Genomic DNA, 286481 nt, shown 5'->3' with positions numbered 1-286481 from the left:
TGTAGGCCCATGTGCTAGGATGTGGGCAGAATTAAAAAGCTGAAAATACAGATGGACATTAACCTGCCTCCCCGCAGCTTAGGAAAGGTTGAGTCATAGTCTTCTGGGGATGAAGAATATGAAGATGATAGGCAGCCTGAGCACTGGGGAAAAAATGTATTTTTAATAGCTGCGATGACCATCTAAGCTATTATGGCCCCATCTTTACTGATCTAAGCTCATACTTAAATGGAAATTTACTTGAAAAGCCCTTTCTTTGCATAATGGAAAGGCAGGCTTGTCCAATTCCATCTCCCCAAGGTAATAGCCCCAGGATGTAATGGGAGACCTCCCTAACAGCCCTGCTCATCAGGGGCTTGCAGCCTGGGTACTCCCCCTTCTCAGTGTCCTTCATCCCTATTACTCAATAAAGTCCCCCTAAGGATGCCTCACCTCCAAGGTCACTGTTGAGAACTGTTAGGAAGAAGGGGAATTGATCAGGCTGACATCATTGTGTTGCTCAGCCTCTTTATCTCAGGAAGATGTTCCAGAAAGGCTTCCACTGCAGGGGTAACAGACTGAGCCTCATTGCAGCAGGCTTCCCATTGGGTAGGCAAAAATGGTGACTTCCCCCAGGATAGCCACAGGACCCCACACCAGGCTACCCATGGTTCCAAGCTGGGTGTGGCTCCATCCTTACCCAACCTGGCAACAACTGCTTTCCTGCACTGCTCTGGGCCCTACCAAAGGGGGTGGGGGGGGTAATATTTTTTAACTACTAAAGTGAGTATTTACTTAGAATAATAAAAGAAGTCATAACAAACGACGCATTTAAGGAAACTGACAAATAGGACAAGCATTACAAAATAGGGGAGGGGGACACCATATATTTTTATTAATTAACTGCCTGACATATCTAAATAATACATTTTTTCCCTACATTTTAGGCTACAAGCTGCTTCTTTTTTAATTGAATCCTTTCACTTTACTAACCTTGACGCACAAGAGCTTCCTTTTGTTTTGTTTTGTTTTTTAATTGATTTTAGAGAAAGGAAGGGAGACAGACAGACAGAGACAGGAGAAACATCAATCAGCTGCCTCCTACTCAAGCCCCAATGCGGAATCAAAGCCGCCACCTTTTGGCGTATGAGACAATGCTCCAACAAACAGCCACACCGGCCTTTTGCTTTTCTTGTACTTGAATTTTGGTTGAGGTACAAGATGCATACAATAAAATGCGAAAAGCACACTGATCTTAAGTGTACACTTCAATGATTTTGTTACATATGCACATACTCATATAACAACCACCCAGATCAAAACATACATATTTTTGATCTGCAGTTGGGAATACATGTAAGCGAACAGGTAACCTAATTTTTTATTTCATGGTGGGTCAGTGCCCCTAAGTCCTGTGTTCTACAAGTGTCAACTGTAGAACATTTCTGACAGGTCTTTACTCTTAACCCAGTTTTATTACTAATAATACCATTTTAACATTAATTCAGGTCCAGGTATTAGGCTAAGTGTTTTATGTTCATGCTATCATTTGATCCTTGCAACAAATTACTATTATCAACTCCATCTTACAGGGAAAGAAACTGAAGCTTTGAAAATTTTAATGCCTTGCTAAAGGTCACCCAAAGAAGCAGGTACAGCATGGCACTTGAACCAAGGTCTGCCAGACTTCAAGGCCCACCCACGTGCCTACCCACAGCCATAGCAGGGGCTCCTACTGGCACCACTTCAAAGTAACCTAGTGTTTCCCCATTTTTGTTTTATTTTGCTTATGTTCTCCAGGAACCTCTGGGCTCCCCCTTTAAAACTGGGATGAAATGATCTCCATTCTCAATATAGCCCCTCCTGCAACCCCAGTGCCTGATTCCTGCCCCCTGAGGAAGACATCAGAGGACCCCACACCAGCCCACGTTTCTGGAAGCCACTGTGGCCACTCTGGTGGGCTTGTGGGTAGAGAAAACAGCAGAGTTCACACTCTTGCCCAGGAGTCATGAGAGTGGAAAGTTTAGACCTGCTCAAACCTGAGAATGTTCTTTATTTGGATCCAGAGTATAAAAGTCTTCATTTTGGAGTCAGACAGTCTTTAGTTCAAATCCTGCTTCAAACACTTCCTAGCCAAGTGACGATGAGCAATTTATCTCTTAGAATGAGAGTTCCCTCAACTGGAATAGGAGGATATTAAGAAAAGCTTGCTCATAAAAGCTTGCTTGTGTTTTTTTAAAAATATGTTTTTATTTCTTTTAGAGAGACATTGATCAGTTGCCAACCGGAAACCGGGGTATGTGCCCTGACCGGGAATCCAACCGGCAACCTTTCGGTGAGTGGAAGGATGCTCAAATAAGCCACACCAGGTAGTTGAGCTGATTTCAGGATGAGATGAGATCATGCTATGTACATAGTAAGTACACAAAGATTTTTACTCTTCCAACAGGCACAGGGGCTAGTGTCCTTGTACACTTGCCAGATGACCACTGGGTTCAGGTCAGGAAAGAATCAACCACAATCCATTTGGGGTTGGTGGCAAATAAAAATGAGGGAGAGGAAGGGAGACAGGAAGATGAAAGATCTGGGCAGAGAGACTGAAGTATAAGCCAGGAGTCCATAGCTGGCACCTCAGTCTCCGGATTGAGTCTTTGCTGGGGCATCCTGTCTGGTGAGGATTTAGGCATCCCAGACAGCTCACAGCTTGCATCTGCCTACTTGGAGGCTCCACTAGTTATTGGAGGCTACTAAAATCCTCCTTTCTCCTCACCCCCCTACTCTGCCCTCCAAGCTGAGGCTGGTCCCAAGCTGACCCATCTGGTAAACACATCTCCTCATTACCGACCTCATACTGAGGTGGCATGGCTCAGTCCATGCCAGGGGACACACAGAGACATGTACCCCATCCACAGCCCCAACCCTACCCCCCGAGTCTTCAGCAACACAAACTGCATCTTCTCTCCTGCCTCTCTAACTTGAGGAGGCTGACAAGAAGGCTAAACTCACTCCTGTCCAAACTGACCCAAGAAAAATCATTAGTGCCCATTTATTGAGCCACTCTGGGAGTGAGGGTGGAGATGTGCAGTGAGTAAATGCTAACTGCTATGCCTAGTTTTCTCAACAACCCTGGGAGAGCAGTGTTATTTCCTCCTTTTCATATGTGAGGAAACTGAGGCTCTGAGAAGTTGACAGCCATAGCACAACACCAGTGTGCGGCCAAGGCAGAATCCAAACCCAGGTTTACATCTAAAAACTTTGTTGTTTTAACTAGTACCTTTCCATTTAATTAGCCTTTTTTTAGTAAATGCTAATGTTCCAAACTCACAAAGAAACCAAGGCTCACAGAAATTTAGCGATTTACCTGCAATCATGCAATTATTCCTTTCCTCATTAAGTCTGCTATTTCCCACCTCCCTGTTGACTGCCCTCCTAGAGACTGTCATTTGTTGCTTCAGGTTGGAGCTGATTGGCTAAGAGTCCAGCCTCCCTGTTTGCTCTCATGGTGCCTAGTGTGTGCCTGGCTATTGGCCTCCATGCATAGTCAGTGCTTGCTAACTGAAACTAATTCCAAAAGGCTGCCAGAGTCTCTCCAAAGCCCCTGACTCTGAGGGTCCGTTGGGCCCAGAGAAGTGTGATGACCTCAGATTGGGCCAAAGGCAATAACCAGGAGCTTCAGGCATCCAGCCTCAGGTAGCAGTCAGAGGACCCAGAGTCAGTCTGATTTAATCCCATAATGGAATGTGACTCAGATAAGGCTTTTATCAATCCTTCCTGGGCTGTGAGGGTGGGGGAGGGAGGAGGCTTCCCAGAGTCATAGAGGGATGTTTTGCATTGTCCTGGGGCTGCCCAAATGTCTCTAAAGGCCTGGCCCCACTGGAAGGCCTAGGGCAAGCATGTCAAACTAGAGGCTGATGGGCAGCATGTGACCTGCCGGCTGCGAATTTAGCATGCTTGGCCTAGGGAAAAGTGGAGATATCAAGGGACACTCAGGGGTACTTGACTCAAATTTTCATGACCAAGCAAACAGGAGGGGAATCCATATGCTCAGGCACAGAGGACATAAAATTCTTAATAACACTTAAAATTATAACAAGAATAATAACTACTATTTACTAGGCACTGTACTAAGCATTTAAATGCATTCTCATTAAGCCCTCACAAAATGTCTGTGCAGCAGGTTCCATTATTATCCTTATTACAGAACTGGAAATCAGACTCAGGCAGATAGGAAGTTGCCTGCCCAAGATCTCACAGTTGCTAAAAGGGAAGAGCTGGAATTTACACCTTAATCATCCTGATTCAGTGCCCTCCGGCCTCTCCAGGGCAATGATTGCCCATACACACTCACTCTTCCTCACACACTCCTCGGCACCCCCCACCCCCCTCCGCCCCCCACCCCCGCCCCGGAATCTTTGTTTGCCAACACCTCATTTGCTTCCCTTCTTCCTGGAATAATTCCAGGAAGCTTTATGTAACCACAAACTGCAGCCTCCCCCATTACTCCAAAAGGAAAGAAATAAAGGATAAAGCAAGGTGAGCTGACCAATCAGGAGCAGAGGGGCTATACAACCCCACCTCCCAAGCCCTGGGGGCAAGCCAAACCAAAGGCAAAGTGAAGTCTGGCCTTCTGCCAACCACTTTCCCTCACCACCACCCCCAGCCCCAACCTTCCCACCCTCACTTCTCATTTTTTCTAGATCAACTTTACTTTCCATGCCCCTACCCCATTAGTCTTTTTTTTTTTAATTTAATAAATCTTTATTGTTCAGATTATTACAATTGTTCCTCTTTCCCCCCACCCATAGCTCCCTTCCACCCAGTTCCCACCCCACCCTCTGCCCTTAACCCCCCCCCCCCCCCCCCGCACTGTCCTCATCCATAGGTGTAAGATTTTCGTCCAGTCTCTTCGAGCACCCACCACACCCCTTTCCCCCCCCCCCCCCCCGAGAATTGTCAGTCCACTCCCTTTCTATGCCCCTGATTCTATTATATTCACCAGTTTATTCTGTTCATCAGATTTTTTTATTCACTTGATTTTTAGATTCACCTGTTGATAGATATGTATTTGTTGTTCATAATTTTTATCTTTACCTTTTTCTTCTTCCTCTTCTTAAAGAATACCTTTCAGCATTTCATATAATACTGGTTTGGTGGTGATGAACTCCTTTAGCTTTTTCTTATCTGTGAAGCTCTTTATCTGACCTTCAATTCTGAATTATAGCTTTGCTGGGTAGAGTAATCTTGGTTATAGGTTCTTGCTATTCATCACTTTGAATATTTCTTGCCACTCCCGTCTGGCCTGCATAGTTTCTGTTGAGAAATCAGCTGACAGTCCTATGGGTGCTCCCTTGTAGGTAATTAACGGCTTTTCTCTTGCTGCTTTTAAGAATCTCTCTTTGTCTTTTGCTCTTGGCATTTTAATTATGATGTGTCTTGGTGTGGTCCTCTTTGGATTCCTTTTGTTTGGGGTTCTGTGCGCTTCCTGGACTTGTAAGTCTATTTCTTTCACCAGGTGGGGGAAGTTTTCTGTCATTATTTCTTCAAATAGGTTTTCAGTATCTTGCTCTCTGTCTTCTGGCACCCCCATAATTCGGATGTTGGTACTCTTGAAGTTGTCCCAGAGACTCCTTACACTATCTTCATATTGTTTTATTCTTTTTTCTTTTTGCTTTTCCGGTTGAGTATTTTTTGCTTCTTTGTAATTCAAATCTTTGACTTGATTCTTGCAATCCTCTAGTCTGCTGTTAGATCTCTGTATAATATTTTTTATTTCAGTCAGTGTATGCTTAATTTCTACTTGGTCCTTTTTCATATAATCGAGGGTCTCACAATTTATCATCCTTTTCTAGAAAATTCTTTAAATTCTGCCGAAACCGGTTTGGCTCAGTGAATAGAGCGTCAGCCTGCGGACTGAAGGGTCCCAGGTTCGATTCCAGTCAAGGGCATGTACCTTGGTTGCGGGCACATCCCCGGTGGGGGGTGTGCAGGAGGCAGCTGATCGATGTTTCTCTCTCATCGATGTTTCTAACTCTCTATCCCTCTCCCTTCCTCTCTGTAAAAAATCAATAAAATATATATTTTAAATTCTTATAACCGTGGTTTTGAACTCTATATCCAGTCATTTGCTTTCCTCCATTTCTTTCATTTGTGATCTGTTTCTTTGTCTCCGCATTTTGACTGCTTCCCTGAGTTGATAGAATGGCTTTGTGTGCTAGGCGTCCTATAGGGCCCAGTGACTCAGCCTCCCCAGTTACCTGAGGTGGACACTCTTGGTGCACCCCTTTGTGGGCTGTGTGCACAGTCTTGTTTTAGTTAAGCCTTGATTGTTGTTGGTATCACTGGGAGGAATTGACTTCCAGGCCAATTGGCTGTGAGGATCAGCTGTGTCTACAGTGGGAGAACTTCTGTGCTGGAGACACCCTTATGAGACAAGACCTGCAAAAGCCTCCGTGCTCAGCTTGGATGGGGCGGAGTCTCAGGGCAGAGCAGACAGCCTTGGTTTCCCGTCAGCCCTGCCCTAATAGGCCCCTGTGTCTCAGTGTCCCGTGGTAATCACTACAAGCACCTCTGAGAGAAAGCCACCCTCGAGTTCCGCCCACTGCCAGACAGTCCAGTTTCTCCCCGAATGAGTCTGGGTCCCCAGAGTCTTGCCCGGAACTAGAGTTCAGTGCAGTTGGGAGCTTTTGTCTCCCTCCCACTTGAGAAAGCCAGCCACGTATTCAGTTGCCCACCCTCTCCGTACGCACCTCGGTACCTCTGCCTTCCTCAGTTGCTCTGAGTTTCAGTGTGCTTTTCTCTTTCCTGACAGTCTAGTTTCACCCTGTATGAGTCTGGGTCCTCAGAGTCTCACCCGGAACTGGAGTTCAACACAGTTGGGAGCTTTTGTCTCCCTCCTGCTTGAGAAAGCTAGCAGTGCACTCAGTTGCCAGTCCTCCCCGCGTGATCATCTCAGTACCTCTGCCTCCTGCAGCTCCTCTGAGTCTCAGTGTGCTTTTCTCTTTCCTTCTAGTTGTACAATTTCCACTCAGCCAGCCTTCCTGTGGTTCTGGATGATGTCCATTTTGTCTTTTAGTTGTAGTTTTGAAATTGTTGTGCGAGGCAGCAGTTTAGATGTTTACCTATGTGGCCATCTTGGTTTCTCCCCCCTTACCCTATTAGTCTTATTCATCCAAGAACACTAAGTACCCACTGTTAGCAATAGACTACGGATTTACCTCCCTCGCCAGATACAATGCAATATTAATAGTCATACCAGCTAACACTAAACATTACTATATGACAGACACTTTTCTTTCATTCTGAACTGGAAAATGCAAGCAGAACAAGCAGTAGCTTTTATGTCACTTACAATGAGACTAAGTCAGACAAGGGGAGGGATTCAGAATAAGCAGCCCCAAGATATGTGTGCCTCCATGGTGTGCAGATTATTTTGAGCTAAAGGTAATCAAGACTCTACTGGCTCAAGAGAAACTTTCCCTGCTTAACTGTCTAGAAGAATTTAAATTAGGAGCTTGGCCTGCGATAAGAGTTAAAATCAGAAATAATTTTTTACCTATCTAGATGACAGGGCAAACTACTAATTACTGCACACATGTCCTCCCTGCACCCTACAATTACCTTGTGAAGCCCTTCATGCCTGGCTCAGAGAGGAAGGGGGGAAGAGAGAGAGAGAAAAAGAAACATCAATGTGAGAGAAAAACATCACCGTCAGCTGCCCCTGTACATGCCCCAGGGATTAAACCCAAAACCCAGGTAGGTGCCCTGACCAGGAATTGAACCCATAACCTTCTGTTGCACGGAACGATGTTCCAACCAACCAAGCCACACTGGCCATGGCAGAAGATCTTATATACCCATGCTCCTTTCTGTCTCTGAACCTCTCCTCTATGTGGGGTCTCTGACTCTGTCAGGTATATATGGTTCCCATACATATGTGTGTATTAAATTTGGCTATTTTGTTAATCTGTCTCATTTTTTATTATTAAGGCAGCAAGAAGAACCTTAAGGGTAGAGGAAAGTTTCTCCCCCCCCCCACCCCCACATACACATATGTAATATTCCACAAGCTTCTCTATGTACTAGACCCAATACTCAGGAGACAGAAGAGCATGGGACCAAAGAATATAGACACTAGACTCAGGCCAACTCACATCTGGGGTCAGCTCCATTACTGACTAGCTAATTCTGAGTCTCAGGTTCTTCATCTATAAAATGTACATAATAATAGTTTTTTAAAAATATATCTTGTGCCGGGCCAGCACAGTCAAGGGTTTGGTGAGCCTGAGTGGGGGCCGGCGGTGAAGGATTAAAGAAAAGACAGACAAAGATAATAAGCTGGGGCTTGGTGGATCTCCTATGCCTGGCTGAGGTCACAGAGAGAGATCCAGCCAGCAAACTGAGGCTTTATTTTATAGAGAAAACAGGGTAGTGTTCAACATAGTTACAATGTTCTTGTGAGTTTCACTTGTTTTGTCAGCACTTGCTGTACCTCCCACAGCACATTAGCTACCCAGGAAGGATCTAGGGAACGTCATAATGTCAAGCTTAATTATGCTATGAGGGCTGTGCCCTCTAAGCTGGGACTTGTTTGTGGCTTTGCCAACAGGTCAGTCCAAGGCTTAACCCTATAGCCGCTCCCTACAATATCTTTATTTATTTCAGAGAGGAAGGGAGAAGGAGAGATAGAAATATCAATGAATTTTTTTTAATGGCAATACTAGTTCTGGAGTCTGCATGATTCACCACAATTGCTTGGTCCCGTTCCCAGTAGAGGAATCTGATTTGTCCAGCTTATATTGAGTGTTCACTTCTGGTCCCCATGTGGCCAAGGGGACAGGATCACATGGTACACAGTTGGTTATCCAGGTCTAACTTTTTGTCAGGGACTGTGAGTAGGAACAATTCCTGGAGAAGTGGGGCATGGGATGACGAAGCAGAGCATGTATATTCATCAGTTTTGCCCTGGCCAGGGAGGTCAGTTGGTTAGAGTGTCATCCTGATATACCGAGGTTCAATCCCCAGTCAGGGCATATACCAGAATCAACTAATGAATGCATAAATAAGTGGAACAACAATTTGATGTTTCTCTCTCTCCCTTCCTCTCACTCTCTCTCTCTCTAAAATCAATCAAGCAGCCCTAGCCAGTTTGCTCAGAGGCTAGAGCGTCGGCCTGCAGACTGAAAGGTTTCAGGTTCGATTCCGGTCAAGGGCACATACCTTGGTTGCAGGCTCTGGCCCTAGTCAGGGGCATGTGGGAGACAACCAATCGATGTGTCTCTCTCACATCAGTGTTTCTCTCTGTCTCTCCCCCTCCCTTCCACTCTCTCTTAAAAAATCAATGGGAAAAAATATATTTGGGTGAGGATTTAAAAAATAATAATAAAGTAAAATCAATCAAGCAATAAAAGGAATAAAAACAGTTCTGGAGACTATAATGACCTAATTGACCAAACTGCCTATTTTGTTCCAAAACATTAGCTGACAGATAAATTTGTGAACAGTTTTAATAATGGCTACCATTTCTTAAGCTCTCACCCTCGTATTTAATTTAATCTTCACAAAACCCTTCCTGATAGGCATTTCTGTCTTACAGATGAAGAACCTGGGGCTCAGGAAGCTTACATGAGAAGCAGGCAAATCACAATGAGCTAGGATTGAAGCGTGTGTCTAGTTCAGTGATCGCCAACCTTTCAGACCTCATGGACCACCGGAGTCTAGTTGACTCCATTCCTGTGCTCTTAACTTCTAGGCGTAGGAGGCTTATGCTATTGTGGTGAAAAGCAGGTTTCAGCTGCTGCTCTCTAGCTTAAAACCATAATATCAAATATATTCATAAGGTCTACAAACTTCCTCAAATTGCCTTTACTTCAATGACTCATATGAGCCCCCAGCCACCTGTGCAGTAGTCAGGATAGGATCAAATGAAGTGTCTTGTCCACAGGTGGGACTCCCAGCCCCAGGCTCTAAGCCAGTGGTCGCCAACCTTTCAGACCTCACAGACCACCAGTTGGCAACCGCTGCTCTAAGCTGTAGTGCCTGAAGACCTGATCTGCAATCTGCAAATTATTCAGTCATCATGGGGAGTTTCTGGCCTCCCGGTTCTCTGGAATCATAGGAGATTATATAGGTTAAGAAGTTCCTCTCCCCAACTCCCACTCTCACCCTAAAGCACCCACTCCCAGTAAACTTTGGCCTCTATGTAATAATAGATGGTTCCCACCCCAACCCCCTTTCCCATCAAGTTCAGAAAGAAAAACACAAAAGGATTTCTGGTTCAGGGAGAAAACTACCTCCTTTACACTTGGCTTCTTTTCCATTAAGATTGAAGGTTGCAAATCAATCAGGAGAAAATTGCCCTTGGGACTGTTGAGCAGACATCTTCGCTCAAATCAGACCTCATATGCATGTGTCAAAAGCACCTCACACTCTCATTCATTGCCAGCCAAGTCTCTGGGGCACTGCAATTGATTTAGGAGCATTCACTGCACACATCTTCTGTATATTGTAACTGCCAGGCAAGCCATCTGATTACTACTCACTGGCTCACTGGTTCAATGGGCAAGGTGAATATACAAGGAGATAAGGAGAATGCTAGGGAATGACAGAGCTGCTGTCCCCCACATTCCAGGATTAAAGAGCTGAGAAAGCTGAAGGTATTAAAAATTCTCCATATTTTAAAGGAATGGGGGTAGGAGCTATCATTGAACATCTACCACATGCCAGGTATTTGGCATACATTAGTTCATTTAATCTTTCAACTCTAGTAGGTTGATGCTATTAATACCTTTACTTACAGATATAAACTATTTTAACTATGGAAAGTAGGATTTCTTAAACACAATAATAAATTATGAGTAGGTTTTATGAGTGGAACATTCTCTTTAAAATTAATTTCTCTTACAGAAGAAGGGACCTGGGAAGAGTTCTCTGAGCAGAGTGGTTAAATGGTTATCACTATCTTACTGCTTTGCCCCACTGTCATCTTCCATAAGAAACTTAAAGTGCACTTTTGTGGTCAGACAGATCTGTATTTCAATCATGGCTCTTCTGGTAATCAGGAAAATGAATTCACGCTCAGTATTTCAAACAGAAAGAGTTTAATACTGAGAATTTAACACTGTGACCACTCAGGTGATGGAAAAACAGAAGCCAAACAAGGGGAAAGTGAGGTAACCCAGAGCTTAGCCAGAGCAGGAAACCACTTCCATTCCTGGTCTGGAGCTGCAGCCCAGAAGCTGCTGCCCGCTTCAGAACGAGGCACCGCAGGATGTGCCTCTGTGGTGTGTGGATTGTTCTGAGCTAATGCAACCAAGACCATGCAAGCTCAAGAGAAATTTACCCACCCCTTAACTACCTAGAATTTAAAGTAGTAGCCTGGCCCATGATCAGATTACCACCAAAAATAACTTTATTATGGCTTATCTATATGGAGGGCAAACTACTAACTGCTGAACATGTGCTCTCCCTGAAACTATCTTCTGAAGCCCCAAGGTGCCTTACCTCAGCCCTAGTGCAGAATGTCATATACTCCTCATTTTCTCTTTCCGTCTCTCAACCTCTCATGCATGTGGGTCTCTGACTCTCTCATGTATGGGGGGCTCCCACACATGTGCAATTAAATTTGGTCATTTTCTCTTGCTAAGCTGCCTCGTGCCTACTTGATATTTACGCAAGGGGAAAGAACCTTGAGAGTAGAGAAAGTGTCTTCCTCCCCCAAACTGCCAAGGCTGGGGGTATCCTGGCTCCTCCTGTCCTCCACCCTCCAATCTTGTGCCAGTGGTTCACCACTGGCCAAACCCAGCCAAAAGCCAGTGGACAAGGAAGCTTGGGAAAGGCAGCCTGCTGGGAGAGAGGATGGAGGTAAGGAGTGGGGGTGGCCCACCTGTGACAGAATAGCGGAAGGGGATCAATGGATCTAAGGGCAAACAGGCAAATGATGGGCCCCACTCTTGCTAATTTCATATTTCTTCTTTATAAAATATTTGTCTCACAGGGTTGTGAAAATTAAAGAGGCAAATCTAAATAAATATTAGCATAGTTCCTGGCATGTACTATGGAGGCAGCTGTAATTTTTCCCTAGATGGGAAAACCAAGATTCAGATCAGATGATTTGCTCATGTTGGGTAGGTCACTTGAGCAGGTCACTTCCTTTTCCTGAGCCTCAGTTTCCTCACCCTACCAATTCATTGGGCTGGTGAGGGACTTCATTCTTCCTGCAAATATTTACTGAGCACCTGTCATGCTTCGGGCTCTGTGGGTGCAAGGCAGGCCCACTCAGTCCTTGCTCTCCTGGAGTTTACAATCTGGACGGGAGAAAGACAAGACCAGAAAGCTGTACAGATGATACTGTGATAAAGGCCGTGAAAGAAAGTACTGGGAGGCTGGGTTATCCAGTGGCCTGGCCTAGTCTGGGGAGGTCAGGGCGGCTTCCCTGTGCCAAAGCGCACAGGGAAAAGCACAAGGAGCACTTCGGTACGTTGCCCCCAGCCTCTCCAGGGCAGGCTACGGTGCTCGCCCGCGAGGACTTCCCGCACCCCACGCCTCGCGACTTCCCGCACCCCACGCAGGGTCTCCGAGAGCGGCTCAGGCAGGGTTGCCCTTCTTGGGCACCCCCGCCGGAGTCGCCAGACCCAGGCGCAGCTCCGGTGCTCCGCAGCCCCGCGCCCCCGGCGGCCGCTGTTGATAGTTCGCTAATGCATATCGAATTTTTGTTGAATTGGGCCCACCGCCCCCACACAAAGCGCAGCGGCGCTGCCAGATCCTCTTAATTCCCTTTGCATCGATCCCGCCGTTAATGACATAACCTTCTACCCTAATTAACTGACAAATGCATTAGGCGGCGAGCCTCCTCCGCACGCCGCCTACGGCTTCCCCACCGTGATTCCGTCTGCGCGGGCGCGGGTGTGGGACGCTGCAGTCACCTCCCTAACTAAACCCAGGGTGCAGCTACTGGGGGGGGGGGGGGGCGGCGGAGGACAGTGTTTCAGGGTTTCCATGCCCCTGCCAATCATACCAGTATAAAATCGTTTGCCGCCAAAACCGGTTTGGCTCAGTGGATAGAGCGTCGGCCTGCGGACTGAAGGGTCCCGGGTTCGATTCCGGTCAAGGGCATGTACCTTGGTTGCGGGCACATCCCCAGTGGGAGGTGTGCAGGAGGCAGCTGATCGATGTTTCTCTCTCATAGATGTTTCTAGCTCTCTATCCCTCTCCCTTCCTCTCTGTGAAATATCAGTAAAATATATTTTAAAAAAAATCGTTTGCCGTTGTGTTGTTGCTTACTGTGTACTAACACTGGGCATAGCACTTAACATACTTCAGCTCACGGGTTCAGCACCACAGCTCAACACCAGGCAGAAAGAGGAAATTGGCGCTGGCAGGTGGAGGAGCACTCACCGTACCCCAGGGCATGCAGCAAGCTGCTGAGGGAGGCGGGACTCCCACCTGTCCTACCCAAGTTTGTGTCCTTAACTCCTAGGCCACCTACCCTCCAATATGTAACTTAGACCACACTAAATATGCAATATCCTAAATGTGAAGCACTAAACACTCACATTTTGTGTGGCAGGATAACTTGTTGAAATACTAATGTAGGTTTATTCTCCTTTTACCTGCCTTCTCCTGGATGCCCATTTGAATCAAGTGGTCAGGTTTTTGTAATTCAGCAGAGAAAACAGAGGCAGTTGCCTGTGACCTCTTGCCAAACAAGCACAGGAGTCCTAAACTTTGTATAATTTACAAAGGAGTTCTCCTCCATCTCCTTTAACAGACACAAGTGCACATTATATGCTGGAACCAGGGCAGGACTTACCCTCAGTTTCATTTATAAAATAGAAATATTACCTTTAGTTCTATTTAAGATACAATTTCTAACCCCTACTCCCTGCAAGCATGATATAGTAGGGGCTTTGTGGTAATGGATCTTTTCTCATGCTTTACAGATTACTGAAATGATTTGGCTGTCACTCTGGTTCTCTCTTCACCCTGGTTTCCATGCCTTTATTTTCATCTTGTTGTATTGTGCACTTTTTATAAGTTACCTCAAATCTCTTCTGGGATAAGGCAAAATATGAAGATTACATTTGAAAATAAAACAGATGAAATAACAATTCAAGTGTCTGGCCAATATTCATGAAGTTGAACTGGCATTTGATGGTGAGGAAACCCAGGCTAGGAGAGGTTCATGGAACTGAACTCCGGATGGCAACGCTCTGTCCATGCTTTGTCCACCACCTCCTCTCTTTCCTTCTGCTTGCTGGGAGTCACCTTCCCACCCAAGTCCTGAGATCTCATACTGTCCACTTCCTGCAGGAGAAACCCAGATTTGACAAGTCTCTAACACCCAACACTGAAGTAAATATTAGGTCAATAAATCCACAGCCAAACATTTCCTCTTCCTCTGACAAACATAACAGACACCCCTTTTTAGCAACAGGAACCATCATTTTCCAGATCAAGAGACTGAAGCATGGTAAGATTCAGCAATTCGCTTGAATTCATCCAGCTAATAGGGTACAGTTGTCCTTTGAGCAACACAGGTTTGAACTGCATGCATGGGTGCACTTATGCATGTGTTTTTTTAAACACCTGTTGGAATCAAAGATGTTAAGGGCCAACTGTATGCATTTGATCTATACCATTTACACAGGGGACTGGAGCACTGCTGATTTTGGTATGGGGGTATGTGTCCTGGCACCAACCCCTCTGTGGATATTGACAAACAAGTTTATGAGAAATCAAAAGTTATATTTGGATTTTCCACTGAGGGGTGAGGGGGTGTTAGCGTCCCTAACACACCACCCCCAACCATCATTCAAGGGTCAATTGTAGTTTTGCTGAGATTCACACCCAGATCGAGCTGAATTCACTTTCTATTATGTTCTTCTCACTATAACATGCTTTCATTGAACAGAGGGCTGCATTCCCTAAGACATGACATGCAATTCCTGAGGAATTGAGTGTATTTGATTTGGCCTAAGAAGGAGTTCATTTCTGGGATCCTTCACCACAGATTTCCCCCAGGGGAAGAAGGTTGGGTGGGGAGCCAGGCTGAATCAGATGGTCTTTTTCAGAAGACACAAAGGAGGCTTTGTGATGGAGACTGTTTAAAGGGCAGGCAGAATCTCCCTGGGGCAGTTGGGAAATGAGGCAAATCTAACTACCAAGCCAGCCGACCACCATTGAAAGGCAGGAATGAGATGGCCTCCTTCTGACATCCCACTATAGGATATGCTCATCTCTCCGACTTCCTTCCCTTCTTAAGAAACATTTCAATTGCCCATCTCTATCTGTTGAGCTTCTTCTTATCCTTTGAGATCTTTGCCTCTTCTTGAAGCCCCCTATGATGAATTAACTGCCTGTCCCTCAGGCGTCTCATAGGCCCTAGATCAGGGGTCCTCAAACTTTTTAAACAGGGGCCAGTTCATTGTTCCTCAGACCGTTGGAGGGCCGGACTATAGTTTAAAAAGAAACTATGAACAAATTCCTATGCGCACTGCGGGCCAGGGACAAGTCGGCTGCTAAGCAGGACAGGCAGCAGCACCGGCGGGCCGGATAAATGTCCTCGGCGGGCTGCATGTGGCCCACGGGCCTTAGTTTGAGGACGCCTTCGGCCTAGATCATATGCACAGAGCCTGTTTCAAATCCATTTGCCAGGGACTAGCTATGTGAATTTAGGCAAGTTTAACTTGTAGACATGTTTCTCCATCGGTAAAATTGGGATAATAGTGCCTGCTCTCAGAGGGCCATGAAGAAGTTTAAAATGAATTTTGCATGTGAGAAGAAAATATATTACCTATGTATATTCATGGCCTAAATCTGTCCTCTGAGGAGTATGGGGAGAGAGAAGAGAGTCTGGCTGGGTGGCTGCTTGTGTATACTATATAGACAGAGAGATGGGGAAAGTGAATTTTAAGTTTTGCTGTGTATTTTTTTAAAGACTGCATCTACATTACTACTTCAAGTAACGTAGATGCAAGATTGATACCATGTGCAGATGAGACCATGAGGCAGCTCAGCTTTTAAAAAGATACACATGTAAAGTTCTTAGCACAGTGTTTGAGACATATCAAATGCTCAAATAATGAGGCCTCCACTACAAAACTTGTCCTCATCTCTGTGCCAACCTACTGTCCTACCCACCCATGGTGAGTACTCAGCAGGAAGAAGCCTCCATGGGAACCAGAGAGCGAGCCAACCAAAGTCTGGGAAGACCAGACTCTCGGGACAAATGTCCTGACACTTCAGCTGACCACAGCAACTGGTAGAGAGGTCAGCATGGGGAGGGGCTATTTGCTGCTATCCCTCTGTGGGGGATGGACTCTCCCTTCCTATTTGTCACTGTTCCCAGCCCAGACAAAGGCTCACTTCATCTTCTGACCCATATTCACTGACCTCTGTGCCTTGGGATGTCACTGAGGGGGTGAGGAGCCATGGAGCTCCCGTGGCCAGGGATGTCAAGCATGCCAAGCCAGAATTCTGCACACCAGTTCCCCAAGATTCCTGCCTGCTCCACAAGGCCTGTCTTTTAGGGCAGCAGCTCTGCAATTAGATGTTTCCTCAGAGGAGAGCTCCCCCAAAGCTGTTGGGAGATGAGTGACAGGAAGACCTGGGAGCACCTTCCCTCACAATACTCCAGCCAGAGAACACTACTTGTTTTCCCTCCCCAACATCCCCTCCCCTTTTCATTCTTTGCATTTGCTCACTCTTTTCTCTAGGGTGCCCTTCACCCATTTCTACCTAATAAACACTATTCATTCTTCCAGACTTAGCCCAAATAACTTCTCTTCCAGGAAACCAGCCTGGAGCTCCCTCTGACTCTATAACCTTCATCGTGGCCTCTGTTATAATTTAGGAAGTGAGGTCTCACCCCAACACTGGATAAATGTGATGTGGATCAAAGATTGTGCTTGAGAGTCAAGAAGATTGAAGTTTGATTTCTGGATCAGCCACCTGTCAGTCCTATAACCTTGGACAAGTTGCCTGGCCTCTCTAAGACCCCTTGTAAAAGAAGGAAAATAAAGTAGGATAGTTCTGAAAAGTAAATGAGATAATGTTCATTAAGCTATTAGCATGGATGGTGCTTTGCACACATTAAGCTCTTAATTAATGTTAGCTATTATTATTGTCTCTGTCTCTCTTCCACCCTCACACCCACCTGCAGTGTATCAGATAAGGCCATGACCAGCTCAATATCTGAAGGTGGAATTTTATTGTAACCAGTCTTCCAGCTTCCAGATGTGAATAGGCTTCCTTCTGAGAGAAGCAGAGATGCTGAAAAGAGACTGGAATTTCCAAGCACCAGCGATCACAAGAGAGGAATGAGGGTAAGAGCCTAGGGCTGTTGGTCAGAGGGAACATAGAGGCAAAAATGAAGGATTATCCAACAAGGATGTTGGCAATGCTTTTGTTGTGGAGGAAAAACTTTTTCTTCTGCCCTCTTAGAATTAGAATTAAGCTAGCAAAAGACAGGTTAATGGGAGAAAAGGCACAATTTTTATTAGTATTTACCTGTAGAATAGAAGTAAAACTTAAACAAGACTTGGGGTTAGATTGGAGTCTTATATATCCTTTCAAAAAGGATATATCCTTTTAACAAGGAGTCCAAGGGACAATAAATTGTGGGGGTGACTAGGAAATATATGGAGGAAACTAATGGGAGAGGCTATTTAAGTAATGTCCGCTTATGCAAATTCATCTTGGTGTTGACTTTGTCTTCAGTTATGCCCTGCTTCAGGCAGATAAGGGGTGGCAGAGAATTCTTCCTGCCTCTGTTGATTCTCAATTGCCTTCAATTAAAAACAATCCTTATGCCAAAGTGGCATATTTTGGGATGGCATATTTTTTTAACATATTTTTATTGATTTCAGACAGGAAGGGAGAGGGAAGAGAGAGATAGAAACATCAATGATGAGAGAGAATCATTGATCATCTGCCTCCTGCATGCCCCCTACTAGGGACTGAGCCTGCAACCTAGGCATGTGCCCTTGACCAGAATCGAACCTGGGACCCTTCAGTCCCCAGGCTGATGCTCTACCCACTGAGCCAAATCAGCTAGAGCGGGTGGCATATTCTGATTGTCTTCACTTTGCCTTCCTCTTCAACTGCAAGGATCAGAAATCTAGCAAGCCCCACAGTGGCAAAGCCTTCTTTTGCAGCCATAAAGAACCCCTCAGATCTACCTCCTAGAGTGGTTCTCAGACCCAAAGGAGCTGCAGTACCTGCCCTGTGTTTCTACATTCCCCTCCCTTCAGGGCATCCAAGAAGGAAGCTCAGAAAAGTCACTTCTAGGTCAGGGAGGAAGCCACAAAAGCAAATCTGGACCTCAGGTGATTAATATTCACCCCAATTCCCTGACAAGAGTCTATGCCTTTGGGGGTACTAGTGAGCCACACTGACTTCTCTGAGAACTGCCCTCCACTAATAGGCCTGGGATCCTGTAATCACTTTGCTGGCACATGGAACTGGTTTCTTTAGCCAGCTGATAGGCCTGAGATGGACCCTCGGTCCAGAAAAGCCAATCTAGAACCTGTGCATGGGCAATCAGATTTCCCATGAATTTGAAATTGGGATAGGAGGTCATTTAGCTGAAGTTGCTGGACGTGGAATGTCATGCAGAAGAAGTAGGTCTGCAGAGAGAATGAAGTAGATGGTCTAGGCCTTCAATAAATAGGGCTCAAAACTGGTTCCTGGCTTGCCAGTTCCAGATCTCCTAAGGCCTGGCTGTACTCCTGGGATTGGATTGCATGACACTCCCCTTTTACCAAGTAATTCCAATGTTTCTGTTACTTGCAGCTAAAAGACCCTTAATTAAAGCATTTTCTTTGAGTCCATGGCTTGTGCAAGGTCCCTCAGGGCCTGAGCTACAAACCCAGAGCTCTGACTTCATCCTGGAATTCAGACCTTGAATAGTAAATCTCCCAGAATTCAGCCCATTTGGAGGGAAGCCAGCACCATCACTCACCACCATTCCAGTGCAGGGAGGGGAATACATGGTACCCCCAGATCCTCTCCCAGAAATAATAGTAATAGCTGTCACTGATTGAGTCTTCATGCCGTTTCAGGCACTATGCTAAGTGTTATAATTATTTCCAGTCCTCAAAACAACTCTGATTAGTTTTAAATATTTTCATGGCGATCAAAACAAGCATAAATTCCTCATGCTTATTAAGATTTTATAGAAATAGGAAGCCAAAAGATTGCCAACCCAAACCATTAAAATTGATATAAACTTTAGTTGATATTGCCAATTAGTTTTTTTTAAATATATATTTTTATTGATTTCAGAGAGGAAGGGAGAGAGAGATAGAAACATCAATGATGAGAGAGAATCATTGATCAGCTGCCTCCCGCATGCCTCCCACTGGGGACTGAGCCCACAACCCAGGCATGTGCCCTCAACCAGAATCGAACCTGGGAACCTTCAGTCCACAGGCAGATGCTCTATCCACTAAGCCAAACCAGCTAGGGCTGCCAATTAGTTTTTTAGCTAAAATTAAATTACTAATGTTGTATGTATTTAAAAACAAAGCAAACCCTTTAAGTTGGCATCTCCACTGTAGATGAGGAAATAGTGGCTCAGAGGAGTAAAGAATATTTCCCGAGGTCAAACAGCTTAATGTTATAATCAACCAGGATAAAGAGCCTCACCAGCCTAAACTTGAGGCCCAGTTGCCAGAGTCCTGGGCTGCCCCTTCACTGAAATGGTAGCTTATGAATGGGTAAGGACAGATCTTAAAAAATACAGCCTGGCCAAAACCGGTTTGGCTCAGTGGATAGAGCGTCGGCCTGCGGACTGAAGGGTCCCAGGTTCGATTCCGGTCAAGGGCACGTAACTTGGTTGCGGGCACATCCCCAGTAGGAGGTGTGCAGGAGGCAGCTGATCGATGTTTCTCTCTCATCGATGTTTCTAACTCTCTATCCCTCTTCCTTCCTCTCTGTAAAAAATCAATAAAAAAATATATTAAAAAAAAAAAATACAGCCTGGCACAGAACAAGTACTTGTTAAAGGTTCATTGACTGACTGAATGATTGAATGAGTGAATTTGAAGATAGTTGTTTAAAAGACAGTGTGCTTCACCCCAAACATGCAGAGGTCTACAATTCAGTACTCTCTATTTATCACTGCTGCCAGCAGCTCTTCCCACCTCGCTACCCAGAAGCTAGTCTAATGGCATTAACCATCCCAGCCAGCCAGGATACCATTAAAAGCTTCAGTCCAGTCTCTGTGCCCCACCCCCGGTCTTGGCTCTGGGCCCTGGGCTGGGAGAGTGGTCTGGTAGTTTATCAGGAATTTGGACCTTCTTCAGAGAAAAGCACAGATGACCTATTAGTCTAATTCAAGCACTTAGCAAGGAATGACTGTACCATTCACACCCCAGCCCTAGGCTAATGGAGCCAAAGCAAATGGAGAGGCCTTGACAGCTCAGAGATCTTCCTGGGAGGGGAAGGAGGGGAAGGCTCTTCCAGTGTCCCACTGGAGTTTTCAGGGAGGAAGGTGGTTTGGATATTTCCTGGAGATGGGTGGCCAATGGGGATACAAGAATGTACAGGGAGAGGTTTTCCTATTCTACCCACCACTCTGCAGCCCCTCTACGCATCCTATGCCCAAATTGCCTTAAAATTTAGGTGGAGAAAAATAGGAAAACAAGCAAATATCCATTAATACAGAACTCATTAAATAAACTATATATGTAGAAATATAAATTCATACAAGTCCATGTTATACAGCTGATAAAAAGGGTGATGTAGCTCTGGCCGTTTTGGCTCAGTGGATAGAGCGTCGGCCTGCGGACTGAAAGGTCCCGGGTTCGATTCCGGTCAAGGGCACGTGCCTTGGTTGCGGGCACATCCCCAGTGAGGGGGTGTGCAGGAGGCAGCTGATTGGTGTTTCTCTCTCATCGATGTTTCTAATTCTCTATCCCTCTCCTTTCCCCTCTGTAAAAAATCAATAAAATATATATATTTAAAAAAAAAAAAAAAAAGGGTGATGTAGACCAAGCTCTACTCATGGATGCTGAAAGATGCTATGACTTACACTTTGATATGCAGTATCTGCCTCCCCTTATGTAAAAATTATACATACTCATAGATGCTCATGTGTACAGATGTGTAGGGAGCAGATTTGGAAGTTTGACAGTGAGATTTTAAAGGTTTTTAATTTCTTCTTGATAATTATCTATATCACCTGAATTCTCTACAAAAACCTTATACTATAATTACTAACTCTTTTGAGTTCTTACTTTGTGTCAGTCACAATGCTTTTACATGGCTTATCTCATTTCTGATGAGGTAGATTCTAGGCTTCTTCCATGTTACAGATGTGGATAATAAGGACCAGAGAGGTTAAGCCCAAGGTCACATAGGTAAAAGACTGACAAAAATCAAGTGTTGTTGGAGGATTAAAATAATTAATACATGTACTTGCACACAGTAGGGGTTCAATAACTGAGGTTATCATTATGATTATTGCACAGCACTTATCACACTGCATTTTTTATTGACTGTCTTGTCTATTCCTCTGCCTTGTGAAAGGCTTAAAAACAGGATCTGAGTATTATTACCTTGGAATCTCCTGCACTTAGCACAGTGCCTTGCAACCAGCACTCATTAGGTGCTTATGGAAAGGGTGAGTGAATGAGTTAATGGACAAATGTCCACAGCTCTGTAAATATATTCTTCCAACTGTTTTGCATAGGTGGCTGTTTCCTTATACCAGTAGTCGGCAAACTGCAGCTCGCAAGCCACATGCGCGGTTTGCCGCTCTGTTGACTAATGAGTTTGCCGACCACTGCCTTATACCAACAGGGTTGTTAACTAGATCAAGTACCAGTCTCCCCTTTCCTCAAGCCCCCATTAGACTTGGAGCAGACCAATAACACAAGCAGGTACTCAATAAATACTGTGGGTGACTAAGGACCCTCCCCTCTAAGCTGCTGTGACAGGTCCCAGGCAGTAGTATCCCAGGAATGGCTGGATCTTGGCCAGATACAGATCCACATCGTCACATAAGCTATTTTTTCTTCTTTTTCCAACTCCATGTCAAGTACACAGAGAGGCTGAGAAACTTGCCTAAGGTCACACAGCAGTTGGTGGTAGAGTTGATATGTCTCCTGATCACTGGTCTGTGCTCCTCTGTCTATAAAATCTCAAGTTCTGTATAAATTCACAATGTGTGAAAATGGAAAAAGAGCAAAGTTTTAAGTCAAAATGTTTAATCATGATCCATGAGGCTGGGAGGACTTTGGGGCAGTAGCAGGAGGAAATCAAGGCCTAAATACTCCAGCTCCTGATGCTCAAATGCTCTGTAGGATTCCAGGGCAGGACAGGCAGCAGGTTCCCATCCTTCATTCAGATGAGGAGACAAGGGAGCAGGATTCTTGCTTTGGCCTTCCTAACAATGGAGACTGTGTTTCTAAGCTGCCTCAGAACACCCAGCCCTGACTACCTGGAGAATGCAATAGCAACTGATTTGTTAAACCCTGATGATCCCGGTAAGAAGGGATCAGGAGGGAGCTTAGTAGAGCCAGTCACCACCAGAAGATATGGCTAAACCATGGTGACCAATTCCTAAGGAGGGGTGGCCTGAGTCAGCAGTGGAGGGAATGAGAACTTAGCCAGTCAGCTTCTATTGTGTGAATGTGCAGTGGTGGGGGTGTCAGGGTGGTCAGGTGTACTGTGCCTCCTTCTGGATGCTGTCCTTTCCTCACTTCTTGCAGGCAGCAGGTCAGGCTGGATGTAGTAGAGGGGAAGAGGGCCCCCAGGGATGTCCAGCTATCAGAAACTTGGGAGCAGAATCAAGGTAAGTGTGCAGGAGAAAAGAGAGGGCATCCAGGGCTGTGGCCTCAAAGCAAGGTTTTTGTTCTGTGGAAGAAATGCAATGGAGTTAGCTCTATCCCATTCACCACCTCGGCCTCAGTCAAGGCCTGTCCCCTTCACCTAAGGTGTCCATTAGAGGTCTAGAGTATTTGTGATAACAAGGAGGTTACCCGCTTCATTCCCCAGTCTGCCTTGTCTGGGATTCTCCAGATGATTCAGTAAAGGTATGAGGAGTGTAATAGAGGAGGCCCTACCTGGCGTTCCATCACAGGTAAGCTAGAGTCTGCCCAGTCCTGGGAGAAGAGCTGGCTGTGCAAACGCATCTTAACTGCAATAGCCTCCACTGAGGAGAAAAGAGAAGATAGTTTAGAAGCGGACAGTTGTTGGCTCTTTAGGCTCCCAAGGAAGGAAATGGAATATCTCTGGGACCCTGGGATATAGGAGGGTAGAAGTGAGGAAAGGACAGCAACAAGAAAGAGGTGTAGTGTCCCTGGGGCCCAGACAGGTTGAACAGGAAGCCTAGAGGTCACTCAGAGAGCAGGAGAAGGAAGAAAGGCCCAGGCTGGGGAATGTAAACCTATTCTGAGGAGGGGGCTGCTCGGTCTGCAGGAGATAGACAGAGTTGACCCTTTTCCTCTCCCAGGGTCCAGATGGCCTGGCCACTGACGCGGGAGCAGAGGTAGCACACTTACTGAGGCAGGGGTTGTGGGAAAAAGACTCTTCCAATCGCTCACACTCCTCCTGCAGATTGCCAGTGCCTCGGCAGGTGCAGCTTAAGGCAACACTGGCATTGACGTTGCTGATGAAGTTGGGGGTCATGGCAGTTCCTGGGGGGTAAAGAGGGGATTGTCAGCGCCTAGGCCAACTCCAACTTCAGCTCTCACCCTCTCTCATCAATCTCAGGAGCACTCCATTTGGGTTCAGTAGCCAGAGCATTCTCACCCCAAGGCCAATCTATATCCCCTAGCCTCACCAATCAGCCCCATGTATGCTTGCAAACATCTGGACTGTTCTGTAGCACAGGTGCCTAGGATGTCCATGGGATGACAATGGGTCTGAAAATCGGCCAGGCGTGATCTGGAAGAAAGAAAATTCAAGAGTTTCCTTTAAGGATCTGGCCTGCAGCCAAATCTTTTGCTGCCCCTTTAGCTGACATGCCCATCTTCATGACAAATCCTCCTCTGCCTTCAGAGCCTGGCCCAGTGAAGTCTGCTCCTGTCACAGTTAAATGCACTGTCAGCCTAGTCCCTCACAGCATATCACTCTGAATTTGGGCTCCACAATCCCTAGTTATGCGATCTCAGGCAGCTTCTTTAACCTCAGTTTCCTAGACTGTAAATAGAGATTGTGGAATTTGTAAGGATGAAATAAGCATTTAGCATAATGCCTGGTACTTATTGCTTAATAAACCTTAGATGTTATTATTAACATTCATCCTACAATAGGTAAAACTTTATCTTCAGATGATGGAATTATTAGTATGTTTTTCTGTATAAATTTCTGCAGTTTTCCTTATATTTTGCTTTGTGTTAGGTGGTGGCTTACTTCTCTGTCATCCCCACTCAAATGCAAACTCCTTGAAGAAAGGAATGATATCTTTATCATCTAGGCCAGCACTTGTTATGTATCAGTACTAGCTACCAGCACAATAACAGGCAGTATGGCAGAGAAGTTAGGAGCACAGACTCTAGGCCAGACTTCATTCCAAACCTTATTAACAAACCTGACTTACTACCTGGGTGAACTTGACCATGTCCTTTAACCTTTCTCTGCTGTGGCTTCTTCATTTATAAACTGAGGCTGATTAAAAAAAAAAAAAAAAAAAAAAAAAACACCCACAAACCAGCATCTATCTTACAAATACAAAGCTCTTGTTAGGTTTAGATGAGTTAATTAATACATGGTATTAAAACAGTGCCTCGCCCATAGTCAGTACTCAGTAAGTGTTAGTATTATAACTATTGAGAGCTCTGACTGTAATATTTTGCAGAAGAGGAAAGTGGGACTCAGAGGCTAAACAATTTGCCCAAGGTTACAGAGAAGTAAGTGGTAGAATCAGGTTGCAAAACAAGGTTGATGTGACTCCATTGTCAACAAATGTCACTTGAATGGATGATAATTACATTTTGGTGAGTGTTTTCCTGAGAAGGTAGAGGAAAGCCAGATCAGAATTTGGCTAAATAATATGTACCAAACACCTTTCAAATCTCCATACCCTTTGATTCGGTAATGGTACTTGTAGCAACACATCCTAATCAGTAATTAGAGTTGTGTACAAAGATTAATAAATAAGAGTGATACTTACGCAGCATTATTTAGAAAACATCCTAAATATCCAACAATAAAGAATGATGAAATAAAATACGAGGCATCCATAAAATGGAGTAAGATGTAGGCTCTTAAAAATCAAGTGGTGCTCTGGCTGGTTTGGCTCAATGGGTAGAGCATCAGACTGTAGACTGAAGGGTCCTGGGTTCGATTCTGGTCAACGACATATGCCTTGGTTGCAGGCTCAATCCCCAGTGGGGAGCTTTGCAGGAGGCAGCCGATCAGTGGTTCTCTATCATCATTGATGTTTCTATTTCTCTCTCCCTCTTCCTTCCTCTCTGAAATCAATAAAAATATATATTTAAAAAAAAAATCAAGTGGTTGCCCTGGCCGGTTTGGCTCAGTAGTTAGAGTGTTGGCCAGAGGTTCATTTCTGGTCAAGGGCAATACCTGGGTTGCAGGTTTGATCCCGGGCCCTGGTCTGGGAGAGAGCAGAAGGCAACCAATGTGTCTTTCTCACATAGTTGTTTCTCTCTCTCTCTCTCTCTCTCTCTCCCCTCCTTTCCTCCCTCCCTTTTACTCTCTCTAAAAATCAATGGAAAAAAAATCCTTGGGTGAGGATTAACAACAACAACAAAAAAAAAAACAGAGGAAAAAACAACAAGTTGTCAAAGGACAGTAAATGACAAAATAAGCACCACCATTTACTGAGCACTTACTTTGCACCAGCTAGTTAAGCACTGTACATAAATTATGTACTTTAACTCTCACCAAACTCCTGTAAGTTATTATTTCAGTTTTTACAGAGGTAAACCTGGTTTAGGTGGAAACCTGGGTTAGGTGATGGAATTTTAGGTAAAATGATTAGCTCACGGTCACACAGACACACAAATTAAATTTAGATCTGTCTGACTTCAGAGCCTGCCTCCACCAGAAAATGCTCATAAGATAAGTACCATAAATGAGGAGATGCAAGATAGAAATATATTCCAAGAATATCAATTTTTGTTTATCTATATACAAAAAGGACTAGAAGGAAATGCTCCCCAAGGTTTTGAGTGGTATTTTTATACGTTTTTATATTTTCTGAAGTTTTTACGCAAATAAAATACTATATATTCTTTTTGAGAAACGAGTTTCATAAAATGTTGAAGGATAGCTGCATTAAGTCAGTCCACAACCCCTGGGAGTCAGACCCAGCACCGCCCAAAGGCAGCCTGGAGGGAATGGTACACAGTGTCCTTATAGATCCTGCCCACCCGCGCCCAGCCCCCACACCTGCACAGCCGGTCGGAGTGGCAGAGGCGCCGCAGCTCCAGGCAATTGGGGGTGCCAGGCGGCAGCGCGCAGCTGGGGGCGATGGTGTTGCGCCTGCGCTGCCCGCAGCCCAGGTCAGAAGGCGCGCAGGGGCACAGCAGCAGGCCCTGCGCGTGGGGCTCTGATGCCTTCTCGAAGAAAGCACGGAGCTGCTGGAGGCAGGTGGAGCGCCGGCAGTGGGGCCCCGAGGAGCAGGCCTCCCCATAGGCCTTGCGCAGCCGATCACACTTGTCATTAAGAGTGCACAGCATGGCGAACTTAAGGCAGAGGTCCGAGTCTGTGGAAAGAGCCGCACCAAGTCACCAGTCCTCCTGCAAACCCAGCTTCCCTAGGAATCCTTGCAACCCTCTGATTTAACAAGCATGGTAGTGGGGGTAGGAAGAAAGGGAGGACTGCCCAGAGTAAGCTCCTACTCCTCACCTTGACCAGGGGAAAAAACCCCACATACTGTACATCTAAAGCTCATTTATCTAGAATTCAAGTAGCCAGAAAGCTCAAATAACCAAAACCCTTTCCTCAATCTTATGTATCAAATGAGATTTCATGGTGGAAATAAGCTAGAGACCCTACAACAATCTAAAGCACTTTCTGACCCTAGCTGGTTTGCTCAGTGGTTACAGCCTTGTTGGCTTGCAGGCAGGTACCTAGGTTGCAGGCTTGATACACCCGCCCCTGCGGGAGGCAACCAATCCATGTGTCTCTCTCACATCCATGTTTCTCTCTCTGTCTCTTCTCCTCCCTTCCACTCTCTCTAAAATCAATGTAAAAAATATCCTCTGGTGAGGATTAATAAAGCACTTTCTGAACTGTCCAACAAATGCACCAAATTCTACTTAGGATTTTTATTTTGTTTTACATCTACCTATTCTGCTCATTATTTATATCACCTGCTTTTCTTACACTGGTTGATGCATGCATAAAAGTTTCCCATTCTATTGAGTCTTGGGAAATTACAGTGATATTCCAATAGAATATCCCAGCAATCAGAACAATGGAGTAACTGGAACAGGTAAATTCCTGGATTCCATGTAACTAAGAGTTTATGTATAAATCTCTTTCCTTTTCTCTCAAAATTCGAATATATAGGACTATATAACAAAACTCCCATCTTTCTCAAAAAGAGAGTGGATGTGTGTGTATTTCCTTCCAATTAACACGACAGCTTCACTTTCCTGAAAAACATGCATCATAGTCCTTGCCAGACAGATGGCTCCCCACCCTGAGAAACCCCTGAGGAGTCACACTCTCTAACCATTTTCCCTGCCCATCCCATTAAAATCGTTGAAAACAAGCAATTTTCTGGTCTTCAGAGACAAAAAACAAAAAAACTACTTAAAAAGAATTTTTGGGGTTTTTTTAGAGAGAAAGAGGAAGGAAGAGAAAGGTGGATTTGTTGTTCCACTTACTTATGCATTCACTGGTTGATTCTTATATGTGTCCTGGCCAGGGATCAAACCCACAACCGTGGCATATAGGGACGATGCTCTAACCAACTGAACTACCCAGCCAGGGCAAAAAAACCACATTTGTGGCTACCTCGAATGAGGGTAAATAATCCATTTCAGCACATTTTTTTCTGGGACTGCAGCCACTCCCACAAACTCTTTGCAGAAACCCACCTTTTGGAACCAAGGAGCCCTAATGGGCTCACTTCGAATGCCTCTCTGATAACTATTGCTTTTTTTTTTTTTATTGATTTCAGAGAGAAAGAGAGAGAGAGAGAGAGAGAGACATCAATGATGAGAGAGAATTATCGATTGGCTGTCTCCTGCATGGCTCCTACTGGGGATCAAACCCACAACCTGGGCATGTGCCCTTGACCAGAATCGAACCTGGGACCCTTCAGTCCGCAGGCCAACACTCTATCCACTGAGCCAAACCAGTCAGGGCAACTATTGCTTTTTGATGACTCTTGTGAGGCCAGACCATGCCCCAGAACTCAGGCTCCCACCCTGCACAATGCTGCTTTAGTTACCTGGCAGGTGAGGACTCTTCCCTCACAAGCTCCCAGCTGTGTTCCCCACCAGGACCCAGGCCCAGCCCCCACACCGTAGTCTCTGCTTGCCTCCACACCTGGCTTGAGAATGTTCAGCTTGCTGATATCCATTTTCCAGGGTTTTCTGGTCACTGTGTCTTCATAGGGGGAGACATCCAGCTCATAGTCACCTAGAGACAAGGTGGGGAGCACCAGAGTCCTGAGGACCAGGTGGGGGATGGGAGCAGGAGGGGCTGAGGCTGCTGAGTCAGACCTCAAAGCCCTGTGGAGAAAAGGAAAATGCAGTCTCTTCCTAACTAGCTGTAAGCTGTGCAGGAGAGAGAAAAAGCAGGGCCATGAATAAACTAGGTTTAATGATAAGAATAGTAAAGGTATCATGTTGAACACACTGTGTGCTGGTCACTATAGTGTAAGTGACACACTCTCTCTCTATATATATAGGGTGGTGTCCCCCTAAATATATACACACTTTTAATCCATTATTAATTCCAATGGGTTAAATCTGAAAAGAAAGAAACATCAGTTGAACTATCAGCTGTTAAAGTGTGTATACATTTTTGGGGGACATCCTGTACATATATTCTATATACATTTGATCTCACTTAATCCTCCTAAGAAGCCTTTGGGTAGGTAAGAAGAAACAGGATGAGAGAAGTTAAGTCACTTGCTCAGGCTCACATAAGCTAAAAAGTGGAGCTGGGATTTCAAACCTAGACTAGCTGATTGCAGAATCTCTGCTCCTAAGCACTAGACATATTTCTGAGGGCCCATGAGCAGGCAACAGTACTCTGTCTTTTCTCTTCCTATTGAAGAAGGGGCAGTGGTAGACTCTGTTCCAGGCCTGACCACTTGGCTATGGAAGCTCTGCATGCTGAGGAGATGGAAGTGAGGCCAGGTCCCAAAGTGAACCTGAGGGAGAAAAGCATAGAAGGAAGAAACAAGGAAACACATCTCTCACAGTACCCCCAAGGGGCTGTGGGCTCCTTAAGGGGCTTACTGGGTTTTATCAAATCACTGCATAGTTCATATACATGGTAGGTACTCAATAATGTTGGTTAATAAATCTTGCTGGAAGAGAGGTGAGAGAGGTGAGCTGGCAGGTTTGTCACACAATAAACCTCTATGAATGCATCTTTAGGAAATGAGGAATATGGATGATGTCAGCCAAATAGGAGAAGACAGTTTGGATACATGGAAAGACTTCATGCTTCTAAGGAGAAAAGGGAGGCAAAAGGATCCAAGGAGAAGTCTCAGGGGAAGTTCTGAAACAGAAGGATTAAGATGAGGAGTGAAAAGCAGGAATCAAAGAGTGTGATAAATTGTATTACTGTTTCCAATTATTTGCTACCCACCCTGTGGGAAGTTATACATCCCCACCTGTCGCCATGTGACTTTCAGACCCATGTCCCACTGCCAGGCTTGGCCATGTGATTTGCTTTGGCCTGTGCATTGTGAGCTGAAGTTTCATAAATCACATCCATCTGAGCAAAAGTTTTAAGAACCATTACCTGGTTCTGCTGTTGCTCTCTTACCTCTATCAGCCTGTACCTCTGAATGAAGAAGACAGGTAGAGCAACTCATGGAAGCCTGCAGCAGGTGTGTAACATGAGCAAGAAGTACATTTTTGTTGTTGAAAGCCAGAGATTTTGAGGTTGGTTGGTTGTTACTGCAGCATAACCTAGCAAATTCTTACTAAAAATGCAATTGGTAAGTAGAAGTGGAGTGCTGCAGGAACATCAAAAGTCTAATATATGGCATTGGTTTTGGGACTGAACAGGGTGGTGAACTTGGAAGAAAGATGATATACTGAATGAGCTCATACTTTAAGGGGAGAAGCTGAAAAACAGAAGGTTAGTAGTATATCTTCACTGCTATTGGCTGCATTTGGCCAGGGACTCGAAGGAAGTTATAAGCTCAGAAAAGAACTGGCCAGTTTGCAAATAGAAAAGAAACAGAAAAGGGAGAATCCAGGAATTCCAGGACTTACAGGATTAAGAGTTGCAACTGCTTCTCATATTCAAATGGTAAAAGATAAAACTGAAAAATGCTTTGAGTGCCCTAGCCGGTTTGGCTCGGTGGATAGAGCATCAGCCTGCGGACTGAAGGGTCCCGGGTTCGATTCTGGTCAAGGGCACATGCCCGTATTTCGGGCTCAATCCCCAGTGGGGGCGTGCAGGAGGCAGCCAATCAATGATTCTCTCTCATCATTGATGTCTCTCTCTCTCTTTCTCCCTCTCCCTTCCTCTCTGAAATCAATAAAAAATATGTATATATAAAAAGAAAAATGCTTTGAGTAATAAAGTCTGTTACAACTCAGCCTTGGAGCAAAGACCAAATCAAGTTTGTGGTTATCATGCCCTTTGTGGAGATCTCTCATTGATTGAGATGGTATCCTAAATCTTGCCAGTTGGACAAATGAACTTAGAGAAAAAAGAATAAGGTAATTGCTCTCCCAAAGAAGCCTGATAAGGGCAAGGTAGCTCTACTTCAGTCTAGAAAGAGATGGAGGTCTTGAAAATAATTATAAGAAAGGCCACTACTGACACAGGAGGTGACAGAAATCAAAGTATAAAAAGAAATTATATTTTGAGAGTTGAACTACTAAGAGTCACCAATTTGGATTAAAAGAGACTGTGCCTATTTGAGACTTAAAATGCCCCAACATTCCTCAGATAAGAAGCAGGCTGAGAATGCTGCTCAGTCAGGTTCTCTCTCCAGCCCTTTTCAGATCTGACCAAAGAAAACACAGCAGGTCTTTGAATTATGTCATTTAGTTCTACGTTGTTTCATTATAACGTTGGTGGAAAAAAAAAATTGATTCCCCACAGAGCAACTGTCTGTGTGGAGTTTGCACATCTCCCCATGTCTGCATGGGTTTTCTCCAGGTACTCCAGTTTCCTCCCCCCTCCCAAATATGCGCATGTTAGGTGAACCAGCATTGTGTACACTGTCTCATCTGAGTGAGTGTGGCTGTGGGTATGAGTGGCCCTTTGATAGAAAGGCCTCCTGTCCAGGGTGGGTTCCCGCCTTGCACCCTGACCTGCCAAGATAGGCTTTGGTCACCCACGACCCTGAGCTGGAATAAATTATCTTACTTGTTTTTATTAGTCTTTCTTAAATGTATGTACAGCTCACATTTATTTCAATTTTTAATATCAGAAATGTTTGGGTCTTTATTTAGAAGTTTGGGGATGTTTTGAGGCCAGAAATATGCCATAGGAACTTAACTCTTGTTTATGTCAATTAGCCTCTAGGAAAATTGGTTTCATTCTATGTCGCTTCCCTTAAAGTCGAAGTTTCCAAGAATCTATCAATGATATTAAGTGAGGGCTTACTGTAACAGAAAAGGAAGGACCTCCCAGAGAGCTAGAGAACAATGAACAGAGCAACTCTCCCATGGAGCAAGAACAACGCCAGTTCCCCAGGAAGATGGCCCTGTGACATTTGTCTAGCTAGCAGGACTTCAGAGTCTCTATGAATCAATGTCTGCTGCATGACTCCCATCCCTCTTCTTTCTTACTGACAGCGCTTGTTCTGGTTTTCCTGCCCCTGTTCCATTACTGTGCATTGAGTATGTATGGGAGGCAGATGACTTGTCTTTTTAGTCCATAATTTTCTAAATCAAGAGGAGCCACACTCAGACCTGATATAAAAATAATCACAAGATTCTGGACTTGAAGCCTGATGTCATGCTTGGATAAAACTCTTAGGGCATCTTCCTAAGATGTGTCTAAGTATATTTTGCTTGTGGAAGAGAGGGAAATGAATATTTTGACCAAGTGGTGGACTATGGAGACTGTATTATTATTTCCAGTTAATTTTGCCCTCACTGGAAGATTATATATCCTCACTTATTGGCATGTGATTTTCAATGTCTCCCTGTGATGTCAGGCGTGCCTGCCATGTGATTTACTTTATAAATGAAATGTGAGCAGAAGTATTTTATATATAACATCTGAGCAGGAGCTTTTAAAGCCATCACATGGTCCTGCCATTGTTCATTTCCCTTTGCTATAAGAAAGGAACATCCCAGACAGAGACTGTAACTTCAGCCTGGATTCCAAAATGAAGGGAACACATGGAACAGCCAACATGGAACATGAATAAGAACTAAACCTTTGTTACTACGGCATGGTCCAGTAAAAACTGACTTACACCAAGTCAGAGGAAGCTCTTCTCTTTGGCTCGTCAAATACATTCTCTCTTTTACCATCTCCTGCCTGGAATGAGTATCCTTTCTGTTGAAGGCTGGACCAGCACACTGCCTCCCAGTCTCTGAATTTATGGATTACACTGTATTTGGAGCTTGTTTATGGGTTAAGACCATTTTCCTCCACCTCCTCTCCAAACTCTTCTGTTCCAGCAGCTCCTCAGGTTGGACCTCAGCCTGATTCAGGCCTCTGCCAAGAGGCAGCTACATGTTGTCAGGTAAGAAAGTGGAAGTGAGACGGTAATGTTGGGAGACCCAAAAGGATACTGCCAATTCCTCCCTCCACTTCTTACTGATGTCACATCCCTCTCAGAATCTACCAAGTGGCTCATATACTGAAGGATTAAAAAGCAACCCCCTAGAGCAGCCGTGGGCAAACTACGGCCCGCGGGCCGGATCCGGCTGTTCTATCCGGTTCTCTTGCTCTCCCCTCCGCTCCTTTACTTTGAATTTATATTAGTTCACACAAACACTCCATCCATGCTTTTGTTCTGGCCCTCCGGTCCAGTTTAAGAACCCATTATGGCCCTCGAGTCAAAAAGTTTGCCCACCCCTGCCCTAGAGCCATCTTCTCTAGCTTAGTCCACTCTAGGATGGGGACCTCACCAAGGCTGCGGGCAGGGTGAACAGTCCAGTAGATGTCCAGGCAGGCAGTTTGGTTCTTCATGCGCCGGTGACATGTGCAACTCATCAGAGAGCTGTTCCTGAGGTGCTGTGCTGCCTCCAAGCAGTCCAAAGAAACTGAAGGCTCCTCTGCTGGTGACGGGGTGCTTACACTAGAAGTGCAGGAACTCAGGTGGTGGTAAGCAGCATTGCAAGTGGGATTGGCCTGGCATTTCCTCCTGGCCTGGATACAGCTGTTCATGAGCCGGCCCTCTGTGGGGAGGGGGTCCCCTGTGGAGGGAGAGATACCAGGTGAGGCTCACATAAGTCAGAGTAGCTGCCTGGGAATACCAAGTCCTCAGGTAAGGTGGGGGATTCAGGTGAAGCTTTGGGCAGGAAAGTATTGGGATGGCACAAAAGGCCTTTAGAAATAAATGTGGGGAGAAGGCAGCCCAGCAGAAGTAGAGAATAGATCAGGCCCAATAAGAGGTGGGAGTCTGAAGAGAGGCTGCTCAGCCTCCTGGGAGGGGAAGGAGGACAGTTGTTTAAACATGATCCTGTCAGGCATAGGGAGGAGGGCTCTGGGCAGAGCTATGTCATGGGTAGGATTAGCATCATAACCAGAGAGTTAAGAATGGATATGGACATGCTAAATGAGAGTTAGCAATAATTCTGTGTTACTTAAAATACCTTATAGTGGAAACTGGTTGAGGTTAGGATGGGGAGCTTTTGCTGACTCTGTCACTGACTCAGGAATACCAACATTGGTTAAAGCTGAGCTCTGGAGGAAGACCCTCCATTCTGGAACTTAGGGTCCCTATCAAGGGATAACAGAACATCATCATACCCCATTTTTCAAGGCAAAATATCTAGGAGTCATTCTTAATTCTTCTTTCCTTCACAACCTATGTTCAATCCAACAAGCCCTGTCAACTCCACAACATATCTGGAGTCTGTCCACTTCTCTCCACAGCAATTACTACCTCCTTTGCTCTAGTCAACATTAAATCTTGTCTGAACTACTGCCAAGACTTATTGGTCTCCCTGACTCAATCTTCCACATTCATTCTCCTAAACCACTCACCCACCCTTTCCAGCTTTATTGAGATTTAAGTGATATATAACACTAGTGTGTTTTAGGTGTACAATGTTATTTGATACACATATATACTGTGAAATGATTACCACAATAAGGTTAACATATCCTTCACCTCACACAATTACTCTTTTGTTGTTACAGCCATCTCTTTTTAATGAAAATTTTAAGTTGGAAAGATTTTTACTGAAGTAAAATTCATACAACATAAAATTAACCATCTTAAAGGGTACAATTAAGTGGCATTTAAATTCATGATTAGTCTAACCATCACCTCCATCTAATTTCAGTACATTTTTATCACCCCAAAAGGAAACCCACACCCATTAATTACACCATTCTACCTTGCTCCTAGACTCTGGCAACCACTAAACTGCTTTCTGTCTCTACAGATTTTCCTAGATATTTTATGTAAATGGGATAATAAAATATTTAATCTTTTATATCTGGCTTCTTTCACCTAACACACTGTTTTTGAGGTTCATCCACATTGTAGCATGTATTACTACTTCATTCTTTTTTATGGATGAATAATATTTCATTGTATGGATATATGACATTTTGTTTATCCATACATCAGTTGATGGACATTTGGGTTGTTTCCTTTTGGTTACTTTGAATAGCACTGCTGTAAACATTCCTGTACAAGTATTTGCTTGAACTTGTATTCAGTTCTTTGGGGTGTATACCTAGGAGTGGATAGCTGGATCATATGATAATTCATATGATATTTAACTTTTTGGGAAACTGCCAAATTATTTTCCATAGTGGCTGCACCATTTTACATTCCCACTAGTAATATACAAGGGTTCCAATTTCTCCATATACTTGCCAACTCTTGCTATTTTCTTTTTTTTTTTTTTAAATAGCTATCCTAATGGGTATGAAGTGGTTTCTATTGTGGTTTTCATTTGCATTTCCCTAATAACTAATGATGTTGTAATAACGACCATATTTTCATTGTAGCCATTTGTACATCATGTTTGGTAATAAAATTTTTATTGAAGCACAAAATATAGAAAAGCGCATAAAAAAGTACAGTTTAATGAATTTCAAACTGAATACACCTGTGTGATCAGAACCCAGGTAAAGGACCAGAACATTACCAGTATCCCAGAAGCCCTCTGCCAGTCATCATCCCTTCAAGGAAACCAGCATCTTCATTTCTTTAATTTTTTAAAAATAATAACATTTGTGGGGGTTTTAAATATATTTTTATTGATTTCAGAGAGGGAGGGAGAGGGAGGGAGAGGGAGGGAGAGACAGAAACATCAATGGTGAGAAAGAATCATTGATCGGCTGCCTCCTGCACACCCCACATGGGGGAATCAAGCCTGCAACCCAGGTATGTACCCTAATTGGGAATCAAACCGGCAACCTCTTGGTACATTAGATGATGCTCAACTAACTGAACCACACCAGCCAGGACCAGTTTGCAGTTTAAATGTCATCTCAGAAAGGCCATCCACGACCAACCAATGTAAAATAACCCCCTAGCTATTCTAACATATTGTTACTTCAATTCTCTGCATAGCACTTACCACCACTTGATTTTTTTTTTTAAATATCTCCCCCTCTAGACTTCCATGTTGATCTTTTTTGTTGTTGTTATTAATCCTCACCCTCGGATATTTTTCCCATTGATTTTCAGACAGAGTGGGAAGGAGGGAGGAGGGGTGGAGTGAGAGAGAGAGAAACACCGACATGAGACACATTGGTTGCCTCCTGCACACACCCCAGCTGGGGTTAGGGATCAAACCCACAACTGAGATAAGTGCCCTTGACTGGGAATTGAACCTGAGATCCTTTGGTCCGAGGATGATGCTCCAGCCACTGAACAACACTGGCCAGGGCTTACATGTTTATCTTATCACTACTCTATCACCAGTGCCTATTCTTTGTGAGCTTCTACTATCTATATATAAAAAAGGCTAATATGCTAAGTGTCTGACCGTCTGGGTAATGTCACATAGCAATGCCTGGCTTCCTCTCCCTAGCAACTAGATTCCTTGCAGTTTCTTCAGCCCAGGAACACCCAAGTGGAAACATTTTACACTGTAACCAAATGTTTGTGAAGTGTTTTCATTTTCCTGTGCCTCATCTCATTTGATCCTCACAGAAGTCCTGGAGTAGGAAGATAAGAGACGTGGTGGAATCCTATTTTCTTTTCATTAGCCAGAAAATGGAGATTTAGAAAGCTTAGAAATTTGACCTGACTGAAAAGAAGAAACGGTGGACCTTGAAAATGACTTCAGGTTTTCTCACTGCGTAGAATATAGTCAAACACTGCACAGTTAAATATTTTACCCTTTGTTCTCCTTGCATGATCTACAATAATAATCTGCTTCATGTTGATATTTACTGCTGTGTTGCTGACAATTACCTGAAATAGAAGTTGGAGTGCTTCACTGGGCTGGAAAAAGTTTGGCTACGTCAGAAAGCAGGTCTAATTAAGCAAGTTTATTCTATATATGTAAAAGGCTAAGTTGACTCACTCATGCGCGATACATATAAAGCTCTCACTGGTGCAATCGCATGCCTGTGTTTCCATCTGTCATTGTTGATTGTGAGTTTGGTTGACACTTCTATTATAGAGAAAGGGCGAATAGCAATATTAAAATATTCCTTCTAATTAATTTCCTTTCAATGTGCACGAATTTGTGCACCGGGCCACTAGTTTAAGAAATAATCAGATAACAGAGATAGTCTGTGAGCCTCTATAACTTTCTGGGTCCCTTCCCTCTACTTACAATCAGAATCTCAAAACTAGGAGGGGCCTCAGAGTTTAATTAGTCCAACTTCCTCTTCCAATCATATGAAAATCATTTTGGAGAAACCAAGATGGCGGCATAGGTAAGCACCTAAACTGCTGCCTCGCACAACAATTTCAAAACTACAACTAAAAGACAGAACGGACACCATCCAGAACCACAAGAAAGCTGGCTGAGTGAAAATTCTACAACTAGAAGGAAAGAGAAAAGCTCACAGAGAATTGGAGGTACGGCAAAGGGTCTTTGTGCGCGCAGAGAGGAAGGGCGGCTGAGAGCCTGGCTGACTTTCTCTGGTGGAAGGGGGAAGGAAGCCCCCGACCGCACTGAACCCCAGTTCTGACTGCACTGAACCCCAGTTCCAGGCGAGCCCCTGGGGACCCACGCTCTTACGGGGGGAGTCTGGACTCTCGGGCGGAGACTCCGGAGCCGGGGAAGGCGGAGGACTGAAAGCGCGCACGTGCACGCCAGTGCGCACAAAGGCTGCGGAGGTTGCCACAGGCTTTCCCTAGTGGAAGGGAGTCAGAGGTTCCTGACTCCACTGGGCCCCAGTTCTGACTGCACTGAACCCCAGTTCCAGGCGAGCCCCTGGGGACCCACGCTCTTGTGGGGGGAGTCTGGACTCTCGGGCAGAGACTCAGGAGCCAGGGAAGGTGGAGGTCTGAAGGCGCGCACATGCGCACAAGGGTAAGGCTGACAGGAAGCCAAGACTGAGACTCCACCCCATCCAAGCTGAGCACAGAGGCTATTGCAATTTGGCAAATCTAATCCTATAAGGCTGTCTCCAGCACCGAACTTCTCCCAGCATAGACACAGCTGATCCTTACAGCCAACTGGCCTGGAGGTCAATTCTTCCCAGTGATACCAACAACAATCAAGACTTAATTACCACAAGGCTGTACACACAGTCCACAAAGGGGTGCACCAAGAGTGTCCACCTCAGGTTAACTGGGGAGGCAGACCCACTGGGCCATATTGGAAACCTAGCACACAAATCTACCTTACCAACTCAGGGAAGCAGTGAAAATGCGGCGTCAAAGAATCAGATCACAAACAAAAGAAATGGAGGAAAACAAACGACTGGATATAGAATTCAAAACCACGGTTATAAGGCTTTTTAAGAATATCCTAGAAAAGGCCGATAAATATAACGAGACCCTCGAAGATATGAAAAAGGACCAACTAGAAATTAAACATACACTGACTGAAATAAAAAATATTATACAGAGACCCAAAAACAGACAAGAGGAACACAAAAATCAAGTCAAAGAATTGAAACACAAAGAAGCAAAAAACACTCAACCGAAAAAGCAAAAAGCAAAAAAAAAAAAATCCAAAAAGTTGAAGATAGTGTAAGAAGACTCTGGGACAACTTCAAGCGTACCAACATCAGAATTATGGGGGTGCCAGAAGAAGAGAGAGAGCAAGATACTGAAAACCTATTTGAAGAAATAATGACCGAAAACTTCCCCCACCTGGTGAAAGAAATAGACTTACAAGTCCAGGAAGCGCACAGAACCCCAAACAAAAGGAATCCAAAGAGGACCACACCAAGACACATCATAATTAAAATGCCAAGAGCAAAAGACAAAGAGAGAATATTAAAAGCAGCAAGAGAAAAACAGTTAATTACCTACAAGGGAGCACCCATACGACTGTCAGCTGATTTCTCAACAGAAACTATGCAGGCCAGACAGGAGTGACAAGAAATTTTCAATGTGATGAATAGCAAGAACCTACAACCAAGATTACTCTACCCAGCAAAGCTATCATTCAGAATTGAAGGGAAGATAAAGAGCTTCACAGATAAGAAAAAGCTAAAGGAGTTCATCACCACCAAACCAGTATTATATGAAATGCTGAAAGGTATTCTTAAAGAAGAGGAAGAAGAAAAAAGTAAAGAGAAAAATTATGAACAACAAATACATATCTATCAACAAGTGAACCTAAAAATCAAGTGAATTAAAAACCTGAGGAACAGAATAATCTGGTGAATATAATAGAATCAGGGGCATAGAAAGGGAGTGGACTGATAATTCTCAGGGGGAAAGGGGTATGGGGGGGTTCATGAAATGACTGGACAAAAATCATACACCTAGCCAAAACCGGTTTGGCTCAGTGGATAGAGCGTCAGCCTGCGGACTGAAAGGTCCCAGGTTCGATTCCGGTCAAGGGCACGTAACTTGGTTGCGGGCACATCCCCAATAGGAGGTGTGCAAGAGGCAGCTGATCGATGTTTCTCTCTCATCGATGTTTCTAACTCTCTATCCCTCTTCCTTCCTCTCTGTAAAAAATCAATAAAATATATTTTTTTAAAAAAATCATACACCTATGGATGAGGACAGTGGGGGGGAGGTAAGGGCAGAAGGTGGGGTGGGAACTGGGTGGAGGGGAGCTATGGGGGGGAAAAGGAGAAATAATTGTAATCTGAATAAAGATTTATTAAAAAGAAAATCATTTCATTACTTATTAAAATGCAGATTTCTTTTTTTTTTAAATATATATTTTATTGATTTTTACAGAGAGGAAGGGAGAGGGATAGAGAGTTAGAAACATCGATGAGCTGCCTCCTGCACACCCCCTACTGGGAATGTGCCTGCAGCCAAGGTACATGCCCTTGACCGGAATCGAACCCGGGGCCCTTCCGTCCGCAGGCCGACGCTCTATCCACTGAGCCAAACCAGTCAGGGCAAAATGCAGATTTCTGAGCCCCATCCCAGAATTATTGAATCAGAATCTCTAGTGATAAAGCCTGGGAATCTGATTTTTTAATTTTTTTATCTTCATCCGAGAATATGTTTATTGACTTTTAGAGAGAGGAACAGAAAGAGAGGGAGAAACATCGATTGATTGCCACCATGCCAACTGGGATCGAATCTACACCTCAGTATATGCCTTGACAGGGAATCAAACCCAACCCCCTACTCCCTGGAAAAAAACACCCGCAACCTTTTGATGTAGGAGACAACACTCCAACCAACTGAGCAGCCTGGCCCGGGTGGGAATCCAAATTTTAGCAAGTTCACTGGAAAGTAATATGCACCTTATAGCTTAAGAATTGGTGCTATATCCAGTGCATAAAAACATTACTGATTTTCCTTTGGCTTAAACCTCCAATATGCCTCAGCATGACACTGTTAGTCTTTTTATTTAAAATTACAATATTTTGTTCATCATGGATTTTTTTGGCGTTTTTATTTTTAAAAATATTGCATTGAAATATTCTTTATCTTCACTACTGAGTTTCTGGGCACCCCCTTCACTCACCTCACTTTAGTCCCAGCCCTATATAGGACCATTTAATTCACTTTTTGGCTCTTAGTTTCACAAATGTAAGATGAAGGGATTAGATTAAACCAGAATTTCTCAATGGAGGAGTGGAAGAAGAGAGAAGTTAGGCCTCTTTTAGTGGTATATCAGAATTTTCAAAGGAATGTGTAGTTCAAAAAAAGCATATTTGATCATTTTATATGTGTAAGATGAAATAACAGCTTTTTAAGTTTCAAAATATATTTAAGAAAGGCACGAGATTTTTATCTTTACCAAAAGTGGGACCTGAATTTAAATAGCCTGAGAAATGCTAAATGTTCTTCTGGTAGGTGCCTAGGAAGTGTTTGCTGAAAGAAATATAGCAGGTCCAAGTCTCATTGCTTTGACTAAGTATCGAGTTGTAACAATTTTCAAAAGTAAACATCTCTGATTCCTTAGCTGATAGTTCACCAAGTCTGGGCAATGGTGCATTTCGGGGCATTGAAGCTCAACAGAGGGTGGGGGCAAGGTGTTCAGTGTTTACCCTTGATCCTCACATGCAGCCATACTGTTAGGGTTAGTGAAATTTCCTGGGCAGTCAAATCATTAGTGATTTCTTACTGCCCTGATTTACTAATGGTCAGTTTGGACAAACCAGTCCTTTCCCTCCTTTCTTTCAGATCTGCCTTGCAGCCAAGATTGCAATTCTCTAGTACTCACCTTGTGGACAGAGGCGGTCCATGTGCGGTCCCTGCCTCAGTATTCCCTCCACTCAGGCTCTGGGCAGGAAGCCCGAAATGAGATTCCAAGCACCCATCCCACACAAAGGCCATGCATGGGCCCATTCCCTGGGATCCCAAGCTGCCCTTCCTTAGGGCAATGACATGGTTCTAAAACCAGGCCTTCATCTACACATTCCACAAAACACCTATTGTGTATCTATAATAGGGAAAGGCAACTGTGTTGATAGATTGCAGGGAAAGGCTATTTTGCCCAAGAGCCAGTTTTCTCCTCTAATTAAAATAATAACAGAAAGTACATCTTTAAGGGGCGTAGGTTGGTGGTGAGCAATATTCTCAGCAATACAACTAAATAACAATGTTAGCACGTCTTGGCAGCAGTTTACAATACTTGTTTGTGACAAGTCCCTTCTAACCAAAACTTCTCATCATCTGTACCTAGTGTCCACTTCCCCAGTCCTTACAGGGGATGGAAGAGATGATGCCCACGTGGAGCAAATGGAGTTTCCCCACCAGCCAGAGATGGTGTTGTGGAAGTTGTGGGTTGTTCCGTGACAGCGCAGATGCACCACAGAAGAGGAAGAGGAGAACCGGCGCTCGGAGATGCGTGGGTGTTCTGGTCACTGCATGCAACTCAATCTACAACAGTTCAGACCCTTTCTAGGCACGGAACCCAGCCCTTTCCTGGCCACCTGGGGACCTCCTCTAGTTCCCCAGGCTCGGAGGAACCGAACCCGGGACCAGGTGGCGGTGCTGTGCGAGTCCTCTCTGGGCAGTGCTGACAGGGCTCCACCTACACACTCCCCTTCTCTCTCCTCCTCCTAACACTCTGGCCGAGAGGGTCCTGTAAGGCACAGGGGACACTCACCGGCTCCGAGCAGCGGCAGCAGCAGCAGCAGCAGGACAGACAGCGCTGATAGCAGGTTCGCACGGCGCGCCATGGCCACGGTGAGGTGCGCGGGGCGGCGTTCGCCCCTGGGCTGCTCTGCCTGTGCCAGCGCCACGCTCCCTTCACTCCTCGCACTGGAGCTCAGGGAGCTGGGGGCCCCTTGCCGGCGCCTCCCACCGCTGTCTTCTGCCCCTCCCTGCACGCAAGGCGCCAACTCTCCCACCAGGGTCCTGGGCGCCGCCCTCCAACTCCGAAGCGGACAAACGTGCCTCTTCTCTGGACGGAGAAAACGCAGGGGTGGGAGCAGAGGGCGAGTGCCTGGGAGCGGGAGGGGCGTGGAAGATCGTGCTCTATCAGAGCCCCCTGCCCCGCGCCCCACCTCGGCTCCTGTTGGAGATATTGGGGAAGCTACCGCTGAGACTCACCATCTGGGGGATTGCCAATAGCTATCCCAAAAAAGCACCCTTTCTCATCCCCGCCCCCCGCCACCCTACTACCACCAAGGAATAACCAACACAAATGAAATCTTGTAACAAAACTTGAACACACCAGCACTAGGACACTTGCATTTCTAGTATTTTTTTCTTAGAATTTGCACATCTATGATTTCATTTTCCCCTCATTATCTTCAAGGGTAAGATCGGTCATTGTTTTTAACCCCAAGATTCTGCAAAGATGGGTCCTGGACAGGAAGCAGATCTGGTCCCAGATCCCAGGATCTTTGCCAGACTAGACTCCTTCAGCCCCCTCAGAGTCATGAGGGAGGATGGAAAGATTAAACCCCTCTCAGACTAAATAGCAGATTTCCCTGGAAGACAAGATCACTGAGGAAGGTGGCTGGAGAGACCATTTAGGTGCCTCATCATTTTCAGATGACGTTTCAGAGAGCAAGCTAACTCTCCCAAGATTAAGCAGCTAGGTAGAAACAGCTGTGCCAGAGCCCAGGATTTCAATCTATAGATGCAAAGGTACTCATTGGCCTAGGGTGGATTCTAACCTGCTCCCAGCACAAATATAGAGGCAGAAGGACCTGATGACTGAGAACTAATCAGTGCTTCAAGAGAAAAAGAGGGTGATGAAAGGAAGTAGAGGGTTTCATCCTCTAACCAAGCTGTCTCACTGCCACAGTCCACCTGGCGAAGGGCCAGAAAGGAGGGTACTGAGCAGCACAACATAAACCTCTGAGATTTATTGGCTGCTGCTTCTGAATATGGCCATCCTGCTGTGGCCTCTGGGGGGCATTTGCCAATGTAATCAGCACAGAAAGAGAGCCATTCCAGCCAGGGGTGTAAATCACCCTTCACAAAGCTACGAGAGAGACATGTGGCCCTAGATAAGGAGAGAGACTGATGTGGCCTCTTGTGCCCTTTCCTCCCCTCTCCTCCCCAGGGGGAGCTGGTTCCTGAGCTGTAATGCACTTTAAATGGAGTTTGTGCTTCTTTTTAATCTCTATCTGCCTTGCCAGTCTTACAGAATTGTGAAAGTGAACATCTGGCTACTCAGCTTTTGTACAAGGCCTGTTTTCCCTCAGGGTGGCCTACCTTTAATGTACCTTTCCCAAGCCCTCCCCTCCATTAAGGTTAGAAAACTGTAGCTGGGGAGCCTATTATAGCCCCCACTCTGGCAACAGTCTCAGAACAGAATTTACAAAACAAAAGGTAACAATTTTAGGCCGAGACCTACAAATCAACAAAGATGTGGTGTGGTCAAGGGGCATCACCTCTGCTGTCCTTCTTCTTCAGCAATAAAGCCAAATCAAGTTTGGGGTAGGTGGGTAGGTTGGGAAAAGGCATTTGTTCAGGGTGCCTACTGAAAGTGTCTACTCAATGCTATCCCCATGGAATGGACCAGGAAGGCAGGAACAAGGTCCAACAGGTGGGCTAAGAGCAATGCCCAGTTCTACCTGTAAGAGGCCAGGCTTTTTGTGAGAGTAAATGAGATGCCTGGAGCATATTTCTGGGCACAGGTGGGGCTGGGGTAGTGGTGGAGAGCCTGACATCATTTGGCCTTTAATGAGGACTGATAACTAGACTAGGGGAGGGTTGAGGAAGCCTCTACAAATAAATATGACTCCAAGACTAATATTAAACACTCTTCCAGCATACCCTTCTCCCCACCAAACATGTCCTCTATGACTGCCAACACCTGCTGAAGAGCATTGCCGTTGGGAACCTTGTGGATAATGACAAATGCGACAGTCCTTTCTATAAAGATGATGTTACTCAGCCATCATTCAATCCAATGTCCTTTGAGACTGATTATGGATCCAGCTTTGTGCCAGATGCAAAAATTGTTCAGACACAAACCCTGGGAGGAATTGCAACCCACTGATTGGGCTCCAAGGTCCAAATACCCTGTACTTTAACTCCACTTTCACTTGTAATCTTGGTTTTCTACTTTCTATCAAGTTCTCTCTCACTCACTGTTAAGCTTTAATTCCTGCTGATATCCTAACCCAGGATATTAGCAATATAGTGAATAGCTAAGAGCACAAGCTTTACAGACTGCCTAGGTTCAAATGACATTTCTAACACATGCTGGGTGACTTGAGCAGTCATTTGATTTTTCTGTGCTTCAGTTTTTTCATCTGTAAAATTAATAACAGTATCTACTTCATATGTGTAACAGTTCTGAGGATTAAATAGTATATATTGAATAAAAGGTTTAGCACAGTGCCTGACACATACCAAGCACTGAATAAAGTGGTATCATCCTGCCCTAGCTGGTTTGCTCACTGGATAGAGTGTCAGCCTGTGGACTGAAGGGTCCTGGGATCGATTCCAGTCAAGGGCACATGCCCAGGTTGCAGGCTGCATTCCCAGTAGGGGGTGTGCAGGAGGCAGCCAATCAATGATTCTCTCTCATCACTGATGTTTCTATCTCTCCCTCTTCCTTCCTCTCTCTAAAAATCAATAAAAATATTTTTAAATATTTTTAAAAGTGCTATCATCCCAAGTGGCATGCAGAAATTAAACACCTGTAAACTCAACCAGCCCCCATCACCCAACTTGCTGCTTTGGAGCTGGACACTACACACAATTCTTCCTTTTGCTGAACATACTAGTGAGCCAGGGATGGAAACAAAAATAATTTTCTACTTTGTCAGTTTTTTTGAGGGCCAGCCTTGTGTCATATCTGAATATCTCCAGTACTCAGAATTAACAACTCCAGATATATGTACATTTAGGAATTGGTGTTGCCCTAGCCCAGTGGTCGGCAAACTCATTAGTCAACAGAGCCAAATATCAACAGTACAACGATTGAAATTTCTTTTGAGAGCCAAATTTTTTAAACTTAAACTTCTTCTAACGCCACTTCTTCAAAATAGACTCGCCCAGGCCATGGTATTTTGTGGAAGAGCCACACTCAAGGGGCTAAAGAGCCATATGTGGCTCGCGAGCTGCAGTTTGCCGACCACTGCTCTAGCCGGTTTGGCTCAATGGATAGAGCGTTGGCCTGTGAACTGAAAGGTCCCAGGTTCGATTCCGGTCTAGGGCACATGCCTGGGTTGTGGGCTCGACCCCCACTTGCAGGAGGCAGCCGATCAATGATTCTCTCTCATCATGGATGTTTCTCTCTCTCTTTCTCCCTCTTCCTTCCTCTCTGAAATCAATAAAAATATATTTTTTAAAAATAAAGGGATTGGTGTTTCCTTAATACTTGCCTGAAAGAGAATCCTATATGTCTCCCACTTTATACCCCTGAGAAGGCTTCTTTTTTTGAGAGAGAGAGAAACATTGATGGGCTGCCTCCTGCACGCCCCCTACTGGGGATTGAGCTTACAACCCAGGTATGTGCTGATTGGGAAACCAGCGACCTCTCACTGTAGAGGAGGATGCTCAAGCAACTGAACCACATGGACCAGGCTGCTCCTCCCTTTAGTTTTCCCATTGATTTTTAGAGAGTGGAAGGGAGGCAGGGGAGAGAGGAGAGGGAGAAACATTGATGTGACAGAGACACATGTGTGACAGAGACTAATGGATTGGTTACCTCCCACACACACACCCCGACTGGGGGCAGGGATTGGATGCCCTTGTCCGGGAATCAAAACCACAACCCATCGGTGCATAGGCCAACACTCTAACCACTGAGCAATGCTGCATGGACCAGGGCTGCTCCTCCCTTTTTAATGTCAGAGGTCAGCCAGGTCCTAGGTTGAGATGGACAACCAGAAGCAGTTTTTAGGCCCAAAAGTTTTCATGCTTTTTTGCTTGACTTCATGATGAATACTAGCTGTGCAAAGATAATAGTGCAGAGCTAACCCCCTAAATAGCCTTGTGCTGAGGTCTAGGGGCTAGGGTCATAGTGTCTGCTCTTAGTCTCGCAAGCCTAAGCAATCCTTATGGCCCTGATTTCTCAAGAACCTACAAATGAGGCTTACATATTTAACATACTACACAATGCCAACTCTAGAAAGGCACTTTGTTCTTTGGTGAGGATCTGATAACGGAAAATCCATTAAGGTACAGACTCTGGAGCCATACTGACTGGGTTCAAATCCCAACTCCACCATTCACTAGCTGTGTGATCTTAAAATAAGTTAATTTCTTTACCTATAAAACATAATAATCATAATAATCATAATAATCAGTACCTGCCTCAGAATTACTGTGAAAATTAGTTTACATATACACCAAGTTCATAAAAAAATCTTGCATGCAGTAAGTACCTCCTGAAAATAGCATGAATCAAACTATATAGTACCTATACAGTAGGAGGATGTTATAAAACTTATATGGATCCTGGCTGATGTGGCTCAATTGGTTGAGTATTGTCCCATGCACTGAAAAGTCACTGGTTTGATTCCTGGTCAGGGCACAGGGCGCAGGCCTGGGTTGTAGGTTCGATTCCTCATTGGGGCACATGCAGGAGGCAGCAGGTAGATGTTTTGCTCTCATGTTGATGTTTCTCTCTCTCCCTTCCTCTCTAAAAATCAAAAAAATAAACAAATAAAAATTACATGGGAAAATGTTGCCTTTTAGGCAAACATAATTTTTCACAAAGTAGATAATTAAGCCCTAGTTTTTTTGTTTTGTAACTCAGAATTTCCAATTATTAAGATTACTGAAATGTGAACACATGGGTACCAGTCTCTTCACAGGTGGGGGCTTGGTTCTACCTTTCTGGGAATAACTATCAGGAAATAACCCACTAGGGTAGGTAATGAGTCAGGGGCCCCTCCAAACAATTGAAAGTGCAGGTGCTTCAAGCAATTTCTTCCTTGGGCTACGAAGAGTTCTTGCTTGGTGGGAGTAAGTGTGTGGGATGAGGCAGCAGCTTTTCTCTCCTTTTTTTCCTTCACCTCTCCTAGTTATGAGCTCAAGGGCTCAAAGAGACCAGAGAGGTATTTTCCCTCTGGACAGTCAGGCATTTGTTAGAAGTGAAGGATGCAGGCTCCAGTGGCTGGCTTAGAGAATACAACAGTGCCCTCTGCTGTGAGGCATGCACACCACACTCCAGAGAGGCAGTAAACCTTGAAAAAATCAGTCCAGCCCTCCTTCCACCTGCTTATTTTTAAATAGGGCTGTATCTCATTAAGCAGACAAAAGCCTACTCACCTTAAAAAACTCTAAGAAGGGAAAACCTGGGATATTGATGAAGAATGCCATTTAAAAGGTCTTCCTTGCCCTGGTTGGGTAATTCAGTTGGTTAGAGCTTCATCATGATTTGCCGAGGTTGTAGATTTGGTTCTTGATCAGGGCACATACAAGAATCAACCAATGAATGCATAAATAAGTGAAATAACAAATTGCTGTTTCTCTCTCTAAAAGTAATTTTTAAAAATAAAATAAGCCCTAACCGGTTTGGCTCAGTGGATAAAGCGTCGGCCTGCGGACTGAAGGGTCCCAGGTTCGATTCCGGTCAAGGGTATGTACCTTGGTTGCAGGCACATCCCCAGTAGGAGGTATGCAGGAGGCAGCTGATCGGTGTTTCTCTCTCATCAATGTTTCTAACTCTCTATCCCTCTCCCTTCCTCTCTGTAAAAAAATCAATAAAATATATTAAAAAAAAATAAAATAAAAGGTCTTCCTTAAGTTTAACTGATCTTGCTTGGTACTTTATTTTCTCTTATTCCATGAATATAGTGCAAATATCTACTTCCAACCACATAATATCTAAATTTGTATTTTTGAGCTGTGAAATGGAGTGGAGAAAAGAGTTTGGGAAATGGAAAAAGCCTAAATTCCACTGAGACTATAGACAAGGAACCTTTAGAGCCAAACTGAACCTATCACTTGCTGTAGAGAATGCCACTCACCTGGTTTTCTAAGCCTAGATACCAGAGGGCCGAGTCTAGGAAACACTTCAGTGTAATTCATACCATGAAATGGTCTTCAGGAAAGAAAAGCCGGGAATATTGCTAAAGAATGCACAAAAGGATTTTAATTCCATAGCAGTGGATCTCAAGCTTTGGTGAGCATCAGAATCACCTACAAGGGAGATTTTTAAAACTCAGGTTTCTGGGCCCTAACTCAGAGGTTCTGATTTACTAAGTCTGGAGTGGGGCCTGAAAATTTGTATTTTAAATGAGTTCAGATGATAGTGATGGTCCAAGGTCTAAACTTTTTTTGTTTTTTAATGTTGTTTTTTGTTAATCCTTACCTGAGGATATTTTTCCATTGATTTTTTTTTTATTTTTTATTTTAGAGAGGGAGAGGGAGAGATAGAAACATCAATGATGAGAATCACTGATTGGCTGCCTCCTGCACACCCCCACTGGGGATCGAGCCCGAAACCCAAGCATGTGCCCTTGGCCGGAATCGAACCCGGGACCCTTCAGTCCACAGGCCGACGCTCTATCAACTAGCTCAGTGGTCTGCAAACTCATTAGTCAACAGAGCCAAATATCAACAGTACAATGATTGAAATTTCTTTTGAGAGCCAAATTTTTTAAACTTAAACTTCTTCTAACCACTTCTTCAAAATAGACTCGCCCAGGCCGTGGTATTTTGTGGAAGAGCCACACTCAAGGGGCCAAAGAGCCGCATGTGGCTCGCGAGCTGCAGTTTGCCGACCACTGAACTAGCTGATCTTGAGAAAAGCACTGTGGTCTTAACTCTGAATTTGAGATGGTTATACCTTTATGTCTGAAAGAGTCTAATTTGGTTATCACTTCCTCATATAAATCTTCCAGGAGCAGATTAGGCTCACAATCACATCTCTCATTCTACAATGTTTATTTTTCCACTTAATAAAAAGAGAGAGGGGGAAACAAAGAAGGAAAATACAGAGAAAGAAGGTGGGCAATTCTCTTGCATAGCCGGAAGCTCAGGGAAAAAAGAGCTAGCTGGCTGGCTTATAGTTAGAAAGAGAATGCAAACACTCCCTGAAGCAACACACATCTCAATACAACCCAAGGCTACAGCTTATAGAGCTAGCTCCACCAGCCAGCAACTCTACTGAAACCTAACCAATTCCTAAGACTAGGATTGCATCAGTTTGGCAGCCTGTTGACCTCTTTCTGCCCAGGTTTTCTACATTATCTTTTGGTGACTCCTAAGGAGCCAGCAGCTGATCTATTATCGTAGGTTCACATCCTTCACCAGTAAGGCAATCTGCTCCTGCAGCTGCCTCTTCCCTTCCCATGCTTTGCTCTGGCTTCGACACCTCAGCAATTCTGCCTTATGGTCCTGGTGATGCATAGGGCAGTAGCTCTGTGGTTCGCATAGCACCTGAAAGAAAAGTCAGGGACAAAGTAAGGGTTCCTCTATTATCATGCCTACCCAGAATAATAGACAGGCTGATGGTAGTAGCTAAGAAGGATCAGCAATTTCTTCTTGGAGGGCCTTGCATGCCTTTCGAGTTGCACCCTAAAGTTGGCTTCCCCAAGTCTAGGCTCCCTCATTGGCCCACATGTCCCATCCTTTACCGTATAGTCTGGAAAGAAGTCTCTGTAGCCCCCTTTGAGGATATACAGCTCTGGGTAGTACAATGCAGGATATTGGTTCAGGGCCCTGTCCTCTTCTCTCAGAGAGCGGCACCTTAAAGAAAACGCAGAGATGGGTGAGGTGAAAAGAAGTAAGGTCAGGATTCCATGGGCCACTCAATGGGGAGGGGGAGAAAGAATAGACTATTGCTAACTCCATAAGGACTTCCAGACCTCATTTTCTTTGCAAAACAAGATCTAAGTAGCACCATTCTTTCTCTTTTCCTCCACTAGTGCCTAATTCCCAATCCTTTTTCTTTTACAGCTCCAAACTTTTGAATTGTAGAAACCCCCTTCTTACACCTCCCTATCATTCTTCAAACCACAGGAGAGAGCATTCATTCATTCAATCTGGGAAGGATCCCTTTTAAGTCCCAACTCAAGTTCAATTTCTATCACTTGGCCTACCCCGTGTAGACACTCACATTCGGGGGCCCCTCTCTGAGGAGAATTCACAGTGGAACACGATGATTATTCTTTTCTGGGTATCCAAAGGGACAATAGGCATCTTCAGAAAGAAGTTACACAGTTCCTCCTGACTGAACAAGTTTAAGGCTCCCTGTAGAAAAATTTTAATAAGTATTTCCTCAAGGGCCTGTGGACAGTAAAACCAACACTTAGAAATACTTGGGATACCATACTACCTTGGGAAATTTGGGCCAGGAAGGCTAGACTATAAGCACTTTCAAAGAGACCTAACTGTATCTTTGTATCTACCCCCAGGGCCTGGCATAGAGCTTGGTATGTAGTCATTACTCAATAAATGCTCATAGAACTAAACTGCCTGAAGTATAGTATCAATGTGAGAACTGTCTATGAGCAGTAAAATGTTTGTAAAGTGTCTCTCAGTCCTTGGATGAATGTTTTTATTTCCATGTAAGAGCCCTTGGCTCCTACAGAAAAGAGGGAGATTGGTCTAGGAGGGAAGGGGAAAGTAAATTGCTCAAAGTATACAGAATTAGAATAGCAGTGAAGACTTACAGCTTTGATGTGCTCCAAATGTATGTCTGCCCTGGTTCTAGAGTTCACAGAACCCTTTGCCCACAGACTCTTCTCAAAAAGAGTTATCTCCAACCCTTTCCCTGCTAATGTCCCCAATGTAACCTCACTTGGATGTGTCCTCCGAGGTACTCATATGGATAGCGGCAATCGATGATATAAAACTTTTCAATCAGACTCTGGAATTTCCCCAACAGTAAGGCAGCCACCTGCACAGAAACTATGATTGAATAGCCTGCTCACTGTCACTCTGAAGGAAAAAGAGACAGTTTCACAGTTTCTGATTTACACTCCCTTTAGTCACCCAGGATTCCACGATATGCCTAGCCTACAAAAGTTCCCCTATTTTGAAATGTGGCAATGGTTCAGCCCCACCCCACATAAAATGGAATAGAAAGTGGCCTTTTTAGAGAACCAAAATAGCTGGTATTGCCAGGATACTGGGGGAAACCATATTGAAGCTACTATTCTTGAGGCAGTAGCTTCAACATAAAGGAAGAAAGCAAGCCTTTTAGAAAAGAATATAGAAGAAAAAGTTTGACACCCAGAGGACACTTAAGTTGTAGAAGTATAAATTAGTTCATCATTTCCATCACCTGGTCTACCCCGTGTGGACACTCACACTGTCAATACATATAAAAATAAACGTAGCCCTAGCTGGTTTGGCTCAATGGATAGAGCATCGGCCTGCCGACTGAAGGGTCCCAGGTTCGATTCTAGCCAAGGGCACATGTCCAGCTTGAGGGCTCGATCCCCAGTAAGGGGGTGTGCAAGAGGCAGCCAATCAATGATTCTCTCTCATCATTGATGTTTCTATCTCTCTCCTTTCCTCTTTGAATTCAATAAAAAAAATTTTAAAAAATAAATGTAATTACACTTTGACTCAGCAATTTCTTTTATAACAGAAAAGTACCTTAATATATGGCACAATAATATTCATCTCTGTATTGTTTTAAGTTATCAAAATATTACAAATAAATATTCAATAATAGGGGGTTGATGCCCTGGCCAGTTTGGTTCAGTGGATAGTATCAGCCTACAGACTGAAGGGTCTGGGTTCAATTCTGGTCAAGGCCCCATTCAGGGTGAATTGCGGGAGGCAACCAATCAATGTGTATCTCTCACATTGATGTTTCTCTCTGTCTCTTCCTCTCCCTTCTACTCTCTCTAAAAAAAACAATTAAAAAAAATAATAGGGGTTTGGTTAAATTAATTATACATGTCAGTGTATCAGAATATTATATAACCATTAAAAGATAATATAGATCAATCAATTTTTTTTCAAATATATTTTATTGATATTTTACAGAGAGGAAGGGAGAGGGATAGAGAGCTAGAAACATCGATGCAAGAGAAACATCGATCAGCTGCCTCCTGCACACCCCCCACTGGGGATGTGCCCGCAACCAAGGTACATGCCCTTGACCGGAATCGAACCCGGGACCCTTCAGTCCACAGGCCGACGCTCCATCCACTGAGCCAAACCGGTTTCGGCTAGATCAATCAATTTTTAAAAAATATGTTTTTATTGAATTCAGAGAGGAAAGGAGAGGGAGAGAGAGAGAGAGAAACATCAATGATGAGAGAATCATTGATTGGCTGCCTACTGAACGCCCCCTACTGAGAGATCAAGCCTGCAACTCAGGAATGTGCCCTTGACTGGGATTGAACCCGGGACCCTTCACTCCGCAGGCCAACACTCTATCCACTGAGCCAAACCAGCTAGGGCAATCTTTTTATTGATATAGAAAGAGGTTTACAATGTCTTACTAAGCTAATTGTAACAGTACATGTTTATCATGATCCTATTATTATAAACAATATGCCAGAATAAAATATGAAAGGCCACAGGAAAATATTACTAGTGGTTGTCTCTGGTGGGAAGATTATGGGTAGAGTGACCAAATAATAATTGCACAAACTGGGACGCTATTTATTTATTTATTTATTTATTTATTTATTTATTTAAAATATATTTTTATTGGCCCTAACCGGTTTTGCTCAGTGGATAGAGCATTGGCCTGCGGACTGAAAGGTCCCAGGTTCGATTCTGGTCAAGGGCATGTACCTTGGTTGCGGGCACATCCCCAGGAGGAGGTGTGCAGGAGAAAGCTGGTTGATGTTTCTCTCTCATCGATGTTTTCAACTCTCTATCCCTCTCCCTTCCTCTCTGTAAAAAATCAATAAAATATATATATTTAAAGTATATATATATATATTTTATTGATTTTAGAGAGGTAGGGAGAGGGAGAGATAGAAACATCAATGATGAGAGAGAACCATTGATTGGCTGCCTCCTGCACATCCCCCACTAGGGATCAAGCCCGCAACCTGGGCATGTGCCCTGACCAGGAATTGAACCCTGACTTCCTGGTTCAGAGGTTGATGCTCAACCACTGAGCCACACTGGCCAGGCACTGGGACACTTTTTAGAGTGAAAGAACAGTTAATAATTACCTTGCACTAGTAGGCATAAATGAAATTGTAACATGTAAACCAGGATGTAAGATCACTCAAATGAAGTGGGGGTTTTTGCCTTTTCTTTTTTCTTTTCTTTAATTTTCCTTTCTTTCCTTCTTTCATTTTTTCCTTTCATAAAAATTACATATCACTCGTTTAATTAAAAATGAAGGTGACAGAAGAATGATAAAAGTAAGTCCTTTAATACAGCTTCAGTTGAATAAAGAATCTGTTAGTGAACACAGTGAAAGAAATACAATCGGAAGTGGGGATTTTAGGGACAGAAGAGACCAGATGGTAGCTTATGTAACCAGTTACCATCTCCAGAAATCTGCTTACTGTTTCTGGGCTGATGTACTTCAGATCTTGGTGTCGCCCTGACACGGTTGGCAGTGCACATACCTAGAAATACCAAAGAGATAAAATAACAGCAATTTTTCTATAACCAAATTTGAGAAAAAACATCCATATATTGTCCTTCTTTCTTTTTTAAAAAATATATTTTTTATTGATTTCAAAGAGGAAGAGACAGAAACATCAATGATGAGAATCATTGGTCAGTTGCCTCCTGCACACCCCACACCAGGGATCGAGCCCACAACCCGGACACATCCCTTGACTGGAATCAAACCCAGGACCCTTCAGGCTGCAGGCCAATGCTCTATCCACTGAGCCAAACCAGCTAGGGCTATTGTCCTTCTTTCCAAATGAACTTTAAATCCCAGATGCCTTAAAAAAACAAAAAATACTCCACCAATGGTCTCTAAATGTGCATTCAATTTCTAAAAACTGCAGCAGAAGTTCTATTTCTATCGAAGAAACTAATTAAGAATGTGTATAAAGTTTTAGATGTAGCTACAACTATGTCCATCCTGGTATACTTCACAAAGAAAAATTATAAAATATTTTAGAAGAAGTGATTTATCAAGAAATTATGGGTAGCCAAAAAAAGAATAAAATACTGTACTGTTAAAAATGATGAAGTGGAACTTTTTCTGAAATTGACTTCAGAGAGAAAGGGAGAGGGAGAGAGAGATAGAAACATCAATGATGAGAATCATTGATCTGCTGCCTCCTGCACACCCTTACTGGGGATCATGTGCCCTTGACCGGAATTAAACCTGGGACCCTTCACTCCGCAGGTCGATGCTCTATCCACTGAACCAAACCATCTAGGGCTAAAGCAGAACTCTTTACTGACATGAAAAAATGTTCCTGATTTAATAAATGAGGAAAAAGAACCCCAACAAGATCACAAAACAATATAAACATTTTTTGTGGATAACCAAAAAATGTACTTGTGTGTGTACATGTGTGCTTGTGAAAACACACAGAAAAAAGTCTGGAGCACCTGGCCGCAGTGGCTCAGTGGTTGAGCATTGACCTATGAACTAGAAGGTAGTGGTTCCGTCAAGGCACATGCCTGGGTTGCAGGCTTGATCCCCAGCGGGGGGCTTGCAGGAGGCAGCCAATCAATGATTCTCTCTCATCATTGATGTTTCTATCTCTCTTTCCCTCTCCCTTTCTCCCTGAAATAAATTTTTTTTTTTTTTTAAGTCTGGAGTGATATACACCAAGATGTTAAAAGCACTTACACTCTGGTTGGTAAGATTTGGAGTAGACTGCTGTTTCATTGTTGATTTTCTGTCTGGAAGATCTATCCATTGATGTCAATGGGGTGTTAAAATCCCCTATTATGACTGTATTACTGTCAATCTCTCCTTTTATGTCTATCAAGATTTGCTTTGTATATTTCGGTGTTCCTATGTTGGGTGCATAAATGTTTACAAGGGTTATATCCTCTTGTTGGATTGCTCCCTTTATAATTAGGTAGTGTCCTTTGTCTCTTACTATAACTTTGTTTTAAAGTCTATTTTGTTTGATATAAATAAGTATTGCTTATCCCAGTTTTTTTTTTCATTTCCATTTGCATGAATATCTTGTTCCATCCCTTTATTTTTATTTTTTAAAAATATATTTTTATTGATTTCAGAGAGAAAGTGAGAAGGAGAGATAGAAACATCAATAGTGAGAGAGAATCACTGATAGGCTGCCTCCTGTATGTCCCATATTGGGAATGGAGCCCACAGCTCTGGCATGTGTCCTGACCAGGAATTGAATTGTGACTTCCTGGTTACATAGGTCGACGCTCAACCACTGAGCCATGCCGGCCAGGCCATCTCTTTATTTTTAGAGTATTACGCTAAGTGAAATAAGCCAGTCCAGAGAAAGACAAATACCTTATGATTTAACTTATGTGTGCAAACTAATGAACAAATAAACTAACAAACAAAATAGAAACAAACTCATAGATACAGACAACAGACTGACAGCTGTCAAAAGGCGGGGGAACTGGGTGAAAAGGTGAAGGGAGTAATCAAAACAACAACAACCTCATAGACATAGACATAGACAACAGACAACAGTATGGTGATTACCAGAGGGAAAGGTGGGTAGGGGGAGGTATAAGAGGCTAAAGGGAGGATAAATGGTGATGGACGGGGACTGGACTTGGGGTGACGACCACACAATATAATAAATGATGTAGGTTTTAGGTGTACAATTCCATAATACATTTATTATGGAATTGTACACCTAAAACCTACATAATTTTACTAACCAATGTCACCCCAATAAATTCAATAAAAAAGAAAAATTTATAAAAAAACAAGACTAATTTAGTAACTAAAAAGGAGGAAAAAAACTAATTTCAACCAATGTCGTTAGCATACTATGATTTTCATATTATTTCAGATGTGAGTTCATTCTTTGTATCAAGAGAATTAACTAGTGCCCTCCTAGATGGGTAGCTGAGTTGATTAGAGCATCATTCCCATATGCCAAGGTTTGGGGTTCAATCCTCAGTCAGGGCACATACAAGAAGCAGCCAATGAATGAACATATAAGGGGAGCAACAAATCAATGTTTCTCTCTCCCCACCACCTTCCTCTTTTTCTCTAAAAATCAATCAATTTTTTTTTTATTTTTTTTTTTTTTAAAGAGAGAAAATTCACTGGTGATCTATCTGCTCAGAGCCTAACAAACATCCTGTACCATGGTTTTTCTTAGCGGGGGCGGGGGGGGGGGGGCAGAAATAAAAACAAAAAATCACAAAACTAGAATAAAACAAAAATAGGAACAACCTTTTACAAACAACTAATTTGCTATGTAGAAACAAATATGAGAAAAAAAATGCCTCTAAGATTTTAAGAAATGCTTTGACATTTTTCTGTTTGGGAATTCTGAAGATCAATTAGCCTGGCCTGCGTGGTTCAGTGGTTGAGCATTGACCTGTGAACTAGAAGTTTATGGTTCCATTTCTGGTCAGAGCACATGCCTGGGTTTTGGGTTCAATCCCCCTTATGGGGCATGCAGGAGGCAGCTGATCAATGATTCTCATCACTGATGTTTCTTTCTTTCTTTCTTTCTTTCTTTCTTTCTTTCTTTCTTTCTTTCTTTCTTTCTTTCTTTCTTTCTCTCTCTCTCTCCCTCTCTCTCTCTCTCTCTCTCTCTCTCTCTCTCTCTCTCTCCCCCTTCCTCTCTGAAACCAATTTTAAAAAATGTTTTTTAAAAACGAGTAGCCTACAGGACAAAAATGGAAATGTTTTATTAAGCTAAAGAAATGGTAATAAAAGGGATAGCCTTCAAATGTCCAGGATAGCATGCACATTTTCTTTTTTTTTTTTTTTTTTAATTATACCTAGTGTCCTCTGCAAGCAGAGAAGGCAAGATTCAGACCCCAAATGACTCAAATATAGAAAGAGTGCACCCACACTCACCTTGGAGAAATCACCAGTCAGGTACCCCTGGTTAGAAGCTGCCTCCAGCATCTGAGTGGCATTAATGTCACAGAGAGAGACTGTCTTCTTTAGACCTAAGCCCTGAAAACGACAAGATTCCCACACCCTTAATTATCGTGTTAAAAGTTTAAAAATCAGGGGATGGAAGAAGTGGAGAATCATTAAAAAATTGCATACCCTCTGTTCTAATAAGTCCACCTGCTTTCCTAAGGAAATAAAGATATGCACAAAAAACTTGACTATAAGGATGGATAGAAAAAATTACTAATATATTAAATGTTCAATAACAGGGTCTTGGTTAAATAAATCATGTACCAGATATTATAGATTACTATTATGCAATAAAATATTGTAGGTTAATTTCATTAACATAAAAATAAGTTCATGATATCATTAAATAGGTTCAAAAAATACTTTGTAATACTACTTCAATAAAAGAAAAATTATTGCATAGGAAAGTACCTAGAAGAACATCAAGTGTTGACAGTGATTATCTCTGGCCTGTGGGACTATGGACATTGGCAACAGCTTCTTTTTGTTTATTTGCACTTTCTTTACTATCATCCTATCTAATAGAGGGAATATGCTAATTGACCATCACTCCGTCACAAAAGATGGCTGCACTCACAGCTGAGGCCAAGTTCCCTTAAGGAGCCTTAATGAGCAATCAGCAGGGACCTGAGGCTACGCCCTCCCCCGCCCCCGTGAGGCTTGACAGGGGACCTCAGGCCTCGCCACACACCGAGCAGGGCTTGACAGGGGACCTCAGACCGCACCCCCTGCCCTGGTGTCAGGTTGGGGGACCTCAGGCCACGCCTCCTGCCTTGGCACCAGGCCGGGGGACCTCAGGCCGCACCCCCGCCCCAGCACCAGGCCAGGGGACCTGAGGCTGCGCCTCACTGCCTGGCGGGGCTTGACAGGGGACCTTAGGCAGTGCTCCCCACCCAGTGGAGCTTGACAGGGGACCTCAAGGTGCACCCCTAGTGCTGGGTCAGGGGACCTCAGGCCACGCCCCCTGCCCAGCGGGGCTTGATGGGGGACCTGAGGCTGCGCCCCCCTCCCAGTGGGGCTTGATGGGGACCTGAGGCTGTGCCCCCCTCCCAGTGCCGGGCCAGGGGACCTGAGGCTGCGCCCCCCCACCCAGCAGGGCTTGACAGGGGATCTCAGGCCGTGTCCCCCACCTGGTGGGGCTTGATGGGGGACCTCAGGCCACGCCCCCCATCCTGGCGCCAGGCCAGGGGACCTGAGGCTACGCCCCCTGGCCGGCAGGGCTTGACAAGGGTGGGACTGGCTGGGTCTGGATCTAGCCCAATGGGGGGAGGGGGGGGGCGGGGCGGCTGGGTCTGGGTCTCACGCAATTTTGAGGTGTAGGTGGGTGGGCGGGGACTTGACTCTGGGTACTCCTTTTAATGTGCACGAATTTCGTGCACCAGGCCACTAGTATACTTATGTTATAAAATAGCCAAATATATTTAGTTGTTGTTTTTTTTTTTAAAAAGAAGGGATTTTGTAAACTGAGAAGGCATCACCATTTCCTCATGGCCTATGCACTCATAGGCCTGCTACTGTCTGCACCAACACGGTGCTCTTGTCAACGTCATCAACAATCTTCATGTTTCCACATCTAATAGTCACTTCTTTAGCCATATGTCTTTCTGAACCTCACAGAGGCTTCCACTCAGTTGCCAATCCCTTCTTGGCTTCAATGACAAAACCTCCTAGTTTTTTAATTTAGTTATAATTTGGGAGCCCTTATACTAAAAGAACTGTGATGCTTCTACTTCTCTGTTACGCCTTCTCAGTCTTCTTTGCTGGGCCTCCTAGCCTATTAAATCTCTAACAGATGTTGGATTCATCAGGGCTAGATACTTGTCCTTTTTTTCTCTTTACGCTTGCCATAGGTGATTTTTTTTAACCCATACTTTTAAATTTCTCCTCTATGCTGATGACTCTCAAATTTCTATCACCAGTCAAGACCTCTGCTCTAACTTCCAGATCTCCATATCCACATAACTGCTTAACAATTTTAGAAGGCCTACTAGGTGACATAAGAGTGAGTAAGAGAGTAGAAGAGACAGACAAATAAATATTCTCTATGTTTGTAAGTAGTGATAAATGCTTTAAGTAAAAAATAAAGAAGAATAAATATATAGTAAAAATATTAGGGTTGGAAAGTTTGTAAGAAAAGACCTTTCTGACAAGGTGACATATGTGGAAAAATGAGACTGAAATAAAGGAGAAAATTATTTGTTGCCTATGGGATCAATGTTCCAGGCTGAAGGAACTACAAATGGAAAGGCCCAGGTGAGAATGGCAAGACCAAGGATGGTCACATTTAGTATGGCATTATTAGCGCAAAAACTAATTGAAGCAATACTATAAATCAACTAGACCTAATAGACATCGATAAAACACTGTACCCAACAACAAAAGAATATACATTCTTCTCAAATATGCATGGAACATTCTCCAGGATAGACCATATGCCAGGTCATAAAATAAGCTTCAATACGTTTTAAAAAATTGAAATCATAAAAATATGTTCTCTGACTACAGTCGAATAATTAGCAATTAAAAGCAGAAAAAAATCTGTAAAATTCAACAAATATGTGGAAATTAAACAACAAACTACTAAACAATCAGTGGATCAACAAAGAACACAATGGAAATTAAAAAATACTTTGAGATAAATGAAAACGAAGACACAGCCTACCAAAATTTACAGTATGCAGCTAAAGCAGTGCTTAGATGAAAATATATAGCTGTCAATGCCTATAATAAAGAAGACCTCGCCCTAGCTGGTTTGGCTCAGTGGCTAGAGCACTGGCCTGCAGACTAAAGGGTCCTGGGTTCGATTCCGGTCAAGGGCACATGCCCAGGTTGCGGTCTCCATCCCCCATAGGGGGCATGCAGGAGGCAGCCAATCAATGGTTCTCTCTCATCATTAGTATTTCTATCTCTTTCCCCTCTCCCTTTCTCTCTGAAAACAAAAATATATTTAAAAAAAGGAAGACCTCAAGTCAATAAGCTAACCTTCCACCAAAGAAGAAACTAAATCTAAAGCAAGTAGAAGGAAGAAATAAAAAAGATTAGAGCAAAACGTAATAAAGTAGAGAATAGAAAAACAACAGAACCAAAAGTCAGCTGGTCTAGACTGACAAAGAAAAAAAGAGAGAAAACTCAAATTACTAAAATCAGGAATGAAAAGAGGGCATTATAGAAATAATAAGACCATAAGAGAATACTATGATATACCAATAAATGAGAAAACTTAGATTAAATGGTCAAATTCCTAAAAAGACAAAAACTATTGAAACTGACTCAAGAAAAAAACAGAAAATCTGACTATACGTACAAAAAGTGAAGACATTGAATTAGTAATTTTAAAACTTCCCACAAAGAAGAACCCGGGTCCCGATGGCTTCACTGGTGAATTGTGCCTAATATATATATATTTTTTTAAATAAAGAAAAACCAATTCTATACAAACTCTTCCAGAAAATTTAAAAAGAGAATTCTTTCCAAATGATGACATCATTACACTAATACCAATACCAAAGACATTCCAAGGAAAACAAAACACTAAATAAAGATCAGCCCTGGTCAGTGTGGCTCAGTGCGTTGAGCATCAACCCCATGAATCATGCTGTTTCCCGGTTCCATGCCTGGTCAGGGCATATGCCCAGGGTTGCAGGCTCCATCCTCAGTGCGGCGCGTGCAGGAAGCAGCTGATCAATGTTTCTCTCTCATCAATGATGTTTCTCTCTCTCTCTCTCTCCCTCTTCCTCTAAATATCAATAAAAACATGTTTTTTTTTTAAAAAAAAAAACAACCCTAAAGATCAGTAATCTCTGCCCTGGCAGGGTAGCTCAGTTGATTAGAGCATGGTCCCTGTATGCCAGGGTTCAATCCCTGATAAGGACACATGTAGGAATCAACGTATGAATGAATACATAAATGAGTGGAATGACAAATCACTTTATGTCTGTCTCTCTCTCCCTCTTCCATTCTCTCTAAAAATCAATAAATAAATTTTATAAAACATGAACACAAAAATTATCAACAAAATTTTAGCAAATCAAATGTAAAAAATTATGTAAAAAGAGTATACCATGACAAAATAAGGTTATCACAGAAATACAAAGTTGTTTTACCATTCAAAAATCCATATATTGCGCCGAAACCGGTTTGGCTCAGTGGATAGAGCGTCGGCCTGCGGACTGAAGGGTCCCGGGTTCGATTCCGGTCAAGGGCATGTACCTTGGTTGCGGGCACATCCCCAGTAGGGGGTGTGCAGGAGGCAGCTGGTCGATGTTTCTCTCTCATCGATGTTTCTGACTCTCTATCCCTCTCCCTTCCTCTCTGTAAAATATCAATAAAATATATTTAAAAAAAAAAAATCCATATATTGCCCTGACCGGTTTGGCTCAGTGGCTAGAGCGTCGGCCTATGGACTCAGGGGTCCCAGGTTCAATTCTGGTCAAGGGCATGTACCTTGGTTGCAGGCACATCCCCAGTAGAGGGTGTGCAGGGGGCAGCTGATCGATGTTTCTCTCCCATCGGTGTTTCTGACTCTCTATCCCTCTCCCTTCCTCTCTGTAAAAATCAATAAAATACATTTAAAATATATATATATTCACCATATTAACAAGTTAAAAAAGAAAAGCCATATGATTATCATTTACTTACTTATTTATATCCTCACCCAAAGGTATTTTTTCCATTGATTTTTAGAGAGAGGGGAAAGGAGAGGGAGAGTCAGAGAGAAACACTGATGTAAGAAAGACACATTGATTGGTTGCCTCCTGCACGCCCCCGACGAGGGCCGGGAGCCTGCAACCAAGGTATGTGGCCTTGACCGGAATGGAACCCGGGACCCTTCAGTCAGATAGGCCAACGCTCTACCCACTAAGCTAAACCGGCTAAGGCCCAGCTATAATAAAAGCACAATATGCTAATTAGACTGGACGACTTTCCGGAGGGGCTGCGAGGGAAGCCCAGGCCCTGGCTGCCTGCTGTCAGCCGGAGAAAAGCCCAGGTCCCAGGTGCCAGAGGGAAGCCGGTGCCGGCAGCCAGGGGAAGGAAGGCCTACTCTTTCATGAATTTTGTGCATCAGGCCTCTAGTATGACTATCTTAAGAGATGCAAAGTATTTAACAAAATCTAGTATCTGTTCCTCCTAAAATCTCTCAGCAAACTAGGAACAGAAGGGAACTTACCTCAACCCCATAAGTGGTTATATCAAGAAACCTATAGCTACTGTGGCCAGGTAGCTCAGTTGGTGAGAGCTTCATCCCGACATGACAAGGTTGCAGGTTTGATCCCCAGTCAGGGCACATACAAGAATCAACCAATAGCCGAAACCGGTTTGGCTCAGTGGATAGAGCGTCGGCCTGCGGACTGAAGGGTCCTGGGTTCGATTCCGGTCAAGGGCATGTACCTTGGTTGCAGGCACATATCCAGGGGGAGGTGTGCAGGAGGCAGCTGATCGATGTTTCTCTCTCATCGATGTTTCTAGCTCTCTATCCCTCTCTCTTCCTCTCTGTAAAATATCAATAAAATATATTAAAAAAAAAAAAGAATCAACCAATAGAGAGAAACCAAGATGGCGACATAGGTAAGCACCTAAACTGCTGCCTCACACAACAATCTCAAAACTACAACTAAAAGACAGAACGGACATCATTCAGAACCACAGGAAGGCTGGCTGAGTGAAAATTCTACAACTAGAAGGAAAGAGGAAAGCTCACGGAGAATCAGAGGAGCAGCAAAGGGCTGAGGTACGGAGACGCATGCAGAGAGGAAGGGCGACTGAGTGCCTGGCTGACTTTCTCTGGCGGGAGGGGGAAGGATGCCCCCAGCTGCACTGAAACCCAGTTCCGGGCGAAACCCTGTGGACCCAGGCTCATACAGGGGGAGTCTGGACTGTCAGGTAGAGAGAAAGGCACACAGAGACTCGGAGACCCAGGGGAGCCGCGGCGGGTCTGGAGGCGCGCACGCGAGTGCTCACAGAGAAAACTGAATGTGGAGGCTGCCACAGGCATTCCCTAGTGGAAGGGAGTCGGAAGCTCCTGACTGCACTGAACCCTAGTTCCGAATGCACTGAAACCCAGTTCCGGGCGAGCCCCTGGGGACCCACGCTCTTACAGGGGGAATCTGGACTTTCAGGCGGAAACTCAGGGGAGTCGCAGAAGGCAGAGATCTGGAGGCAGGGCTGACGGGAAGGCAAGACTGTCTGCTCCGCCCTGAGACTCCGCCCCATCCAAGCTGAGCACAGAGGCTTTTGCAATTTTGCAAGTCTAATCCTATAAGGCTGTCTCCAGCACCAAACTTCTCCCAGCATAGATACAACTGATCCTCACAGCCAACTGGCCTGGAGGTCTATTCCTCCCAGTGATACCAACAACAATCAAGACTTAATTACAACAAGGCTGTACACACAGTCCACAAAGGGGTGCACCAAGAGTTTCCACCTCAGGTTAAATGGGGAGGCTGAGCCACTGGGCCATACAGGAAACCTAGCACACAAAGCTATCCTACCAACTCAGGGAAACAACGAAAATGCGGAGGCAAAGTAGAGAGAAACCAAGATGGCGGCATAAGTAAACACCTAAACTGCTGCCTCGCACAACAATTTCAAAACTACAACTAAAAGACAGAACGGACACCATCCAGAACCACAGGAAAGCTGGCTGAGTGAAAATTCTACAACTAGAAGGAAAGAGGAAAGCTCACAGAGAATTGGAGGTACGGCAAAGGGGCTTTGTGCGCGCAGAGAGGAAGGGCGGCTGAGAGCCTGGCTGACTTTCTCTGGCGGAAGGGGGAAGGAAGCCTCCGACCGCACTGAACCCCAGTTCTGACTGCACTGAACCCCAGTTCTGGGCGAACCCCTGGGGACCCACGCTCTTACGGGGGGAGTCTGGACTCTCGGGCGGAGACTCGAGCTGGGAAAGGCAGAAGTCTGAAGGCACACGCGGGCCAGTGCGCACAAAGGCTGCGGAGGTTGCCACAGGCTTTCCCTAGTGGAAGGGAATCAGAGGATCCTGACTGCACTGAGCTCCAGTTCTGACTGCAGTGAACCCCAGTTCCAGGCGAGCCCCTGGGGACCCACGCTCTTGTGGGGGGAGTCTGGACTCTCAGGCGGAGACTCGAGCTGGGGAAGGCGGAGGACTGAAAGCGCACATGCGCGCAAGGGCAAGGCTGACAGGAAGCCAAGACTGAGACTCCACCCCATCCAAGCTGAGCACAGAGGCTATTGCAACTTGGCAAGTCTAATCCTATAAGGCTGTCTCCAGCACCGAACTTCTCCCAGCATAGACACAGCTGATCCTTACAGCCAACTTGCCCGGAGGTCAATTCTTCCCAGTGATACCAACAACAATAAAGACTTAATTACAACAAGGCTGTACACACAGTCCACAAAGGGGTGCACCAAGAGTGTCCACCTCAGGTTAACTGGGGAAGCAGACCCACTGGGCCATATTGGAAACCTAGCACAAATATCTACCTTACCAACTCAGGGAATCAGTGAAAATGTGGGGTCAAAGAATCAGATCACAAACGAAAGAAATGGAGGAAAACAAACGACTGGATATAGAATTCAAAACCACGGTTATAAGACTTTTTAAGAATATCCTAGAAAAGGCCGATAAATATAACGAGACCCTCGAAGATATGAAAAAGGACCAACTAGAAATTAAACATACACTGACTGAAATAAAAAATATTATACAGAGACCCAGAAACAGAATAGAGGAACCCAAGAATCAAGTCAAAGAATTGAAATACAAAGAAGCAAAAAACACTCAACCGAAAAAGCAAAAAGCAAAAAAAAAAATCCAAAAAGTTGAAGATAATGTAAGAAGACTCTGGGACAACTTCAAGCGTACCAACATCAGAATTATGGGGGTGCCAGAAGAAGAGAGAGAGCAAGATACTGAAAACCTATTTGAAGAAATAATGACAGAAAACTTCCCCCACCTGGTGAAAGAAATAGACTTACAAGTCCAGGAAGCGCACAGAACCCCAAACAAAAGGAATCCAAAGAGGACCACACCAAGACACATCATAATTAAAATGCCAAGAGCAAAAGACAAAGAGAGAATATTAAAAGCAGCAAGAGAAAAACAGTTAATTACCTACAAGGGAGCACCCATACGACTGTCAGCTGACTTCTCAACAGAAACTATGCAGGCCAGACGGGAGTGGCAAGAAATTTTCAATGTGATGAATAGCAAGAACCTACAACCAAGATTACTCTACCCAGCAAAGCTATCATTCAGAATTGAAGGGCAGATAAAGAGCTTCACAGATAAGAAAAAGCTGAAGGAGTTCATCACCACCAAACCAGTATTATATGAAATGCTGAAAGGTATTCTTAAAGAAGAGGAAGAAGAAAAAAGTAAAGAGAAAAATTATGAACAACAAATACATATCTATCAACAAGCGAACCTAAAAATCAAGTGAATTAAAAACCTGAGGAACAGAATAATCTGGTGATTATAATAGAATCAGGGGCATAGAAAGGGAGTGGACTGATAATTCTCAGGGGGAAAGGGGTATGGGGGGCTCATGAAGAGAATGGACAAAAATCATACACCTATGGATGAGGACAGTGGGGGGGAGGTAAGGGCAGAAGGTGGGGTGGGAAATGGGTGGAGGGGAGCTATGGGGGGAAAAAGTAGAAATAATTGTAATAATCTGAATAAAGATTTATTTAAAAAAAAAAAAGAAAGAAAATGCGGAGGCAAAGAAACAGATCACAAACGAAAGAAATGGAGGAAAATAAATGACTAGATACAGAATTCAAAACCACAGTTATAAGGCTTTTCAAGAATATCCTAGAAAAGGCCGATAAATTTAGCAAGACCCTCGAGGATATGAAAAAGGACCAACTAGAAATTAAACATACACTGACTGAAATAAAAAATATTATACAGAGACCCAACAGCAGACTAGAGGAACGCAAGAATCAAGTCAAAGATTTGAATTACAAAGAAGCAAAAACCACTCAACTGGAAAAGCAAAAAGAAAAAAGAATCCAAAAAGTTGAAGATAGTGTAAGAAGCCTCTCGGACAACTTCAAGCATACCAACATCAGAATTATGGGGGTGCCAGAAGAAGAGAGAGAGCAAGATACTGAAAACCTATCTGAAGAAATAGTGACTGAAAACTTCCCCCACCTGGTGAAAGAAATAGACTTACAAGTCCGGGAAGCGCACAGAACCCCAAACAAAAGGAATCCAAAGAGGACCACACCAAGACACATCATAATTAAAATGCCAAGGGCAAAAGACAAAGAGAGAATATTAAAAGCAGCAAGAGAAAAACAGTTAATTACCCTCAAGGGAGCACCCATACGATTGTCAGCTGATTTCTCAACAGAAACTGTGCAGGCCAGATGGGAGTGGCAAGAAATATTCAAAGTGATGAAAAACAAGAACCTACAACCAAGATTTCTCTACCCAGCAAAGTTATCATTCAGAATGGAAGGTCAGATAAAGAGCTTCACAGATAAGAAAAAGCTGAAGGAGTTCATCACCACCAAACCAGTATTATATGAAATGCTGAAAGGTATTCTTTAAGAAGAGGAAGAAGAAAAAAGTAAAGATAAAAATTATGAACAACAAATACATATCTATCAACAAGTGAACCTAAAAATCAAGTGAATTAAAAATCTGAGGAACAAAATAAACTGGTGAATATAATAGAATCAGGGGCATAGAAAGGGAGTGGACTGATAATTCTCAGGGGGAAACGGTATAGGGGGTGCAGGAAGAGACTGGACAAAATTGTACACCTATGGATGAGAACAGTGGGGGGGGGTTAAGGACAGAGGGTGGGGTGGGAACCAGGTGGAGGGGAGCTATGGGGGGGGGGGAAGAGAAACAATTGTAATAATCTGAACATTAAAGATTTATTAAATTAATAAAATAAAATAAAATATCTTACATAAAAAAAATAAATAAAACAACATTTTGTTAAAAAAAAAAAAAAAAGAAGGAATCAACCAATAGCCTGGTTGGAGTGGCTCAGGTTTGATCCCTGGTTGGGGCACATACAGAAAGCAACCTATCAATGTTTCTCACAGTGACCTCTCTTTCTCTTTAAGCATGTCCTCGGGTGAGAATTAAAATAAATATATAAAATGCCTCAACTTAAAAACGAAAAAAAAAGAATCAACCAATGAATACATAAATAAGTGGAACAACAAATCGGTGTTTCTCTTTCTCTCCCTTTCTCTCAAAAAAACCCAAACAACCTATAGTTAACATCAAAATCAATGGGAAAAAAAACTGGATGCTTTTTCTGTAAGACAGGGTACAAGGCAAGAGGTTCTCAAGTATTTTAAGATTGTAACACCTGATCCCAATACAAAATAAAATTGAAAGAATATAAAGATTGCAAAGCAGTCCTGATATGAGAGAGAGAGAGAGAGAGAGAGAGAGAGAGAGAGAGAGAGAGAGAGAGAGAGAGAGAACCATTAATCTAGTAGAGAGGAGAAAATTGATAATACAGGACAGAGTGAAGATATACTGCAGGAGCAGACAAGATGCTTCCATCTGAGTCAGAGTTTTTGCAGTCTTTACAATGGCTGACAGGACACAGGACTCTACATGATCTGTCTTTCTGCTGCCTGCTCTCTGCCTTCATCTGCCATTCTGCACTTTCTCACTTTGCTCCAGCCATGGCCTACTTGCTGTTCCACTTGCTTTACCTTTTGCCTGGAAGAACTCATTCTTCCTGATATCTGTTTGTTTGGCCCCCACTGCTTCAGATGTCATTCAAATGTCACTCTCAGAGAGGTCTTCCTCTCTAATCTGTGCAACCTATCAATTCCCAATCTCTGCCACCCCAATCCAGATATCCCTATTCTCCTTACCCTGCTTTTTTACCATAGTATTTTTATGATCTGCCATATTATAATGTTATTTGTTTACTTGTCTGTTTCCTCTGGACTAGAATGTAGGCTCTTTGAGAGCAAGGACTTTTTTGGTTATTGTGGTCACTATTGTATCCCTAGTAATAAGTGAATGAATTAATAGGTATATTCCATCCATTACCCTTATCACTTACACCAGACTACACTGATGGTAATCTAGTCAAAGTACTAACTTGAACTTCTCACTCAGCAGTTAAGAAGAGTCCCATAGTGACCTGACACCATATCAGTCAAGTGCCATTAGAATATAGAGACCATGTCTTCTTCATCTCTGCAGACCTACCACTTAGTACAGTGACCGCAACATATTAGGTAGGCAGTACCATTCATTTAAAAATGAAGGAATGAGAGAGGGAATAATGGCGGCGGAATAGACAGACGTGTTCCGAGCCTTGTCCCGGAGCAGAAAGAAAGAACAGCTGAGGGTCGCACAAGGAGTGTTTGTTGGCTGGTTGGGAGACAGCTGAATTCCAGAAGGAGGTGGGGGACTGCTGAACGGGGTTCCCCTGACCTGGCAGCACCAACTGCGGCTGGGTCCCCTCCCGGAGCTGCGGGCTTGGACGCGGAGTCTGCGCCATCTTGATCCGGAAAGTGGAGCTTATCTGAAGCCTGAGAATCCACAACTGCGGCACCCCAGGAACAGCTGCGAGCCCCAGAACAACGCTCCCCAACTGGCGCAAGCGCACGGGTTCAGAGGAGCTCTACACTCCACCACGGAAAGGTCAGATTTCGCCTGGGATAAGGTGAGGTCTCTGGTCCCAGCGCGAGAGAGGAACGCGTGTTTTGCGGGAGCTGGAGGACCAGGGAAGTCTGTGCCTAGAAAAATCCGTGGCTGTAGGGGCTGGCGTGATCTGTGATTGTGGAAAGGGGTCCTCAGAGCTGCTAAGAGAAGGGCACTCTAAAAAGCAACCCATTTTGATCTGAAGTGCAGGGACACCCTAAGAATTTCAGGCAGTCCAGACTTACGCGCAGCCCCTGCGTTCCCTGGGTGCCTGGGCTTACTCGCAGTCCCGGAGTTCGCACAACTGGGCTTTTCCCTCTTGAAATTCTTGCTTCTGATTACTAAGCCCAATACATAGGATCACCCAGTTGGCGACACCCTGGGAGACTGCAGGGGAAGGTTGTTTTTCTGGAACCTGGGGATCGGAACGGGGAGTGACCATCAGAGAGTCAGCTCTGAGGCAGACCACTCCCACCGGCCGGTGGCGAGTGCCACAGGGAAAGAAGGCTCTAACACTGCCTAGAGAGGCCATAGATAGACCCGGAAGTTAATCCAGAAACACTGCCACCCAGGGGCTGAATCACAAATTGACTCTTGTGTAATCAAAAATAAAGGAATACGAGAAATTAAGACACACCGCCTGCTTAAAATCAGGACTGGCGCCAAAACCGGTTTGGCTCAGTGGATAGAGCGTCGGCCTGCGGACTGAAGGGTCCCGGGTTCGATTCCGGTCAAGGGCATGTACCTTGGTTGCGGGCACATCCCCAGTGGGAGGTGTGCAGGAGGCAGCTGATCGATGTTTCTCTCTCATCGATGTTTCTAGCTCTCTATCCCTCTCCCTTCCTCTCTGTAAAATACCAATAAAATATATTAAAAAAAAAAAAAAAAATCAGGACTGGCTTACAACACCGAAGAGCAGTGGATCGCAGGGAACTGCAATACTGACTGGACTGAGAAACAGGCGTGCCAAACAGAAAAACAGAGGAAGTGAATGACCTTCACTACTTCACATTTTATTTTTACCTTTTATTTTTTTATTTTTTTATTTTTTTTTTATTTTCATTTTTTGCATCTTTTAATCAAGAAACTTTTTTTCTTTTTTCATCACTTGATTTTACCTTTTTAATGATTACATTTTTATTTTCAATCCGTATTATTACTACTGCTATTTTATCTTTTTTTTTTTTTTTTTTTTAAGTGTCATTTTATTTTCTCTTCATTTTATTTTGGGATTAGGGTTCTACATTCTATTTTTATCTTTCCTTTAGCATCGTTTTACCCTATCTCAACTCTACCTTTAGGCCATCACTCTCTTCCTAACCTCCCCCTTTTCAGTGTCCTGTTTATCTTACCCTTTTACTGCTTTAGATTTTCCCTATTCTTTCTGTTTACCCCTTGTTAAAATTTCACCCTACTTACATATCTAATCTCCAATCCCCTGCTCCAAGTCCACATACACCTCTCCCTTCGCTGTCTGAGCTATCCATAAACTTGTCCTTCTCTCTGTCCTTTTGTTGTTGTTTGCTTGAATGTAGATTATATCCAATTTTTATGCTTTTTTGTGAGATTGTTTTGCTTATTCTTCTTTTGTTTATTTTTTTGTTTGTTTTGTGCTTCAGTTTTCCCTTGCCTCACTCCATATTAGTTGGTGTTGTAGTTTGTACTAATCCCCAGGCACTTGTTGCTGGCATTTGCTGGGATTAGTGATTGTTATATTGGAGTTTTATCCCCAATATATATAGTCTGTTCCCCTTTCTCTCTTAGTCACTTTCTTGTCTCTCTTACTTTTTTTCTCTCTTTACTTTCCCTTTTCCCAATTTCATTTTCACACTCCTTTTTTCTCTTTCTTTCTTTCTTTCTTTCTTTCTTTCTTTCTTTCTTTCTTTCTTTCTTTTTTTTTCCTCTTCTTCTTTCTCTCCTATCACCTAATTTGCCTTTCTCTGGTGGTCACCTTTATTGGAGGTTATTAATATCGTGAATACATTCCTGTTCAGTGCCTTGTGAGTTGTACCTGGTAGTGCTGTATTTTGTGCCTTTAAATCAACCCAGGAGAGAGAGAACTACATAACCAGACACCCAGAGAAGAGAGACCATGGGGAGACAAAGAAGCAGCCCGCATATGAAAGAAAAGCAGGCATCACCAGAAAAGGAAGTAAACGAAATGGAGGCAAGCAACCTTCCAGAAAAAGAATTCAGAGAAATGGTCATAAGGTGGCTGAAAAGAATGGAAGACAAATTCGACAATATGAGCAAGAACCAAGAGGAAATGAAGAAGAACCAAGAAGAAATGAAAAATGACATCGCTGCTGTAAAGAACTCAATAGAAAGCATCAAGAGTAGACTAGAAGAAGCAGAGGACCGCATCAGTGAGCTAGAGGACAAGATGGAAAAAAATACCCAAGAAAAGCAACTTCTAGAAAAAAAAAATTAAAAGGCAGGAGGAGAGTCTAAGGGAACTTTGGGACAACACGAAACAAAACAACATCCGCATAATAGGGGTTCCAGAAGGAAAGGAAGCTGAGCAAGGAATAGAAAACCTCTTTGAAGAAATAATGACAGAAAATTTCCCAGATATAGGGAAGAAAAAACACACACAAATCCAAGAAGCTCACAGAGTCCCAAGCAAAATGAACCCCAAAAGACCGACGCCAAGGCACATTATAATTAAATTGGCAAACACCAACGACAAAGTAAGAATCTTAAAAGCAGCAAGAGAGAGACAGAAAGTTACATACAAAGGAACCCCCATCAGACTAGCAACTGATTTCTCAACAGAAACTCATCAGGCCAGAAGGGAATGGAATGAAATATACAAAGTCATGCAAAGGAAGGGGCTGAATCCAAGAATACTGTACCCAGCAAGGCTGTCAATCAAAATTGAAGGTGAAATCAGGAGCTTCACAGACAAAAAAGGACTAAGGGAATTTATTACCACCAAACCAGCATTGCAAGAAATGCTAAAGGGTCTGCTGTAAAAAAAAAAAAAAAAAAAAAAAAAAGAAAGAAAGAAACAGGAAGCAAAGAAGTAACACAGGGGTAAAGAATAGGAATGGCGACAAATAAGTACCTATCAATAATAACTTTAAATGTAAATGGATTAAATGCCCCAATCAAAAGACATAGGGTAACGGATTGGATAAGAAAACACGACCCATATATCTGCTGTCTACAAGAAACCCACCTCAGAAAAAAAGACGCACACAGACTGAGGGTGAAGGGATGGAAAAAGGTTTTCCAGGCAAATGGAACTGAAAAAAAAGCTGGGGTAGCAATACTTATTTCTGACAAATTAGATCTCAAACTGAAGGACATAACAAGAGATAAGGAAGGCCATTTCATAATACTAAAGGGAGCAATCCAACAAGAAGAAATAACTCTGGTAAACATATATGCACCCAATACAGGAGCACCCAAATACATAAAAAAACTCCTGGAGGATATCAAGGGAGAGATTGACAGCAATACAATCATAGTAGGAGACTTTAATACCCCACTATCACCATTGGACAAATCCTCTAAACAAAAAATCAGCAAAGAAACATCAATCCTAAAAGACTCACTAGACCATATGGAATTAATTGACATCTTCAGAACATTTCACCCCAAAGCCACAGAATATACATTCTTCTCAAGTGCACATGGGTCATTTTCAAAGATAGACCATATGTTGGGACATAGGCAAAGTCTCTTCAAATTCAAGAAGATAGAAATCATATCAAGCATCTTCTCAGACCACAGTGGCATAAAACTGGAAATCAACTACAATAAAAACAACCCAAAGAAATCAAACACATGGAGACTAAACAGCATGCTATTAAACCATGACTGGGTTACCAGAGAGATCAAAGAAGAAATAAAAAACATCATGACAACAAATGACAATGAAAACACTACAATCCAAAATCTATGGGACACAGCGAAAGCAGTCTTGAGAGGGAAGTTCATAGCTCTACAAGCCTACTGCAAAAAACAAGAAACAGGGGTAATAAATTACCTAACCCAAAAACTCAAAGAGTTAGAAAAAGAGCAACAAGAAAAGCCCAGTGTAAGCAGAAGGAAGGAAATAATAAAGATCAGAGCACAGATAAACGACATAGAGACCAAAGAAACAATACAAAAGATCAACAAAACCAAGAGCTGGTTCTTTGAAAGGATAAACAAGATTGATGAACCTCTAGCCAGGCTCACCAAGAAGCAAAGAGAGAGGACCCAAATAAACAAGATCAGAAATGAAAGAGGTGAAATAACAACAGATCCCGCCGAAATACAAAGGATTGTTAAAAAATACTACGAACAACTCTATTCCAACAAACTGGACAACCTGGAAGAAATGGACATATTCCTAGAAAAATATAACCTTCCAAAACTCAATCAGGAAGAATCTAAACAGCTCAACATGCCAGTAACTATGGAAGAAATTGAAGCAGTCATCAAAGAGCTTCCGGCAAACAAAAGCCCGGGGCCAGACGGCTTCACAGGAGAGTTCTACCAAACATTCAAAGAAGAACTAAAACCTATCCTCCTCAGACTATTCCAAAAAATTCAAGAGGAAGGAACACTTCCAAGCTCCTTCTATGAAGCCAGCATCACCCTAATACCAAAACCAGATAAAGACAACACAATGAAGGAGAATTACAGGCCAATATCCCTCATGAATGTAGATGCCAAAATCCTCAATAAAATTCTAGCAAATAGGATCCAGCAGTACATCAGAAAGATCATACACCATGACCAAGTAGGATTTATCCCAGGAATGCAAGGATGGTTCAATATCCGCAAATCAATAAATGTGATACATCACATAAACAAATTGAGAGATAAAAATCACATAGTCATATCAATTGATGAAGAAAAAGCATTTGACAAAATCCAACACCCTTTCTTGATAAAAACTCTCAGCAAGGTGGGAATAGAAGGATCATACCTCAACATAATAAAAGCTATATATGATAAACCCACAGCTAACATCATACTCAATGGGCAAAAACTAAAACCATTTCCCCTAAGAACAGGAACAAGACAGGGATGCCCACTCTCACCACTCCTGTTTGACATAGTACTGGAAGTATTAGCCACTGCAATTAGACAAGAAGAAGAAATAAAAGGCATCCAAATTGGAAAAGAAGAAGTAAAGCTGTCCTTATTTGCAGATGACATGATATTGTACATAAAAAACCCGAAAGACTCCATCAAAAAACTAACAGACTTAATAAATGAATTCGGCAATGTAGCAGGATACAAAATTAACACCAAGAAATCTATGGCATTTCTATACACCAACAATGAACTTACAGAAAGAGAGACTAAAAAAGCAATCCCATTTTCCATCGCACCAAAAAAATTAAGATACTTAGGAATAAACCTAACCAAGGAGGTAAAAGACCTATATTCGGAAAACTACAGGACCCTGAAAAAAGAGATAGAGGAAGATGTAAACAGATGGAAGAACATACCATGTTCATGGATTGGTAGAATCAACATCATTAAAATGTCCATACTACCCAAAGCAATCTATAGATTCAATGCACTCCCCATTAAAATACCAACGGCGTATTTCACAGACCTAGAAAGAACTCTCCAAAAATTCATCTGGAATAAAAAAAGACCCCGAATAGCCACAGCAATCCTGAGAAAGAAGAATAAAGTAGGAGGGATCTCAATACCAGATTTCAAGCTGTATTACAAAGCCACTGTCATCAAAACAGCCTGGTACTGGCACAAGAACAGACATATAGATCAATGGAACAGAATAGAGAATCCAGATATCGACCCAAACCAATATGCGCATTTAATATTTGACAAAGGAGGCATGAGCATACAATGGAGTCAAGACAGTCTCTTTAATAAATGGTGTTGGGAAAATTGGACAGATACATGCAAAAAAATGAAACTAGATCACCAACTTACACCATACACAAAAATAAACTCAAAATGGGTACAGGACTTAAATATAAGACGGGAAACCATAAAAATACTAGAGGAATCCACAGGCAGCAAAATCTCAGACATATGCCAAAAGAACTTTTTCAGTGATACTGCCCCTAGGGCAATGGAAGCCAAAGAGAAAATAAACAAATGGGACTACATCAAAATAAAAAGCTTTTGCACAGCAAAAGAAACCATCAACAAAACAACAAGAAACCCCACTGTATGGGAGAACATATTTGCAAATGGTATCACTGATAAAGGTTTAATTTCCAACATCTACAGGCAGCTTATACAACTTAATAAAAGGAAGATAAAGGATCCAATAAAAAAATGGGCAACGGACCTAAATAGAACCTTTTCGAAAGAAGACAGAAGGAAGGCCAAGAGACACATGAAAACATGCTCAAAGTCACTAATTATCCGAGAGATGCAAATCAAAACAACAATGCGATACCATCTCACACCTGTCAGAATGGCTATCATCAACAAATCAACAAACGACAAGTGTTGGCGAGGATGCGGAGAAAAAGGAACCCTCGTGCACTGCTGGTGGGAATGCAGACTGGTGCAGCCACTGTGGAGAACAGTATGGAGTTTCCTCAAAAAACTGAAAATGGAACTCCCATTTGACCCAGTAATCCCACTCCTAGGAATATATCCTAAGAAACCAGAAACACCAATCAGAAAGGATATATGCACCCCTATGTTCATAGCAGCACAATTTACAATAGCTAAGATTTGGAAACAGCCTAGGTGCCCATCAGCAGATGACTGGATCAGAAAACTATGGTACATCTACACAATGGAATACTATGCTGCCGTAAAAAAGAAGGAATTACTACCATTTGTAGGTACTTGGATGGAATTAGAGAACATTATGCTAAGTGAAATAAGCCAGTCAATGAAAGAAAAATACCACATGATCCCACTCATTTGGGGATAATGAAAAACATTATAAACTGATGAACAAAAAGATAGTTACAGAGGCAGTAAAGCATCAAACAGACTGTCAAATTACAGTGGTAAGGTTAGGGAGAGGTGGGGGAAATAAGAGATCAACTGAAGGACTTATATGCATGTATATAAGAGTAACCAACGGATGCAAAACATTGGGGGGTGAGGGCATGTATGGGAGTGGGGAGGGGGTGGGGGGCAATGGTAAGATATGTACACATATAATACCTTAATAAAAATTTGAAAAAATAAAAAATAAAAAAAAAAATGAAGGAATGAAAATGCAAAGATACCATCAGAGAGCATGTTACCTTGGCCTCTTCTTGATCTTCCAGGGAAAACTCCATCAATTCATCTGAAATCTCCTCTGCCTGGTCTTTTCCTACTTTTAGATTTTTACCCAATTTTGGAACTATAGTGATGGGACTGCCCAGATATTTCATTTCACTTTCCACCAAGTTTCCATTGTCCTGCCAAGTACATTGACAATATTATAAATTATCCAGGACACTTACACCATATAAAAAATTAACTCCAAATGAATCAAAGATCGAAACTAAAAGAACTAAAACTATAAAATTCTTAGAAGAAATCATAGGGGAAAGCTTCACAACATTGGATTTGTCAATGATTTCTTGGATATGACACAAAAGCAGACATTTTTCTTTTAAAACTGGATAAACTAAACTTCATTAAAATTTAAAGCTTAAGAATATTATCAAGAAAATGAAAAAGCAAAATAAATTTTAAAAAAAGAAAATGAAAAAGCAACCCACAAAATGGGAGAAGGTATTTGCAAATCATATATCAGATAAGGTATATGAATATATATATGTGTGTGTGTGTATATATGTATGTGTAGATATATATATATCTATAACCCAACAATAGAAACTTCTGTATTTTTGTGAGTGTTTGTGTGTGTGTGTTTTAATTTACTGACCTGAGAGAAAGAGAAAGAGAGAGAGAGAGAGAGAGAGAGAGAGAGAGAGAGAGAATGATTTGTTGTTCCACTTATTTATGCATTCATTGGCTGATTCTTATATGTGCCCTTACCAGAGATCAAACCTATAATCTTGGTATATAGGAACAACACTCTAATCAACTGAACTACCCAGTCAAGGCCAGAGTTTCTGTTCCGAATAATGAAAAAATTCTGGAAATGAATAGTGGTGATGGTTGCAGAACATTGTGAATGTACTTAATGCCACTGGATTGTATACTTAAAAATTGTTAAAATGGTAAATTATATGTTATATATGTTTTACCATTTTACTTTTTTAAAAAATATATATTTTATTGATTTTTTTAAAGAAAGGAAGGGAGAGGGATAGAGAGTCAGAAACATCGATGGGAGAGAAACATCAATCAGCTGCCTCCTGCACACCTCCTACTGGGGATGTGCCCACAACCAAGGTACATGCCCTTGACCGGAATCGAACCTGGGACCTTTCAGTCCGCAGGCTGACGCTCTATCCACTGAGCCAAACCAGTTAGGGCATGTTTTACCATTTTTAAAAAAATCACACACATATAGGAAAGACTATGTAGTAATTTGCTCCAAATCTTCCCTTCCTCTATGAAATAAAAAATCTGAAACATGCTCAACTTTATCTACCTACGATGGAATATCTTAAATGGCTTTCCCATAGGATTGAGTTTAGAATCTAATCTCTGGAGTATCTTGAGTTCATGGTCAACTAAAAGTACATGATGCCTGGGTAACTTTAGACTCCAATAGCTAGTCCTGGCTCTGTAGCTCAGTTGGTTAGAGCATTGTCCTGATATGCCAATGTTGCAGGTTCAATCTCCAGTCAGAGCACATACAAGAATCAACTAATGAATGCATGGATAGATGGAGCAACAGGTGGACGTTTCTTTCTCTTTCTCAAATCAATAAATTGAAAAAAAAAAAAAAAGTCTCCAGTAACTAAATGGACAAAGGAGACACAATCATTCACTAGAGGAAAATATGCATGGCTAATTTCATGTGAAATCACTAATAGTTAATTTTATAAAACATTTTACCTATCTAATTAGCTATTTTTAAAAAATAACAGCCCTAGCTGGTTTGGCTCAGTGGATAGAGTGTTAGCCTGCAGACTGAAGGGTCCCAGGTTCGAGTCCAGTCAAAGGCACATGCCCGGGTTGCAGGCTTGATCTCCAGTAGGGGGCATGCAGAAGGCTAGCCGATCTTTGATTCTCTCTCATCATTGATGTTTCTATCTCTCTCTCCCTCTCCCTTCCTCTCTGAAATCAATAAAAATATACTAAAGACAAACAAACAAATAATTTATCCACATGAGCTATGGACTGCTCATAAAAATGTAAACTCAGCCAAAACCGGTTTGGCTCAGTGGATAGAGCGTCGGCCTGCGGACTGGGGGGTCCTTGGTTCAATTCCGGTCAAGGGCATGTACTTTGGTTGTGGGCACATCCCCAGTAGGGGGTGTGCAGGAGGCAGCTGATTGATGTTTCTCTCTCATCGATTGTTTCTAGCTCTCTGTCCCTCTCCCTTCCTCTCTGTAAAATATCAATAAAATATATTTTTTTAAAAATGTAAACTCATAACTTTTTTGAAAGGAATTTGGCAATATGTATAAAAATCTTTAAAATATTTATACCCTTTAACCCAGTAATTATAATTCTTGGTACTAATCTTAAAGAAAAAAACCTAAAATGTAGGCAAAGATTTATGCTCAAGAACTTATGTGATAGCATTATTTGTAAAAGCAAAATTTGTATAGCACTAAGTATCCAACAATAGTGAAGTACATACATAAATTATGGTCCATTTATTAGAATAAAAACATCCATTAAAAATAATGTTTTTAGCCCTGGCCAGGTGGCTCAGTTGGTTGGAGCATCGTTCCATACACTGGAAAGTTGCTAGTTCGATTCCCAGTCAGCCACATACCTAGGTTGAGGGTTCGATCCCTGGTCAGGGCACATACAGGAGACAACCAATTGATGATTCTCTCTCACATCGATGTTTCTCTCTCATGCTCTCTCCCTATCTTTCTCTCTAAAATCAATAAATGTATCCTCGGGTGAGGATTAAAAAATAATAATAATGACGTTTTTATTCACAATAGCCATGGAAACAACCCAAGGGTCCTTCAATAGGTGATTGGATAAAGAAGATATGGTGCATACATATAATGGAATACTACTCAGCCATAAAAAGATGAAATATTGCCATTTTTGACAACATGTATAGATCTTGAGACTATCATGCTAAGTGAAATAAGTCAGATGGAAAAGATAAAAACCATATGAATTCACTCACATGTAGGATATAAGACAAAAAGCAACAAACAAATACACAACACAACACAAACAAAAAAAACAAACTCAAAAATACAGACAACAGTATGGTGGTTATTAGAGGGGAAGGGAATTGGAGGGAGGACCAAGTAGGTAAAGGAGTCAAACACATGGTTACGGAAAGAGACTAGGCTTGACATAGTGAGCCCACAATAGAGTATACAGATGTCGTATGATAAAGTTGTACACCTGAAATTTATATAATGTTATTAATCAATGTTACCCCAATAAGTTTAATAAAAAATATTTACTAGGAGTTTTAATATTAACTTATAAAAACAGAATATAAAGTTATAAATATGGTATGACCTCAACTTCATAAAACTGTTCATATAGTTAAATGACTGAAAAGAAATGAGGTAAAATGTTAATAGTGGTTTTTCTCTATAGGTAGAGATTTTCTTTTTTATACTTTCCTATGTTTTTAAATCATTTTCACACTGGGCACACAGTACTCTTAAAATAAGGGGGAAAAGAGTTCAAGAATAAGGTAGAAAATTTTAAAAAGGACTAAGAACTTTTTCTCCTCCTTAAATTTAAACAAAAAGATCAGAGGACATATGTCTCTTCCCATTCCCTGTTCAAACATTACTTCTCCGACCCCTTTTCTCACTCAAGCCAGCTTAGAAAAATTCAAAGGGTCATAAATCCAGATCTACCATCCCATATTCCACAACATCTCAGCTGACCCTTGATGATGATGTCCAGTGACTCACCAGTAGAGAAAGGGGAGACATGTAAGGCCCCCCTGATTTCTTTTGAAACTTCAGGTTCCTGGGGGCCCAACATTCCAAGGGCTTAAAAGTGTTGTTTTCCTGCATAAGAAAAACTACATTGGCTGGAGGAAGACAAGTGTCAGTAAGCCTGCCCAAAACATTGTATTTGATGGAACACATAAGTAATCAAGGTTGACCCTCCATCCCAAAGATACAAATTATGGTTGGAGTTGATGTATGTTATGTAGATTTGCTTTGGGGGATACTAATTTTATGTTCATAAGCCAAAGGAAGGAAGGAAAAAGGTAGCCTGACTAGAGAGGAGGTGAGATTTTAAAAAAATGAGTAAAGGGAGATTAAAAAGGACAGTGTTAAATTTTTTGAACAAGCTGATTAGGACAGACAAAAACATGGGCATAACTTAGTTAATGTGAGAAAAGGAGAACAGCAGCTATCTTTCATGGATAATGACCTGGAAGAAATGATGAGAGACAGAGAAAAGAAAAATATGGTTAGTAAAAGAGATTAGCTGGAGATATTAAAGAGTTAGTGATTCTGGAGAGGTCAATTATCAACTTGAAACTCAAGGATGGCCTGAAGCTCAGACCAAAAAGGACCATAGTTTACTAGAAAAGGAACTAAAAAGCTAGATTACAGGAGAAATGAGAAATTAAGAACTCTAGACTTGTACATGAAACCATACAAATTAATAGTCTGTGAACAAGTTATGTACATTATTCTTATCTGGGTTTTTTTAAAATCCTAAATTCCTTAACAGATTTTTGTTAAGGAAACCAATCAACTAAACATGAGTATAATGATGTCCTACTGTGTAAGACTTAGAGCTAGGTTTCTGTTCTAGGGTCAAATCTTAAAAGAAAAAAACAAAACAAAACAAAGACCATAATTTTTTCCCTATAGTGATGCTGTTTGTCTAGCACAGTGGTCGGCAAACTGCGGCTCGTGAGCCGCAGTTTGCCGCTCTGTTGACTAATGAGTTTGCCGACCACTGACCTAGACTCTCGATTCCAATAATTACAGGCTGTTGTTGTTCCTTGTGATTAAGCCCCTAGCACACTGAGGCATAACAAGCTCAAGGTCTCATGATAGGGATGACTTGCTCTACTTAAAGGAAGACAACTGCTAATGTATCTAGGTTTCCAATAAAGACTCACATTTTCTTTATTTGTGGATGAGCTACATATTGCATCTTTCTTCTGGTTGCCATGGTCCAAAGCCTTTGGAGTGCTACAAAGCGGCTGTCCCTACAAAAGATAGTTTTCTGAGAATATCCAACACCTCCAGCCACAAGTGAGCTGGAAACCCCTGTCTTCCACCTGAGACATCTAACTCTTCCTCAGCATGCAGGAAGGGTCAGGTGGGGTCTGGGAAGGTAGGATGTGCCCTGAGAAACAAACCCAAACCCAAGAAAGAGGAGCTACTCACTGGGCTGCATTTTATAAGGTGCTTGTGATGATTCCTACAGATCAGATTAAAAAAAAAAAAAAAAAAAAAGCCAGTCAGTTTAGCCCCAAATACTATTTGGTTATTCATCAGTGGCTTGGGGCATCCCAACTTTTCCTTTCTTGCATTCTAGGATCCCTATACCTAGTTGATATGTCTCTTCCAATAACAATACATAGGGTGATCTCTGTGGTAAATATTAAGATGTTGAGTGACATCCTGGAGATAAGGCCCTCATTTTACATATATATATATATATATATATATATATATATATATATATATGTAAAAAAAATATATACATATCCTAATATATAAAGAGCCAGGGTCTGTAACGTCCAAAACGACCAAACGGACGACCAAATGCCAGGCTATGCGCGCAGCAGGCTTGGATGGGTAGGGACTGGCCAGCAGACTGAACTGCTGACCTCTCGGTCCCTCCTGGGTCGCAGGCACTGCAGTGACCCAGCACTGACTGCCGCTGCCAAGGCGGGTGCGATGCGATTGGTCAGGGGGCCCTGCCATCGCCCCGCAGAGGGAGGCCCAGGCCACCAGCTGGGGGGCTCTGTAATCGCCCCAAAGAGGGAGGCCCAGGCTACCCAGCTGGCGGCAGTGGACAGGGCCTCCCTCTGCGGGGTGATCAATCCTGGGGCTCCCGGCCTGCAAGAGGGCGCAGGCCAGGCTGAAGGACCACCCCCCCCCAACCGAATGCACGAATTTCATGCACCGGGCCTCTAATATATATATATATGCACCAAAGATGATGAGTTTTTTCTACATCTTATGTAGACAGAATTTATAATTTACTAATTTTCAAGCAGTGACTGTTGAGAGCAGATGTTTATTTTTTTTTTTTAGGAATTTCTATCACCCCTCACAGGAGTTCATTTGATCTACATGAGTTGGGGCATTTTAAGCAATTTAAAGACAATACAAGCAATACAAAGTTAAGTTTTTTTGCATGTATTGGTAAAAATACAGTCAAATAGAAAACTTATAATAAGTTTAAGAAATTGAATTAGAATTGTTTTTCATTCCTTGAGTATTCCCTGACTGAACACTTTAAGATCTCCAACCAAGAATCATCATGAGTAATAATAAATATTATAAAATGCTTTGGTAGGTGCTGCTAAGGAATAAATGAAAAGTTAATCCTTACAATAGCTGTTTATAAGAAGTGCTATTATTATCTCCATTATCACTGTTTCTTAAGAAACTGAGGTGCAGTGGAGTTACAGTTGGTGAAGTAGTAGGCCACTAGAGTCCAGACACTCTGATTCTAGAGCCTACACTAGATACACTAAGTCAGTGAGTGTAAGCACTAAGATACAGCACTACTCACATGCAGGTAACAGCCTATGTCTAAGTGCAGTATACTATTTTCCTCCATTTTTAAAGATAATACTGATTGTGTGTGATGGTTAAAATTAACTAACACTCTGGGAAACTTAACAACCTTTCAAGGGAAGGATCTAGGCCTCCAAAGTGAATGTTCCATACTCTGCAGAGTTTGCATAGGATAAAATCCCTGTGCCAGCGCTGAAAGGCTTTAGCATAAAGTTCATTTAGCAAAACAATTTACCTCCAAGCTAACTGTATTTCCTGAGGTCCTGAAGAATCCAAAGGACCTGCAATTAGATATGAAATTATTCTTGTCCATGCATCCTGTCTTTCCTTCTGATTTTCTTTTTTTTAAAATATATTTTATTGATATTTTACAGAGAGGAAGGGAGAGGGATAGAGAGTCAGAAACATCGATGAGAGAGAAACATCGATCAGCTGCCTCCCGCACACCCCGCACTGGGGATGTGCCCACAACCAAGGCACGTGACCCTGACCGGAATCGAACCTGGGACCCCTCAGTCCGCAGGCTGATGCTCTATCCATTGAGCCAAACCGGTTTCGGCCCTTCTGATTTTCTTTATTACCAGTAAGCCACATAAATTTCAAAGCTGACCTCTGAACAAAATGGCTCTTGCTAGGTACCAATTTCATGGTACAAGGTACAAGTTATTAGATTCTTAAGAATTTACATGTGTCACTGAAAGACAAACTTCTAGGAAACAATGCACTAAGCTACAGAGATTTTTTTCATGAATAGAAAAGAATGCTTATCACTCAGGAAATCTGAAATTACAACAAACACTAAAATGACTGAATAGTAAAACACATTTCTTTAGGGCTCAGACCCTATAAAAATGCAAGAATTAGCTGACAAGGTACTTATTTATGTGGGTTTCTTTGCCTCTGCTGATATTAGACTAGGTTATAAAACTTCTTTTTTTTATTCTTTATTGTTGAAAGTATTATATATGTCCCCTTTTCCCCTGTTGTTCTCTCCTACTTCTCATCTTATTATTTCCATTCCCATCATTGAGTTTCAATTTATATTATTAATCAGTCAACAAAATACTCCTTCCTATCTAAAATTTTCATGTTATTTTTCTCTTCCCATTGGCTTGATCATTCTCCTAAAAAATCCTACAGGGCCCTAGCCAATTTGGCTCAGTGGATAGAGCGTGAGCCTGCAGACTGAAGGGTCCCAAGTTCGAGTCCAGTCAAGGGCATGTGCCCAGGTTGCGGGCTTGATTCCCAGTAGGGGGCGTGCAGGAGGCAGTCAATCAATGATTCTCTTTCATCATTGATGTTTCTCTCTCTCCCTCTCCCTTCCTCTCTGAAATCAATATATATTTAAATAAATAAATAAATCCTATAGGTACCCATAGAATTCCAACTTCAAGGCTCTCTACTTACTTTTACCACCTTCCATCTCTATCTTACCACCCTGATCTCTCCTTTAAAAGTTATTCTTTCCCTTGAAGCCTTTACCTCCCTTCTCCCTACCAGTTCCATCAAGATCTGCAGGAGCTGTTAGCTGAGTGGCAGACATCTCCCCACTGCTAAGATTCGAAAGATCAAGGCAACGTTTTGGGGTTCCTCTGTTGAGACATAATAGTACATCAATAATCACATTAGGATGTAATAGCCTTAAAAAGCAAAGATCATGTTATCCTCAATTTGAAACACCTCTCGCCGGCCTTGGTGGCTCAGTGGTTGAGCGTTGACCAATGAACCAGGAGGTCACAGTTCGATTCCTGGTCAGGGCACATGCCTGGGCTGCGGGCTCGATCCCCCGATCGTGCAGGCAGCCAGTCAATGATTCTCATCATTGATGTTTCTATCTCTCTTTTCTTCTCCCTTCCTCTCTGAAATTAATAAAGATATATTTTTTAAAAAAAGGAAAGAAAACATCCCATTCTGTTCTGCTCCCGTTTACATAAAACTTCTTTAAAAAAAACACCTCTCAATGATTATGACATAATTTGAACAGTGTCCAAACAAAGCAATTGCTTTTGGAGATATTTTAGACTAGGATGAGGAAAATCTCCCCCATTTTCTCTACTCGGATAATCTGCACCTAATTTTCTCCTCACCAACATACTGAGACAGTATTTTTTTTTTTAAATTGAGAACCAAAGTTTACTGATTGAGATGGGTCTTGACCCCACATCTTCTGCTCTGTATACAAGAGCACACAGATTTTATTTTAGTCTCTAGTACTTCTCAAGTCTATACCTCTCCAACTTTGCTGACTGAGGCATTAGTGCATGGCATGGACAAAATTTAAAGTACAGTAACACTATTATTAATAAAGTGACCAACTCATATAATGCAATAGAGTTTTCAAAGACTTTTCCCAGACATCACATGGTTTGATTCTCACAAGATCCTAGTAAGATAAGAAAAGATTATTTCTATGTCACAGAAAAGAAGTTTGAGAGTCAGAAGAGTTACATGGTCAGTCAGAGACTAAGACTTAAACTCAGATCTTGGAGCCAGGATAATTTTTTTTTAACTCAAAAATGTTTAGAAAAACAAAATAGATAAGGTGTGAAAGGTGGATTTACCCAGACAAAATGCTTTGGTTTGCAGAATCACCAAAGAGTTTGTCCACTGGAGTTCCAGGGAGATGTGGACAGATGGTGAAGGAAGTGTCTCTCTCCAGGAGCAAGTTTAATATCTTCCTCTGATGGGATCTAAAACTGGGTCCTGTGCCAGGACTTCCTTCCTCTCCTGTGGATGAAGCGAGTTCGGCAGACATGGTCTCCGAGCACTAAGAAAGAAAGAAAACCTAGCTAAGAGGAGAACATCACCTATACAGGCACATCACAGGTGGTCCAGCTTTCACAGCCTCATCCACCCTTCCCAGCAGTGGCCAACTGGAGCGGTTTTGGAGGATGGGCATCTCCAAACAGAGACTCACAACTTGGCTTGAAGGTCAAATCGCACTTGCCCGAAGCGGCCTGGCCTTTTCGATGGAACCTGAACTTACCGAGAGGAAACTCCAAGACTTTAAAGCGGAAATAAAAAGAAGGCTTTGACTTATTTGGAGCCGCAGCTCATGACTCCTGACCCGAAGGAACTCAGTTCTCCTAACTCGCGACGATACCTTAGGTCCTCTGAATTCCCGTTTGTGGGGCTCTGGTTCCCGCAGAGAAGGCTCTGGTCTCACCTCGTTTGAGTCTGAGATTTACCTTCAGGAGAAAGAGAAGTGGGTGGGGGTCAGTCACAAGCGAAGACTTGAGCAGAATTAAAGAAAATCGGGGGAAAGGAAGCAATTTAACCACACTACAATCTTACTTCCCGACTGGATAGGCTTTGCCGCTTCTCTCCTCAGAGGGTCGAAATTATAGCCTCGGAGCAGAACAACAGCCACAGGTCTTGACATTCAAACCTTCCGCCCTCCCAATAACCTATCCCGCTCGCCTCTAAGCTACGTCAGCCAATCTCCGCGCCCGCCCAGAACATCATCAGCCAATCGTTTGGCTCGTACATCATCCGGGGCGTGAGCTTGCGTTGGTAGGAACCCAATTTGCCCCACCCCACAACCAGAGCAGGATGCCGATTGGCCCATCAGCATTCGGCAAGCGGCTTAGTAAGCCCCGCCCCACATGAGTCTGGCGTACCATTTGCTTTACCTGTGGCCAATCGCCTCGCCCCTCCTGAAATTTCCCTTCGCTCCGCCCCTTGGACCCCGGGAGATTTAAATTGCACCTCGCTAGCGCTAGCGATGTCAGTCGTTAATACTTGGAGGAATTAGTTTGGCTAGGGGATGTTTTAGACGTTTCTTTTTCCTTGCTTCTTTCTCGTATATTATAAGGACTTTCCCCCTCTCAGTCTGCTACCCTTCCGCTGGAGATGGAGCATTTGCTGAGGGTGTGGGAGATGCCGGGGCCAAACAGGTGTGTGTATTTATGCTAAGCGGCATTGGCCCCACCCAAGAGCTTTCCTAATAAGATCTTCCGGTTAGCGCGCAGCATCTCTAAGACGCTAAGTTACGTGAGTAAAGGAAATTCCTTTTCAGGGAAAGCAGGGGAGTTGAATTAGTTCTTGGCATAATTCTTTTAAAATATATATATTTTTTTTTATTGATTTTTTTTACAGAGAGGAAGGGAGAGGGATAGAGTTAGAAACATCGATCGACCACCTGCCTCCTGCACACTCCCCACTGGGTATGTGCCCGCAACCAAGGTACATGTCCTTGACCGAAATCGAACCTGGGACCCTTGAGTCCGAAGGCCGACGCTCTGTCCACTGAGCCAAACCGATTAGGGTTTGGCATAATTCTTATCACAATTCAAAGGATCTCAAAATTTGGTTGCTTATGGAACTTTGAACATTAATTAGGTGATATTAAAAGAATCTAATTTTAATAAATATTTTATTGATTTTAGAGAGAGGAAGGGAGGATAGAGAGATAGAAACCTCAATGATGAGAGAGATTTTTTCAAAATGTACTTTTTTATTGATTTTAGAGAGGAAGGGAGGGGGAAAGAAACATCAATGATGAGAATCACTGATCGGCTGCCTCCAGGACGCCCCCTACTGGGAATTGAGCCTGCAACCAGGGCATGTGCCCTGACCCAGAATCCAACAGATGACCTTTTGCTTCACAGGTCCATGCTCAACCACTGAGCCACATCCTCCTAGAAAGAATTTATTCTTAATTTTGGGGACTTGTTTTTAAATACTCCTGTGGGAGTGGTGGTGGGTCTGGATGAAACAAAATTGGCCATGAGTGTTGGGTGATGGGTAACTGGGGATCCATTATATCAGTTATCAGTGCTCTCAAAGTTTAAGCTGTATACTAATCACCTGGGGATCTTGTTAAAATGTAGATTCTGATTCAGTAGGTCTGGGTTGAGGCCCAAGATTCTTTACTTCTAGCTGATGCTGATGCAGGTGGTACAGGGACCATACTTTGAGTAACAAAACATGATGCTATTCTCTTTACTTCACTGCATATTTGGAATTTTCCATAATAATAAAAAAATATTTAAAATAAACTTGGAAGCTATTTAAAATACAGGCCCCTAAAATGATGATTCAATAGGTCTAGAATGGGGCCCAGGAATTATCAAGGTCCCTGGGTGCTACCCATACCGATGGCTTGCAGGCTACACTTTGGGAAACAAATCAGAAATGCAACCTTTATCTTTGAAAAACAGTAAATCAGAAATACAACCTTTATCTAGTGTCAGGATCTTGGTTATAGTAGTGGCTTAGAGGTGCAGTATAGTCAGTTGGGTATTGTCCTAAAACACCCTTTTCATCTGTAGAATTTGTTTCTCCAGAAAGGAGCAGTGTGAAGAGTCCTTACCCTATAGGGTGGAAATGGTGAGTGTGGGAGTCAGCACAGAGCCCTGCCACGCCAGGTGAGTTTGAAAATCACACTGGGGATTAAGGGAGTATGGGATGAGTTGGTTTCTGCTTTGATAATTATAATGACACTTCATGTGACCACTATATACTTCCCCGCAGGTGGGAGGTAGAAACAGATGAAATTGTCCTACAGCGGCGGCAAAAGCAGATAGATTATGGCAAGTGCACACCTGGTTACCAGAGTTTTCTGCAGCAAGTCCCCAAGTGAGTGTAGTTGTGGGTAGTCACAAGAGTCTCAGTCAAGTGGCTTCGGTTCAATGTCAGGTGATGGAAATATACTAGAATCTGAGTGCTCTCACAAACTTGGAGTATTACTAAAACAAATTCTCCTGCAACCTAGCCCCAAGGTTAAGTCATACTTAGTCCAGAAGACTTTCTTAAAGCCTATCTTTAAGAAAAAACAACCCTCTATCCATGTTTGCTTATGAAGTTTTTTCCTTCCAACCATTTTTTTACCTCATGCCTCCAGCTGACTTGGCTAACTGAAATGTATTTACCTAATCACATGAAAGTTTACATGCACACATACAAACTAAATGTATGAAAGGTAGAGTGTGTTTGAAAGGGATGCCAAATACTGAATTTTATATCTATCTTGACTTCTGAGGGAATTGGAAAATCTAATTTAACCTTCCCAGAAGAAAGAATATTGGGGAGTTAGGAAGTATGATGTTTAATCTGACTTGAAGATTTTTTTCTGGATTGAGGGCATTAATCATACCTAATTCTCAGAGAATCCCTAATAAGTCTCCTAATTCACCATGATAAGCAGTGAGCTGTGCCCCCTATACCTTGATCTCAGTCTGACTCATAACTATTGTTGCCAGGGCACAACGACAGCCAGGACTTCATCCTCAAACACCAAACAAAAACAGGCGGTATAGCCGCCGCTCCTGGGATGCCCAGATCAGGCAATGGAGAAAAGCACTGCATTCCTGGGACCCTCCCAGCCAGCCTCTGCAAGGCAGGGGGGCTGAGGGGTATGTGCACTATTCTTGATTTTTTCCTAGAGTTGTGGACTGAGCCCCACCTCTCCCATTTTGCAGCGATTTAACTTTCACTGGCTAAAAAGGGAGAGTTGGAATGAGGTGCATGCTCCTCTGACTTTGCTGCCTTCCTAGGCAGGGAATGAAGACTCCTCTCTTAGAACCAATGGATTCTACCCCTTTGGATGACCTCTTGGATGACTGGCTCCAGACCCTGGAACCCTAAGAGAATCTGGATGGAGACCAGCAGGGAGCCCAGGTAGTATCTTCTGCTGAAACCCACTAGAGTAGGGTCAGAGATGGGGTTTGGTCTATGAGGTCACAATTAAGATGGTGTTCAAGCTAGTAGTCCAAGAACAAAAAAGGAAAATGGGGCAGCAGGAAAAAATACCATGATATGAGTAAAAAAAACTTGAGAACTAAAAGTGGCATAAGGATATTTAATTATAGTTTGTAATGGGCTGCACTGGGGGCTATTTTATACTTGATGAAAGAGGTGTAATCTCCTTTTGAAGCAAAGCTTGAAACCTAACTTGAAGGATTTGTTATTTAACTCTCAATTTCAATGTTTTTCAAATGAGCCAATGTTAACTTCTTATATTCAATCATTTAACTTTAGTAAGTATGGTTAATAATAAAAAGGGGGATTATCTAGTGGTGAAAATCAAGGGCTTTAGAGCCTCAGACTGCTTTTTAAAATACCACCTTTGTCTACCACATGGGAAGTCCCTTAACCTCTCCAGCCATTTCATGTCAGATAAGATTTTTTCCCATTTGATGATTGTAAGCAAAAATGAGTATACATATTTAAAGTACGTAGCACGGTGCCTAGCACATAAGTGTGCCACAACAGTAATTATTTGAAACCATATCTCCTGTAACTTCAGGCCCCTGCCAGTTCTTTTGCCAGGGGGAAATGGGCAGGGCAAAGGAAACGTGAGGTTTATCTTCCCTTGACCCCATTTTCTTACTAAGTACCTAACTTTTCCTCTTCTTTTTCAGTTTGCAGACTAGGTGGCTCTGACTCCTCCCTTCCCAGGCTCTGTGAAGATCCCCACCACTGGTTCTACTTTCTAACTGATCACAGCTACTTATCTGTCCCAGATTTGAGTGGGGTACACATTATTTAGGGAAAAGATACCTTTCAGGGGACCTGTTGCTAAATGTAGTAGTGAGGATTTACTTGCATGACTGTTACTTTCCCATCGATTACAAAAGAAATCTAAAATTCTGCCCTACAAAGAGATCACAACACGAAGCATTGTTTAAAACCTCTCCTTTTCCATGTTTTGCCTGTCTCTCTAAACCTTTGATTGATGAGACTCAAATTTATATAAGAACCAGAAACCATCTTCCTATTCCCCAACCTCTTCACCGACTAACGTCTACATTGTCTTCAAAAAGGACTTAAACTTTGGCTGTGGTGGCAGTGGTGGTGGTTTAATAAAAGGTGGTTTACTCTACCTGAGGAGGAAATATAGCACCATCACCATCTTTTCCCCATCTGCCTTTTTCCTCCCTCCCAGTCTTAAGGAAAGTGGTCCAGCTGTAACTACCGGGCCCCCCCCAACACACACACACACACACCCCCACACACACACACACCCTCCCACGCGGGTTACTGAGCCGCCTATGATGTCATAATCACAATCCCATTACCTCATCCTGTTGAGGGGGGGGCGGTGCGTAGAGGGAGGAAAAGGAGTGATCAGCCCTGGGCCCTCTTCAGCTTTACAAAGTTTTTGGGTGAAGGCTAATCACAGAACCAAACGGGAACAGCCCCCCAACTGTAATAAGTCCTGGGTTTATACGGTTGGAGTCGATTTGGCCGCTGGAAGAGGGGCTCCTGGGACTTAGAGCAGGCCCTAATCGGCGCTTGGACTACACTTCCCAGAAGCCTTCACGCCGCGGACGGGTCCTCTGCTGGGGGAATGGGGATTCCTTCAGAGAGGCGGCGGTAGAAGGTGGGAGAGGAGAACAGGTGAGAGGGACTTTGGCTAAATCTTATTAAGCGGCCCGAGCCGATTAGAAGGCTGTCCTTGGTCCAATGTAGAAATAGAGGATGGGAGCGATAGCTTTGTTTACCTTCGTCTGACGCGGCCTCCCCCGCGGCTTTCGAGCTGTGCCTCCAACTGGACCAGTCCACCTTCTGCAATATTTTGGAGGGGGTGACTCCATTGTGAGGAAACCGCCCTCATCCTTAAATCAAAGAACCGGGCTCCTTCCTGACAGCACTACCTAAGAAAGACTTCGAGAGAGAAGCGACGCGAGTCTCGAGTCCCCGAGGACAGTTCAGGGGGACTCTGTGGGCAGGAGAGGTTCCCCCACTCGCCTGAGAGGCCCGTTGGTTCGCGCTGGCGCCTTTTAAGGACACCGTGGGGTGAACGGAGCGCTCAGAGCTGCTCCGGCCGCGGCCCTGGGAGCTGGAGGAGCCGCGGTAGGTGTCGGAGGGCAGGTGGCGCTTGGGCCTCGGGGCGGGCTTCTCGGCCGGCCCTCTCTCTTTCCCTCTCTCCCTTCCCCCAGCCCGGCCGCCCGCGCGTCAGGGCCTCGCCGGCCGCCTCCGCGGGGAGAGCACGGGACCCGGTGGGGGAGGGGTGGCGGAGTGCTAAGTCCCAGACCCTTTCCATCCCCTGCGTCCTGAGTTCGCTTCCGCGGCCAGATGATGGAAGCTAATTGGGAAAAGAGGAGCGACAAGCCCCCCCCTGAGCAAGCCCTGGCGCCCCCATAGGGGCCCGCGGACGACCCATGCCCCACCCCGCGGGGACAGGCAGGGCAACCGAGGGGGAGGTTGAAAATTGGAGGGGGGCCTAGCCTCTTGCTTCTTCATCGGGGCGAGGGGGAGGGGTTCGCCCCACTTGTCACCCCTCTCTCCACCAGAGCCATATGGGGGAAGAGCAATCAGACCCCCACTTACCTGTTCATGCACCTCCCTGCTTCCTCATGTTTTCCTTCGGTCTCCCCAAGAGGTTTGGGGCTGGGACCTGAGGGAAGGTCCCCAGAGGATTTGTGACTCTCCTCCCCATTAGCCTGACTTGATGCTAGGTTCTCCAGGTTTCAGCACAACCTCAGCATCCCTGAAACCCGAATGTCAGGGGTTACTGCCATCCAATAGGAGGTGGGGTGAGGGTCCAACCTTTATTTAAGGGGGCCGATGGTGGAGGGAAAGCCTGGATTGAGTTGGGCCTGGTGTGATTGTGGGGAGGGCCTAGCGGCCTGCTGCTCTTTGCAGGGCTGAGCCCCGTGCCAGTTAAGCTGAGAAGTTTTAACTTGTTTAGTGAACGTTCAGGGTAGTCTCTGCCACTCAGATATACAAAATGGAAGGGGAAGGAAGGCGGCAAGAGAGGGCTTCTTACACTTTTTTCTTTGCCTGCCCGAGAAAGAGGAGGCCCCTCGCAGAGCTGGTTTGCCTTCTTTTGTGTCCTGGTTTGATTCCTTATGGCTTCCGTTCTGTTCCCCCTCTCAGCCTGGCCTGTTTTAGGAAACAGGCTGAGAGTATCAGTTGCGTGGTGGTAGTTGCATTGTTCCAATTACCGCCGTGTGTGGCCACATCCCAACAATTAAAACGCAGGAAAAAAAACCCCACGAAATCACTCTCTTCACTTGATCCCAGAGAGGACTGGGAGTTTGCTGTTTGGCCAAATGCCTCATGAAAAGCTTGAAAGAGTTTTGCTTCACACTCTGCTCCTCATGACTGGTCAGCCTGTTGTCAGCCTGAAGCCTAGGGTCTCTGGGGTAAAAGCCTGCAGTTAGATTTCCTCTCTGGTTGATCTTTGAAGGTAGAGTTAAGAAACCAAGAGCAGAAGTGATACAAGCTTTAGCTTCTCCCACAAGAACATAGTAAGGGAAGCAGCTGAAGAGAGCTCTCAAGAAGCTGGAACTTCATTCAGGGCTGTAATAATTATGCATGAAAATGATAGTTAACTATAATGGTAATTGACTGTTCCCACACCTTTCTTCCAAAAAACTCCAAGTATGTCCACGTGTATTTCTTTGCTTTTTCTTGTGGCATGCCTCCCTCTGAGGTAGGAATGGGGTAGAGATGATCCCTTTTTTGTAAAAGTAGAAAGTGATCTTGCCCCCAAGGTCACAGAAGAGCCCTTTTGGGTGTCATTGAGGTGATGGAGGTTGGCATCTAATCAAATAGATAAACCTGGTTGCCTTCCTCTTAATGTTATCATCACTTGTGGCAGCCTGAGGCTTTGTAGAGCAACAAACAGGAGGGCTGAGAAACAGCCTATGTGGACTCCTGGTTTGTACAGGCCAGATGGTATGCTTCTTACATTTTGGTATTTTCTGTTATGTTGTATGTGACAGATTAAGATTATTCAGCCTGTTTTACATGGGTAAATTGAGACTAAGGTTAAGTGATTTGCCAAAACTGCCACAGCAAATGGGATCAGGATTGAGATTTCTAGATAGTTTATTCTCTTTCCTAGCAAATGCTACAGATACCCTCTGGTGAGCGGTCAGCCTGCTAGTCACTTCTGGGAATAGACAGAATAGTATGAAGACACTAGGTTAACCTCCCCTCCTCCCTTGAGTAAGACCCCTCAGGTAATTATGTGGGCTTAAAGCCTGTTATCTGATAGAATTAGTTTGTTTTTACCCAAATTGACCTGAGAAAGAGTCTTGATTTATTGTATTAATGGTTTTTGAGTCAGATCAGGCTAAAAACTTAGTTGAATAAAGTCACAGAGTTGTTGTTTTTAACATCTATAGAGTTGAAATATAATTGGCATTACCCTGGTACCATTTTCTTATCTTCTCATTTTATAAGAGGATATATACAGTATCTGTTGGAAAATAACATTAGCCAGCCAGGCTAAGGAAGAACTTAAAACCTCATTGACTCTTGTCTGAAGCAGAAAGTCATTCCAACCACTGCTCCTGCTCCCTATTATTATTTCTGTAGTCTAGGTAAAGGGTACCTCTCTGCTTCTGATAAAGAAAATATTGGGCCCTGACCGGTTTGGATCAGTGGATAGAGCGTCGGCCTGCGGACTGAAGGGTCCTGGGTTCGATTCCGATCAAGGGCATGTACCTTTGCTGCGGGCATGTCCCCAGTGGGGAGTGTGCAGGAGGCAGCTGATCGATGTTTCTCTCTCATCGATGTTTCTGACTCTCTGTCCCTCTCCCTTCCTCTCTGTAAAAAATCAATAAAAAATATATTTAAAAAAAAAAAGAAAATATTGGGCTAATCAGGATGGAAATAACCATTTGGTAATTCCTCTTTCTCACCTTAGCTGTTTTCTAAGTAGTGCTTGTATTCTGGGTAGACAGCAGAGCGTGAACCAGGTTAGGAGTGGCAAATCGGTTTCAATTTGTTTGCCAACTCCAGTTCATTTTACTAGGTATCTGGACTGCCAAGCTTATAATGTGTCTGAGGCTATGTTTAGGCTTAGCAGGAAAAAGCTGTGATCAATTAATGATGTCTGCCAGAGGCCTTGCATAGGGATATTGTGGTATGTGTGCCATGCATTTTCCATCTCTGGCAGGTACATCTCTAATATCACTTGGGGCTGGTCCCTCTGTAATTGGCAGACTCAGCAGGCATGACTGGAGAGGGAAGTCCCAATGGTGCTAGAATGGTGCTGCAGTGGCAGAAGACGGCTCACGAGTGAGGTCTGGAAGAACAACAGGGAAGACATCCATCATTTGCTCCAGAGTGTGCAAGTCAGATCCTGGGGAGAATCATGATAACCCTGATCACTGAGCAGCTACAGAAACAGACTCTGGATGAGCTGAAATGCACACGCTTCAGCATCAGTCTGGTAAAAGACCAGTCTTCCTGCTTCTCCACGACCCCCTCCCCCTTTTTACAGAGGCTGTTTGTTGCTACTACTTCACCCTTGTCCTATGCCATATGAGTCATGGTACTTATACTGGAAGAGTCCACTAAAAGCTCAAGAAACCCACCCCAAAAGGAAGAAAGCAGGGATTTTTCCACTGATAGAGAAGGGACACTAAAACTTGGGTGGAGAAGGGTTTGGAATATTGGAAGATGTGCATTATTTTACTCACTAACTTCGGGAAGACAAGAAGAGAACACTTAAGAGTCCCTAGCCCTGGCTGGTTTGGCTCAGTGGATAGAGTGTCGGCCTGGGGACTGAAGGGTCCTGGGTTCGATTCCAGTCAAAGGCACATGCCTGGGTTGCGGCCTTGATCCCCAGTGTGGGGTGTGCAAGAGGCAGCCAATCAATGATTCTCTCTCATCATTGATGTTTCTATCTCTCCCTCTTCCTTCCTCTCAGAAATTAATAAAGACATATTTTTTTTTTTAAAAAAAAAAGTCCCTAACATCCCTATAGCCCAGGAATTGTAGGGGTGAGCTGAACAGGGCTTCTTGGAAATCTGTGTCCTGAACCTGAATCATGATGGATATTGTCTCTCTCTTAGCCTTTGCCTGATCATGCAGACATCTCCAACTGTGGGAACCCTTTCCAGCTTGTGCCTGGTAAGGTATTGTGTGTTTGCATATATGTGTGTATGCCCATACTTCCATTTACATATTTCTTTGGTTTCCAGTGACCAGGACTAGGTAGCCTACCTCCACAACATTCTTGTCAGGGTCACCTTCTGAGATGGGCACTTGTCTCTGTTTTATATATCATTATATAATGTTGATCATTCCTTGTTTTACATTATTGCACTGTAGGGATGTACCATGGTTTATTTAACCAGTCTCTTAATAATGTGCATTAGGTTATTTCCGAACAAAACCATAATGAATAGCCTTGTACATATGTCAGTCATTTTACACAGGTGAATGTGTATCTGAGGTATAAATTATAAATTATTCAATCAAAGGGTCTGTGATTATGGGGGCAGGCATCACTATTGTACAACCAGAACTTTAACCCATGTTGCTAGGCTGCTGTGCAGCTCAGTTTCTTTTCTAGGATACCTGGCAAGGGAACTAAGTTGGCAAAAGCGTCTTCATTTAATTTCTTCTTCTGATTTATTAAATACTTGCTGTGAGCCAGGTATTATGTTCTAAGTACAGAATAGGATACATGGTCCCTGCCCTCATGGAGGTTAGTAGGGGGTAGAACTGTTGACTAAAAATGTTAAGTGTGGGTTTTCTCAATCATCAAATATGACTTCGTATACTTATCAGTTGTTCCAAATATCTAGCTTCTGCAGAATGCAGTCAGCTAGCCAGAGGAGCTTGGAGTAGGCCCTTTGTCTCTTAATGAGCTGGTTAGAATTCAGTGAGGACCATTCATTTTAGTCCATTTTCTCTTCCACCCCTCGGTCCCCCAATCTGTTTGGATATTAGAGCAGGTCTGTGGGAAAGGAGTCAACATATTTGGGTGACCAGACGCAGGAACACAAGTAGCATAAAGTCTTAGGGTTTCCCAAGCATGGTTCCACTATCAAAGGCCTTTTGCATCCTGTTTGCCCTCCCTAGCAATAAAAGTGATCTCTTACCTGTTTGATTACCTCTTACTCCTTGGCAACCCTAACTCCTCTATTTTGGTGCTATTGAGACTTGGAAAGGGAAAAGGCTAAGGAAGGAGAGGATAGGCCAGCTGGGCAGTTGGGGAACAAAGTAGGTCTAGGTTGAGGAGTGAGGGATGAGCAGGGCACACTGACACAACGTTTCTATTGTTTTACCTTTGAGAGGGAGTGGCAAGGCGCTGTATGAGAGTGTATTTTCAATTTCATGTGTTTCGTCATAACGGAGGCAGAATAGCATAGCGGTTAAAAGACCTAACCTTAGACCAGGATTTGAATCCTGTCTTGGTCATTTGATTGCTAGATGACTTTGGGCAAGTTACTGGACTTCTCTTATCTGTGAAATGGGCATAATAATAGGTTTTTTGGAAACCTCACATAATGTTCATTACATTATGGGAACATAGTAAGCTCTTAAAAATATATTGGCTATCATTAATATTATTTTTATGATGAATGCCTTCCAGAAGGTGCTTCCTGGAGGGGCCTGCCCCACTGTTCCTGTGCCGAGTTTCAGGACAGCCTCAACCTCAGCTACCACCCGTCAGGCTTGAGCCTGCACCTCAGACCACCCAGCCGGGGAAGCTCCCCACCGGAGCATCCCCTCTCCCAAGTTCTAAGCCCTGAGCCCCCCGACCCAGAGAAGCTTCCTGTGCCCCCCACCCCTCCATCCAAGAGGCACTGCCGCTCACTCTCAGTGCCCGTGGACCTGTCTCGCTGGCAGCCAGTGTGGCGGCCTGCCCCCTCCAAGCTGTGGACTCCCATCAAGCACCGAGGCAGTGGTGGAGGGGGTGGGCCGCAGGTGCCTCACCAGAGCCCTCCAAAGCGGGTCTCCAGCCTCAGGTTCCTCCAAGCTCCCAGTGCCTCTTCTCAATGTGCCCCAGCCCACAGACCCTACAGTCCACCTTTCTTCAGCCTGGCCCTGACCCAAGATTCCTCTCAACCCTGTGCTGCCTCCCCCCAAAGTGGCTCCTGGGAAAGTGATGCTGAATCCCTATCCCCTTGCCCACCCCAGCGCCGCTTTTCCCTATCACCCAGCCTGGGCCCACAGGCAAGCCGCTTCTTGCCCTCTGCCCGGAGCTCCCCCGCATCCTCCCCAGAGCTGCCCTGGCGACCCCGAGGCCTCCGCAACCTTCCTCGAAGCCGCTCACAGCCTTGTGATCTGGATGCCCGAAAAGCTGGAGTGAAGCGGCGCCACGAGGAGGACCCACGGAGGCTAAGGCCTTCCTTGGACTTTGACAAGATGAATCAGGTGGGACCAGCTGGATTAAGGAAGCTTGAAGGGTTGAATTGGGAGCAGAGGGACTGTGTTCTCTTTCACTTTTAAGCTGCCCTAGTTCCATGCCTTCCTGGCAGGGCCTCCCCTGGAGCTCCTTTATATCTGAGCTTTCACTAGAGTGATCTACCATCCTAGTTTGCCCAGCACTTCCCGGTTTTAGCACTGAATCCTGAAGTCCCATGTCCTGTGAAACTCCTCAGTCCTGGGGATTCCTGAGAAACTGGGGTGAGACCCATGTTAAACGTTCCAATAGGGATTCCCAGATTGTTTTGCTAGAGGCACTTTCCCTCTACTCTTAGAATGCATAAGCCACAGAGTGCCATCATCATTGCCCCACCCCTCCTTGTGCTCAAGGATGGTTTTGCCACTTGCCCTTCACTGCTTTAAATGGGTCTGGGAGAGCTTAAAACAGGCTGCTGCAATGTTCATCTGTTCAGCATATGTTTTTGACTTCCCAGTATGTGTGCAGTTGTCTTATACACTTGCCCACTTTTTCATACTCTTCCTGCTATACCACTGGGTCACAAACCTCTTTGCAAACTTACACACTTATTGACAGTCATCCATCTAACCAGTCGGCAAATATTTTTTTGGATACCTACTATGTACCTGGCTCTGACAGTATAGGCCCTGGCATTACAGTAGTGAAATAGATGATATTTCTGCCCATATGAAACTTATAAATGAGTCTTTAATCTTAAATCTGATGGAAACTATGAGATCTCTCCTCAAAGAAATGTTACATGGTTACTGAATTTTCCAAATTTTATCAGTGAGTTCATAAACCTCACCCTAAAGCCTAGGATTCCTGCCTTAGAGGGTAATTAAGGGACAGGACACTGAAATGCAGCTTGGGCCAGGGTGCTCTGGGATGTTATTATCTTCCTTTGCCTTCTTACTTTTTTGTTTATTTGACAGAAACCATACTCAGGAGGTGTCTGTCTCCAAGAAACAGCCCGGGAAGGCAGCAGCATCTCTCCACCATGGTTCATGGCCTGTAGCCCCCCACCCCTCTCTGCTTCCTGCAGCCCCATTGGGGGTTCCTCCCAGGTGCTGAGTGAAAGCGAAGAGGAGGAGGAGGGGTCCGTGCGGTGGGGGCGGCAGGCGCTGAGTAAGCGGACACTGTGCCAGCAGGACTTTGGGGACCTGGACTTAAATCTGATTGAGGAGAACTAAAACTGAGAGGCTACTACTTCCTGGGGCCACACAGACTGACTCTCTTATGGCTACTAACAAGTGTCGAGGCTCCAAGACTGGGGGCCCAGCCTGGGAATGGGGATGAGTGGAGGGCTCCCACTCAGGGCAGCTGGAAATCTCGCTCCAGGAAGCTCGACCATGCCGAGAGACTGGCTGGGACAAGATAAACAGAGCTGGTGGCGGGAGGGACAGCCCCAGAGCAGACCCTTCCCATGGCGGCCCTGAGTGTGAGTATCCCTGCCAATGAGAAAGCAATGGGCAGGGAAGGAAGGGGTCTGCTGACCCCAGCTCGGGGAATTTCACTAGCCCCTTTGCTTCAAAGGGCACTTGTGTCTTAGAATTTGGCCAGGGTGGGGGGTTCATTCAGCCTCCTCGGAGAAATTGTGTGCGAGTGTGTGTGTGTGCTTGGGAGTATACTTGAGGAAAGGTGTAAAGGTGTGTTTGCGTAGCCTTAGGGAAGGAAGGCAGTTGCTCCTTAATAGTAGAGCATCATGATACCCCCAGGATCTTGAGTTTTCATGGGACAGTGGGCTTGTTCAAGAAGTCAAAAGGAGGGCACCAAGTTTTTCTTTTTCCTAAGTAGCTCTGGAACCAGGCTTATAATCCATAAGCACCACTGGCTCTACAAAGGATTCTGTTTGGGGGTACTGCAGGCTCTTTTAAGTGCTGTGACCTCAGCCAATGATCTTTTCCTCAGGCCCACCCCCCTCCCCTAGATATAGTATTGGGGTTGGAGAGGGCTCTTCACATTGATTCTGAGCTGGCCTTTTCTTCTTATCAGATTGCCTAGGCTGTATACCACCTGCCTCTCTCACTCTAAGTAGATGCAAGCACATGTGGGTAACTGAGGCAGGGTTGAAGGGCTTCATCTCTTTCTTTCCCTCTTTACTGATGGGACCTTTTTCCCCTCATCCTCTGACCTTTGATGCATTTGGACTGCTGACCATTTAAAAGCAGCCTGTGATTGCTTCTTTTGTAAAGCAAGCAAGCAACCTCCCTCTACTTTAGCTGTTTGACTATTTGGATTTTCACATATTGGGCTTACCCAGAGTGGAGCGCATCTCTACGGGGCTGTGGTTGACGCTGGGTAGACATCTGCATCTGTGTTGTGTGTGTGGTGTGGCTGACCAGTAGGTGAGTATTCCTGCGTGTGTGAGTGAAGCCACTCCCAGGCTGGTGCTCTCCTCCTGTGCCCGGTGACTGCCCAGTGGCAGCTTTAGCTGCCCTTCACTCCCACCTGCTGCCAAAGTCCCTGTGCTAATGGGATTACAAATACAAAAAGTGGAAAAAAAATTTTCGTAAACTTTGTTTTATATTAAAAAAAAAATCCATAAGTCTGTGTGTGTGTTAAACATGAGGTCCTGCCTCTGTGGCCGTGTTTGAAAAAATAAAGTTTTATTAGAATAATCCATTTTCCCAAGCAACCTTGTGTATTACAGTGTCTTCTTCCCATCACCACAAAGAAAGGCAAAGAGGAAGCAGGGAAAGGCCACCTAACTCTTCCAGCCCCTTCCTACGGCATGGCTGGGCCTCTGCCCTTCAAGGGCACTATCTGGTCCGTAGGTGCTGTGTGGCCACAGCAATCATATCCTATGGCCTGGGCTTCTGTTCAGGCCTGGGTTGTTTCTGGCAGTCTTGATTTGGTCCCTGTCTCCTCTTAACTATCACTCTCACTTCTAAGAGATTGAAGTGAAATGTTAATACATTCTAGCTTCCTGAGAATGCTTGATGGTATAGGCAGGGACTTGTCTAGACTGGTTTGTAGGCTTTGGGAAATGGGGACAAGTCATGATGGGAGACTTGACCAGGAATCTTTTTTTAAAAAGATGGAGAAATGGAGATTTAGTCATCAGAATTCAGATTTCAAAGACTTAATTTCTGCATCTTAAAAATAACTGCTTTTGTAAAATTATCCTACCAGCAGAACTCTTTTGCCCTAGAAGGTGGTATTTTCCCTAATGCTTCAATTGAATGTTCATTTGCGGAAAGAAGCTGTGTGGTTCACTCTTTCTTTAGATCTTTCTATTCCACCCTTTCTTCTTCCTACGTTAGCATTCTTCCAATGTGTGTGGGTGAAGTGTAGCTGCTTAGAGATCCAGGCAGGAGCCTCTGTCCCTAAGGCATAGCCTTTCTTTACCAGTTTGGTGCTGACTTGCCAGGCAACAAGAAGAGTCAAGTTGCTTAGCCTCCGTCCCAGTTTCCTGCTTCAAATTGGTGGCACTCATTATTGAATACCAATGAAGTGTGCAGGAGGACAGTATTGGCTTGACTACCTGGAGAAGGAACCTTTGAGGGGATGAAAATACATTCTAAAAACATAGTACTGTTACTGCCCTGGAGATAAAGGGAGGGGCTTAGAAGGGATGGGGCAATGGAATGTAGTTAAAGAAGCTCAGCATTATAGGTTTTTTCTTGAAACTGCTGTTTGAGTAGGGTTAAAGTTTAAACATCTAAAATGACTCTTCCCAACCATTTTCCTTTTCTGTTGGGTTTTTCTACTGTTTATTGACTGTGAGGCCAAATGTGATTTCATTTACCAGTCCTTAATAATGTAGGAAAGAATATAAACTCCCTGAGGGCAAGGGTTTTGTTTTATTTAGTGTTGTATCCCCAACACTTTAAAAAGTTACTGGCACATGGAAAGTGTTTGCCACATTTGAATGAATTAGTTAAAGAAGCTCAGCATTATACGTTTTTTCTTTCCTCAAAACTGCTGTTTGAGTAGGGTTAAAGTTTGAACATCTAAAATGACTCTTCCCAACCATTTGAATGAATTACCCACCTTAGCCTTTATTTCCCCTAGCTTAGGCACATTTCTGTTTCTGTTCTGTGAGAAGCCAGCTTTGAACACTGGGGTAGTAAATAGAGCTGCACATGGGAGAAAATTCTAGGGGTGAATTTTTCTAGAAAAGCTGCAAGCTAGATCCTGTATGGATTCATCCTTGTTCCTTCTTAACTGACAACAACTTGTGGACCCTGTGCTTTAAGAGGTGTCTCTTGGCCAAGGAAAGCATTCTTAGGTCCCAGCTTGGCGATAGGAAATGGAAGTTCCGAGGAATAGGGAGAGAAAAAAATCCAAAGAAATGTTTCCTTGGTGTTCCACAAGGTTAATTTTAAATTCACTTCCCTAGATGTTTTGTACTTTTACTAAAGTCAATAGTTGGTGCTCACTCCCCATCCCTGCCCCCAATTTTTGCTATAAGTAAAGTAGGTCAAGGGTAAAGACAAGGTTATGGACAGATTACTGGTTAGGCACATTAGTTTTGGTGAAAGAACCAGCTACTGCTCTTTCCTGTCTGTAGGGCAGATTTGTGAAAGAAATAGCTACTTTTAGGGTAACAATCATGAATTAATACTAGACCCTTTATCTTTCTGGTCTGTATACTCAGTCTCTGCATCCATAATACCATGGAATCTGTGCTAGTCTCTGACATTACCAACCTGTGCTAGTCTCTGACATTACCAACATTAACGATTGAGGTTTCCCATTGCCTGGAGTGAAAACCTAAGCAAAAAATTCAGTATCTCTCCACTACATCCCCTTTCTAACAGGAGCTATAGATCTCCCACACTTAATGTGAATTCAGATTGAGGTGGTGGGGTTTTCTTTGTCCCCAGCCCCACTACTTCCATGGTAAGATGGTACTTACTATTACTGAACCAGAAAAAAGAATCCCCATCATTGGTCCCTTTCCAATTCCCCTAAAAGATGAGTTGAGAAACACCTGGACTTAATAACATCGGCAGACTTAGAAGGGGGAAAAGCTCTATGGGTTTAAGTCAGAATACCAAGATGGAAGCTTATTGGCCTTCAGCCAGTGGCAAGAGTGGCATATCATATTCAATGGATGTAACACATTGGTCAATTGGAAAGGAACCTATGAAGTCATGGTAATATAGAATGGGATGATAACCATGTTATGAGCCAGTGAGAAGAAAGATACTGTCTGATGGACCAATGGCGAGAAAGTTTCCTAAAAGATAATGGCAGATAGGGTAGGGCATGTTCAGGATAAGAAGTCAATAGATATTGGGGTGTTAACTTCTCAGCTCAAAACATTCACTCTCTAGGTACCTTGCCCCTCAGCTCTCCACCCCAGTAAAAGTTTTTGGTGTGCGAGGAGGGTAAGCTAAAGCCTTCTAAGGTATGGGACCCCCTGAAGGAAGGTTGGGACCCTGATGGTGCCCTGGGGGACTGAAGGACCCGCCCAGTTCCCCACCCCTGCCGAAACTGCAATTCCCCTCCTCGACGCAGGGGGCACTGCAGGCCCTGGGGAGGTTGGGGCGGAGCGCTGCGAGGGGCCCGGAGCTGCCACCCCGCTCCAGAGCGCGGGGGGCGCTGTGCGGGGCCCAGGCTGCAGCTCCGCTCCCGGCCACCGGGGGCGCTGCGCGGCGCCGGTGGTTGGTGGTGGCTGTTGGGGGGGTGGGGGGGGAGCCGCGGCCGCGGGTGGTGCGGAGGGAGGCCTTGCGGGCGGATCGGGCGCTCGGCGGCGAAGGTGGTGGGAGGCGGCGGGCGGGAGCGAGGGTCTGGCCGGCCCTGGCGATGGCGGACGCAGCGGCCTCCCCGGTGGGCAAGCGGCTGCTGCTTCTGTTCGCGGACACCACGGCCTCGGCTTCGGCCTCGGTGCCGGCGGCGGCGGCGGCGGCGGGCGGAGATCCCGGGCCTGCGCTGCGCACTCGGGCCTGGCGGGCCGGCACGGTGCGGGCCATGAGCGGGGCGGTGCCCCAGGACTTAGCGGTGAGTGACGGCCGAGGCGGGCACTCGAGGCCGGGGCTGCGGGGCCTGCGGGCGGCCTCCCCGGGGGCCATTGTGAGGGGGCGGTGGGGTGGGGGTGACCCAGTTCCGCGCCCCCAAATCTCCTTAGCGCCCCCCACCGGCTCCTTAGCACCCCGAGTTCTGACCAGCATGGCTTCCGCGTCGGGGTGCGCGCCCCGGTTTCCTGGGGGTGGGGGGGGCGGCCAGGGCACCGAAGCTGCTGCCTCCACCCGCAGGCCCCGCCTCCTGAGCGACCCTTTTTCAGCCCCCCTCCCACGCCTTCGGGGTAGAGGCTCCAGAACCCGGGCTCCCGGCCCCTCCGAGTTCCGCCGGTGTTGCCGACGCCCCTGGAAGACGCGGACCTGTGATCCCCGGCTCTCCCTGAGACCTGCTCCCTGTTCCCCTCCTGGAGCCCGAGTGGGGCGGGAACGTGGGCAATTGTGAGCAGCACCGAGGCTGTCGTGGAGCTGCTCCGGGCTTTTTTATCTGGCAGTTACTTCCTCCTTGTCTGAGCCGGGCTCAGCCTGGCGTGCTCCAGAAAGCCAGCTCTCGGGACTCCGGGGCTCGGTTCTCCTTGCCCTTCTGGTGACAGGAGCTGCAGTTTTTGCTAAGATTGAGACCTGTCTGTGCTCTCAACTCGGCTACTCTTCTAACCTTGGGAGAGGTTTTGTTTTGAAACTTTGTGTTGGGGCTTGACCGCTTTTGAGTACTTGCCTTGGTGTATTTTGTGATTAAAGTTGTTCAGTAATAAGAACTTAACCAGCATTCGGGAACATGACGTGCTATTTTTGTTAATGTGGCGGTAAAAAATACTGTCTTTGAGCTTAGGCAAGCCTCTTGAGTTCCTCATTTTGATAGCAGCCCTAGCTTCTCTTTTGAAATAAGGCTATGAAAAATAGCAGGATTCTTTTGGAATGTAATGGATCAGTAGACAGAAGGTACATTTTCTTGGTGAACTTGTATTCACTATAAACGCGGACGCACTTTAGGAGATTTAATAGTAATATTGTAGGTTTCTGTTATTAATTTTTCTGTTGATCAGTGGTGTTACACCCCCCATCCCCCATATACAAGCTTTATGGGTTGCTTGACTGGTGACCGGCTTAGGCTTTGCTTCTGCTTCTTGAGTTTATTTGCTTTTATCTTTCTCCATGCTACATAAGAAAAGGCTGCTTGAGGACATTTGTGAGGCTTCCTTGGGGCAAATTTGTAAAAGGATGTCAGGAATATAAGGGTGTGAGGAGGAGGATTAAGAAGATTTGCATTTAAATTCCTCTGTGCTTTCTTTAAAAGATTGCTTTCTAGGTTGGGATGGGGGAGAAGTGTCCCTGTGAGATCCAGTAATTTGCCCCCTTGAATGTAAAACATAAGATCTGCCATTATATGCACACTTTGACCACAAGCCTAGGTTTTCATTCTGAATTTTATATTCTAGTTGTTTCCTCCATTTCATGAATTGCTAATGAGCTCTGCACCTGAAATGGCTACCCATGCAGGTTATTGTTCACTGGGCTCCCTAAGGGCAGAGGTTTTAGAAGCTCACTGAGATGCTGGACACCTATTAAGCTAAATACTGAATAATTTTTCTACTGGGCCCATGGAATTTGTTTCTCACACCAAGTAAAAGTTGCAGTGATTCTTAGATATTGAGGTCTTGCATGGAGCTGTATGCATTAGAAGCAAAGGCAGATTTGGGTTTTGAGAATACGCTGTGCTTGTATGAATAGCAAGGGACATAGATGAGAAAACAGCCAACAAAAATAGTCTTAAGAAATTTTTACCAGTTTGCAAAATTGCTGAAGAATTGTTGTTGCTATGTTGAGGTTCTGTTATTGACAGTGACTAATATAGGGTCAGAATTGGCCGTTTGTTTTCCCTTTTCATTAAAGAGCTTTCCTTTGGACCCTAGACATGTGGGCCTTTCCAATTTGCACCACACCGTAGTAAACACAACCATCTTCCAATCAAAAGTGTTCTTCCTGTACTCAAGGGTGGAGTTTGCAAGCAGCTGGCCTGTGATTGGGCAGATCTTCATTCAGTTATGTTTAAGATGTTTTCAGGCATGCTTGGTTTTGAGTAATGCATAGCAGAGCGCCCCCTGTTAAGTTTGAGTGAGGGTTGGATAAATGAGTTTTTGAAGTGATTGAAAACACTTCTCAATTTTAGGCTCCATTAATTTCCTCTTTATAAATACTTTTTGATTCAGAAATCTTTCAAAATATAGCCCTGATCCATTTAATGAACACTTTTTTGGAAAACAATATCAAAGCCATGTGCTACCTTAAAATGAATTATGAAGAAAAAGAGTCAGGATCCTGTTGATTAGGAGATTTGTTGATACGTTACTAGATGAGCATCTTCATCATCAAAGCCATGCTGACAACTACTAAGATTTTTAGATTAAGTAGGAAAACAGCTTCCCCTGCCCCCCGCAAGAATAATTTATTTATAGTAGTTCAAAATAAGCCTGTTGGGTTTTTAAGTCTTTTTTTTTTTTTCTCTTGTTGCAAAATCAGTTTAATGGATTTATATGTATTTAACTCTTCTAACTCAGTATCCTCTTTGTGTTCCTGAATCATTATTGGTCCATATAAGTCGCATAGACCTTGAGACCTTCACAGATGTTGGCATGGTTAATTAAAAAAACCCCACCACCAAAGCACACCAAAGAAGGTGGATTTTCCTCTTATTGTTATAAAAGCAAAACCTACATTTTGCAAAATGTCAAACAACCAAAAGTATACAGGGAAAAGCCAACAATATTAATCCTTAACCAGCTCCCTCCCACTTATCAAAAAAGGCTTCATTTGTTTTTCTTAATACTGTTACAAAAAATATAAAACTATTCATTCCTATACATAGGGTTTCTTTTTAAAGCAAATGGCATGCTACACAATATCTAAAGCCTGCTTATTTTCTTTTTTCCACTTAACATTATATCATGGGCATCGGTACCTATAGATCTTACTCTTCCTTTTAGAAAACTAATTACATTCCATAATATGGCTGTACCATAATTTATTCCCCCTTACAAAGGACATTCAAGTTATTTATAATTTTTGGCACTACAACGCTGTGATTAATAAACTTGTATTTATCTCTTTGTGTAATTAATCATGGTTTTTGTTTCTGTAGTTCAGCGATCCAGGAGTGGCATTATTGGGTTGAATCTATGTATTTTTAATTTTATTAGGTAGTGCCAAGTTATTTTCCAGTAAGATTATATTATTTCATACTCCCACCAGCAGAGTATGCATGCAATGCTTGTGTTGCCTAACCCTTGCCATCCTCAGTATCATCTTTGTCACTTTTGGCTATCTGATGCGTGAAAAATAGTACCTAGCATTTTCATGACCACTAATAGTTTTCTATGTCTGTTGGCCTTTTACATTTCTTTTATGGGTTATTTTTGTTAAATATATATTTTTATTGATTTCAGTGAGGAAGGGAGAGGGAGAGAGAGATAGAAACCTCAATGATGAGAGAATCATTGATCAGCTGCCTCCTACATGGTTATTTATGCCTGTCTTTTGTCCATTTGAAAAAATGAGAGTTGTCATCACTTTGTACAACTTCTGTGCATATTAGTGATATTAATGCCATTACCTGTCAAGTGTATTGCAATTTTCTCATTTGTCTTTTTTAAAATATATATATATATTTTTATTGATTTCAGAGAGGAAGGAAGAAGGAGAGAGAGAAACATCCATGATGAGAGAGAATCATGGATCGGTTGCCTCCTGCATGTCCCCCCACTGAGAATCGAGCCCACAACCCCGGAACCAGAATCGAACCTGGGACCTTTTAGTTCACAGGCCGATGCTCTATCCACTGAGCCAAACCAGCTAGGGCTCTCATTAGTCTTTTGACTTTGTTGATGAGTTGCTTTGCCACACAGAAAAATAAAATTTTTATATCACCATTCTTTTTTTGTTGTTAATCCTCATCCCGGGATTATTTTTTCCATTGATTTTTAGAGAGAGTGGAAGGGAGGAAAGGAAACATATTTTATTGATTTCAGAGAGGAGGGGAGAGGGAGAGAGAGATAGAAACATCAATGATGAGAGAGAATCATTGATCGGCTACCTCCTGCACACCCCACACTGGGATTGAGCCCACAACCCAGGCATGTGCCCTGACCGGGAATCGAACCCTGACCTGGAATCGATCCCTGACCTCCTGGTTCATAGATCACTCAACCAACCACTGAACCATGCCAGTTGGGCTATCTCACCATTCTTAATGACTTCTGGGTTTACTTGCTTGGGTAGAGCTACCCCATCTTGAGTCTATATAAATATTCTTCAAATTTTTCTAGTATTGTCATGTATTTATTTTTACTTTTAGATCTTTGGTCCATGTGAAATATTTTTGTAAATGACTGGTTGGGGAGGGATGATACTTTTTTCCTAAGGTGTAACCAATTGTGGCAGCACCATTTTATTAAATAAACCATCCTTTCGTTGCTGTATGGTAGAATTAAATGATGCTTTGGTAGCATTGATGTTTTGAATGCATTTCTTAGTTATCTCAGCTATCCAGAACTTGCAAGAAGACTGAAAGCATATCTACCTGCCTTACTTTTTTTTTAATATATATTTTTAATTGATTTCAGAGAGGAAGGGAGAAGGAGAAAAAGAAACAACAGTGATGAGACTCATTGATCAGCTGCCTCCTGCTCGCCTCCTATTGGAGATCGAGCCCACAACCCTAGCCTCTGCCCTGACTGGGAATTGAACCATGACCTCCTGGTTTATAGGTAGACCCTCAACTACTGAGCAACACCTGCTGGGCTCTGCCTTATTTTTTATCTCTTAACTAGAGGCCTGGTGCATGGAATTCATGGGGGGGGGTGGTTGTCCCTCAGCCTGGCCTGTGCCCTCTCGCAGTCCGGGAGTCCTCGCTCCTTACCTCCCACCTACTTGCTGCTCCTTAGAGCTGCCACGGAGGCTGGGAGGCTCCTGCCACCACCACTGCACTCACCAGACATGAGCCCAGCTTCTGGCTGAGCGGTGCTCCCCCTGTGGGAGCGTACCACCGGGGGCAGCTCCTGCATTGAGCATCTGCCCCCTGGTGGTCAGTAAGCATCATAGCAACTGGTTGTTCTGCTGTAACGGTCGCTTAGGCTTTTATTATATAAACTAGGGGCCCAGTGCATGAGATTTGTGCATTTGGTGGGGGTGGGGCCCTCAGCCCAGCCTGTGCCCTCTCACAGTCCAGAGCCCTCGGGACAGTCGGACATCCTTAGCACTGCTGTGAAGGCAGGAGAGGCTCCCGCCACTACTGCTGTGCTCACCAGCCATGAGCCCGGCCTCTGGCTGAGTGGCACTCCCCCTGTGGGAGCGCACTGACCACCAGGGGGCAGCTCCTGCATTGAGCGTCTGCCTCCTGGTGGTCAGTGTGCATCATAGCGACCGGTCGTTCTGCCATTCAGTCAATTTGCATATTAGCCTTTTATTATATAGGATATTTCATCTTTATCTGGGAGAAACGTGGATTCTAAGACACTTCCTTCCTTTGATTTGAGATAATGTAGTAATTACAGCAGTGTCTGGGCTAGTACCATGTTTCTTCTCTCTGGAGTCTTCCAAGAGGAAAGAAAGCATATCTGCCTTATTATTTATTTACTTATTTATTTACTTTTACCTTATCCGCCAGCCTTTCCTCTTTGTCTCAGGTTAGCTGGCCTTTAAAATAAATACCTCTCTACTTTGTTTCTAGTTATATAATAACTATAGTCAGGTGTCCAGGTAGTACCATGTTTTCAGTGTGTGCAGTCCATTAGTATTTATTCTCAACCTAAACTTCAGCCTAATTGAAATGGGAGTTTATGGCTTTTGATAATTATCCTTAAATGTCCTTTCATTGCCTATAATTTCAAGTTAAATAAATACCTGAGTGATATCTGAAATTATGCTCTGTTTATTGAACTAAATAGAATGTGTTTTTTTGAATCAGTGTACAATTTAGAGAACTTTAAATAAAATGAGACTTTACATAGGAATATTTAACATTTAAGTCTGAACCCTTCTAAGCACACTTTTCATCTTAACTCTTTTATAGCAGGAGGATCTATTTTTTGTTTTTGTTTTGTTTTTAGAAGGGTCTATTTTGGAAACATTAAGCCACCATTGAGTTTTTCAGGCACTCAAGTACTTCATATAGGTGCTTATTTTTTTAAGGTCTTATATGTGTGTGTACTTTTTAATAGCTCTATTTTCATTTGTCTTTTCATTCTATTTGTTTTAGCGCTATACACATTATAAACTGGCCATTTAGTCCTCTCCCTTTACTAACACAATCAGATCTCTCCTCTTAATTACTAATTGGTTTCTAAGAGTTGCTTTACTAACTCCCCACCTGACAAGGGCTTATTTCTTTAGTATTTCCTTGGTTCTCATCCCCAATTTGTTCTGATTGATTTAGTTTACCCTCTACCCTCCTAAATGGTGGGTAAGTAACATTTCGTTTTCTGTTGTTAGTGATTCTCTCGACAACAGCTGGGGTGGGCTCCTGTAAGCTTTGCTTCCCCACGGCCTGGGGGACACAGCACCTGTTGCTGCTTCTCAGTTTTCCAGTGCCTTTGACAGGTTGGTGGTTTTTAAGCTCTCCCCCCACTATCCCTATCGCCAGAACATCTTTTACTGTCGTCTATAAATGGGTAAAATCTACTTGTTTGTTTGGTAGTAACTCATATAGTGTGATCTCGGTTTTGCAAGGGCAGAAACTCAGTTTTTTGTGTGTCTTCAGGGATAATCAGGCCCTAGGAGACTGAGTCTTACTAACCAAACTCTCTGGAGACTGATTTGTAAATCCATATGTAAGGTTATTAATTTACAGTGGGAAATATACCTATCCAGAGATATTCACAGAGCCCCCTCACAGTCTACTCAAGAGACCAAATTACAGATAAGAAGGTCCCTAGTGTGCAAAGATATCAGACAAGGAAAATTGGGTATTGCCAAAAGGACATTTAGAACAAGCAGCCCTGATCTGGTGATCCTCCACTTTCCTAGTACTCTCTGGTTTCCATTGCTTCGTTCCCTCTTTTTACCCTATGCTTTTAATGTTGTCATCCATCGGAATCCTATAAAGAGAAAAGAAAGCTTCTCTATTCTAGGTTCCAACATTTCCCATAAAGCTTTTCTGAATCCCCACTATGTCTTTTTCATTCTTCTTTAGCACTTTGTGGATATCTCATTTGGAATATTTATCTATTTTTTGTTATGTAACAAAATATATAACTATCTCCCCTACTAGATTGTAAGTTCATCAAGAACAAGGAGCACATGCATTTTTCTTTTCTTTTTTTGGAGAATTTTATTTTTTCTTTTAAAAAGTTGTGGGGTTTTTTGTTTTTTTAATTTTCACCTAGGAGCGAGGATATTTTTCCCATTGATTTTTAGAGTGGAAAGGACAGGGGAGAAGGAGAGGGAGATGGAGAGGGAGGGAGGGAGGGAGGGAGGGAAGGTGAGAGAGAGAGAGACATCCATGCATTAGACACATTGATTGATTGCTTTCCTTTTGAGCCCCTTCCGGGCTGGGGTTTGAACCTGCAACCGGGTTTTGTGCCCTGGTCCAGGAATTGAACCCAAGACCCTTCAGTCCGTGGGGCAACACTCTAACCATTGAGCAAACTGGTCAGGGCTCTTATTATTTTAAAAGGCCTTCTCTGACCACCCTATCTTAAAAAATAAAATATTTAGAAGCCAGTATTAGGTTAACTTTCAATGCTGATTTATTACGGAATTTCTACTCTAAGATCCCCAGTTGTAAGATATTTATGGTTGATCTTTAAGCATGTTCTTATATAATTTTTCTTAATATGGACTTACTACTAACTTTTTTATCTTGACATTATTGGACTCATATTTGGGACCCCAACCCAAGGTACCATATCCATTGATTTTTGTGATTTACATCTGGGTTGTTAAATTAGAAGCTATAGATACTTTGTTTTTCTGATTCTCAAGTAATGCATGACTATTATACAAAGTGTAGAAATTATTTTAATAATAAAAAATATTTCCTGCGGTGTTGCAACTCATTAGGAACTGTTTATATTTTGATACATATTCTACTAATCTTTTATTTTATTTTATTTTATTTTTTTTTTAAAAATATATTTTATTGATTTTTTACAGAGAGGAAGGAAGAGGGATAGAGAGTTAGAAACATCGATGAGAGAGAAACATCGATCAGCTGCCTCTTGCACACCTCCTACTGGGGATGTGCCCGCAACCAAGTTACATGCCCTTGACCGGAATCGAACCTGGGGCCCTTCAGTCCGCAGGCCGACACTCTATCCACTGAGCCAAACCGGTTTTGGCTAATCTTTTATTTTTTATAATTGTAAAAAGTTGAATACTGTAGTTTCAATTTTGAATTTTGCTTTTTCATTTAATATGGCATTTTTTTTCCTGCATTACTAAAAACTTTTATTATGGGTGATTTTAATTTTCTTGGTGCTTCTGTATTTTTCACAGGTAACATGTATTGCTTTTGTAACTAAAAGGAAAACAATACGTGTTCGGTAGCAAAATCTTTTTTTTTAAAGATATTTTACTGATTTTTTTACAGAGAGGAAGGGAGAGGGATAGTTAGAAACATCCATGAGAGAACCATTGGTGAGCTGCCTCCTGCACGCCCCCTACTGGGGATGTGCCCGCAACCAAGGTACATGCCCTTTATTGGAATCGAACCCGGGACCCTTCAATCTGCAGGCGGACGCTCTATCCACTGAGCCAAATGGGTTAGGGCAGCAAAATCTTATAATTTTTATTGGCTGAGTAATTTATTTAACTGTTCTCTTTTCGTTGGATATTGAAATTGTTGCAGATTCTAGGCTTTATCAATAATTCTGTGATGAACATTTTTGTGAATAAAGTTTTTCATGTTTAGAGTTATTTCCTAGGATTAATGCCGAGTGGTATTATGGAAACATATACACATATTTAAGATTCTTGTTATAGCAGTAGCATTTTTTTTCTTTTTTTTGTCATACCAATTTATAATCTGACCAGTATTATGAGTTTGCTTAAGGAATCTATGCTTATCAGGAGCCCATGGTCTGCTAGGCGTTTTGTGCTTTAATTTAATCCTATGACAATCCTTTGAGGTACTTAAACTGTGTCCCTATTTTTAGGAAAGGAAGTGAGGCTCAAAGAGGCTAAAGTAACTGGCTCCTGGCTACATGCTAAGAAATGGGGAAGTTGGGATGCAAATCTAGAACTTTATGATTCCATCCACAGCCCCTAAAAGTATTATATATGCTTGAGTTTTGATTCAGGTCATTCCTGTGCTATTCAAGTACTTAACATTTATTGAGAATGTTAGTAAGTAGAAAAAAATTGGGGATAATTGGTAGAAAGCTATCTCTTTTCTCTAAATATACTGTAGTGAAGATGCACTCTCAGAAAGCTACCTCTTGATCAAGAACCCATGGAAATTTACTTTTTATTTGAAAACAGCAGTATTCTAGACATGCAATTATTCCTCACCTTGGCTGTAAAATCATTTGTAACAGAATTTATATTTTGTTTAGAGTGTAGGTAGGAAAATTGGAAAAGAAAAATTAAGATCCTTGGGAGTTAGTCTTCCATTTCCCTTACCCTCTCACAATCATCACCATATCCAGTTATTGTTATCTCTAATTTCTAAAATATAGTTTGCTTTCCATTCGTACAGTCTTAATTGATATAGGTCTTTTTCATCTCTTTCCTGAGCTATCATTGGCTTGTAATTGGTCTGCCTGCTCCAGTTTCTTCTCTCTTTAATTTATCTTCCAACCTGATCCCAAAGTTAATTCTTTCCTTTAAAAATATTTGAAGTATAAAAGTAATATATATTTTAAAAGAAAAAAAAAGAAGGAACATCTGGTCGATAATTCTCTCTTACCATTGATGTTTCTCTTCCTCTCAACAAAATGAATAAGAGCATATATTTTTTTTAAAAAAAAGGAACATTTCCTGTTAAGGCCTAAAAAGTATTAAAAGAATTACCCCTTGCCAACTGATGGTCGTTGGCGCCAATTCAGTGTCAACAGGAATCCCCAATTTGGGGAGCAGTGTAAAACAGCTCAATTGTGATACAGCACAGCTATGGAACATCTCTTTACTTTTGGAGTTTCAGCTCAGCCAGGGAAATGCAGTCTTTCATAGAAAGGGAAATTGTACTCCCCTAGCCAGAAGGAAACTGGCTTATATGGACAGCAGTCCCTGATTGGTCTGTTCTCATGCAAATGAGGACTGCAAATCCTCAGTTTGATTGGTCCAAAAGGCATTGTCCTGATTGGTTACAATGGAGCCTTTCTGATTGGCCAGAGCTGCACAGCTCTGATTGGATGGGGAAAGCCTCCGTCCTGTTGGTTGAAATAGGATTCCAGGAACTCGTTTACAAAAGGCCTGGCTCAAGCCCTAGCCGATTTGGCTCAGTGAATAGAGTGCTGGCCTGTGGACTCAAGGGACCTGGGTTTGATTCCGGTCAAGGGCACATGCCTTGGTTGCAGGCTCCATCCCCAGTAGGGGGCATGCATGAGGCAGCCAATCAATGAATCTCTATGATCATTGATGTTTCAAACTCTCTCTCCCTCTCCCTTCCTCTCTGAAATCAATAAAAATATATTTTAAATAAATAAATAAATAAAAGGCCTGACTCAAATGGCAGTAACCCAGTACAGGCAGGAAGTTCAGCTAGGGCTTTTCCCTGAAGTGCAGTTTGTGCGAGGCCCTTGCACAGAAATGACTGCTAGACTGTTTGTTGGGTTTTTGTTGTTGTTGTTGTGTGGGGGGTTTTTTTTTTTTTTTTGGTTGTTTTTGAGCCCAGTTAGCCACCAGGAGCCCATCTTAGTAGATGTCTTTTATTTCTCCCCTCCATTCAAGCTCTCCTATGCCAATCCTCTTCCTGTCCCCAACCACCCCTCTCCCTTCCTAATAATCTGTAACTTGCTCTTTTTTCTTTTTTAAATTTAAATTTTTAAATATATTTTTAGGCATTTATTTTTATTTATTTATTTTTTCTCTTTTTTAAAAATATATTTTATTGATTTTTTACAGAGAGGAAAGGAGAGGGATAGAGAGTGAGAAACATCGATTCAGCTGCCTCTTGCACACTCCCCACTGGGGATGTGCCCGCAACCAAGGTACATGCCCTTGACCAGAATCAAACCTGGGACCCTTCAGTCCACAGGCCGACGCTCTATCCACTGAGCCAAACCGGTCAGGGCTAGGCATTTATTTATTTATTTATTTAATATATTTTATTGATTTCAGAGAGGGCGAGGAAGAGAGAGAATCACTGGTCAACTGCCTCTTGCATGCCCCCTACTGGGGACTGAGCCTGAAACCCGGGCATGTGCCCTTGACTGGAATTGAACCCAGGACTCTATCTACTGAGGAAGAGAGTACTAAGTAAGCTGTAAAGGGCTCTGATTGGCATGTTAAAAACAATTAAAAGGAGGCAACCAATCAGTGTTTCTCATCATTGATGTTTCTATCTCTCTCTCCCTCTCCCAAATTAATTTTTAAAAAATACTTTAAAAAATTCATTTGAGTTTAATGTCACTAAAATGAATTAAATCACATATAGGCCATGAAAGGAATTTTGAGATGAAAGCAAAGAGTTTTACCACTAGCTCTCCTTAACTAATGAAATATTTTACATCTCATCCTTGGGTTCTAGCTGTAGCATGAAGTGCTGTATACTACTTATACTCTAATGGAAAAAAATTTAAAACTTAAAAAACATTTTTTAAATTGATTTTTAGAGAGAGAGGAAGGGAGTGGGGGAGAGAGGGAGTTGTGAGAAACATTGATGAGCTGCCTCCTGCACTCCCCTTCTGGCATGTGCCCTGACCACACATGTGCCCTGACCACACATGTGCCCTGACCACGAATCTAACTAGCAACCTTTCAGTGCATGGGATGACCCCCAACCAACTGAGCCGGGGCTTAAGACTTTTTTAAAAATCAACTCAAACTGTATTAGTCCTATTCCGTTCAGATTATCAACTTTCCTTGACCATCTCTGAGTCAATCCAATCACTACCATTGATTTTTGTTAGTTTATATCCCTTCTTCCTGTCCTGGGGCCTGGTCACAGCCATTTTACCAGTTTGTATTCTATGTACTTTGATCTGATATGATTCCTTACCTTACTTGTTTTAACTCTTTCCATTAATCTAGTTGGAGGTGAGGCACTGTTCTAGGGCCAGAAGTAAGCCTCACTGTTGGGAAAACATGTTTACATATGTCCACATTCCATATTACTCTCAAAACAAAGTCATTATTAGCCGGAAGCTGTTGTTTGATCCCAGAGCAAACAGTACTGTGATTGTTGCCAAATTAAACACTTTGTTCCATATCCTTTGCCCAGGCAGGTTAAGAGATAATTGCCCTTAAATTAGGTGAAATCTGGCTTTCAGATATTTCTGCTTTTCCCTCATGTTTTCAGTTATGTGATGATAGGATTCCTGAATATTATTTATTTATTTAAATATTTTTAATTGATTCAGAGAGGAAGGGAGACAGAGAAATAGATAGAAAAATCAACGATGAGAGAGAATCCCTGATCGGTTGCCTCCTACACACCCCCCACATTGGGGATTGAGCCTGCAACCCAGGCATGTGCCCTGACCGAGAATCGAACTGTGACCTCCTGGCTCATAGGTCGACCCTCAGCCACTGAGCCATGCCAGCTGGGCATGAATATTAATTTTTTTAATGTTTAAGTTGTTATGTACAAAGAATAAGAATTGTGACATTTTGATTAGTACGACTTCTTTTAGTGTTGCTCTTAGATCTGTGTGTTGGTATGACTTAGAATTTTGTGACTCATATGTTGACTTTTAAAGTGGTTGGCAGATTAGAACTATAGCATGGCACCTACCTGCTGGTCACCACAGAGCCTCAGCCTCTGGTTTTCTAAGTGATGGCCAGTGGAGCACTGTCACTCAGGGTCAGATTCAGCATGGGCACTGAACACTCCTGCTCCTTTTCACGGCTTGCCTCCTGCCATTGCCTCCTGACATCAGTTATGTCCGATTCACAATCGAAGTCATTTAAAAAATTTCCTTATATCCAGCCAGTCTTCAGTCATCAATCTTTATTTATGATAAGAGACATGGAGCCCTAACCAGTTTGGCTTAGTACAGTGGTCGGCAAACTGCGGCTCTCAAGCCGCGGTTTGCCGCTCTGTTGACTAATGAGTTTGCCAACCACTGGCTTAGTAGATAGAGTCAGCCTGTGGACTGAAGGGTCCTGGGTTCAATTCCGGTTAAGGGCACATGCCTGGGTTGTGGGCTCAATCAATGATTTTTTTTTTAATATATTTTATTGATTTCTTACAGAGAGGAAGGGAGGGGGATAGAGAGTTAGAAACATCGATGAGAGAGAAACATCGGTCAGTTGCCTCCTGCACACCTCCCACTGGGGATGTGCCCACAACCCAGGTACACGCCCTTGACCGGAATCAAACCCAGGACCCTTCAGTCCGCAGGCCGACGCTCTATCCACTGAGCCAAAACCGGTCAGGGCTCAATCAATGATTCTTTCTCATCATTGATGTTTCTATCTCCCTCTCCCTTCTTCTCTGGAATCAATAAAAAAATATATTTTTTAAAAAGAGTCATGGATTCTCATGGGCATGAGTCACTTCCCTCCTAGCCTCACTGCTCCCACTCTAGGTCATGCTAGTTAAGAACACTCCCTGGCAGGGGGTGGGGGGGAGCCGTGGGCAGGTAGAAGAGGGTAAAAGGAGTATAAATAGTGATGGAAGGAGACCAAACTATGGGTATTAAACACACAATACAATACACAGGTGATGTATTATAGAATTGTACATTTGAAACCTATTTAATTAACTAATGTAACCCCAATACATTCAATAAAAATATTTTTATAAAAAGAAAAAAACCACTCCTTATTCCCCCTCCCCTCTAATTCATTTGCACCTACTGCTAGCTAGCTGAGTTTTCTTGTAACCAAATGCTTTGTTCATATCTTTACCTCAATTTGACCTCTTTTAATGGCACTTGCCATAAACACACTTAAACACATACACATCTCCTTTTGGCAGCTGAATGAAGCCCAATTTTTTTTATCCCAGTACTCAAGATCTTTCCCATTGACTCAGTCTTTTTAGCCTCAGCTCCCTCTCCTTCCCCACAGTGTGCTATAGCTCCTGGCCTCCTAGAACTTGTTGGGACTTTTTTGGCTTCTGCACACCTGAAGTGATCTCTCTTGCCTCTGAACATCCCCACACTGTATTGTATTTTATTTTATTTCTGTTTATCTTATGGCATATCGTCCCAAGTTATGCTTTGCCATTAACCAAACTACTTTTGAATCCACTTATTTAATTTTCACAACCAGTATATGAGGTAAGACAGGTGTGCCTTATCACAAGGGAGGAAACCAAGACTTGAGGAGGGAAGAGTGACCTGCCTAAGTTTTGCAATTAATATAGGGTGGAGGCAAGACTCAAATCCAAGCCTCCTGGAACATAAGCCCCAAGCTTTGTTCACTGTGCTAACTACCTTTCTTGGTGCCTGAGTCTGCACTTAAATACAACTCTTCTAGTTGCCTGCAAGCAACTTAAATTGTTTTATTCCCTTAGAACATGTATGTATATGTTATATTAAATATATTCATATATTAAATATAGTGCAGTTCAGTGTTCTTTGTAAAAATCATGCTTCCCCTTTCTGAGCCTTGTTTCCCCATCATGGTTTTTATTTTTTATATTTTTGTTAATCCTCACATGCGGATATTTTTCCATTGCTTTTTAGAGAGAGTGAAAGGGCAGAAGTGGGGGGAGACACCGATGTGAGAGAGACACATCAACTGGTTGCCTCCCACAGGACCAGGTATGTGCCCTTGACCAGGAATCCAACCCCCGACCCTTCAGTGTGTCAGCATATGCTCTAACCATTGAGAATACCAGTCAGGGCTTATTTTTTTAAGTAGAAGTGATGCTTATGTGGTATATTACAAATTATAAAACTAGAGCTTTACATAATTAATTTAATTTCTGGGATAACTTTTCAGCAATGCACTTCATTTGCCTGTGAGAAAAATTAAACCTTGCTTGACTACTGAGCAATGAATGGTTCCATACTTTTTAAATATAAGTATCCTGAATTTGCATATAGTTGTAACTAATTTTTATGTTGACTGGATGACAACATATATATCAACAAAAGCTGTTTTGAACTCAGTAACAATTGTAATGGATTTGAATTTTATTCATTACATAATCATGTTTAAAAAATAATAGTACATACATGTACAGACCTCTAGTGTTCAGTCTGCAAGAAATGCTTTGTGCCCTTAATACCTACAGATCTTCATGGTAATTCCATGGTTCCCAGTTGGAAGTCACTGCTGTGGGGATTCTGACATTGTCCTACATCACTCATTGTTACCTTAGGAAAATTCATGTGAGAAATTTTTTAAAATATATTTTTATTTATTTCAGAGAGGATGGGAGAGGGAGAGAGAAACATCAATGATGAGAATCATTGATTGGCTGGCTTCCTGCACTCCCCCTACTGGGAGCAACCTAGGCATGTGCCCTTGATCAGAATAGAACCCAGGACCCTTCAGTTTTCAGGCAGATGCTCTATCCACTGAGCCAAACCAGCTAGGGCCATGTGAGAAATTTCTTAAGAGAGCCAAGTGGTTGGGAAGGGGTTGCTTCCCTGAGCAATTGCTTTATGTTTTCCTTTAAGGCAGTGAGAACTATGCAACTGACCTCTCCATTTTCAGATTGGCCTTTAAAAAGGAAGCTCAAAGCCAAATATATCATTCAATTAAGTAACTGTATAGATCCTATTGCCTGCTTAAGTTTTCCCTTTTTACACTTCGATAGTGACTTCCTGATGTAGTTTGCTTGGCCCTGATTTTTTAAATTTATGTTATATCATTTTACTAGAGGCTTGATGTACGAAATTCGTGCAAGAGTAGGCCTTACTTCCCCTGGCTGTGGGCACCGGCTTCCCTCTGGCACCCAGGACCCGGGCTTCCCACACACCCCGGCTTCATCTGGTCTAATTAGCATATTATGCTTTTATTATTATAGATTGCATGTATTTCCCAAAAGCCAACTAAAATTCTTTGAAATTAAGTGGAATATAAATAAATACTCTAGTCCTTCTTTTGTGACCAGGTATATTTTAGACACTGGGCACATGTCTATTCTAAATAACAATACCTATATGCATATGTATTGCTCTGTATGCTGTGTTTGTTGAACATATTCAGAAGTCAGAATTTATATGGAAAAGCCAAACCTAAGCATACTATTTATTAGAAAAATGTGGTTTCATTTAAAAAAACACACACACAATAACTTGAAATGTCTATTTAAGTGTATCTCAAAAAGTGGAGTGTCTCTTCTGGGAGGAAGCAAAGCATCATTGTGATGACAACATGCCTCTGCTGGCAGACATGAGATCACATGGTATTTTAAAAATCCAGAACTAGGAGGGCAACTCCCCCCCCACCCCGTGTTTATCCTTTTGAATTTTGTATCATGTGCTTATATCACCTGTTCAAAAAATTAATTAAGAAGTTCATGGTCATTTTAATAGAAGTGTAAAATATTTTTTTCTATCTATTAGATAATGAGCTTCTTGAGACAGAAAATGTGCTTGCTTTCTCTTTGTATTCCTGAACCTAGCACAGTGCCTTTATACATAGTAAGCCCTCCAGCTAGTGTGCATAGATATGAATTGGAAACTAAGAGTTACAAATTTCATTAGGATCACAGCTAAAATTTACTAACTGTGGATAACTCATGCCTCCTTCATTCTGTTCCTGCTTTCAGAGTGAGGCTGAGACTACTAGCTACCTGGTTCTGAAGTAAGATTGGTTTTTATTGAAATCCATTAAAATAAAAACAAATTCGCCCCGACCGGTTTGCCTCAGTGGATAGAGCGTCGGCCTGCGGACTCAAGAGTCCTGGGTTCGATTCCAGTCAAGGACATGTACCTTGGTTGCAAGCACGTACCCAGTAGGGGAGTGTACAGGAGGTAGCTGATGGATGTTTCTCTCTCATCGATGTTTCTAATTCTCTATCCCTCTTCCTTCCTCTCTGTAAAAAATCAATAAAATATATTTTTTAAAAAATTTAAAAAAATAAAAACAAGTTAGTAGAATTTTTCCTAGTCAGTGTTCAAAATGGGGTTTATGTTTGTTGATATGTAATAGTATGGGATTTTTCCAAACTGCTTTTTATCTCTTTTTGCAGATCTTTGTAGAATTTGATGGCTGTAACTGGAAGCAGCACTCCTGGGTTAAAGTTCATGCTGAAGAAGTTATTGTTCTTCTGCTGGAAGGCTCTCTAGTATGGGCACCCCGGAAGGATCCTGTCCTTGTCCAGGGCACTCGAGTCTCAGTTGCACAGTGGCCAGCCCTGGTGAGTTACTTTATTGGCTAGGAATATATTTGGACTTTATTCTTATACTATGAACTACGGTTGAACTCTTTCAAATTCCCCAAACACCAAGCTTTGTTCTTAACACACTTTTATTCTGAAGTTACCAAAGCAAAAATTGGGAGAGATCTTTTCTCCTGTGTTCTCTGACCATTTGTATATTACATAATATTTTATATTTTTTGTTTCTCAACTTTTCATCTCTTGTTTTTTCTCCTAGTAAGGCTATGAAACAATGTTTGTAATCCTTAAAGTATACTCTTTCTATAGAAACTTTTTTCCCCAGCTTTGTTAAGATGTAATTGACATTTAACATTGTATAAGTGTACAACATCATTTGATATACAAATATATTCTGAAAAGATTACCACAATGTTAGTTAACATGTACATTGACTCCCGCTGTTACTTTTGTGTGTGTGGTAAGAATTTTAAGATTTATTCTCTTTGAAACTCTAAAGTATACAATACAGTAATGTTAGTTACAGTTACCATGCTTACATTAGATTCCCAGAACTGACTCATCCTATAACTGAAGTTTGTATCCTTTGATCACCTTTACCCATTTCTTCCACTCCCCCCAATCCTGGCAACCACCAGTCTACTTTCTGTATCTATGAGTTCTTTTTTTTTTTTAAGATTTTGCGTAAGTGAGATCATATGTACAGGCAGTCCTCAGGTTACATAGGAGATCCGTTCCTACGGCGCGATGGTAACTCAATTTTCGCCGTAAGTCGGAACCCACCTACATAAGCACCTACGTCACTCACATGGAGCACATACACAGCAGTAATGAAGTGAAACAGTAAAAAAATTTTAAAAGAAAGATAATTCCTCACCTTTACTTGTGGTAAATAAATAATAAAAAACATAAAGCACATATGTACATATGTCAAAATGATGGAACTTTTTTTTTTTTATGAATACTGTAAATGGGAGATGGCAACGTAACCACGAAACGACATAAGTCAAGTCCGACGTAACCCGAGGACTGCCTGTATTTGTCTTTCTCTCTCTGGTTTATTTCATTTAGCATAATGCCCTCAGGTTTCATCCATGTTGCAAATGGCAGGATTTTCTACTATTTTATGGCTAATATTAGTTTGTATACACACAAACACCACATTTTATTTATCCATTCATCCATCACTGGACACTTACGTTGTTTCCATGTCTTGGCTATTGTAAATAATGCTGAAGTGAACATTGGGGTACAGAAATCTCTGAGATAGTGATCTAAGCTGGATCATATGGTAGTTCCATTTAAAAATTTTAAAAAATATATATTGGTAGTTTCTTTTTTTAATAAATAAATGTTTTTATTGATTTTTAGAGAGAGAGGAAGGGAGAGGGATAGAGAGATAGAAACATCAATGAGGAAGAACATAATCTACCTACTGCCTCCTACACATCTCCTCCTGGGGATCTAGCTGGCAATCCCGGGCATGTGCCCTGACTGGGATTCAAACCAGTGACCTCTTGGTTCTTGAGTTGATGCTCCACCACTGAGCCACACTGGCCTGGCTTTTTTTATTTTTTTATTTTTATTGATTTCATAGAAGGGAAGGGGGAGAGAGAGATAGAAATCATCAATGATGAAAGAGGATCATTGATTGGCTGCCTCCTGCATTGCCTCCTCCTGGGAATTGAGCAGGCAACTCTCACACCTGTCCTGACCAGAATCAAACTGTGATCTTCTGGTTCATGGGTCGATACTCAACCACTAAATACAGCTGGGCTATTTAAAAACATTTGAGGAACCTCCATACTGCTTTCCTTAGTAGCTATACCTGTTTACATTCTTACCAACAGTACACAAGGGTTCCCTTTTCTCTACATCAAGCATGTCAAACTCAAATGCTAACACGGGCCAAAAAAACAAGGTTCAAGTTTATGTGGGCTGCAAAAAAACAAAAGCTTCATTTTCATAGAAATGTAGGTTTATTTTGATAGAGACATGCTGAATACAAAGGGCTGAAATAAATGAGTAATCGTTAACATAAAATAATAGAACATTTTAATAAAAATTAATATTTTTTCTTGAACATTAACTTACCAGACATTGAATAACTGCACAAATTAATAAGCGTAACGCAAATAAACCTATTTTTCTTGTTCTCAGAAAGCTAAATATTTCCTGTTGCACACATCAAACAAGTCAGTCCAAGACTAATGACATGGCCATCGGCTGCTAAAATATTTGATGCTAGTATTAGTGGAGATAAATGGTGCGCCTGCGCATAAGGGGCATAAGGGAAATTAATGTAACCAATTATAGTAATCTGTCATTAGTGAATGTTGTAGTTCGTTATTAATAATTATGTATAACAGGATATTGTAAAAATTAGGTTATGAAATTTGAATTAAAACATTTCCTACATACCGTTTATTGGCTGGGCTGCAAAAATATTCGTTGTGGGCCGAAAGTTTGACATGCTTGCTCTACATCCTTGCCAGCACTTATCTTTTGTTTTAATGATAGCCATTCTGACTGGCTTGAGGTGGTATCTCATTGTGGTTTTGATTTGTATTTCTCTAGTGATTAGTAACATTGAGTTCCTTTTTATGTATCTGTTGGCCGTTTGTATATCTTCTTTGGGAAAATGTCTGGGTGATTTTCTCATTTTTAAATCAGATTTTTTTTTTGCTATTGAGTTGTGTATGAGTTTCTCTTTTATGTTTTAGATATTAACCCCTTATTACATACATGATTACAAATATTTTCTCCCATTTTGTATGTTGCCTTTTCATTTTGTTGGTCATTTGTGCTATGCAGAAGCTTTTTTAGTTTGATGTAGTCACACTTGTTTATTTTCACTTTTGTTGCTTGTGCTTAAAGTTTTTTTTTAATTATTAAGTTTTGATTTCTTAAGTCAGACAAAATAGTTCTATAAAATTTAATTCTGAGAGTATCCGTTTGTATCTATCCTTGTTGGCAAAGTATTGGCATAAAAGGTTACACTTTTTTAAAAAATCTAAAAACATAAATCAATTCTGTGGTTAACCAAATTAAATAAATAATATTCCAAACAAATACTTTTTTACCTGTTGATAATATAATATCATTACTTGCTGCTACACTCTTTTTTCATTTGTTTTTTTTTTTTGTTGTTTTGTTTTGCTTTTTCCTAAGCCTTGCCGAAACAAGGCCACCAAAAATTTTGGTTGCCTCCCCAAAAAAAAATTGGGAGAGAGAGAGATTTTTTCATTTGTTTTTAAGGCCATTTTCCAATTGAACTTTTATTTTTTAAATATATTTTTATTGATTTCATAGAAGAAGGGAGCGGGAGAGAGAGATAGAAATCTCAATGATGAGAGAGAATCATCGATCAGCTGCCTCCTGCACATCCCTACTGGGGATTGAGCCTGCAAGCCCGGGCATGTGTCCTTGGCTGGAATCGAACCTGGGACCCTTCAGTCCACAGACCAACTTTCTATCCACTGAGCCAAACCAGCTAGGGCCAATGGAACTTATAGAAGAAGCTCAAACAGATATGGGTTCCTTGGTGACTTTGTAGGCTATTTATTTATGAAACAGTAAAATGAATTTGCTCATGTATATTTATAACAGTGATTATTTTAGAAATCTCACAAAGATTTTAGGAGTTCTAGAGATGATAATGGTGTAACTCTTTATTCTGGGAATTTAATGTTAAACTAGCCTTCTTGAAGCCAGGCTTTAAGATTAGTCAGATCCCTGGAGAAAATGAGGAATTTCTCGTTTTTCTTTTCCTTTTTAGCTGTAAAGAGTATCAAGCTGACTTTCTGCTCTAGTTTGCTTTCTATGATTATTTGGGGGCCGGATGCTGGGTTAAGAATGTTTCCAAGGCCGAAACCGGTTTAGCTCAGTGGATAGAGCGTCGGCCTGCGGACTGAAGGGTCCCAGGTTCGATTCCGGTCAGGGGCACGTACCTTGGTTGCGGGCACATCCCCAGTAGGAGGTGTGCAGGAGGCAGCTGATCGATGTTTCTCTCTCATCGATGTTTCTAGCTCTCTATTCCTCTCCTCTCTCTTCCTCTCTGTAAAAAATTAATAAAATATATTAAAAAAAAAAAAAAAAAAAAAAAGAATGTTTCCAAGGACTAATGCTTTAGCTTATCTGTATTTACTGGTGTGAAAGATTTATTAATAATGGATATTTTCTCTAAAGTTAGAGATTTGGTTCAATTATTATTTTCTTTTCTACGTTCTAATAAATTTCTTGTCATTGTACTTCACAGACTTTCACTCCCTTAGTAGATAAACTCGGTTTGGGTTCTGTGGTTCCAGTTGAATACCTTCTGGATCGAGAGCTTCGTTTCCTGTCAGATACTAATGGGTTGCATCTGTTCCAGGTACTTAACACTTGCTCTAGTCCTAAGCTTAATTCTCTCCTTGTTAATTTCTTTGATGGTTATAAATATGGTGTTTCCATTTTTTCTTTTAGCATTGAAATAAAATATTTCCTCTCAATATTCCTTGTGCCTTTTAGTGTTTTTCTGCTCCCTTAAAAAGTACATTTGGTAACTTGAAGCTTCTTTCTTCTACACAACTCCACTCCACCCTTAAATCACTTAACACTTAAAACCACAATTCTACTGGCTTTCTCAGAAGAGGCAACTTCCCAGAAGTGGTTGCTTCTATAACTTGAGTCTGAGGGGGTCTACACTTGTGTCAGTGGCATGGAAGCTGGGAGTTTGTGCTGATTCTGAGCAGCCTTAAATATTGAAGAGCTTAGGTATATCTTTAGTTAAAAGAAAAGGGATAAGTTAGTAGTTTAAACAAACTAGCATCTGAGTTAGAGTTTCAGAATTTATGGATGCTAATATTTATTTCTCATTAGTAAGGGGTACGGTCCAAAGATTATAAATTAGGAGGCCTTATAATGACCAGCATAAACTGATGAACTAAAATAGACCCAGACATAGAATCATTGTACAGACTGTTGAGCCTCAGAGGGAAGGCAGGAGAGGGTGGGAGTGGGGGTGGGGGGTGTAAGAGATCAACCAAAGACCAGAGGACTTGTATGCATGCATATAAGCATAACCAAAGGACACAGACAGAAGGGGGGGCAGGGACATGTGCTGGGGTGGGAGCAGCGGGGGCGCGGGGGGGGTAGAGACATATGTAATACTTTCAACAATAACGAATTTACATTAAAAATAAAATAAAAATTAGGAGGCTTAGAAGAGTTTTGCTGTCTTATTGAGGCAGCTAAGAGAAGTATTTTCTAAATCTAAACTATATTCTATGATATATTAATAATGATTTCTTTGTTGATATGTTTTTTTCTCCCTCATTAAGGCTTCACTCTCTTATCAACCTTGCTTTTTCCATCTTTTAATACTAGTGCTTATATGGGTAGGCACTTGGTAAATGTTGGATAAATATCAAAATAAGCAAAAAGATTTATATGCAATAAAATGTTTTGTGGTCAAGTAAGTATGAGAAATACTGACATACATATTCTTTTCCTATATGCCTTCTTAGAGCCTTTAATATACTGTTATATGTAGAAAGATATATAATATTTCCAAACCTAATTGATCTTAGCATCCTTATTTTTTATAGAGATCTCATGAGACTAGGGTTCTATAGAACATTCTTTGACAAGTTATACCCTCATGGGTATGATTTTTCTCATCTGGTTAGATATTATTGCTATTCATTTTAATATTCAGTTGTTTTCTTCTCTTATCTTTACCAGATGGGAACAGAGAGCCAAAACCAGATTCTTTTGGAACATGCTGCACTGAGAGAAACAGTTAATGCTTTGATCAGTGACCAAAAGCTACAAGAGATATTTAGCCGAGGTAAGAACAGGTAGTCTTCTGTTCCTGAACTCTGAATCAAGTGTATGGTCACTAGCCAGGACTGTAATACATAGTCTTGTTGTTATGTGAGTTTCGTTTTGTTGTTTCTTCATTTCCTTTGTGTGTGTTTTTTAATATGTTTTTATTGGTTTCAGAGAGGGAGAGAGAGAGAGAGAGTGAAACTTCATTGATGAGAGAGAATCATCAATCAACCATGTTCTGCACATCCCCTGCAGGGGATGAAGTCCACAACCCCGGCATGTGTCTGACCAGATTTAACTGTGACCTCCTGGTTCATGGGTCAACCATTGAGCCACACTGGCTGGGCTGTTTCTCCATTTCTTAAATTTTTTTTTAAATATATCTGTATTGATTTCAGAGAGGAAGGGAGAGGGAAAGAGAGATAGAAACATCAATGATGAGAGAGAATCATTGATTGGCTGCCTCCTGCACGTCCCCCAATGGGGATCAAGCCCGCAACCCAGGCATGTGCCCTTGACCAGAATCGAACCTGGGACCCTTCAGTCCGCAGGCTGATGCTCTATCCAGAGCCAAACCAGCCAGGGCTTAAATATATTTTTTTTTTAAATATATTTTATTGATATTTTACAGAGAGGAAAGGAGAGGGACAGAAAGCTAGAAACATCGATGAGAGAGAAACATCGATCAGCTGCCTCCTGCACACCTCCCACTGGGGATGTGCCCGCAACCAAGGCACATGCCCCTGACTGGAATCGAATCCGGGACCCTTCAGTCCGCAGGCCGACGCTCTATCCACTGAGCCAAACCGGTTTCGGCATTAAATATTATATTAAGGACTAATCTTGTAGTAGACACAATATTAAGGTACTAAGGATATAACCGTGACCTAGAGAATATCTCTACTCTTCTTGAGCTTACTGTCTGTAAGGATCTCAAGGACTAAAGACTGTTGATACCAACAAATAACAACTTAGAGTGCAAGATATATTCATAAAGGAAGATGTCCACAGACTCATTTCCATTTGTTATAGGTGGCAGGAATGATGTGTCAGATCAGCAAGGTCAGACCAAACCTGGGTTCAGCAACCTCGGTAGTTGGGTTCTGGCTAGGAAAGAATTCAGAGTAAAGACCAAAACTGTAAGAGAACACTTACTTTGTAAATCACAGAAGTAAAAAAGTAATTCCTAGAAGAAATGGTTTTAGGAAATAAATTATAGAGATAAAGGAAGGGCCCTTGGAGCTTGAGAGTGAAGTAGCTAATGGTAACATGCCTTGGGCAAGGATGGGGTGGGAGAAGGGAAAGGCAAGGGTGTGCTCCCGGGAGGGAGTCCAAAGGGCTTTTAGGGTAGAGATTTTAGGAGAGATCTCAGGAAAAGATCTTAATAGAATATTCAGCAGTTTTCCAGGCACTGCTTGGAAACCCTGTCCTTTCAGGGTTCTGGTCTACACTGATTGATTGGCCAACACCAGGGCAAGGGGTCCTTATTCAAGGCAGCGGGTCCTGGCGTTAGCAGTGGCTAGTTTTGTTGCTTATCTGGACCTGGAGCTAAAATATAACTGCGACATAGATGTTATCTCTAGGGAGGAAAGATCAGGGAGTCACCACGTGACCAGCAGTATGCATGGGGAGGAAAAGTCACCCTGGGGGTGAGGTCCCCCTACAGTTGATTGTCTGTTGCTACACACCTGTGGCTTTCCTCCCTCGTGACCTTCTATACCTGCCCATCATCCTTGCTCTGCTCTTGTAACTACCTACAACATATTAACAACATGTTATTTTTAAAAATCAGGGCATGTGCTGGGGTTGTGGGCTCGATCCCAGTGTGGGGCACACAGGGTGGGGGTGGAGAGGATGTGGCCAATCAGTGATTCTCTCTCAACATTGATGTTTCTATCTCTCTCCTTTTCTCCCTTCCTCTCTGAAATCCTATATAATAAAACCCTAATATGCAAATCAACTGAACAGTGGAACAACTGGTCACTATGACACGCACTGACCACCAGGGGGCAGACTCAGGAGCTGCCCCCTGGTGGTCAGTGCGCTCCCACTGGGGGAGCACTGCTCAGCCAGAAGCCGGGCTCTAGGCTGACTAGCACAGTGGCAGTGGCTGAGCCTCTCCCGCCTCCGCAGCAGTGCTAAGAATGTCCAACTGCCGGCTTAGACCTAGGGCGGCAGTCAGACATCCCCTGAGGGTTCCCGGACTGTGAGAGGGTGCAGTCTGGGCTGAGGGCCCTCCCCCTCCCAGTGCAACGAATCTGGTGCACCGGGCCTCTAGTTAATAATCCTATCTAATAAAAGAGTAATATGCAAATTGACCATCACTCCAACACACAAGATGGCCACGCCATGTGGTCAAAGATGGCTGCCCCCATGTAGACACAAGATGGCCAGCAGGGGAGGGCAGTTGTGGGTGATCAGGCCAGCGGGGGAGGGCAGTTGGGAGGGACCAGGCCTACAAGGGAGGGCAGTTGGGGGGACCAGGCCTGCAGGGGAGGGCAGTTAGGGATAATTGGGCCGGCAGGGGAGCAGTTAGGCGTCGATCAGGCTGGCAGGAGAGTGGTTAGGGGGTGATCAGGCTGGCAGGCAGAAGCAGTTAGGGAAATCAGGCAGGCAGGCGAGCGGTTGGGAGCCAGCAGTCCTGGATTGTGAGAGGGATGTCCAACTGCCTGTTTAGGCCTGATCCCACCAGGATTGGGCCTAAACAGACAGTAGGACATCCCTTGAGGGGTCCCAGATTTGAGAGGGTGCAGGCTGGGCTGAGGGACACACCCCTCCCCGTGCACGAATTTCATGCACTGGGCCTCTAGTAAATAAATAATTATGAATGAAAACCAGAAAGAATTATTACCTTCTTCATGTTCAGATACAGATTTTGCCCAAGATTCTATACAAAGTGTAGACTATTGCTTCATTTATCTTTCCCTTCATGTTGTACATCCACTTCTTCCTTTCTGAACCTCATTATAATCATGATTTTCAGTGAAATAGTGTCCTTGGTTCTCTTTTATCAAACTAAATCTAAATAGGTAAAGAAAGGAATAGATACACAGGCCTATTTAGGGAAAAGAGTATCAGGATACAATGATCCTATCTAATAAACAGGTAATATGCAAATTGACTGTCACTCCAACACACAATATGGCCGCCCCCATGTGGACACAAGATGACCAGCAGGAGAGGGCAGTTGTGGGCGATCAGGCCAGCAGGGGAGGACAGTTGGGGGGGACCAGGCCAGCAGGGGAGGGCAGTTGGGGGGGACCAGGCCTGCAGGGGAGGGCAGTTAGGGGCAACCAGGCCAGCAGGGGAGAGCAGTTGGGGGGGACCAGGACAGCAGGGGAGCAGTTAGGCATTGATCAGGCTGGCAGGGGAGTGGTTAGGGGGTGCAGTTAGGGGCAATTAGGCAGGCAGGTGAGCGGTTGGGAGCCAGCAGTCCCAGATTGGAGATGGTGCAAGCTGGGCTGAGGGACAACCCCCACCCCATGCACAAATTTTGTGCACCGGGCCTCTAGTGTTTAATAATCAAGGAAAGGTATGGGGAAGAAAGAATGTATGGAAAAATTGATAGCAGAGAAGAAAATCAAGTGAATAGAATAAGAGATGGAGGTGTATACGAGTATGTATAGAAAAATTAAGGAAGCTTAATTATAGCTTAAAGATCATTTAAAATAAGTAGTGATTTAACTATATAGTCTGAAATGTATAAGATATGCAAGACAGAAACTGTCCTTTTTTGAGGCCCAGCAGGGTAACATTACCAGCTGATAAAGTAATATGTTTGAAACTCTATGTTCCTAGGAAGACAGGTGCTATATTTGTTCAGACTGTTATTAGTGTAGAGGTTGGTAACCTCATAAATTGAACTCTCTACCTACTGTTATTGAAAGCCAGATAGCAGAGTGTAAATGGTTATATATCATTCATATGGTCACTTAACAAAATAGTACATTCAACTTACTGGCCTCCAACTTTTTTTTATGTGTCAGATCTGAATACATTTTCTTTTCTTTCTTTTTTTTTAAAATATATTTTATTGATTTTTTTACAGAGAGGAAGGGAGATGGATAGAGAGTTAGAAACATCGATGAGAGAGAAACATCGATCAGCTGCCTCCTGCACACCCCCCACTGGGGATGTGCTCACAACCAAGGTACATGCCCTTGACCGGAATCAAACCTGGGACCCTTCAGTCCACAAGCCGACACTCTATCCACTGAGCCAAACCGGTCAGGGCGATATGTTTTATTTTTAAATTGATGAGTATGGTCAATCTGAGATTGCTCATTCAACTCCATACAAGAAGACTAACAGTGCCATATATCTACACCAAATAGTTTTCTTTCTGCTTTTAGAAACAATTATGAAATGTAGCATAGCCAAAAATATTTTATACTGACTCATCTCTCCATTAGGTCCCTACAGTGTTCAAGGTCACAGGGTTAAAGTATATCAGCCCGAGGGGGAAGAAAGTTGGCTCTATGGTATTGTAAACCATCAAGATTCCATTACTCGTCTTATGGATGTGTCTATAACTGAGGTAAGGCTTTGTGTTGTGTTATTTCATCTTACAGGTGAAGCAAAAGGGAGCATCCTGAGGAAGAAGACTTGGGTTCCACATGTGGCTCGATTGCTTAATGACTGTATGACCTTGAGAAGAAAAGCTGTTCAACTTTCTTAAACGTTGTTCTCATATGTAAATTAGAATTAATTAGGCACCCCTTCCCTCCCCACTGATCTCACAGCACTGTTGGGAAGTGAGATAATGTATTTGAAAATGCTTTGAAATCTATAAAACAATATACAAATGTGAAATGCTATTATAATTTTATTATAAAGGTTAGTAGTAGTTAAAAATCTAATTAGCATTTGGTTTTATAATACTTATGCCACTCTCCCTTACATATTGGAAAATTGTTTCTAATGAAGTAAACAGAAAAGCATGGCATCTAGAGCAACCTGGAGAATTGTGTCAGAAAAACACTAGATGAGTGTTTTGAAGCAAACAGATTTGTATTTACATACCTTTGAATTGGTTTCAGACTTGGCCTTGGCAGTCACGTGTAATATAAGCATAATTATTTTATTTATATTTTTGAGTTTTTAAAAAACTATTAAATTAATTTTCATTTGAGAATTTTAAGCAATATATATATATATATATATATATATATATATATATATATATATATATAAGTAGGTATTAAAAGCCATCCCCTCCCCTAGGCAAATATCACTACCCACAATAGTAACCACCATTAACTGTTTGGTATATATTATATATTCTTCTATAATTTACTTTTGTTTACTTAATTTGTAAATTAACATCTTTCTGTGCAAATATATAGAAATCTGCCTTGTTCTTTTAAAATAGATACATATTATTCAACTGGATGGATGTTATCATGACTAACTTAATCTAAAATTGATGGACATTTAATCATTGCCAGTATTTTCAATAATCCATATAATGCCACATGAATATCCTTGAACATATATCAATGTACACTGTTTCACATTATTTATTGGGATAAATTCCCAGCTGTGGAATTGCTAGGTCAAAGTATATGCACATTAAATCTGACAATGTCAAATTGGCCCCTTCCGAAAGCTTTTATTCTTTAATAGTAGAGTAGTGCTTTGAATGATTATTGGTTCTGAAGGTTTTTGGTTTCTGTAATGTACAGCATATGAAGGTTTTAGAGATGCAGAATTTGAAATTAACATCCCTAAAAGAGACCCAAATGCTTAAAGCTTACCATAGTCCAGACTTTGTTTCAGATGCAATCTAGCAGTGAGTAAGATAGTAAAGATCCCTGCTCTGGTAGGGTTTTTATTCTACTATGGGAGTAGAAATGCAAAGATAATTACATAGATTAGAAAAATACATAATTGTGTCCTTGGTGGACAATGTATTAAATCTTTTCCCCTCTTTTTCATATTACCTGTTATCCTGCTCCTACTATAGAGTGGTGAGATCAAGTCTGTAGATCCCAGACTGATTCATGTGATGCTGACGGATAATTCAACGCCTCAGAACGAGGTACAGTAATGGACTGAGTCTCTGAGTAGACTCGTGACCTTGCATTATGTTATAATGTAGATTTCTTATATGTGTATTGTCTATGGATACCCTTTGGACTTCAGCTCTGGCCACTGTACAGTTCTTGTTTTTTTTCATGGTCTTGCCTAGTTAAGGAAGAATAGTCTCAAGAAAAGACCTAGTCTGAGCAAACTTTTTAATCATGGCTATGTTGCCTAGCCGTTTTGAACTCCATAGCCTAACTATTTCTTCTTATATTCTTCCAGGACAGGTATATTTGAAAGATACAGTGGACAGTTAAAGCTATAATAAGCAGCAGTACTATTCATGACCTACCCAACAATAAGAAATGGAAGAGAAGTTACATCCTCTTTTTCTTTCCATTAGGTCAGTGGTTCTCAACCTTTCTAATGCCGCGACTCTTTAATACAGTTCCTCATGTTGTGGTGACCCCCAACCTTAAAATTATTTTCGTTGCTACTTCATAACTGTAATTTTGCTACTGTTATGAATCATAATGTAATTTTGCTACTATTATGAATCTTAGGCGACCCTGCTAGCAGTTCTCAACCTGCGGGTCACGACCCACAGGTTGAGAACCGCTGCTGTAGAGCCTAAGACCATCGGAAAACACAGATATTTACATTACGATGCATTAACAGTAGCAAAATTACAGTTATGAAGTAGCAACAAAAATAATTTTATGGTTGGGGGTCACCACAACATGAGGAACTGTATTAAAGGGTCGCGGCATTAGAAAGGTTGAGAACCACTGCATTAGGTGGTATTGAGCTCCAAAAGAGTCTGATTTTTCTTATCCCAAGAAAGTCAAATAAAACGGGTGCCTAGTTCAGTGCTCAGCACACAGTGGATTACTCTATAATTACTATGAACTAGACCAACTCTTGGTTCATTCAAAATTATCATAGTCCAAAAAACATACTTTATAAATCAGTGCCTGAACCAATCAAGGAATTCTGTATGATTTTCCTTCAGTAGAACATTGACTAGGATGGCCAGCTGTCCACATATTCTTCATCGTCTCTTAGCACCTCTGTAATATTGCTGTCTTGGCCACTCATGCTAAGTATAGTTCTTCCTCATCTTCTTTATTCAGTCATTTTTTACTTCATAAAACAAGATGAGGGTAGGAAAAGAAAAATCAGCGTTAAATTTAATAGCTCTTTATACTACATATAATATTGCCACAAATAGGATAAGTGTCTTGACTTTGTTTACATGGCTGAAAACACCTATTACTTTTATGGTGTATTGGGCCCCTTTTTTATTCCCTTCCTTATTTCATTTATTCGATTATTATGTGCCAGGTACTGTTCAGTTGGCTAGATATGTAGCTGGAGAGTACTGGTTTCATGTGAGTAGCTCACTGTAAGTAGGACATACATAAAAGTTGTTGCTCAGGGATGTTGCTGTGAGCCAGGCTCTGCAAGTTGGCTAGATGAATCAGAGATAAGATTGATCTGTAGTTTTCAGCAATAGATGTTGATTCTTTTCTTTTCAGCTTTGCCATGATGTGACTATCTTCTTAGCTAGCAAAGAATAATTATTATTGACAGTTCTGCCACATTTTACAGCAATCGTCCTTAGAGATCCATCTCATCTCTTGAATGAGTGAGCAAGAAAGGAGAAATGTCACTGATCATACTTCTGTTGTTTACAACAATGAAAACTGGGTTGTGATAGAGGTTGAAGAAGGGCTAAACAAGTTTTAAAAGGACCAAATGAAAATGATTTCTAGCAAACAGAAACAGTTCTTTTTTTTTTTTTTTTTTTGATTTTTTTACAGAGAGGAAAGGAGAGGGATAGAGAGCTAGAAACATTGATGAGAGAGAAACATCAATCAGCTGCCTCCCATACCCGCCCCACTGGAGATGTACCCGCAACCAAGGTACATGCCCCTGACCAGAATCGAACCCAGGACCCTTCAGTCCGCAGGCTGACGCTCTATCCACTGAGCCAAACTGGTTAGGGCAAACAGAAACAGTTCTTAAATGAAAGATTTAGAAGCTTAGATTAATATTACCAGAAGTACGGGGGAAATAGAAAGAAATCTTGGGCTTTGGTTAGAATTTGGTTAAATTAAAGGAGACAAGATGGAAATGAAGGCAGGGAAGGGAGGGAGGAAGAGAGGGAGGGAGGGAGGGAGGGAGGGAAGGAAGGAAGGAAGGAAGGAAGAAAGGAAGGAAGGAAGGAAGGAAGGAAGGAAGGAAGGAAGGAAGGAAGGGAAGGAAGGAAGGAAGGAAGGAAGGAAGGAGGGAGGAAAGGAAGGAGGGAAGGAGGGAAGGAAGATGGAGGGAGGGGAGGAGGAAGAAAAATAAAGAACTAGAATTGACTAAAGAAATTAAATAACTGTGTGTTACTAGCTTATTGCCACCCTGCCAAATGTTATCGCTGAATTAAACTATCTGAAAGTTATCTGAATAAAGCTAAAATGAATACTTGCTTCTTGGTGGGATTCCAATCTAAGAATGTTTCATATACAAGTCTTTGCTGCACAAAGATTGCTTGAAAGAATGTTAGCTGTGTCCCAAGCCCACTTCCCTTTGTCCTTCTCAGAGAAGAAGATAGGAATTGCCCTTCTAACCTGTATCTCTTAAGGTTATCCAGCCTCTCAAGGAAAGCACAAGTAAGAGTTCATGAGCTAGGCTGAAATTATTGAAAGAGTTAAAAGATTTGACTGTTTGGTCTATGGTAGCGTGCCTTTTTTCCTTTCCTCTGTCTAATGCTTTGAAATAAGATCTGGAGATAGCATCTTTATTGAAAGTCTGTAAGAGTAATCCAAACCTGCCTCTGTTGGTCTCACTTTTCCTTTGGTCACAGACTCACTAATGTCGGTTTTCCTATTGTTGTCACCAGTTTTTAGTGGCTTCTGGAAGAGGAGATTTTATATTTCAATATTTGAAATGCCAGTTTCTGTCAGACAAGGAATTAAATATGGAATAAAGCCGATTTTTTTTCATCAAGGGGTAAATGAGCTCCTAGGCTAGCTTTGGCAGTCTATTTTGTAAAAGAAATTCCACAGATTTTTAAAACCTTCCTTCATTTGAGGAAGTACTGCATTTTATTCAAGAGGTTTGCCAAGTAAGTTAATGTCTAGTGACCATTCTCTTGTATATGTGTGTGTAAATTGAGTCACAGGAAGATTGGAGCTTTTTGACACAGGGAATATCTTAGAGCAGGCATTGGAACTTAGCAGTCTGTGCCTGCTTTGACTTTCTGCTTCTAGAGATGGGAAAGAGCTAATGATTTATGGTTTTCACAAGATGGAAAGTCCCTTGTAATAAATTTTCTTTGAATTTTGTTTTGTAGGGGGGTACGTTAAAAGCAGTAAAGTCTTCCAAAGGAAAGAAGAAGAGAGAGAGCATAGAGGGGAAAGATGGCCGGAGGAGAAAAAGTGCTTCGGACTCTGGGTGTGACTCTGCATCAAAGAAATTAAAAGGAGACAGGGGTGAAGTAGACAGTAATGGGAGCGATGGAGGTGAGGCGAGCCGAGGGCCCTGGAAAGGAGGGAATGCCAGTGGAGAGCCAGGGCTGGATCAAAGAACCAAGCCACCACCGACTACATTTGTCCCCCAGATTAACCGCAACATTCGCTTTGCCACTTACACCAAAGAAAACGGCAGGACTCTGGTGGTGCAGGATGAACCTGTAGGTGGGGACACAACTGCATCTTTTACTCCATATCCTACAGCCACAGGGCAGACATCTTTGGCCCCAGAGGCGGGTGGAGCTGAAAGCAAAGAGGCAGGAAAAACACTGGAACAAGTTGGTCAGGGCCTGGTGGCTTCAGCAGCTGTGGTCACTACCGCCAGCTCTACCCCAACCACGGTGAGGATCTCAGACACTGGCCTTGCAGCAGGGACTGGGCCGGAAAAACAGAAAGGCAGCTGGTCACAGGCCCCAGGAGAGGTGAGTTGTTTCAGGGGCAGATTTGAAAGATTTGGTTTCATTCTTTCACTCTTTCTTTCTTGGTAACACATTAAAAGGCATCTCAAATGCTAGTTGGAAGTATATCTAAGATGTGCTTAAATTAAACACTGTGGGTGGACCTTTATTGCTCATTGGACAAATGTGTATATTTTAATAATTTTATTAGCTCTTAAAAGTCACCTGAACAACTAGTCTAATCAAAACTGATTATGCAACCCAATTTAATGATATATTAAGATAGATTTTTTAATTCAATTATCTTTTAGTTCACATAGTGGCTGTGCTGCCACCAGGCCTGTGAGAGGCAAGATTAACGAATTACAGTGTTGGTAATAGTGGCACTATAATTAAGGCTATGTGAAAGCCACTATTACCAACCCATGTTTTCAGTTTATCATTTTCTATATTTTCCCTTGAAGTTGGGCTTCTTTCCCATGACTAGATATGGCCATAAAATTTTCTTTTCCTAACTTAATCTTTTACTTTATTTTTATTATTTATTGATTTGAGAGAGAGAGAGAACACTGATTTGTTGTTCCCTTTACTTATGTGTTCATTGGTTGATTTTTACATGTGCGCTGACTGGGGATCAAACCCATAAACCTGGCATATCAGGATGATGCTCTAACCAACTGAGCTACATGGCCAGGGCCTGGCTTAATCTTTTAAAGCCTAACCTGGAAAATTTGATGGAATTAATCATAGTATCCAGTTTACTTTTTGCTTTTAAATCCTCACCCAAGGATATGTTTTTTCATTGATTCTAGAGAGAAGAAGGAGAGGGAGAGACTAAGAAACATCCATGTGAGAGAGAAACATTGATCGGTTGCCTCCCTTACGTGCCATCCCCAAACAGGGACCAAGCCTGAAACCCCGGGTATATGCCCTGACTGAGAATCAAACCCGAGACTCTGGTGCACAGGATGACACTCCAACCAACTGAGCCACACTGGCCAGGGCTACTATTTTCTTACAAAATGGGACTTTTGTAAAATATAAATTAACATTAAGTTGGCTCCCAAATCAAATTTGAAGCAGTATTAAAAACAGTTCTTACAATCTTCGGACTCTTATTTTGGTCACCAAAGTATGATTTATGATGCTAGTCATAGTTTTTTCAAGCTGGAGTATGAAATACTAAGATACTAAATAATTTTTTTAAAATATGATAGGAAACTACTGTGTGCTAAGTACCATATATTATAAACAAAGAATTGAAATCCCTATTTGAAGGAGCTCACATCCTAAAATGGAATCATTTTAGGTATAACAATGCCAGATAAAACATGGCATACACATTTCATCTCATTTCTTCCTCTCCCTAGAAAATGCAATTTGTTAATCCCTAGTGTGCAGGGATGAGGAAGGAGGTGAAATGTCCAGGCAGACTGTAAATGCAAATTTTACACTGTTCATGGTTTGTCCCCTATTAAATTGACCAGCATTCCCAAGAGAACTAGGTGAGGATCTCTGTGGATTTCTAGATTGTATATCATCATACTGCTCAAATTAATTAAAATGAATTCCATGTCAAAGGCAGTGTGGACAAAAATGGGGGATTAAAAAATAGACCAAATTTTACATGCTACAAGAAGAGCTCCACAGAATGCTGTTATTCTTAGAAGAGTTAGCAAAGCTTACTAGATGAAATGTGGATTCTAAGCAGGTTGGAGAAATTTCTGTGACTACATCAGTAATTTTGCTAAGTTGTCAGCGTAGGTATTCTCCTTGGGCTAGGATTTTAAAATACAGAAAGGGATGTTTCCATTATGATGTTGAATCTAAAATAGGGACACAACCCTATCCAAAAAATGTCTTGCCCTTAAAATTGAGTTGAAATCAGCTTGTCATCACTTTAGTATAAGAAAAGGATTTGGAATTTAATCACTTGAAGGAAAATAAGACCATCCAAATTGTTCTTCATTCATGTGTGTATTTATTTTTAAAGGGTAACTTTAGTAGTGAAACCTGAGCTACCCATGCTGGTTCCTTGCAGTCATGCAGGTGTCAAGGCTCCTGGCCAAATCCTGCTAGTGAAGCAACTGCAAGCCTCAGTGCTATGTCTGTCTATTCTTTTCTTTTTAGTTGAGGGGGTTTAAGTCAATGGTTGTTGGTTTGTGGAAAAGAAAAGAAAACAGAATTATGAACCCTAAAATGCCCTGAAACTGTCTCTATAGCAAATGTCAAAGGAAGGCAAGCCTGCCTGGTTCTCTTGCCTCTGTGCTACCCTCAAGGAAAGTCCTAATGTAGACTCCTCTTGAATATTTAAAGAATACTTTAAGTAAATTGAAACTCCCTCTTTTTTCTTTTTTTTTCTTTTTTTTTCTTTTTTTTTTTTAACAGAGCCCTTTTCTATCTAGAACATTTAAAAAATTGTGATAAAGTAACATATAACAAAACTTACCATTTTAACCATTTAAAGTATACAGTACTGTGGCCTTTAGTGCTTCCACAATGCTGGGCACCCACAACCACTGTCTAGTTCCAGAAATTTTCATTACCCCAAAAGGAAGCACCATATTTATTAAGCAGTCATGGAATAATTTATTTCCAGTGTTTTAAAGTGAATGTTTAGGGTTATCATCATCTACTACCTGTGATTTGTTAGTCAAGTGCTAGGATCTGGGTTTTATTCAATTAAAAAGTATTACATAAGTGCTCATACCTACCTATGGATATTTCTGTGAATGTAAATGGATGTGTAATATATATGAAAGTGATCCTACTTTCTTTATGCACACGCAAAAGGAAAGTATTTTTTTATTGTCCGATTTGTTATGCTGAATGCTTTTGTTTGGTGGGCATATCAGTATCTTTTACTTTTTCCTGGTTGGAGACTTGTTAGCCTAATGATAGCACAAGTTTTCAATAATCAGTATGCTCTTTTTAATTTAGTATCTTTAGGTTTAACTTTAATTGAAACAGGTAGTCAACTTTCAGGTTGACTTGAACCCATAAATAAATGGCCAATTTCTAAAACTTTTCTCTAATGTACAATGGGCTTGTTATGGGGCTGAAGTCACTTTTGTAAGATGAAAAGTTTGTAATAGCTTAAATTAAAACTTTAACAATAGCCTCTAAGGTCATTGAGGTAGATTAATATTACATGGTCACTTGGTATGTTTTAAAGTAAAAGCTGATGAATGTTCAGGAATCCTTTTCACCAATTCCCTGGTAGAGTCATTGTTTCAAAATAGATACCAAGAAGCCTACACAGACTCCTAGTGCTATGACAACCAAGGGAGTGGAAGGATGAATGACATCTTGCTCTCTCTAGCTTACCTTGCTAAAGATTCTCTCTGTGTGGTCTGTGGCAGGTTTCTTCCCTAATGCTGATGAAATCTAGTTATAAGAGCAGCTTTCATGGAATTGTAGGAAAGAAAAGTTGATTGACTCATAAGAAATGTTGGCCTAGGTCCAAGAAAGAGATCATAAGGTTGTCAAGAGAAGTCAACATCACTAACGCAGGCTATCTTCTTTTCAGAACTCAAGAAATTCTGTTCTGGCCTCTTCTGGATTTGGAGCGTCTCTCCCAAGTTTATCACAACCTTTGACTTTTGGAAGTGGAAGGAGCCAGTCCAATGGGGTTCTAGCCACGGAGAACAAACCTTTGGGCTTCTCTTTTGGCAGTAGCTCTGCACCAGAGTCTCAGAAAGACTCTGATCTCTCCAAAAACTTGTTTTTTCAGTGCATGCCCCAAACTTTACCAACCAGTAACTACTTCAGTACCGTTTCAGAGAGTTTGGCTGATGATTCCTCCAGTCGAGACTCATTCAAACAAAGCCTTGAGAGCCTGTGTAAAGGCAGATCCACTCTTGGAGCAGACACTAAATCAGGCTCTAAGGCTGGCAGCTCTGTGGACCAGAAAGTGCCTACAGAGTCCATGCCCACCCTCACACCAGCCTTCCCACGGAGCCTCCTCAATGCCCGCACCCCAGAGAGTCATGAAAATCTATTTTTACAGCCCCCTAAACTGTCCCGGGAAGAGCCCTCTAACCCTTTCTTGGCGTTTGTGGAGAAAGTTGAACATAGCCCTTTCAGTGGCTTTGCATCTCAGGCATCATCAGGTAGCTCTTCCTCTGCTACCACTGTCACCTCCAAGGCAGCACCCAACTGGCCCGAGTCTCACTCCTCTTCAGATTCAGCATCTTTAGCAAAGAAGAAAACCCTCTTCATCACAACTGACTCCTCCAAACTGGTGTCTGGTGTTCTGGGCTCAGCTCTTACCACTGGGGGTCCAAGCCTCTCTGCTATGGGAAATGGCCGCTCCAGTTCACCCACCAGCAGCCTCACCCAGCCCATTGAGATGCCTACTCTCTCCTCCAGCCCCACAGAGGAGAGGCCAACTGTGGGGCCTGGGCAGCAGGACAATCCCCTCCTCAAAACCTTTAGTAACGTCTTTGGCAGGCACTCAGGCAGCTTTCTGTCCTCCCCAGCAGATTTTTCACAGGAGAACAAAGCTCCTTTTGAAGCTGTGAAAAGGTTCTCACTGGATGAGCGAAGCTTGGCTTGCAGACAGGACTCGGACTCCAGCACCAACAGTGACCTGTCAGATTTGAGCGACTCTGAGGAGCAGCTGCAGGCCAAGACTGGCCTGAAGGGGATTCCAGAGCACCTGATGGGGAAGCTGGGCCCCAATGGGGAGCGCAATGCTGAGCTGTTGCTGGGCAAAGGCAAAGGGAAGCAGGCCCCTAAGGGCCGGCCTCGGACTGCACCCCTGAAAGGTGATCCTGCTGGGGCTATATAGCGGCTTGGCTTTGGCACTAGCCTTGAATGCCTGTTGTGCTCTTGGGTAGCAGAGGCCCTCCCTTTGAGGGAAGGTTTATAATCCCATAAAATTACATAGCCAAGAGGGTCTAACAAAGGCCCCTCACTAGACCTGTTTCAGGGCAGGATTGCATGTAAGTCGGCACTGTAAGAGGGGTATCCGTTAGTATAAAGATAGTTCCACAGAGGAAGTCCTTGACCTTCCTTAGTAGTCGCTTTGTTCGGGAACTCTTTCTTTGTGTTTTTCTCATCCTTTTCTGCTCTCCTTTGGCCCATTCTCTCTACTCACCCCTCACTTTGCTTCTCTTTGACACATATGTAAGGTTTTAATGTCATTTCCGAAAGCCATTAAATTCTGTGGTATTAAGTTACTGTCCAGAAGTGTGTAAGAGCTGATGATAAAAAAAAGAAAGTCTGGTAGTAAAAGTAGCTGTTGTCATTAGGAATTGGTATCCCATTGGGAGCTCAATTAGAAGACTCCTTGATTAGAAATAGTCATATCCCTAGGGGCCAGAGACAGGTGGTGGCTACCTTCTGCCTTCTTGAGTTTTCCTCCTTCATGACCAGAGTTTTTTACTATAATGAGGTACTTCCTTCAAATTCTCCATGGTCCTTAGCCCCCAAGTGAAGCCTTTTTGCTCCCTCTGCTCCCTTTCTGTCAAGGATGAACTTGATGGGCACATGCCCAAACAGTGTAAAGAGGAGTGGTCCAGGTCGGAACAAGTATCTGTCCCCAAAAGGATCATGTTGTTAAGTCTCATTTATACCTGTCACAACCAACCATTTCTTCTTTCTCCCTTGCCACAGTTGGCCAGTCAGTCCTGAAAGATGTAAGCAAGGTTAAGAAGCTGAAGCAGTCCGGCGAGCCCTTCCTGCAGGATGGGTCATGCATCAATGTAGCCCCTCACCTGCACAAGTGTCGTGAGTGCCGCCTGGAGCGGTATCGGAAGTTTAAGGAACAGGAGCAAGATGATTCCACTGTAGCTTGCCGCTTCTTTCACTTCCGGAGGTACCCAGACTTCTCTCTTTGTCTCTTTCCCAGTTTCCATTAGTGAAACATAATTCCCACTTTTTCTGAATCTATAAGTGTGTGTCACCATCTTTCTCTTTGTTTTCCTTACCCCTTTACTCTCAAGTGTGTGCTGAGGCTCTGCCACAGTAGCTACTTAGTTTGGATTGTGAAATGACATGTAGCTTTGTCCTTGGAGAACTGAAGTTGAACAGTGTCAACTGCCAGCCCCTGTGATGAGTTATTCCTAACTTGGGTTCCACTTGAAACCAGTGGTATAAGCAGAACTCAATTTTGGATTATGAATCTGCCTGGCCACTTACTCCCCCTCTTCAGTGCTAGAGTAACTTGAGTTCCCTAGAAAGGAAGAGAAATAAGATTAGGAGATAATGTGCATTGTCTTTGAAATAGAGAAAACTGATGAAAATCCTAGGAATATCCCCTGCTTTTACCAAACAAAACCTTATTAGTCACTTCTGCCTAATAAACTTAGAAGGGGAATTTCTTCTAAATAATCTTTCAAGAAGCTTTAATTTTTAAAATAAAGAAATCCAAATAATTTATCCATTTGGTGTGGATTCACTTACTCTGCAAATGTTTATTAAACACATAATGTATACTAGTCATTGTTCTGGGCACCGAGAATTAAGCAGTGCACAAAACCTTCAAATTCTAGCCTTTGAGAGGTTTGCATTGGAGTTGAAGAGGCAGACAGTAAGTAAGAAAAATAAGCTTAAATATATGGTATGTCAGCTGATATTAACTATGAAAAAAATAAAGAAGGGAAAGAGGATTGAAGTATGGGGAGTCTAGATAGGATGATTTGAGGAAGTGTGGGAGTGAGCCGCACATTTTTCTGGGAGAGTAGTGTTCCAGGTAGAGGGCACAACGAGCAGCTGTCCTGAGGCTGGAGTATGCCTGGTGTGTTTATGGAAGTAGGGTGACTGAAATGAGTAAGCCAGGGAGGAAAAGAGTTGAGGTTAAAGAGTTAATGGTAACCCTGGCAAGTGTGGCTCGGTTGATTGGAGCTTTCTCCCGTACACCAGAAGGTCGTGGGTTCAATTCCCAGTCTGGGCACATGCCTAGGTTGCAGGGTCTATCCCTCTCGTGGCACAAGGGGAGGCCACCGATCCATGTGTCTCTCACATTGATGTTTCCATGTTTCTCTCTCTTTCTCGTTCCTTTCCTCCCTCTCTAAAAAAAAAAAAAACCAATAAAACCTATAACCGTAGGGGGTGGAAGGAGAGTTAATGATGGGTCCAGATTTTAAAGGCTACTCTAAGGGCCTTGACTTTCATGCTGGAATAAGTCATTAGAGGTTTTGAGCTTATGAGTGATGCTGATGAATGGTTTAAATGAGCACTCAGACTCCCTGTTTGAGACTAGATTACATTGAGGCAAAGGCAGAGAGAAGAGGCTGTTGCAATTATCTGGATGAGAAATGATGGTGGTTTGGTGTGGGGAGGTAGCAGTAGAGGTGATGAGAAGTGATTGGATTAAGGATATGTTTTGAAAATAGAGCCTACATGATTTTCTGATGGGTTAGGTGTTGAGTATGAAAGAAAGGAGTCAAGGTTAATTCTACAGCTTTTGGCCTGAAAACTGGTAGAATGGAATTTCCATTTACTTATAAGGAGATTTCTCACGGAAAAAGCAGGTTTGGGAAGGAAAATGGGGAGCTTTAATTTGGGTATGTTATACTTGAGATGCCTATAGATTTCCAAATGGAATTGCTGAAAGGGCAGCTGGATAGACAATGCTGGAGCTGAGAGAAGAGGTCCAGGAGATAAAAATTTGGATGTCACCAAGTATTTAAAACTATGAGTCTAATTGAGATCACTTAAGGAATGTAATTAGAGAAGGAAGGCGTTTACGGACTGAGTTCTAGAGCTTTCCAACATTTAGAGTTGGGAAAGATGAGGAGGAACTGGTAGAAGAGGCTGAGAAGGAACAGCCAGTGAGATATCCTAGAAGACAGCTGAAGAAAGTATTTCCTGGAAGGAATAATGAACTGTGGCAAATGCTGCTGATTGGGCCAGGTAAGATAAGGACTGGACTATGACCATAGGATTTAACAAGGGGTAATGACCTTATCAAAAACAGTTTTGGTAGATTGGTGAGGGAATACTTGATGGGAGTGGATTAAGAGAAAATAAAAGGGAAAAGAACTAGAACTGGTGACAACCAGTATAGACAACTCTTCCAAGAAACTGCTCTAGCAAGCAAATAAATAGAAGAGTGTGGGATCAAAAGGACATTTGAGATATAAACTGTTAGAATATTTTTGAGATAGCAAGTTCAAATACTGACAATGATTCAGGAGAGAGGAAAACAGATAATTTAAGAGAGAATTTGTGGAGAGATGTCTGAAAGATGATAGGACGTAGAGCAATAGACAGAGAGATTGGTCTTCACTGGGACCTAGTTCGTTCATAATAGCAGATCAGGTTGTGTACGTGGCTTACCACTGCGTGGACGGCTTTTCCTGAGCCTGTCCAGTTGCAGGAAGGTGTGGTGGTGAGAGTTTGTTCGAGTTCTCTTCTGGCTCCTTGTATTTTCTCAGTGGAATGCTTAGCAAGGTCCTCATGGGGAAAATAATATTGGAGGTTTGAAAGAATATACGAAACAGGCATCTGGGATGTGATTGCCAGGCAATATTAAGGACTCACCTAATTTAGGTAGACATTAATTTAAAGGGTGATAGCATAGCTTTGTGTTTTCCTCTGGTTACATTTAATGGCAGGGGTATAGGTGGTAGAACAAGTAGGCATTTCTTGGGACAGCTTTTTAAAGAACCTAGGCTTAGTAAATATTAACAAAATTTATTATTAGTGCAGAGAATAACTACTACATTGATCAAATGTGATGAAAATTCTTAACTCAGTCTAATTCCTGTTAAGTCTCATTTAATTTCTTTTAGGTCCTAGGATTTTAGGTATGTGTTAGTTTGCATTGGCTGCTGCTATTTACTATGTATTTGACTGTCTACCTTTTTGTCTCAGGCTGATCTTCACTCGAAAGGGGGTACTCCGTGTGGAGGGGTTTCTGAGTCCCCAGCAAAGTGACCCTGATGCTATGAACCTGTGGATTCCCTCTTCCTCCCTAGCAGAAGGGATAGACCTAGAAACCTCAAAATACATCTTGGCCAATGTTGGGGACCAGTTCTGTCAGCTTGTGATGTCTGAGAAGGAGGCCATGATGATGGTAGAGCCACACCGTAAGGCACCATCTTCCTCACTGAAACTTTCATTATATTTTGTTTAAGGGGAGGAGTGGAAGGAGTGACAGATGGCATGTTCTATAGATGAATTAAGACTTCGCTGTAGCAAACTATATAACTTGAGGCCCTAACAATATCCAGCAGACCTCATTCTTTTAGTCTTTGAAAGTTGACAGACCAAAAACTTGCCTTTTTCATTTTTGTCGCAGAGCTTCCATAATAAGTATTTTGATCTCTACTTGGGTTTGGTTCACTCTGAATATTTTCAGCTTGCTGTGAACCCACTTGTATTAGTAAATGATATTCTATGGTATGTGAATAGATGAAGTGCTAAGGGATGCTATGTTTTACACTAGAACCCACATTATTCAACCATATATAATATTCCCATGCCTGTGAGATACTGGATCCTATTTCTAGGCCAAGGTAAATTGTACTATGAAATTATTCCTACATTTCAAGAGAAGAATCCTCTTATTTCAAACTACCTCAAATTGACAATTTTACAGTATCTTAAGTTACAACGTGTGACATTTATTCTTTGTTGACACTTGTTCAGAAATATTAGAAATTCCATGTATTTTGTTTCTCTTACAGTTATAGAAAGACATACTTCATAAATCTTTGAGCTTTATTGCTGGACAAAATGACGAGTAGGAATCAGTGTATCTAGGGTCTTTTGCTATTGTTTAGTATATCTAATGCCAACAATATTTCTCTTCCTCCTCCCACCAGAGAAAGTGGCATGGAAGCGTGCAGTGCGCGGTGTACGGGAAATGTGTGATGTGTGTGAAACAACTCTCTTCAACATTCACTGGGTTTGTCGCAAATGTGGATTTGGGGTCTGCCTTGACTGTTACAGGCTCAGGAAAAGCCGTCCACGCAGTGGTAAGCAAATACTGTCCTTTGCAGTTCATCAGGTAACCTGTCAATGGAGGTATGGCGCTTTGAAATTGAAGCAGGAATGGGTTTATGTGCCCTTTTTATTTATTTACTAGAGGTCCAATGCACGAAATTCGTGCAAGGGCCTTGGCCCCCCCGCCACCGCATCAGCCTGCCTCTGCCTCGGCCCCACCCGTTGCGGCTGTGGCTTTGTCCGGAAGGACGTCTGGTCTGGTTAGCATATTACTCTTTTATTATTATAGATTTTCTTATATGTATGTTTTTATTGATTTCAGAGAGGAAGGGAGTAGGAGAGAGAGATAGAAAGATCAATGATGAGAGAGAATCATTGATCAGCTGCCTCTTGCACACACGCGTGAGCGCATACATCACATGTACACATACACACGTCCCACCCCTAGGGATTGAGCCCGCAACCTGGGCATGTGCCCTGATTAGGAATTGAACTGGGACCTTCTAATTCATACATAGGTCGATGCTCAATCATTGAGCCATGCCAGGCTAAAAATATATATTTTTAAAATAGACTATAAGTACTATATTTTGGGTTATAAACTAAATCTTAATAAATTTAAGGTGATTCATATAGAGTATGTTTTTTTTCCACAAAAGAATAAATTAGAAATAGAAAGTTATCTGGAAAAATCTAATATTTGTAAAGTGAACTTCTGGGGTTTTTTGGTTCGTTTGTTTTTAAATATGTTTTTATTGATTTGAGAGAGAGAGAAACATCAGTGTGAGAGAAATATCAGTTGGTTGCCTCCTGTACACACACCCCTACTGGAGACTGAACCAGCAACCTGGACATGTGCCCTGACCAGGAATTGAGCCGATAACCTTTCAGTACATGGACGATGCTCAACCAACTGAGCAACAGTGGCCAGGGCAACAACACAGTTTTAAATATCCAGTGGCTCAAAGGGAAAAAAATCACAAGAGAAATGAGAAGATATTTTTAAATAAATAAGGTTCAAACACAGTGGATCAACATTTGTGGAATACAATTAAAGCAGCACTTAGAGGGGAATTTAAAGCACTAAACACCTATATTAGAAAAGAAGCAATATTTCAAACAGCTAAACTTCTGCTTGAGAAAACTAGTAAAAAAAAAAAGGGGGGGGGTGAGAAGATGCACTTTACCAATATTAGGACTGATAGGTCATTACTACAGATCATTATACTGAAACATTTGACAACTTAGATATAATGGACAAATTTCATGAAAGACAAACTGTCAAAATTCCTCAAGAAGAAATACAACCTATATAACCTTATATTAAGTAATTGAATTTGTAGTTTAGAAAATCTTCCAACAAAGAAAACTTTAGGCCCAAAGTTGTATCAAACATTTAAGAAGGAAATAATACCAATTCTACACAAACTCAGAAAATAGGAGGAAACGCTTAGGAACTTATTTATCTTTTATTTATTTATTGTAATATATTTTATTGATATTTTACAGAGAGGAAGGGAGAGGGAAAGAGAGTTAGAAACATCAATGAGAGAGACACATTGATCAGCTGCCTCCTGCACACCTTCTACTGGGCATGTGCCCGCAACCAAGGTACATGCCCTTGACTGGAATCGAACCTGGGACCTTTCAGTCTGCAGGCCGACGCTCTATCCACTGAGCCAAACCAGTTAGGGCTAGGAACTCATTTATGAAGGCAGCATTACACTGATATCAAAGCCAGATGAAGACATAGCATCCCGCTTCTAGGTATTTATAAAAGAAATTAAAACATATCCAGAGAAAGACTTGTACCTGAATATTTATAGTAGCTTTATTCATAATAGCCAACATTTGGAAACAAGTTAAATGTCCACCAGCCAATGAATGGGTAAACAAAAACTGGTACATTCATACCCTGGAATTCCACTCAGCCATAAAAAGGAGTGAATTACTGATACATGCAACAATATGGATGAATTTCAAGATCATGATGCTAAATAAAAGAAGCCCAATGCAAATGACTATATACTGTATACTTCCAGTTATATGAAATTCTAGAAAAAAGCAAAACTTTAGTGTTAGAAAGTTGATCATTAGTGGCCAAGGGTTGAAAAAGGGGTATTGACTGCAGAGGGCTCCAAGGGAACTTTAGGAAGGGAGATGGAAATGTGCTATGTCTTGTGACCTCATAAGTGAAGGCATTTTATTTATTTCAGAAACAGAAGAGATGGGTGATGAAGAGGTTTTCTCCTGGTTAAAATGTGCAAAGGGGCAGTCCCATGAGCCAGAGAATCTAATGCCCACCCAGATTATCCCTGGCACAGGTAAGGAAATTCCTGTTTTAGATTTGGTGTGTGGAAGCGAGGGCGGGGGGGAGGGGTGGTTTAAAGATAGAATTTACACATCATAAAGTTGGTGAAATAGTTTATGCCAGCCTTATATATTTTTTAAACCTCACTAGATTTCTCCAAGGATTTGAATATTTAGAGAGGTGTTAGGTTGTATGCAGCCACTGCAGACATTTTGCTTCATCTTTCTGGTTGGGGAGGTTGATTACTTTTCCACATATCATTTTACATTTTTATGGTTGGCAGGACCAAAATAGAAAAATCCAGTCCCATACTGTCAGAAAGACCTTTGGTTTTAGGTTTTTAAAAATCCAACTGAAGCTAATCAAACATGAAACTAATCAAACTGAAGAAGGCGATTTAACAGCAGGAGTAACTGGTCATGTTTGTGTCAAAGTCCCAGTTTACTTCATTGCTTCCTCTGGACAGTCTGTTTCCAGCTTGCACACTTCCACTAACACATATGCATTAAAGGTGGTGAGCCTGCAAAACTCCTGCCTATATTTTTCTTCACAAAAGAACGCTTGGGGCTGGGGGAGCACACCTGCACCCTTTATACCCCAGTGCTTCCAAGCAGAAGGGCTCCCTGAGTGCAGTGGCAGGATGCCTGCTCCCTTCCGGTCTAAGCATTAGTTAAAGGTTTGTGTCAAGTTTAAATTGGCCTTTTTTTTCCTCCCCACTTTTTCTAGTGTTGTTTTTGTTTGTGTTTTTTGGGGGGACTTTTTGTTGTTGTTGTTGTGTTTTTTAGGTATAACTTTTTCTTGTACATTTCAAATGTTTACATACTCTTTAACATTGAGGGAGATAATTTAAGTAAGGTCTTCAGCACAACACCTGAACATATGGGAATTCTAATATTGTTATTATTGTGTCTCTTTTCCAGCTCTTTATAATATTGGAGATATGGTACATGCTGCCCGGGGCAAATGGGGAATTAAAGCAAACTGCCCTTGTATTAGTCGGCAAAACAAATCTGTGTTGAGACCTGCTGTCACCAATGGGATGTCACAGGTAAAGTGGTGTGTGTGGGTATAACTGAGTGAAACTTTAATAAGAGTTATTCAAGGGATTTTAATTCCCTCTGACTGGTACAAGTTTCTCTTGATTCATCTTTAAAGCCAATTCACATTTTAGTTGATAAATAATACAAAGAGATTCTTTGTATCTTGTCAAGATTTATACCTCAGGGTCCAGTGTAGGTGAAGAGTATAGAAAAAGTTACTAGGAATACAGTCCTCTCTGTGCATGGATCCTGTCCTTGTCATGTTAGGTACAAAGGACAGAGATCTGAAGATTGGCCTGCTGAGCTGGGATCATTCTACCCTAAAAGCAATCCCAACCTCCAAAGAGAGTCTGGTTTTCTCATTGCTGTGTCAGAGGTAGAGGTCATTCCTATTTGTGACTATTTTGAACAAGAGGCTGGGGTGGTTGTGTGTGTGTGTGTGTGTGTGTGTGTTTAATTATTATTTTTTAAACTATATTTATATTGATTTCAGAGAGGAAGGGAGAGGGAGAAAGAGATAGAAACATCAGTGATGAGAGAGACTCATTGATCTGTTGCCTCCTGAAGCCCCCTACTGGGGATTGAGCCCACAACACTGGGCATGTGCCCTAACCGGGAATCAAACCATGATGTCCTGGTTCATAGGTCAACACTCAACCACTGAACCATGCAGGCTGGGCTTTTTTTGTGTGTGTTTTTATTTTTATTTTATTTTATTTTAGTGTGTGTGTGTGTGTGTGTGTGTTTAAACTCACATATACACAACTAACTGCTTACATTTGGAGGCCCTTCCAGGAATGCTACTATTAACACCTGGTCAATAAAAGGCACAGGGATTAATGCTGAGGGACCTCAAGATATATTTTCAGTAGAGTTGCCATATTAAAGCAAATCATATGGAAGTTTCAAGAATAGAATAATAAACATTTATTGAGTTATGTGTGCCAGAAAATAAACTAAGCTCTTTGCATATACTATCTCATTTAATCTTCAAAACAGCTCCATGGGGTCAAATTCTGATCACCAATTTGCCATTGCCAAATTTGAGCCTTAGACATGCTCAATAAAACCATGTTTTATTTTCAAGCCTTTTTCACTGCTCTTTCCACAGAACTTAGCTAGTTTATGTCACATCATATGACTCAATAAATATATATTGACTGAATGAATGAACAGTTTATGGGATAGTTTCAGATTGTTTTCCCTGACTTAGAGTCCTCTAAATAGACCTATGTAGCCATTACTTTTGCTCCACAAGGACAGCACTCTTAACGATGTTGGCCTTCTGTGCTTTAGCTTCCTACCATAAACCCTAGTGCCTCTTCTGGAAGTGAAACCACCTTCTCAGGTGGAGGAGGAACTGCAGCGGTAACAACTCCAGAGCCCGATCCCAAAGCTGACAGCACTGACATCAGAGCTGATGAGCCTCCAAAAGCAGACAGTTTGGCATCAAACAGCAGTAGTGAGCTAAAAGCCATCAGGCCCCTTTGTCCTGACACAGCCCCACCCTCCTCTGCCCTGCACTGGTTGGCGGATTTGGCAACTCAGAAAGCTAAAGAAGAAACAAAAGGTGAGATGAACAGAAGCCTCTGCCCTGCATGTGGGTGGAACACTTGAGTTATTCTTGGATTCTTCAAACTCACACATTACCATCCACATTTATGAAACATGCCACTTGCTTTCTCTGGCTGATCACATAAAACAAGGGAATCTCATGTGACTTTTTCTAGAAGTGGAGCTTTATAAAAAAGGCACATGCCTGGTCTCTACCCCAGACCTCTTTTAGACAAAATTGATGCAAGATTTTTAATAAGCTTCCCAAATGGCTCTGTTATGCAGCCAGGGCTAAACAGTTTTCACTGGGCACAAGAATTGCCTGGGGAATCTTTAAAAATGCAGATTCCGTGTGCCCCACCAGAACTATTAAATGAGGATAAGACCAAGAATCTCCATTTTTAACAAGCACTCCAGGTGATTCCCCACTTCAAGTGATCTAGAGACCCACTGGAAGAAACACTGTCTTAGAAAGTGAGGGAAATGAAAGGTGGATGGGAACAAAAGTGTGAAATCCAGATCTGGAAAAGAAAGGAAGAAGTAGGAGAGCTTCTCCTTGGCCATGAAACCTACCATAGTTATAGCTCATCAGGCTTGGCCCAGACAAACCAAACATAGTCTAGGGGGCAGGGGAGAGGAAAGTCTTCCCTCCTACCCACTTGGCTGATTTTTAGGAGTCATTTGCCTGCTGGGTGTTCCTTGTTGTGCTAATGCTATTGCCGGTTATGTTCTTACAGAAGCAGGGTCCCTGAGGTCGGTGCTCAGTAAAGAGTCTCATTCACCCTTTGGGCTGGACTCGTTCAACTCCACTGCAAAGGTCTCTCCGTTGACTCCAAAGCTTTTTAACAGTCTGTTACTGGGTCCCACTGCCTCCAACAACAAAACCGAAGGCTCTAGCCTTCGAGACCTCCTTCACTCCGGTCCCGGAAAGCTTCCTCAAACCCCCTTGGACACAGGCATACCCTTCCCCCCGGTCTTCTCTACATCCTCAGCAGTAAGTGTCCTCTCTACAACTCTAGCCGTTGCTGCTTTTCCATGAGAGAACCATCAGAAATCTGATAGCTGGGTTAGAGGGTATGTGGGTGACTTGTGTTGGCTACATTTTCCAGCCAACGATCTTTCTTCACATAAAGTTTGGGGTCCTTTTACGTAGTGAACCTTTTGTGCCATGTTAGGAAGTTAGTGGACATGAGACGTTGAAATTATCTATCATCAGTAGAAACTACTTTGTTTTCTTGACAGGCATTAATTTTTATTTTTTTTACCTAGGCAATATATTGGTATTGTATTCTCTTGGATATCTAACAGATGCCTCAAACTTAACACTTCTTAAGACCACACTCCTGATCTACCTGTAAGCCTGCTTGCTTCTACTTTAGTTTTTCTCTTTTGACCAGTTGAATCTCCATTCTCCAATCTTGCAGTCATTTGGGACTCCCCTCTTTCACATTTCATATCTAATCTGTCAGCAAATCCTTTCAGTTTGACCTTCAAAATGTATAGAGTCCACTCATTTCTCATCAGGTCCGTTGCTTTCCCTCTGGTCTGAGCCAACATCTTCTTGCGTGCATTTTTGCAGAAAATTACTCAGGCCCTCTTTATTGCTTCCCTTTTCACTCTGCAGTCTATTTTACAAAGCAGCTAGGTAATCCTTTTAAAATACAGGTCAAGCCCTAGCTGGTTTGTCTCAGTGGATAGAGTGTCAGCCTGCAGACTGAATGGTCCCAGGTTCAATTCCGGTCAAGGGCACATGCTCAGGTTGCAGGCTCGACCCCCAGTAGGGGCTGTGCGGAAGGCAGCCAGTCAATGATTCTCTCTCATCAATGATGTTTCTCTCTCTTCCTCTCCCTTCCTCTCTGAAAACAATAAAAATATTTTTTAATAAATTAAATATAGGTCAAATCATGTCACCTCTGCCTAAAATCCTTCATAGACTTCCTGTTTCTCTCATAATATAAGCAGTGTCCTTTCAGTGGACTTTAAGGCTCCACCCCAGCTGTATGTCTTCTCCTCACTTCTCTGACTTCAGCTACCACTCTCCCTCTTGTTCACCCTCTTCCGTCCTCGCACAACTTCTTGCTGTTCCTTGAACATGGTCCGGCATGCACCTCTTCAGAGCCCTTGCACCCGTCCTTTCCTCCACCTAGAGCTTTCTTTCTCGGGTAACCACATGGCTTGCTTCATCAACTTTCTCTCCTCCCTCCCAAAATGTCACCTTCTCAGTAAGACTTCTTAGATCACCTTTTAAAAAGTCCATCCCACTCCCATCCTCCACTCATATCTGTTTTTTCTATACTTACTATTTTTACCATTGCACTTAACTACCATCTGACTTACTGTATGTTTTATTTATTGTCGATCACCTCTCCTTAAAGGCATTTTTTATTGTTTTATTCATCACTATATCCCTAGTGCCACAGTGTTTGATACATAGTAGGTGTTTAGTAAGCATTTGCTGAACAAGTGAATTCATAAGGTACACAATTTTAAAGATACAGTGAAAAATCTTCTTCCTTGGTGTCTCCCAGCCACATGTTTCCCCTTCTAGAGGTCACTATTGTTTCATGAGTGTCCTTTCAGGGATATTATCATGTGTACATAGCTTTTTCCCCTCTTTTTACACAAATGTTCTACATAGTGTTTTTCTGTTTCCAGTTTATATATCTTAAAAATCATTTCAAACTAGTACATAAACATGTTTCTCATTCTATTTTATGATTAGTAGCTGAAATTTGATGAACTGTGGGTGGTTGAACCTTGTACAGTGTGGGTTGTCTCTTTTGGATAAATGACTTTAAAGAAATTACTTTGGCGCTATTTTTTTTATACTTGCTCTTAGCTCCCCCTCCCCCTTCCAGTTTTTATTTTTATTTTTAAATTTTCTCAGGATGTTTTATGATTACATGTACTCTATAGAGATAATGATTAGTAAAACTTTAGGCATAGCAGGCATATTATTATTAAGTTTACTAAAGCCCAATTATTTTATGTATCCCTTGGGCATTGTAGCCACAAAATTGATAACCCTCAAAGTAAATTATCTTTTTTACTCATTTACAGTATTTTGTGATCCCTCTGGTCTACATGCATATGCTTAATACAAATTAAGGGCTCAATGCAAAGATATTTCTTAGGTATCAAATCTCTTGAGGCACAGGGGATCTTTCTGTACTTTCCTTTCATTAATGTGAAGCAAATATGAAGGATAGGGAAATTTAAGATACTGACTTAATAGGTTCCCTCCTCGAATTATAAAAGACATTTTAACTTTTATGAAATCTAATCAAGTAAGCAGAACTCCTTCTTATGAATACAGCTATTAGACAAATTTGTGAATGCTCTTTTCATGTTGCCTCAGTCAAACTTACCTGATGGATTTGTGTCTGGCAGGGAGTGAAGAACAAGGCCAGTTTACCCAACTTCCTTGACCACATTATTGCCTCAGTGGTAGAAAATAAGAAAACCTCAGATGCTGCAAAGCGGGCCTGCAACTTGACTGATACACAAAAGGAGGTGAAGGAGATGGTGATGGGGTTAAATGTGCTGGACCCCCATACCTCTCACTCCTGGCTCTGTGATGGGAGACTTCTCTGTCTCCATGACCCCAGCAACAAAAACAATTGGAAGATCTTCCGAGAGTGTTGGAAGCAAGGCCAGGTAAGCAAGAATAAGCAGTTCCCTGTGCTGCCTATCTGCCACAGCCACCAGGAGAGTTGCAAGTCTCTCTGAGAGATATAAGTAAGTTCATTGTAAACAGTCTTGCTACTTCGAGTTTTCTTGGATTTTTAAAAATCAAAGAGTCCTAAGAATACATTATGGATTCTTTTATTTCTAAGCTGTGGACCTCTGTTCTTAATAGGGCAGTTGAAATTCCTGTTAGGTGGTGAGCTAGCATTAATGACACCTTTAGGGGAAAATCCTTAAGTGTGATGTGTGGGGTGAGACCAAGGTGGGTGGAAGTGGGTGGTACTTTTTCTAGGTAAATATTTTAAGGCCATGCAAGTTTTTGTGATAGTGTGATAACATTGCCTAATTTTTTTTTCTTTATTTATTTACTAAAGGCCCGGTGCACAAAATTCGTGCGCTAGGCCTGGCCGGTGATCAGGGCCCATCAGGGCCTTCCTTCATTCTGCACCACCCCCTAGTGGTCAGCACATGTCATAGCGAGTGGTCAAATTCCCTGTGGGTCAAACTCCCAAGGGGACAATTTGCATATTAGCCTTTTATTTTAAAGGATTTCTTTTTCTTTTCTTTTTTTTCTTTTTTTTTTTTTTTTTTTTTTTTTTTTTTTTTTTTTTTTTTTTTGTAACGCTGCCTAATTTTTATACTTTAGAAGGTGCTTGAGGAAGGGAGAGGTTATGGAATTGTCTGGATTTTTTTTTTTTCATTCTCACTGTGAGGAAGTATTCTAAAAGCTGCATTTGTCACATTTTGTTCTCTCAAAATAGTGATAGATACCAGGGCAACAGACGTGATTTCCATGGCACATTCCCAGGGTGAGAGTGAAATATAATGAAGTATGAGTAGTTTTCATTTGCCGTAGGTGACAGGTTGAAATCCATAGATTCTGAAACTGGGAAGGAACAATAAATCATCATGGACAAGAAAAGTTGGCCCCCAGGAAACCCTTCTATTCTATCCCTTAGCCCTGAGCTCAAAGTATTTCCTAAGTGGGATATTTTTCTTTCCACAGCCAGTGCTGGTTTCAGGGGTACATAAAAAGCTCAAGTCTGAACTCTGGAAGCCAGAAGCCTTTAGCCAAGAATTTGGAGACCAGGATGTGGACTTGGTGAACTGCAGGAACTGTGCTATAATTTCCGATGTGAAAGTTCGGGATTTCTGGGATGGCTTTGAGATCATATGCAGTAAGTAGCTCTTATATCTAGTTCGAGCATCTCTGTGTTCAGTTATACCCACGGAAAAGCAACGTATAGCCTCTTGGTGGGAGGAACATTTTTGCCTGGTGCTAACCAGGTAGCTGGCTTGGCAATTGCATAACTCCCAGAGCTCATCTGAGCTTAAGCACGTGATCCACAGAGTGTGTGGAGCACACTTTCACCCTAAGGAAGGGGGATAGAATTCCTCTGAGGTGGAAAATTATAGGTGTACTAAAGCAGTGGGTGAGAAAAACAGCCCATCTAGTCCATTATGGGAGTTTACAAGTCTGAAAATAAGAGCTTAGTCTTCTCTTAGCCTCCTAAATTTTGTAGTCCCTGGAGAATCAGGCAACAGCCAGCCCAGCAGCTGTTTGCGAGAGTGTTTCTGTCTTCCAGAACGATTAAGGTCAGAAGATGGACAGCCAATGGTGCTCAAACTCAAGGACTGGCCTCCTGGGGAAGATTTTCGGGACATGATGCCAACAAGGTTAGTGAATTACAGTGGGTCATCTTGAGAGACTTTTCCTTGCTGAAGCCGTCACAAAGTCATCACAGAAAAATGAACTTTGCCTCTTTGCCTTTTTCCCCCGGTTAACAAATTAAGTCATCTTTCCTGCTTTTTTTGTAGGTTTGAAGATCTGATGGAGAACCTTCCTCTACCAGAATATACCAAACGAGATGGCAGACTCAATCTGGCCTCTAGGCTACCCAGCTACTTCGTAAGGCCTGATCTCGGCCCCAAGATGTACAATGCCTATGGTATGAGAGCGAGGCCATATTGCTCTTTTTGGACATTATTGTTCCCATTTCACCTATAAAGGGAGTATAGAGATGATAGAGGGCAGTGTCAGGTGCTAGAGAAGTTAATAGTATCCAGGGTGGTCTTGAATATGTTTGCTTTCATCATACTAGTTTGCATAATATCCATATGGGTCCAGTCAGTTTGTATGTCTGTGGTAGTTAGAAAGTATCCTCTCAAAAATTCTATACAAGGAGACACGATTCTTCGTTTTTAAGAGACTTGGTAAAGTAACAGTGAAGAATCTGAGTACCATGCTACCCAACCAGCTCTTTGTGAAGTTTCAGTAATGTCCTAAATCACTGTGAAAACCAAGCTATATTTGTTTATTTTTTTTATTTATTTTTTTAATCTTCACCCGAGGATATTTTTCTATTGATTTTTAGAGAGAGGGAAAGACAGAGAGAAATATCGATATGAGATAAACACATCGATTGGTTGCCTCCTGCACGAGCCCCGACCAGGGCTCTGGGCCAGGGAGGAGCCTGCAACCGATGTACGTGCCCTGGATCAGAACTGAACCTGGGATCCTTTGGTCCGCAGGCCGACACTCTATCCACTGAGCCAAACTAGCTAGGGCCAAGCTATATTTGATACATGTCCTAATGCCCATATCTGTTTTGCTTTTGAAGAAGAAATCATTTCTGCCCTGACTAGAGTGGCTCAGTTGGTGGGGCATCATCCTGTGCACAGAAAGGTTGCCAGTTCAACTCCTGGTAAGGGCACATGCCCAAGTTGTGGGCTGGATTCCCCAGTGGGGGCATGCAGGAAGCAGCCGATCGATGCTTTGCTCCCACATCAATGTTTCTCTCTCTCTCCCTTTCCTTTCCTCTCTCTAAAAATCAATTTAAAAAGAAGTGATCATTTTTGTCCTGGCCAGTGTGGCTCAAGCTTGTTGGAGCATCCTCCCATGCACCAAAGGGTCAAGGGTTTAGTCCTCAATCGGGGCACATATGGGAGGGAACCTATCGATGCTTCTCTCTCTTCCTCTCTCCCTCCCTCTCCCTCTTCTAAAAAATGAAAAGGTCATTTTTTGGGGGGTGAAATTGGTTCAGTAGCCAAAGCTAGTAAAACAGTAGTATCAGCCAAGCTAGAAATCAGTCTTAAAAGGCTAGAAAAGAGATGAAAGTCATAAGCAAGATATTCTTCCAATGTTACTCAGTTAAAAGTATCTTTGAGTATGTTTTCACTTGCAGGGTCTATATGGATTCTTCAAAATATTCTCTTTCACCTTGCATATCTTTTGTCTTCAGGCTTGATAACAGCGGAAGATAGAAGAGTTGGCACAACAAATCTTCACTTGGATGTGTCTGATGCAGTTAACGTGATGGTGTATGTTGGGATCCCCATCGGGGAGGGTGCTCATGATGAAGGTACGATTTCTAGAATCCACTGCTTCAGGATGGTTAGGCATGGCCTTGGGAATAGAATTGGGTGTCTTCCCCTCAATCAGGGCCAGTGGCTTTTTCTTTTATTTATTTTTTAAAATATATTTTTATTGATTTCAGAGAGGAAGGGAGAGAGAAACAGAAACATCAATGATGAGAGAATCATTGATCGGTTGCCTCCTGCACACCCCACACTGGGGATCGAGCCTGCAACCCAAGCATGTGCCCTGACTGGGAATCAAACCATCACCTCCTGGTTCATAGGTCGACGCTCAACCACTGAGCCACGCCAGTCAGGCAGTGGCTTTTTCTTCATTTTCTGCCAGGCCTAATATGGTGCCCAGGGGATGTTTTTAGACAAAGGGAGGTTTTAGCAGAGAAGAGGCTGCTTGTGTATCTGACCAGTCATTCTCCTGGGAGAATGTGTAGCACCACAAAGAGGAATGAAGAAGGAATGGCAAACCAGCCTACTTGGTCATCAGCCAGATAGCTGTGGATGACAGATGATAAAGACAGGTCACTTGCACAGAAATGAAGCATGAAAGTGTATTTTGCTCCATTTACACTCCCTGCTATCTCAGTATAAGATTAACATGTGTTAATTATGGAAGTTTTAGAAAACATAGACAATTTTAAAGAAGAAAATAAGTAACTCAAAATCTCAAGGTTCATAGATAATCAGTATCATTACTTTGGTATATGTCCTGCCTGCATACATTTGCTTTTGATGCTGCACATCTACAGATCCTTCCACTGTGTTGTCCTTTGAGAGGTTGTAATATATAAGCATTAGAAGCCAGCCCTCGTAACTTGCCAGAGAAGCTTTATGCTTCATGACCTTAAACCCATAGTATCCATAGCATTTAGAAGAGGTCTTGAGAAAGTATAGAGTTCATCTACTTGCAGCAGGAACTAACCTGTAGTTTGAACATAAGATATGATTACACAGTTTGAACAAGAGGTATATTTTAAAGGGCCCTAGCTGGTTTGGCTCAGTGGATAGAGTGTCGGCCTGCAGCTAAAGGGTCCCAGGTTCGGTTACAGTCAAGGGCACATGCCCGGGTTGTTGGCTTAATCCCCAGTAGGGAGCATGCAGGAGGCAGCCAATCGATGATTCTCTCTCATCATTGTTGTTTCTATCTCTCCCCCTCCTTTCCGCTCTAAAAACAATAAAAATATTTTTTTAAAAAAAGAAATATGTTGTAAAGGAAAGCTATGCCTCCAAAAAATGCTGAGTCTCTGTGAAGTAAGAAAGATTAAGATTGCTCTTCCTGTGTTTAGGAAGCTTAGACCTATATGACTTTTGATTCTTTGATTCTACCTTGTATTATTCCAGAGACATAAGAATAGTAGAGACTAAACTTGTTTGAATTAGACATTTTGCTTCACTCAGAGGTACTAAAATGGCTGGTTACATTGAAAAGTGGCCTTTTGCTCTTTTCAGAAGTACTCAAGACAATTGACGAGGGAGATGCTGATGAGGTGACAAAGCAGAGGATTCACGATGGAAAGGAGAAGCCTGGTGCTTTGTGGCACATCTATGCAGCCAAGGATGCAGAAAAGATCCGGGAGCTGCTCCGAAAGGTGAGGTGGGCACCCAGTTCACAGACTAAAGGTCTGGGAATGCAGAGACAGCCTGCCTAAGGTATTTCATGTGGGGTTCCTGGCATTACAGACCTGTGCCTCTTGTCAAAATGCCCCAAAGGCCTGAATCTACACCTAGAGGATGTTGTTTAGAAGAAAGCTTTGGCCCACGAGGGACACTGCTGCAACAAGTTGGATTTATGCTGTTCATAATTTATTGATTTTTCTGTCTTTGTGTTTTGGTCATGGCTTCAGGTTGGAGAAGAGCAAGGCCAAGAGAATCCCCCTGATCATGACCCAATTCATGACCAAAGTTGGTACCTGGACCAGACCCTCCGTAAGCGACTCTACGAAGAATATGGTGTGCAAGGCTGGGCCATCGTTCAGTTCCTGGGAGATGCCGTCTTCATACCTGCTGGAGCCCCACACCAGGTGGGTTCCATTTCGGGAATTGGGCCTCATAGTCCCATGAGCTTCCTTATTTCTTTCTTGCTAATCTGGCTATAAATATAAATGGCTGGGTTAGACAAATTGCTCTTAAACTACAACTTATGTTTGGTTTTTAATTTTCTTCTATGTAATTTTAAATGCTCATTTAGAATTTTTTAAACAATGGAAACTATTAAAGAAAAAGTGAAAGTCTCAGCTCAACTCCCATTACCCCTCCCTTTTTTTTAAATATATTTTTATTGATTTCAGAGAGGGAGAAAGAGATAGAAACGTCAATGATGGAGAAAGAATCATTGATTGGCTGCCTCCTGCATGTCCCCACTGGGCATATACCCTGACTGGGCATTGAACCGTGACCTCCTGGTTCATAGGTAGACGCTCAACCACTGAGCCATGCTGTTCAGGCTCCCATACCCCTTTTTGATCCCCTCATCCTGCCTTCCTCCAAGGTAGCCTACTGTTAATAGTTTTGTATATATTTTCCTAGATACTTTTCTATGCATATACTAATGTTTTATTTATAAATTTATACTTACAATTTTTCCACAAGTGTTGTCTTTATAAAAATGAAATTATTATAAATATTTCTAAAGTTGTTTTTTTAACTATATAATTTTGCATGTGTTACTAAATCTCTAATGCCTGATATTTTCCCTCCCAGGTGCACAATCTATACAGCTGCATAAAAGTAGCAGAAGATTTTGTATCTCCAGAACACGTAAAGCACTGTTTCCGCCTAACGCAGGAATTCAGGCATCTCTCTAACACTCATACAAATCATGAGGATAAACTGCAGGTAAATAGCTCCTCCTTCACTTTTCATCTCCTACTCGATGACATACACAGGAGGCACATTCTGTTTCCTGAGAGTGTTCTCTGGGAGGGAAAACTGTGGAGAGATAATAAAGGGAGCTCTGGGGTATGGAGTCCGCCCCCAAGGAAGTATTTAATCAGTCCTCTTCCGATTTGGTTTTAGAGAATACTCATGTTTTAACCTAATAATTTACAGTGTAACAGTCTTCTATTTCTCCGCCCCTGGGATATAGAATGTTTCAGTGTTAACTGCAACTAGATTGACTTCCCCAGTCAGGTGAGAAAAGCATTGTGACAGTTTTTTTCTGAGAATGTTTCTGAGAAGGGATATTTCTCTGGAGTGGCTTCTCAGAGCAAATTTCTGTGCAGACTGAGTTGCTTAGAGCTCTGCTAATGACTGCAGTCCGTGGCCTAAGAGGAGTGGGGATTGTTTTCCCCTTGTAGATCTAAGCTGGACAATCAGATTCGGTTTTCCTCTGCACCTAAAGTGAATTAGAACTTTAAGGGCAGAATTGCATTGTTAATACACTCAGGTGCTTCAGTAGCATATAAGAAGAAAGAAGCAAGCTTGCCTGAGCAGAACCTCAGCATTCTGAGTACACACTCCCAGCCTCTCACTTGTGGCCTGTTCGCCTCCATCAGCCTGTGGCTCAGGTGTGTCTTCTTTGGTCAGTGACCAGTGCAGTTGGAGATTTTTCTTGGTGGTTGGTGTTTCCAGTCACCTTCAACCTTGTTCCTTTTTCAAAATTGTAAACCATTTCAACCATCTAATTCTTATACAGAGTATAATCGTATTGGTAAGTAGGTAACATTGACATTATAGACATAGTGCGAATATTCAGGCATACGAATTTCAGACGCCACCTCCATTAGGTTTCAACTTCTACCAGGTTACCTCCAGCACTTCCCATCCTCTGCTTCATATTCTCTGTGGTATTTTTTACCACCTAACATTGTATTTTATCTGTTGGTTCCTATCCCTACTAGAATGTAAGCTATTTAAACTATAAAAGGCAGGGATTTTACCATTTTATTCTCTGCTTTTCCCTAGCACAATATTGGTTGTATAGTAGGTACTCAGTAAATATTTGTTGAATTAATACAAAAAATTTAGTAGAGAGTAGCACAAGGGGGCTTGTGTGCCCATCACACAGCTTAAGAAATAAAACACATATATGCATACATATATACAACATAAACATTGTTGAAGTCTCCATTCCATCTCCCTGCTTTCCTTCCTCAGAATACTCACCATCTTAGTTTAAAACTATCTTTAGGTTATTCACTTTATTTCAGTAACTTTTACTCTATCTTCTTACCTCATTTTAGACAAATTAGAAAATACATATAAGGAAAAAATACCCAATAATCCTACCTGCCCACTTTGTTTGAATGCATTCTTATTCACTACAGGACCTTAGGCGAGGTTCTTAACCATGGAACCTTGATTTCTTCAGTTTCTCGTCTGTAAAATGAGAGATGATAATAAAATGTACCTCATGGGATTATGGTAAGAATTAAATGAAAGTCCACATAAAGAACTTAGCAGTCATGCCCAGCACATAGCAAGCATATAGATAGTGGTGATTATATAGCCTTAAAAATGATTTCATTATTCCTTTTTGAATATAGACCTTACATCCTATGTGACTTGTAAGTCCTCTTTAGGATGGGTATGGGAAGCAAACAGTCCTGGTTGAGGGCCTTCTTCACTAACAAGTGGGCATATAGGCAGCCTAGAACACACGTTTTCATTTGCAGAAGACAACATGGGACTGCCATGCTCTGACTGCTGTTTGCTCTCTCCAGGTGAAGAACATCATCTATCATGCAGTGAAAGATGCTGTTGGCACCCTCAAGGCTCATGAATCCAAACTGGCAAGGTCTTAGGCGTGGAGAAATTGCAAACTCCCCTGTGAAGCAGGTCTTTCACTCACACACAAACAGGGAACGGCAGGGTTCTCTGCTGGAGCAGAGGTGCTTCACTTGGAGCCAGTGTGGTCAGTATTACAAACTCTCCAGCCACTCTTTTCTACGCTGCCTCAACACTGAAGGTTGTGACACAGGAAAGTCGCAAAGTTCACACATAGTTTCAGACTCCAAGCCGAGGGTGCCACATTCCCATCCTGTGGTCTTTGGGACTCTGAATTGCCTGAACATCGCTGGGCTTTCCTGAAGTCTTATGATCTGGGATTTGTGGAAACCAGGAATGTGGGCACACCTTTCTTTTCTTTTTTTTTTTTTTTTCTCTCGTGCCTAGTAAATTGGGAATGTTTGGAGGTATGGGGAATCACATAACTGGTACAAGTAGGGGCTAATCGCTTAAACATGCCTGGTGGAAGCCTAACAGTGTCTCTGCACGTGACCTCTGACACAGCCCATCCCAGGAGACAGGGTGAAGCCATTCCCCACAATCTCTCCCATGAACACTGGAGTCTTGCAGGACCCAGGGAGGACCCACTGCTTTTCCTAGGAGGCTCCAGGATTAGGAACGTGTGTATTTAGTGAAAAATAGGTTTGTAGTGAAATAGTTACTATTTCATGAAAGTAGATATTTTTAGAATTTTTGAAATACCACAGTTGTTTTCCTGGATTATGAGGAAAGGCACATTACATTTAGTCTTCCTTTCGATAAAACACTTTGAAGAAATATGATTTTTAGAAATCAACTGCCCATTATAGCACAAAATCAGCCAAAGCAGAATTTAAAAGAATTGGCATTTTGGGATTCTTTTTGTTTCTCCCCCTCCCATCTCAGTCCTATCTTGAGGGAACAGCCATCTGAGAAAGAGCGTTGTCCTGTCTGAGCTGTGGTATGCTCCACACATACACACACTGGTGACTCCAGGAACCATTTCCATCTGCTACCAGCGTTCCCTTGGGACGGACTCCTCGTAACAGTTCCAAATTCGAGGGAAAGTGATTTTCCTACATGAGGCTTTTTGTTTTTTGGGTTTTTTGTCCAGAAATATTTTCAGCAAAACTTTCCAACTCAGTGGAGTTTTATTAAAAATTTATTTGAAAATAATGGAATTCATTGGCCCATGGGTACATTGGAAAATGTATCTTCTTTCTGGCTGTACTGTAGTGCCCTGAAGGCTTGTTTATATGTTCACAGTTTTTTGTGTTTTTTTTTTTTTTAATAAAAGTCATTTACTGTAGAATACCTTTAATTTCACTTTCTGTATTTTAATTTTGTTGAAGGGCTGATTGGGATTTCCATGTTCTTATTAAAAATCTAACAAATCTGTTTTGAGTGGACTAAATTCTTCTTGTGCCAGCCATTCTAAAAACAAGGCCAGCCTGGCTGTTGTAGCTCAATGGTTGAGCATCAACCTAGGAACCAGGAGGTCACAGTTCGATTCCCAGTCAGGGTACATGCTTGGGTTTGGGGGTTCAATCCCCAGTAGGGGGAGTTGCAGGTGGCAGCTGATCAGTGATTCTTTTATCATTGATGTTTCTATCTCTCCCTCTCCCTTTCTGAAAACTCCGCTGTGGAAGTTTTCTGAAATCAATAAAAACAGAAATAAAAAGCAAGGCCAGGTGGAGGGTGGGGTTGGAAGTGGAGGATGATTTGTTTTCAGATCTTCATTACATTACTGCATCTAATTATTATTCTTTGCTTCTGAATTTGTTCAAGATTTGGAGAGAGAAGTGCCAGGCCATTGTGGTTTGAGAGCTTGAGGGTGAAGGGAAGGGAGCCACATCAGTTAGAGGACAGGAGGAAGGGTAATTTTACTCATAAGTGAATGGAGTGGAGAAGGTGGGGCCTACCTTCCTGGGGAAGTTTGCCTGGGAGGGTGAGGGGAGGCTCATGGGGACCACCTGACAAGGTTCTGGGCAATCAGTGGTGGGGAGGGGCGGTCTTCAAAGCAGGAAGCCGGGCTGCCCACATAGGAAACGGCTCTAGATCCATCTCGGAGTTGGCGGGAGAAGACCCCAAAAGGGATTTGTTTTTATCAAGCAGCAATGAAAGTGGCTTGAGGAGTTAGGACAGACTAGACTAGACTCTAATTAGAAAAGGCCTTCTTAAGAGGAAGTTGTAAAGAATAGCAAGAGGGATCATTAGAGGCCACTTCTCAAGCCTGTTGAAAACGACTTCCAAGTGTTTAAGCCTGGAAATACAATTATCAGGGTGGAAATAGATCGCTGTGTGGTTCAAAGATAACGAGTTTGAATAGGACCATAACAGATACAGAGCTCTGAGCATATCCTTTGAGCCTGGACAGGCACGGGTTGATGCTGTGATCACCAGGATTACACCTCCACATCAAGGGTAGATGAATGCAGAAGCTTTGAAATGGGACAGGAAAGGAAAGCATGGGAGAGAAGGGGAGTTGTGGAGGTTGGCGCTTTGTTGCTTTGGTGAAAATCAGGAGGCGGGCTAGGGCTAGCCTACATTCTGGATATAAATGGCTTCAGAATTAGGGCATACACAGCTGCCAGTGCTTGCTGATGGAAGTGAAACTGGGTGGAGCTCCCCATCCACCTCCTACCTAGACCCCAGGCCTTCCAAGGTCTGACTCCCCTCCCCCAGAGTATTCACCTTGAGAGCACAGGGCTCCCCTGCAAAGCTTAGGAACTGACAATGCTAAAAAAGCAGGTCAGATTGGGGTTTTTTCTTCAAACTGGGGTGATTGGTGGGGTGGACAGGTGCAGCTATACCTTAGACTTCAAGAGTTCTTGGGTAGATGTCTTTACAGGGCCTGGGCCTGTGACGGAGGGGGAGGATTTGCGAGTCATCATTGGGAGAAGTAGCCTATTTAAAGTACACTGCCTGGGTTCATATCTTACACACATGACTTAGTGGTTTTGTGACACTTGGCAAATTATTGAACCTCCATACGCTTCCCATTTCTTTATCTTTGAAATGAGGGATAATTATAACCTCTGCCTTAGAGGGTGGTCGTGAGGATTCACTGAAATAATGCATGGGAAGCTCTTAGCACAGGGCCTGGCACACAAGCGCTCAGAAGTCATGGCTGTTATTCCTCGTGGGATTTTTAAACCTTTAAGACACGATGTGGGCAGGGCTGGGATATCAGGATGGACCCGCGAAGGCCTCCGAGGACTTCAACCAGGGCTTGGAACCCAAGCAGGCGATAGAGGGGAAGGCCAGGCTCTGAGGTCAAAGGCGCATGCCCGGGACAGCAGGTGCGGGGGGCGCGCGGCCTCCCCTTTAAGAACCGCCACCGCCCACGGCCCGCCGCTGCGGCAGGGACCTCCCCTTTAACGCAGGGGCTGGTTGCTCCGCGGCCGCCGCGGCTGCTGCTGCTGCTGCTGCTGCTGCTAATACTGCTATTGCTATTGCTACTGCTACTGCGGCTCCTGCTGTCACAGTTCGACCTCGGCAGCTGCATCCTCGGCCCTGGCGGGGTCCGCGCCCCGCGCCCGCCATGGTGTCCTGGATCATCTCTCGCCTGGTGGTGTGAGTGCCGCGGCGGCGGGCGGAGGGGCTGGGGCCGGGGATGGGGCTGGGGCTGGGTGGGGGCTGCGGGGTATTGAAGCCGGGATGGACCGCTCGGGGCTTCACACAGCACAGTCACCTAAAGACACGTCGTCCCTATTTGTGGTCCCCAGAGACATTGAGGGTGGGACCCAGGACTGGGGGGGATATTGAGGAGCCTGGCAGGCCTGGCTTCTACCCCTTTTATCTTGAATTTCCCTGCTCCTTCGCCCTCCCTCATCCTAGGGCTGAGCAGCATGGATTGATTTATGGGGGAGGCGGGCATGTCCCTTCCCCCACCTAACGGAGATGTCTGGAGGAGCTGCTCTGATCTGGGCCCTCATCTCCCTGGGGGAAGCTAATGGAAGAGTGGGGAGCAAGGCAGGGCCTGGTTATTCCATACTTTAGGGCCATGGCAGCAACCTTAGCCTCTCCAAAGGGCTGGGTCCCTCCTCCCTCTTCCACTGACTGTCAGGGGTGGGGGATGAGGGCACATTCTCTGAAGGCCCTCCAGGGGTCCCATCTGGGTGTGGGGAAGCAGAGACGTTTGGGGGACAAAGTGTGGGAGGTAACCCAGAGAGGATGTATGTGCTCAGCCTGGGATTGTGAAAGCCATGGAAGGGGGGGGGGGGGGCGTTAGGTGGCCTTCATTCCACATCCCCGACTCCAGGAGGAACCCTGCTCCCACAACCCCAGGTTTTGTCCTTGAGGATTCCACCCCCACCCCATCTCTACAGGTCAGGTTGGAAGTCCCCTGCCTCTAATAGGTGGGTCCCTGTGGGAGCAGGCAGTACCCCTACATTGTCAAAGGGTTGGGCCTGCAGGGGCTCCTCATGAGCCTCAGCCAGCCCCTGCCCCATCTCAGGACCCTGGCCCTCAGCTTCCACAGAACTGACCCCCTGAATCCCCTCCCTGCTGCCTTCTTCCCATTCAGTGCTGTCATGTGTTTGTGTCCTGGCTTCCTCTAGACTGGAATCCCCTTCCTTCCTCTTTCCCATCCCACCCAGAGGGAACCCAGGGCCATATTTCATGTGGCCTTCAGAGTGGCTGCCGCTCTCTTGTCTGGATGAGCTCCCTGAGGGGCATAGCCCTCCTATCCCCTCACCTGAGGCCTGTGTGTGGTCTCTAGTGGGATCACCACCAGGTCCACTCCAGCCAGGGCCCAGGGCCGCCCCTGAGACTGGTCCCAAGAGGGTTTACATGGGGGAATAAACCTCTTTGCCCCTCACAGGGCTTCCTGCCCCTATGCCCTCTGCTCCCCAGGGCCACAGTGGTGCCACTGACTGCCAGGTAGAGTGCCCTGTTAGAGTATCAGGAACCCTTGCCGACCTAGCCATACCCAGCATGGCTATGAGACAGGGCAGATGGATATGAATGAACATGGTGTTTGGAGAAGGAAGACACCCTGGTGGCAGTAACTAGACACCCACTCCCATATAGGTTTGTGCATAACCAAAGGATCATGGCTGAAGAGACCACATCGGACCCTCTGGCTTCTGGGTCTTTCCATATCTCAGGGGCTGGAGAGAAACTGAACAATAGAGCTGGGAAGGGACAGCACCTCAGTTGGCTAGGACTTCCATGCTTGTGTATGACCTGAGTCTTGAGTTCATCAATCCAGTTCCCATTACCTACCCAGGGGCTGATGCAGAGCTGGGAGGGAGAGGCCACTGCTCTTGGCCAAGGGGCCCAGTAACCATGCCTGCCTCCCTAGGCTCATCTTTGGCACACTGTACCCAGCCTATTCTTCCTACAAAGCCGTGAAGACAAAAAACGTGAAGGAATATGTGAGTGTATGACTCTTCAGCTCCAACCCAACCCACATGGCAGAGATAGGGGAGGACAGTGGGTCATATCATAAATGGGGTGACTATACCAATGCTATTGGCACTAATGAGACTCTGGTTCAAAGGAGATTCCTGTGTGTTCCTTTCCCCCTGCCCAGGTGTGACCCTCAGGCAAAACTGAGGTCCTAAGTGTTCCCTTCCCCACAGAACGCCCAGTGTAGTTGGCAGGCAGAGGCCCCTCAGGCCCCAGCCAACGCTGCCCTCTGTACCCTCAGGTGAAATGGATGATGTACTGGATCGTCTTTGCCTTCTTCACCACGGCTGAGACACTCACGGATATCGTGCTCTCCTGGTGAGGTCCAGCAACCCCTCCCTGCATCTTGGGGCCCAAGGCATCTGGCTTTCTCTACCCAGCCAGCCATGAGACCACAGTTCTGTGGGGTTCTGAATGCCCCTCCCACCCCATCCAGGCCTGTCTTGATCAGCAGAATAAGGACAAACACACCCTTCACGTTTCTTTTTGGTGGCAGCCAAAGCACCACAATAGAATTCAGGAAAGCTGTTACTGCCAGGTTTCCTGTGACGTTTGGCAGGTCACAGCTCTCTAGCCTCAGTTTCTCCATTTATGAATGTTTCAGTCCTATACACCTTGAATGATTGTACTTCAAAGACATTTTTCAGACACTACTAGACTATGTATAAACACGATGAGGACAGGGAGGGCATGCCTTAATCATCTCTATATTCACAGCAGGAGCTCAAAAATGTTCATTAAATGGGCAAATGTGTTTGGAAGAGAAGACTAACATAGCACACACAGTACACTAGAAGTCAAGAGAAGAGAGTTTTAGGGAGAGGTAGAGGACAAAAGATCATTGCATTTATAAGTTACAGTTATCCATTACCTAACGTCACTGACAGGTTCTGCAACTTTTTAAAAAAAATATTTTTATTGATTTCAGAGAGGAAGGGAGAGGGATAGAGAGAAACATCAGTGATGAGAGAGAATCATTGATTGGCTGCCTCCTGCACGCCCCCTACTGGGGATGGAGCCCACAACCCGGGCATGTGCCCTTGACTGGAATCGAACCCAGGACCCTTCAGTCCACAGGCAGATGCTCTATCCACTAAGCCAAACTGGCTAGGGCAGGTTCTGCAACTTTAAGCGAAGTGATATATAATGAAACCAATTTTACCACAGGCTAATTGATATATTAATAAGAATTAAGTTCCTACAGCAGCTCATCAACATTATAACAAAATGGCATTGAATGAGGAGTTATTTCAAGACCTGCTGTGCAAGGGCCTATGGCCTTTGAGAAAAATAATTTTAGCACAGGGAGGAAAGTGGGTTGAAAATTGAGGGCAGTGAGTATAGATGCCTCTTGACTAACACAGGCAAAGGAGAGAGCTCTGACGGATGCTTTGTGAGGATGTAGGAGACATGCCTGAAGGAGTTTGTGATCTGAGAGAGGAAACAGTGGGGAAGGAGAATAGTCCTTAAAAGCAAGGGGCATGTCTTGGCAGCAAGGGATAGTGCCCAGAGCACAGCTGGAGAAGCCCCTGTCTTTTTATTAATTTCAGAGAGGAAGGAAGAGGAAGAGAGAGAGAGAAACATCAATGATGAGAGAGAATCATTAATAGGCTGCCTCCTGCACATCCCCCACTGGGGATCAAGCCCATAACCTGGGCATGTGCCCTTGACCAGAATCGAACCCGAGACCCCCCAGTTCACAGGCCAACGCACTATCCACTGAGCCAAACCAGCTAGGGCGAAGCCCCTGTCTTCATGGGCGGAAAGGGCAGAGAAGAAGCGGGTGAGGGCACAGTAGACCTAGAAGGTTAGGGAGCACCCTGGGTGTTGACCCCAGAACAGAGGAGTAGGGTGTCTTCTTTCAGGGTGAGAGGGCTGGGTACTCCCAAGAGAGAAGAGGGCAAGGGAGCCACTGCCAAGGGGACCTCCTACTGGGCTCACTTCTCACCTTCCCATTGGGGTCTTGGCTGAGCCTCCCAGTCCCCTTGAGATTTGAAATGACCAGTCTCCTAAGCCACATGGGACCCCAATGCACTTGGTGGGAAGCTCGCCAGAGTCATACAGGGCATCAGTGCACCTCCTGACTCCCTGCCCCGGGTTTGCCTCTGTCCCCACAACAGGTTCCCCTTCTACTTTGAGCTCAAGATCGCCTTTGTAATATGGCTGCTGTCCCCTTATACCAAGGGCTCCAGCGTGCTCTACCGCAAGTTCGTGCACCCAACACTATCCAACAAGGAGAAGGTTTGCTCCCACTCTGCTTCCCAGCCCGCCCCAGGCCAAGGCAGCCCAGCGCCTGCAGCCACGTACATTCCTGGCCTTCCCAGAGCCTGAAGTGACCTGGCAGGGCCCTGGCCTTCTGCAGCAGGCAGTGCCTTGCCCAGGTGTGAACGAGAGCAGGGCAGGGCCTGGCCAAGGGGGCCAGCCCTCACCTCTTCCTTGCTCCCCTCTGACCCCTCAGGAGATCGACGAGTACATCACTCAGGCCCGAGACAAGAGCTATGAGACCATGATGAGGGTGGGCAAGAGGGGCCTGAACTTGGCCGCCAATGCTGCGGTCACAGCTGCTGCCAAGGTGAGATGGGGGCAGACCCAAGCACCTGGGGCCCCACCTGTTCATCTCGTCCCCCTGATTAGGTCCTGCTTCCACCCTGTCCTCAGGGCTGTGAAGGTTTGGGGCTTGTGCAGCCGGGTTCCAATCCTAGCTCTACCACACGCCAGCTGAGTGACTTCCACTCCCCAAGCCACAGTTTCCTCATCAGTCCAAAGGAAAAGGATGGCCCCAGCCTGTCAGTGCCACCTTAGGGCTGGATGAGGACAGTGTGGGGAAGGCACTGAGCCCAGTGGCTTCCCAGTGCCCCTTGGTGACCACTCTCTCCACCCCGCCCCTTCCTCCGGTTCTTCCGGTGCGTGGTGGTGACCCTAGGGCCAGGGGGTGCTGTCAGAGAAGCTGCGAAGCTTCAGCATGCAGGACCTGACCCTGATCCGGGACGAGGACTCACTGCCCCTGCACGGGCCTGACAGCCACCTCCGACCCAGCCCCGGCAGCCTCCTGGACACCATTGAGGACCTAGGTACAGGCTGGACAGCCAGGCATGAGGGCAAGGAGGTGACCAGGGGACAGAGACACCCGGACCCCTGTTCTCCTTTGCTTCCCACAACCAGGAGATGACCCTGCCCTGAGTTTAAGGCCTAGCACGAACCAGGCAGATTCCCGGACAGAAACCTCTGAGGATGATGTGGGAGACAAGGCCCCTAAGAGGCTCAAACCCATCAAAAAAGTGCCCAAAACTGAGGTGAGAACCAAGAAGTTGGTGAGAGGGGGAGGGGCTGTGTCTCCAGGCTGAGCGTTCTCTGACTTCCTCCCTCCTTCCCACAGCCACTGGCTTCCAAGGCGGTGAAGACCCGGCCCAAGAAGAAGACCTCTGGCGGGGGTGACTCGGCTTGAGGTCCCGACCCCCAGGCCACAGAGCCCTGCTCCACACTGTGCCCGTAGCCCATGTGTCTCAGGCCCAGGGCCCCTCAGATGGCTGTTTCTGGTGCCTGCCCAGAGGCCACTTTTTTGGAAGGGCTTGGAAAAGAGGAGGGAGGTCCTGTTGGGGGGGTGGGGTTTGAAGGTAGAGGCTGGGCCTGGAGCTGAGGACTGAGCCACCCAAGGAGGTGGGGGCTCCTCAGAACCTGAACTGCCATTGTCCCCACCCCAGCTCTATGTGCCCTCCCAGTGCCTTGCTGAAAGCCATGGCCATCAGCTTCTCTGAGGTCCTACAGTGCACCTACTGCTCTCCCTGGGCCGGGGACAGTCATAGCCCAGATGGACCAGAGCCGGCCTGAAGGCACCTGGGGAGGGAGGGAGTGGGGAAGCCTCGGGGAACCTGGGCAGGGGCTCCAGGCCATAGCCCTGAAGGGAGCACAGGGCCTTAGTGTGTGCTGAAGTGACCAGTACGGCCAGGCGGGAGCTGGAGCTGGGGCACTGGATGAACTGTGTGCCACACGTCCCCACTAAAAGGAGGTGGGGTTCCAGGGGTGTGCGAATGAGCGTGTGTGTGTGTTTCTGGGTCTAGGGCTATGGGTATTTGGGGTAAAGGACTTTCCCTCCAGCAGTGACCTCCCACCCTCAGCCCTCCTTCCTAGTTTCTGAGCCTCAGAGGACGACAGCCCATGAGGTAATGGGGCTGCGAGGAGCGGCTCACCTCCTTCTCTGCCCTCAATTCTTTTTTGCCTCTTCCCTTTCCTGCCCCTGGGCTGGGCTCCTCTACGCTTCAGGGCCCACAGGAGAGGCCCCTGGGGAGCCAGCTCCTTTTCTCCACACCCAGAGGCCATCCTCCTTTCTCCCAGGGTCCTCTTCCTGTGCCCAGCAGACTAGGACCCATGTGAGCAGACCCTGTCAGAGCCCAGCCTGTGCTTCACACCCTGCCCCAGCTTCTGCCGCAGTTTCAGTCAGAGCCAGGAGGAATGTGTGAAGAAGAAAAATTCAGGAGCCAAGGGTCTCCCAGTTCAGTGGAGAGTGGATGCTCATTGGACCTCTGGCACTGGATGAGCCAATAAACCAAACTCTGGCACTTCATCGATTTCAGCCTCTGTGCTTGTTCTCGCCCCACCCAGTCCAGGGGGGAAGGACCTGAAGTGAGACTCAGGACCCAGCTGTGGGAGGGAGTGGGAAAGAGACCAGAGTGTGAGCATCAGGAGTTCTGGAAAATAGTTTGGGGTTCAAGATAGAGTCAGGGGACCAAGAGGGGTCAGGTCTTAAGAAGAGTTAGGGGCCTCAACCCCCTAGGGCCTCCTGCCCTGAAACCCCTCCCCAAAAGGACTTTCTGGTACCTCATGAAAAGTGCCAGGTGTAAACTCTGGGGAAAAAGACCCCGATAAGGCCTCCCCGGCAGGCCTGGAGGGTTGGATGCCCACAAAGGCTAAAAAATGTTGGACGGGGGCTGTGAGACTCTGAAAGGAGGAGACAGGTGGGTTGAAGAAAGAGGTGGAGATAGGAAACAGTCCCAAGGCCCATGTCTGACCTGGGAACAGACAATGAGACAGGTACCCAAGGACTGGAGCCAAAGAAGCAGCCCATGTGGCCCCAGAAGGGAGGGATGGAGCCCTGAGCTGCTGGGCTAGGTTGGAGGACAGAGGGACACTGCAGGACATGGGTCCGAGCCCTTGGGAAGAAGATCCAGGGGCCGAGGGACACAACTGGCTGAGATAAGACCCTGGAAGGCAGGACTCAGGAGAATGGAAAATATGGCAGAGGAGCAGAAGCAGCATCAGAAGATAAAGGAAAAGAATGGAGAGGGAAGGACAAGGGAGGGAGAAAGGAGCAGAGAAAGAACGGCTCAGCCTCATGGAAGGAAAATGGAGGAAGCAGAGCATGGTCTGGGGTAGGGAGTGTGGGGACCTAGCCCCAGCCTCTGGCTCCAAGATTGGCGAAATGCCCCTACACCAGGCTTTTCTCTTCCTCCCTGGCATCATAGGGTATGGCCTCCAGTCGCACTTGAGCCAAGCTGGCCAAGAAGGGCCAGACTGAGGCTGCAGTGGAGGTGAGGTGTGAGAAGCCATCTCAAGGTCATTCCTTTCACCACTGGCCTCTGAGCAAATGGGCCCCTTTCTATATCAGAAGGGAGGGGAAGTGTTAGGGCAGAATTCAGGGGAGAGACTCCCTTGTTCTAGAAAGATCTACAGAGAGTAAGATGTTAAAGTCTCATGCTAGCAGCTACCACAAGGCCAGGAAAACAGGTTAGGCCCTCTCTAACCTAAATCCTATTTGCTGCACTACACACACACACACACACACACACACACACACACACAAACACACACACAGGGACACACTTGCACCCACAGTGACCGGTAGCTAAGGGGGTCACTGCCAGACTCAGTATTGCCAGGCTCTCCATGCACATCTGGGTTTCCCTGTGTCAACAGAAACATGCTCAGATTGCTAAGCTCATTGGTCCGTTGCCATGGAAACAATCATTCTCCTAGAACTTGGCACAAGGCCTGGCCACTGTAGTGCCGGGGAGGGGAAGAGAGATGGAGGGTGACAAAAAAGGAGTGGGACGTCTCCTGGCAGGAGGTTGGTGAGCCCTCGCACCTCATTCCCTGGGACCACCTGCCCTCTCCCCTCCTAGGTCCCTCTAGGCCAGGAGAGGGGGCAGAGAAGTCACACCGAGGTGTATGGCTAGAGCTATGTGGAGGGTGCCCAATCACTGCCTGGGCCCCCCGTGGGCATTGAGGGATCATTCATTTTGAAGTGGGGGCTGAGGTCTAGCCCTGTGTCCCACAGCCACACCACCTTGGGGACATTGGGCAGCCCTCCAGGCCTCATTTCTGGCTAGAATGGCCGCAGGCCTGAAGCTTCTTCAGCCGGCTCCCCCTCCCTTTCTTCTGCATGCCCCACCTGGAAAAGCTGCTTAAAATGGGATTCCAGGCTGTGACGTCAGAGGAAAGCCAGCAGCTCCAGCCTGTGCCAGCTTTTCTTGATCAGCAGAGCTGAGCCCAGCCTTGCTCAGCCTGGATGAAAGAGGGAAGGCAGAGGAAGCAGAGGAGGCAGGGGCTCTGGGCCATGGTGCCCATAACTGTGGCATCGGCATCCAGGATACCATAGAGAGAGTTTCCAGGCCAAAATTCACTGCTGGCTTCTCTACTGCCTTAAGTTTCACCAGTACATGACCATCTTCCTCTTAAATTCCCCAGTTTTTTCCTCTCTGAACTGCATCAGGCCTGCCAGGAGGAAGAGGGCAACCTTGAGCCAGAGCCATTTGGGTTTTGCCTGAGAGTTTGTCCCTTATCTAGGCTGGAGGCAGCGATGCTTGGCAGGGATGCCTGCAAGAAGGAAAAGTACCACTAGGTGGCGCAGCTCCCACCCAATATGGGTTTCCCTGGCCCCTGCTGGGGACAATCTTTCCTGCAGCCCATCTGCTTAAAATATGGTGAGCAGCGTGCCTCATGCCTCACTCCCTGGAGTTGGAGGTTCATGAATTCGTGAATAAAGCATCTTGCCGGTGGACAGGTCAGCTATGGATTCTCAAGCAATCGCTTCACAAGCTCAGCCTGTGTGAACACCTGGTCCTACTCCCCACAGGAGGTCAGACTAGAGAGCAGTGTTCCCTTTGGGTGAGAATCAGGCACCTCTGGAGAGCAGGGAGATTGCAAGACTGACCCTGGAAGGGCCCGGCAGCACAAGGGACCCAACCTGGGCTTCTGAAATGGCATCTAGAGCAGCTGCTGGAGCTGATTTCAGGGTCAGGTGGGGAGAGGGACCCAAGCAGTGGCGAGGGTTAGGGAACCTGGGAGGGACAGATTGGGCCCAGAGGAAAGGAAGCTCATCTAGCTGCACGATCCCATGGATATGATCTCCCTGATGGCCACAGTGGCAGTCCCAGGCCTGCCCCAGGTTTCCCCATCCCCTGTCCTTTCATTTTCTTTAAAAAAAAATAAAAATCAATTTTTAATTGATTTCAGAGAGGAAGAGAGAGATAGAAACATCAATGATGAGAGAGATCAGCTGCCTCCTGCACGCCCCACTGGGGATCAAGCCCGCAACCTGGGCACGTGCCCTGACCGGGAATTGAACCACGATCTCCTGATTCATAGGTCGAGGCTCAACCACTGAGCACACTGGCCAGGCCCCCTTCATTTATGTTCGTCGGGAGTGTCATGGATTAAAAAAGAAGACAAAGACCTTAATCTACAAATCCTTGAATCCCAAGGTATTTTTGCAGGAGCCCAGGCTGAGGATCCTCAGTGATCTACCTTTCCTGACCTCTTTCCCAAACTGACCCCACCAGCCCTGCATCCCTAATGAATTACCCTCTCCTTTTGTCCCAGCCAGATGAGTGATCAATAAATAATGCTGCCTGAAATATTGATGGCGAGTTTTACACCAGGATCCCTCAGCTGTGCCTGTCACTGGGGAACTCGAGAGCTGACAGGGAGATGTATGGCCCCCAGAGAGCTCTTCCCTGTCTCTGCCAACAGAAGGTCTTTCTTTGCCAAGATTTCAACCTGTTCCCATCTCAGCCAGAATCATGATTCACTCTTATCAAGTAAGAAGAGGAAAGATCCCCAGACACTGACTCAGCTAGCCCCCAGGAAAGATGGGGTAAGCTACACCAAGCAGAGACCCTTCTTGAAACCCATGCCTCCTGTGATGCGATTGGGATCCCATTTCCTCTGTTCTATGTCCATCTTGTCAGGTCCAGCTTCCTGAGTGAGTCAAAAGGAGACCTGCAGCTTCCCCGCCCCCACCTACACTATTTAGAGCCAGAGCAGAAGGGACTGAGTGCTCCCAGTCCTCTCTGGCCTAGGTCACTCTCATCTGGTTTTGTTTTCCCTGGAGGAAGGGAAGGAGAGAGGAGGAGGAGGCGGAGGTGGATGCTTCTGAGCCCAACTCACCCAGCGCCAGCGCCCTTTGCAGAAGCCTGGCCCTCTCAAATCTTTGCACGTGCAGTGCCTTCTGCCCAAGCACACTGTTCTCCTGCTTCAACTTGACCCACTCCTGTGTGCACCTCAAGTCTCAGCTTAGATGGGACTCCCCGACCCCACTCCTTCCAGGCCCCTGTAGCATCTGCTCTTCCTCCCTGACAGCACACATCACCCTATTTGTTTCCCCGTCGCACTGAAAGCCATGTAGCAGGCGATGGGTCTACCTGGTTTCCCACTATTTTCCCAGCATCTGGTACGGGGCCTCGCATACAGTAAGCACTCGGCACAGCTCTGTGGAATGTTTGAATGGTGTCCCTGCAGCAGTCCTGGAAAAACACCAGCCTGCAAACCTCAGCATCCCTGTGCTGAGGTGTTTGCCTGCACCTGAGGTGCTGCCCAGGTCAGCCCCTCCCTCTGATTGCCCCGTTGTGCTCAGGCTCACTTGCTCTCCTTTTTTCTCTCTCACACACACAGATGGGAGTCAGCTTTCCAGCCACATTCAGTTCTCACTTTAATTCAAAAGCTAAATTGGGAGGAAGAGCAGCTTCACACTCCCAATTTAGCCTGAGAGAGAAAAAGGGAGACAGCCTGGATGTTGCCAGGGAAAGGAGAAAGTTGGGTTTGGGGCAGGGAGTGATGGCAAACATATCTAAGAGAAGACTAGAAACCCCCACCACCCACCTCCTAAAAATAAACCACACAGAACCATGACCCCAGAATGACCCCTAGAAAGCTTCTTTCCTACCTCAGTGCAGCCATTCCAGGCATTATCCCAGTCTAGGGGTGGGATAAGGGGAGGCAAAGGAAACTTGGGTTATCAAAACTACCCAAAGACAGAGATCCTGCTGCTTTGGTCACTGGTAGTAGGAAACCAGGAAGTCCTTCTTAAATCTAACTTTAATCCCTCTTGTGATAGCTGAGATGGATGATGAACCAAAACAGAGTCCACAAACAGATACTTTCCCACTAATATTCATAGCGGCATTATTCACAGATGTCAATAGATGGAAACAACCCAAATGTCCATCAACAGATGAGTGGATAAACACAGTGCGGTATCTCCACACAATGGAATATCATTTAGCCTTAGAAAGAAGTGAAGTTCTACCACATGCTGCAACATGGGTGAACAATGAGCACATTATGCTAATTAAAATAAGCCAGTTGAAAAAGCACAAATATGACTCCATTTATGAGGTACCTAAAATAGGCAAATTCATAGAGGTAGAAACTATAATAGAGGGTGCCAGGGGCGGTGAGGAGGGAGCAGGATGGGGAATTAGTGTTTTATGGGTACAGAGTTTTTGTTTGGGGATGATGAAAAAAAAATTCTGGAAAAGGACAGTGGTGATGGTTGTGCAACACTGTGAATGTGCTTAATGCCACTGGATTGTACACGTAAAATGTTTAAAATATGCTATGTATGTTTTACCACAAGAATTTCTTTAAAAATACACTGAGTCCAATGTCAGCTTTAAGACACAGTCAACCTGCCATAATGGCTCTCTCTGCGGCTGAGCCAAAGGGAACCTGCGTCCTATAAGTCCCAAGGATGCCCTCCCTTTGCCTGCTGATAGGAAGAGAAGCGCTGCCTCAGCCCAGAGCAAAACCAAGCCCCTTTGGGGGATCCTTCTTGGGAGAGGAGCTAACTCTCCCTCCCTCAGTGTGACAAGCTGGATGGAAGCTCTTCCTCCTGCTTCCGGTGCCGGCTTCCTCTTCAGTCACTCACTCTGATGTTGCCCTAAAACGGCTTCCACGTGGGGTGGTTGGAGGAGGAAAACAAGAAGACACCCTTCCATCCAGCCTCTCTGACTATCCTACTGCCGCTGTACCAGGGAAATGGATGCACTTGGGGCCGAGGTGCCTGTCAGCCAATTTGGGCATCAGTTTTTTCTTGCTCTCTGCCTCTGGCGGGAGGCCCCTGGAGGGCGTCTGTGATAACTGGTGATGATGCATCCAACCCTCGCCCTCTCTCCTGGACTATTGCATGGGCATGGTTTCCTGGCTGGTCTCACCAGCAGTCCTCCCCCACCCAGTCTCCTGCCATTATTTTAAAGTGGCAAGTGGCTTTCTGACTGCCTGGGAACCACCTCAGTGGGTGGGAGCCGGGTTAGGGAGCCCGTGAGAGCATGGATCACACTCTTGTGCTTGCTTATTTACTAGTCTGTCTCCCCGCTAGACTGTGAACTGCCTAGAGCAGAGTAAATGTCTGATAAATAATTGTTGGATGAATGACTTGAAATGATCTGTTCACATGTCTGTCTCACCTATTCCATTTGACTCAAGAACCCCTGTAGGGGGAAAGCTTTGTCTGACTCATTCTGGGACCCCAGAGATTTTGGTATGAGTGAGGTTCAGCTCCAGGGTCCTGGAGTCAGACTGTCTGGACTAGAATCCTGGCTCCACCTTTGCCTGGCTCTCTGACCTTGAGCAAGTCACCTGCCTTCTCAGAATGTGTTTCCTCATCAATGAAATGGGGGCGAGAATGCATTGTGAGGACAAATGCCCGTCGAGGGTTTAGCACAGAGACTATCACACCGTAAGAGTGCCCGGGGTGCGGGGTGTGTTAGAGAATACACCTAGAGATCAAGAAAAACCAGAGGAAACAAGCACCACCACTCGCTGCTGCGTTCTGGTGTTTAGAGTTGGGGGTGGGGGTGAGGGCAGTGCCAGAGTCGGGTAACCCCGGGCTGCCTGCCCCCTCATACCAGGTCTGCAACATCCAAGCTCCCCTGCCATGAGCTGAGCAGCCCGGGTTCTGGGCAGTGGTGAGGGGCCAGAAATAACCGTCCTTGCTATTCCTGCCTTTCTGGGCTGGATGGAAACACTGCCTTTCTAATCTAAAGGCTGCTCTAGACTTCCTGCACATCAGTGGGTTCTTATGTAACACTCCCCTCCCTCTGCCTGCCCAACGAGCTTCCAGAGATTTCTGCAGTCAGCTTTGCCATACACTCAGCTGGGGGTGGGGGGAGCAGAGAATTCACCGCAGACTGGATTGTCCTCTAAGCCCACGGTCCTGCCAGCCCTGGCCTGGGAGACAGGCCACCCAGCATAAAGCAGAAGGACTAACGGCCAAGGACAGTAGTTGTTTTCTGCATCTGCAGGGAATTCTGGGACAGAGAGGACCCAGAGAGCCTTACCTAAGTGTTCACCTACCTCCACCCACTCCCTTTTCCCTTAACAGACCCTCTGTGCCACCTCCCCAAGTTATTATGTCCCATGTCTTCCATTTCAGGCCCAACCTAACTCTGTCTGGCACATGACCCCTCAGACAGACTCTGAGGACAGCAGCCCAGACCCCAACTCTCTCAGGCAGACCCCACCCTGGGCCCAGTCCTCCATGGTCTCTTCCCTACAGCCTCTGGACCCCATCTGGAGAGTGCGGAGCACCCTCTTCAGAGCCCAGGAGACCCCCTCTGCATTCCTGTGCATGGGTCCTTCTCAGAACTTGCCTTCTCCAGCTATGCTCGGACTCAGGCACCCCTCTGGCACCCCGTTCTCCATCTGAAGAGTCGATGAGATGGCTTCACATTCCAACACTCTGGGTGATTCTCTCTCTCATCTCCCCTGCCTTTCTTTGTGCCTCTATTTCTCCCCACCTTCTCAATGTACCTTCTGTCCCACCCTCTGCCTGGTCTCTTCAGGCTTCTTCTCACCCCTCAAGACCCTCCCTGGGGTGGGAGCAGAGCTGTCCCCACACCCATTGAAGACCAAGCCCTCCATGTTTCCGTCAGAGCCCATCAGTCATTGGAAAGTGTGACAGGCACCCTAGACAGAACCAAAAAGAGAGTCACTTCCTGAGTCCCAGGGCTGGCCACAGCCGTGGCAAACCACAGCCTAAGCAGCACATGTGGGTGCTGACGTAGCCCGGGGTTGGGGAGAAGGAAGCGGCAACGGAAAAAGGGGCTTGTTTTTCTCTGAAAGCTGCAGCCTGCTCCGCTCTGGGTTGGGTGTCTGAGACATGATAGTTCCCTCTGGCTTTCTCCTGGAGCCCCTGCTGCCATGGACAAGCTCAGTTCTTCTCTCACCTCTGCCTCCTCCTCCTCCTGTTTGCAAGGAAAGTCTGAGTACAGACAGCAGCTCAGACCTGCAGATCCTTTGAGGGCCTCTCACCTTTCCCAGGGCTCCTGGCACCAGGCACCTGGTGGCCAAGGTCTGAGAGCCCCAGATTCATCCCTAAATAGGTCTTGAGGCCCCATGGGTACACAGACCAGGGTGCAGGGGTGGCTCAGAACCTTCCTTACCTCCCATCTGGTTGCCTTTAGGCCCCAGGCCAGTTGTTGGTCACAAATTGGGTGCTCATAAGCCCAAGCTGAGATTTGGGTCCTTGGAAGGGGACAATTCTTTTTACCATGTCTCCTCCCCGTTCTGTCCCCCAAGTCACAGCAAACAGAAGTGTGCCACTGGCCAAAAGACAGATCAGAGGAATGTGTGGTTAACTCAGATGCCCCAAGCCAGCCCTGCTGCTGAGAAGGCAGACCAGCAGCATAACCCCACCCAGGACACAGGCTCTCAGGCCTTCCCTCTCACTGGTTGTCCCAGCACAGAGAGGGCTTAGCTCTGGGCTGCATGTAGGAGATCATGGCCAGATCTCCCTCCCTCCTGAGGCCTTCATGTCTATGTAAATGTCACCTCCTCTGAGATGACTTCCCTCACCTCTTTGGTATGTTGCACTTATCATAATCTGAAATTATCTTTTATATTTATGTAGTGGTTTAATTCCACCTATCCCACTGAATCATGGTTTCCAGAAGGGCAAAACTACCTCTGCCTTCTCCACTGTGGAATCTCCAAGACTTAGCACTGCATCTAATACAAGCAGTGGCCAATAAACCTTTTTAAAAACAAATGTTTTATTCAGCCTTACCTCCTACTACTTCCCAGTAGGAACCTTCTCTACTTCAGCCCATTTTTCCTAGACAGGCAACATACGGACTTTCCTGGCCACCCCACCCACAACCCTGGCCTGAAACTGCCTCCCCCTTCCTAACCACAAAGTTTGGTCCTTCTCATGTTCTTTCTCTTCCAAAATCTCTTCATCATCCCTGCCCTATTCTGTCCCCTGAAACCTTTTCTTCCCTTTGTCCCCTATGTCCTTTGGTGTAACTGACTTTTGGTAGCTAATGAGGCTGCTTTCTACTTTTTTACTGATTGATTGATTTGAGAGAGAGATCAATCTGTTGTTCCACTTATTTATGCATTCATTAATTGATTCTTGTATGTGCCCTGACCAGAGATCGAACCCGAAACCTTGGTGTATCAGGATAATTCTCTAACCAACTGAGCTGCTCAGTCAGGGTTTGCTTCCTATTCTTAACTCTTTTTTTTGTTTGTTTTGTTAGTCTTTAGCTAAGGATATTTTTCCCCCATTTATTTTTAGAGAGAGTGGAAGGGAGGAAGAGAGAAAGAGAAACATCAGTGTGAAAGAGACGCATCGATTGGTTGTCTCTGGCATACCTCCCAACCAGGCCAGATATTGAACCTGCAAACCAGGTATGTACGTTCCCTTGACCAGGAATTGAACCTGAGACCCTTTGGTGCGTGGGCTGTCGCTCTATCCACTGAGCACACCAGCTAGGGCACCTATTCTTAATTCTTGTGTAACATAAAACCCAGACTTCTTCTACTCAGCTGTAAGTTCCTTAGAGACAAGGGCCTATGCCGCAGGCCTTAGCCCAAGTCCTGCCCACAGTTAGTCCTCAGAAAAGATTTTTGTTGTGGATAATGGGTGTATTAATCAGAACCTCCTAGGCTGTGAGAAACAGAAATGTGCCTGTTTCATTTTATGAAATAAAAGAGGAATTTAGTCTGCATAACTAAAACTCCCAGACTTTATCCGGAGACTTACTCACTGTAGATATTTTCTCTCAGACTTCCTCTGCGTTGGTTTCCTGGGTAGGCTCTCCAGTCCTGATGGCAAGATGGCCTCCAGGCTCACATTCCATTGGCTGAGTACCTTCAGGGGAAGAGAATTCCTTTTTTAAGAGTCCCAGAAGTGATTCTCATTGGCCTGGTTTGAGTCATGTGCCTGTCCAGATTCAATCTTCATGACTAGGAAGATGGAATGCGCCTAGACTGGAGCATCCCTAGATGGATGGCCGGGCGTGGGTGACATACATACTTCTAGATGTAGGATGGGGTTATCTTCCCCCAACCACATGGATTGGGATGGTTCCCCAAAGAAAGTCACTGGCTGGGGAGTAGTTATGAAAAGAAAGGGGAATTGATGATGGGTACACAAAACAAAAGATGTATACTATAAGGATTTCCAGAGCTCAGCTTCAGCAAGGACCTTAAGATTCCTTAGGTCAGCTTGCACATTAGAATCACAGGGGAACTGGCTTGCCCTGCCTGAGAATGAGGATGTGCTCTTGGGGTCTGAGCAGCTCTCCAGGGACAGAGCAGGGATACTACGATGAGGTGCATGCTCAGTTCTGGCACTCACAAGCTCAGGAAGATTATGATTCAGTTGGTCTAGGGCAGTGGTCGGCAAACTGCGGCTCACGAGCCACATGCGGCTCGCAAGCCGCGGTTTGCCGCTTTGTTGACTAGTTTGCCGACCACTGCGTAAGGCATTACCCTTACCCAGAAGTTTTGACTTCAGGTTAAAGACATTAGTACATTATTAAAATGTTTTTTAAGTGTTTTTCCCTAAGGCAGTGGTCTGCAAACTCATTAGTCAACAGAGCGGCAAACCGCGGCTCGCGAGACGCATGTGGCTCGCAAGCCACAGTTTGCCGACCACTGGTCTAGGGTAAAACCTTTCGTTTTCAGGGCTCCAGGGGTGAGTCTTCTGCACAGTCATAGTTTAAAATTCTGCTCTAGGAAATGATGTTCTACTGCAGCAAGAAGGATTCAGATCAGCTCCGCAGGACAATGTCCCCTGTGTTAGAATTGAAATGTTTCTCCCTCTCTGTACCACTGGTCAGAAAAGGGTCACTAGGGCTTGCTCAGAGTCTGAGGGTGGGTGGGTGGACTATGGGTGACCCTGTGGGTCAAAAGCCCCTGAGAACAACAATAGCCACTGTTTATTAAATGCCAACTGTAAGGCAGGCACTGTGATTTGGGACTTCACAGATGGCAGTCCATTTAAGTTTCAGTCTTCACGATAATCCTTTATGTATATATCATTTACGTTAGCCCTATTTTACAGTTGAAGAAAGCGAGATACAAAAAGCCTGGGGAAGGTACCTCACCAGGGAGTAGCAAAATAGGCATTCAGACACAGAACCATATGACCCTGCTTGGCTGGGCCTTCCTGCCCTGCAGGAGGCCTCAGAGAGGCTCATCACTCCTGCCCCTTAATGGACAACTTCATGGGTAGTTGGTGGGAATGCGTCCCCTACCCAGCCCTAGGCACTTGGGATGGGGAGCTCAGACCTAGAGCAGAGAGACAAGGGAATCCTGGTTCACTGCAGGGTTCTTTAAGAAGATTTTTATAGCCCTATCTGATGGTTTGGCTCAGTATAGAGTGTAGGCCTGTGGGATGAAAGGTGCGGGGTTCAATTCCAGTGAAGGCACATGCCCAGGTTGTGGGCTCGATCCCTAGTAGTGCAGGAGGCAGCGGATCAATGATTCTCTCGTCACTGATGTTTCTCTCTCCCCCTTCCTCTCTGAAATCAATAAAAATATTTTTAAAAAAGATTTTTATAAAAAAAATGTGTGTGTGTGTGGTGGTGGTGCGGTTACAGAGGGATGAAGCCCGAGAGAGTCACAACCCCCCTTTCACCCCCTCCCCCATTCAAATCCCTTGACCCCGACTTTCTGAGGCTCTTTGGGTTCCTAGAGACCTTGACATGCCCATTTCCCTCCAGGTGTCATCAGCACCCTCCTTCCACATACACATCTTCTGCTTTATTTTTATTTTTTCAAATATATTTTTGCCCAGCCGGGTGTGGCTCAGCAGTTGAGCTTCCACCCAGGAAGCAAGAGGTCACCGGTTTGATTCCCCGTCAGGCCTCCGGGGAGTGGATGCAAACAGGGAAGCCCTTCCCTGTCCGGTCTACCCCGTAGTTAAATGCGCACCCCAAAGACAACAGGGATTCCGGGAGCGGAAGACCAGCTCTAGCTCTGAATCCAGGGGAAGTGTTGTTTTTCTGAATTTAAAAAGAAAGCAGCCAGGGGTGCGCATCCACTCCCCGGAGGCCTGCGGTAACGGTTCCCGCCCCCACACACTCCCCATCTCAGGGAGGGGAGTGTCATCCCGCCCGGAGTCTGGTCGCCTCAGCGGTGGCGGCTCCCCGGAGACTGCAGGGAGAGCCCAGGCTGCGGCGCCTGCTCAGTTCGAGCTCACTGCGTCTCAGGCACCCCCCGCCTGGCTCGGCGCCCGGCAATGGATTCCGGAGGGGGAGCAAGAAGACGGCGGAAGAGCCCACTCGGCCAGGTGCTCAGGAACCGAGCTGGAGAGGGACCTCCAGGGGGCAGCACCAAACCGCTAAGCAGGTCCTCTCTACGTACTAGCCCGGGGTCCCCAGACTGCCCATAGGGAAGCCCCCTTTTCAGATTCCCGCACTGGCCACCCCACCTCCACCTATTCTGGATAAAGATGGGAAAGTCTCCCACCAACACAAGGATCACCAGTTCCTAGTGGGAAAAGGACTCAGGTCTCCCCTAGGGCAATCAGATTCCCTCATCCGGTCACCCAAAGGTGGTCTCTTTCCCGGAGGAGACCAGGGAATAGCCTTTCAGTTCTGGGTGGCCAAGAGGGATCCCCAAGCTCCAATATTCCACTGGAAAATGTCCGAGAAGCAGGCGCCCAATGCAACGCATAGGAATCCAGGAACCATCTAGCTATTATTTCCCAGCCTCAGTTCCCCCGTGATGACCTGGAAAGGCACCATGAGGCAGGTACAGGCCGGGGGTCAAGGCCCCGCCCCTCCTGGGAGGCCTCTGACCCGGCGGTCCCAGCCGCTCCTCCCCTTCGCTCCCGCTCCGCTCCCACGGTCCCAGAGGTGGGCGGGCGGGCACTGGGTGACGGCGATAGAACGCCGGCCCGGCTCGCCCTCGCCCCCGCCCCGGGCCGGGCTTCCCCAGCCCAGTCCCGCCGGGGAGCCTCCTGAGCCGAGGCCTCCTCGCCTGGGCGTCCCCAGCTCTCGCACGCGTCCGGGCTCCCGGCTGGTAACCAGGGAGGAGGGGGGAGCCCGGGAGCAGCCGGCAGAGGCCCGGAAACGCCATATAAGGAGCAGGAAGGATCCCCCGCCGGAACAACCCTTATTTGGTCAGCGCCTTATTTGGAGCGGCTCGATATGGGCCGGCTGCTTCCGGCTCCGGGAGGAGGGAAGAAGGTGGAGGGGAGGCGGAGGGAAGGGGCGGGGGCAACGTCGGGATTCCGGGGCAGCTGGGATCCGCGAGCGCCCAGCTGCGGCTTCGGCCTTAGGCTTCCGCGAGGTTTGGGCTCCGGGAGTGCCGAAAGCGGCGTAGGGCCCGGGGTGCGGGATGGCAATGCCCACCCGTCTGGGACCGGGGGCTTCACGTCACTCCGGGTCCTCCCGGCCGTCTTTCCATATTAGGGCTTCCTGCTTCCCATATATGGCCATGTACGTCACGACGGAGGCGGGCCCGTGCGGTTCCAGACCCTTCAAATAGAGGCGGATCCGGGGAGTCGCGAGAGATCCCAGCGCGCAGAACTTGGGGAGCCGCCGCCGCCGCCAGCTACCGCCGCCGCCAGCTTCCGCCGCCCAGGACCGGCCGCGGCCCGGCCTCGGCAGCCACGCCGCGCCCACACCGGCCGGCGGCGAGGGCAAGCCTGGGGACTCCACCTGCGCTCTCCACAGTGTGCCCCGAGCCCCGCATGTGACCCGGCCAGGTTCCCGAGAGTGTGTCCCCCGCATCTCCAGCCCCGCGCTGCCCCCATCCGCCCCAACAACCGCTCTCCAGCCCGCCCGTCTGGGATGGCCGCAGCCAAGGCCGAGATGCAGCTGATGTCCCCGCTGCAAATCTCTGACCCGTTCGGCTCCTTTCCTCACTCGCCCACCATGGACAACTACCCAAAGCTGGAGGAGATGATGATGCTGAGCAACGGGGCTCCCCAGTTCCTCGGTGCCGCCGGGGCGCCCGAGGGCAGCGGTGGTAACAGCAGCGGCAGCAGCAGCGGGGGCGGTGGAGGTGGAGGGGGCAGCAGCAACAGCAGCAGCGGCAGCGCTTTCAACCCTCAAGGAGAGGCGGGCGATCAGCCCTACGAGCACTTGACCTCAGGTAAGCGGTGGCCTACGCCGAGGATTTAGCCCCTTCGCCACCATCCTAGTGTCCAGTCCTTCCCCACAGCCTTTGCAGGACCTCAAGGATGCAAGTGGGGTTTCCCTTCTATTCCTTGCATCCCAGGGTCATGTGTTAGAGAGGGATGCCTGGGGACATCCACCCCCACCCCCACCCTCCTCAACCCCAGCGGCGCGCAGAGGAGCGAGCTTTTGTTTTGGAAGGAGAGCTCTAGGGCTGCGTGGGTGGGTGAAGGTGGGGGAGGGCTTGTTTTGATAAGCAGGACTGCGAGGCCCTCTCCCCCTCCCGAAAAGCTTGACTTGCCTGCCGCCCGTCCCCAAGGAAGGGCTGTGATCCGTGACCAGGGATGTCCCGGCCACCCGGGGTAGGGGATGCGCCCTAGTGGTAGCTGAGCGGGAGCTGGCGGGAATCCCTGGGCCGCGCAGCCGCCGCTGCGGAGTGCTGGGAGCTGCAGTGGAGGGGGATTCTCCGTATTTGCGTCAGCTGTTGTTGAATTGGGTTCTGCCGCTGGAGCGGGTCCAGGAACATTGCAGTCTGCTGTTATCAATTATTAACCAGCTCGGCAGTCAATGGTTGCCGGTCCGACCTCTTGCCTGACAGCCTTGTTCCTCCTCGTCCTCCAGTGATTGCTCTCCAGTAACCAAGCCTCCTCCCTCTCTTTCTCCTGCCAGAGTCTTTTCCTGACATTTCTCTGAATAATGAGAAGGTTCTGGTGGAGACAAGTTATTCCAGCCAAACCACCCGGCTGCCTCCCATCACCTACACTGGCCGCTTCTCTCTGGAGCCTGCACCCAACAGTGGCAACACCTTGTGGCCTGAGCCCCTCTTCAGCCTGGTTAGTGGCCTCGTGAGCATGACCAACCCACCGGCCACCTCATCCTCAGCACCATCTCCAGGAGCCTCTTCCACCTCCTCGGCCTCCCAGAGCCCACCCCTGAGCTGCGCAGTGCAGTCCAATGACAGCAGCCCCATTTACTCGGCGGCACCCACCTTCCCCACACCTAACACTGACATCTTTCCTGAGCCACAAAGCCAGGCCTTTCCAGGCTCAGCAGGCACTGCGCTCCAGTACCCGCCTCCTGCCTACCCTGCTGCCAAGGGTAGCTTCCAGGTCCCTATGATTCCAGACTATCTGTTTCCACAACAGCAGGGGGACCTGGGCCTGGGCACCCCAGACCAGAAGCCCTTCCAGGGCCTGGAGAGCCGTACTCAGCAGCCTTCGCTCACTCCCCTTTCTACCATCAAGGCCTTTGCCACACAGTCGGGCTCTCAGGACCTAAAGGCCCTCAACACCACTTACCAGTCCCAGCTCATCAAACCCAGCCGCATGCGCAAGTACCCCAACCGACCCAGCAAGACACCCCCTCATGAACGCCCCTATGCCTGTCCCGTGGAGTCCTGTGACCGCCGCTTCTCTCGTTCAGATGAGCTCACCCGCCACATTCGCATCCACACTGGCCAGAAGCCCTTCCAGTGTCGCATCTGCATGCGCAACTTTAGCCGCAGTGACCACCTCACCACACACATCCGCACCCACACAGGCGAGAAGCCCTTTGCCTGTGACATCTGTGGGAGAAAGTTTGCTAGGAGCGATGAACGCAAGAGGCATACCAAGATCCACTTGCGGCAGAAGGACAAAAAAGCAGACAAAGGTGTGGCCTCCTCAACCACCCCCTCCCTCTCTTCCTACTCATCACCGGTGGCTACCTCCTATACCTCCCCGGTCACTACCTCTTATCCATCCCCAGCCACCACCTCATACCCATCACCTGTGCCCACCTCCTACTCCTCTCCTGGCTCTTCCACCTATCCATCCCCTGTGCACAGTGGTTTCCCCTCGCCCTCGGTGGCCACCACATACTCCTCCGTTCCACCTGCTTTCGCGGCCCAAGTCAGCAGCTTCCCTTCCTCAGCTGTCACCAACTCCTTCAGCGCCTCCACAGGGCTTTCGGACATGACAACAACCTTTTCTCCCAGGACAATTGAAATTTGCTAAAGGAAAAGAGGAAAAAAGGGAAAAGGGAGGAAAAGAAACACAGGAGATTTAAAGGACAGGAGGAGGAGATGGCCATAGGAGGGTTTCCTCCTGGGTCAGATGGAGGTTCTCAGAGCCAATCCTCCCCCTCTACTTGACCCCCTGGGGTCAGCGTGGAAATTCTGTTGGCCAACAATCCTTTCTGCCCTATCCCCCTTCCTCATCTACTCCCTTTGACTTCAGCTGCCTGAAACAGCCATGTCCAAGTTCTTCACCTCTATCCAAAGAACTTGATTTGCATGGATTTTGGATATATCATTTCAGTATCATCTCCACCATAGGCCTGACCACCCCCTGTCCCTTCAATGCTAGAAAATCAAGTTGGCAAAATGGGGTTTGGGCCCTTCAGAGCCCAGCCCTGTACCCTTGTACAGTGTCTGTGCTATGGATTTTGTTTTTCTTGGGGTACTCTTGATGTGAAGATAATTTGCATATTCTATTGTATTATTTGGAGTTAGGGCCTCACTTTGGGGGGCGGGGGGAAGAAAAGCCAAGCAAACCAATGGTGATCCTTTATTTTGTGATGATGCTGTGATGATTAAGTTTGAAGCTTTTTTTGAAACAGCAGTCCTTGGTATTAATCAGAGCATGTGTCAGAGTGATGTTCCGTTAACCTTTTTGTAAATATTGCCCGACTGTACTCTCACATGTGGCAAAATATGGTTTGGTTTTTCTTCTTTTTTTTTGAAAGTGGTTTTCTTCGTCCTTTTGGTTTAAAAGTTTCACGTCTTGGTGCCTTTTGTGTGATGCGCCTTGCTGACAGCTTGACATGTGCCAGTTTAAGGGACGTGCTCACCTCTAGCCTTAAGGGGGGCAGGGAGTGATGATTTGGGGAAAGCTTTGGAAGCAAAATAAGGAAGAGGGCTGAGCTGAGCTTCGGTTCTCCAGAATGTAAGAAAAAAAAAATCTAAAAATCTGAACTCTCAAAGGTCTATTTTTTTAACTGAAAATGTAAATTTATAAATATATTCAGGAGTTGGAATGTTGTAGTTACCTACTGAGTAGGCGGCGATTTTTGTATGTTATGAACATGCAGTTCATTATTTTGTGGTTTTATTTTACTATGTACTTGTGTTTGCTTAAACAAAGTGACTGTTTGGCTTATAAACACATTGAATGCGCTTTATTGCTCATGGGATATGTGGTGTATATCCTTCAGAAAAATTAAAAGGAAAATAAAATAGCTGTGGTTGCACGTATCTTTCCTGGGCTGGGGGTGGGCTCTGCAGTCGCCCTCCCTGCTGAAGGTTTTGAGGTGTTTTTACAGAGACAAGGATATTCCCACCAGAGTCGTCATGCCCACTGTGTGTCATTGGAGTGAATTCTTTTTTAAAAATTGATTTTAGAAAGGGAAGAAGGAGAGAGACGTCAATATGAGAGAGAGACAGCGATTGGTTGCCTCCCGTATGTGCCCTGACTGGGGACCGAACCCACAACCCAGGTATGTGCCTTGACCAGGAATCGACCCCGTGGCCTTCTAGTGCACAGGACAATGCTCCCACCAATTGAGCCACACCAGCCAGGGCTGGAATGAATTCCTTATAAGGGCTAGGTGTGTGGGTCTTCTCTTTGTTTTTTCTCTTCAGTATATATTTTTAAATTTATTTTATTTTTTAAATATATTTTACTGATTTTTTACAGAGAGGAAGGGAGAGGGATAGAAGCATCGATGAGAGAAACATTGATCAGCTGCCTCCTGCACACCCCCTACTGGGGATGTGCCCGCAACCAAGGTACATGCCCTTGACCAGAATCGAACCCGGGACCCTTCAGTCCGCAGGCCGACGCTGTATCTACTGAGCCAAACCGGTTAGGGGAGTGGTTGGCAAACTGTGGCTCTCGAGCCACATGCAGCTCTTTGGCCCCTTGATTGTGGCTCTTCCACAAAATACCACGGCCTGGGCGAGTCTATTTTGAAGAAGTGGCGTTAGAAGAAGTTTAAAAAATTTGGCTCTCAAAAGAAATTTCAATCGTACTGTTGATATTTGGCCCTGTTGACTAATGAGTTTGCCGACCACTGGGTTAGGGCTTTAAATTTATTTTTAATGTATTTTTTAATTGTTTTCAGAGAGGAAGGGAGAGGGAGAGAGAGATAGAAACCTCAATGATGAGAGAGAATCATTGATCGGCTGCCTCCTATACACCCCCCTGGGGATAAGCCTGCAACTAGGGCATGTGCCCTAACTAGGAATCAAACCTTGACCTCCTGGTTCATAGATCAATACTCAACCACTGAACCACACGGCAGGGCAGGGTCTTGTCTTCTTGATTCTGGGCCTGTTCCTTCTCGATCTGGTGGGCTGCAGCTTTATATTGGTTAGTTAAAGCTAAAGAAGGCCAGAGGTAGGGGTGGAACACATGTGGTCAGAGGCAGAACTATTCTCCTGGCTCCAAATGTTTAGCCAGCTCTGCTCCCCATCTCTACCATGGGTTGAGATAATCTATGTCCTTGGGAACTCTTGCCCATATGCACTTGGCAGGAGTTAAGGGGTGGTCACAGGGCTATGGGAAATAGTAAAAGCTGGAGCTGACTCAGGCTCTTCCTCCCATCCTCCGTGTCCCCAGAAACCTGAGGGTGTTGAAGAAACTTAGAAGAGGCAAGGGCCATTTCTCAAGCCAAGAATCCTTCCAGGAAGAAATTTCATTACTTGCCAGCTGGAGATGCCATCCTTGGCAGCTTCCGGGGGCATGAGACAGAGTGGGCAGGAGGCTGGCCTGGAGTTTAAGGTTCCCATCCAGACCAAGTCTGTACTGTTTTGTAGGAGGCCTGAGAGGCTAGGTTCCTCTGGTCCCAGCCCATGAGGTTCCACACTTCTAACTACAGCAATCCTTGTGGGCTTGTGAGCATCTTATATTCTGAGGCCTTGAGCTGGCCACAACAACAATGCAGATTGTCAGTTGGGGAAACAGATAAGCCAAAAATTACAACATGGTGTTATGTTATATAATATGGGCAATTATGGAGCTCTATGGGAGCACAGAGAAGGACACCCAACCCACCCCGGGGCTTAGGAAAGGTGGAAAAATTGAGTTGGGAAGGATAAGTAGGAGTCAACCTGAATGACTTGCTTTGTATGTGAGGTAGGAAGGGTATTGGTTGAGGTTTTGGCGGGGAAAGTGATGGATGGATCACTGGATGGAAGCATTACCTCCAATCCTAAGTCTTCTGTGAATTGATCAGACACCACCATTTATTGGTCAGATGGGTGCAAAAAATTTGGTGTCCTGGAGTTCCCAAGCCTTGGGCCCCCTCCTCCCAACTTCTGACCCCCCAAATTAAGGACAATGAATAATTGCCCTCCCTACCTGGTATAGTTCTCAATCCTTGAATGAAGTCAAGGTCTCACCTGCCTCCACTCTTCTTCTCTCTTAGGGTCTCTCCCAGGTTATTAATGGACACCTTCTCCTGGGGCCAGGGGAATTCCAGCAGTCCCCTGGAATTGGCCCAATTCTTTTTCTTACATTCCAGCCTTCCTGAACAACACCGTTGATCTCTGCCTTTTCCCATGATACCAGACTCCTCAGTCTGGAGCAGGGGAACCAAGCCATATTCTCTAGCAAAGGGCATATCCTTGTGTGCCTCCAGGCAAAATTGCCAGGTACTGATGGGACAATATTTGCATTGGTGCACCTCTTCCCAGCCCCACCCACCTCTCCCCATCTCACTCTAAGCCCAGGAACACAAGTCTATGCCTGTTACAGATTCTTAAGAATTTCTTCCACATACTCCCAAGAAGCAAAACATGGCAAGAATAAAATATGAGAGAAAGAGCAAAGAGAATCTGTCCCTTTAAAGCAGAGGGTCTTGTATGCTATTACAGTGCATCAGAATCAGATTCCCAGATTATCTGATTCTTGAGGTCTGGGATGGGATCCTGCAACTGGCCTCGGTAGCAAGCACCCCAGGCGATTCTGATGCTGATGGCTTGGTGAGCAATTCTGCCAAGGCTGCTAGCTACTTTTTGTAAGTCCTGTCAGCAGGGTATCTTTAGGTTCTGACAGTCCAAACTCAAATTCCTTGGCATGGTTAAAATAGGCCAAGACTCAAAAATTGCCTCATTTTATAGTTCTAGAGTATAAAATAAAAGGAAAGTGTCCATTTTAACCCCTGCTCCTGTGAGGGAAATCTGAAACCAAGGGCATAGGGCAGTGCTGATAGAAGCTATCATCATAAAGGGGCGGGACCCAGATAATGTTGAGCAACTGATAGATACCTGGGGACATTGTCTAGGGCTTCAGGAATGTGGAGAAGGATAGAGAGGAGTAAAGTGGTAGAGGTGAGAGGGTAGGGAACTCCTCCAGCAAAGGACAGGTTTAGATTCTGAAGAAAAAGAAAGAACCAGGTCCTAAGGACTCTTCACCCTTCCTCCCAGGACCTGAGAGAGACTCTTTTCTCTTGAATTTCCGGAATGTTCAGCCTCATTCATTTTCAAAGATTCTAAGAACTCAGGATGGCGAGCTTAGCCTGGTTGTCAGGCAGGGTTGTCTACCTCCCCTCACTCTGAGCTCCCCCAACCTCCAGTCAGAAATGGAGTCAGAAATGGGTACCATAGGCTCAGAGGTATCCCTGCAGCATCACCCTCTCCCCATCCCTGCTGTTTTTCCTGATTCAGCCATACATAGGACAGTCTGAGAGGGAAAGATTGGGCAGAGTGAGATCCCAGTGTCCTAAAGAAAATGAGGCCAAGTCTAAAACAATCAGGTGTTGAACAAATAAAATTACAACATTTTACCCATAAACCTTTGGTGCTAATAAGATTTTTGCACCCAAATAGCAAATCTAGCCCTCCACTTCATTGATTTTTCTTCCCATCTCCCTTTTCCTATAGCTAGAATCTAGGAGAGCCTTTTGAGGCAAAGCTGACTTGAGAAGTTCTCTTTGGTCAAGTTGGCTCAGCTTCTCAGATCCAGGTGAAAACTATCTCGTCTCCCCTTTCAGAGAGCTCTTTCCAACAAGCCCAATCTCCTTAGTGCTTAGGTTGTTTTATTATTATTTTAAAAACTGTATTGGAGTACAATTGATATACAGTAAACTGTCCATATAAACTCTCCAACTTAGGAGTCTTTTTTAAAAATATATATAATTGATTTTTTTACTAGAGAAGAAGGGAGAGGGAGAGAGAGTTAGAAACATCAATGAGAGAGAAACATCGATCAGCTGCCTCCTGCACACCTCCTACTGGGGACGTGCCCGCAACCAAGGTACGTGCCCTTGACCGGAATCAAACCTGGGATCCTTGAGTCCGCAGGCTAACGCTCTATCTACTGAGCCAAACTGGAGGGCAGTGGTCGGCAAACCGCGGCTCGGGAGCCACATGCGGCTCTTTGACCCCTTGAGTGTACCTCAATCAGATTGAGGACATTTTTAGCAAAGGCCAGCTTACGAGTACCCTAATTAAGTTAATAACAATGTACCTACCTATATAGTTTAAGTTTAAAAAATTTGGCTCTCAAAAGAAATTTCAATCATTGTACTGTTGATATTTGGCTCTGTTGACTAATGAGTTTGCTGACCATAGGGCATGGAGTCTTGATGTATCAGTACACAGGTGAAACCATCACCACAATTAAGATAATGAACCTATCCACCACCTCAAAAACTTTCCTCCTGTCACTTGGTAATCATTCCTTCTTCCACCCCTGTCCTCAGGCAACCACTTAACTGCTTTCTGTTGCCATATAGATTAGTTTGCCTTTTCGAGAGTTTCATATAAATGGAATAATTCAGTATACATTCATTTTGGTCTGCGTTCTTTCAGTTAGCATCATTTTGATTCATCCATGTTGTTGTGTGAATAAATATTTCACTCCTTTTTATTGCTGAGTAGTATTCCCCTGTATGGCTAGAGTACAGTTTGCTTATTCTTTCACCTGTGGATGCAGATTGGGTGGGTTCCCTTTGGAGCTACTGTAAATAAAGCTGCTGTGCACACTTGAGTACAAGTCTTTGTGAGGATGTGTCCCCAGTTACTCCAAAGCCTCCCACTCCAGCTCTCCCATCCCAGCACATCTCCATTTCCTCACCTTGCTCTTACTCAAAGCAATAATCACCCATCTCATCCCTTCCCCCTCCCCCCTACACACACTCAGAGTCAGGGCCCAGCCTCCTAAGGGTTTGCTTCATTTAATCTTTCCTCCTAAAAACAAAACCAGCCCTTTCATCATTTTTATTGCTCTACTTCAAACTCCTTCCCGTTTGTTTATTCCTTCCTTATAATGAGATGTCTGGGACTAAGTAAGATATGCTGTCATTATTTATTCAGCTTGGCAAAGGTATGTAAGTCCTTGGTGATACTTTTCTAAAGAGAAAGGCACCTGATAGAGGCTACACATTGAAGAGGCACTCCTACCTCAAAAGGAGAAAGGGGCTAAGATCAGATGATGAGGGAAGTTACCCTGAGGAGACCAGTCCTAAGAGGTTATCTGTACACTTTGCCTTCTGTGACTATCTTCTGAGGGTTCTTTCTCGGATGGCTTTTCTGGAACAGGCCCTACTCACCCGACAGTTGTCCCAAACCCTATATCCTACCCACCTCTGGGTTCTGAAATACTGTTGTAATCACAACTTCTCTTTCTTCTCTTTGGGTCCCAGGAGCCTGGGACTGTGGAGCAGCCTGAGTGAAAGGGCAGCTGAGGCCAGAGGACTGGTCTTGGTCTGTGTTCCCAATTCCGATAAACTGGCCCTTGCTGCCTTCCCAGGTATGTATTAAGGCTGGGACAGAGGGAGGGTGGCTTCACTTATTTTAGGAAATGATCTTTAATAATTAGCTTTTCCAGACAGATAATAACAAGTGTTGGTGAGGATGTGGAAAAATTGGAACTCTCATATGTTGCTGGTGGGCATGTAAAAAGGAGCAACCACTTTGGAAAATGGTTTAGCTATTTTTTATAAAATGAAACATACACTGATCATGTGACCAAGCAATTCACACTCCTAGGTATCCATCCAAGAGAAATGAGAATGTGTTCATATAAGTATATGATGCGAATGTTCGTAGCAGCATTATCCACAATAGTAAAAAAGTAAAAACAGTGCAATGTCTATTTTACTGGTGAACGGATAAACAAGAGTTGGAACACCCAAACAATTAAATACAAGGTGTGTGGGTAAACCTCAAAAATGTCATGATAAAGAAGTTAGGTGCATATTGTATGATTGCATTTATAGGAAATGTCCAGAAAAGGCAAATCCATAGAGACAGAGAGTAGATTAGTAGTTGCCAGAGGCTTGGGGTAAGAGTACGTTTTGACTGAGAATGAGCTTGTTATTTGAGGGATGATGCAAATGTTCTAAAAAAGGATTGTGATGCTTGAACAACTTTGTAAATTTACTGAAGTCATTCAAGAGTACACTTAAAATGAATGCATTTTGTTGTATGTATCTGCTTGGAGGACACAGCCCTCTAAAATTATGGTGCTGATTTGCAAACTGGAGGCCAAAGAGCAGGCCCTGGAGTAGTGGGGGAGAAGGCCTTCCTAATATTCTCATCGGAACTCATTTTGAGGAAGGGAATTTAAGAGATCTGGGGAGAGCCCTAGCTGGTTTGGCTCAGTGGATAGAGTGTTGGCCTGTGGGTTAGATTCCAGTCAAGGGCACATGCCCAGGTTGTGGGCTCATCCCCAGTAGGGGGCATGCAGGAGGCAGCCGATCAATAATTCTCATTGATGTTTCTATCTCACTCTCCCTTTCCCTTCCTCTCTGAAATCAATAAAAATTTATTTTTTTAAAAAATAAAGAAATCTGGGGAGAGCCCTGGCTGGATTTCTCTATGGTTAGAGCGTCAGCCCGAGGTCCAAATGGTTGTGGGTTTGACTCCAGGCAAGGGTTGCAGGTTTGATCCCCAGCCCTGGTTGGTTAGGGTACCTGCAGGAGGCAACCAATTGATGTGTTTCTCTCTCTCCCCGATTCCCCTCCTCCCTCTCTCCCATTCCGCCTGAAAATCAATGGAAAAAATATCCTCAGGCGAGGATTTAAAAAGGAAAAGACATCTGGGGAGGTAAATGGGTAGAAATGAATTTATTCTGAAGTGTCCTCTCCCATCCCCATGACCCAGGTACATCAGGCTGCCCACGTGGCCAGAGGCTTCCTCAGCTCCCAAACAAACACAGAAGTTGCTTTTCCACAAAACCAGCAATGGGTGCGCTCCTCAGAGACAACTTCAGTCTCTATGGAAGCTAATTCCTCCTCAGAACCAACTTCTCATCCTAGAACCTTTCCAAATCCAGTGACCAGACTCCTGAGAATCAAAGTGCACCTCATTCATTGAACAAATTAACAGAGCACCTACTGTGGGCGAGTTGGTCCAGAGGCTTTAGAAGGTTCCGGGAGAAAGAAAAAGAAAACCACCATAGCTTGCCAACCATCCTTGAATCTCTTTAGAACCAACTTTGAATTTCCTCAAACTGGCTTCTCAGAGACAGCGACTCTCCTCCTGCTGCCTAAGCAGAACTAGTTTTCAGTCACCTCAACACCAAAGGTCCACTCACACTGCCCTCTCAGAACCACCTATTTAATACATTTTCAGGTCCGCCCTGGCCAGGTAGCTCAGTTGGTTAGAGTGTCGTCCCAATACACCAAGGTTGTGGATTTGATTCCTGGTCAGGGCACATTCAAGAATCAACCTGTCCTAGCCGGTTTGGCTCAGTGGATAGAGTGTTGGCCTGCAGACTGAAGGGTCCCAGGTTCGATTCTTGTCAAGGGCACATGCCCAGGTTTCGGGCTTGATCCTCAGTAGGGGGTGTATAGGAGGCAGCCGATCAATGATTCTCTCTCATCATTGATGTTTCTATCTCTCTCTCCCTTTCCTTTCCTCTCTGAAATAAATAAAAATATATTTAAAAAAAGAAAAAGAATTACCAATGAGCCCTGGATGGTTTGACTCAGTGATTAAAGCATCAGTCCATAGTCCAAAGGGTCACAAATTAGATTCCCAGTCAAGGGCAAGTACCTCGGTTGCAGGTTCAATACCCAGCCCCAGTCAGGGCAAGAGGGCAAGGAGGCAACCAATCCATGTCTCTCACACCGATGCCTCTCTCTCTCTCTCTCTCTTTCTCTCTCTCCCTTTCTCTCTCTCACAGTGACTGCTTCTGATCCCATTACAGCAGCCTCAGAACCAATTTTGCCCCCTCAGATTTGTGATAACTCCCCCAAATCATCTTCTCCGAATCATCTTTCATGCTCTTCAGAGCTAGATTTCATTTTGGGCTAATGAAACTACCAAGGTCCTTAGAATTTTCTTCTCAGAACATCTTGGCTCTATCCAGAAAGAATTTTTTTCAGTCTCCTCAGGCCCAACTGTCAGGCTTCATTCATAAAGCAAGTCTTTAAATTATTAATCCATGGCCTTCAGGTTCCCCATCAGTTTAATGGGGAAAACAATGCTTATTTTCTTCTTTTTCTTGAAAAGAAGAACATTACTTTTTTCTGAAACACCTCACCTTTTTTACAACTAACCTTTGACACACAAAACGCATACACTGATGGAGGGAAAATAATCCATCACATGCTTTCCTGAGGGCAATTCTAGAGCATGCACCCAAAGCCTTATTAGAGTTCATGCCCTCAGACCTAGCAATGCTCCCAAGACTGCTGTTAATTACAGTATTATTTGTAATGGAGAAAAGCTGGCAACAACATGAATGTCCCATGGCTGATGGCTGAAATAAATTTTTATATGATGGACTACTATGCAGCCATTACTATAAATCATGTTTTGAAATAATCATTGACCTGAAAAAATGCCCACAATATAACACTAAGTGATAAAGTAATATATAAAACTTTCTATATGGCATGATTCCAATTTTATAAAATACATACTAAGGCTCTTACATAGACATCAAATGTTAATAGTTATTACTTCTGGTGGGATTATGGGGAATGTTTATTTCATATTTTATACTTTATTGTATTTTCAAATAAGCAGGTATTTTTTATTATCAGAAGAAAATTATTCTATTTATGAAAGAAAAACATAAGGCTAGGCAAGCAAATAATCCTTCTCTTTTTGGGGGGTTAGGGAGGTGGCTTAAACAACAGAAATTTATGTCTCACAGTGCTGGAGGCTGGACGTACACGATCAAGGTGCCGGCGGTTTTATTTTCCTCTGAGGCCTTTCTGCTTGGCTGCCCTCTTGCTGCCTGTGACCACCCTCTGTGCACACAGGCTCCTGGTGTCTCAATCATTATTTTCCAGAATCTGTGTGATGTAGGGGTCTTTTCTTTTTTCTTTTTTTTTTCTTTTTGGTTGATGTAGGGGTCTTTATGAAGACTCTGGTGGAATATTCTCTCCCCTGCAAATACCTGCCCCTTCAGCCATAAGGCATAAGAGAAGAGTGCTAAAAGTAAAGGGAGAGATTTTCTAGGAGCTCGGGGCTCTAGGTTCTTTGCTGAGTGGACACACTTGGCTGTTAGTATTGCCCGTAGGTGGGTGGTCTGTTGGGGCAGGATAGAAGAACCAGTGATAGAAGATAGAAGAACTGCTGCTGGCTTCTAAATTTGGGGGCTGTACATTTGCGTGGTTTTTTTTTAGGTCAGGAAGGGTAGTTATTTTATTAGATCATTAAGCTCCCTCAACTACTTCTTCGAGAATTCATGAGATCTTGCCCTTATCTCAGAATGATGTCTCGAAAAACATCGATCAGAACGTCAAACCTAAGGGAAGGTAGGGGAGGGTGGGGGTGAGGGGGAGAGATCAACCTAAGGACTTGTATGCATGCATATAAGCCTAACCAATGGACACAGACACCAGGGGGGTGAGGGCATGAGTGGGGGGTTGGGGGGTAATGGGGACACATGTAATACCTTAATTAATAAAGAAATTAAAAAAGAAGCAAAGAGTATACAGCCAAAATAGTGTTAATTTTAAGTATTATAAAGATGTAGCAGACAATTAATTTAAAAATTACTCCTTCTAGATCTTTCTGGTATTTGAGGCTTTGTGAGCTTTTATAAATGTGTACTTTGTGTGATCTTTTTGTACCTTATTTTGTATCCTTATTTTAAAATAGGGCCTCTCCAATTGCATAAGCTTCAGGAAGCCATTAAACCCAGATTCAGCCAAAACCGGTTTGGCTCAGTGGATAGAACGTCAGCCTGCGGATTGAAAGGTCCCAGGTTCGATTCCAGTCAAGGGCATGTAACTTGGTTGTGGGCACATCCCCAGTAGGAGGTGTGCAAGAGGCAGCTGATTGATGTTTCTCTCTCATCAATGTTTCTAACTCTCTATCCCTCTTCCTTTCTCTCTGTAAAAAAATCAATAAAATATATTTAAAAAATAAATAAATAAAAAATAAAAAAAATAAACCCAGATTCACCCCTGACAATGAGTATAGTTTTAGATTTTCTTGTGATGCTTGCTTCTAGCAGATTCATTAATCCCTGCATTTTACTAAATCTCCATCCCACTTTCCCCTACTTATTTGCTCCCTTATATAAAAAAAAAAATGATGTCTCGCCCTGGCTGGTTTGGCTCAGTGGATGGAGAGTCGGCCTGCGGACTGGGGGGTCCTGGGTTCGATTCCAGCTGGGGGCGCATGCCTGGGTTGCGGGCTCGGTCCCCAGTGGGGGGCGTGCGGGAGGCGGCCGACTGGTGATTCTATCTCATTGATGTTTCTATCTCTCACTCTCCCTTCCTCTCTAAAATCAATAAAATATATATTAAAAAAAATAAAGAATGATGTCTCTATCCTCATCACACACACACACACGCACGCACGCACGCACGCACGCACGCACACACGCTACAAGGTTCAAAGCTTTTCTCCTAAATTTCTTTCTTCTGCTTATTACTGAGTTGGTGTTAACCAGGTAGTCTTGTTGGTTATTCTTGGATTAGATTGTTTGCTTTGTTTGCCTGGATTGAGTGGGCTCTTGGAAGGAAGAGCCTAAATCTGGATAACTTTCTTGGGACCGTACTCAGCACTGGACCATCCACAGTCGATGCTGCTCCTTCGTTCGCTCAGTCATGTGTCAAATACTGACTTTATATCAGGCCCTGAGCATGTAAAGATAAACAAGATAGAGTCTGGGGCAGCAGAGAATTGGGAGGTGATGGTGGTGGTGGTGGTAGAATTAGAAATAAATAATTACCTTACAGTGTGATGATTTAGAGGTGTATATGGAACAGAGAATGACTAATTCTGTCAAAGAGGAGGAAAGAGAGAAACAGGTTGTAGAAGGAAGCTTGGGAGTTCACAGGAGGATTTGTAGGCAGAGGGAACAGCAAGTCCAAAGGCAACAATGTTCAGGGATGAATGGTGGGGTGGGGTGGCGGAGAAGTAAGGAGAGGAGGAACAGGAAATGCTGCTGGAAAGGCAGGTTGGGGCCAGATTGGGAAGGTTCTACTTTTCTTTTCTTTTTTTTTTTTAATTGACTTTAGAGAGAGAGGAAGGAAGAGAGAGACAGAGAGACATAGATTTGTTGTTCCGCTTATTTATGCATTCCTTAGTTGATTCCTGTATATGCCCTGACCAGGGATCAAACCCACCACATTGGTATATAGGGACGAAGCTCTAACCATCATTATTACCCAGCCACTGCTGGTTCTACTTTTCTTAGAAGCAACAAGGACTCAAGAGATGTTATAAAGAAGACTGACAACTTAATTTGAGCATGTTTCCAGGTGTTGGAAAGTTATTCTCTGCTCCATACACACTTCTAACTTATCACATTTCTTCCTGCCTCTTTAGGAGGGTCCTGGTGCCCCTGATTCACTTCCAATGTAGTTATTGCAATAATAATAGTAATGATAAAAAATAACTTGGGGCCCTAACTGGTTTGGCTCAGTGGATAGAGCGTCGGCCTGCGGACTGAAGGGTCCCAGGTTCGATTCCAGTCAAGGGCATGTACCTTGGTTGCGGGCACATCCCCAGTAGGAGGTGTGCAGGAGGCAGCTGATCTATGTTTCTCTCTCATCGATGTTTCTAACTCTCTATCCCTCTCCCTTCCTCTCTGTAAAAAAAAGCAATAAAATATATTTTAAAAAAATAACTTGGTCATGCCGAAACCGGTTTGGCTCAGTGGATAGAGCGTCAGCCTGCGGACTGAAAGGTCCCAGGTTCGATTCCGGTCAAGGGCATGTACCTTGGTTGCGGGCACATCCCCAGTAGGAGGTGTGCAGGAGGCAGCTGATCGATGTTTCTCTCTCATCGATGTTTCTAGCTCTCTATCCCTCTCCTCTCTCTTCCTCTCTGTAAAAAATTAATAAAATATATTTAAAAAATAATAATAATAACTTGGTCACTTCAGGTTTTATACATGCTCTTTAATTTCAGCTTTCAATAAAGTATGAATCACCTTGAACTCAATTATTCAATCTTAGCCATTTTCTATCAAATACTAGTAAGATATAACTTCTAAATATGATCTGATTTTATGGATACTCATTTTTTTTGTTGTATAAATTTTCTGACACAAAAGTAGGAGGGAACAGTGTAATAACCCTCTCTGTATCTATCAAGCAGTTTGACAACTGTCAATTCACAGCAGTCTTGTTTCGTCTATAGCAGCAGTCGCCAACCTTTCGGACCTCACGGACCACCGGTTGGCAACCGCTGGTCTGTACCACACTCCTTCCTCCTTGCCACTGCACACTGGATTGCTTTGAAGCAAATTCCAGATGTTATATAATTTCATCTGTAAACACGTCAGTATATATCTTTTTTTAATTTTTTATTTTATTGTTTAAAGTATTACAAATAGTAATACATAAGTCTCCTTTTTTTCCCCATTGACCTTCCCCTGGCCTCCCCTACCCCCCAGCACATGCCCTCACTGGCCCCCCTCCCAGTGTCTTATGTCCACCAGCTATGCTTATATGCATGCACACAAGTCCTTTGGTTGATCTCTTACCCCCCCCCCCACCCCGTATATATCTTTATAATTATTTTTAAGTTCTTTTTATTGAATCAGGACCTGAAAGAGACCACACTTTGCATTTGGTTGATAGGTTTTAAGTTTCTTTCATTCATAATGGTTCCCCTTGTTACTTATTAATTGAAGAAATCAGGTTATTTGTTCTGAAGAATTCCCCACTTCCGGAATTTGACAGATTGCACTTTTCCCCCTGTAATATGTTCTTCTACCCCATGAATTTCCTATAAACTCTGTGTTACATTTAGAGGCTTGATCAGATTTAGATTTACTTTTTAAGTGAAGCGATGTTTTTGCTATTATAACATATCAAGAGGCACATAATTTTTAGTTGGATCTCTCATTTCCTATATGATTTTTTAAAATAGCAGTATAATTAATATAACATAAAATTCTCCATTTAAAGTGTATAATTCAATAGTTTTGACTATATGTACAATGTTGTACAATTATTGCCACTGATTTCAGAACATTTCCATCATCCCCAAAGGAGACCCCCTACCTGTTAACAGTCACTCTCCATGCCATCCCTGCTCCCAGCACCTGGTGACCAGATCTACTGTCTGTCTCTATAGATATGGATTTGCCTCTTATGGACACTTTATATAAATGGAATAACAGAAGATGTAGATTTTTGTATCTGACTTACGGTAAGCATAATGTTTTTAAGGTTCATCTATATTATAGCATGCATCCTTTTTTTTTTTTTTTTTTGCTGAATAATATTCCACTGTATGGATATACTACATTTTGCTTACCCATTCATCAGTTGATGGACATTTGGATTGTTTTCATTTTTGGTTATTATGAATAATACTGCTGCTATGAACATTATGTACAGGTTTCTATGTGAACATATGTTTTCAATTCTCTTGGGTGGTCTCTCTTTTTGTGATGTTCAAGTTGATTAGTGGGTTCAAGTATTATTGGTATTTTAAAGTTCCCCTCAATCTTTCACCCAGTGGTTTTAGAAATTCCCAATGATTGCTGATCCATATCTAAATCCATTATCTCATTAGAGGTTACAAAATGGTGATTTTGTAATTCTATCATTCTATTTGCATTTATTAGCCAAAATTTGTCTATAAAGAACAGACACTAAATCATAGTTGTAAAAAAGAAAAGAAAGGATAAATACTTGACTGCTTTCTTTTGTTTATCAAATAATGATATTTTGTACTTTCCTGTATGGAACCTAATAAATTCTGGGTCTCTATATGGTTAAAGTACTACATGGAGTTGCAAATAAAGAATTATTATCTTGGATCATAATAAAAAAGTTATTTCAATCTCTACTTGGGGAACCCATTTAATGCCCCACAGCAATACTAATATTTCATAAAATTCCTCCTACCTTTCCTTTCTAATGGGTCTCTTTCCCTTCTCCCTTCCCCTTCCTATTTCTTTATTATATAGATCAATTTAGCCTCTCAGCCCAAGTCCTTCCTTTCCCAGCCTCTCAGGCTCTACATCTCACTCTCTCTAACCAGCACCCCCGCACCCCCATTCTGATTCTACATTACAAAAGATCCAGAAACTAGGCTGGCAAAGACCAAACTCTAAACTGGAAAGTAGGATTGTATTCTGAGCTGGAAACCTTTTGGGGGCGGGTAAGAGGAGAGAAAAGAGGGAGGAGCACTCACACTAACAAATCTTATTTCCATCACTTGTACTTTCTGTAATGAACATGCATCACATATGGTGGGATAAAAGATAAATAAATAAAAGGCTTTAAAAATAAAAGAGATGGCAGGGAAGGGAATGAGCGCTATTCTTTTTCACTTTCCAGTTCCACTTCCTCTCCAGACTGACTGCTACATCCTTGACTTGTCCCAGGGAAAGTGAAGGGGAACCTTTCCTCTGACTCAGGATTCTGAGTGTTCCCCCCCAGCCCCCCCACAGCCCAGCCTGGTGGGTGGGAGCAGCGGAGTCTGTTCCTGTCACAGTGCAGAGGAGCCTGCCTGGCTGGAGAGGCTGCTGCCGGCTGAAACCGCTGGGCTCTCCAGCCTCTTTCCAGGAAGCACCACCCTAGGTCTCAAGGAGACCTCCTGAGGGCTGTTTGATTTATACACTTTGGCATCTCAAGGCATGGGGAGGGTGGTGAAGCTCTCTCAAGGTTTCCTCCTGTTGGAGCTTGCATTGGAGACAGCCACGATCCCAAGATACAGGGCCCCCAGAAATACTCGGGTGGCAAGTCTGAATTAACAAGTCAACACTCCCAGCCAGGTTGCCACTTGTGTGGCGAGCACCAGGAGAATGTAGGTGTGGGCAGATTTTTGTGGTCTCAGCCTATGTGAGTAGGAGCCCCGGAAGGGGTGGAGAAGACTTGGTGGCAGCCTAGCAAAGTGGTGAAGCTCTGTAGTCCCACATACAAATTCTAACCCCTCATGCTGCCACTTATACTACTTAGTGATCACAGGCAAGTTCCCTACTTTTCTGAGCCTCAGTTTTCACTTGGAGAAAATGGGCATCATGGTTTCAACTCATGGGTTTGTAGTGAGGATTAAATGAGATACTGTCTATAGCGTGCCCAGCCCACTCCCATTAATTGGGAGCCACAGTTATGGAGAAGCCCATAAACGTCTGTTTCTTTATCTCTAAAGCAGGCGTAACAGTAGGATCTGAGGGGATTAAATTAGATCATTAATGAAGTGTGATTGACACCTGTAAATATTAACCATTAATACTATTAATACCTCCCCTGTTTTGCTGGAGGTCACAACCTGATAGTTCCCTGCTCTTGCTGCTTCCTCACCCTGTTCCAGTTGCCAGGACATGACTTTTCTCATCTTTTTAGATAGAAGACTCACAGAAAGAAGAATGATATCCAGAGCCCTGGCGGGTGTGACGTGGCTCAGTTAGAGAATTGTCCCTTCACACCAGAAGGTCTCGGGTTCGATTCCCAGTCAGGGCACATGCCTAGGTTTCAGGTTCAATCCCAGGTAGGGGTGTGTACAGGAGGCAACCTACTGATGTCTCTCTCTACGTTGCTGTTTCTCTCTCTCTAAAAATCAATTAAAAAGGAAAAAAAAATGATACCCAGAAAAGAGCTCATGAGGCGAGGAGGAGGATATCCAGAGGTCTCCCTCCCTCCTGAGACCTGCCTCTCCTTCCCTTCCGCAGCACTCACACCCAGGGCTTTCCTACTGGCATCTCTCCCGGGCAAAGCTCTGGCCCAAGGGTTCATTCAGTGACTTGTATAATTTCCAAAGGATCAGTATTAATCTTCTCCACCTACAAGATGAGTGGCAGCTCGAAGCCAAGTGCTTCCCAGCCAAGGAAAGAAATGGAAGTTTCCCTTTTTCCTGTGTCTCTCTCCCCCGCCCTCCCTTTTGCGGGGGAGCTGAATGTGCTCATTCTGGAGGGACCAAGGGAAGCCGGGACGGACTCTAACGCAATTTTGCCTAGATGAAGCTGGCAGCTGGGAACCACTTTCCCTCGGCTTGCCCTCTGCTGGGGAAACTCCATGACAGAGACCAGGCAGCTGGCAGGGGGAGGCCTTCTGAGTTTGAGGACGCTGCTGCTGCTGCTGCTGCTGCTGCTGCTGCTGCAATGCCAAGCCGGGCCACACAGGACCCCACAGGACTGCGCTGCCACGGAGACTGAGGCTGATGCCCATTTGGTTCCTAGAGCTCCTAGAAGGTGATGGGGGAGGATTTCTTTCTCAGGGACACAGTAGCAAATACAAAGGAAGACACGATTTAGTAGGAGTGTGGGTTGGGAATCCGAAGACCTGGGTTCTAGTCTCAAGCCACCACGCCATGGCCATGTGATTTGGGGTCAGGTTGCTTAAGATCTTTGCCTAAATTTTAGTTTCCCCATTGGTAAAATGAGTGGTCTACTACCTCCCTCATAGGATGGTGGGAAGAACTAGTTGAAATAATGTATGGGAAACTGGGACAAGTGAGATGGTTAATAAATAGCCATGTATTCCACAGAGGAGCTAAGGAGAAAGGAAATCACCGGATTACAGAGGCTTTATGGGTTATCAGCTTCTATAGAAGTAAGCACCAGCATTACGCCATTTGTTGGTTTTAGTGAAGATGTGTGTTTACCATTCACCATGAGACCCCGAGAGACTCCCTAAATATCCTGGGTCCCAGGACTGGTTTCTCTGGGAGGGTAAGGATCAACCCACAGGGCAGAAGGAACCTGTTCCTCAGAGATCCAATCAGCATCTCCTTTAAGCCCTTTCCTGTCCTCCATGAACCAGCCCATCTTCTGTGCCACCAGCACTGCATCCCCATTCTGGGGGAGGCCAGAATGACACAGCTACTTGTCTCTCTGTGATCTACAGTGGAGGGAAGGAGCTATGTCTCTGCTGGAATTGAAAACATCCTTGAGGGCTGCAACTTATACAAGGAAGGTTACCATGCCAACCACAGCCTCCTTGTCCAACAAGGATGAAAGAAAACAAGGCCGTGGGTGATATACATCTATTGTGTGTGTCACAAATTTGCCTGGAACCTCTTAGGAGCGGCTAACTGCAGTTCAGCAGGATGGAGCTGCCACTGAGAGGCAGGAAGATTCGGGTTGGATTTAAGTGGAACTTCGGGACAGGCAGAACTGATGAGGGCAGGGCAGGGCCAACACTGGAGGATTGGGAAATGCTTTTCTGAGATTGATACCCATCTCTTGTTGAAATGTGTGGGTGTGGTACTGCAGCAGGCGTGGGAGGGTATGGTGTCCTAGATATTAGGTTCTGACTGTGATGGGAACTTCAACTTCCTCCAGGTTCTTTTTGCCCTTATCAGACATTCCAGGTCACCTAAGCTCTGAGGTAGGTAGAGAAGAGAAGCAGGGAGGGAGGGCAGGTCATTGGGATGGAGAAAGGGGAGCATCAGGGCCAACACCTACCTCTGGTTAAGGCACCAGATCTTGGCAATTAGGTCCCATAGATGCCAAAGAAGGGACAGTCTTCCCCAAGGGACAGGTTTCCAGGAAGAATGGTCAACCAAGTACTCAAGCCTTTCATATCTCCTTCTTCCCACACCCACTTGGGAAAGTGCACAGGAACTGACATTAATTAAGCACCTACTCCAGGTCAGGCACTTGCACACATTTGATTTATCACAACAACGCTGCAAGTCAGGAATTATTACCCCCAGTTTACTGCCCAGGAAAGTGAGATTCAGAGAAGGAAAGTACCTTTCTCAGCATCAGCCACTGGTAAGGGGAGAAGCTGGGATTGGAGCTCCCTCTGTCTAAACGCCACAGTCTGGAAAGGAAAACTCTAGATTTTACGGTTGCCCTATTTTCTTCTGGAAATATCTCTTCTAAATCCGTCAGCTCCCATAGAAGCCATTCATTCAAGCTCCCCAGCCCTGCATTCAGCTGGGAAGAGGCTAGAAGGACACAAACAGCAGGTGACAGGGAACACTGCCCCCTCCCCCACTTATGATGGTGAGGACGACCGAGATGTCACTGCGGGCCATGCCCGCTCCAGGAGATGCCTAAAGGGCATCCTCTCATTTTATCCCCGTAAGTCTCGGACGAGGAATCTGAGGCTCAGAGACCGAAGTGCTTTACCCAGGGTCTCGGAGCGAGTGCGCGGCGGAGCTGGGAATCCAACTCCTCTCGGTCGGGCGTCCAAGCCAGGCTGGACCCCCGGACCCCCACCGCGAGGCGGCGAGAGCCCCAGTGCCCGGGGCCCTGGCGTAGAGAAGACCGAGGGCGCAGGTGGGGGTTGGGGAGCAGGGGAGGTGGAGGTCGCCGGCCCAGCCTAGACCCGACCCGCAGCCGGGGCCGGAGGGCGGTGGGGGGGGGGGTGGAGGGGGAGGCGCGTGGCGGCTCCGCCCGCGGCGGCGGAAGCGGCCTCCATCCCGGGCGGGCTCCCCGCCCCCGGCCCGCCCCCGCCCGCCCCCGCCCGCCCCTCGCCATTTTTGGCGCTTCCTCCCGGGACCCTACAAGGCACTTCCTCCCGGCGTGAGGCCCATACATGGCGCTTCCTTTCCGGCGCGTCTGGCAGGCGGCCCGCGGGCGGCTGTGGGCGGGAGCCCGGCCCTCCGCGTCCGCCCGCGCCTGGGAGCCAGCGGCCGAGGAGCCGCTGCCAAGGAGGGGGCGGCCGGCGGGTTGGGAGCGCGGCCAGGGCCTGACCGGGGTGAACGCGGGGCCGGCGGGCCTGGGAGTCCCCCGTGGGCACGGTGCCTTCTTCCACCGCCAGAGGCTCTCACAGCTCCCCCACCCCCCGCCTCCCGCCTCCCGCCTCCCGCCTCCCGCCTCCCGCCTCCCGCCTCCCGCCTCCCGCCTCCCGCCTCCCGCCTCCCGCCTCATTTTGTGGCCACCTTTCTCCCCAGCCCTGGACGCAGCACACCTTGCTGGAGATCCTTCCGCAGCTCCAGCCCAGGGCCTAAAGCCCAAATCCATAAGTTTGGACCACCCCCTGCGCCTTACGGCTCCTGCCCTTGCCTTTTGCAAGTTAGTCTTCGGTATTTTTCCCTTCTTCCCTCCTGCCTGTTCCTTTACTGAAGCCGTCTCCTCTGTCTGGAATGCCCTTCCCACATTCTGGGAGACCAGCTTCATCCTCTACTTGGTTCAGACGTCTGGCCATCTGGAAATCCTCCCCACCCCCACTCCACAGGCCTGTTACGCACTTACACAGTATTAAATATACATCGTTTATTTATTGAGACTGCGATTTGATCTTACTCCCTCTGGGTTCCTAGTGGCTAGCTCAATGAGAGTTGTTACTGTATCTGAGCAAGGGGAAAAGGGAAGGGACCCTGTGTTCAGGCCAGCCACAGGGCCTTTTCACCCTGCACAGGGGCCCCTAATACCTTCTGCTAGTTTCCCTGTGGTCTGGAGGGTCATGAGCCTCTACATGAATAGTTTGACTCTGTAGGGAAAGTTGGGAAGGGTAGAGTGTGGGGAGCCGGAGCTGGCAGTGGGGCTGAGTTCTGGATGCAGTGCAACCCGGGTGCCCCCACCACCCAGAATAGCCTCCCTTACTCAGCCTGACAACTCAGGTTTATCCGCTGCATGCACCAGCAAGCCTCTACAGGCCCTCCCTAGAACACTTACAGAGACTTAAACCTGGCCCAGCCACACGTGACTACCCTGACCTATCTGCCAGGAGATGAGCAAAGGTCAGAGAGAGACCAGACTTAAGCAGAATTCCTAAACCCCCAGCCCCCAACTCTTCCAGAAATGCAACATGTCACCAGAGTACAGCCATTCTGTTGGACTATCCTGTGAGCTCTTGATTGTTGTGCCTTGGGTGAGGAAGGGAAAGAAAAGCTCAGAGTTTGGGACAGAGTCAGGGAATATGCCAGGGAGGAGTTTCTAGTGCCAAACAGCTGTTGGGCTTGATCCAGAATAAAATCACTCACAGGCTCCCAGTATTTGGCTGGGCTTGTAAAGCCAAAAGATGAGGAACTTGTTGGTCTCTCGAGTCCCAGGTCAGCTGAGGGCCTATGTGTTGGCTGCATGGAGAGGAGATAATCTGTAAAGTCCAGAACTGAAGGATTAGGGGTTAGATTTTGAAAAATAGCTAGGTCTCAAGGCCTGGGCTGAATACCCAGGGCTAAGGATGCCTCTGGCCTTGTTTTCCCACCTAAGGCTGCAGGCCCCCAGCAGCCTCCTCTTCCCAGCTACCATCTAGCATTGTGGGTAATGTAGTACATAGCCAGCTTCTCTCTGGTACTAGTTCCCACTCTCCACCCCTCCCTCCTTTCCCCCCTGCCAGCTACCACCCCCTTCTGCTCCAGGCTGAGGGCAGCACAGGGTGAGAAGGCGGTGCCTGCCTCTTGCAGGGCTGGGAGATCCCCAGCTGGAAACCAACAAGCTATTTATAGCTGAGGGGGAAGTCCTTAGAGGAGCTGGGTAGCTCCAGCAGTCTCTGCTCCAGCTGCAGAATTTGCAGATCTCTGCTGGGTAAGCCTGTGTTCTCTTCTGGGTGAGAGGGCTTTGAGCCTTAGAAACACTTATGAAGCAGTAGGGGTCCTGGGAGCTCCCTGCCTTGAGAGAGAGAGAGATACTGCCTCTCCTCAGTGGGAATGTTTGGAAGCTGAGACTTTTTGCAAAAAATGCCAATATGACAGTTGTCTGGTATGTCTATGTATTTTTCTTCTCATTGTTTTCCTATGCATGCCTTCTCAATCAAATTATATTCCCTTTAAGGACAGGAACTAACCCTTGTCTTGCCAGTGGTACCAACCCCATCTTCATGCTGTTAACAAGTGATCTTGCCAAAAGGAAAACCAATCCCTCCCTGCCGAGACTGGGTTGGGTGTGACTTTTGTTCCCCAGATCCTCTGCCCAGTGCCCTGTGTCTTTCCCAACAAAGCATCGAATCTTTACTTGACTGGGTTCACCACTTGTTGACATGGTGTCTGCCTTGTTTCCGGCTATACCCCATTGTCTGGCATGATAAACAATTGTTGAATGAATAAATATTAACCTATGATAGCTAATACTGTTTGTAGAGTATTTGATACATGTCTCATCACCACACTCCCCCTTAGTTCTCTGAGCTTCATCCACACTGCTCTCCACTTACCTCCTCAACTGTACTCCCCACTGATGCTCTTCCTTCTCTTTGCCTAGTTACATCTACCTCTTGTTCTTGTACCTCTGATGCTCTTCCTTCTCTTTGCCTAGTTACATCTCCTGTGCCCATTCAAGCACCGTGTCTTTAGAAAAGCTTTCTGTGAGTTCACTGGCCAGGTCAGATTCCTCTGTGGCAGACTCTCACTGTGGCCTTCCTTCAGTGTTAACTGCAGCAGGGATTTTACATTCATTGGAATGATCCACTAGCCTGGAAGCCCACTGGGACAGCGACTATATCTCTTTGTGCTCGGTGACTGTATCCTAGGGTCTAGCACAGTGCTTAGCTGTAGTAGGCACTTTTATGTAACAAATTAAATAAAAACTTAGTTTATTTAACAACCCTATTTTAAATTTAAAGAAACGGAAAGAAATAACATCTTAAGATTACACACCTAATAAGTTGGTAGAGTGGGACCTGGGCATCTGGCTCCAGTGTCTGTGTTATTAACTCCCTGCACTGTGCTACCTTTACATCTGCCAAATGCTTTTGACTTATTTTTTGTTTCTTTTTTAAAAAAATTATTTTTTAAATTTTTATTATATGTTGCTAAGTGCTTTTTGAAAGTAAAGAAGAGAAGAAGAAAGGTATCATGGAGATGCAGAATTGGAGAGTAAGAAGATATATGAATGGCTAATAAGCACATGAAAAGGTGCTCAAAATCATTAGTCATCAAGAAAATGCAAGTCAAAACCAGAATGACACCACCAGTGAGCAATCCAAAAAAGAAATTAAGAAAGTAATTTCATTTACTAGAGCATCCAAAAGAATAAAATATCTAGGAATAAATTTAATCAAGGAACTAAAAGACATACACAGAATACTATAAAACACAGCTGAAATTATATATGAAATAAAGGGAAAGACAGCCCTAACCAGTTTGGCTCAGTGGATAGAGCATCAGCCTGTGGACTCAAGGGTCCCAGGTTCGATTCCAGTCAAGGGCATGTACCTTGGTTGTGGGCACATCCCCAGTAGGGGGTGTGCAGGAGGCGGCTGATTGATGTTTCTCTCTCCCTCTCCCTTCCTCTCTGTAAAAAATCAATAAAATATATTTTTAAAAAAATAAAGGGAAAGACATTCGAATTTATGATGGGAAGACAAGATTAGGATGGCAATACTACACAAAGCAATCTATAGATTCAATGCAATCCTTATCAAAATTCTAATAGCCGTTTTACAGAAATGGAAAAGTTGATCCTCAAATTCATGTGGAATTGCAAGGAGCTCTCCTAGTACCTCAGTGTGTTCACTAACCAACCTGGAAGTTCTCTGAACCCCATTATTTATGGGTTTTATGGTAGGCATCATTGGTTAAATAATTGGCCCTTGGTGATTAACAACCTCCAGCCCCTCTCTCCTTCTGGGTGGTCCTGGAAGTTCCAACCCTGTAAACCAAGCATGTCAAACTCAAAGGCTCACACGGGCCAAATACACAAGGTTTAAGTGTATGTGGGCCGCAAAAAAACAAAAGCTTCATTTTCATAGAAATGTAGGTTTATTTTGATAGAGACATGCTGAATACAAAGGGCTGAAATAAATGAGCAATCGTTAACATAAAATAAGAGAACATTTTATTTTTTATTTTTTTTTAAGAGAACATTTTAATAAAAATTAATATTTTTTCTTGAACATTAACTTACCAGACACTGAATAACTGCACAAATTAATAACCGTAATGCAAATAAACCCATTTTTCTTGTTCTCCAAAAGTGAAATATTTCCTGTTGTGCACACCAAACAAGTCAGTCCAAGACTAATGATGTGGCAATCGGCTGCTAAAATATTCACTGCTTGTATTAGTGGAGAGAAATAGTGTGCCTGCATGTAAGGGGCATAAGGGAAATGAATGCAATATGATTATAGTAATCAGTCATTAGTGAATGTTGTAGTTCATTATTAATAACTAGAGGCCTGGTGCACAAAATTCGTGCACGGGGGGGGGGGGGGCGGCGGTGTCCCTCAGCCCAGCCTGCACCCTCTCCAATTTGGGAACCCCTCGAGGGATGTCCGACTGCCCGTTTAGGCCCGATCCCAGGCAGTCGGACATCCCTCTCACAATCCAGGACTGCTGGCTCCCAACTGCTTGCCTGCCTGCCTTCCTGATTGCCCCTAACCGCTTCTGCCTGCCAGCCTGATCACCCCCTAACCACTCCCCTGCCAGCCTGATGGATGCCTAACTGCTCCCCTGCCAGCCTGTTTGCCCCTAACTGCCCTCCCCTGCAGGTCTGGTCACCCCTAACTGCCCTCCCCTGTAGGCCCGGTTGCTCCCAACTTCCCTCCTCTGCCGGCCTGGTCCTCCTTAACTGCCCTCCCTTGCAGGCCTGATTACCCACAACTGCCCTCCCTTGCAGGCCTGGTCCCTCCCAACTGCCCTCCCCTGCTGGCCATCTTGTGGCGGCCATCTTGTGTCCACATGGGGCCAGCCATCTTTGACCATATGGGGGTAGCCATCTTGTGTGTTGGAGTGATGGTCAATTTGCATATCACTCTTTTATTAGATAGGACTAGAGGCCCAGTGCACGAAATTTGTGCATGGGTAGGGGCTCTAGGCCTGGCCGGCAATCAGGGCCAATCGGGGCCTTCTAGCTGCCGGCCAGGGCCTCCCTTCATTCCGCGCCACTCCCTGGTGGTCAGTGCATGTCATAGTGAGCGATTGAACTCCTGGTCTCCCAATCGAACTCACGTGGGGACAATTTGCATACTAGGTTTTTATGTATATAGATTATGTATAACAGGATATTGTAAAAATTAAGTTATGAAATTTTTATTAAAACGTTTCTTACATACTGTTATATTGGGTGGGTCGCAGAAATATTCGTGTGGGCCTCTAGTTTGACATGCTTACTGTAAATCATACCTTCTGGTAACCAGCCCCCATCCTGAAGCTTTCCAGGGCCTCCAGCCACCAGTCAATTCATTAGCATACAAAAGACACTTATCATCCAGGAGATGCCAAGGGTTTTAGGAACTGTGTGTCAGGAACTGGGTACAAAGATCAAATATGTACAGTTGACCCAACAATAACATGAGCTTAAACTGAGTATATGGTTTAGACTCGAGTTGTTCAGGGTCAACTGTATTTCTTTAAAAAAAAAATATATATATATATATATATACCTATATATTTTTTAAATATATATAAAGAAATATATATTTATCGATTTCAGAGAGGAAGGGAGAGGGAAAGATAGAAACATCAATGATGAGAGAGAATCATTGCTTGACTGCCTCCTGCATGCCCCACCTATATGGGGATGGAGCTTGAAATCCGGGCATGTGCCCTGACTGGGAATCGAACCACAACCTGCTGGTTCATAGGTTGACCCTCAAGCACTGAGCCACGCCAGCCAGGCTGTATTTCTTATTGTATTGCACAGCTCAACAATAAAAAGTGTGGACAAAAGGGGCCACATGCTGACCTGACAAGATCAGGGGAGGCCTGCATGACAGTCTTGCAAACTCAGAGACCTAAAGTAACTACAAAGGATGGTCTGAAATTAAACTTTAACTAAACGCAGTTATGGTGGGCAGTTACATTCTAGGCCAGTATCTTCACTGACAAGGTCAACCTTTACCTTAACTGAGCCTATCTTTCTTTTTGCATCTATGATAACATACCCTTGAAATGTCTGGGTAACTTGTAACTTCCCTTTTTCTGGAGCCCCTGGGGCACAATCAAATGTGGTGGCCTCCAGGACAGATACCACAAATTCCTTCATTATCATGTTAATTGTTCCTGCACCCACCTAAGTATGTGTTCATCATTTTACTTTTTATCCAATCCCAGGAGTTTCCCACCGCTTTGCTTTATCACACCTCCTTAATCTATCACCAATGAATTTCATGTAACCCACCTATGTCCCTCCTTTGATTGCAATGTATAAATACAAATGTAACCCGCCATTCTCCGGAGCATTATCTCAGTTTGTTGAGGTTCTGCTTCCCGGCACATGTTGACAGTTTGGTTCAAATAAACTCACAAAAATTCTTTACAGGTTTCAATGGTTTTTTACGTTAACAAAAGGAACATACAGGTGATGTATTATAGAATTGTACACCTGAAACCTATATAATTTTATTAACCAACGTCACCCCAATAAATTTAAATAAAAAAAAACAATAAAAAGGAACAAATATGGAACAACATGGATGTATCTCAAAAATTTACCTAAATGAAAGGAGCAAAGTTAAGGGAAGCTTGGTGAATAAAAGGCTACATATTGTATTGTTCCAGTAATATGAAGCTTCTGGGAGAGCCAAACCTTACAGAAACAGAAAGCAGATCAGTGGTTGTGTAGGGCTGGGTGTGGGAGCAGGGATTGACTTTAAAGGGATACAAAAGACCTTTTGGGGTAATAGACACTGGATTATTTGATGTTTGCACAATGTACAGATTTATTTCAAAAAATAATAAAGTTACAGGGAGTGAATTTTATAAATTACTAGAGGCCTGATGCACGAAATTCGTGCATGGGGGAGTATCCCTCAGCCCAGCCTGCACCCTCTCCAATCTGGGACCCCTCGAGGGATGCCCAACTGCCCTAAATGGGCAGTCGGAATCCCTCTCACAATCCAGGACTGCTGGATCCCAACCGCACACCTGCCTGCCTGCCTGCCTGATTGCCCCTAACCGCTTCTGCCTGTCAGCCTGATCACCCCCTAACCACTCCCCTGCCAGCCTGATCAATACCTGTTTCCCTGCCAGACCAGTTGCCCCCAATTGCCCTCCCCAGCAGGCCTGGTTGCCCGTAACTGCCCTCCCCTGCAGGCCTGGTCACCCCCAACTGCCCTCCCCTGCTGGCCTGATCGCCCACAACTGCCCTCCCCTGCTGGCCTGATCGCCCACAACTGCCCTCCCCTGCTGGCCATCTTGTGGCGGCCATCTTGTGTCAACATGGGGGCGGGCATCTTGTGTGTTGGAGTGATGGTAAATTTGCATATTACTCCTTTATTAGATAGGATACCTCAATAAAGCTGTTAATAATCAACAAAAATGATAGCAGGGTGAAAAAAATCAATGTTCTGAAATCCCAGTGGCTTCCTGGCCTTTAGGGCAAGTCAGGACAAATCCATTTGCTTCTCCAAGCCGACTTCTCATCTGTCCAGGCTGGTCCCTGCTCACCAGTCAAGGCACCCCAAGATGAAGGGGGAACCACCTTGTCCTCCCCTTGTCCTTTATTTTTTATTTTTATTTATTTATTTTTTAAATATATTTTATTGATATTTTACAGAGAGGAAGGGAGAGGGATAGAGAGTTAGAAACATCAATGAGAGAGAAACATCGATCAGCTGCCTCCTGCACACCTCCCACTGGGGATGTGCCCGCAACCAAGGTACATGCCCTTGACCGGAATCGAACCCGGGACCCTTCAGTCCGCAGGCCAACGCTCTATCCACTGAGCCAAACCGGTTTCGGCTCCCCTTGTCCTTTAATACTCCTCATTCTTTCCAGCCAAACTCCCTGAATAAGAAACAGACATTTGCTGTTTCAAGCCTCTGTGATTTGAGGCTTGCTAACACATCATGACCCAGCCTTCTCTGACTGGTACACCTTTTCTGGTTAATTGGACTCACTTAGCTAAGCAATCAAACACTATTAACACTTTCCTTTCCTTTATTTTCTGTATCCAGATGGTCAATAGCCCTGATAGTTCTCCCCTTAAATATCCCTTAAATAATTTTTTTCTTTCCATCCTAACTGCCACTATTCCTCTTGTGACTACATTTTTATTAATTTTCTAAATGGGTTTCCTGTGTCACTCAGTTCTACCTCTACACGGTATTCTTTGATATCTGCTGGAGTGTTTCAAAATAACTTAAAAAATAATACTAATTTTTTATTGTTACTCTGGGCTAATGCCTGTGTTGGTCCCCACTGTATCCCGGCATCTTGCACAGGGCCCAGTGTACAGGAAATGTCTGGACATGCTTGCTGAATTAAAAAATGAGAACAGGGTTAACCCAAGTCCAATTTAAGGAATAGAGGTGGCAGTGGGCTGTCTACGGGAACTGAAAGCCAGAGGAGACTGGGTTCCTGAGGGCATTTGCTCAGCTCCCCAGGGAGGGGCAGAACGCCTTCTAGACAGTCTCTCTTCAGAATCAGTTTGACAGGTAGGGGAGGGCCTCTAGCCCTAAGCACAGGAATGCATCTTTACCTAGAGGAGCTTCAACTCCTATTCCCTCCTATTCCCCGGTGACATCCTGCTCTAGTACAGAGTCCCCTTCTGCAGGCCCTCCAGTGGGGCTGTGTCAGGAGGTTGGTCCATCTCACCCCACTGGGGAGCCTATGCTGGGAATGTACTTGGGTCTGGACAGCCATGTAACATGGGACAGGTGCTTGCATCAAGCCCTGATTTCTCCTCATTTTCAAGCCCAGTTCCCACCTCCCTTTCCCCATGTAGCAGAACATCCCTGAGTCCTTGCCTTTACCTCAGAAGATCCTTGATGTATCTGCTTAGAGAACCTTTATGAAATTTCCACTCTCCTATCCTGGTCTCCAGGCTTCCCTGGAAATGGGTTTGCCCTTTAGGTTTCTTTTGGGTAGGGGTGGAGAACAAAGGGGCTGAGCCCAGGCAGGGCCCTCAGCAGAGTGGAAAAGCCAGAAGTCTGACAGAGAAACCTAGATGGGACTAATTTGGAACCCTGGGGGCTGGACAAGCAAGTTAATCTACACACTCAAGCCAACCCTGACTCACAGGAAAATGACTTCGAAACAGCTTTCATAACCCCACCTGGATGTTGGCCACCTTTCCCCTCCCAACTTTGTCTTTGGCCTCAGGCCGCTCACTCACTCTCTCTGATCCTCCCTTTTCTCATCCCTAACAAGGAGGAGAAAAAGGCTTAAATGAAGAATAAGGAAATCATCCATGTGTTAAGAGCACTGAATTTGGAGTTGTAACATCAGGTGCTCATGTTGGCTCTAATTTGCGGCTAGAGCTCAACAGGTCATTATGTTACTCTCTGAGCTCCACCCTTCTATCTCTTTAATGAGGGAATTGGAATGTAAGGTGCCCTTCAGGTGCTAAAATGACGATTCCTTAAGAAATGAAAGTATGGAGCAACAAAGCTACATAAGGATGTGGCTGGAGATAAAGGACTAGTCTAGTGACACACTTGTCCTTTCTGAGAATGGGCTCTAGGCTCCCAGGTACAGCTCTGCCTTGTTCCCATCATCACCAAGGTTATCCCAGCCTCCAAAGCCCTTGCTCTTGATTCTGCCTCATCTCAGCCAGCACCAGACCAGACCCAAAGCCGATTTCATCTCTGAGACATGTGACAGCAGCTCCTCTCCTGACCTTGCCTCTGCTCCTCTTCCTTCCAGTTTGGGCCCAAATCCCAGGCTCAGACCACACCCCATCCCCTCTTACTAGCTGATTCAGAGTAGGGATTTCTCCTGAACTGAAAACAAACAAAAAAACCTTTCTAGCAGAACTATTCTAAATGCTGACCTCTGAGTCAAACCCAAATTCTGAGTAAAAACCAAACTCGAATAAACAATAAAACCAAAGTTGTGTTTTAAATACCTTGTGAAGCAGTTAGAACCTAAACACTCATTATCACATTAGTCCTATAATGGTCATGATAACTCTCAATTATTAAAGACAAGTGATGCTCTTACCCTTTTCTCCTGCATTTCTGAAAATTCAAAAATTTCCTTAATGAATGTCTTATTTAACCCCTTTGATACTTCAATGTAGATTTCCTAAGGAAAAGAGTATTCTCTTACATAACCACAGTAATTGAATAGATTTAACATTAATACAATACTTTTATCTATAGTCCACATTCCAGTTTCGTTAATTGTCCTACTGGCGACATATTTAAAAGCAGGGACAGAAACCTTAGTCTTTGAGAAATTTCACTACACATGTATTTTTCTTTGAAGATGTTGGATAAATTATAGGGGTCTTCTACAGAGTCCAAGGGATCTCCTTTAATCCATCTTCAACTATGGCTGTGGATGAGCTGAGCTGACCATCAAAGCGTTGTGTGTCGGGCAAGGTCTGAACTGTTAGATGGGTGCCTTCCAAATGCAATCTGAGTCATTGGTTGTCTCTGAAAACACAAGGGTTGGTGAGGTGAGTCCACCATCTATCATCTTCTCAGCAGTACCGGCAGGGTTGTATTCTTCTTGAGCAAGGAATGACGTGCATGTGTATTGGCCTTGGAACTAAACAGACTTGTCTTTGAGCCCCAGATTTTGCCACTTAGTAGCTTATGAACTTGGACTGGCAGATACAACAGTATCTACCTCATTGTTTTTCCAAGAATTAAAACCCTGTCTGGCACATGGTAATGATTTAACAAATATTAGTGATTGTAGTTATTTTACAGATGGGTAGTTTGAAGCTCAGAATGACTTCAAGGACGTCCTGGACGCTCCTCTCTCTTCACTTCTTTTGGAAGTTTGGGCCCTCCATTACTCCAAATTTTAAGGGTAAACAAGCTGTACCAGGCATATGCTTGTCACAACTCCCCACCAGAACAAATGTCTTCCACAGCCAGTATCCTTAACTCTAGCACCACCTTGTGGTTTGCCAGCACAAACTCACCCTGGTCCCTTCTGGAGGACCAAAGTTGGCAGCTTCCATCTTTGAGCCCTTGCTAAGTGCCAGGCATTGTATTATGCATTTCACATGCCTTATTACATTTAATCCTTACCATAATGTAATTGTTACAGTTAGGAAAGTTGCTGCTCAGAGAGTAATTTGCCAAATCTCACTGGCAAAGCCTGATACCAGGTATCTTGTTCACTGTAATACTATCTTGATAGCTTTACATCTGAAAAGGCTCTTTAAGCCCTAGCCGGTTTGGCTCAGTGGAAAGAACATTGGCCTTTGGAATGATGGGTCTGGGTTCAATTCTGGTCAAGGGCACATGCCCAGGTTGCAGGCACAATCCCCAGTAGGGGGTGTGCAGGAGGCAGCCAATCAATGATTCTCTCCCATCGTTGATGTTTCTATTTCTCCCTCTCCTTTCCTTTCTGAAATCGATAATAAAAAAAGGCTCTTTAAATTCACAAGCTTCTTTATAGTAAGGAAACAGAGATAGAAAGGGACTTACCTGAAACCACAAGCACAACTAATGGCAGAGACAGAACCAGAGCTGTTTGTCCAAAAAGCCAACTTGGCCTTGGACTCAACTGCCTCAGTCTGAGCCTGCCAAGCAATTTCAGACTATACCCACAACAGAGTTCCCAGACAGGGTTTAGAGTTGATTATTAGAGAACCCTGGAGGTAAACTGATTTCACATGTATCTCTAGTTCCTGTTGTTCACCCATGTCCTCATCAACTCTGGCACCCAATGTTTCCATACTCTCTGGCTGGTCAGTCCCTATGTCCCTGGAGGAACAATCCCTTCAGGGTGGGACTTGGCAGGTGGGAGTCCCAACAGGCGCTCACTCAAAAATTGGCAACAAAGGAGAAGCTGGCACAAGGCTTAAAATTCCACCTTGGCGCTTAGCCCTGAATCCACTGTGCATGTCTGGGAGCATCATGGCATGAGAACTGGAGCCAGAGAACAAAAGATGGCAAGTGCTGCAGGCCCAGACAGGCGAGCACAACAGCCCACATATCCGGCACCACTGTGCTGCCTTCCAACTTCTGACTTCAAACAGCACATAGGGATGCATGAGGAAAGGCATGAGCAGGCACATCTGCCCTTCCCAGAGGGTGACTGGGTTTCAAAGTCATCGCCTAGATCTAATTAGAAAAAGGGCCAAAGTATGCTGAAAAAACAAACACAAAGTGACAGAAAAAGTGCTATTATGGGTCAATTTCATAAAAAATATTGTTTTCTGGAGAAAGCAAATCATGCACCACTCTGGCTCTAGGCTTCCTTAAGTACCACAGAGGAGCTCAAACACCTAACTTTGGGGAAAACTAAATAAATCCTCTTGCTGACCTGGGCCAGCCTCATAAAGCTTTTTACTTCACTAGAGTGTTAGGTATGCAAGATCAAGTGGAAGGTTAGTTTCTGTTCTTCCATCTGGACCATTCTATTGACTCAAAGGAAACCAGATATATAAAGAAAACCAATTTTGAAATTAGGACTGGGATAAAATGGCTTTGCTACTAAAGAGCTATTACTTAACCTCTTTTGACCTGTAAAATGGGGTACATCATCTAGCTCCATGGAATGTTGAGTTACATGGGACAACAGTTAAAATGCCTTAAGATGGGGGGCAGGTTTTCCTTTGGTGTGCATGTGGAATCGAAGATACTAATCAGTTTGACCCCAGCAACTTGAACCTCCTCCCTCTGGTGTTAACTGAGATAATGAACTCAAGACATCCTTTGCATATATACCTTCCCATAGGCAAATGCCGTGACAACTAAAATCTTAGGCTGAAAGTTATCAGCCATGACTAAATTGACACATACCTTGGAGAGCTCACTCAATTTCCACATTCAGATCTTTCTAAGAACAATCCTAAAGAATCTCAAGCACACAAAATATATTCTTAAATATGGTTTAATACTCTTCTCCATTTCTGTACATCACGACACCAAGATTTTGCTGCTTAGGATCTCTCTGTAGAGGCTATAGAGAATGCAAAGGCTACGGTTTTTACCCCCTCATATTGATGTGTTTGTATGTTAAGTGTAATACATATCAGTATATATTGATACACACATCAATATATAATGCAATATATATCACCGAAGAGAACACATTGATTAAAGAAATACAAAAATTTGGCATCATTTCCAAACTTAAATAGTAAAAATAAAAACTACAAAAGGAGCTGCATACCCTAAATGTATCATGTGAAACAATAAGCATAGTCAAAAATGTAAATTTACATCCAATTTCTCTGGTCTTGTCATATCACATTAGACCCATTTACAATGGCAAAACCCTAAGGTACTGCTGCGAAGAGGGCATGTTTGCTAGCTCTTGGGTGCTCTGCAAACAAATAGCAGGGCCCAAAGCAAAAGCCTGTTCCAGTGAAGCCTCCCGCATTGGTGAATACCAAAGAACTGACTCTTCTCACTGGGGGTTGAGACATCAGGTTACACATTGACAGTCATTTGGACCTCAAAGTACAGTGTGAGAACCAGAAACTTTACATTTAAGACATACTCCCTTCATTCAAGTGAAACAGGATTATTGGAACGATAGGCAGGTCTGCAACCTAGGAACAAGGAGCTGGTTCAGACCAATAAAGCTACGAGTGACCGAGTCAAGTTAATGAAGAACAGCAGTCAGGCACTAAAGTGTTGAAAGTACCCAATTTGAAAACCAAATGCACCCCACTACCCTAGCAGTGTGAGGTGATACCAATTGACTTTTAAAACCTTTGGTCCTTCAAAGTCCACTTGGTATACTTTTTTCCATTGCTACCACTGGGCACATCCTTTACACTTTGTTCACTGTCACCACCTCGGGCACATGATGACCTTGCATGTCAGCTGGGGTCAAGTCCAACTCACAGCCCAGCTGTGAAGCATGAGCTTCAGGTTTTCAGGCCCACTTTGGACCCAACATGGTTATGTCCTGGTGCCAGAAGCTGTGTCCCATCCCTTCCCGCCCTTCCCACCCCCCCTCTCATGTTTTTTCCTATGAGAGGTACTTGCAAGTCCCATATTCGAAACAGATGCTCCCACCCCACCAGGAGGTCAGGGGTTAAAATTACATGCAGTCACACATGTCTTATCTGTTGTTCCTGTGAAGAACCTTGCAGTTCATCTTTAAAAAATCAAAATATTCACATAATCTCATGCCATCCAACGCAAGGAAAACACGACCACCTCCCTTTACCAAGGACAGACCCAAACAAAATAAAATAATCTTTAAATTTCTTTGCTTCCACTTAAATTGCATGTTTTATTTATCCCACTCCCAGCAATAGCACAGAAGCCCCAACATGTGCATCCCAAACTGGTTTCTAGGCTAAGATTATGGGAACCCTTGTCAAAGCAACGGATGCTAAGGGCTCCCAAAACCCCAGCACAAATTTTCCTGCAAAACACATGGAAACAGTGCACTGGCCCAAATGCTTCATGTGTCAGCTTGACTTGACAATGCAATCTGCATCCTTGAAACTAACAGTCTGGAGGAGGGACGGGTAGTGTAAGGGAGTGAAATTGCCTATTAGCTCACCCTTTCAACATTAAACAAGAGACCAAGAGAAATGATTCCAACATTTCACCACATATATTTCTTCTTATGCAGTCTAAGCTGAGAATGCCATGTAAATGGGTCACTGCGAAATGCAGCAATTTAATTTTTTTCCAATCAAAATAAGAAACAAATCAGTATGATCTCATGTCTATTAACTTTTGAAGGTTTACAGCAGTTAAAGTATTTTTGCTTCTATGTATGAAGGTTAAAAAAATCATTTTTTTTTTTCATAAAATACAAGAGCAACCAATTTCACCATCGAGTAAAAGTAAAAACTGGGATTCTTGTTTAAATTAGTCCAAAGTGGCATTTAGGAACTTAGTTGTAGGCTGCTGCTGTGCTGACACCATGACAAACCAAAGTGTAGGGTTGGGTCTGGTTTTGTTTCCGTTTTCTTTTCAGTATCCAATGCTCATGGATTAAGTTCTGGAAATGTTCCAATTGTAAGGCAGGGATCTGTTTGGATTCCACCACGGGTATGCTCCTTGGGTTGGATGCTGGAGGGTGAGGCACATTTTGCCGGACCCATGTCGACTACCTAGTAGTCATCAAGGTCAAAAAATTCGTCGTCTCCTCCTTGGTATTCCATTCCCTGGAAATCTACTCGGTACCGCAAGATACCTGGGGACACAAACCAAAGAGTAAATCACCAGTCTTCAACAGAATGAGGAAGGCCCAATTCCCTTGCAGAATTAAAGAAAGCTAAAAGGTAATGATTTAAAAAATGCTTCCAACCATGGAACAGGCAGTCACGTGCTGCCTCTACCCTCCTCCTTCAGTGGATGATATGAGATGAGCACACCTCACCTGAAGTAATGTAATTTGGGAAATGCCTTGGGCCTGGCTTTAAGCTTAGGTTTCTAATTGGCTACTCACCTCCAATTCCACCAAATCCTTTCACAAATTGGGATCCTTCTTGTGACTTATCTGTGACAATTTCCAATGTAGCTCCAAATTTTTTGTAGTTATTAGCAAACCATTCCAGCAGGGGCATGCTCTCAATTAGTTCATGTTCTTGTCCTGTCTTCAGGGGCGACCATGAGATATAGAAACAATGGGATTAGAATATAGCAAGACTTAGCAACTCTTGTTCCCCTGCCCATCATTCTCCCTCTCATTATGTATATGTGTGTAAAACTCTCTAAGTGAATTCTGGTTTCTGGTGACATAATTGTAACAACACAGAAATTCTGATTATTTCAATTATCGTTCTTCCCCAGGCTCTAGCATCAACAATGAAATGTCAACACACACTTAGCACCTCTTCAACTTACAGATCCTACTATTGTCTCTAGAAGTCAGGCTGTTGTAAAGGGTCTCTAGGCCCAGAAGAGACACACAGAATTGTTTTTGGGAGCAGCCTTATCAAAATAAAGTCTTAATCTCAGAAATGGAGGAACCTAGGACCTGCGGTGCTGGGCAGGTGTGGCACCTTAAGCTCTACTGATGCTTTTACACCAAACCTGAAGAAGCCATTTCAGCAAAACAGCTAATACAATAAGTAAAAAGCAGCACAGATTTCATGGGGCAGGAGAGGCACTACTAAATTAAATCTACCTCTGCCTGGCCAGCATGGCTGTGGTTGAGCGTCCACCTATGAATGAAGAGGTCATGGGTTCGATTCCCGGTCAGGGGACATGCCCGGGTTGTGTGCTCATCATTTATGTTTCTATCTCTCTCTCTCCCCCTTCCTTTCTGAAATAAAAATATATTTTTTGAAAAAAGAAATCTTCCTCTTCACTATTTCGAGGATGAGAATATTTAACTACTTAAAAAATAATCACAGTAACCACGACTTGGCCTCTTTCTTTGGAATCAGATTGGTATGTGGCGGATAGTAGCTGACCACCTCCTGTCACCCCCAACCGACAAATAGGAGGTTTGGTTTCCCAGATGGATACTCTACACTGCCAGTGCTCTAACATATGGATTCGTCTTTCCTTGCATGTATTACCAAGAAAACAATCACATACCTCTTTGTCTGTGAAATGAGATTTATCCTTCTCTTGTTCTGGAGTTAGATAGAGAATTTTCTCCTCTGCAGTAATGGGGGGAAAAATGTGTTAACTTGGTTTTCACATGCTAACAAGTATAAGCCCCATGAGATGAGTTAGGTTAGATAAAAGGGCTCCTGAACTTACTCTATCAACTTTTTTTTTTTCATATGATTAGTCAGCAAGCATCAAGTGTCTACTGGGTACATTGCTCCTATCATGAGGAACCACCAAAGACATCAAGATACAGTCCTGTTCTCCAAAAATCTAACCATCTTAAGTAGACATTTGTCAATTCAAGCAGAAACTATGCAGGAATATGCTACAGAATGAAAGAGATGGGAACAAGGTATAGATCTGCCTTCTGATTGACCCTGCAATCTGTCATCTCTCCTAAATCTCCACCCCAGGATTCCTTAATACATAGGTCAGTAATAAACAGCAATCTGATTTTCTAATTCTCATACCTTCTGTGCCTTGGCAATGAAGGACATATCTCATTATATCCAGATTTTCGTAGACTATTAGAATTTCTACAGCTCCCATTTCTAAAGCTTTTAGTGTATCTTCAACTCCAAAACAGTACTTGCCCGTGTCCTGGCTGATTTCATCAAAGTATCGTCCTGTAAGTAGGGACAAGTCAATAAGGACATATATTAAAGTTTCCTTTGTAGATATAGACCCTCTTACACTCAATATCAAGAGAAATAGATATATTAAAAAACCAACTTAAAAATGAGTAAGTGCTTGCCCTAGCCAGCGTGGCTCAGTGGATAGAGCGTCGGCCTGCAGACTGAAGGATCGCAGGTTCGATTCCGGTCAAGGGCATATGCCTGGGCTGCGGGCTCGATCCCCAGTAGGGGGCGTGCAGGAGGCAGCCGATAAATGATTCTCATCATTGATGTTTCTATCTCTCTCCCTCTCCCTTCCTCTCTGAAATCAATAAAGAAAAAAAAAAATATATATATATATACAAATATATATATATATAAAAGAGTAAGTGCTCAGAACCAGTGAAGAAAATACCACTAGGTGAGGCTCCAAAAATTGACTCTAAAGAGGCAATAGCTGAGCAAACAATGGCCACACTAATCTTTACTTTAGGCTCTCTATTCATCACTCTATTACAAAGGATAATTAATATGGGAAATAAGACTGAAGTTTAGGCCTGGCTGATGTGGTTCATCATTGACGTATGAACTAGGAGGTCACAGCTGAATTCCTGGTTAGGGCACATGGCCGGGAGTTGTGGCCTTGACCCCCAGTAGGGGGCATGCAGGAGGTAGGTGATCAATGATTCTCTCTCATCACTGATGTTTCTATTTTTCTCTCTCACCCTCCCTCTCAGGGGGAAAAAAAATACATACATACTAGTGTGTGTGTGCACGCGCGTGTGTATATATAAATATATTATATTCTAGAGGCCTAGTGCACGGATTTGTGCACCTTCAGAGGAGGGGATTGGGCTGAAACCAGCAGTCCACAGTCCAACATCCCCTGAGGGATGTAGTAGTGTGCAAAGTGGCAGGCGGCCAGGGAGGAGCCCGAGCCCAGGTCTGGGCGGCACTCCGCTCCTGCCAGAGACTGGAGACGCTCACACAGCTGCCATGAGTCGCATCAGGTGAGCTGCATCAGCTGAGTGGCGCTCCCACTGTGGGAGCACACTGCGTTGAGCGTCTGCCCCCTGGTGGTCAGTGCACGTCATAGTGACCAGTCAAATGGTCGATTGGTCGTTTAGGGATACAGACTAGAAGCCCAGCGTGCAAAATCTCATGGCCCCGCCCACCTGCCCCACTGCGCTCGCAGCCCTGCCCACCCACCCACCCACACGTGCCCGCTGCCCCACCCACCTGCCAGCTGTGCTGTGATCGGAGCCTGTGGGCCTTGGGGGAGGGACTGAGAGGTGCTCCATGCACTTCATGGTGACCGGTTGTTTGGTCGTTATGGCCACGGGCTTTTTATAATATAGATTATATAAAAAGACTGAACTATTGCCAAAGGGTAAAAATAGTGCAAATACAAACATATTTATTATACCTAATGACTAAGAAAGATTAAAATGATTCCACTGTGGAACATCTTAATAAAAATGCTAAATCTTCCTCTTACCCTTTCAGCATCATGTTTCATATATACAGTCATGTATAAACATATAAAAACATTTCACAGAATAAGTAAATAATTTGCATTCCACTGATACCTATTAATTTCTTTTCTTGAATGAATTTCACGTTGGAGAGGACTTCAGTAGATAACTCAATAGCTTGGTTGAATCCATTTTCCCCACCATAGGATATATCAACTAATTTTAAAACTTTTGATTGCAACCTCTGACACAATGAAAAAAAAAAAAAGCATAATTAGTACTTCAAAACACTTTCACTAAGACCCACTACCTCTTAATGGCATGCAAAACTTGGCAATTGATCACAGAAGTCTAAAGAGGGAGAACATGGAGAAAGGGTCCAACTTATTCATTAGTAGGTCTCAGTGAGCAACACTGCCAGGATATACTTCCTCAACTAATCATATCACATGTTCTATTGGACCTATATAACTCATTAAATATAAACAAAACTAAATTTCTTGGGAAGGAGCCAAAACCGGTTTGGCTCAGTGGATAGAGCGTCAGCCTGCGGACTGAAAGGTCCCAGGTTCGATTCCGGTCAAGGGCATGTAACTTGGTTGCGGGCACATCCCCAGTAGGAGGTGTGCAAGAGGCAGCTGATCGATGTTTCTCTCTCATCGATGTTTCTGACTATCTATCACTCTTCCTTCCTCTCTGTAAAAAAATCAATATAGCCGAAACCGGTTTGGCTCAATGGATAGAGCGTCGGCCTGCGGACTGAAAGGTCCCGGGTTCGATTCCGGTCAAGGGCATGTACCTTGGCTGTGGGCACATCCTCAGTGGGAGGTGTGCAGGAGGCAGCTGATCGATGTTTCTCTCTCATCGATGTTTCTAGCTTTCTATCCCTCTCCCTTCCTTTCTGTGAAATATCAATAAAATATATTTAAAAAAAAAAATCAATATAAAAAAAAAAATTTCTTGGGAAGGAAAGGGAGAATTATTAGTTCTTGCTATGTAAGGTAGTAGAGTACAAGACAACTTAGTTGGTGAGCCTACCATAATGTTACCTTCCTCACCCACAATGAGAACACCTTGGGAATGTGTCTTATGGCCAAGCCCACATCATAAACCAAAAGATCTTTCTGGATTAAATGCTTTAGGCTTAATAAATAGACCTGGGCTCGGGCTCCTCCCTGGCCGCCTTAATAAGCCCTGTCATACCTACAAGATTTTGCTTTACTTAAACCTACAAGAATAAATCAGAAAAAGAAAAAGCCAGTTCCTAGTTTTTTGAAATCAAATTTCATTTTAAAGTCAAGTATGACAACCCACTCAGAGGCCTCTATAAGACTAGAAAGATCCTATCTCAAAATGGCTGATTTCAAAAGTGAGAAGGCCCAGAAAAGCACAGGGGAATGTTTCCTAATAAACATCTGAAATCTCACCAACTCAGAAGCAGTAAAAATAAAAAGATGTGCATGTCCAAGTGGCTCAGAGGTCCCACCACTCCCACCCAAAAATTATATAATGGAGCATTTACATCTCACTTACCTGGTCAAACATATCAGATTGACTTAGTTCAGTTTTAAAGTCAGCAGATCCAGCTAAAACGAGACCAGCCACATTCACTTTGTCCCCAGAAATAAACAGCTGCACAGCAGTCTCAGCTACTTTCCGAACATAGTTATGTCGCTTTTCCATTCTTAAACGGGCAAAACGCAAGGCTGACTGACCTCCTCTACCTTTGACACAAAAGTGGTGAGGAAAAAGTAAATTATTAAGTACAAGATGTCTTGCTAATTAAAAATTAACTGAATAATCATGCTATCACCCCCCAAAAAGGACAGAGAAAAATCACTGTATCCTTAAATAAATATTTGGCATAAAACTTTACTTGTCTTCAGAGTGTGACTACTAAGTCTCCTGTCAAAAGAAGAGCCATAAGCACTACAGAGTCATTTCATGACGCTTCTATCATCTGGACTTACCACCCCCATCTCCATCCCACCCCCACCCCCATTGTACATCTGTTCCCTTACTGCTAGATATAAAGCAAAGGGCTCATATTCTCTTCCTATATTACCATGTTTCTTTGGGAGATCCACAGTGAATTTGTGCAGGACTTCTCTTGTGTTTCCTTGGAGTGTGCCAAAAAGTGCACCACTACCATCTATTACAATGAAGCCAAATTTGCTGTCATCTGAAAGTAGTGCTGTAAGAGCCTGAAAAGCAAACACAAGCACCATACAATAAATCTCAAAGTTTTGATAAGGTCATAACTCTGAAAGGACAATATAAAGCCCTTTCACTGCACTCAGTATGGTATGAATACCACAGGAAGACCATTTTATGGAGTAATTTATAGACTTCAGCTATAAATATGAAACTCAGAGAAACAATTTTGAATTTCTGATGTAGGAAAAAGCCAACGATATTGATATGAAGCCTTTCAACAAAATTGACCTGGGTACATGATTACAAAACCCAGAGTTATAGGGCTTAAATTCTTCCTAGTCCTTGAATTGATTTAGACTGATGGTAGTCTATGAACACAATATTCAAATTGAAAGTCTAACCTAAAAAAGTTGACGTTCTGTTACCATGAGTAATCCCAGCATTAATAGGCAGTATTCATCATAGCAAATATCTTGTAAATCAACTCTAGAGTAGTACATGAGTGCAAAACCGAGAAAGAGACTATATAAAGATCTAGTTTGGAAATGTTTAACTCCTATGTCTTAAGCATCATTAATAATATGAAGATATAAAACTCAATTAAAAAATGTTTAATTATCTCCAGGAAGGGAGAAGAGCAGATAGAAACATTGATGAGAAACATCATTAATTGGCTATCTCCTGCAGGCCCCCCCGCCCCGCGCCCCGGGGACTGAGTCTGCAACCTGGGCATGTGCCCGGACTGGAATCAAACTGCGACCTCCTGGGTCCTGAGTCAATGCTCAACCACTGAGCCAAACCAGTTGGGCCAAAACTCAATTTTATTTTAGAGGTGGTATAGCTAATGATTCTGAGTTTTTATGGGGGAAAACCTTCCTTCTACATTAGCAGTATATCCCCTATATTTCTGCCTCCTGAAAAAGCAAATATTTAAAAAGTCCTGGGATTCATATAGACAAATATTTTCATGATGGACTTTGAATACTATAGGCTTGTTAGATGACTTGCTAGATGGCAGCATCTTTAGAGCTAAGAAATTACCCATTCCATTTTAACTAAGGATGAAAACAGCTTCTTCAAAAATTGACTAAAAAGCAGATCACTAAAAATCAATCTTTAACCAAACTATGCTTGATAATTAGCATTGACATAAATATTGCACGTGTTAAAATTTTTGCTTTACTGAAATGCTGTTAGGTGGCCTGATTAATGCAAGTTTTTAACAAGTTTGCTCATCATGGAATACACTTATTCCTTATAAAAAGGTATAATTATCCGGATTAAACAGGACATAAGTTGTGTTATGCAATATGTCACATTCACATCCAGTTATTGACATATCAACTAAAGAAAAAATAAAGCTAGTAAGAATAAACGGTACCTTGGAAGAGGAAACTTAGTAAGCTAAAGCTAGATAATATGAGTACCAAGTACTATTTAATTCAGTAAGATACAAAATTTGCTTTCATCAAATCAGATATAGTAAGTGGGATAGGGTGGCCAAGAGCCTCCCAATCAAGATTTTGCCAGAAGAATGTGATACCCAAGAGAAGAACAGTCTCAACCATCTATGCACCAACCAAGACCCAACTTGAATTGGGCTTCCTGTCAAGTGAGCAAAAACCATCCACTGTAAACTGAATTGACAAGTGTCAGTTCTAATTCCACTGTAGAGATTTTTCCCTAGGTTGATGAAAGGCAAAAAACTGAACTAGGAGCCAGCTGTGAATTCCTGATTGTTCTATTGTTGACTGATTTAGGTCACTCTAATGAGGTTTCCTTTCCACCCTAACGTTCATCTTATGGCAGCTCTGTCACTCAAAAGTTTTATAGGTGAAAAAAAAAGAAAGCTCTTAAAGTCTTGATAGTAAAGATTTTATAATTTGTGAGCATGAACACAAAGAGTTCAAGGAATACAGGCAAGCATCATAGGTACTTAGGGAGAAAAGGAGACCAGGTAGCCAATTATTTCTTCACCTGTAGTTATCCAAATCCAACTTAGCACTTTACTCAAACATGATCAATGATCATGTTTTTCAGTGTGTCATATAAACTCTTCTATTTTTTGAAAATACCCACCCTTAAAATGATACAATAATTCAAAAAACAGTCTTGCAGCCCTAACCAGTTTGGCTCAGTGGATAGAGCGTCAGCCTGCGGACTGAAGGGTCCCAGGTTCGATTCTGGTCACGGGCATGTACCTTGGTTGCGGGCACATTCCCAGTGCGGGGTGTGCAGGAGGCAGCTGATCAATGTTTCTCTCTCATCGATGTTTCTAACTCTCTATCCCTCTCCCTTCCTCTCTGTAAAAAAATCAATAAAATATATTAAAAAAAAAAAAAAGTCTTGCAATTCCTCAAAAAGTTAAACACAGTTACCACAGGATCCAGAAATTCCATTGTTAGGTATATACTACCCTCAATGAAAACATGGTCATGCAAAAACATGTACATGTATCCCTGGACAGTGTGGCTCAGTTGGTTGAGCATCATCCCATGCATCAAAAGGTCACTGTTCTGATTCCTGGTCAGGGCACATGCCCAAGTTGTACGTTTGGTCCCCCTTCAGAGAGCATTTGGGAGGCAACTGATATTTCTCTCTCAAAAAAAACAAAAAACATTAAAACACACACAAAACCTGTACATGTATGTTCAAAGCAGCATTATTCATAATACCTAAATAGTGGGAATGCAAATGCCCATAAACTGATGGATAAATAAAATGTAGCCAATATCTGGCAATAAAAAGGATGAAGTACAGATTCAATATCACAACATAGCCCTAGCCGATTTGGCTCAATGGACAGTGTTGGGCCTGTGGACTGAAGGGCCCTGGGTTCGATTCTGGTCAAGGGCACATGTCCAGGTTGCAGGCTCAATCCTGGGGGGGGAGGAGGGGAAGGAGCGTGCAGAAGGCAGCCACCGATCAATGATTCTCTCTCATCATTGATGTTTCAATCTCTCCCTTCCTCTCCGAAATTAATAAAAATATATTAAAAAAATACCACAACACAGACGAACCTTGAAAACATTACGCTAAGTGAAAGAAGCCATTCACAAAAAGCCTCTAGTTGTATTGATTCCATTCATATGAAATGCCAATATAAGCAAATCTACAGAGATAGAAATAGATTAGTGGTAGCAGAGAGGGGAGGGATATTGGTGTGTTTGTGGGGGTTAAGAAAATGGGAGTGATTGTTAGTAGGTATGGGGTTTCTTCTGAGGGTGATGAAAATAGTCTGTGCTTGAACTTCTTACCTCTGTATGGAATTTGTTGTCACACAGATACAATGATGTATTAATTGGTTTGAAAGGTTCAAAGTCAATGTTGACTTTCTTTTCCTTTCCTTCTTCTGTAACAATTGTACCACAGTAAACAACCAGGCCATTTGGAGGTACTGCAAAATAAATACAAACAATTTCTCTACATAAACCCACAGCTAACTATAGAAAATGATTCCACAGCCTACAATCCCTGCCCTTTAAATCCCAATTGAAATAAAGCAGAAATATCTACAAATCTCTCAGGCAGAATTCTATCTTGGAATTTGAAACTTAATTGAGATGTTTTAATACTAATACTACTTAACTTTCAAAAAGTAACTTAAAAAAAGGGGGTTAAATTCCATGGTCAAAGGGACACCTTTGAAAGGAAACACTAGTGATCAAAAGCCTAATGGCAGGATCCAAGTGGAAAATATAACCAATACAAACAAAGCAGAGGAGAAAAATGATCAAGCTCCAGATTACCTTTTTTTCTTCTTCTTACAAACAGTGGTTTATTTTTAATGTTTGAGGAACCACCACACAAGTTTTCCACAGCAACTGCATTATTTTACATTCCTATCAGCAATGCACAAGCATTCCAATTTTTCCACATCTCGCCAAGGCTTGCTATTTTCTGTGATTTTTATTTTTTATAATAGACCTTTTAATGGGTGCGAAGTAGTAATTCATAGTGGCTTTGATTTGTATTTCTCTGAAAATTGGTGATGTTGAGCATCTTTTTATATTTTTTTTCTTTCTTAAGGTACTAGTGGCCCAGTGCACAAAATTTGTGCACGGGGGGTGGGGGGGTGGGAGGGGTCCTCTCAGCTGGGCCTGTACCCTCTCCAATCTAGGACCCTTTGGGGGATGTCTGACTGCCGGTTTAGGCCTGATCCCACTAAACTGGCAGTCGGACATTCCTCTTACAATCTGGGACCGCTGGCTCCTAACCACTCACCTGCCTGATTGCCCCTAACCACTCTGCCTGCTGGCCTGATCGCCCCCAACGGCCAGCCCGGCTTGCCCCTAACTGACCCCGCCCACCGGCCTGCTCACCCCCATCTGCTCCCCCTGGCCTGATCACCCCCTACTGCCCTCCCCTCCTGGCCTGATTGCCCCTTACTGCCTCTGCCTCAGCCCCACCACCATGGCTTTGTCTGGAAGGTCTCCCAGTCTAATTAGCATATTACCCTTTTATTAGTATAGATTACATATCTGTCCTTATTCCCCCATTGCCCCCCCACCCCTCTCCAGATTACCTTTGTTATAAAGTTTGAGTCTTTGTTGTACAGATGTAATGGCTCCCAGGACTGAAAGGCGGTTTACTCGTGATTTAATGTTAGACGCAGTTCCAAACTCATCTGCTAACATTTTTGCCACTCGTGAAATCTGGTCTTTGGGAGGAATGATCAATGATATCATGCTTGTGCCATTGCTATGAAAGAAAGAATAACACCAGAGATTCAAGTACCACATAAGAGTTTAAGTTCATGTGTCTCATTATTAAAGGGAGTTAGAGTGAGATTTTCCTAAAACAGTAGAAACAGATCACTCTCAAAGTGACCAGGAAGGTAGGGACTATATTAGTGTAATCAAAGGATACTCAGAGCTACAACACACACTTCCCTTAAAATATAGCTCTTAATCTTAACTGCACAAAATCACCTGGGGAGTTCATTCACCTGGTTCCTTTTCAAAAAAGGTTCCTGTAAGTTGCATTCCTTAAGGTGCTTTTCTCATCTCTTTCTTCTTGGTTTCAGAAATGTAAATATAATGAGCTCTCATTAACACCCAAACAGCATGGAAAATTTCTATTTATAAGATTATTTAGATCAGGTGGACTTCATCAAAATTAAAAGTGGGCAAAGGACATGAAGTTCTAGAATAGGCAACCTAGACACAGAGAAAGGAGTGATTGCCAAGGTGGAATAGGGAATCACTGGTAACGCAAATGGGGGGTTTCTTTTTGGGCTGATGAAAATTACAGCAGTGATTGTTGCATAACTCTGAAGAAACAACCCAGTGAATTGCACACTTTAAAAGGGGGATAGGCCAACCCTAGCTGGTTTGGCTCTGTGGATGGAGCGTCGGCTTGTGGACTGAAGGGTCCTGGGTTTGATTCTGGTCAGGGGCACATGCCCAGGTTGTGGGCTCGATCCCCAATAGGGGGCATGCGAGAGACGGTTGATCAGTGATTCTCTCTCATCGTTGATGTTTCTGTCTGTCTCTCTCTTCCCCTTCCTCTCTGAAATCAATAAAAATGCCTAAAAATAAATAAATAAATAAATAGATAGATAGATAGATAGATAGATAGGGGTAGGCCAGGACACATACAAGAACCAATGAATGCATAAATAAGTGGAACAACTAATCGATGTTTCTCTCTCATCCAATAAAAAAATACACGAAAGGGGGTAAGTTTTATAGTATGTAAATTATCTCAATAAAGCTGTTATTTAAAAAAAATCTATGGCAAAGACTCACTACATTATAGGATACTTCCTTTTAAGGTCTCTTGATCTCTTAAACCTGACAGCATACTAGAAAAGCTAAGGAATGGTTTTTCTCAAGAAATGTTATAATTTGTGTTTACTAATGTTTAAAAAACTAACCTTTTAAAAATCATTTATTAGAATGAATGGCAATATAAACAGAATCAAATCTATACCACACATATTATACATAGGAAATTAAAAGCCCTAAATATGTCTTCTTTACAATATCTATAGTACAAATTGAGCCAATTTATATGTTGAAGGCAAAAAATGATCTGATATGAGCAAATCATATTAAGAAATGTGGTATCATTTTACAAAACGTTTTCTACATGTTACTTTCTGAGATTCTCAGAGATCATGACCTTAAAGGTTAAGACAAGTGCCCAACTGGTGTGGCTCAGTGGTTGAACACTGACCCATGAACCAGGAGGTCAAGGTTCAATTTCCAGTCAGGGCACATTCCCAGGCTGCAGGCTCGATCCCACAGTGGGGCGAGCAGGAGGCAGTTGTTCAATTATTCTCTCTCATTTGACGTTTCTCTCTCCACCTCTCCCTTCCTCTTTGATATCAATAAAAAAATCTATATATATAAAAAAGGCTAAGTGGCCGAACCTCCTTCCGTCTGCCAGTTTAATCAATTTATCAGTCATTGTTTTAATCAATGTTGTTTTTATATCATGTCTTTGTTGCTGTTATATCATGTTATTATTTATTAACCAATTTATATATTACTAGAGGCCCGGTGCATGGATTCATGCACTGGTGGGGTCCCTTGGCTTGGCTGGCAGATATTGGGCCAAAACCAGCTCTCTGACATCCCCCGAGGGGTCCCGGATTGTGCGAGGGCACAGGCCAGGCCAAGGGACCCTGCTGGTGCACAATTGGGGCCAGGGAGGGCTCCAGGGTGTGTCCGGCCCATCTCGCCCAGTCCCAATTGGAGTTGGGGAGGGACCGTGGGAGTGCCTGCCCCCTGGTGGTCAGAGCGCATCATAGTGACTGGTCGAATGAACAGTCGGACACTTAGCATATTAGGCTTTTATTATATAGGATTTTCATATACATTTTACTAATTTTTTTCATCTCTGACACTTCTATTATAGAGAAAGGGCAATAGCGATATTAAAATCTTTCTTCTAATTAATTACCTTTCAGTGTGCACGAATACGTGCACCGGGTCACTACTTTTAAAAATAAAAACATATTTTTTTTTAAAAAAGGCTATAAGTTTAATCATTTTAAGTATTAGTATCATGTGGAAACAGGTGAGCCTTTTTTTTTTTTTTTTGCCCTAGCCAGTTTGGCTCAGTGGGTAGAACATCGGCCTGCAGACCAAAGGGTCCCAGGTTTGATTCCGGTCAAGGGCACTTACCTTGGCTGTAGGCTCCTCCTTGGCCTGGGCCCTCGTCGGGGCTTGTGCAGGAGGCAACCAATCGATGTGTTTCTCTCACATCTATGTTTCTCTCTCTAAAAATCAATGGAAAAATATCCTCGGGTGAGAATTAACAACAACAAAAAAACCAATGACAACAAATTTTTTTTTTATTGATTTGAGAGAGAGAGAGAAAGAGAAAAAGAGAAGAGAGAGAAACACTAATTTGTTGTTCCACTGACTTATGTACTCATGGGTTGGTTCTTTTATGTGCCCTGACCAGGGATCAAACCAGAAATCTTGGTGTATGGGGGCGACACTCTCACCAACTGAACTACCTAGCCAGAGCAAGGGTGTTTTTAGGTAAACTGGGAAGACTGTCAAAAACGCCTAAGGGCCCTAGCTGGTTTGGCCCAGTGGATACAGTGTCCGTCTGTGGACTAAAAGGTCCTGGGTTTGATTCCAGCGAAGGGCATATGCCTGGGTTGTGGGCTTGATCCCCAGTAGGGGGCATGCAGGGGGCAGCTGATCAATGATTCTCTCTCATCACTTATGTTTCTATCTCTCTATCCCTCTCCCTTCCTCTCTGAAATCAATAAACCAAACCAAACAAAAAAAAACGCCTAAGGGCCCTGGCTGGTATGGCTCATTTGGTTGAGCATTTGTCCAGTACACAGAGAGACTGCTGCTTCAATTCCCAGTTGGGGCATATGCCCGGTTGCAGCTCCATCCCCAATGGGGGGTGGTGGTGGTGGTGCAGGAGGCAGTCAATTAATGTCCGCCCCCCCCACCCCCCCGCCACACTCGTCCTCTCTAAAATCAACAAAAACACATTAAAAACAAATGTACAATTAAGGCCCAGCTGGAGTGGCTCAGTTGGTTGAACATCGTTCTGTGCACCAAAAGGTTGCCGGTTAGATCCCTGAACAGAAGGCAACTGAAAGATGTTTCTCTTTCACCTCTCCCCCTACCCCTTCCTCTAAACATGTCCTCGGGCAAGGATTTAAAATAAATTAATAAATAAAATGTCAAAGCTTAAAACAAACAGCCAAGTTTTCCACTAATTACATATATCCAGTGTCCAGCAGAAGTTGCCAAAAAAAAGAAATTAGAAAGATGGATACAAGATCAAGTCAAATGGCTTATGTGCCAAGTGACTAATAAAAAGAAGCGAAGAAGCACAGTCAGGGGAACAATAACAAACATTAGAAGAAACCCTATATTAGCTTTGTCATAGGACCTAATTTACACAAGATCCTGCCTCTGAAAGTTTGCTCCTAGTGGTAAATCACACAGGTCCTCTGGTAAGACGCATTCTTTACATGCAAACAAACTGGCTATCTGGTCCTTCCACTATCAAAACAGTTAGTTCCGTCCTGGCCTGTGTCCCTCACTGGTTAGAGCACAGGCCCTTGAAGCAAAGGGTCATGGGTTCGATCCCTGCCCCCTAGCCAGGGCGTGTGCTGGAGGCAACCAGTCGATGTGTCAGACACATAGATGTCTGTCTCTCTCTCTCCTACTCTCTCTGAAAAGCAATGGAAAAAAATACCAGGCAAGGATTAACAATAGCAAAAAACAAAGCAAAAAAAAAACAGTTAGTTCCAGATTGTCAGCTCATGTTATAGCTCCAAATGTTGGTGTTTCTACTCAAAATCTAGAGGGCTGATTCATAACCTTTGTGATATTTTCCCCAAGTTGATTAATGACAGCATGGTGTTTGCTCTGCTGCCACCCCTTGGATAGGGGAGCAAGCATTCTAGTCAGACCAGAGAATCAAGCAAATGTATAATATGTAGCTACCTCTTATGACATAAATCTCCAAAATACCAAACCTGACCCATAGTTATTTCTTTATCTATATAAATGTTATTTCCAATATTCAAATCAAACTAAAATTTCACTGTAGGGCTGACAAACCAGAGTGAGCCAGAACAATCCCTTGCTTGTGTGTGCATACACAGGTGTGCACGTGCAGATACACACAGATACACACAGATACACACACACACACACACACTCTCCTATTAAGTCAGGTGTATCGCTCTCTAAACTCTTTTTACTTTTCACAGCACAACCACATTAAAGGAACTTTAAAAAACTAGGACGAAGTGCTAAAAATCAAAAGATCAGACATAAATAAAATTCGTTCCAGTTTCTGAACTAGATAGGAAAAGAATTCCCAAATGAAACAAATATTTTATTACAAAAAAGATCTTTACAGTCAGTGAGTGTTCTTTGGACCCTATTTTTAAGCAATCATATGCAACAAACTGCTTTTCTTCCAATAATTTATCTTTCTAGGCTTCTAAAGAGGGATTTCCAAAAAACTTTTCTGATAATTTTTTCTGAAGTTATGTTAAACCCTATAGGCTGAGAGGGAGAAAAGGAATTTGTTCTGGAAGTGGCTGGAAACATTTAACTTCAAACACAGTCTAGACTGTAGGTGCCACCTACCTGTCTCTACACAGGGATTGTCAACTTATGCAAATGTACAGTATGAAAATATGTAAGACAGGGAAAATGAAAGACAGATAAGTTTGAATACTGGCTTGTACTTCCTTTCAGATGAACAATTCTCAAGAGCATTTTTCTTCACCCTAGAGGCTCTTGGAATCTTTAGGGACCAAGGGAGTTATTTCTCAAAAAAGGGCTCAATTTCTAAATGCTGATGTGCTCTGATTTACAGAGTAGTTTCCTAGGAGATGAAACTAGCAAAAAGGTAATCAGTAGGGAGTGGTATGAGAAGGGGCTCCAAGAATAGCAGAAGCAATGGTTCATAACTCAGGAAACAAACAGGCACCAAAACACCCAAGGATGGAACATTTGAGAGAATTTGAGATCTTGCTCCCTGGCATATGTTGTCAGTATGGCTCAAATAAACGCTTATACTAAAACTAGAGGCCCATTGCACAAAGATTCGTGAAAGAATAGGCCTTCCTTCCCCTGGCTTCGCTCCTGGCCACACAGGAGCCTGCAAGTCCTCGCTCCTGGCAGAGCACCGCTCCTGTAGCTCCCTGCACCCCCACCCTCCCCTCATAACAGGCGTCCCGCCCCGCTGCTCTGCACCTGCTAATTAACCCACCACCTTTGTTGGGTTAATTTGCATACTCACTCCTGATTGGCTGATGGGCATTGAGGAAGCACAGTTAATTTGCACATTTCTCTTTTATTAGTGTAGATAAAACAAAAAAGATGGAAAATTTGAGGATAAAGAGGATGTTGGGACAAAATAATGGAGAGAACCCAAAATGCCTGAAGGAAATTTTTAAAGCAAATAACCATGTGGAGGACAAAGCAAGACCTTAAAAAAAGCAGCTACTGCCCAGGTGGTGTGGCTCAGTAGTTGGGCATTGGACCCATGAACCAAGAAGTCCCTGGTTCAATTCACGGTCAGGGCACATGCACAGGTCGTGGGCTCAATGCCCACTTGGGGGCATGCAGGAGGCAGCCCATCAATGTTTCTTTCTCTTCAATGTTTCTATATTTCTATCCCTCTCCTTTTCTCTCTCTATAAAAGCAATAAAACAATTTTTGAAGCATATTTAAAAAAAAGATAAGCAATGATTTACTTTCTACCATAGGTAAGTTAATAAGATATAGGCATTTCTTAAGCAACTTTACTGAAGAGTCACCAGAGTTGGGCAACCTTACACTCACATCCAAGTAACTTCTAGAGGGGACAAAGCAGTGAAGATACCAAAGAACATAATCTTGTTATAGGATGCCAACTAAATAATGGCTCAGCTGCCTGGCTGGAGTGGTTCAGGTGGTTGAGTGTTGTCCTGTGCACTGAAAGGTTGCAGGCTGAGAGTGCGTAAGGGAGGCAACTGATGGATGTATCTCTCTCAGATTGAGGTTTCTCTCTCTCTCAAAAAAAAATAAAGGTTCAGAAGTGTAGCTTGCCAAAAATTTGTTTGATAAATCTCTACCAAGTTGCTTAATCTGAAACACTACTCCAAGTTAGTCTTGGCCTTACTCCTGAATTTTGACTAATGTTCAAAAAATTACCTTTCGCCAAAACCGGTTTGGCTCAGTGGATAGAGCGTCGGCCTGCAGACTCAAGGGTCCCAGGTTCGATTCCGGTCAGGGGCATGTGCCTTGGTTGCGGGCACATCCCCAGTAGGGGGCGTGCAAGAGGCAGCTGATCGATGTTTCTCTCTCATCGATGTTTCTAACTCTCTATCCCTCCTCTCCCTTCCGCTCTGTAAAAAATCAATAAAATATATTAAAAAAAAAAAAAATTACCTTTCACTAGTTTTCCTTTGTGACTTTCCCTACCTCATCTGGGGTAAACACCGTCGCGGGTAACCTTTACTGAATTCATCTTTATTATAAGACACTTGACCGGTAAAGAGGAAATAAGTATTACTAAATGGCTCCCACTTTAGAAATTTAAAAGCTACTTTATAATTTCTGATGTTTTGTATCTTGGGTTTAATACAAGCAGATTAAAGTTTTCCCAGGAAAGTTTCCAAACACAATAAATACTCATTTACTCTACATGCAAGCCAATCAAATCGAAGTTGTTAAACTAGTTTGTGTAAATACCAAAATAAAACCAAGGGAGCTGAATACAAATTTCATTTTAAAGTACAGTGAACAACCCCAGGAAAGCACAAGAAATAAAGCCAAGGAGCTGTTGGCTACATATGCAAACTACACCTTTTTTAAATTTTAATAGTTTTCACCCACTTTTCTGCTTTGTCACTATATCCCTTTTCCAAAATCAAAGACACCCATTCCAGAGCTGGTGAATTATCAGGGACAGCAATGATCAACATGCAGGTTGTAAAAATTTGGCAAAGCAAGACACAACATATAACAATGTGCTAATGTAAGGCTTCCAGGGACCTCTGCTCACAGATTATTTTTTGTTCTCATTTTAGGGATCCTTTCCCTTATCAAAGAAGGGTTCATCAATGCTTCTACCCAGAGAACTAACTTCTGAGAAATAAAACAGCTGGGAGACAGGAGGAAGTAGTTGTAAATAGACTAAATATGGAGAGTAAATAAAACTAGACAAAACTCAGGAATAGAATTAAAAAACAACAAACAAACCATATAGCTGAAGTTTTTCTTTCCCTCACTCTCAAACAGACTGTTCAAGGAAAAGTCTCTCTCTCTAGGATAGGAGGGAGGTTAGGGTAGTCCTACCAGGTACTCATCCAATCCAATCATGGATCCTGAACACTATGAACATGGAAATATTTGTCAATGAACGGCCATGACTGAAAGGTCTCTAAGGAAGAAAACTCAAGGTAATTAGAGCAAAGCCTAGGGCTAGGTTGTAGTATCTTTTTGTATGTGTAACTTTAAAGAGTTCTAGCCTTTGGATACTAGGTGCCTTCTGGTCAGTCATAACAAGGAAATGTAATAGGCACTCTTTGACCTATAAGTATCTTAAAAAAATTATTTATTTTAGAGAGAGAAAGGGAAGAAAAAACACCAATTTGTTGTTTCACTTACTTATGCATTCATTATATGCTTCTGGTGTGTGCCCTGACTGAGGATTGAACCCACAACCTTGGGATGTCGGGACAACACTCTAACCACCTGGCCAGAGCTGACCTGTAAATATCTTATGAAAGCGCATCATCAACAATGCTTAAGAACACTTTAGAAAAATAGGTGTAAAAAAATGTGCTTCCCACCAGCTTGTCCACTGACCAATTTGCATGAGAACTCTGAATCCTTGAAGAGCTTTCTAAAAGTAAAAACCAAAACAAAACAAAAAAATCAAATACCCAAAGATTCCCCTGATCCCCTCTTCCTGTTTTCTAATTCAATAGCTCTTTTGTAAAAAAAAAAAAAAAGAAAAAAAGATTTCAGAGAGGAAGAGAGAGGGTGAGAAAGATACAAACATCAATGAGAGAGAATCACTGATCAGCTGCCTCCTACACACCCACTACTGGGGATTGAGCCTGAAACCCAGACATGTGCCCTGACCAGGAACTGAACTGTGATCTCCTGGTTCACAGGTCGATGCTCAGACCCTGAGCCAGGCCTAATTCAATAGCTCTTAAATAGGGAACATGAGGGTGGTGGTAACTGTGGGTAAGAGGGAATCTCAATTTTCAAATAGATTGATTCAAATAGAATCAGAAAAATTCTAATGCATAACTAGGATTGAGAATCATTGTGTCGGACTTGCTTCCTACACCTTTAAGCAAGAAGTCTTGGCCTGCTGAAGCCAGAGAGATTCTATGACTTCTCCTCCCCTCCTAAGGAGAAATTCAGAGTCCACTTGACTGCAGGTGAGCTGCTGTCATTTACCACAGCAATAACAACCAGTTAATTGTCAAGGCTCAGAGATGTCCAAATTTTTCCAGCTAGAACATTCATTCCCCATGAAATGCCCTGCCATCCATCTCATCATAATAGAATTACTTTTAGATTTGGGCCAGGAACATTTTATAGACTGCCTACTATATTCTCTGGTTGGGATTTAAAGTATATGCTCTCCAAGAAGCCTTCATCTCAATGCTTGATGACTAGCCTGAGGATTAAGGTTGCCACTATATCCTTTTCAGGCCCACGAAGCTTAACTTAAACCTCAGTTGCCCTGGTCACTCAGTTGGTTGGAGCATCATCCTGTACACCAAAAAGGTTTGATTAGGGTTTGATTCCTGGTCGGCCTGTATGGAAGGCACCTGATCAATGTTTTCCTCTCACATCAATGTTTCCCTTCCTCTTTAAAATCCATAAAAACAGCCGAAACCGGTTTGGCTCAGTGGATGGAGCATCGGCCTGCGGACTGAAGGGTCCCGGGTTCGGTTCCGGTCAGGGGCATGTACCTTGGTTGCGGGCACATCCCCAGTGGGAGGTGTGCAGGAGGCAGCTGATCGATGTTTCTCTCTCATCGATGTTTCTAGCTTTCTCTCCCTCTCCTTTCCTCTCTGTAAAATATCAATAAAATATATTTAAAAAAAAAATAAAAATAAAATCCATAAAAACATACCCTCGGTTGAGTATTAAAAACAAACAAAACAAAAATCATCAGATTATTTCTGGGAGTTGATAAGCTAGCCACATTACATGGATCACCAGCTGAAAATCAGCTCCTCTCCAATTCTTACTACCTTTGTCTTATTTTGTCTTCATCATGGGGTTTGCATTTTTCTTCTTTTACCAAACACATAAAGCTAAGTTAAAATTCTGAGACTAAAGCAATCTTTTTGATATGGGTTGAATATGGGAACAGAAAGGAAGGTGGTCATGAGTGAGCAAAGGTTTTAGAATCAGATAGATTTGGGTTCATGTTCTGTCCTATCTGTGTGACCTACAGCATATTACACAAATCTCTTTGGGCCTCAGTTTCTACTTAGTTTACAAGTTCATGAGGATCCAATTAAGATAATACATATCAAATGCCTAGCATGAGTAGTTTTCACTAAACGGTAACTAGATGCAACTCTAGCTCCTTGTGCCCTAGCCCCCCTAGTATCAGTCAGAAATCATCATCATCATAGCACAGGGAACAGACAGTTAGGTGGTGCTGAAGTCAATCTAAAGGGGGGGGGGAAGGGAGGGGGGAGAGGGAGGGGGGAGAGGGAGAGGGAGAGGGAGAGGGAGAGGGAGAGGGAGAGAAAGAAATGTTGACCTTGTGGCAGAGGATCACCTTTACTGGATCAGAGGACTTGCCAAATCTTCCAACAGAACAAAAGTACCAAGCCAAAAATGTAGTTCAAAACAATATGGCCAGCCCTAGCTGGTTTGGCTCAGTGGATAGAGCATAGGCTTGCAGCCTGAAGGATCTCGGGTTTGATTCCGGTAAAGGGCACTTGCCCTGGTTTCGGGCTCGATCCCTGGTGGGAGGCAAGTGATCAATGATTCTCTCTCATCATTGATGTTTTTCTCTCCTTCTCCCTTCCTCTCTGAAAGCAATAAAAAACAAAACAATATGGCCAGAACACCAGAAACTATTTTTAAATATATCATAAAGGAGTGAGATTCATTCCCCTCTAAAACTTTAAATAGTTATATTATACAAAAGCTTAAGTGGCTTTAGCCTATAGCAGTGGTCGGCAAACTGCGGCTCTCGAGCCACATGCGGCCCTTTGGCCCATTTGAGTGTGGCTCTTCCACAAAATACCACGGCCTGGGCGAGTCTATTTTGAAGTGTCATTACAAGAAGTTTAAAAAATTTGGCTCTCAAAAGAAATTTCAATTGTTGTACTGTTGATATTTGGCTCTGTTGACTAATGAGTTTGCCGACCAATGGCCTACAGCTATGGAATGGGGTCTGTATTTTGATACACACGTGAGCACTCAAACATCTGATGAATGAATAAATGGTTAATTCCTAACATAAAACAGCCTCTACGCTAGAGGACAGAATAAATCAATTGTCCCAAAAATTTTCAGTAGAAAGTTCATTTTAGTACCATCCTTAGCAGGATTACTCAGTTATTCAAACTCAAAATGTATATATCTGATGGAGCATTGCTTTTTCTACAAGTACAGACATTTATTTACTTCATCTTAAAAGAATTATAACAACTTTACAAAATTAACCTAGTGGAATATTCCACCAGGGAAGCAACAGAAGCTGGAAAATTTCTCTAGTGTTCTCACATCAGTGCAAAGTCAGGAGATATCAATCACAACCAGCATTAGGGACTCATTACCAGTGTTCTACACAGGACTCTATAAATGAAAATCTAGCTTCTATCTTTTTTGACCACTATGTAAGTACTATGCAAATAAAACAAAGCCATAGACTTCCTGTTAATCTTTCTAATATACAAATTAGCTTCTGGGGAGGGATTTAAAAGCAAGTTATTTCCCTCACTTGCTTTATGGATTCTCATTAGAAACAAATATGTTCAGTACCCAAGTTTTTCCTAGGATAGACTTGCAAACAGCATGCCTGTTTCCGTTTTATCTTTGCGCCTGGGTCTCAGCACACCTGCTCCTAGTAAACTCCAATTTCCTTTGACAAGAGTTTCTTTTTCTTTTTTTTTTTTTTAAATATATTTTATTGATATTTTACAGAGAGGAAGGGAGAGGGATAGAGAGTTAGAAACATCGACGAGAGAGAAACATCGATCAGCTGCCTCCTGCACACCTCCTATTGGAGATGTGCCTGCAACCAAGGTACATGCCCTTGACCGGAATCGAACCCGGGACCCTTCAGTCCGCAGGCCGACGCTCTACCCACTGAGCCAAACCGGTTTTGGCGACAAGAGTTTCTTTCAGAAAGGAATGGGAGATATTTCTATTCAGAAATACTAATCCAAGAGCAAGGCAGTATTATATGTTAGGATCACAGGCTTCGAAATCAGAAAAGTACGAACAGAATCTAGCACTGTTCCTTACTGTACTTCAATTTCTTCATCCAAGAAATGGCAGTAATAGCCTTCCTCACAGAGCTGTTGTAAGGATCAAAATGTATACTATTCAATTTTTCAGAAAACTAGTTTCATTACTTGATTAAAACACATCTCACCTGGCCCACATGGCTCAGTGGTTGAGTGTTGACTTATGAACCAACAGGTCAGGGTTTGATTCCCGGCTGGGGCACATGCCCGGGTTGCAGGCCCAATCCCCACTGTGGGGTATACAGGAGGAAGCCGATCAATGATTCTCTCATCACTAATGTTTTTACTTCTCCCTCTCCTTTCCTCTCAGAAATCAATATAGATATATATGAATATATATCTATATATCCATCTTTTGGTTTCTGACAATGTCCAACATGTTTATTTGAGACCTGAATTATCTGCTTATACTACACCTATTCAATGTGTACTGTGTTATTATGTACTTAATAATATGGGGCTGGAAATGGTTCATATCATCACACTAGGGTTATGTGTCAGACCACATTCTCACTGTATTACACATTTCTTACAAATGTCTATTGCCCAACTCACAACAGATGCTTGATGAAGTTTGTAAGCTGACTGGTTACCAGAAAAAATTCATTTGTGAGCTTTATTTTTCATATACCTAGATGTTAGTTTGGGGAAAACAATCTAATTTAAAAGGCCACAGATAGAGCATAAAAAGACAAATTAAAAAAAAAATTTAAATTGATTTCAGAGAGGAAAGGAGGGATAGAAACACCAATGAGAATCACTGACCTGCTGCCTCCTGCATGCCCCCTACTGGGGATCAAGCCTGCAACCCGGCCATGTGCCCTGTGTGACCTCCTGGTTCACAGGTCAATGCTCAACCAAAGTCACACAGGCAAGGTTGAAAAGACAAACTTTGTTTTGACTAGGATCATTCTGCTAAAGCTGACCTTAGAGATTCAAATGAAAATGTGAAAACAGAAGACATACAGAACCAGTATCTGCGTGACAAGAAGCAGTGTCAGGCATCTCAAAATGTCAAGCCTTCTGAACTGGGTAGGAAGGATGGTGACAAGAGTAAAAACAAAGCATATATTGGACGAGAAGCCACAAGTCTGAAAACTGGTGTTAAAATGAAGATTTAAAAAAAAAAAAATAAAAAAAAAAAATGAAGATTTAGCCCTGGTGGGTGTGGCTCAGCTGCTTGAGCAATGTCCCCTACACTGAAAGGTCGCTGATTTGACTCCAGTAAGGGCACATGTGGGAGGCAACCAATCAATGTTTCCCTCTCTCTCTCAAATCAATAAAAAAATAAAAATAAAGATCTATAAGTTGGGAGGGTTAAAAAAAAGGATAAAGCAAACATATAAAGGGTTATAAGGCACCTATTACATACAAATTAAGTAGATGAAAGAGAAAGGACTGGATTAAAACATAGAAAGCTTTAATGTCTATTTTAATGTTTTCATCTTTGTAAGAGAATAAAATTATGGCTTTTAATTAAACTCCATTATATTTTGGGTTGGGGATAAAAGCAAAACCATTCTTTTTCTTGATCTCCATTCATTTAGATTAAAGGAAGAAAATACACCTGTTCAGGAAAAATATCAAAAATAAGAAAAAAGGGAATTTTCCTTTTCTAACAGATAGTAGGCAAGGGTTCAAAGTGTGTCCAGTGGCAATAAGATAAAGTTGTTATTAGAGGGAACTTCATTATGCTGAGGACAGTGTCCCCAAATGAGAACTCTCATAATCTCTAACCTGATGCAAAGAAGAGCCTTGAAACTTCCTTATCCCTTCTCCCCCTCACTTAAGAGAGCAGGCTGCTGAAGAATTAAGAGCCACCTACAGAATGTATTCCAGGAGGTTCTATTCTGAGATACCTGGAGAGTAAGTTGGATTCAGAAGAAATTTCTGTTGTCCCAAATTCTCAGTTGGACAGTTCTAGCAGATCTAGGGAAAAGAGGCAAATTTTTCCTTCTGACTCTTCAATAGGATTAAAGACCATTTAGTCCTGCTATAAAACTGACATTTTACATTTTCTCACAACTGAACACCTTCCCAGCACCAGAGGCTGCAGTGTAGAGGACATTGCTCAAAGAAAATGGGCCCTTTGCTAAAAAGGGTCCAACTGGTGTGTGTGGGGAAAAGGTGGGAATGGGGGATAGCCACCTATAACCCACATTGCAAAAGGCCTTAACTGGTATTCTAATTAGGTACTCTTGCTTACCTAGGAGTGTGTCCAGAGTAGGCCTTCCTTTCCTGGAAGGATAAGTATATCTGCTACTACAATGAGAAGTCTGTCAAGAGTTGAAATTCAAAGAGAGTAATTGTTCATTAGGTTCACAGTGCATAGAACACCATGCCAGAATACAAGGGCTGTTAGGACAAGTTCAGAGTCGAGGCAGGCAGTCTGTGACACTTGAAGTGGACTGAGGAACACCACCACACTCTATCAAATATACTTTTATCTGCCCCTCTTCCCTTTACTACCTCTTAAATTCATTGCCTTGAGAACATTCCAAGTATTATTTAAGTTAATGTTTTTAATCAACAATTTTCACTTGAGGAAGGTATTCAAACACATTTAACATACGTTAACTTATTCAAATTATATTAACAATTTGTATATATTTTACTTGTCTATAAGATTTTTACAAAACCTGTTCAATGAGCTCTCAAAATTACTTTTAATTAAACACAATGTAAGAAATTTTGTGGAGATTAAAAAAGAAAGCATGTGGTATAATAAATAAATTTAGTTCTAGCCAGTTTGGCTCAGTGGAGAGAGCCTCCGCCTAGGGTCCAAAGCAGGGGTCCTCAAACTACGGCCCGCGGGTCACATGCAGCCCGCTGAGGACATTTATCTGGCCCGCCGGGTGCCGCTGCCTGTCCTGCTTAGCAGCCGACTCGTTCCGGGCCCGCAGTGCGCATAGGAATTTGTTCATAGTTTTTTTTTTAAACTATAGTCCGGCCCTCCAACGGTCTGAGGGACAGTGAACTGGCCGGCCCCTGTTTAAAAAGTTTGAGGACCCCTGGTCCAAAGGGTCCCAGGTTAAAGGCATGTACCTCGGTTGCAAGCCTTCCCCTAGCCTGGGCCCTAATCGGGGCTTGTACAGGAGGCAAACAACTGGTATGTTTCTCTCACATTAAGGTTTCTCTGTCTTTCCCTCTCTCTTCCACACTCTCTCTCTAAAAAAAAAAAAAAAAAAATCAATGGGAAAATATTCTCATGAGGATTAAAAAAGAAAGAAATCAATTTGGTTTTAGAATTCCTTGATGGGATTGTTTCTGTTATTCATAAGGAATCCCTTTGGGGCACACCTGGGTTTATGCTAATTAAGTGACTTAGGGTAGGGCTCCTAGATAGCTTCAGGATGGGGTTGGTTACCACCCATGGACCTCAAGGAAGGGGAAAAGAAAGTGGCATGCTGCAGATTATGTTCTATAAAATTCCTGAATAAAATGCACTGAACTTTAAATTCAAGTAGTGCACTCTAGGTCCACAGGGGCATAGTGCCCACACTCAGACCCTTCTGAACTTTGCAATATGTACCTCTTCATCTGGCTGTACATTTGTCTCCTTTGTATTATCCTCTGTAATAAACCAGTAAGCACAAATAAAGTGTTTCCCTGAGTTCTGTGGGCCACTGCAGCAAATTATTGAACCCCCAATTTATAGCCTGTGGGTCAGAAGTAGGACCAGGTTTTCAAGGAGAGTAGTTTTGTGGGATTGAGCCCTTTACCTTGTGGAATCTGATGTTAATTTCAGTGTCAGAAGTGAACTGAATTGTAGGACACTTGGCGGGTGATCACTAAGAATTGGAGTATTGCTTGGTATGGGGAAACCCCCCACATATCTGGTTATCAGAATAATTGAGAATAGAGAATAGTCTCTCATCCACCCCCACCCCCCCAAATCATATTTTGGGGCAGGAAAGACAGCTATATACAGCCAGGTAATTTCTACTTCCTTCAAAGTCTAGGTATCTACAAGTTATTTTTAACTAAATAGTAAGCTTTAAAAATGCCCAAAGACCATAGATGGCACCCAAATGATGTTTACAAACTGCACTGATCTTCAAACATGGATTTTCTGTCGGAGGGCTCATTATATCTGAAATATTCAAGGTTCCCTGCTGAAGATAAATGAACAATATATATTTCTAACACATACAGACACAACTTAAGAGTCCAAATTAACCTTGTCTGTTCCTCTGTCACTTTCACCATTGTCCTTGGATGGAATAGGCTCTGGTTATGATTTTACCACTTGAAAACTATAAAGCTTCCAATACTATTTCTTGCTGGCTCAGAAAACAAGGAAAAAACAGCAACCAAAATTCCCCACCTACCATTCACCTGCTTTAGTTTCTTATTCAGAATATCTGCAACCACCTTTCTATTCTCATGGCCCTAGTTCCAGTTTTGGCTTATGCACATATTTGTCCTCATTATACCAACTGTGGAGAATATACCAGGAGCAATCGTAAATCAAGAAGAAAATACCACTAACTTTAAGTGGGACTTAATGTCTCACCCAATTTAAATCAAGTTATACATGTAACACCCCATTCAACACAATTCTCTCAATCCACCTCTACCTAGTGCTAATAAGCACATAACCTGTTTTCTCCTGAAACCCAGATTGCCCCCCAAACACCAGCACACAGATTCATTTTGGCATTCAGTTTGTCCTTAAAGACCATTACATTTCCCCTTAAATATTTTAGCATTGGGTAAAGAAAAAGCATTCTCACTGTATACTATGATAATCTGAGTCTGACTGTAATACAACTCAGACATGAAAATACAATTTTGCTATTCCCAAAAAGAAATTGGTATGTACTGGAAAACCTCTGAGCCAGACAGAATAAACTTGTGACTCCTTTACTGATACCTAGAGATGGCCAAGATTTTAAATTTTCATGGGCTCAACCAAATCCTGAATAAAATCTAAGTAGGCAAAGTAGGACATGATTATCAACCACATTGTTTATTTATAGGAAGACTATTCCCCAGCTATTTTAAACAGCTAATTCCCGTTTAAAACTCCAAACTAACTCCATCACGTGGAAGAAAAGTTGAGTGTAAGAACTTCATTTAAACTTTAATGGCCAGATAGCTCACTTGGTTAGTGTTGTTATCTCAATGTGCCAGGGTTGGGGATTCGATTCCTGATCAGGGCACACACAGAACAATGAATACATGAATGTGTGGGACAACAAATTGATGTTCTTCTCTCTCTAAAATCAGTAAGAAAAAAATTAAACTTTAATAAACCCTGCTAATCAAAGGAATAAAGCCTTTAAAAATTTTAAAGGGGAGCTTAAAAGTTTGAAGTGGCTAGGAACAAATTTAAGAATAAGCTTCCTGAAGTAGTAGAAAGGAATGCTGTTACTTATTAAGCTGAGTTATTTTGTCAGTGTTACTTCATTTGGACATCAGGCAAATTATAGTTGTGAATTCATAGTCTAGACTTCTTCAGAGAATAAAATGTATATAAATTCTAATGAGTGAACCTGCTTCCAAATTAGAGAACAAATCTACAGGTCAGAGACAATTTTAAACAACACTGCAACAAGGGCAATTTATAAAACCATACTCAATTGCGGAATCCAAGTAACACAACAAAATATCCTAATGAAACAAAAGAACCCGGCTAATTCCTGGTAGTGTATCACAATGGGTCATGACCCATATTACCCCCTCCTGTACAGTCTTCTTACACGTGGGGAAAAATTATTCATTCTATCATGTGGCACAGAACTATCTGTGTTCAAATTCCTGTAAGATTACTAATCAGGTCTGAATATTCTATTAAAAAAAAAAAAAACTTAAAGAACAAAAAATAAGCAGCTATTTCAGTTCATATTAGAGTGAGCAAAAGCCCGTCACCAAACTTTCAGAAGTTTCATCCCAAGCGGAACTGTCACTAATTTATTAAGAACAAAAGACAATGGTAAAACCTGTCTTAACCGTGGGCCTTCCATGGAACTAAGCACACTTTAATTAAGAACTTAATTAACGTTATCATTGCAAATCTAACAATCAAGGACAAACGTGGGCTGGAAACCAAAATGTTCAATTCTTAAGCTGAAAACTTTCTTAATGGCCTGGGGCAAGTCACTCTTCTAAGAATACTCTGACACACAAATAAGTAATGTCCCAAACACTTTCTCCACCCCCCCCCCCCACTTCCTATAAGTAAAAAGTTTCCACCAGTGAGAAAGGAACAAAATAACTAGGTGAAAAAATAGAAATACCTGACACAGCTTCCCCAAACGAGTAACTTAAAAAAAAAAATTTTAAATAGGGCATACAGAGCTAGTTTTAAACTAGTTTACCCTTTCCACAGTGGACTCACCTATAATTTCTTATCAAAATTTACAAAAGGATACCCAAGCCCACCTAATTCAATTTTGAATTTCCGCAAGCATCAGGCACCTCTACCCCCAGAAGTTCCAGAGAGGCCAAAAGGGACCCTGATGTTGCAATTCATATCAACAACCCCGTATTCTGCATTTTTAGATATAGGTCGTTAGCCAAAACCTCCCTTACTCCCCCTCCCCGCACACGCTGGCATTTGCAGTTTATAGATGGGTCCTGGAATAGCTAAAACCAGGAAGCTCTGGACTACTTAGAGGATTTGGGGGAAGTCATATTGGGAGAAATCAGGAGATGTCAGAAAGAGGTTGTCCCTGACCACCTCTCCCTTCTGCCCCATCCAAACTTCACCCAACCGAGTCCCAGAAGCTCGAGAAGGAGAGGCCATTTTAATGAGGCCTGACTGAGGAACGTAAAGGGAGAGAAGGAAGGAAATCAGGGAAGGTAGTTTGGAAAGGAAGGCCGAACCCTTTCCCTCAACAGCACCCGAGTTGGGTGGCAGCACCTGGAGCTTGAAGAGGGAGGAGCTGGGTTCAAGGGCCTAGGAGGGGTACAAAAGTAGCAGTAGCCTGCCACGAGGGGGTCGAGTAGTCCGAGCCCCAGGACCGGGCCCCCCAAGCGGGAGAAGGACCCCTTCTCGGGCCAGTCGCATAGACCCTCGCCCCTGGGTCGGGGACAACTACCCAAAAGTCCAGAAGGCGGGAGTGACTAGTGCCTGGTTCTCCTCATCCGGCCATGCGGCGCGGGGGCGGCCATCCTGAGGGGTCCGGGTACCAAGAGGGCACTGGGGGGCCGGACGCAGCGCTCACCCGCGGGCCGCCTCCAAGCTCTTAATCAGCTTCTTGATCTTCCAGATCTCCACGTTCCTATCCGCAGCAGTGGGGTCGTCCGCCATCTTCTCGCCTCCTCCTCCCTAGAGCGGCCCGGCGGGGCCCGGAGACATCAAGACCACAGAGTTAGCGCCGCCACTGGGCAGAGCGGCCCCCTTCCTTGCCACCCCCGAGAGGCCCTCCTCTTTCCGCCCCGCGCGACCCGCCATGGGGGGTCGCTGGCCTTTCCCTCCCCCTGGTTCACCTAAGGGCCCAGTCCTGGGCGGCAGCGGCTGGTCCTCCCCGGCGGCGACTCCGCGGCGGCGGCTCTGACGTAGGACACCGGCTCCCTCTCTCCAGGCAGCTGCATGTGTTGCAATCCGCTCACATGGGGCCTGTGACATCACTTCCTCCGCCAAAGGCTGAGTGGAAGTCGGCGGACGGAAGGGAGGGGCTTGAGCGGAAAAGGGAAAGCTCTGCGCGCGCCGCGACTTTCCATTGGCTCTCTGCGCCGCGGCCTACAATAAGCTTGCGGATTGGCCACAGCTGAGACCGCGCTGCCTTGTGAGGTAAGACCGGGGGCGGGGAAGTACCGTCTTCCTTCCGTCCCGGTAAGCGGAGAGGAGGAAGCGAGCGGAATCCGGTGGCTCTCGCGAGGATTTACTCGGCGCCCCGCCAGGCTCGAATGGGGGTGCTTCTTAAAGGGCGAGGCACGTGGGTCCTCGTATTTCCGTCCCCCTCTTCTTGAATCGAATGGACTTCTGAGGGTAGGCGCTCGGGCCGGGACGCACGGTTTGAATTGCTCCTGAGAAGCCTCCGAGAGGCTCCTCGCGGCTCGACAGCTGACGAAGTGTTCCTGCCTGCGCCAGAGTGTTCAGACCCGGCCAGGTTGTCTGGATTAGGAAATTCCCCCGGCTGGTCCGGGACCCCGCCACCTACAGGGGCAAAAGAGGCACGTTCCTTCTCGCCTGAGTGCTAAGATGTGTTCACTTTGGACCCGGCACTTTGGGGGCAGGTGGGGAGGGGCTACCTGGGGTTTGAGACTTGATGTATCTGACTGATTCCATGAATAGTTTGGTCTGATCTGTTCAGAGTGGAGGTGGGGAGAGTGTTGAAGCAAAACGGGTAGTTATGTAAGTTAGAACCTGATCTTTTCGAGTAAGAACTTTTAATTAGCTACTTTGTCTCTCTTCACCTTAATTGGGTTTATTCAAATATTTGGCCGCAAACTGTGCATATTCGGTTTTCCTGAGGATACTGAGGGAAACCAGGTAACAGTGCCTACCTTCGTGGAGCTTTCAGTGTAGTTGGGTTTATAACCGCTCGTGCTTTTATGCTTTAATGTAATAAAATAAATAAGTAGAAATAAGTACTTCAGATTGCTGTGAGAGTAACGAAAGGGGGCCCAACTTTGCAATGAGACCCAAAGAATGGTTAGGAGTTTGTCAGGAGGGAGCCTGACACTTTTGAGGAACTTCAAAAAAGCCAGTGTGCTGGAGCAAAGTCAGGAATAGGGAGAGTGGCTTGAGAAGGAGGCAGGGGACAGATCGTGTAAGGCCTTGAAAGCTGGATTTAAGAAGTTGGCCTCTTAAGAACAATGCACAGCTTAACAAAGGGTTTAGAGATGGGGTGGTGACAAGAAGATATGGTTGTATTTTTAAGGAGATGGATTGGCTTGAATTGAAAAGAGCAAAAGTTGGAAGCTTAGAGATCATTTTGGCTGCTACAGTAATTCATGTGAGAGATAATTGTACCTTAGAATAGGGTGATGACAGTGCAAATAGAAGTGAATGATATGTGGGCTTAGCATGGATAGGATTGGATAATGGGTTGGATGTGGAGAAAGATACTGATATGGTTACATATACTGTATTTGTGTGGGCTTTGAGTCTTTTTTTGCATGTTATTGTAACTTTGTCCACACCTTGGAGTTGGGAGCATTACCCCCATTTCATAGATTGGGAAACTGAGGCAAAGAAAGGTACAACTTGTTTTTTATAATTCAGGCAGTTTAATTGTGCCCCAAAGCTTACTTGCCCAGTTGATGCAAATTTACCATCTCCTCATTTAGTATTGGAAATCAGTGTGTTAGAGGCAAAAGCTGGCATGGATCCCTAGTGGAAAAGATTTGGGAAGGATAGAACAGGGGTGCTATTTCCTTCAGCAAAGACAAGCCTGTTTAAATTTTTTTTTTAAATATATATTTTATTGATTTTTCACAGAGAGGAGGGGAGAGAAATAGAGAGTTAGAAACATCGATCAGCTGCCTTCTGCACACCTCCTACCGGGTATGTGCCCGCAACCAAGGTACATGCCCTTGACCGGAATCGAACCTGGGACCCTTGAATCCGCAGGCCGACGCTCTATCCACTGAGCCAAACCGGTTAGGGCTAAATTGTTGTTTTTTGTTTTTTTTTAAAATATATTTTATTGATTTTTTACAGAGAGGAAGAGAGAGGGATAGAGAGCTAGAAACATCGATGAGAGAGAAACACCGATCAGCTGCCTCCTGCACACCCCCTACTGGGGACGTGCCCGCAACCAAGGTACATGCCCTTGACCGGAATCGAACCTGGGACCCTTTAGTCCGCAGGCCGACGCTCTATCCACTGAGCCAAACCGGTTTCGGCTGTTGTTGTTTTTTTTAATTTAAATTTTTTATTGTTGAAAATATTGCATATGTCTGCTTTTTCCCCCATTGATTTCTCCCCGGCTGCTTGTGCCCTGCCGCATATGCCCGTGCCCCCTTACTGTCAATGTCCATTTGTTATGCTTATAGGCATGCATACAAGTCCTTTGGTTAATCTCTTAACCCCCCCCCCTCCCCCCCCCCCCCCGCACCCCACCCATCCTCCCTTGCCTTCCCTCAGAGGTTTAATGGTCTGTTCCAATGCTTCTGTGTCTCTGGATCTATTTTTGTTCATCATTTTTTGTTATTCATTATATTCCACAAATGGGTGAGATCGTGTGATATTTATGTTTCTTGGACTGGCTTATTTTGCTTAGCATAATGCTCTCCACGTCCATCCATGCTGTTGCAAATGGTAAGAATTCCTGCTTTTTTACATCAGCTTAGTATTCCATTATTGTAGATGTACCACATTTTTAACCCACTCATCAGCTAATGGGCACTTAGGCTGCTTCCAAATCTTAGCTATTGTAAATTGTGCTGCTATGAACATAGGGATGCATATATTCTTTCTTATTGGTATTTCTGATTTCTTGGGATATATTCCTAGAAGTGGGATTCCTGGGTCAAATGGAGTTCCATTTTTAATTTTTTGAGGAAAACTCCATACTGTTCTCCACAGTGGCTACACCAATCTGCATTCCCACCAGCAGTGCATGAGGGTTCCCTTTTCTCCACATCCTCGCCAGCACTTGTTCGTTGATTTGTTGATGATAGCCATTCTGACAGGTGTGAGATGGTACCTCATTGTAATTTTTAAAAAATATATTTTTTTATTGATTTCAGAGGGGAAGAGAGAGAAACATCAATGATGAGAGAGGATCATTGATCAGCTGCCTCCTGCACACTCCCTACTGGGTATCCAGCCCATAAGCCTGGGACCCTTCAGTCTGCACACCAAACCTGTCCACTGAGCCAAACCAGCGAGAGTCCTCATTGTCACTTTGATTTGCATCTCTCGAATGTTAGTGACTTTGAGCATTTTTTCATATGTCTCTTGGCCTTCTGTAGTCCACTTTTGAAGTGTCTATTTAGGTCCTTTGCCTATTTTTTGATTGGATTGTTTAACTTCCTTTTAAGTTGTATAAGTTCCCTATAACGTTTGGAGATTAAACCCTTATTGTAACATTGGCAAATATGTTCTCCCATGCAGTGGGCTCTTGTTTTGTTGATGGTTTCTTTGGCTGTGCAGAAGCTTTTTATTTGGATGTAGTCCCATTTGTTTATTTTCTCCTTAGTTTCCATTATCCTAGGACAGTGGTCGGCAAACTCATTAGTCAACAGAGCCAAATATCAACAGTACAACGATTGAGATTTCTTTTGAGAGTCGAAAACTGACTTCTGTGCATGGGCCACGAAGTTTCAATCGCACTGTATGTGCGTGCCAGCACGTGGTATTTTGTGGAAGAGCCACACTCAAGGGGCCAAAGAGCCGCATGTGGCTCGCGAGCCGCAGTTTGCCGACCACTGTCCTAGGAGATGTATCGGTAAAGATATTCCTACGAGATATGTCTGATATTTTGCTTCCTCTGGGTTCTTCTAAGATTTTTATTGTTTCCTGTCTTATGTTTAAGTCCTTTATCCATTTTGAGTTTATTTCTGTGTATGATGTAAGTTGGTGAAGACAATCCTTTTTAAATGGGACTATGACCATTCAGTGTCCAGGAGGAAACTCCTATGATATAAGGGTAATTTTTAAATGCCATATGGCGAGAATAGAATATATAACCTCTCAAGGCATCGTCCTCTGAAAAATGAAGGATTTGTACTTGATGACCTCAGAATTTCTTCCCTAGAGCTAATGTTAGGTAATAAACCTAAATACTGTTTTGGGTATAGATGACATTCCTATTCGGTGAGGGTGGGGAGAAAGGAGAGGGATGGATTATTTTGATGTTGAAAACACCAATCAATAGCAGCTTGAGAATACAGTGCTGTTAGGTACAGAGATAGTTGATTGCTAATCTGGAGGCCAGTTTGAGTAGCCAAGATGAAAAAGACAGGGAAGGGATGGTTGTGGGCACTTCAAAAAAGCTGGTGTTCTAGAGTAAAGTCAGGAATGGGGAGAGTGGCTTGAGAAGAAGGCAGGAGGACAGATCATGTAAGGCCTTGAAAGCTGGATTTAAGAGGTTGGCCTCTTAAGAACTATGCACAGCTTAACAAAGGGTTTAGAGATGGGAGGTGACATGGTTTCCAAACTATCCCACCTCCAAGGTATAGTCAGAGGCTATACCCTTTGACTCTTCTGTAATTTGATGGGGTTGAGGAAAAACTTCGGGAACTACAACTAAGTCACTTCTTAACTTAAATCTCGCAGAATCTGAATTTTTTTATCTGTAAAATGGGGATGCTGCCTATTGTGTGGAACTATTGTTGAATAAATAACTTGTGTAGTGCCTAGTATCATTTACAGCAAGCATATGTCATCAATGAATGTTTTCTTTATAGTTTCTCCTAGTTTGTTCTGTCTTCCAGGACCTGTGACTACATACTTCATCATTCTCCTGCAGAAAATAAAGTTGAGAGAGCAGAGCAGAGAGAGCCAGTAAAATAGGTCTTTGGGATCTTTTTCCCTGCTTCAATGGCTGGTGTGTTAGAAATTTGGAATTTTTCAGAGTTGGGATTTAAAATATTGGGTGTTTTTTTTTAAAAAAAAATATACTTCATTGATTTTTTTACAGAGAGGAAGGGAGAGGGATAGAGAGATAGAAACATCAATGAGAGAAATATCCATCAGCTGCCTCCTGCACGCCCCCTACTGGGGATGTGTCCGCAACCAAGGTACATGCCCTTGAATGGAATCGAACCCAGGACCCTTCAGTCCGCAGGCTGACGCTCTATCCACTGAGCCACGGCCAGGGCAATATTGGGTGTTTTTATACCCAAACTATATTGGTAAAATGAATAATAGTGATATGTGGGTTTTCTCTGCCCCTGATCCATTAATCAAAGAATTTCATATAAGATTTAAGAAAGAAAAAATGTTTCTGTGCCTAGAAAAATAAATAGCTTGAAAAATCTAGATTAGACTACCTCTGAAGTGCTTACAATTTCACAAAGTAGATTACAATCTGTAGTCTGAAGTTCCTGCTGTACTTAAGCATATGAATTTGAGGAATGCAGTTCTGAAAATTCTATTATTTTAAAAAAATATATGGTTTTATTGATTTTAGTAAGAGGAAGGGGAGTGGGGGAGAAACATTGAAGTGACAGAGAAACATTGATTGGTTGCCTTACACACCTGACTGGGGATCAGGCATGTGCTCAGTTGGTGTGGCTCAGTTCGTTGAGCATTATCCCGTGCACTGAAAGGTTGCTGGTTTGCTTCCCCGTCAGGGCACATGCCTGGCTTGTAGGTGCAATCACTGGTAGAGGGCATGCAAGGAGGCAGCCGATCGATGTTTTGCTCTCACATGGATATTTCTCCTCTCTTCTTCCTTTCTCTCTAAGAAATCAATAAGAAGTCTTAGGGAAAATTTTTGTGTAAGTTTTGTATAAAACACAGCTGCTTAACTTTGGAGGGCAATGTGTGTGAAAGTGATTTGAAATAGGCAAGTGTTAGGTAGCAGTGGTGAAATCTAACCCTTCAGTGGGATGGGAACTACAACTAAGGAATGGCTGCAGTTTCCTCTTTATATGATCAAACATCTTTAAGAATAATTAGCCGAGTGAGATTGAGCCATGCCCTTGGACCATCTGGGGAGAAAGTGAATGCTTAATGTTTTCAGTAGTGCCTTTTTGACTCTAGAGAGAGTCATAGAATACCTAGACAGATGCTAATCTTTTAGTTCAATTCCATAAATATTTATTGTGTACCATTCTTCTGTCTAGCATTGGAATGAAAATGCTGAAAAGTTTTAGAAGCAGTACAGTCCTTAAATTTACAGACTTTTTTTTAGAGGAAAAAAGGATGTAGGAAAGTTAAATAGATGACAGTATAAAAGAAGTAGCTGTTTACAAGATTGAGGTAGAAATGAATTAAGATGAGCCTGAAACACCTTGTTATATCAGTAAGAAAGGAAATTAACAAATGGATGGAGTATTTTCTTTACTGTACTTTTATTACCCTGATAGACATTTTTTATTGAGGTATAACTTTTTTTTAAATATATTTTTATTGATTTCAGGGAGGAAGGAAGAGGGGAGAGGGAGAGAGAGAGAGAGAAACAGAAACAGAAATATCCATGATGAGAGAGGATCACTGATTGGCTGCCTCTTGCATGTCTCACACTGGGGATCGAGCCCACAACCTGGCATGTGCCCTGACCAGGAATCAAACCAGTGATCTGGTTTGAAAGAGGAAGGGAGAGGGAGATAGAAACATCAGTGATGAGAGAGAATCATTGGCTGTTTCTGATTAAGCCTGCAACCCGGGCACGTGCACCGACAGGGAATTGGACCGTGACCTGGTTCATAGATTGATGCTAAACCACTGATCTATGTGGGCTGGGCTAGGCTAGTATACCTTCAATGAAGTTGGAGATCTAGGTAATGATCTGCTAACATCACAATAGAGCCAACCAGAATCATGTGCTCTGGCCACCTGTTCTTGTGAAACAACTGAACTTGAGCCCTGGCTGGTGTGTTCAGTGGGTAGAGTGTCAGCCTCAGGACTGAAGGGTCTCAGGTTTGATTCCCGGTCAAGGGAACATACCTGGGTTGGGGTTGCAGGTTTAGTCTCCAGCCCCGGTTGGGATGTGTGCAGAGACAACTAATCAATGTGTCTCTCACATTGATGTTTTTCTTTCTTGCTCCCGGCCTCCCCCCCCCCCCCCAAAAAAAAATAATGAACGGGAAAAATATCCTTGGGTGAGGATTAACAACAACAAAAAGAACAAAACACCTGAACTTGAATCAGATCAAATGGATGGAAGAACATGTTAAATGACATTTACAGGAATGTAGTCTGTGCAATATAGAATGTAGGAAATTATGGACCCAGTGGCCCATTTTCTTCAACAAATAAATTGCAAAGCTGGGGAAAAGAGGCGAGGAAACTTATACTTTGAGAGACTTAGGGAACATATCAACCAGTAGAGGGTGTGGCCTTTATTTGGTTCCTGAGTCTTGTAACAGTTGAAAAAGTCATGAAACAATTTGGAAAATTTGAACATTCAAGTGTTTGTTATTAAGGAGTTATTCAATTTTTTTTAGATGTGATCAAACTATATTTTATAGAAAAATCCTTTTAGAAGTACCTAATGAAATGTTAGAGTAAAATTATGATTTCTGGAATTTGCTTCAAAATAATCCAAGGGAGGGTGGGGAAAATAAAACTTACAAGTTGCTGAATTGAACATTAAACTTTTGAAAAATACGAGTGTTAAGAATTTGAGTGAAACAGCCAGTGTGGACTGAGGGAGCAAGGCTTCATGGAAAAGGGTAGACCAAGAATTCTTAAGAAATGCAGAAGCAAGATTGAGGAGATGGCAAAGGGGATGGGGACCAGGAGGGTATGACTTGAATTTAAGTCAGACCAGTAAGGTAGATTGATTTCCCGTTTAGGAAATCTACTAGAGGCCCAGTTCATGAATTTGTGCACATTGAAAGGAAATTAATTAGATTTTTTTTTTTTTTTTTTTTACAGAGAGGAAGGGAGAGGGAGGGATAGAGAGTTAGAAACATTGATGAGAGAGAAACATCGATCAGCTGCCTCTTGCACGCCCCCTACTGGGTATGTGCCCGCAACCAAGGTACATGCCCTTGACCGGAATCGAACCTGGGACCCTTGAATCCGCAGGCCGACGCTCTATCCACGGAGCCAAACCGGTTAAGGTAGAAGAAATATTTTAATATTGCTATTTGCCCTTTCTCTGTAATAGAAGTGTCAACCAACTTCACAATCAACAGTGAGAGATGGAAACACACACATGCGATTGGCGCCAGCAAGAGCTTTATATATATAGATAAACTTGCTTAATTAGACCTGCTTTCTGATTTAGCTCAACTTTTTCCAGCCCAGTGAAGCACCCCAACTTCTCTTTCAGGTAATTGTCAGCAACACAGCAGTAAATATCAACATGAAGCAGATTATTATTGTAGATCACACAGGAAGAACAAAGGGTGAAATATTTAACTGTAGCAGTGTTTGACTATATTCTGTGTAGTGAGAAAACCTGAAGTCATTTTCAAGGTCCACCATTTCTTTTTTTTTTTTTTTTTTTTTTGGTTCCCAAGTTTTATTTAAGAACTCATACAAAATTTGCCAGATAAATGAGCTTTAATCCTCATCTTCCTCCTCTTCTTCATCCTGGTTTATCTGGAAGTAACGCAATTCGTAACTCTCTTTGCTGTTAGCAACTACGCGCAACCAGTCACGTAGGTTATTCTTCTTCAAATATTTTTTGGTGAGATATTTCAAATACCTTTTGGAAAAAGGCACCTCAGACGTCCCAGTGATCTTACTCTTGCTTCTTTCAATGGTTACAACCCCTCCGCCGAGATTCCCAGCTTTCCCGTTCACTTTGATTCTCTCCTGAAGAAACTGCTCAAAGTTGGCAGCGTCCATGATTCCATCTTCTACGGGGTGGGTGCAGTCCAGCGTAAACTTCAGAACCTGCTTCTTTTTTTTTTGCCCCCCTTCGCCATGAGCTTTTTCATGGGAGCCATGGCGGCCGCGGAGGCAGAAAACAAGGTCCACCATTTCTTACTTCTTTTCAGTTGGGTCAAGTTTCTAAACTTTCCAAATCTCCATTTTCCAACTAAAGAAAAGAAAATAGGATTCTACTGAGTCTCCTATCTACCTACTCCAGAACTTCTGTGAGGATCAAATGAGATAAGGCACGGGAAAACACTTCACAATTTAGTTAAAGTGTAAAATGTTTGCACCTTGCTACAAAGCAGGTCATGCTCCTGGGTTGAAGAAACTCCAAGGAGGCTAGTCGTTAGGGAGAGGAAGTCAGGCGTTGCTACGTGATGTCATTACCTGGTGCCCACAGCCACCGTTTCCAGGCTGGGCTGGCCTGTGGGCCACATTTTGGTGGGCTGTTGCTCGTGGTGGTGGGGCCTGTGTCCCACTTGGGGGAAGCCAAGTGTTGCTTTGCTGGTGCCAGGTCCGCGGTGCTGTTTTTTTGTAAATGGCCAGTGTGCGTCATGGCAGCTCCTGCATTGAATGGCTGCTCCTGGTGGTCAGTGTGCGTCACAGTGACCGGTCAGATGGTCAGAGGGACACTTAGCATATTAGCCTTTTATATATATACAGATGGTTTTTAACCTGGTTTTTTTTTTTTCAGTCATAGATTCCTTCAAGAAATCAATGGCTCATTTTCCCAGAAAAAATAATATTGTGCCCTAACCGGTTTGGCTCAGTGGATAGAGCGTCAGCCTGCGGACTCAAGGGTCCCAGGTTCGATTCCGGTCAAGGGCATGTACCTTGGTTGCGGGCACATCCCCAGTAGGGGGTGTGCAAGAGGCAGCTGATTGATGTTTCTCTCTCATCGATGTTTCTGACTCTCTATCCCTCTCCCTTCCACTCTGTAAAAAAATAAATAAAAAATATATTAAAAAAAAATATTGACCATTTTGCATTTTATAATTAGTGGTTTATGGACCTCCTGAAGTCACTTGTAGACTGCCTATCCCTCATCCCCATTGCCTTAAATCTCCACATTCTGGGTTAAGTGCTATAAGAACCTGTTTTAAGAGCCTGTGATTTAGATGGAACATTTTATTTCCTTGTTTCCTGATCTCACTCAGAGTTGAAGCTTGTAATTATTAAAGGCTGGTTCGGCTGCAGCATTCTTATTGTGAAGATACCTTTGCTTCCTGACTTGCTCCTGCAAATGGATTTGATGATGCATTGTATATGGCTTACCCATGTGGAGTTGCTGATATTTAGTTGTTTTTGACTTATTGAAATGGCTGTTTCAGTGGTTTTCTGTATAATTGCTAAATTATCTCTTTCATGCTGTTCACAGGTTGAGTAATGTACGTCACCGTCTAACACCTCTATCTAGGGCTTTCACTTATTTTTTTTTTAATATAAATTTATTTCAGAGAGGGAGAGGGAGAGATAGAAATATCAATGAGGAGAATCATTGATCAGCTGCTTCCTTCATGCCCCCTACTGGGGATTGAGCCCACAACCTGTGCATGTGCTTTGACCGGGAATCGAACCCGGGACCCTTCAGTCCACAGGCCAATGCTCTATCCACTGAGTCAAACCAGCTAGGGCAACTTTCACTTATTTCATTGTTCTGATATTAGAGGGCAAGAAAGGAAGATACAATGCCCTTACAAAGCAGCCTTAGGACTGGAGAATGCAGTTGCGGTGGTATCTGAAATACTGAAGGGTTTTTGCTTGAAGCAGTTTATTTCCAAAATTTGAGTTGTCTCTTCATTTCCAGTCTTGTCATGTACCATCTATAAGAACTTGCTTTTATCTTTACTGCTCCTCGTTGCTATAGATAGAATCTCTAGTATAAGTGTTAAAATTAAGCCACTCTCACAGATTACTTATTAAAGAATTCTTTGTAATGAAGTGTGGAACAAAGCACAGAACTGACATCTCATTTTCCCTGGTAACTCATGCATTGGTAAAGACACATGCCTAGCCTTGTCTGGGTGGCTTAGTTGGTCATTCCTTGTACCAAAACGTTGCAGGTTTGATTCCCAATCAGGGCACATACCTAGATTGCGGGTTCAGTCCCCAGTCAGGGCAAGTCTGGAGGCAACCAGTTGATGTTTCTTCTTTCATATTAATATTTCTCTGTCCCTCTCTCAATAAAAAAAGACACAATGCCTATGTGGTATTCCTACCTGACTCTGAATGCAAGGCAATTATATGAATTCAAACAAAGGGCCATTCTGCAAAACAAATGGCCTGTACTCTTAAAAAATGTCATTGTAAAATAAAAAGGCAAAGGAACTATTCTTAGATAAAAGAAAACATAACTAAATGCCATATGTACTCTTTGATTTGACCTTGTATGAAAAATGTTAGAGGATAGTATTGAGACAATTAGGGAAATATTAATATGGGCTACATATTAGGTAATATTATTATATCAGTGTCAAGTTCCTGATATTAATAGCTGTAGGGAGAAGGTTCTGTTCCTACAAGATGTGTGCTGAAATATTTTGGTTGAAGTGTCATGTTCAGAAAACAAACAGAAAAAGCACGCAATACCCGGTCAGGGCACATTCAAGAATCAGTGAATGCATAAATAAGTGGAATAACAAATCAATGTTTCTCTAAAAACCCAATAAACAAAAAATTTTAAGTTGAAAAAAGTTGAGGAAAAAGTTAATTTTACCTGGGTAAAACTTTAATAATCTATAATAATAAAAGCAGAATATGCTAAATAGACCCGATGTCCTTCCAGACGAAGCCAGGGCTGCAAGGGGAGCCCAGGTCCTTGGGTGCCAGAGGGAAGCCAGTGCTGGCAGCTGGGGGAAGGCCTACTCTTGCACGAATTTCATGTATCGGGCCTCTAGTAGTAACGTTAAGTTCCTTCAAGATCACATAGAATAAGTCTGCAACAGAACTGGACTCTTCATCTAGGAAGTATGAAAGATTGTAAATTTATTCTGCTCACTTTTACCTTGCCCCCCAACCCCTTGCTGGCCCAGGAAAACTTCACGCCTATCAACTTATTCTTGGCTTTTTCTGATTAAAATTTTTTGTCTTTAACCAATTAAGTTTTAGTTTCTGGATTTGGTATAAGTTGCCTCTAGTATTCTTGATATGATTTAGACATATATTTAAAAAACAAAGGGACCTTTATTATCGCCTTATTTTGCACAGTGGGACAGATTCACTAATTTGACAAAGGATTTGAGTGCTTTTGTGTCAGCATTGTTCTAGGTCAGTGGTCAGCAAACTCAGTCAAGAGAGCCAAATATCAACAGTACAACGATGGAAATTTCTTTTGAGAGCCAAATTTTTTAAACTTAAATTTCTTCTAACGCCACTTCTTCAAAATAGACTCGCCCAGGCCGTGCTATTTTGTGGAAGAGCCACACTTAAGGGGCCAAAGACCTGCATGTGGCTTGCGAGCCGCGGTTAGCTGACCACTGTTCTAGGTGCTGGGAAATAGCAGTAAGCAAAAAAGTTTCTGACCTGTGGAGCTTGTGTGGTAACTGTCAGTCCTGGGATTTAACAAAATAGACTGGGTAGATTGTAAAACAAAAATGTTTCTGGCAGTTTTGAAGGCTCTGAGTCTGACATCAGGGTGCTAGCATGGTCAGGTAAAGGATCCTCTTCTAGGTCACATTCTGATTGTATCCTCACAAGGTGGAAGAGGTCAAGAGATCTCTGGAGCTCTTTTTATAAAGGCACTACTCCCATTCCACCCACAAGGCCTATCACTCCCCAGAGGCTGCACCTCCTAACACCATTACTTTGGGGTTAGGATTTCAACACATGGATATGAGGGGTGGGAGGGATAACACATACTCAGATCAGATCATATAGTGGGGGAAAGGAAAAACACTGGGTGGTAATAACTGCTAAGGAGAAAAATGGGGTAGAGGATAGGAAATAATGACTTGAGAGGGAACTTTTTTTTCAAATGTATTTTTATTGATTTCAGAGAGTAAGGGGAGACAGAAATATTGATGAGAATCGTTGACCATCTGCCTCCTGCATACCTCATGGTCAAGCCTACAACCTGGGCATGTATCCCAACTGGGAATTGAACTGTGACCTCCTAGTTAATAGGTCGACACTCAACCACTATGCCAAGCCAGCTGGGCTGGGAGCTATTTTATAAAATTTCAAAACCTTAGGAATAAAGTGAGCCAAGTGGAAAGCTGGAAGAATTCCTGCAAGGGAGGACAAAGACCACAAATTAAAATAGGAAGTTAGGGAGAAGGTAATGAGGGGTCTCATCACTGCTGTGGGGAAAAAGTAGCAAGGTGTGTAATTTTAAGTGGGGAAGACTACTTGTAATAATTCAAGTAGTAACTAATACTAAGTGGTACAGTGGAGATGGTGATTCTGGATGCACGCTGAAGGTTGCTAAGATTTGTTCATTCCAGGTTTGGGCAACCATAAGCAGCACAGTTACTGAAAGACCCCTTAGGAAGGAAAATCAGAAGTTCCTTTTGGGACCTATCAAGCACTTGTCACAAAAGGGAAACTATCTGAAGAATAAAAAAATCTTTTGGTCTTTCAAGGCTGTTTAATATTATTTTGTATCGGGAATACTGTTGTATGTTCACTACACATGGGGAAGCTTTAGACAGTTGTGGGTACCTATCCAGGCAGCTCTTCTCCCTCCTTCCTAGTAGAACCTATATTGTTTCAGGGGATGTTTGGTTGCTCTCCCTGATACCAAGGATGGATCTTGAGTCATATAAGACAGTAATTCTTAATTGGAGTGCTTTTGAAATCCTTGAAAGGCTTAGTTAGCACTGATTGATTCTAGAGGTGTTTGGTGGCCAAGGGCCAACCACAGATGCTAAACATCTATATATGTAAGACACTAATATGCAAATAGACCAGACTGAAAAAACCAAACAACTGGTTGCTATGATGTGCACTGACCACCAGGGGGTGTGTGTGGAACATGGTGGGCATTGGCCACAGCAGGATGGGTAGGTGGGGGTGTGGAGGATGGGCAGAGACCTATCCCTATGCCCACTATAGCCTCATGGCCCAAAGTTCCTTTAAAGGTGAATGAATTTGTGCACTGGGCCCCTAGTCTAACAATAACATGCCACAAAACAATCCTTCATGAAGTATTACACAGCCCACAAGGTCCCTGCCCAGTGTCTATCTGGCTGAGAGTTTGAACCTAGAATTTATTTTTTATGAGAATCTCAAGAAAGTATTTACATGGCTGTTAATGACCAATTTTCCAGGAATGTAATTATCATGTAAACAATGTCCATGTTACAGTACTGTACTGGTTTTTAAAAAATGATTTTAGAGGGAGGAAGAGAGAAACATCAATTTGTTGTTCCACTTATTCATGCATTCATTGGTTACTTCTTGTATAGAACCCAACTGTAATTCAAACCCACAATCTTGGCCTACTGGAAAGACACCTTAACCAACTGAGCCTACCCAGCCAGAGCCTCATTATATTGAGTGTTAAAGTGTATGAGTTTCATTTCTAAATATCAACACAAAATAAAAGGCATTACCTCTGGTGGGATCTAAGCCCCATGTTCTTAAGAATCCTGTAGGCATGGCATCCGATAGTCTTCTCTTGGAAGACTTTTGGGGGGAAATTCCTAGCACTTAAATGAGATACAAGAAAGATGCAGTCACCTTTCTGTTTCTGAAGTTAGAACTACATCAGAATTTAGGATAAGACTAGCCAGGTGCTGAGAGTGAAAGTAAGTATGGTAATTACCAGTACCTAATATTACTGAGTCATTAAACTTGTAACTTAGGATTTGCTACTAGATTTATATACAGCTACTTAGAACAGAAAGCAACCTGAAAATAGTAGCCTGTTTTTGTGCTAGAGATCTAGACTTTTAACATCCCAAATAAAAGGTGGGGTTATAAGAAATCAACAAAAAACCTCAGACCCAAACTTGGACTTAGCCTCACACCTCACAAACAAGAGATCAAGATGCTTTTCATATTTATTTTTTAAAAAAATCCAGAATGGATCAAAAAGAATAATCCAGGATACAGGTGCCAAAGGCCGGAAGGTAGCTATAAAAGTATGCCATAGGAAAATCACGGAGCCTTATTACCTTGTTTTAAAAGCTGTACCTAACATAAATAGCTTAGCTTCCCCTGCTCTACCTCTGAATGTGGCACAGTAGGCTTGTCTTGCAAGGCCTCAGTTGAAGGATCCCATGCATACACACACAGGCTGGTATGGCAATACTTAAGTATTTTATATTCCCAGTTGGTTTTATTCCAGGCCTGACTACCTTCATTGTTGTGTGTGGGATGGTTTCACCCCTTGGAAACACAGGTATTTCAGCACAAAACAATGTTAAGTCTTTACAATCAATAAATCATCATCTTCCCTTTTTCGTGCAGCTGAAAAATGATAGGTTAGGGACAGACAGAACATTGTGAGCTTTGTTACTGTTGGAATTATCACTCATTAAATGATCATTAGCTAAGTCACTAAATTTACATATTAAGGAAATTATATATAGAATACTGCAAAAACACAGTAAAAGACTGAAGTCTGCCCATTTCTGCTCAGGAAGTCCCTTCACTCCCAAGCGTCATATGTTGTCCTTTTGGCTCCAAAGTTTACTGTTATTACTGTTTCTCCTCTTTTTGATCTTCCTTTTGTTCCCCAGCACTAGAACTTCCAGAGCCTTCTCGCTCAGAGGCCATCTGTTAAGAAAACATTTGACAGTCACTCATTTAATGTTAAGGCTGGTAGCTTGCTCTCTGGAGCCATATCCCACCTATTCCACCCCCCCCTCCCTCCCTGTACACTATTGGTGGTTTCTGTGACTCCTTCCCTTTGACCTCCCTCACAACAAAGTAGAGTCAAGAAGGAAGGATATTTTCAACACTCCCAGTTCTATAAAATGGCTATGCAGGGAGCCATCAAGAGCAGTTACATCAAGATCAGAGAAGAAGGAAAATAAGTCATTGAGCAAAACACCCTTCAGTCCTTGTACCTTTTTATATGCCATTTCGAAGAGCTTCAATGACGCTTGCTGAAGGGAAGATGCTGCCTGCCTTATGTTTTCTCCAGTTTCACTATCTTTTCGAGCCAGGAGCTCTCTCATTTTGGAAATCTCCTCTTTTAGCTTGTTGCACTTAAAAAGAAAATAAAACAAAGCCCTCACACTTTTTCAGGTTTTCTTATCCTATTACAATTACATGAAGCAGTAATATTCAGAAACATTTTTTAAAAACTAAATTCCTATCAAGACCCACACAATCTTTATTGACATTGGTGACAATGCCTACCAACTTCTTGAACTACTGTATTATAAAAGAGGGCTCACCTCATCAGCAGGCAATTGGTCCTTGAATTCTTCCATCTTGCTTTCTGTATCATGGATGATTCCTTCAGCCATATTAACTGCTTCAACTCGTTCCTAAGAGACATTAGAAAATGAAGACTTCCCAACTGGTTGGCTGAAAGTCCTCACTGAGAAAGACAACATGCTGACTGCTACATATAGTTAGAGTAAAAACAGTAAGGGGGAGAAATCACTGTGGTTGGTGTGAGCTAGTCTGATGTGAGATTTTAGCTGGATTTTATAACATAAAAATCAATATGGGAAGATTTGGAATAAATAAAGGCATTCCAAATAAATTACAGCAAAGGGGGAAAGGAGATGAATTGAGGGTAACAGAAGATAAAAGATCAAAGATAAATGTCTAAATTCCCACTTTCATCTCCCAGGTGAAAAGAAAGAAAGTACCAATCACCTTCTTTCGCCTGTCTTCCTCAGCATACTTCTCTGCGTTTTTAACCATATTTTCAATATCATCTTTGCTTAACCCACCAGAAGACTGGATCACAACTATAGTGGAAAGAAAGCATTTTGTTACTTCCCTGGTTAAAATTATTTATCTCACCCTCTATTTGTATTGAGGGAAACAATACACCTGCTCAGAATAGCCAATCTTTTTTTAAAAAAATATATTTTATTGATTTTTTACAGAGAGGAAGCGAGGATAGAGAGAAACATCGATGGGAGAGAAACATCGATCAGCCGCCTCCTGCACACCTCCCAGTGGGGATGTGCCCGCAACCAAGGTACATGCCCTTGACCGGAATCGAACCCGGGACCCTTCAGTCCGCAGGCCGACGCTCTATCTACTGAGCCAAACCGGTTAGGGCAGAATAGCCAATCTTAATGTAAATTATGAAGAGGCATACCCTATTGTCCTATAACAGACAGAAGGAAACAAATGTCTGACATACACAAAGACCAACTATCCTGCCACTCTACCAAAACTTTAAGCTTAGCAATCCAGAGGTTCAGTGCTTGCCTATTTTAGGGAATAAACACCACAGTAATGTGAATCTGATAATTGAGAAAAGGGGCAAAGAGGAATCATTCTCCTGAAGCTAGAAAAAGATATGCACAACCTAGAGGGTCTAGTTCCCAACAGAAAGAAACTCCAAGGTCTCTTACCTCATTCCGTACAGTCTGATAAATAATAAGAACACTTACTCTGCTGCTCGCGTCCTGTACCCTTATCTTTGGCAGAAACATGTACAATCCCATTGGCATCAATGTCAAATGTAACTTCAATCTGAGGGACTCCACGTGGGGCTGGGGGAATTCCAATCTAAAGTAAGTAAGTAAATACACAGATTAAGCTCTTCTCAGAGGTACAGTGCTCTAGTTTCAAACCAATACAGTCTTCTGGGGAACAAGTCACTTGGTTCCAGGGAGGAACCAGCTATAGTTTCACTGAAATGTACAAAAACAAGTTTAGAAATAAAGGTAGTACTTCCATTGCTACCTGAAATAAACAGGGCTCATGCCAGTAAAGGCTGGTTGTAGCAAGTAATCATTATTATTATTATGTACTTGGGGACACAATGAATGATAATAGCAAACCTCATTACTGTTCATCTCACCAAGAACCAGTAAGCAACAGTAATTAGAAGCTAATAATATCAAATGTCTCTTAAATTAGTAACCAAAATTTTCTCCTAATTAGCACTGTTTATGAATATTTTCCTCTTATATCTTTTTTCTATACATATAAAAGCCTGAACGACCGAACGCTCTCATGTGCACTGAACACCAGGGGGCAGATGCTGGCGGTCAGTGTGCTCCTACAGTGGGAGCACCACTCAGCTGACCAACGGGTGCCAGACACTGGGCTCATGGCTGGCAAGCACAGTTGCGGTGGTGCAGCCTGGCTTACAGGGTTCTGGCAGAAACTGGCAGTCCCACATCCCCCAAGGGGTCCCAGATTGCAAGAGGGCGCAGGCCAGGCCAAGGGACCCCACCAGTGCACCAGGCCTCTAGTCTATATAATAAAAGCCTAAACGATTGTTATGGCAGAACTGGTCACTCAATGCAGGAGCTATCCCCTGGTGGTCAGTGCACTCCCACAGGGGGAGGGGCCGCTCAGACAGAAGCTGGGCTCAGGGCTAGCGAGCACAGCAGCGGGAGCCTCTCGCGCTTCTGCGGCAGTGCTAAAGAACAGCAAGCCAAATGGTAAGGAGCAAGGGGTACTAGACTGCGAGAGGGTGAAGGCCGGGCCTGAGGGGACCCCCACACCCCACCCCACCCATCCAGTGCACAAATTTCGTGCACCAGGCCTCTAGTATATTTATAATGTAAGTTCCTAAGGCACAGGCAAGGCTTTCATGTAAAAACTGAAGCAAAGGGCTCTTTAGTTGCAGAATTTGTATGTACACTATGTTAAGATAACAGACTACCTGTGTTTCAGCAATTTATAGTAACATTAATAAGGGTTGAAATATAGTCTAACTGTACAATAAAAAAGGAGGAACATATTTAGGATTCCCAATACCCACCAAAGTAAACTGTCCAAGAAGTTTGTTGTCTCCAGCCATCTCTCTCTCACCCTGGCACACTTTAATCTCCACCTGAGTCTGACCATCAGCGGCTGTAGAAAACACCTAGGGAAAAAGAAACTTTCTGGGTTGGCTATCTAATTAAACTACTCCCCTTACACAGAGGACAAGCCAAAGAAAGAAACTCACACTGTAATACTGGAAGAGTCCTAATGTACACTATTTTCAGAACAAAGGCTTATGTCTTTTGCAGGGAACAGGAGTAGGATTAGCACACCAAAAGGGCACACAATAGCTATTGTTTCTCTAAGCAGCAAATGCACTGCAAAAAGATGCAGCATTGGCACAGAAGGCCTCAAGAGAAGGTGCCAAAAAAACGAGATGTTGAAACATGCTCATCTGGGGAAGTAGGTCAGAGATAGGACATGCATTTTATGCTCAGTCATAGGACGTCACCACATACTTTTCTTCAGAATGATGTGTTGACAATACATCATAGCACAAATACAGCAATAGCCAGTTTTTCATAAAAACATCAAAATTGGAAAAGTCAAGAGTTCATTCTTAATCCAAAGACCCAAGTCACTGTCCAAATAGCCCTGCCTGGCATAATAGGACAACCATCATTCACCCATAATAGAAGCTCATTGCACTGTCTTGGCCAGGCCATTCTTTTTATTGCCTTTGAGAATAGAAGAATAGAGAGAATTTAGTCCCAAATGATAAGGCTTCTTTTGGTAAGTTAAAGAGTGAAGTTTTCCAGGAAAAGCTCACAAAAATGGCTGCAATCACATCCCTCATAGAACCTAGTATCTCTGTGATAAGGTAGAAAGGGGAGGCTCTTACCTGACTTTTCTTGGTTGGAATAGTGGTGTTCCTGTTAATAAGTTTGGTAAATACACCTCCCAGAGTCTCAATACCCAAAGAAAGGGGAGTGACATCCAGGAGCAGCACATCTGTGACATCACCAGCCAACACACCTCCCTGAATGGCAGCTCCAATGGCCACAGCCTCGTCAGGATTGACAGCCTTACTTGGGGCTCGGCCAAAGAGATCCTGCACAGTCTGCTGAACCTGAGCACCAAGAAAAAAGAATCTGTCACCCACTACTCAAAGCAACTGCCCAAGAAGGGGAGAGAGAACACATGTCCCAAGACCTTAGCAAATTAAATTGTAGGATAAGTTGCTCCAGATCCAAGAATTTCACTCAAATTACTAGTATTTCATAGTTGAATGCTTGTTAATGATCTGAGTATATCATGTAGGTAACACTCATATACTTTACTCACATGATATGTCATTCATAGCCCTTTAATTTGGGAAGAATTTGTGTAAGTTTGTTATCTGGTTTCCCATACAATACATTGTATTAGAAATGGTGTAGCCCTGGTTGGTATGGCTCAGTTGGATGGGCATTGTCTGGTGCATGGAAAGGTTACGGGTTTGATTCCCGGTAGGAGGCATGCAGAAGGCAGCTGATCTGCGTATCGACTAAAAACTAAAAGGAAGCAGTGCAGAGGTCATACAATGACAACAGTGGTGCTAACATGGGAAGTGCTCTTCCCTTTTTAAAATAATGCTAGGAAAAAGTGCTATTTAAATAGCATCTAGGATATTTGCTAACAGAATATCATCCAGGTCCAAAGCTTCTCGTTTTCTCTCCAGATTTATTCTGTGCATATTTTCCTAAGCCCACATACTTGAAAATTTAAGAAAATATCAAGGCCCAAGATAATTCTATGAAAGTCATAAAGAATTGCATCTTCAACAGTTTCTGTGCTCAGTCATTAACTTTCTACACACCTGTCTTTTCAGAATGATGTGTTGATGAATAGAATGCATCATTGCACAAATCTCTGTTGAAGAGGTACAATTAATTAAAAGCCTTGAACACTATGCTGTAAAGACACATGTCTAAAATTATTCCACAGAGGCCAGTTGGTATCAAGGTTTTAATATATATATATATATATATATATACATATATATATATATATATATATATATATGTTGTTTTTTTAACTGATTTTTAGACAGGAAAGGAGAGAAACATCAACCCGGGCATATGCTCTGCCTGGGAATCAAACCAGCAAACTTTCAGTGCACAGGATGATGCCCAAGCAACTGAACCACACCAGCCAGGGCGTATCAAGGTTTTAAGCTATCTCTGACCTCATGTTCATTCCTAAAAATTCTTCAAGACTGAAGTTCAGAATCCTTCATGTCATCACCCCAAGGACATTTTGCCCTTCCTAATCCTTTTTCTTATATCCTTGAATTTAAAAAAAAGAGGCTGAAAAGAACTCCTCAGTTAAAAGCACAAATTCATCTTTTCTGGATCACCATGTTTCATATCCCTACACATAAGCCATTTGTTTCCCCCCAAAGAACATATGCAGGTCCTTTCGGCTCGCCTTGTTGAGAATTCCATGGATCCATCCATACCTTGGGCATTCTAGTCATGCCACCAACAAGAATCACTTCTCCTATGTCACTCTTGCTGACTTCTGCATCTTGCATGGCTTTTTGGCATGGGGCGATGGTTCTCCTGATTAGCTCAGCAACAATCCCCTCAAACTGAGCCCGGGTCAGCTTCATATTCAAATGCTTAGGTCCAGATGCATCCATTGTAAGATATGGCAAATTGATGTCAGTCTGTAAAGGAAGGAGGGAGATCAGTAGTGGTGAAGTCTCTTTATTCAATAAATACTGTAGGAAAGGAAGACTTTGAATGCCACAGTGGTCACACCTAATTTAAAGGAAGAGCTACCAAACAACAGTGACTCTTTGAGTCCTACTCTTATCTTTCCAAAGATAAAAACACTTCAGAATTTTATTATTAAACAATGAAGACCAGAGGAGAGAAACAGGAAAAAGCCCTGTTCAGGAGACAAGAAATATTCTACCACTAAATATATAGGGTGAGGCAAAATTAGATTTATAGTTGTGAGTACACGAAACAGTTCATTCCTGTATTATTAATTACTGTATTTTCTACACAAACAACTGTAAGCATACTTTTGTCCCACTCTGTACATTAAGAATCATACTACAGCCCAGCCAATGTATCTCAGTAGTTGAGCATAGACCTATGAACCAGGAGGTCACAGTTCGATTCCCAGTCAGGGTACACGCCTGGGTTGCAGGCTCAATCCCTAATGTGGGGCATGCAGGACGCAGCCAATCAATGATATTTCTCTCTCTTTCTCTCTCTCCCTTTCTCTCTGAAATCAATAAAAAAATGTTTTTTAAAGGAAAAAAGAACTACACTACTACTGTTTTTTCCACCAAGTTTTAAAAAATTCCATGTATGGTAGTTAAAAAAAAACACACATCCAAGATATGCTCTGAACCAAATAGCCTGCCACCAAGCCAGGGCTTTTTAAGTTTCAGGAAGATAATTAGAAAGCTACAAACAACAGAGATGCTCTTTGACTTTACTGCCATCATATCCACAGATAGCTGCTAACATGCTACAGTCACACCATGTAATATCTAGTATTTAACAAACCCCAAATCCTATTAAGGTATGGATTAAGAATATTTAGACCTGCCTAGCATGGCTCAGTGGTTGCGCATCGACCTATGGACCAGGAGGTCACAGTTCAATTCCTAATCAGGGCACATGCCTGGGTTGCAGGCTAGATCCCCAGTAGCACACGTGCAGGAGACAGCCAATCCATGATTCTCTCATCACTAATGTTTCTGTCTCTCTTTCCCTCTGATATCAATAAAATACATTCTAAAAAAGAATATTTAGACCAAAAAAATCTCATCACCGAACATGCTGAAACAGATGTCTTAGGGGTGGACCCTCGGGAACAGAATTACCTTATGCCTCTCCTTTAACTTCACATCAAAGCAAGGCCCGCAGGGATTAAAGACGGAGGGGAGCAAATCCTTGGGTAAAGAACTGGGACTATTAAAAACTTTTCCTTGGGTAAAGAACTAGGACTATTAAATGCTTAATATGAGAGTTAACACATCTTCTGTAGAAACAGTGTTACTGGGTTTTGCCTTTAAGAATACCATTGACGTTTACTTCTTTCTTTGCAAAATGTCAATAATCCGAATTAGAAAATAGAACTGCATCATCCAAACCAATATGATTCAATAGAACTTTTTGTGACAACAACAATGTTCTATAATCCGTGTTGTTCACTTCAGCAGCCACTAGCCACTTATGGCTGAGCTCCTGAAATACAGCTAGCACAATTGAGGAACACAATTTAAAATTTGTTTAATTTTAAAATACCCACACGGGGCTATTGTTTTAGTGTAGTTCTATATGCTATAAGTTAATGACAACCTGAAAAATTCCAGGACTCTCAACTCTCTAAAACCAGTTCATCACAGTTTTGTCCTTCATTTTTCTCAAATCCAAGTATCTTTCACTATCAGTCCTCTCTCTTACCACCTGGTGTGCTACAATGACCTCCCAGTGATTTCCCACATCCACTCAGGTTGCCTTCTACCACAGAACCCATCCCCACTGAAAATAAAACTGTGCTCTACCTTGGCCAAAGTGCTTTTCATAAACCCAAACCTGACCATGTTATTGCCCCCACACAAAGTTTTTAGTGATTTATACTCACTCAGAACAGATACCAAAACACATATCTATAAAGTTAGAGCTCTAGCCTCCTGTCCCATGCCCATCTGCACTTCAGCCACACTGACCCCTTCTTAGCACTTCACACTTAACTCAGCATTTCCTAATTAACTCATCTTTCAGACATCTCCCTGCTATGTCTAACACCTCTGGTCAACTGTCATGTTCCTCTATTATAAATCTAACTTTGCCTTTTTACTACATTAATAACTTACATTCAGAGTACTTATTACTATGTTGTTCTAAGCATGTTACATGTATGTATGAATTTAGTAATCCTTGAAATTCTAAGGGGAAAAGTAGCACTGTTATCTGCATTTTATACAATGGAAATGTTAAGGCATTCACCCAAGGTCACACTGTTAAGTGATAAAATAGGACCTGAACCCCAACAGTCTACTTGTAGAGCTACTCTTAACCTTTACATTATGTTACTTCTGGCTTGACATTTTATATAATGTTCTAAATAATGTCCATCTCCCATACCACACTAAACTACACAAACGAGGGTAGTGTTTCTCAGAATTTATCCTAAAGGTTTACAATCACACACGCACAAACATTAATGTACAAGGATGCTCAATATACCTTCCTATAATGACAAAATGCTGAGGAAAAAAATAACCCTAATACCTATCAATAGGATACAGCAGGTCTTTGAATAACGACATTTTGTTATAACATCGATGAGAGGTCATAGGAATTTATCAAATAGCCTATGAAAAACTGGTTTCCTTATACAACATTTTGCTTAAAACTCACAGGACCTATTGATGACATCAAGTGAGGACTTACTGTACAGCCACATAAAAACCAACCATCCTTCGCCTCCAAAAAGTGTCAGACCCCTGGAAAGAATTATAAGCTATTCTCTGGCAGTACTGAAATATTTTTTTTTCTTTCTTTTATATATATTTTTATTAAGGTATTATGTGTGTACATATCTTACCATTGCCCACCCCCCCGACCCCACTCCCATACATGCCCTCACCCCCCAATGTTTTGCATCCGTTGGTTACTCTTATATGCATGCAAGTCCTTCAGTTGATCTCTTATTTCCCCCACCTCTCCCTAACCTTCCCGCTGTAATTTGACAGTCTGTTTGATGCTTTACTGCCTCTGTATCTATCTTTTTGTTCATCAGTTTATAATGTTTTTTATTATCCCCAAATGAGTGAGATCATGTGGTATTTTTCTTTCATTGACTGGCTTATTTCACTTAGCATAATGTTCTCTAATTAAAAATATGGAACGCTTCACGAATTTGCGTGTCATCCTTGCGCAGGGGCCATGCTAATCTTCTCTGTATCGTTCCAATTTTAGTATATGTGGGGCCGAAGCGAGCACAGTACTGCAATATTTCAACCCTAACCCATCATGTTGCAAAGTTCTGCCACTCTGTGTGATAGCAGGAAACAAAGCAACATCATCACCCTGGGTGACTTTGTACAACTTTGTCATTCCTCAAAGATACTTAAAAAAAAAAAAAAAAAAAAAAATTCCAGGTTTGACTTGTTTAATACCTCTTCTCCTCCCAGTGGTAATCAAACAACTAAAGTAGTCACAGGCTCTGTTTCTCTGCCACCTAAGAACCTGAAATTAAATCTCTTGCCTTCCACCTTATTTCGTCTCTGACCCAGATCTACCATACTTTCTACAATTCTATTCTTGGTTATTAAAGCAAAGTGAAGCTTCATCTCTCTGAAATGAAGCAGGATTGGCTGACACCTTAAAACAGATGCTGAGCAAGTCTGATGCCCAGGGGGAAAAATTTGCTCAGGTGTATAAAACCCAGCCTTCATAGCTCACTTTCTAGATCCGTAAGTCAAATTAAAGGAGAAACTATTAGAGACCCACACAAAGGTATTTTGAGTTAAGTGAAGATAGCAGTGCTGAGAGTCTCCTGGTATTTACAGGCTAGCAATTAATAGTTTTGCACACTGCTAGTCTAGATTTTAGCTCCAGTACACATAACCTCTGATTTGGATGGTTAACAAATTTAGGTCATCCATTAAAACACACACACACACACACACACACACACACACACACACACACACACCACACCACACCACACACCTGTTCCTTTGCTCATGGAAAGGTTTTTACCACCAATCAGAAAATGGTAAGACAATTAAAATATGCTATTCAAGTAAGCTCAGGCTTAAAAGATCCATCCAGACTGCTGGGATTTATCCATGTCTCACCTGCACAGATGAGGAGAGTTCACACTTAGCCTTCTCAGCAGCTTCCCGAACTCTTTGAAGTGCCATGTTGTCTTTGGTCAAATCAACTCCCGTCTATAAAGTGAAGACATTCATGCTAGTATTAGGTGATAAATACTCTTAAATTGCAGTGATACGCTGTTAACAACACAAAATAGAGCCATAACTTTATAAACAAGCATAAATTACTTCTTTCCTTTAAAGGGCTATCTATGCCTGGAGTCAGAAGGCAGAACTGATCTCAGTTCTTTCAACTGTAGGAGTCTAGCTCAAAAAAAAAAACAAAAACGGAGTTCCCAGAATTCCTTTTTCAATATTGTACAGAGTGCCATATCCTTTCAACTGAAATACAAATATTTCAGTGTTCTACTCAGGGCAGCTATCTGAATAAGGAAATTTTCACATCCTGATGTTTACAGATTAACCACACCAGTAACTAACCTCTCTTTTAAACTCCTTCACAATGTGTTGTAGCAAGGCCTGGTCAAAGTCTTCACCACCTAAGAAAGTGTCTCCATTGGTGGACTTCACCTCAAATACTCCTTTCTGAATTTCCAGGACAGAAATATCAAAAGTTCCACCACCTAAATCATATACAGCAATGCTAGAAAGAAAAAAGGAAGGCCTTAAGGAACAAAAGTAATGAAGTATTTATACATGCTACAACATGGACAAACCTTGAAAACATATCTGACCAGCACATGGTGGAACCTATGCCAATATACATTTCAATAACCAAATAAATATAAACTTGTCTATTTCCCCAAAGTATAATTATGAAATTTGATAACTGTGTGACATTTGTATTAACATATGGCCCTAACATGTAAAGTATACATACAGTTGAAATTAATAAATTCATTTAAAAGCAAAACCACTCTTTTGGAGGGGAAGGAAAGACCCTATTAGACCAGTACTGAAGGGAAAATAGTAAATAAATAAAAAAAGTCTTGAAATGAATGAAAAACAGATTATACAGCCTTGAAGAACATCAAGGCAGTATATTTTAGTCTAAATATAAGAATCACTAAGAAATCAAGACTTGGGATAAGTCTTCGTGGAGTTTATTATACAGACTTACACTTTATCTTCCGACTTGTCTAGACCATAGGCCAGAGCAGCAGCTGTGGGTTCATTAATTACCCGAAGCACATTCAGTCCAGCTATTTGACCAGCGTCCTTAGTGGCCTAAAAAAGTAAAAAGCATTTTCCACCTTTGTGTCCACAATACAACTAATTTCTTAGATAAAAATGCTAATTGACTCACCTGTCTTTGAGAGTCATTGAAATAAGCTGGGACTGTGATCACAGCATTTTTTGCTGTGTGCCCCAGGTAATTTTCTGGAAAAGAATCAAGGAATGAATCCAATCATGAGATTGTCAGATGACATAGGTAACAAAATTATTAATGTAACCTAACAACCTATATCACCTTTTTGGAGCCACAAACAGCACTCATCAGTTTTTCAGCATGCTAGAATCTAACATGTAGAGAACTTGTAGGAAAATACTCCATCTGAAGATAATAATTAAAAACTAAGACCTCACCTATAACACTTCAATGAAACTTCAACAACTAGAATGACTTAAAATAATTACTAGTTTCTTCAAATGTGAAGTTCTAAAGTTTTACCTAACAGACAAAAACTTATGTGTAATCTTTTTGCTTTCAAAATACTACTCCCCTACTGGGAAAAAGAAACAAGAAAGCCACCATTAGGAAATTTTGGAAGATGTATTCAATCTGCAGGGAATAGTATGAAGCGTTTTGCCATTCCTAGGTTTTCTATATAAAAGCCATCAGACTCACCCAAGGGACAGTGGGGTATAAAAGCTAGTGATCTCAGATAAATCACCCAGTTCTTGATACTTTCCCAGACATGAGCTAAACATCTCACCTGCAGTCTCTTTCATCTTCATCAACACAAATGCTCCAATCTGACTTGGAGAATAGAGTTTTCCATGAGCTTCAACCCAGGCATCACCATTGGAGGCACGGACAATTTTAAAGGGAACATTTTTACTGCAAGACACAGTAAAAAACATGGCAGTGCAATCTACCATGAATGTCCACCCTCCCATCCCCAGAAATCCATGGTCAATGAGAACTTCAGAAATTAATGAAAGCCTTTAGAAAGTAAACATTAACATATCAAAACACCCTGATGAAACCCAAACATTCTCTACTTTCCACCAAACAAAAAACTTATGCAGCTGCTTTGGAAAATGATTATAATTATCACTTATAGGACCCAGAAATTCCATTAATCAGTATCCAGCCAAGAAAAATGAAAACATGCGTTCACACTAACACCTGTGGCAGCATTATTCGTAATAGCTAAAAAGTGGCCCAGCTGGTGTGGCTCATGGTTGAGCATCGACCCATGAACCAAGAGGTCACCACCGGTTGGATTCCTGGTCAGGGCACATGCCCAGGTTGCAGACTCAATCCCCAGTCGTGCAAGAGGCAGCAGATCGATGTTTCTCTCTATCCCTCTCTTTAAAATCAATTAAGAAAAAAAAGGGGAAAACAAACTTAATGTCCATTCACATAAATAGCTAAACAAAATGTAAATATCCAGACAATGGGATATTATTTGGCCATATAAAGTAATGAAGTATTGATACGTGCCACAACACAAACCTTGAAAACATATCTGATCAGGACATTCCACTATCTGCCTTACGAATTTAACACCAATTTACATGGCCCAGGAATGACTAGCCAAATCTTCATATACCACATCTATACACAGCAAAGACCTAATCTGTGGAGGCAAAAGTGAATTTTTTGAAGGAGATATCCTTTTGGCAGGTGAGGGCTTGCCCCCAGGGACACATAAAATTACGAATGCGCTCAAGGGAACCTGCTAAAAGGTCCTTTGGTGTGGCCTTCGCAAATAACTATGCTTTTGTAATTACTCACATGTCTTTCTGGACTTCAGAGTCATCATATCGCCGGCCAATAAGACGCTTGGTAGCATAGAATGTGTTGTTTGGGTTGGTGACAGCCTGTCGCTTGGCAGGCATGCCAACAAGTCGCTCACCATCTGTTGTAAAGGCTACAACTGAAGGGGTGGTTCTGGCACCTTCAGCATTCTCAAGCACCTAAAACACCCAAAGCAAGACAGAGAATGAGGTTCCAGTGACCACCACTATCTTTGTATTAATCATTTAAGACAAAACAGATGTCAACTCACAACATAAATGCTCAAGAATAGTGGATGCTGATATGGTAAGTACTTTCTACTAGAGATAGTGGATGTTCAAAATATCTTTATTCCTTTATTTTGAAACAACAGAAAGAAAACCAGAATAAATATAAATCAGAGCTTTCATAGTCAGTGTAAGGACAAGGTAATCTTTCCTTCTAGAAGAATTAAATCCATTTCTCAATTTTTTTTTGTAATGGCTAAAGTTTCAGGCATATAAAAATTGCCAAGAAACAATTCAAGAATCTCAGGTGCTCTAAATATCAAGAACATAGGGGGAATAAAAGTGTTATAAAAAGAGTAAGGAATGCAGACTGGTGCAGCCACTGTGGAGAACAGTATGGAGTTTCCTCAAAAAACTGAAAATGGAACTCCCATTTGACCCAGTAATCCCACTCCTAGGAATATATCCTAAGAAACCAGAAACACCAATCAGAAAGGATATATACACCCCTATGTTCATAGCAGCACAATTTACAATAGCTAAGATTTGAAACAGCCTAGGTGCCCATCAGCAGATGACTGGATCAGAAAACTATGGTACATCTACACAATGGAATACTATGCTGCCATAAAAAAGAAGGAATTACTACCATTTGTAGGCACCTGGATGGAATTAGAGAACATTATGCTAAGTGAAATAAGCCAGTCAATGAAAGAAAAATACCACATGATCCCACTCATTTGGGGATAATGAAAAACATTATAAACTGATGAACAAAAAGATAGTTACAGAGGCAGTAAAGCATCAAACAGACTGTCAAATTACAGCGGTAAGTTTAGGGAGAGGTGGGGGAAATAAGAGATCAACTGAAGGACTTGCATGCATGCATATAAGAGTAACCAACGGATGCAAAACATTGGGGGGTGAGGGCATGTATGGGAGTGGGGTGGGGGTGGGGGGCAATGGTAAGATATGTACACATATAATACCTTAATAAAAATTTGAAAAAAAAAAAAAGAGTAAGGAGCCGAAACCGGTTTGGCTCAGTGGACAGAGCGTCGGCCTGCGGACTGAAAGGTCCCGGGTTGATTCCGGTCAAGGGCATGTACCTTGGTTGCAGGCACATCCTCAGTGGGAGGTGTACAGGAGGCAGCTGATCGATGTTTCTCTCTCATCAATGTTTCTAGCTCTCTATCCCTCTCCCTTCCTCTCTGTGAAATATCAATAAAATATATTAAAAAAAAAAAAAAAAAAAGAGTAAGGAAACTTCTGGAATAGCTACCATAATAGGAATCTCCTAAGATGCTTTACTTAGGTTGCAGCCCATGTGTTATGTAGAGCTCCACTTGGGATTGATAACAGAAGTAATCTTTAATCTATCTGTAAGCCATCCCAATGGTAATTTAGTAGTCCAAGAGGACACACCTAAATCCTTGGAAGTCAAATCCATTCAATTATCAGCACCATGCAATAATTATGACCCAGAGTTTCAAATCATGCTCACCTTTGCTTGTTTACCTTCCATAACTGCCACACAGGAATTGGTAGTACCCAAATCAATACCAACAACTGCTCCCTTGATTGCTTCTGATCTGTAAAACATTTAAAACAATGCTATAGCTATCATTTTAATAGCGATCTCCAAAATGGTTACAAGAATATATAAGAAAATATTGAATACCATGGGAATAGTGGCACATTACACAATCTGAAAATAAATATAGATGTGTCATTTTTTCCTGAGCAGAATCATTAATCACAAAGTTAGAGACCGCTGCTCTGGGGTTTAGAATTTATCTCTCAAAGGAAATTAAGTTACACTTACGCATAGTCCCGCTTTGAAACAATTCTGAAAGTCTCATGACTAAGGCCATTCCAACCATCCTAAAAAAGAAAAAAACAATTACATCAGCCATCATTACATATGAAAACTTGAACTTGTTCCAATTATTCTTCTGAAAGTCTCAAACTCTCATTCTACTTAACTGAGTGGCTACCATGTATACAATATACTGAAATGACGAAGTATTTAATGTATAAGAGGCATTGTGGTACTGAAACAGCAAGTTTAATAAAGCCCTACATATACGTGTGAATTGCATGTATGTTTATTTAGAAACATTTACCCTGACCCTGCCAAGCAATTGCTTTAAAGAGATAGGATTAGAAATCTTGTGGAGTCAACTTAGAAATTTTTTTTTCAGGAGTAGCCTCCAAAAAGGATCAAAGAAAAGACCTTCGTTACGACCTAATTTTAGGCTACTTCCAAGCCTTTCTTTAACCCCAGTAAGACAATTCCAGTTCTTCAAAGATGTAGGCTTTTGATCGTACGTGATAACAAGCACTATGGCTTTTCCCCAATTTGCTTACATTTTTTGAAATAACAGAGGACAATCTTAACCCCAAAATTTGGGGGAACTAACTACACAAACATTCCTAAAGAACGGGAACTTGATTCTGGATTTATTAAGGTGTGTTCTTGCTTTATAACATCTTTGCAATGGGGTCCTTGCACACTCTGTATCTTACAGAAGAGAACAGTCGTCTCCGACTCGTCGGTGAGACTACAAACCTGAAGAGCGGTTCCCTCCTAACTAGAATTGCATCCCGCGCCCACAAGCTCAAACCTGTTTAATCAGCCACAAAACGGATTGTCAGGACCACTACCTACTACTTCGTGAAATAAGACTCCACGCTGGCAAGGGGTGTGACTCAGCAGGGCTCGAGACAAGGAGATAAAACCCTGAAATGGGCCTTGAATCGGTAGCGCTGATTACAGAAGGCCCGTTACCTTTCTTCGCACCTGGTCTCTCCCAGAGGATTCTGACCCCGAAGGACGCGTGGCCTGCAGCTCCAAGGCCCAAGACCGTGAGCCGTGAGGCCCTCGGGTAAGGCCTGCCAGTTTCTTACCTGGTGGCGGGCGACCGTGGGGCCTCGGGAGGCTGCAGCGCCGACGAGACGGGATGCCGCAGCTCGGCTGGCGCTTATCATGGCGGCTGAACGGTGAGACTAGGAGGCAGCGAACAGTCACTGGGACAGCCGGGAGCTGCGCTGTGCTGCGCGGCGGTGGAAACGCTTCTGGAAACCTCCAACCACGTGGGGTGGGGAGGGAGGGGGTTGGTCGCTGGAGCCTGGAGGCCCGCTCTTCCGCTGAGGCGCTGCCTGCAATGCCTGACCAGAGACTACCTGACCGCCGCTGCCGGAGTAAGCGCGTATGGCCAATACGCTCCGCAGCATGATGGTTGAAAAAGTATGTCCTTCAGTTCTGGCTGTGGCAGGTATGGGCTCAATGAGAGGCGAGAGGGTTAAGAGATATATGAAGGCAACAATTTTAGACAGCCCTGGTCCTCGGAGGCAGCAAAGACTCAAGGTCACACGGGATAAACTGCGAAACGATTACAGTCTCCTTGCGTCAGTTGCGTGAGAGGCGGGGCCTCTTGCGCCTGCGCAGCTGGCGCCCGGCTGAGCGCCTGGAGCGCATGTGCTCAGGGAGTGGCGGAAAACAGGGGTGGAGTGTAACTACCGTACTCATTGGATGTCCCACCGAACGTAGCCGGCGGCGAGCCTGGGCGTGTGCACGCTCCTTGCGCGTGGACGTTATTCCTGCTCCCGCTCCGAGCGGAGGGCGCCATCTTGTCCTGGG

At 43.6% G+C, this 286481-nt stretch overlaps 8 protein-coding genes and 2 pseudogenes across 13 annotated transcripts; 5 read left to right on the top strand and 5 right to left on the bottom strand.

Annotated features, from left to right (window-relative positions):
• Positions 1-22166: 22166 nt before the first annotated feature.
• Positions 22167-42199, bottom strand: GFRA3 (GDNF family receptor alpha 3). Its single transcript, XM_080672791.1, has 8 exons — positions 41907-42199; positions 33189-33476; positions 28450-28542; positions 26338-26653; positions 23765-23868; positions 23484-23618; positions 23046-23134; positions 22167-22836 (listed from the first exon to the last, which is right to left on the bottom strand). The coding sequence occupies exons 1-8, from the start codon at positions 41977-41979 to the stop codon at positions 22750-22752; spliced, it is 1185 nt and encodes a 394-aa protein (XP_080528917.1). The 5' UTR covers positions 41980-42199; the 3' UTR covers positions 22167-22749.
• Positions 42200-49095: 6896 nt separating this feature from the next.
• Positions 49096-85266, bottom strand: CDC25C (cell division cycle 25C; the record flags this gene model as incomplete). Its single annotated transcript, XM_080672407.1, has 10 exons — positions 49096-49600; positions 49798-49909; positions 50280-50413; positions 50964-51062; positions 53653-53715; positions 57093-57194; positions 75969-76127; positions 80876-80965; positions 82747-82792; positions 85073-85266. 10 exons carry the CDS (start codon positions 85264-85266, stop codon positions 49448-49450), a joined length of 1152 nt encoding a protein of 383 aa, XP_080528533.1. The 3' UTR covers positions 49096-49447.
• A 2573-nt stretch (positions 85267-87839) lies between these two features.
• On the top strand, positions 87840-90003 carry LOC308250121 (oocyte-specific histone RNA stem-loop-binding protein 2-like; annotated as a pseudogene). Its single transcript has 5 exons — positions 87840-87880; positions 87987-88091; positions 88715-88867; positions 89009-89135; positions 89876-90003. The product of its transcript is annotated as an oocyte-specific histone RNA stem-loop-binding protein 2-like (transcript).
• An 815-nt stretch (positions 90004-90818) lies between these two features.
• Positions 90819-100229, top strand: FAM53C (family with sequence similarity 53 member C). 2 transcript variants are annotated; one of them, XM_080672405.1, is made up of 5 exons: positions 90819-91310; positions 94415-94644; positions 95270-95327; positions 96799-97583; positions 98529-100229. In XM_080672405.1, the coding sequence occupies exons 2-5, from the start codon at positions 94567-94569 to the stop codon at positions 98784-98786; spliced, it is 1179 nt and encodes a 392-aa protein (XP_080528531.1). In that variant the 5' UTR covers positions 90819-91310; positions 94415-94566; the 3' UTR covers positions 98787-100229. The 2 variants fall into 2 exon arrangements, with proteins under 2 accessions (XP_080528531.1, XP_080528532.1); XM_080672406.1 differs by having other exon boundaries at positions 91119-91310; positions 94369-94644.
• A 3012-nt stretch (positions 100230-103241) lies between these two features.
• On the top strand, positions 103242-164677 carry KDM3B (lysine demethylase 3B). Of its 2 annotated transcripts, XM_080672403.1 has the most exons (24): positions 103242-103545; positions 120811-120978; positions 125216-125329; positions 126682-126787; positions 131181-131305; positions 132734-132808; positions 136139-136738; positions 140244-141483; positions 142334-142535; positions 145538-145752; positions 146491-146643; positions 148828-148935; positions 149843-149970; positions 151259-151532; positions 152254-152510; positions 154907-155173; positions 156210-156381; positions 156790-156880; positions 157022-157152; positions 158446-158565; positions 160025-160164; positions 160420-160596; positions 161276-161410; positions 163237-164677. In XM_080672403.1, exons 1-24 carry the CDS (start codon positions 103351-103353, stop codon positions 163315-163317), a joined length of 5274 nt encoding a protein of 1757 aa, XP_080528529.1. In that variant the 5' UTR covers positions 103242-103350; the 3' UTR covers positions 163318-164677. The 2 variants fall into 2 exon arrangements, with proteins under 2 accessions (XP_080528529.1, XP_080528530.1); XM_080672404.1 differs by lacking the exon at positions 136139-136738 and having other exon boundaries at positions 103251-103545.
• Positions 164678-166241: 1564 nt separating this feature from the next.
• On the top strand, positions 166242-173260 carry REEP2 (receptor accessory protein 2). 2 transcript variants are annotated; one of them, XM_080676342.1, is made up of 8 exons: positions 166242-166855; positions 168588-168660; positions 168936-169012; positions 170815-170935; positions 171153-171266; positions 171624-171765; positions 171857-171987; positions 172071-173258. In XM_080676342.1, the coding sequence occupies exons 1-8, from the start codon at positions 166824-166826 to the stop codon at positions 172137-172139; spliced, it is 759 nt and encodes a 252-aa protein (XP_080532468.1). In that variant the 5' UTR covers positions 166242-166823; the 3' UTR covers positions 172140-173258. The 2 variants fall into 2 exon arrangements, with proteins under 2 accessions (XP_080532468.1, XP_080532467.1); XM_080676341.1 differs by having other exon boundaries at positions 166471-166855; positions 171618-171765; positions 172071-173260.
• Positions 173261-186717: 13457 nt separating this feature from the next.
• EGR1 (early growth response 1) lies at positions 186718-190515 on the top strand. Its single transcript, XM_080673935.1, has 2 exons — positions 186718-187300; positions 187993-190515. The coding sequence occupies exons 1-2, from the start codon at positions 186997-186999 to the stop codon at positions 189315-189317; spliced, it is 1629 nt and encodes a 542-aa protein (XP_080530061.1). The 5' UTR covers positions 186718-186996; the 3' UTR covers positions 189318-190515.
• A 31719-nt stretch (positions 190516-222234) lies between these two features.
• Positions 222235-254173, bottom strand: ETF1 (eukaryotic translation termination factor 1). The gene is made up of 11 exons (XM_080673776.1): positions 254031-254173; positions 253766-253869; positions 234666-234841; positions 233398-233537; positions 230049-230187; positions 229517-229707; positions 228098-228227; positions 226365-226520; positions 225877-225941; positions 224780-224927; positions 222235-224524 (listed from the first exon to the last, which is right to left on the bottom strand). The coding sequence occupies exons 2-11, from the start codon at positions 253849-253851 to the stop codon at positions 224442-224444; spliced, it is 1314 nt and encodes a 437-aa protein (XP_080529902.1). The 5' UTR covers positions 253852-253869; positions 254031-254173; the 3' UTR covers positions 222235-224441.
• Positions 254174-262593: 8420 nt separating this feature from the next.
• On the bottom strand, positions 262594-263075 carry LOC308251179 (large ribosomal subunit protein eL22-like; annotated as a pseudogene). Its single transcript has one exon. The product of its transcript is annotated as a large ribosomal subunit protein eL22-like (transcript).
• A 3884-nt stretch (positions 263076-266959) lies between these two features.
• HSPA9 (heat shock protein family A (Hsp70) member 9) lies at positions 266960-286026 on the bottom strand. Its single transcript, XM_080672034.1, has 17 exons — positions 285749-286026; positions 284664-284722; positions 284343-284430; positions 282609-282790; positions 281581-281705; positions 280950-281023; positions 280764-280870; positions 280124-280286; positions 279665-279757; positions 275291-275500; positions 273692-273919; positions 272846-272950; positions 271521-271638; positions 270769-270863; positions 270339-270431; positions 270006-270146; positions 266960-269712 (listed from the first exon to the last, which is right to left on the bottom strand). The coding sequence occupies exons 1-17, from the start codon at positions 285827-285829 to the stop codon at positions 269635-269637; spliced, it is 2040 nt and encodes a 679-aa protein (XP_080528160.1). The 5' UTR covers positions 285830-286026; the 3' UTR covers positions 266960-269634.
• Positions 286027-286481: the final 455 nt, after the last annotated feature.

Source organism: Plecotus auritus (genome assembly GCF_963455305.1).
Source record: "Plecotus auritus genome assembly, chromosome: 6".
NCBI classification, from domain to species: domain Eukaryota; kingdom Metazoa; phylum Chordata; class Mammalia; order Chiroptera; family Vespertilionidae; genus Plecotus; species Plecotus auritus.
The sequence above is the reverse complement of the archived record's forward strand: the minus strand, read 5'-3'. Positions and strand labels throughout refer to the sequence as shown.

Coding starts and splice junctions, on each gene's coding strand:
- KDM3B (XM_080672403.1), top strand. CDS start 103,351: ATGGCGGACGCAGCGGCCTCCCCGGTGGGCAAGCGGCTGCTGCTTCTG. Junction 103,546..120,810: donor CGGTGCCCCAGGACTTAGCG/GTGAGTGACGGC, acceptor CTCTTTTTGCAG/ATCTTTGTAGAATTTGATGG. Junction 157,153..158,445: donor CAAGATGTACAATGCCTATG/GTATGAGAGCGA, acceptor TTTTGTCTTCAG/GCTTGATAACAGCGGAAGAT.
- FAM53C (XM_080672405.1), top strand. CDS start 94,567: ATGATAACCCTGATCACTGAGCAGCTACAGAAACAGACTCTGGATGAG. Junction 94,645..95,269: donor CACGCTTCAGCATCAGTCTG/GTAAAAGACCAG, acceptor TCTCTCTCTTAG/CCTTTGCCTGATCATGCAGA. Junction 95,328..96,798: donor CCCTTTCCAGCTTGTGCCTG/GTAAGGTATTGT, acceptor AATGCCTTCCAG/AAGGTGCTTCCTGGAGGGGC.
- ETF1 (XM_080673776.1), bottom strand. CDS start 253,851: ATGGCGGACGACCCCACTGCTGCGGATAGGAACGTGGAGATCTGGAAG. Junction 226,521..228,097: donor TCAAGAAAAGAAATTAATAG/GTATCAGTGGAA, acceptor CCCTACTTACAG/GACGATACTTTGATGAAATC. Junction 224,525..224,779: donor AGGATTTGGTGGAATTGGAG/GTGAGTAGCCAA, acceptor TTGTGTCCCCAG/GTATCTTGCGGTACCGAGTA.
- REEP2 (XM_080676341.1), top strand. CDS start 166,824: ATGGTGTCCTGGATCATCTCTCGCCTGGTGGT. Junction 166,856..168,587: donor ATCATCTCTCGCCTGGTGGT/GTGAGTGCCGCG, acceptor CTGCCTCCCTAG/GCTCATCTTTGGCACACTGT. Junction 168,661..168,935: donor CAAAAAACGTGAAGGAATAT/GTGAGTGTATGA, acceptor CTGTACCCTCAG/GTGAAATGGATGATGTACTG.
- EGR1 (XM_080673935.1), top strand. CDS start 186,997: ATGGCCGCAGCCAAGGCCGAGATGCAGCTGATGTCCCCGCTGCAAATC. Junction 187,301..187,992: donor CTACGAGCACTTGACCTCAG/GTAAGCGGTGGC, acceptor TTCTCCTGCCAG/AGTCTTTTCCTGACATTTCT.
- HSPA9 (XM_080672034.1), bottom strand. CDS start 285,829: ATGATAAGCGCCAGCCGAGCTGCGGCATCCCGTCTCGTCGGCGCTGCA. Junction 282,791..284,342: donor TGGAAGGTAAACAAGCAAAG/GTGAGCATGATT, acceptor TGGGTGTTTTAG/GTGCTTGAGAATGCTGAAGG. Junction 281,706..282,608: donor TCTGAAGTCCAGAAAGACAT/GTGAGTAATTAC, acceptor TGTGTCTTGCAG/TAAAAATGTTCCCTTTAAAA.
- GFRA3 (XM_080672791.1), bottom strand. CDS start 41,979: ATGGCGCGCCGTGCGAACCTGCTATCAGCGCTGTCTGTCCTGCTGCTG. Junction 33,477..41,906: donor GCTGCCGCTGCTCGGAGCCG/GTGAGTGTCCCC, acceptor CTCCCTCCACAG/GGGACCCCCTCCCCACAGAG. Junction 23,135..23,483: donor TTCCCACAACCCCTGCCTCA/GTAAGTGTGCTA, acceptor TTTTCTCCTCAG/TGGAGGCTATTGCAGTTAAG.